This window comes from Ochotona princeps, chromosome 5 (assembly GCF_030435755.1).
Source record: "Ochotona princeps isolate mOchPri1 chromosome 5, mOchPri1.hap1, whole genome shotgun sequence".
In the NCBI taxonomy this organism is placed as follows: domain Eukaryota; kingdom Metazoa; phylum Chordata; class Mammalia; order Lagomorpha; family Ochotonidae; genus Ochotona; species Ochotona princeps.
This window is the reverse complement of record NC_080836.1, coordinates 100,555,690-100,844,047: the sequence shown is the minus strand read 5'-3', so window position 1 is coordinate 100,844,047 and position 288,358 is coordinate 100,555,690. Positions and strand designations below refer to the sequence as shown.

At 43.0% G+C, this 288,358-nt stretch overlaps 1 protein-coding gene and 1 non-coding gene across 2 annotated transcripts; both read left to right on the top strand.

Annotated features, from left to right (window-relative positions):
- Positions 1-46,015: 46,015 nt before the first annotated feature.
- PID1 (phosphotyrosine interaction domain containing 1) lies at positions 46,016-276,962 on the top strand. Its single transcript, XM_012925564.3, has 3 exons — positions 46,016-46,348; positions 161,367-161,513; positions 276,107-276,962. The coding sequence occupies exons 1-3, from the start codon at positions 46,319-46,321 to the stop codon at positions 276,581-276,583; spliced, it is 654 nt and encodes a 217-aa protein (XP_012781018.3). The 5' UTR covers positions 46,016-46,318; the 3' UTR covers positions 276,584-276,962.
- LOC118757924 (U6 spliceosomal RNA) lies at positions 128,680-128,782 on the top strand. The gene has a single exon (XR_004995432.2). It is a non-coding gene; the product is annotated as a U6 spliceosomal RNA (small nuclear RNA).
- Positions 276,963-288,358: the final 11,396 nt, after the last annotated feature.

Genomic DNA, 288,358 nt, shown 5'->3' with positions numbered 1-288,358 from the left:
ATTGAAATGAATTTATTTGAAGCCAAAAGACTCAATCACAGGCTTTAACATCTCATTATTACTGTGACTTTAAAGGTATCTCTCAAGACATGCAGTCTCAAAGACTCCCCTTTCCCACAAAACCTGAAATACGGACTGAAATGTGTGCCAACAGAAGCAGCCATCAGCTTCTCCACAGCTGCACCCACTCCAGCTGCAATAACCTGCAAATAGCAGGCTTAAGTTGGCCCAAGTTGACCTACTGGAGTTTGACTTGTGTTGATTTGATAGCTCCCTTGTTAAAAGTATTAAATATATTTTGACAATAGGCTGTTGGACTCGTTGCAATTGTCCATGCCCACAATGTCAGGATACACTTAAACAGCAGAATGATGGACTTATGACTGTTTCTGAAGAACTATACTATCGGTCCACTCTGAGCCAGCTGGAGGTGGGGGGTGCGGCACCAGCTCTTAAGGGCCTGAGGATGCAGGCTTACAGGGCGGGGCAGAGGAGCTAGGGGCATGGCATCAGTGGGCCATGTGGGGACCTGTGAGTTCGTATCTAGGAGGATGGAGGAAACCTGGGTATTTCCCATGTGCTTGGTCATGGGTGTGGTGAGAAATGAGGAGGAGAGAGCCCCAGGTTAGCCTGCTGGCCTGCAATGCTGGAGAATCAGACCTGGAGAACTTCAGGGGGCCTGGATCTTGGATATTTAGAGAGGTAAGGTACCAGGCAGGCACATGTGCCAGGAGCTTGGGACTGGTGGGTGGGCAGAGGTCTGGACCAGCACCCACCAACTGGGTTTCTGAAGGCTGGGCTGGAGAACCCATATACTCCTGGGCACATGGATTGTGATTAATTAGGGAAAGGGGCAAAGGGATATGGGGAGGGAGGACCACTGTGCTAGTGTGTTGCAGGTGAGGAATGACTCCTGAGGGACTCTCAACAACAAGGGTATTATACTTGTAGGTAAGTGAGGGGACTGAGACCTGGTGGTTTGGAGGGGAGAGACTGAAGGACCTTTATGGGTCAGACAGATGCACTTACCCACATGGGAGAACTGAGCTAAGACAGCTAGCATGGAATACTACTTACCACCACACATCAGCCCACACAAAAGCTAGGGCTGGGGGACCTGTCTGACAGGGCTAGAATACAATACCCATGAGTGAATGTCAGACTAGGGATGGGTAATGTTAGGCTGAGCCATGAGATCAGTCAGCACACAAGAAAACCAGGTCTGAGCCCAGTGTGATAGTGTAGTGGTTAAGGTCCTCGCCTTGCACGCACCCGGGATCCCATATGGGTGCCAGTTCTAATCCCAGTGGCCCTGTTTCGCATCCAGCTCCCTGCTTGTGGCCTGGGAAAGCAGTGGAGGACAGCCCAAAGCCTTAGGATCTTGCACCCTTGTGGGAGACCTGGAAGAGCTCCTGGCTCTTGGCTTCAGATTGGCTCAGCTTTAGCCATTGCAGCCACTTGGGGCGTGACCCATCGGAAGGAAGATCTTCCTCTCTGTCTCTCCTCTCTCTATACCCGCCTTTCCAATAAAAAAAACCTTTATAATAAAAAAGAAAAGAAAACCAGATCTGGGGGGGTTAGATTCTGTGGGGGTTAGGTGGGCCTAACCCTATGGAACTGCAAGTCCTGTTTCTGGAAGGAAGGAGACCCAAGCAGACTTGAGCAGATCGAGTTTTAGGCAATACTGTGTTGTACTTGTGGAAGTCTTTGAAGAGGGATTTGAAGTGTTCAGCATTGAGGACCATGAGCAGAGACTGCTCCACAGATTTAATGGTTTTAAATGATTCTGTAACAAGCTGTGGAATGTATGACGAGTGGATGGCGTAGCCAGAGCATGTGCAAACAGTGTCAGGAGACTGAAGCTCAGAATTACCCGAGAGCAGTGTGAACAGATACAGGTAGAGGGTATGAGATGAGAGCAGTGTAAATGAATGTGGGTGGAGGGTGTGAGTGTGCTATCCAGGGCAAACGGGTTGGATGAAGTCCAATCGCTTGGACAAATGGTGTGATTCTCCTTGATGAGTGAAAAAAGTTCTGAGTCACTTGAATACAATAAGATGAACAGTGATGAAACTGGCTTGACGTATAGATTCCTCAGTAGATGGGAAGAAAAGATGAAAATAGGATGGAAATGTTCAAAGCCTTTAGGGACTACAAGCGACTCTGCTTTGTAAGGGCAACAGGGAACAAGCCTGTATGTGATCTCAGAGTCTCTGTCACAAATCTTCCAATCGTCTGATCCTGTGGAATGAACATGTTCAGGAGATTGGTGGTGAACAAATTCTCTTCCAACTTTGAAGAGGATTTCTGTAAGCTACACACTGGCAAATCAGATTCCATTCTGGGGAGAGCTTCTAAAATAGAATATTAAACAGATGGCTTGTGGTAGAGGGAAGAGGAAGCAGTGACTCATTAGGAAAAGTCATGCCAAACTTATAATGAACCTCTTTTTTTTTATTATTATTACACTCCTGCCTTTGTGGAGCAGGAAATACTAGGGGAAATCTTCAGAAAAGCCTGCTTTGCTTTCAAAAGAGCATTTTCTAAAGTCAAATTATAGCCTGGTAGACATAATAATAAAATATTAGCTGGGTGTTGGGACAACCACGTGAAATGGTGGCAGGTTGAAAAATAGATTTCCCTCAAGTGTTGATTAGTAGGTTGATGTCAACTGGAGAAAATGCTAAAGAGAAATGTCATATGGCTCAGTTCTTGGCTGACTTCAATATTTTATCAATTGCTTGGCTAGGGATATAGGCCACATAAAATCTGCAAATGATACAAGATGAGTAAGAAGAATTGCTAATATGACAGATGCAAGAATTGAGATTCAAAATAATTTTGACATCTGGAACACTAGGCAGAAATCCATAAAGTAGAAGTTAACAAGGACAAATGTATGCTTGGAATTCAGGGCAACTGAATGTTAATGACCTGCCCAAAGTCTGACTCACTGGCCTCTTATCTGTGTTTACAAAATTCATGAATCTGGGCTGTTTGGTTCCACCAGCATGCTCCCTTGTATTTCCCTGGGCTGAGGTAGGAATGTAAGGATTTTTCCATCAGAATTTTCAGTTATGCTATTGAAGTATTCCTGAAGTTATTACAGTAATGCTTGCTTATACTCAATGCTTACAGTTACTAAGATACTTTATTATTCTGAATCCCATGGGCCTGATCTCCATTCTCTTTCTGGATATGTCCCTGAATATTTTGTTTTACACCTTCCCATTTGGCTCTGCCTGCTAACTGATGGAAGTCAGTAAGTTATCTGCACTGGTCTTCTTTCAATTGGATCTTGAGTTTAGTTTGGGCCTTTGCTTAGAGTATCTGACATTTAAGTTTGATAGAATATGTGAATGCCCATCAGGCCCTTTTCTTTCATAGAAATATGAATTTGGGATCAGGACATGAAAGTGTCAACTCAGTTGAAGTTGAAGCCATGAATGTGACAGCAATCCTTGGGGAAGAATTTATGGAGAAAATGAAGAGAACTGAGCACTGAAGCCTAAGAAGATTGGAAGAGTTGTAACTGAATGGATCCCATAGAAACTCAGCATCATGGAAGGGAGAGAGGAGGACAATTTTCCAGAGAAGCAATGGATCATTAGTGCTGAGTGTTAGCACCATGTTAGACTGGATCAAATACCTAAAGTAGTTCAGTTAGGTTCAGTTAGGTTTAGGAGAAACTGGGTCACCAATGACACTGGCCAGTGCAGCTTTTGGAGAAGAGATGGCTAGTGTATGGTGAGGAGGGAGGAGACTTGGCGAGGTGAGGACCTATTCACCCTAGAGAAGGAAGCTAGTCAGAGGACTAGCCAGAAAGGGATAATGGACTGGATGAGGGGACCGCTCATATGTGTGGCAGGGCAGTTTTGCCAATAAGTGAGAAACGCAGATTCACACTTAAAGTAAGTCTTATGGAGGCAAGTCCTTACTATTACCTTATCATTGCCATCCATTTAACCTTCGTATCCCTTCTTTTTCTTCCTTCCTTCCTTTCCCCCTTGTCCTTGTTTCTTTCTCTTAGTATTCCTCTGCCTGTCCTCTTGTCTCTGTTTGGTGGTCAGGGGCCAAGCTTTTTCTTTTCTGCAAGCATGCACCAGTCATCGTGGTCTGTTGCCTTCACTGACCTGTGCCATGCCATGCCTAGCTGGACATACAGTAACAGCAAGTGAGGGACTGATCAAAATAAATGCTGGGAACTGGGTTATAGTGACTTACTCACTGCGGTATTTTTTCAGACTCTAGCAAAACTACTTTAAGGGAGATATGGATGAACTAGTAAACACCTTGGAACAGAGATAATCCCCTGATGGATGGGGGTGTGAATCTGGAAAACATGCTACACATGGAAATGCGGGATTGTTGGGAATATTTACCATTAAGAGAAAATACCAGGCTGAGGGAGAAAGGTAGATTATATTTGCACTTAGGACCAAGGCATGTGGTCTACTTACAATGGAATGTAGCTGTTTTGGGAGAGCTTGCCATGACAGGTCTCTGAATTGCTGTCATCCTGTTGCTAAAAGTAGGACACAGTGACTTGGCATCAGGGAATGGCTTTTCAGTCTCAAGCCACTGTTCAGTTGTTTTATTTCTTTACATTTGTTTTAAAGGCAGAGAGAGAGAAAGAGAGAGAAACTTATGTCTTCTGATTCCCTTCCAAGCAACTGAGGCCAAGAGCCAGGAAACCATCTGGGTCTCCCAGCTGGGCGGGAGGTGCCTCCCCAAAAGCATTTGCATGAAGCTGGGTTGGAAGTGGAGCACCCAGGACTCAAATTCCACTTAATATGGAATGTTGTCTTTGCAAGCAGCAGATTAATTCTTAATTTGCTGCATCCTCGTGCCAGTCTTGGCTTGATTTCTTGTTCCTCCTTGTAGTTCATCCTTTATTCTGTCTGTCAGAACCCCCGCACACTGCTTAGGACTAAATGAGATGGACTAGAGAAAGTATTGTTGAGAGTGGTGAGATGCCATCTAACTCATACCAATTCCTTAACCTTTTCTTTCTTTTCTTGGTTAGAAATGTTTTTTTAGTATGGTTTTATGGGCTCTGTGGCCTCAGTGTCCTGGTTTTTCTTTTTACAAGAGTGTCACAAACTCATTGCCAATTGATCAGTTGCAATTCCATATTACTGAGTATATGTATATATGTGTATATATATTCTATTAATTTGCAGTTACTGCAGAATACCCTGGTGAAGGCAGAGCAGCTGCACTTCCTGGCCTTGTAAGTATTGTGCATAGTTTTCCATCCATTTGTGATAGCATCAGTGTTGGGAGAAAGGACTCAAGAACTTTTACGGCTGTCACTTCTTGACTTCTTGCCAGCCCTTCCTTGTTTCTCCAATGATAAGGTCAACCAGAACTCTGTATGTTGATTGCTATGTTGAAAGCTCTTGGCCAAACTCCCACTGTTCAGACTGCAGTGAGTGCTTTAGCCTGTACCATTAGGACCTTCTGCAAAGTAAATAGTGAGATGAAGGCTGCATTCTGGAGGAACCAGAAATGCCCAACCACTTGCAAGTGAAGCAGAGTGTCTGATTGCACATGAGAGAACTCTGGTGTTTTTCTTTTTGGTGGGGAAGTAAGACCGTTCAGCTCACTTCCTCAATGATTCGTAACTGTGCTGCTCTCATGATCCTAGAGGGTGGATGTTACAACACATATTTTTCAGTTCTGCAAATGTTTGTGCTTGGATGAATTGTTTCCTATACCCTGCCCACAACAAATGCATCAGCAGAACACATTTCTAATGGACTAGGTGCCACAAAGCAACTTCTATGTGAGAACAATTATTAACAGTAATGTAATCTCTATGGATTAATAGCCTATCTTTGGGTCTTTTTAATGCACACCTTGGCTTTTTTAAAAACTTTTATAGACTCTTGCCCTCATTAAATTGATAAAGAACTATCAGATTCATTGAACAACTTGTTCCTTTGATAAAACTTCTCAACTAAGTATTTACTAAGAGTAAAGATTTTTGGTATCTTAGTTATGGCCCATCAACCAGCTGTTTGCCATGAGTTCTGCCCAAACTTATCTATTTTGCAACATGTAGTTCAGGGCAGTTCTCGCCTCGTTTCAGATTTGGGGGTTGTACATGATAACATTCATACTTGGTTTCCAGTACACTCACTCTAACCATAATGAACCTAAATTCCATTTGGTATACATTGCCACATTATAGTTCTAGTGGAAAATATTTTTTAAAAAGTACAAGAACATGAAATGAGCTAACAGGGAAGTATTAGACTCCTATTTGGCTGAATTTATGTTGGATAATTTAGCTGCAAATAATCTCAATTTTCTTGTGATGTACATAGAAACAATCTGTTAATTATTATGGTGTTTGACTTTTGGTTTCAACCTATTTTAGTACAAATATCCAGGATCAATTTTTTTAGACAATTTCTTTTTCTTCTTCCTGTATCTGGGGAAGAGTAGGATACAATGTCCAGCCTCCCAACTTCCTCAGTACCCAATGTAATCCCAGAGTCTCCACTGTGGAGCATGTTCTGAGGGCTCTGCTCAAGTAGTTTTGATAGTTCTGAGTTGCTATTGATGTTGCCGATCCAAGGATGAGGATATCCTTCCAAGGTCAATTGACAGACATAGTCCACCTCAGAGTTTGATTCACCCAGAAATTTGCAGTCAAGCTTCACTGGAGTAGTTGAACAATTTGTTCTGCTCTCCTTCCTCTGTGACCCAATCATTGTTGTGGCTTAGCCCAACCCTGCCCACCACACACTTGGCCTTCATGTACACAAGGAGGACCTGCAGGGTGGTCAGAGTGAGCTCCAATAATCCCCACTGGACTGGCCCCCAGCTCTGGTTCCTACAACTGCCAGCATGTGCAGTGGATTGGTAAGGTCTGTCCCACATCCCATTCAGTGATATATATGTATCACTGGCATTAAAGCCTAACTCAACCCAACCAACTCCCCCTTTAACCCACACTCATACCAACAGGTGCCACCACCTGTCCAATCAGGCCCGCCTCCAGTACTGGTTCTCATACTCACCAGTGGGAGTTGCAGCCGATCAGAGAGGTGCCAACAGCCTCCCCCACCCCACCGGACCTGCTCCCTGGCCCGGATATTGTACATTCCAAGTGGTTCTGCAGTCTAGCTTGACAAAACCTGCGCCCAGTCCCAGCACTTGCCAGCTGATGCTATGGCAAAGCCCAATCCACCTGCCCTTACTCCGACTTATGCTTGTACCCAGTGGATGCAATCAGCCCAGCCTGGCTCTTGCCCAACCCAGTTCACATATAGACCAACAGTGTCATAGCCCTGCCGGGCCTGGTCTGTTGTCAGTCCCAGCTCTCATGCTGACTAGCAGGAGCAGTGGCCAAGCAGGAAAGTCCCCAATACTCCACAGTCTCACGTGTGCTGGTAGGTGCTGTGGCTCAGTCTGGCATAGCCTGTCTCACCTCAGTTGGCCTGGTCTGGCCCAGCTCACACTGGAGGGAGCTGTCACAGAACCTGGCACAGTCAGCTCCTAGTTCTGGCTGGTGAACTGGCTGTTGCTGTAGCCAAACTCAGTCTGTCCTGAACCCCATCCTGGTTCTCAGATCTGCCAGTGGGTGTTGTGAACTGGCCCAGTCTGGCCTGCCCCCACACCCGAGTGACACATATGCCGACAGGTACTGTAACCTGGTCTGGTCTAGGCTGCTCCTTGTCTTGGTTATTGTGCTCACCTGCAGGAACTAGCCCTGTCCAAGGAGTTTTCCAAGCTCTTCTACCAGGTCTCCTCTCAGTGGCAGATCTTGGGCGCGCCAATGGGTCCTTGGTCTGCTTAGTCCATCTCCTGTCTTGGCAAGAGCAGTAACCTTGCTCAACTGACCCACATCCATTCCAGTTTTTACTGTTGGGTGTTATAGCCCAGCCAGACTTGGTCCATATACTGGTGCAGCTCTCACATGGCCCAATGGGAGCTAAAACCTAGCCCAGCCTATCTTATCCCCATTCTGGCTTTCAAGAACACCATTAGTTGTTACAGTCTAGCCCACTCTATCATACCCCAGACCCAGTCCACACCCATGTGGAAGGACACTGCACCCATGTCCAGTCCAAACCACCACCACATTCCAGCTCTCTCACTCACCAGTGGGAACCACAACCTACCTGGGGCATTCTCTTAGCTCCCCAACCAGACCTGTCCCAAGCCACAAATCTTGCACGTGCCAGTGGTTGCTCTGACCCAGTTTGTATAGCTCTTCTCCTGTCTTGACCTTTGCTTTTAGATGCTGCAGCCTGGCCTAACTCAGTCAGACCATCTTCAGTTCCAACTCTTGCTGGTGAATGCTACAGCCTTGCCCCGTCCAGTTCACTCCTCTCCCTGACTCATCAAAACCAGTTGATGTCATAGCCTAGCCTGACATAACCTGCTTTCCAGCCTGGCTCCTGCACTTGCCAGTGAGTTAAGGTTGGCCTGGCCCTGCTCAGTCCACCCCATTCCAAAAGCAACCCACACACTTGCTGAAAGGTAGAGCTACCCTGCTGGTCCAACCAGCATCCAGACCTGAATTACATGCTCACCAGAGGGAGCTATGACCCACCAGAAGAGTTTCTCAAGTTCTCCCACCATACCTACCCCAAGACTGAGATCTCACACATACCAGTGCATGCTACGCCCTTACTGGTCTTAGGCCCCCTTCATCCTGGTCTATGTATGAACACTGAATGTGTGGCTGCCCCACACTGTATTCTTGGGTGTTCCTGTGGGTGCTGCAGCTTGGGCCAATCCAGCCTGTATCCAACCCCAGCACGCTTGAGTGTGGGTGGTTCCATGGTCATGACTAGCTCAGCCTGTCACCACCCCAAGCTCCCATGCAAACCATCTGAAATTGCAGATCACAATGGTGGGCTCACACATCCCCTACAGAATCTGCTCCCAGATCCAGTTTTCTAACATGTTGGTTAATGCAATGACCCAACTAACATTTCCTGTCCCATGTTCTGAGACTCTCACTGGTGGGAGCTGTGATCTAGCCCTGCCAGGTCGGTCATTAGCCCAAACTTTAGTGTGTACCAGTGAGTGGTATTTGATATTGGTTGATCCTAACTATCCCAGCTCTGCTCTCCCACAAGGACTGATAATTCCATCTGACCCTTAAAGGTTCTCAAGAACTCACTGCTGGGTGGCCCAAGAATTTTGCCCAACACCACTGACACCCAGGCCACCTGGGACCTTGCCCCTGGGACAAGTTGATTCACTGGGCTCCAAGCCCATGGCAGGCAAATGGGCCTGAGACCCACTGCCTTGGAGCCCACTGCTGGGGCTAGCCTGCTGTTCTGGCTCTGAGCACCTGGCAGGCAGATGGGCCTGAGCCTTCAGATTCAGGGTGAAATTCTTTAAGTGACTACATCTGAGAGACAAGCTGTTCGATTAGTCTCAAGCCACCTTGTTTGATCTTCTGATTCCATTGTTAAAGATTTTAACAGTCATTAATCAAAATCAATTTATTGAAATTGGTTTCAGTTAGAGCACATTGAATTGGAGAATCAGATGAGATGTTCCCTTCTTGTCCCCTCAACTTCTCCACAAAATGGCTAAATGACACACAGACAGATGTTTGAAAGGATCTCTTGCCACATCTGCCTCCGTAGTATCAACCCTGGTTATTCTGTGTTGCCAAGTCAGAAAATCTATGTTTTCTACTGGAAGAATAAAGTTCTGTGTTTGGTTTTAATTTTTCTTAGCTCAAGTCTTTCTTCAGTCAGTAAAGTAAGTCTGAATCCAGAAAGTAGTCTTGGAGTGAGGAGAGGGTATAGCGGACTTAAATCAGTCCTGGAGTGGGTGTTTATCCCAGCAGTTAGAATACGTGCATCCCACATTCGTGGGCATTTGAGCTGTGAACCAGTACTTGGGCACTCTTACTCTCACCATGTCTGTATTTGTCTAATTGAATAATTGGCTTATTAAAAATAACTACAGGGACTAATGTTTTGGTTTGGTAGGATAAATTGCTGCTTGGGATGCCAGTATCCCATATTGGAGTACTGGTTCAAATCCCAGCTGCTATGACTATGACCCCCTCCGTGCTAATGCATGTGGCAAAGCAATGGAAGATGATCCAAGAATTAAGACCTCATGTGGGAGACCCAGATGGAGTTCTAGGCACCTAGCTTTGGCCTGGCCCACTCCAGCTGCCGTAGCCATTTGGGCAGTGATCCAGTAATTGGAAGATCTCTGACTCTCTCTCTTTCTTCCTCTCTCTCTGTCACTTCCTTTCAAATAAATAAAATAGATCTTAAGCACTATAAAGTCATGTAGCATGAGTTTATTAGTGAAGAGTCACTACAAAGAATCACTGATAATGACTCTAGATCCTACAATTGCATTTTACTGACGTGAAACTGAAGAACTCTGTCCAACTAGGAACTAATTCAAGCTCATTCTTTTTTCTGACTTTCAAAGTGTTTAAAATAAGATCATGAGGCCTAAATATCTTGTAAGTGCTTTCTGAGGACACAGTTTAATGTGTTTAGATGAAGACAGAGAAGCATCCATACACACAGAGCTCTAGGCTCTTGGAAACAAAAACTTGAATTTCCTCTGATTCCTTTAATGGCTAGAGAGTCTCCAGACTTGGGCAGAGTAAAGTGTTTGGTCAGTGATGATGACAAGTTGCACAGGGTCCCTGACGTGAACTCTTCACCTGCTAATTACAATCAAGGAGCGCATGAATGCTTGCAGCAAGGACAACATTAGGGAAGCACATAAATCGTGCTGTTAGTTAAGCTTCAAAAATAGCAGACTAATTTCAGCTACACATTCTGATTCACCTCTCAATGGTAATGCAAACTTTGTGTGTGTGAGGAAGACTGGGTAGGCAGTAGGCAAAATGTTTGAATTTCAAGATCTTTCATTTTTGTCTGTGTCATTGCATCCTCGTGATATTTTATGCAATGTTATGAGTCACGAAATGAGACTCTTCTTTCAGGAAATAAGGCCATTATGGGTATAAATCAAGAACAGGACCTCTTGTAGAAGAACTGGCTGTTAATCCAACACACCTGTTACCTGTTTGCAAAATGGAAGCTTGGACACACACACACACACACACACACACACACCGCGTGGGAATGCCTTCCAAAAGGAACAGGGAGAAGATAAACATTTGGAAGGCAGTGAGGGCTTGAGGCCCAGAGGGTAGGAGAGAGAGTGGGAGTCAGGCCCAGAGGGTAGGAGAGAGAGTGGGAGTCAGGCCCAGAGGGTAGGAGAGAGGAGTCAGTCTGTGTCTAGGTCTCTAGCTGAGTGAGCCTCTTGCCTCCAGAACTGAGACACAACAAATATCTGTTGCTTTAAGCCACCCAGCTTGTAATGTTTTTTTTTTTTTTTTTTTACAAGAGCTTCAGGAAGTTAACACAGATGGCACTATCTCAGGAGGCAGTTAGCTTTCATATGGAAATTGTGACATTCTTCCATTTTATAGGTCGATACTATGTTATGAATTGAATTTGTATCCCCCGAAATTCATAAATTGAAACATCATCTCAACCAAGTATTTTAGAAAATGTCTGGAGGGAGAGAGAGAGAGCGCACGCCATTAAGGTTAACTGAGTAAAAACTAGGCACTTAGATATGGTCCTAATCTGATCTGATTTGTGTTAGAGGGTGAGAAGTTCCTTAGGTGTTTAGGTTATCAACTCTCAATCAGATATGTGGCTAGCAAATATTTCTTTCTGCTCTTGTAAAGATTGGATTTTTAAAAAATATTTATTTATTTGTTTTGGAAAGTCAGATATACAGAGAGGAGGAGAGCTAGAGAAGATCTTCCGCCAGTTGGTTCACTCCCCACGTGGCCTCAACGGCAGATGCTGAGGCTATACAAAGCCAGGAGCCGGGAACTTCCTCCAGGTCTCCCGCATGGGTGCAGGGTCCCAAGGCTTTGGGCCGTCCTCTACTGCTTTCCCAGGCCACAGGCAGGGAGCTGGATGGGAAGTATGTAAAGGTACCATGGGGATGTTGGCAGGGGTTCCATTGGATTTGTAGATCACTTTGTAAGCATGGATGCTTAAAAATACGACTCTAACCCACAGACACACATGTATTCCTATTTATGTGTATCTGTTTTACTTTCCTTCCTTAGTGTTTCATTAACTTTACACTTCTCCGTGTCTGTTCCAAAGTATTTCATTCTTTCTGCTACCACTGTGACATATGTACTTTTTAGATGGTTCACTGTTAGTGAATAGAAACACTTTGATTTTTGCACAATGGCTTTATATCCTGTAACTTTGTTCTGTGTATCTATTATTTCTAACAACCTTTTTTTTTTTTTTTGACAGATTTTGGGGTTTTCTAGTTTGAAGAGTGTGCCATTTGTAGAGATGATTTTAGTTCCTCTCTGGTTTGGGCAGGTTTTTGTTGTTGTTGTTTTTTCTTGTGAAGTTGCTCCTGGATGGTCTAACTGGCTAAAATTTTTGTTACAAATGCTGAAAGAAGTGGAAATCCTGAGTGCTCTAAGCTCCAGGTCTTAGGCGGAAAGCTGTTGCGTGTCATCACCGAGTGCAGCGGTAGCTGTGGACTTGTTTTACAGAAGGCTTTCACGATGTTCACCTGCATCCCTTCTTTCTGGGCCTAATTTTTCAATTTTTCCATAAAAGTGTTCTGAGTCTTATTAAATGTGTTGCACACATCAATTGAGACAGAGACGTGGTTTTGTCCTTCATTCTGCTGTGTGATAAACCACAATGATTGCTCTGTGTATGTTGCACCATACCGTTATAAATCCCACTCGGGCAGGATATTTGATCCCTTTAATATGCTGCTAAATCTGGTTTGCTTATATGTATTGGTAATGCTGGCCACAGAAAAAGAGTTTGAAAGTTTTCTTCCTTCTCTTTTGTCAGAAAATGTAGGAAGCATTCTTCTTCTTATTTTTTTTTTGTAACAGCATCTTAAAATTATTATTATAATTTTATGCTACAGTTCCGTAGGCCCTGGGATTTCCTTTACTCCCTCCCAAAGTCCTTCCCCCCCACCACTGAATTCTCCTATACTATCACTATAGTATAGTTCGTCATAGACAGTCATATGTCCATCATTGCGGGCATGGACAATGGCAAAGAGTCCAGCATCCTATTGTCAAGATACAGTAAACAGTTTTATTGGGAGTCCATCTTTGATGTGGAAGTAGACATGCAAACTGCATTATATCCTCATATCTGGATATGTTATTCTCCATTACACAGTTATTATACATCTCCTTAAATGAAAAGTCACAAGACAAAACAAGAACAGGAAAAAAGTAAATAAAAACAACATGAAGTTAAATCACATGCTACTGAATGACTAATGTGTAGCTGAAGAGGTGAAAACGAAAATCAAGAACCTTCTTGAAGAAAATGGTACTACTGTATGATCTATGAGTCACTGAAGAATTTAATCAGAAGAAAGAGTTTTGAGCGCGGTGGCCTAGCGGCTAAAATCCTCACCTTGAACACGCCAGGATCCTATATGGGTACTGGTTCTAAACACAGCAGCCTCGCTTCCCATCCAGCTCCCTGCTTGTGGCCTGGGAAAGCAGTCAAGGATGGCCCAGGGCCTTCGGACCCTGCATCTGCGTGGGAGACCTGGAAGAGCTCCCGGCTCCTGGCTTTGGATTGGCACGGTACTGGTCGTTGCAATCACTTGAGGAGTAAATCAACTAACCGAAGATATTTCTCTCTCTCTCTCCTCCTTTCTCTATATATCTGACTTTGCAATACAAATAAACAAATCTTAAAAAAAACCCATAGTGTTTTGAAGAGATGAAACTAACAAAAACAATCAAATTCCATGAGATAAAGTTTCTGTTGATCTTTGTTTGTGACATATGTCTCCTGTAGGCAACAAATAGATGTGTTTTTTTTTTTTTTTGTCCAGTCTACCTATCTATGACATTTGATTAATGAGTTTAAGCCATGTATATTCAGGGTTAATATAAATGGGTGGTATTCTGTTTCTGTTATTTTAGCAATGGGTTGTTCATTGATTTAGTCTTCTGTTATTTTACTGAGATGTTCTTCACATTTGCCTTTGGTTCTGATGGGTGCTATTCCTCTTTGTCAAGAGAACATCTTTGAGTATCCTTTGTAGGAGGTTTGGAAGAGGCAAATTCTTTTAACTTTTCTTTACTGTGGAAGAATTTTATTTCCTTTTCAATGACAAAGGAAAGCTTTGCTAGGTATGTTATCCTAGGCCGACAATTTTTTGCTTTTAGAATCTGGAATATGTCACTCTGTTCTCTTCTAACCTTCAGAGTTTCCTGTGAGAGGTCTTCTGTAAATTTAATTGGCATTTTTTTATATGTCAATTGATTTTTTTTTCATGTGTACATTTAAGGATCTTTTCCTTATGTTTGATTGAAGAGAGCTTGATGATCATGTGTCTTGGTGAAGATCACTTTTGGTCAACCCAGTTGGGTGCTCTGTGCCCCTCCTGGATGTTGTTTCCCAATTCTTTCTCTAGATTAAGGACATTTTCATTTAATATTTTATTAAATTCATTTTTATGCCCAGCTTCTCATTCTGTACCTTCTGGGACTCCCATAACTCTTACATTTTGCTTTTTAATAGTACCTTTTAAATTCTTGAATAGTTTTTTTAGTTTGACCCAGCTCTGCTTCCAGCTTTTTCTTTGTTTTCCCCTGGTGACAGGAAATATCTTCCAATTCTGAGATTCTTTCTTCTGCTTTCTTCATTCTGTTTTGGAGACTCTCCACTGTACTTTTAATTTGCTTTACTGTATTCTTCATTTTTGATACATCAGCTTTCATTTGATTCATTTCCAGTGTGACATATTCCTTAAATTCCTTGAACTCCTGCTTTACATGCTTTCCATTGTTGATAAAATTTGTGTAACAAATGTTTTGAGTTCTATATCTCCCATTTTCTCAATGTCTTCCTCAGTTAGCTCTGAGGTTAGCATAGGGTTTTGCTCCTTTGCAGGGGAGTCTTCAGTAATATTCATTGTGCCTGTGTCTCTTTTTTTGCTCTTAGTCATTGTATGTTTGGTTATCCGATTCTTCTCCTTGGGGCAGGTTTCTAAGCTGTTTCACCCACAGGTCTACAATTCAATTTTATTTATTGTGGTTGGTACATGGCTCTTTGTTTGCAGTCACTTGAGCAACTGCCTCCAGCGAATTCCAGGTCTGGATTTTTATGTTAGTCTTCCACCATGGTCTCCAAGCCCCAGCTCCTGGCTCACCAGTCTCTGCCTCCTGTGATACTGTGTTGAGACTGCACCATTTTCTTGACAACCTTTCTCCAGCTTCCTGTTAGAACAGTTCCCAGGATTATGGAGACACCAGGTGTCTTGTATAGTTAGGTTGTTAGTGGTGCTGATCTTGACAGAACCTGTTGACCATTAGGTCTGAGGGCCACACAGACATATTTTGACCCCTACAATGCCAAAATTTGTACCATCAGCTGAGAAAGGAAATAATATACAGAAGAATGTCTTCAGTCCTTAAGGAAGGAAGTCCTACAGTTGGGATAATATAGATCAGCCTGGCACACATCATGCTAAGGGGAAGTAGCTGGACACGGGACCAATGGTAGATGACACTACTTTCATGATAGATCAAAAGCAGTCAAGCCCACTGAGAATGTTAGGAATGGTGGTTACCAGGACCTGGGGGGAAAGGGACCTGGAGATATATTGCTTAAAAAAATCCGTTTTGGTTATTCAAGAGCCATAAATTCTAGAGTGCTATCATGCCATGATATGCCCACAGTTAAGAGCACTAATTTCTATACTTGAAAAATTTGTTGGGCTAGCACCATGGTCATAGTAGGTTAGACTTTTGTCTTTGGCCAGAATATCGTTTGGGTGCCAGTTCAAGTCTCGGCTGCTGTGCTTGCACCCCAGCTTCCGGTTTGTGGCCTAGGAAAGCAAGGGAGGGTGGCTCGAGTCCTTGGGCCCATGAGCTCCTGTAGAAGATCAGGAAGAGACATCTGGCTCCTGACTTTATGGATCAGCTGAGCTCCAGATGTTGCAGCCATTTGGGTAGTGAACCAGCAGATGGAAGATCTTTCCCTTGGTCTCTTTGTTCTGCAACTCTGCCTTTCCAATAAAGTAAAATAAATCTTTAAAAAATTTGTAAGAGGAATGGATTTTAGTTTAAGTGTTCTAATTATAAGGCATAATAGCAATAACAAATAATAGGGAAGAAGAAACTTTTGCAGGTGGTAAAGCATAGGTTTATAATGTAGATAGTGGGGATACTTTCATAAGCTATATACTTATCTTGATACTCATAAAGTTGTACACTGATATTTAGAGTTTTATACCAAAAAAATTCCTTAGAAATTTTGTCAGTAGTGTTATGCATGAAAGATCAGAAATACAAGAGATACAAAATGGATGAACAATATAATAATATACTAGTTGAAATGAGTAATAAATATCATGGTTGCTGAAAGCAGGGAACGCAGAGGCATCCAGGCATGTGTGGGCATAGGGGAAACATGATCTAAGGGTCTTGTGAGCAAGTGGCCAGACACACTAAACAGAGAAATCTCAGGAAAAAAGAACGACAACACCTTGTAGAGTTCCATGTTCCAAAAGGTACAACAATTTTAGGTGGCTTTGGTCATGTAACTCTTGGTGTTTTTGTGTGTTAGGATTAGCAAACTAATACATTACCCATACCTGAAGTTGATTGATCTTATTTATAAACTAGAATGTATTGAGTTCTGAGCAGTGTGCCACTAATTTAGTTCATACTCACACTGAGCCAAAAGTTTTGACTCAAAATCTTATTTCTTTTAAGCTGTTTATGGGAAAGATTATTCACTCATGGCAGCAATTAAGTTGTTTATTTTCCAGGGAAACAAACTTTCATCCTTTTCCATCCAAAAAGCAACAAAGTTCTTTGCAGCATCAAGGTTTTCAGTTAGTCATGTTTTTGTAGTGTTAGCTTTTCTTCATGTATGGGGTGCGATTACTGTCTATACACCTGGAGTGGACCAACTTTCTCCTGAGATCTTTTGCTGGCATGAAGATCTGCTGTTCAGAATCTTGTGGTCCACATCCAAAGGCCATTGCTGTGGAGGAACATTGTGTGTGATGTGGACACGGAGAGGCCACGTGGGTGTTCACACTCATGTCACATGTCAGAGTTTTTGTTTCTGTGGTTGTAAAGCCAGAGTAGTTCAACTTTGGCCTTGGAATTTCCCTGTATCTCAAATAACTGCATACTTTACTGTTGGTTCTGGAGTTTTGCCTGGATGTAGCATGGGTTTGGAGAAAGGAAGCCCAAGGGAGATTCTCTTCAGCTGAAAGCCGTTTGCAGCTTTGGTGACATCAGTGGCCATTTCCAGCACGTGGTCACTGAACACTAGGGACTGTGCTTTTTCCAACCTTGCTTCATTTTCTCCAATACCAACCCTGTCTCCAGGTGACTTTTAACTACAGATTGTATTACATCAATGCAGCACAGGAACCATCAAGAAACACTTTTAAAATGTTTGTAGAAACCACTTGCCTCCCTTCTATCAGGTACAGCATTTGGTTGCAAGGAACAGAACTCTGGCTAAAAAAATAAACACACACACACACACACAGAGTGAAAACTGTGAGGAGGTCATAATATTAAACAAAACTCCAAAATAATTCAAAAACGGCAATAAGAACAAATGAAGAATCAGAAGAAGAAAGAAAAATCAGGGACTCCAGAACTGTGGGCACAAGAATTTGAATATCGTCAGGCTTTGTTTTTGAAACTCATTGGCTTCACCAGCTGCAGAACTCCTGTATATTTCTAGTAGCAGGAGGGGTTTGGGCCAATGACCAGGACTGACTCACCTGCACACTTCTTGAGCAGAGCGTGCGAGACTCTGTGAGTAACCATCCCATCTAGTAGGAACTTACTTCTCGCGAGATAATAATTAAGGTGAAGGAAACTGACATCTTAAAAAAAAAAACACACACACAACATAGGCCACTGGAGCATTCTTTCTCCTGAAGCTTTAGTGTCAGGTTTTCCGTTTGTGTCCATTTTCCTGAGTATACATTGCCTACAGCATCCCCGAGCGCCCTTGCCACTGCCAGCTGGTCTGTCCACACTGAATGTCGCTTGTGTGGTGCCTCCCCACTAGGCGTCAGTTGGCTGCTCTCAGGGGCCATTCAGGATGCTTCACTTGGGTGCTCCTGGCCCTAAATTTGTGACAGACTGCTTCTGAGGCACATTTTGCGTTTTGGCACACAAAAGGGCCTGTTCGTGTAAATATTATTATTAATGCTCATTATCAGCGATGAAGAACATCTTGATAGCATGAGAGAAAGAGGAACTCGCTCTGCCTGGGTGCCAAGTGGCGCAGCTGTGGGGAGCAGACACAGAGCTCTGAGCTGCCAGACAGTCTGGGGAACTGCACTGCACAGCTTGGGTTTTAGCAGAACTTTCCAGTAGATGACAGGGCTGAGCTTTGGAAAGTTCTAGGTGCTGGATCCTCAATCCATGTACTTTTGTAGACTAAAGCAGGATTTCGCCCTTAAGATGACTGTGTTTGCAAGATCTCTCAAGGATGGCAATGACCACAGTTTGTCTTCGGAGACTTCCAAATGAGAACGTTTGGTCCTGTGGCCTTCTTCAAGTCTACAGGCAGAAGCATAGTCAATGCCTCTTACCTCAAGAGATGAAGTTCAGCTGGGAGTGAGACTCGGGCAGTCACAGGGAAGAGAACTTGCCTATGTGAGCATGAGATCAAGAATACACTCAGGTGTTATATAGTGACACCTCATGATTGATTGTACTGTGAGACAATGCTGAAAGATTTGTTACTCAAGGAAGAAATGCAGTTGCCCTGGGTACAACTGCAATAAACATGGGTCCTATGCAATAACCTCGGGGCCAAATCCTTGCCTTGTATAAACCAGGATCCCATATGGGCTCCGGTTCATATCCTAACTGCTCCACTTCCCATCCAGCTCCCTACTTGTGGCCTGGGAAAGCAGTGGGGATGGTCCAAAGCCTTGGACCTTGCACCTGCTTGGGAGTCCCCGAAGAAGCTCCTGGCTTTGGATTGGCTCAGTTCTGACCATTACAGCCACTTGGGGAGTGGATCATTTGATGGAAGATCTTTCTCTTCTTCTTCTCTCTGTGTATCTGTTTTTCTGAATAAGATAAGATAAAATAAAATAAAATAAAATAAAATAAAATAAAATAAAATAAAATAAAATAAATCCTATAGAAAGAAAAATAGCCACAATAGTGTGGTACTCAGGACGGCTGAACATTTTCTGCTGAATGGAATCAAAGTGTCACAGTTTGCAGAGGAGGTAACATCCTGGTTCCATGAGATGGAAGAAGGCAGGATATAGAGCAGGTAACCACAGGAAGACATGGTTGAGCTCCCCTAGGTGTTCTCTTTTCTGATCTAAGCAACCTGGTTCTCTTCAGATCTCGCTGCAAGTCATGGAGAGTGGCACGGGAGCTGAGGCTAGTGGGATGCATGAAGGAAGTATCTGAGGGGCCAGTGCAACAAACTGCAATTTTCTGGGCAGGTGAAAAAGAGAGCGTTTTGAGCTTGGAAACAGGGTTCCAGGCACAGTCCAGGAGTCTAAGTCCAAGAAAGGGACTGTCTTTTGCCTATTTCTCTGCCCCTGAACTTGGTTGACATTTAATACATATTTTTGTGCTTATTCTTTTTGAGACTGTGAGTGTGAAGAAAAGCAGGTCTTCTTAGCATACAAGTATCAGTCCATCTTACCTACAACATATTGGATTTCTGTTGGTAAGACACAGAGGCTTTTCCACCAAATCTCACACCCCAAGAATTATAGCAAATGGAGTGGGCTTATGTAATGCAAAGGAGTTCGAGGGATCTAAGGGAACACAGGCCATAAACTCTTTGTCTGTTCTTCTGCTTGTATAGATATCCCAGGCCAACAGGAATGGATGCTGTTGGTGATGGTGATGATGATGTTGATGCTGATGGTGATGGTGAGCAGTTAGTGTAGACTAGCGGCATAATTTGGAGAGAGAGTGCTTAGAGGAAACACAGAAATGTCTAATGAACCATTTTGATTGCATGTTGCTTCTAAATCCTAATTTTTCATATAACTGTCAGTAGTGTTGAAATGACCTGATAATGTACGAAGCTACCTCAAAAAGTGCACACATAAATAGCATAAAAAAGTTAGGGAATATTTTTGGTTCAAGATGTTTCAGTTCCATGCATAGTTTTTCCTTTAGACCCCATTTCCTACAAACTTTTGGGAGAAGACACCACTCATGAGAGCCACATGTGTTATTATAACATTATAGGCATGTCTGTTTTCAGGGCCACACTGAGCCTTTTATATGTATCATCTCATGTCATTTTCACAGCAACCCAACAATGCAGGCAGTGGTGTTTTTAGTAGATTCCCTCTTTAAAGAAGAGGGTGTGATCATCTTTCACACAGAGACACAGCTTTACCTGTCTTTGTATCCCCGTTGTCTATTTAGGGTCGGGCACATAAGTGGCAAACAGGGGTATTTGTTTAGTTGAGCTGAATTGAAAAGGAGATATGAACAAAGGCATAAGATGGAGCTGGGTTGTAAAGCATTGACCGACAATTCAAATTTGAATTTTGTCTGTAACTTGTGGGTGGATGCGAACGGAATGGGGTGGGCCAGCAGCATGGAGGTATTTGACTGCAGGGTTGCTTACCTTCCTCCAGCAGGTCACGGCTACATCTTAAAGCTCAGACTGTACGGAATGCAGCTCTGAATCTGGCATGCAGACATGTTATTTGTGATAATTGACTATAAAATCAAAAATCAGTGGAGATAGCTCACAGAAACTAAGGCTTCTCTCCGAGCTGTCCTGTGGTTTGTAAAAGAATGCAGATGCAGCAACGCTTATGAAAACTCTGAGAAAAATCATCTTTAACATTGAACTTTCTGTAAAATAACTTATCAGATGTTAATTCAGATAAAGATTATTATTCTGGTCATTAGGAGGGGAATGGCTTAATATACTTACTTTCAAACAGTATTTGAGAGTGGCAGGAATTTGATTACTTGAGCTTTCCTTGCTGCCACCCAGGGTCAGTGTTGGCACCGAGCCGTGTTCAGGTGCCCAAGCTGGAGGCTGAGCCCAGGGACTCAGGAATGGGTGTCCTAACAGTGGAACCAAATGCCCGCTCTTTCTTGATTTGTTTATATCCCTTCTCTACTGAATTATTTTCTTCAAGACCATATTCTTTGTTTTGTCTATATTGGTAAGAACGGGAGAATTACAGAATTACAGAAATCATTGCAGGGGAGAAATGTGATAACCAATTGTTCTGAAGTCTACTGACATCAGAATTTGTCCAAATAACAATAGAAATCTGTTAGCTAGTTGTTTTGCTAAAACTTAATGCAAATCATGCATTTTTCTGCGATTATGCAAGATAACAAACATATTTGCCTTTGGCGAGTATTCTATGAACTTAATGTATTAACTATCTTCGCCTCTCGGTGATTGCAAGTTCTCACTACTAGTTTTATGTGTCTTTAAATCAAGAAATGAGAAAACAATTGAGCTGCTATTTTTAAAGTGGTCCTATTGGTAGTAAAACTGCAAGTATTTTCAAACAAATATTCCTAAAAATTGTTATAGTAATAATGGCGTCGGGGAAAGGTGATTGGGAAGTATCTTCATCCTTGCTGGATTTTACAGATAGGGAAACAGTTCTGATCTGTCTGAGATCTCTCTGGCCCCATCAGTTGTTTAATCCTTCAGGTGCTTGGTGGACTTCCCCAGCATTCCTGTTCAATATGGGCAATGTGAATTTACGGGGTTCTTCTTCCTGTTAATCAAAGGAAATGCAGAACCTTTTGTTTTTGGCAAAACAGGATAGGTGATTACAGGGTGCCTTGATGGCAGGTCTGTGATCTGGTAGCAGCTGAGGTGGCAACATAAAGAAGGCCACCCTTGTTGGCTGGAATCCTGCCCAGACAGGCTTTCAAGAATCAACTCTGAATCTCTGTTTGGACACCTCAGAATGTGGGCTGCCTTCCTGTTGGCTCACGCATTAGTACCGTGGTCTGGTCACGCTGGAGCTCCATAAGCTCCACTGTTTCCTTCTGAGCACTCAGAATCTGAAACTGCAGAGGAGAGAGAGCAGAGCCTGTTTTTCTAACACAGCCGTCTGGGCACAGCAACCCCAACCCACACTGAAACATTTTTGACCAGTGTTTCCTACAGTGTGGTGAAGGAAAATATTGAAAAGGGAAAAATATGCTTATTAGGAGAAACATTGCTGTTATTGAATCAAAGGAAAGAACACAGACAGCCTGCATTCCAGCGTGACAGATTTCATGTAAATTGCAGTTAATTCCAGAGAACAAAATGTAGTAGATACATCACATGTCTGAATTGAAAGAACAGCACATGTACAATTTGGACCTTTTCAGAGGATGACACAAAAATGTTGAACGTTTGTTTTTCATGTTATTTGCATCAATTTCATTGAAATAGGCTCAAAGCCTGTGACATGAAGTGAAAATATGGGACAAGCTAGGGGAAGGGAAATTTTATGGAAATACAAAACTTATATGTAGCATCCTTTTGCATAACAGTATCATCCCGAACCCAGAGTAAGGAAAAATTTTAAAACAAGGACACATAAAAATGTTACTAGGAGAAAAATGTTCTATAGAATTCTTTTCTTTGACTCTGCCGATGTGTAGTGAAATGTAAAGTCCTTTTCTCTGGTCAGTTCATAGAAAGGATACCTGGTCCCCATGCAGAGGTCACATCTCAGCCAAGCATTGTGCTGTCACTGGGACATTGGGCCAGAGTTGAACTTTACATCTTCTCCTCATATCTGGACTTTTTTCCACCTGGATTTTTCTTAGGAATTTCATCTTTCAGAATAATTGTCATGCACATGTGAAGAAAGCCGAGGTCAGTAAAATTCATCTGCTCATTGGAAAGGCAGTGGACAAGTTACTCCAGGAGATACCACGAGGCCACCCTCCTCTACTGTGATCAAAGGAGCAAACCCTGGCCTCATTGACACATCCAGCTAGAAGGCAACATGCCAGCAGTGGGAGCCCAGGGTCAAGCTGCCTTTGCTCTGTCTCATAAGTTCCCTTAAGATGGTCGTTGGCATTCAACTGAGTGGGAGCATGTTGCTTGACCATATGTCAATTTTATGTATGAATTTTAAAAATTGTGAGGAGATGCCTATTTCTTATTCCTTTTAAGAAAACACTTGTGATGCAAGATAGAGGTACTATCCAAGAGCACTTTTTTAAAACAAAGAAATTCATTTCTTGTTTTGAAGAGTTACATATATTTAGAGAGAGAGAGAGACCTTCCACCCACTGGCTCACTCTGGCAATAGCTGCCAATAGGCACCACTGGGCCACAGTGAAGCCAACAGCTAAGCACTTTGTCTAGGTCTCCCATGTGGGTGACAGGCCCCCGGGCACTTGGCATTGTCTATTGGTTTTCTCACGCTTTTATCAGGGAGCTGGCTTGGAAGCGGAGCAGCCGGGACACAAACCTGCCTCCATACTCATCGCAGGCAGCAGCTTTGTCCACCAAGCTACACCACTAGCTGCCAAAAGAGCTCCTGTCCATTATGCTTACTGGCTCCCTAATTGGACAGTGGGTTTTGAAATTTTGTGCTATGAGCCTTCCTGGTGTTCCAAAACTACATTTTATTTTAAGGGCTACTGGTCTTATTTCCTTTTGGTCCAAAAGTTCAGAAAAAATGTCCTTGCACCCTACAGGGTCTGTCTGGACACAGCTTGTCATGCCCACATCCAAAACCATTCTGGATGGCTGAAGGTCAGAGGCAATGTTTCAGAACAACAACAGGGCCTTCCATAGACAGCGTTTTAGAGGTCTGTGCCACAGGCTTCAAAGACAGAGTTCTGAATCTAGTTAGTTGTGAACTTTTAACAAGCAAAATAGTTCATGTTTATTTAGCTTTTCTATTGCCTCTCTGTGTGCCATTCACGGTACTATGTACTGTGGGCAACATGTAATGAGGGCAATCTCCTCATTTCTTTCCACAGTATAATCCCTAAAGCACAGAAAATCCATTGACCTCCTTCGCCTACATTAGGAGGTAAGTTTGCAGAACATGAACAACCTGTTTAAAATCACAGAGCCTGTTAGTGGCAGGACCTGGAGCAGAGCAGCTAGCTAATACCAGTGGGGATGCCACTGGGCACAGCATCCCAGTGTTCACCCCATATCCATAGTGGGCAGCCCAGTAGGATTGGAGAACTTGTTCTCCTTAGCTTCTTCCCCCCCCCCCACCCGCCAACTTTGTAGTCAGACAAGGTGCCTGCCAACGCATTACAGGCCCAAGTGTATTTTTTACTTCATCAGATTTTTCCTCACAGCGAAACTTTCTCAATACAGGAAAAGGGCATTGATTTGCACATGCTCCTTAAAGCTTGCAAATCAATCTCCTAAGTCCACCTAGTCTGAGTTTTCTTTCTTTGCCTGAAAATAGAGCTACTGGTGTCGACCTCAGAGTGCCTTGGGGAAGATTCAGTGCAGTGATGTATACTATATTTTCCTAAAGGGACATCCCTATTGTTACGTTTCTACATCTTATAGTAAATAAAGGTTGTTTTTAAAAGGCTAGAAATAGGACCCAGTGTGGTAGCCTAGAAACTAAAGTCTTTGCCTTGAATGTCCGGGATCCCATATGGTCACTGGTCCGTGTCCTGGTGGCCCCGCTTCCCATCCAGCTCCTTGCATGTGGCCTGGGAAAGCAGTTCAGGATGGCCCAAAGCCTTGGGACCCTGCACCCATGAGGGAGACCTGGAAGAAGCTCCTGGCTCTTGACTTCGTATTGGCTCAGATGTAGCCATTGTGGCCACTTGGGGAGTGAATCAGTGGATGGAAGATATTCTTCTCTGTCTCTCCTCTTCTCTGTATATCTGACCTTCCAATAAAAATAAATACATCTTTTAAAAATATTATAAATAGAAACTTATAGACACTTGTGTAGCACTCTTTCAATGCCACACTGTCAATCCTGTAGCTTTATAATAATTACACCTTGAACACAGGTGCTGTCAGTCTTCCATCGTCTCTGGATCTGTGTGATGTTCCTGGGTCTAAGGCCTCTACATATAACCTTTAGAATCAGTTTGTTCACATCTGTGTAATGGTTTGCTGAGATTTTGATTTGAGTTGCATAATTTCTCCCACATCAGGTTGGAAGAACTGACATCCTACCAATGTTGAGCCTTCCCCTATATGAACAGGGGGTGTGTCTCCATTTATCCAGTTGTCTTTCATTTTATTCACCACAGCACTACTTCTAGTTTTGTAACACTGTTTTAAAATGTTTACTGCGTTTTCTCATTTTCTTTCCCTCTTCATCAGGAAAAGAAATTCCCCATAATAGACCCTCCCCACTGACCCTGCTCCATCACTCTGGAAGTCATCTCTATGTCTCTCTGCTTTTTACCTTGAAAGCCACTGTGACAGAACTTAAGCCATGGATATAAAGTGTTCTCTTACCTGAAGGTTGATTTTTATGCTTAAGAAATGTCTTAAAGAATATGTTCTTTTCAATCCAAGATAGCTTAATGGTGCACTTAATAGTCGAACTGACTTCAGCCACAGATACCAGAAAAGCAAAGGAAGGACCGTGTTGCCAGAGGATTGTTGAAGCACACACATTTTCAGTGGAGAATGGACAGAGCCGAACAGACCATAGAGTATGGGGGAGAAAGGACACGAAGCCACTGGCCATGTGCAACCAGCAGTTCCTACATATTCACTGCTGGCAACCAGCTGGGAAGTACCATCTTACCAAGCAAGCTGAGAGGAGGCTGCCTCAGCCTACCGCTGTGCCACTGGTGGCATTGACTTCAGGAAAGTTCCCTGGTCCTCCCTGGGTTTGAGTCTGGGCTAGGGGAATTGGCAGGAGGCTGAGCAGCTACTTGACTCCTTGAAGGGAGGCCATATGGCTTCTCTCCCTTCCTCTCTCCTTATCCCTCACCCCAAAGCACCAGCCTCAGGTTGCTGAGCTGAAGCTGCAGCCACCACTGTCTTGACTTGGGGACCAGCAAGCAGCTCACACTGGGGGTGGGGCAGCTCAGAGGACACAGAGTGGAGCACCTGTACCCAGTGACTGTAGGAGGAATGAGCCTAGGCCAGAGAACTGCAAGGGACATGGACTGTGGTATGTCCTCACACACCCCAAGGTCTGATGGCAAAAAACAGAATTCCTTGTGTGTTGGGGACAGATCTTGTAGAGGACTCATGGGACACATCCCAGGGTGTGTCAGTGCTTCTGTGGTGTATACGCCTGGGTGCGTGAGGTGTTCAGGAACTGTGAGCTCATTCCAGGCAGGAATTAATTGGCTCATCTTTAAAAAAAGAAAAATCCTGGAGTTGTGAGCACACTAGCAAGCTCCAGTATCTCTTCCCTTTGCTGGCCTACCTCAGAGGTGTTACTTCACATCCAAGTGGGTATCTCTTTGGACTCCAATGACAAATGGTGGCTGCAGCGTCCTGGACCAACCAGTGCACACTCCTGGAACTCCAGCACAAGTTCTCAGGCACTGTATCGAGTCAGGCAGACACACTTTCAAGGAAAAAAACTTCAGTAAAAAAGGAAATTCCACAGAGGAAATAATAGCAAATTATCTTGCTGGGGCATAAAAACCAATATAGACACAATTGTGTTGGGTAAATTGCATTCTTACATGCAGAAGTTTGAAACAAGACCCCTACCTTATGCCCTATATAAAATAAACTCACAGTGATTCAAAGATCCAAACCTAAGACCCAAAACCATCAAATCACTAGAGGTAAGCATAGAAAGCAGAATGTAAGACATTGGTCTAGAAAAAGGCTTCTTGGATTGGAGTCCAGAAGCATGGGTAATAAAAGCAAAAAGAAAAATTGGAAAGCTTCTGTACAGGAAAAAAAAAAGCCTCATCAAACTGGAGATTCAGCCAGCAGAAAAGGAGAAAATCATTGCAAAATATTCATCTAAAAGGTTAATATACATAATACATAAGGAGTTTTAAAAAATAAACAGTAACAAAACAAACTACCCAGTTAAGAAATGGGCAAAAGACATGAATAGACATTTTCAGAGGAACAAATACAAATGGGTAATACAGACATGAAAAAATTGTCAAGAACAACTAACTACCTGGAAAATGCAAATAAAAACACAGTGAGGATCCACTTCATCTAAGTTAGGATGGCTGTCACATGGCAACCACCCTATTTAGGATGGCTGTCTCATGGCAACCAACCCATTTAGGATGGCTGTCACACAGCAACCACCCCATTAGGATGGCTGTCACACAGTAACCACCCCATTAGGATGGCTGTCACACAGTAACCACCCCATTTAGGATGGCTGTCGCACAGTAACCACCCCAGGTAGGATGGCTGTCGCACAGTAACCACCCCAGTGAGGATGGCTGTCGCACAAAAATCATGCCAATGGAATGACTATTATCCGAAACTGAAAAAATAACAAATGCTAATGAGGACATAAAGAAAAAGCTACTCCACACAAAACTGTATGCAAGACAGTATGGAGCTTCCTCAGAAAACTAAAAATAGATCCGTCCTAAGTGCCAGCTATCCCACTCCTGGAGAAACAACCGAAGAGGTGAAAGCGGCATCTGAGTTACCTGCACTCCCACGTACGTAGAAGCTCAGTTCACGAAAGCTAAGATATGAGATCATCTTGCATGCCCATTAACTGATAGCAAGATAGAAACATTGTGGTGTATGTACAGGATGGTGGAATATTAAAAATGAATGACATCTATTCATGTGCAACAAGATGGATGTAAATGGAGAAATTATGTTGCAGATATCAGCTTTATTTATATATAACATTACAAGCATTATTCCCAATAGCCAAAATATGGAATCAACTTATGAGTCTATCTGTGGATAAAAGGATAAAGATGTTTTACACACACATAGTGTAATATATATATATATATATTAAAATGTATATAAATTTATTTATTTATTTATTTTAACTTGAAACATTACATACAGACAGAGCAATCTTCCATCTGCTGGCTCACTTCCCAAATGGTCACAAAGACCAGAGCTAAACTGGTTTGAAGCTGACAGGAGCTTCTTCCAGACCTTCCACATGACTGCAGAGGCCCAAGGTCTTAAAACATCCTTCACTGGTTTCCCAGACATTAGCATGGAGCTGTATGGAAATGGAGCAGCCATGACAAAAACTGGTGGCCAAATGGGACATCAGTGACACAGGTGAGAGATTTGCTTGTGATATCACTGTGCCAGTCCCAAGGATGTTTCTAAATGGCAACTGCCAAACACAGAAAAACAAATGTCACATGATTTGGGTTATATGTATAAGCCAAAAACGTTAAATTCATGGAAATCGAGAGTAGAATGATGGTTACCAAGGAAGCAGGCAGGGGAGAGAAATGGTAGGGGATATTGAACAAGGATACAAAATTCAACTGAGGGGAATAAATCCAAGAGATCTATCATATAACATGACAGCTTGAGTTAGTAATAACTTTTTTTTTTTTTTTAGAAAATTGCTGAGAACTTCAGTAGTTCTTACTTTAAAATGGACTAGTATGTGAGGTAATAAATACGTTAACTGGAGCCCATTCCACATATGCGTGTTTCAGAACAGCATGAGTTACAAAACAAAGACATGCCATTTCAATTTATCAATAAGAAGGGGTGATGCTCTATGGGACACTCCATCCTGCATTAAAGCACATGATTTGAGTCCTGGCTCCATTTCTCATGTAACTTGCAGCTGCTTTGCGTTCTGGGAGGCAGCAGCAATGGCTGAAGTTCTTGTATCCCTGCCACTCGTCTGGGTGCAGTTCCCGGCTCCTGATTCCAGCCTGGCCCGGCCTGGCTGTTCTAGGTATTTGAAGAGCGAAATTTCAAATGGAAGGTTTTCTGTTTCTCCCTCTCACCCTTCTACCCCTCGCCAATGTCTGTCTCTTTGCTTTTCAAATGAAATTGGCTTAAAAAAATAAAGTTTGGAGTAAAAAAAAAAACACTAAAAGTTCATTCTCAGTAGGTGCTGACTGGGGCCCAAGATTCTGTGTTTTTATCAAGTGTCTTTTCCACAGGCAGGTGATCTGCACACTAGATTGTCAAATATTACCCATTAGAGCTCAAAAATTTTTTTTTCTATTTTATGGAAGAGTATATATTTTTATAATTATAATCCTTCATGAGCCAATACAATAAAAATAAATAACTAGAAACATAAAAACCAAGTATTAGAAAGTGAAACATAAATACAATCTCTGTTTTAAAAATTAGGCCTAAAGGACATCAGTCTCATTTTATGAGCTGCCTGTTAATGGCTGTGCTGGAAGCAGCCATGTGCTAAGAAGACAGAGGAACCCGGATCAACTCAGGAATAGACCTCAGACCTACTTCCCTAAGGAATACTGATGAGTGGCCTCATATTTGTCTCTCATAATCTCATATTTTCCCACTAATGAAACTTATTTGTGTAGCTCTCTTCTATTACTAGAAGGGGAAAAGGCTTAGGGAATGGTGTGAGAGTTTGTTTCTCCTGAAATGGAAAGAAATTGAGCACTCAAGTTTTATTCTGTATAGAGGGCTAAAGAAAGACTTGGAGGAGAAAGGGTGATCACGATAGCAAGAGAGAGTAGGAAAAATGCCTTGGGACTATAGAAATGGAAGTGGAAGAGAAAAACAGAGCGGAAGTTTCAGCTTAGCTTAGGCCTAGAGTGGTAAGAAATCAATGTAGATATAATTCAATAGGTACTCGTAAAACAAATTTATCTGAGAATCTGTTGATAGCATTAAAATGATGGGCAAATGCCTGCAGTATTGAAATGGAATGATTCATGGATCAAATGGTGGAAGAAGGTAAGGACATGTTTAAACAGATGGAGGATCATTAGCCTGGGTGAAGAAGAGACAGCACATTCCCTGAAATAGGAGAGGACAGGCCAATGACAGAAGGGACATCTGGGACACGGGAAAGCAGTAGAGACAACGGTGTGGTGTTGCAGTGACCAGATAACCCAGCAGCAGCCAGTGAGGGATAAATTGAGCTCCACCAGTAGCCAATGCTCCACGAAAACCAGGTGGGAAGGGGAGTTCACCAGGAACTCAGGAGGTGAACCCAAAGAATGGCCCATCCTACTGATTTGTTTGATCCGACCAATAGCAAAGATAGATCAGTAGATCTCAAACAGGCAGTGTGGGAACCAGCTGGATCTCACAGCCCAGACCCTCACAAGAGCCACAATGGGTGCCATTTTCCATAAGGAGGCAAAGGTTGTGGTGATAGGACTGTGCAGGCACTGAGCCTAAAATGAACTCATTTCTGGCTCAGTGCATTGCTACAAGTTCCACCAAAAATAGGTCTGGGTAGCACTCATACCCAATGGCCAGCTGATCCAGAACTCTACCAGTGGCATACCAGGTGCCATTTCGTACCGTGTGCAAAGGCTGTGTGCATGTGTTGAGTTAGGCGTGAACTCACTTCAGCTCAGTGCATTGCACTGATGCCACAGGGAAAATAAAATGGACTTCGGCATTCCACAGGTCAAAATAGGTCCATGTGGCCCTTACCTTATGATCAGCAAGTTCCGGTAAGATCAGCACCAGCAACAGCTAAAAGCATTAAAAGATAAGCTAAGGACACAAAGAAATTGGATATTTACAAAAAAAATCAAACTATCATCTTTTTTTAGAAGTGTTTTTAGCCTTGGGACCCTGTACTCATGTACGAGACCTGGTAGAAACTCTTGGCTGAGAATTGGCTCAGCTCCAGGTGTTGCGGCTGCTTGGAGAGTGAACCAGCAGATGGAGGATCTTTCTTCTCTCCTTCTCTTTGTACATTTGACTTTCCAATTAAAAAAAAAAACCTTTAAAAACATTTTATTTTTAGTTTTTTGTAAAGCAGGGTTAGAAAGAGGGGGAGAAATAGGGTGAGGAATTGGGAGGTGGGGTGGGAGGGGAGGGTCAATGTCTAGGGCTGGGCCAGACAGAAGCCAGGAGCCAGGAGCTTCTTAAGGGTCTCCAATGCAGATGCAGGGGTTCAAGAGCTTGACCCCTCTTCTGCTGCTTTCGCAGGCGCTATTAGCAAGGAGCTGGATCAGAAACGGAGAGGCCGGGACATGAATCAACACTCACATTGAGGCGTTAGCATTGACATAGCAGCTTTACCTGCTACAATGCCAGTACCCAAACTGCGTGTTCTCAAAAGCAAGAATGGATTTCTCCAGAAGATTTATGATTTTAAAAATGAGATGCATATACTCACACATAAATAAAACAATAAATTGCAGTTTGTTGTAACATACAGATTATAACACAATGAAAATGGCATCACACAGCATGAACTTTTTATATCTTGATGATTTGGGCACAAAAAATACTTTCTAACTGATGTTTTTATGGAATCACAAAGCATATTGTAATAAAACTGTATGGAAGGCATACAAATCTTCTACCAAAGAAAAAATTTATGGCCTTAAGGGCTTTTGGCATTCACTAGTAGAAAAACATGTAGAACTATTTGTCTTCTATAGAAACATGAATGAAAGAATGAAGTTGTTATTTCTAGTGAGGCAATGTTCTTATCAGGTCATTGGGCCAGGAGAAAGACAATGAAAGCAGCAATTATCTTAGCATTCTAATCAATAAGCGACTCAAAGTTAGAGATTCCAAAGGAAAGAGTAAGCAAAAGTTAGATATCTAATATCTGCCATTGTACATAATACATTTTAAAATGTACATGAAACAATTATATTGGAAAGAAGATATAACCAATAACTGGAGAAGTACAGCTGCTTTAATAACAGAAGAATGTTCAATTTCATTTCTAATGAAAGAAATGCAAAGTAAAGCAATAAAATGTTGCTTTCATGTTACGAATAGAAAGACTGTAATGAAGATACCCAATGCTGTTGGTGCTCTGAGGTTCCCATACTTCTTGTTGAGTATAACATTTCATAACTCTTCCTGGAGATCATTTGGCAGCCCTATCTAGATAGAAAAGTATTCCTATGTTTTTCATACTTCTCCGAGAGTGTTTTCCAAGATTTACACACACAGGGAAATTGTAGGAGGATTATTTTCATCCTTGTGGCTGGACTGATGTCAGATAGTTTCAGGAATTGCTTTACGTGGGGAAGGCATTCTAGGCAGGCATGGAGGGACTGACTCAGGACCAGATGTGGCCAAAGCTAAACCACAAGAAGGGTGTGAACGCAGAGAGCGAGACAAGGATGTCCAGGGCCAGGACCAAACCCAGGGCTGTGGCTACAGCTTCTGGGAGTAGAGGTGCCTTCAGATCTACCTGCATCAGTTCCATCTCTACCTGGGCCTCTTTACCAAGTGATAGTGACTGGCATGCATTCTTAAAAATATTTATTCTGAAAGTTTTAAAGAGAGAGACAAAGACAGGCAGCTGCAACAACCAAGGCTAGATCAAGTTGATGCCAGGAGATTCATCCGGGTTTTGCACACTGGGTGGCAAGAGTCAAAATATTTGGAGCATCATCCATTACCTTTAGCAGGCCCGTGTTCAGGAGCTGCATCAGAAGTGAAGCAGCTGGAACACAGTCTGACACCCACGTGGGATGCCTGCATTGCAGGTGGTAGCTTTGCATGCTAGGCCGAAATGCCGTCTTCTCTACAGGCTAAATAGCAAGTTTAGAATTCTAGCTTATTAGTTGCGTGTGTTTGTATAGCAATGACATGATTAATATAAGGCATGCTCAGTGCAGTGTCTGACACCCTCTGTCTCCTGCCTGTTATGAGGTAAGTCTGCCTCAGCCTCTCAGGTCCGCTTGTAGCCTTTTGTTCATCGGCCAGATTAAACTGAATGTAGCAGTCTCCCAGACTGAATGAAATCTAGGGCTGGGTTGGATTATTCCAAAGGTTCCACCAGTCCTAGAAATTTGCATGTCACACATTCACAACTATCCTACTTCCAGGGGCTTAGAGTATCGGCACCAGAGAAGCCTACACATACATCCAAGCTATGTTTATTTCTAGCAATATGAGTTGGGCCACATTTAGTTCCTGTGTGCTTCTGTCTTCTCATTTATAAGCTTGTGTTCCTAAGGGCTGTCTCACAGAGCTGTTCCGAGGACTCCATGAGATGGTGGCTAGAAAATGGATAATACAATGTTTAGTGAAAGTAACGGTTCAAGAGCAGGAAGCGGTGTCATGGATCTAGCATGTTTTGGGGTATTCACAGACACATGGGAATTACAATAATCTTGTTGACTTGAAATATTCTATCTAATGTCCGCATAGATTAAGAGAATTATGTGAACAAACCTAAGTGTTGTATGATAGCATGTGCTACTAGTCAGTAGGTTCAGAATTCTCATCCCACTATACTTTGGTGATTGGTTCAGAAAACAAGGTTACTATTGTCAGAGACTTCACAGATCATATGGCTGAAGAAAGGGTGATTGGGTATTAAGCAGTAATAGAGGTCAAGGCTGTTAAATTTCTTTGGGAAGTACTATGGAATACACAGGAATGGACTCACTAATGAAAGCGATTAGGTGTGATTCTGCTGACATATAATCATGTGTTTGGAGTTAGGAAGCTGTAAGGTCGCTTGTTGGGATTGACGTTACCAGCACTGGCAGCACGCCGACAGCACTTTAAACAGCCAAGACTTCATTGCTTTACATGACAAAATGTGTTGTTTTATTTTTATTTTGTTTTTAAAAATTTTTTTTGTATTTTTATTGTTAGTATTTTCCATGATATGCATTTGTGGATGTGAGTATTCTACCTTCCATCTCCACTTCTCCCCTCCTCATAACCACCCCTACCATTTCCCCCAATTTATTACAGTAGCATATTCCTTCAGCGACAGTCACAAGTCCAACATTCTTTTATTTAGGTGTATCATGGCATTGTAGCATAGGCAATGACAGAAAATCTAGTATCATAGTGTCAAGGCATATGTAACAGTTTTATTATTCATTTTTATTACTTTATAATAGAGTTTCATTGGCTGTGAGATTTACCTTCCTCTACTCCCCAAATTCTCTTCCCCCAATGATTTCCTCTTTCCCCTATATTATTATCGTAGTACAGCCCTTCATAAGCCATCATAAATCCATCATTCTGCTATGTAAGTGGATCCTGTCATAGTAGGTTTTGACGATGGCAAAGAGTCCAGCATCTTATTGTCAAGATATATTGAACAGTTTCTTTGGGAGTCCATCTTTGGTTTGAAAGAAACGCACACTGAGTTGGCGCTGCACATCTGCAAATGACAGTCTCCATCGCAGAGACTCCGCATCCTCTTACATGAAAAACCGCAAGACGAAATCAACAATAGGAAGAAAAACACCTTAAATAACATGCCACTGAATGACCAATGCGTTGATGAAGAAATGAAAAAGAAAATCAACGACTTCCTGAAGAGAACAGTGCTACTATGTATGTGTCACTGGAGAAATTAAGAAGAAAAAGCTATTTTTTAAAAATGAAAATAAACACAAAAATATCAAAATCCTTGAAATGTAGCAAAAACAGTGTTGAAAAAGACATTTGTGACATTAGGCACTTAGATTGAAATATCTCAAATAAATGTTTTAAAAGGTATCTAAAGAACTTATTAAAAAAGAAAAAAACGAACAGGAAGCAAATCCTCCTTTTATTCAGAAGTAGAGATGCTACAATGTATCCTCACTTCCCAGTATGTTTGTTTCCATTATACAATTTAATTATAAATAGTTATAGATGGATACATGTATTATATCTATGTGGATACATATATTTGTTTTGATTTTGCATGAATGTCTCTATATCATAGAGAACATATGATACTTATCTTTTTGAGCTTGGCTTATTTCACTGATTATAATGATCTGCAGTTGAAACTATTTTGTTGCAAATGGTAGAATTTCATTTGTTTTAATGGCTGAGTAGTATTCCATGGAGTAGTTATATCACAGTTTCTTTATCCGTTCCTTTTTCATCGGGCATCTGGGTTGTTCCCATGTCTTTGCTATTGTGGATTGTGCTGTTATAAGTATAGGGGTGCAGGTCAATTTCTCATGTGCAGATTTCACTTCCTCTGGACTACTGGAACTCATAAGAGAGCTTGGCAGGGTGTTAGGGTACAAAATCAATGAACAGAACGAGATGGCCCTAGGATGCACAAATAACTCCAGGGATGAGAACAAACTTGTAAGTGAGGTCCCCTTTAAGATAGTGAAGAAGAACCTTAAATGCCTTGGGCATGGAAATCTTTATGATTAAAATTACAAAATATTTTTAAAAAGAAGAAAGCATTAAAAGATGGAGAGATTTAACATGTTCCTGAATCAGCATTGTTAATATCATCAAAATGTTCATATTACCAAAAGTAACATACAGATTCAATGCAGTCCCAATCACAATTCCAGTAGCTTTCTTCCCTGAAATAGAGGAAATGATAGAAAAATTTACCTGGAAACCCAAGCAACCACAAATAGCTGAAGCTATCTTGAAGAATTAAAATAAAGCTGGAGGAATCACAATTCCAGAGCTCAAGGCATATTACAATAGTCTTGTTCTGCTGCAGAAACAGAAACAGACAAGATCAGTGGAACAGAACGGAAACCAAAAAGAGAGCCCACACATGTACAGCCAACTAACCTCCAACAAGAGAACTGAAAATAATCCAGGGAAAAAGTTTGCTCTTTTCAACAAATGCTGTTGGGATAATTGGATAGCAGCCTGCAGAAACAGCAACGACCCGCACTTCTCACCTTATACAAAAATCAGCTCTAAATGGATCAAGAGTCTAACTCTGTAGCCAGAAATCATCAAACTACTAGAGGAAAAAGTAGGAAGCACTCTCCAAGACAGAAACATTGGAAAAGACTTCTTAGAGATTCCTTATTTTAATCTCTCATGTGCTTTACCAATATATTAAGGTATAAAATAACTTTAATCACACCCATTTTACCCTTTCCCACCTTTGTTGCCCTTCTGCAACATATTTAATGTTGGAGATCCCCCAAAGGGCAAATCACAATTACTGCTTTTCTAAAAACAGCGCTGAAGGATGGTTCAAACATTTGAAACAGTCATGGGTCTAAGTGCATTCCATTAGTGTTATTGATGTGCCACATTATATGCTGCTAATGGGATCATTAGCCACAGAATGGAATAATAAAATTTTAAAGCTAGAAGAGAGCTTAAAGTAAACTAACCCAAATCGTTTGTTTTACATATGAGGAAAATGAGTCTAGGAGAGGGGAAGGACTTTGTTAATGTCATGTAGTGAGTTATTGGCAGGGCAGGACTGGGCATCCACTTCAGAACCCTACACACATAGCTGTATTAACAGATGCTGGAAGAGCCAGACCTTCAGACATTCCATGATGCCAGCACAGGGTGCTGAATCTCTAGGCAGCAAGAAATGTGTATGCAATTCTGGACATCATGAACATACGGTAGACAAAAGAACAAGGGTTCTCTGGTTACACATTTTTGCCGTGAGTAGTGAGTCTCTGGGCAGTATGAAGAGTATCTTAAAATTAGACAGTGAGGGATATCAGCCCTAAAGCCCGACGCTGAGGAAGTCAATGGATGCCCCCGAGAACAAAGCAGCAGGCCACGGCCATGAAATCTGGGAACTGTAGCACCGGGTTCTAGAGTCTCACTTTCAGTTACATTAAAAATGTGTACATCCAAGAAAAGATGGAAAATGGAGTAGATGAATCAACCACCTCAGCTTTATGCTTCCAGCGGAAAACTGGACAAGGGGAAACCCTAAGATGGACTATGTCAATCAGTGGACTCTGCACCAGCCTCATCATACCTGGACTGTTGCTGATAATATGTTGGAGCTTCTAATTGATCAAGGTGACGCTCTGCTGGCTCTGCCTTCAAACCTGAGAGGGCCTCCCTAAGAGGCCGTTGAACTTGAACTGGACAAGTGGGATGCTGGACTCTGTATGGTGTAAACTTTTAATTAGGGAATCTCAACGGAACTTGAGCTGTGGTTATGCATCAAGGTGAAGGAATTCATGATGGGGGAAGGGTTTGGGGTGAAGGGGGGGAATCCCAGTACCTATGAAATTGTGTCATGTAATGCAATGTAATTAATGAATAAATGAATATTAAAAAAAAAGGGAATGCTCAAAAAGCTGACAGAACATAGGTAACACAGGGAAAGTAAGAGTGACTCTCTGTTGACTGCACCAATCAGCAGGAACATGAAATATTAAAGTTTAATGTGCTGTCCTGGGGAGGGAATAGGAGCCGACCTAAAATATTCAAAATCTAGCAATGACAGAACACTGTTCCCTTACAGACATTGCAAGATGGCTTCTGCTGCTCTGGTGAGCTTTTGGAATCACAGCTGAACCCAGGCCTGCCTGATCTTGAAGTTTGAACTTATTTTTTTTAAAGATTTATTTCTTTTTATTGTAAAGGCAGATTTTCCAGAGACAGAAGGAAAGGTGGAGGGAAGCCTTCCGTCTGGTGGTTCACTCTCCACATGGCCGCAATGGCCAGAGCTGAGCTGTTCCAAAGCTGGGAACCAGGAGCTTTTTCCACATCTCCCACGTGGGTGCAGAGTCCCCAAAACTTGAGCGATCCTTCACTACTTTCCCAGGCCACAAGCAGGGAATGAAGCAGCTCGGATGTGAATTGGACCCCACATGGGATGGCAGTGCCACAGGATGGAGGATTAGCTGGATGTGCCACTATACTGGACCTGCTACAAGTTGAGGTAGAGAACAATCAAAGGGAAAAATTCAGGGAGATTGCCTTTGATTGATTTGTTCCCCTAGACATTGAAATTGTTTTTGCTACCTATTTCTCTATTTTAATCTTAACCATTATGTAATTTTAAAAAATTACAGGTAAGGATGAAGCAAGGCGGTCTCTGTGTGTGTCGGGAGTGGAAAGCAGAGAGTTTTGACAGTGAGTGAGGGAGAATGAGAGAGAAAGAGTGAGGGAAGGGGAGATCATACATCTGCTTTCACACTGCAAATGCCCACAGTAGCTTGTGATGGAACAAACAGAAGCCAGGAGCCTGGAACTTCATCCAAGTCCCCCAGGTTGGCGGCAGGGGCAATCTTTAGCTGCTTTCCCAGCTGCAACAGCCGAGAGCTGGAGTTTCAGTGGGGCAGCTGGGACTTGAATCAGCACTCATATGGGATACTGGCATTGAAGTGATGCTGGCCCGAGGATGGTCCTTTTTGATAGTAGTTCAGACTGCAGAGGAAACATGTCAGAAAATAGCTTTTATGATACTCCTACCAAGAATTTTGCATCATGACATTTCACACACACACACACTTCCCTTTATTGTGTGTGGTCCCCTGTGGTATTTTATACTCTTCTCTTTTCCACACTTAACCGTGCTGATCATGACTCACTAAACTGATTTCACAACCTATTAAAAATGGGTTGAAAACTCTGAGTTAGGAGAAGGAGAAAAAGCTGAATGTCAGATGGTAGGGTGGTTGAAGGGTGCGCCCTCACTCTGTGTGTATTTGTTTCTTCTGAACAAAGGCCAGTGCTGCCCCAAACAGACTTCAACAGCCAGTACTAGGCTGCTCTTTCTCTCTTTCCCTCTCTCCCTTTCTCTTACTTTCTCTCTGTCCCTCATCTATCTTTTATATAGAATGTGAGTATACTTAAGGTTGTCAGAAATAAATACAGAAGCATATAATTAATTATTTGAAAAAAGGCAGAGAAGGAAGAGAGAGAACTCTCACTCACTGGTCCACTGTCCTGATTCTCACCTGGGGCTGGGCCAAAGCCAGCATCAAGGAACTCAACCTGGGTCCCCCGCAAGGGTAACAGGACTCAATTCCATGAACTGTCACTGCTGACTTCCAGGGTCTGTGAACCACGACTGGATGCGGGACTAAACCCTAGGTACTAAGGTACTGGGATGCGGGCATCCCTAACTTTTGTGCCAGGTAGCTGCCTTAGAACCATTTGAAACGAAGTCTTTGAAGACAGAGTTGAGGTAAGATTAAACACGTGAGTATTAAGTATGTGGTTTGATGGGTTTTGATCCCTCAGAACTACAATGAAGTAGGCTCTTCAATCTCTCCAGAAATGTCCTCCCATCCATTTGTGTTCAGTCAACACCACTGTTTAGCTCCTAAGTTATAATTAAAAGGTAATCTTGTGTTTCTATATTTTATACCAAGTGTAAAGTTTTATGAGTCAGACATGTTGTTATATGAGCTAATAGTTAATTCCCTTTTATGGCTGGTAAGTATTTTGTGAAAAGGATATATAATGGTGTACTCCACCATGCGCCTGTGGGTTGGTGTTTGGGTTGTTTCCGCCTTGGGCTGTGATGAATATAGCACAGATGCTTCATTTTCTTAGGGTAAATATCTCAAAATAGAATAACTGGGTCATATGATAAGCATATGTTCAACTTTATAAGGAGCTGCCAATGTATTTTCTGAAATCATTGTACCGTTTTATATCCCTAGCAACAATACTGGGGATTTTCATGCAACTCACTGTTTTTGCTAGATTTTTTATTTACTTTTAAAAATTATTATTATTATGTTATGTTACAGTTCCATACACCTTGGGATTGCCTTTATCCCATCCCCAAGTTCCCTCCCCCGGTCCCGCTGAGTTCTTCCATATTATTACTGTAGTGTAGTTCTTCATAGTCAGTCATATTTTCATCATTGCTGGCATGGACAATGGCAAAGAGTCCAGGAACCAACTGTGAAGATATAGTTAACAGTTTCTTTGGGAGTCCATATTCGATCTGGAAGTAGAGATGTATACTGCATTATATCCTCACATCTGGTTATAATAGTCTCCATTACACAGTTATTATACATCCCCTTAGATGACAAGTCACAATACAAAATCAACATCAGGAAGAAAAATAGAAATTTACAATGCCGTGAAGTTAAATAAAATGCTACTGGATATGATAGTCTCCATTATACAGTTACTATACATCCCCTTAAATGAAAAGACACAAAACAAAATCAACAGCAGGAAGAAAGAAATTAACAACACCATGAAGTTAAATAACATGCTACTGAATGACTGATGTGTCACTGAAGAAATGAAAAAGAAAATCAAGAACCTTCTTGAAGCTAATGATGCTGCTGCATGATCTATGAGTCAGTGAAGAATTTAATGAGGAAGAAAGTATTCTGAAGAGATGAAACTAACAAAAAAAATAAAAATCCATGAAATAAAGTTTTTGTTGATCTTTGTTGATGAGATATGTCTCCTGTGGTCAACAAATAGATGGGTTCTGTTTTTTTTTTTTAATTCAGTCTACTTATCTATGACATTTGATTAATGAGTTTAAGCTACTTACATTCAGGGTTAATATAAATAGGTGGTAATTTGGTCCTGTCATTTTAGCAATGGGTTGTTCAATGATTTCATCTTCTGTTGTTATTTTGCTGAGATTTTCTTCCCATTTGCCTTTGGTTCTGGTAGGTGCTATTCCTCTTCTCTGTCAAGAGAACATCTTTGAGTATCCTTTGTAGGGCAGGTTTGAAAGAGGCATATTTTCGAGCTTTTCTTTACTGTGGAAGAATTTTATTTAATTTTCAAAAACAAAAGAAAGCTTTTCTGGATACTTTATTGTTGACCGGGAAATTTTTGCTTTTAAAATCTGGAATATGTCACTTCATTCTATTCTGGTCTGTAGAGTTTCCTGCGAGAGGTCTTCTGTAAATTTAATTGGCATTCCTTTATATGTCAATTGATTTTTTTCCTGTGCACATTTAAGGATCTTTTCCTTATGTTTGATTGAAGAGAGCTTGATTATCATGTGTCGTGGTGAAGATCACTTTTGGTCAATCCTGTTGGGAGTTCTGTGCCCCTCCTAGATTTTTAAGATAGACGTTTTGAAAAGTAATTTTCAACTATTTTGAAAAAGACTTGTTTATTTTTATTGCAAAATCAGATATATATAGAGAGGATGAGAGACAGAGAGAAAGATCTTCTGTCCAATGATTCACTCCCTAAGTGACCACAACAGCTGGTGCTGCACCTATTGGAAGCCAAGAGCCAGGAGCTCTTCCAGATTTCCGTGCGGGTGCAGGGTCCCAAGGCCCTGGGCCATCCTTGATTGCTTTCCCAGGCCACAACCAGGGAGCTGGATGGGAAGCGGGGCTGCTGTGTTTAGAACCAGCACCCATATAGGATCCTGGTGTGTTCAAGGCGAGGATTTTAGCAGCTAGGCCACTGTACTGGGCCCAGAAGTAATTTTCACCTTTTAAGACATTTCTCTCAGCATACTGCTTTTGCTACATGTTATTTTTGATAGACTGATATTTATTATTACTCAACTAAATCTTTTAAAATTTCCTTTGTGATTTCTTCTCTGATCCATATGCTACTTTCCACTGTACTGTCTAATGTTCAGGTTTTTGTAGTTTCCCAAGGCATCTCTCTGTTGCTGATTTCTGAGCTCGTTTTATCGGTCAGAGAACGTCTCATGTAGGATTCTGATTCTTTCACAGTTACCGAAACTTGTGGCCGGAAGTTGGGTTACATCTAGGTTGGTGAATGTTTTGTACACTTGAAAACCCTGTGTTTTCTGCTTTTGTTATATATACCATCACTGTAAACATCAGTTATGTTCAGACAGTGGCGTTATAGAGCAGAATGTGGTGCGGTGTCAGGAGAGTGGCTCGTCTCTCACTAGGGGACAGAGTTACTTGTTGAGGTCACTCGGTCTGGGAATCTGAGCATTCTCGAGTGTCCCCTGTCACAGCTTCAGGGTCTTGAGGTCCTAAACCTGCTGCAGTACTTTCTCATGTGGGAATTCAGTCATCTCTGGGGCTCCCTCCTCTATGTGACAAATTCCTGGGCCTGGTGCTCGGTCTTTCCTCCCGTCAAGCTGCAGGTTCTGGGGTCTCTCACGCACTGTGATGGAGCACATCTGAATGATCAGCATTTGTTCCTTACCTTAGCTCTACACATTCATTGCAAGAGTATTACCATAAAAACAACAACAACAACAACGTTTCTTGCTCATTGCATGGCTGGACCCCGATCTACCCTTCTTCAGAAAGATTCGCTAGAAAATTAAACAGGCAGGGTCTGCACAATTGGAGCACAGATTTGGGGTGAGGGTGAGGAAATGGGAAGAGTAGTGAAACCATGACAGGAAGTAAGTCTTGCTGTTGGGCTATAAACCTTTGTTTCAGTCCGTTCCCCGATACTTTGGTTGTCAGCAAACAAGAAGGAGAGAACAAGGCAAAGGTTGGTGTAGTATTAACAATATTTTGTTTATGAGTTATCTATCACTATTTCACAAGATGCCCCAAAACTCAAAGGGTTAAAGACAACCACCCTGTCATGTACTCACACTTGTATGGATCAGAAATTGAGGGCGGAAGGTTTCAGCAAGATGGTTGTTCCGTTAGCCACGCCTTGGTGGCAGCTGTCCTTGCATCGCTTGAGTGAGGGGTCCCAAACAGCTCGTTCACCTGTCCAGCCATGGTGCTGTTGGTCGTCATCTCTGTGGGATGCCCGTAAGTCCCCAGGGCATCTCTGCAGTGCCTTTATCCATTGCATGGCATTGGTCAAGTAAGTCACAAGACCAGCACTGAGAGAAGGAGTGTGGTCAGTAGGGAAACAGTCAAGGCACAGCTTGCAAAGAAGTCTGATTTCCAGCAGGTGGAGGATGGAGACTTGTGGCCATGCTTGATGATAATCTCTCCCAGGTCTCTCTCTGGCTGGCAAGGGGTTGAGAACTGCGTGGACGGGACAGTCACAACATGTTCTGTTTGCCCTGAGCCATATTTGCAAAGACAAATGGGGACAGTTTCCTTTTGAAAGAGGAACCGACTCATCATAACAGCCTGCAAACACTTTTCACTAAGTGGGCACAAAGATTTCATCATGATAGCAGGCTTGAATTAGTTAATGAATGTTCAGACTCGTCCATGTTGCTCACTGATAGCTGTGTTGGTGATGCCCATGGAAAATTCTCTAGCGCTCACTCTGCTAATTCCATCATCCTTGTGTTGCTGCCTGTCCGCTACTAGAATTGTAACTGAGCTGTATTATGATTTATCTTTTTTTATGAGAAACTAAATCAGATGATTGAGACCTATAAGTATTTCAAATGGAATTGACTCAACCAGAGGAAGCACGGGCCACTTTGTGATAATATGATCATTTGAATAATAAAAAGGGGCAGGGACATGATGGGAATGCAAACTGATGCTTTGCACACACTCCCATGTGGCAGGCAGGCCACCCATGCAAACTCATCTGTTGTTCCCAACAGGCTAAGTGGGTAATGCCATCACCTGTTTACTGACGAAAACCCGAGGCCAGGCATGGCAAATGACTTAGGAAATGCCACCTGAGTAGACAGTCTGAAGATTAGTATTCAACCTGAGTGTCTCTAATGTCCTAACTCCTTTCCAATATTCATGGCTGTGGATATATATACTTTACACACATATTCAAATTATGCATACTTTAACCTACTTTTAAAAAAACTCATTAAGTGGTGAGCATTTTCCAGCTGAGATGTAACTCTACAATTATTTTCTTTAGTGGCTGCATATCTGAGTATTCCTTTGATGTGTTGGACCACAGTTCAATTTACTATTTTTCTGACTTGGATAGTTGGATTGCTTATGTTAGATTAAACCTGGCTTATTAAATATCTAGTGATGACAGTGAATATTCTGGAATATTTGTATTTGTAACTCATCTGAGCCTTGTCAGTTGCCATTCCTTCTTGCTTTTCCCTTTTTCCTTCTTCCCTTATCTTCCTTTTCTTTCCATTTTTTTTTCTCCTCTGCTCTGTTTGCCTTTATCATCTTCCCTGGAATGGCATAAAAAAAAAAAAGAGGAGATCTTCTTAGATAATTGTAGGAGATGAAGCACACGAAGCTAGACACGTTCTGCAATGTGTACTATTTCTACTTGAAATACCTCTTGGCTCATTTTCAAGGACAGCTCTTTGCTTGGTGAAAACCTGTTTACACTGTAAACCTGCACCTTCAAGCTTCCCAAGGAAGGTTCTCTGGGAGAGCTCAGGACGCATGTCCCACCGCTAGCCAGTAGATGTCTCTGTTTCATTCACCCTCCTTGGCCGCTTCCTTCTGAATGGGAAGACTCCAGAGCCCAACTGGTGCGTGGGAGGTTATCCATTTTGTCCCCTCCCTCCCTCCTCTCATCTGGGTTACTGGTGCGTGGCATAAAGGTCACTGAGACAGGCACCTTCTCTATCTTATCAAAGATGGAAGGGAGTCTCTACCAAGTGGAAACGTTTTCTTTTTAAACAGCTCCATGCTCCCAACTAAAAGCCATATACGGAGTCATAACAATTAATTCCACACGGAGGTGCAAAGACAGGATTTAATGCTCTAATGTGATTTGAATCGAAGCCGTTATCTCATAGCACTGATATTTAAAACAAAATCAGTTTTCTATGGGAGCATCTGCAAAGGGGGCTGATTTCAAAGCTTACGTCTGAAGACAGCCTTGGCAACGGAACGTTCCTGTTTTAGCTTCCCAAGAGGTTTAATATGCACTTTTCAAGTCTCCAGATTTTTGTTTCCAGGAGCATCTTCTTTGGATTCTGGCATTTGGGAGCAGAGAATGGGGTGGGGGCAGGGGCTAGGAAGAACTTTTATTTTCATCAGGAGTTTTCGAGGTGTGGGAAGTGTGCAGGATGAGCTATGGGAAAGGGAAAATGTCATCTCGGAACAGGAACCACACCACCAGGCATCCAGTATGCAATTGCACATAGGGTTGGCACAGCAGCCCCTTGCGCGAGAGAAGGGATTGATTGCTAGGGCTGGAGCAGGCAGCAGGGACTACAGGAGCCAAGAAGGCCCGTACCGCTTTCAAGCAGGAGTGGGAGGTCCTGTGGCTGATTCCGGAGAAGAACACCAAGCCTTTGGAGGCAGTTCTGCAGCTATGCCAGCAGCTAGCTCCTGGTGGCGGCGGCGGTAAACTAAGGGGTCTGGGCTTGCCTGGGCAAATGGCACCTACTTGGTGCTTACATGATCCAGAAGGAGCTCCTTGGAACTGAACGGACACTGGGTCTCCTCTCCAGGGCTTTGGTGAACCAGGGACTGCTCAAGCCTTGGCTGATGGAGACGTCTGCGCCTTGGAGAGCTGCGTAGGTGATCTGGTGGAATTAAGATAGGGAGCTGAGCTGACACGTGCAAACCAGTATACCCTGATGACACAGGGAAAAAGGACAGGTGTTTCCAAACAAAGGGCGTCTGTCTTGACGTGGCACAGGTGCCGGCTGATCTCTCCATTTCTCGCACAAGCCCTATGGCTCTCTACACTCTGCTTTTCAGGCCTTGGGACGTCGGGTTTGCCCCTGCCCCAGGGCAAGACCCCTTGTGCTGAAGTTTCTCCAGTGTGAACTGTACAAGCCCCCCAGTTCCTCAGGGGCCTGATCCCTTGGTGGGATCTGGAGTGAGAGGAATGTAAAGCACAGGGTCTTTCCCAGCTGCCAGCACCAGCCCGGGAGCCCCTCTGGCCCAGCAGCCTGCAATGGCCTCATTTAGGCACCTGCAGCTCTCAGCATGCTCTGCTCCCTCCACGCCTCCCCCAGGCCAGGTGCTTTCTGAGCCCTGCCTGTCTGCATCTCCCACATGCACATGCTCTACCATCTGTTCTCAGAACCCAGCTCTGAGCTGGGGCATAATAGCTGCTCAGTTAACTCAAGTGTGGCGGGACACAAAAGGTCTTCAGCAGCGCCCACTAAGTAGAGCGCAGGTGCTTGGGCTTTCAGGCTGCCTGGAAGCCTGGGACCCCGGAGTGAGGTGAGGTGGGGACTAAAGTATCCTTCTTGCAAAAGCCTCCACCCTCCATTGGTCTTAAAGTCCTTCCCTGCCCTGTTGGCCTAGGACCCTGTCCTAAACCCAGTTGTCCTGTGTGTGTTTGTTGGGGGAGGGTGCTTCTACTGCGCTCCTGCGCGCTTCGGGACCCCCGATTTTTCCCTCGCCGGAGGTGGGGGCAGCCTCGGCTGCAGCCCCCAGCTCCCCACAGCAGTCCCCAGGGCTCCGGCTGCCGCTTAGGGCGCCCTCTCCGGGCAAGCTGAGAGCGCGCAGGTCCGGGCGGCGGCGACGACGGGGGCGGAGGGAGCGGCCGCCGTGCGCTCGCGGGGCCCGGGCGGAGCTGCGTAGTCCTCTCGCAGCTGCGCCAGGACAGCCGGCGCGCCGCCGTGCCCACGAGTTGCCGGTGGCACCGCGCCGCCCCCTCGCGCTTGCAGCCCTCTGTGCTCACCCGGCGGCGGCCCGCACCAGGACGCAAGCCCCTCGATGTGAAGCGGGAGCACGTCTCCCCGGCTCCCCGCACGGCGTGATCCAGAGTCTGCTTCGCAGCTCCCCCGCCAAACCCCGCGCGGCTGAAAGATGTGGCAGCCGGCCACGGAGCGCCTGCAGGTATGGGAGGGGGGGCGGTCCGGGGAGGCCTGGGACCAGCCTGAAGGAGGAGGTGCGGGTCGGAGGAGACCAGAGGGGCTTTTCCAAAAGGGTCCAGGCACACGGATCTACGGTAACGTGATGCTGGCGGCTTAGTCTGGAGCCCGGCGCCCGGCGCCCGGCGCCCGGCGCCCGGCGGGGCCCTGGGATGATGAAACTGACCACCACAAGGCTCCGGGCGCTGCAACTTTGGCTTGGCAGCGCGTTTGTGTGCGCGTTGATCTCCAGTGTCCGGCTTTTTGACCCGCAATTTTAGGTTGCCTCGCACTGACAGGAATTTTACCAGGCTGGGGTTAGCGCTTTTGGATCTAGATTTTTCTGTCTCTCTCCTTTTTGTCTCCAGGAAAGACACAGAAAAATGATTTGTGAAGGCATTCATTTGCCAATATAATTTGGAAATAACGAGCTTGGTTTGGCTCGGTCGTGGTGTGCTACTTATTTTTTTCTCACTCTTTCTTGGCTCTCTCTTTTCATCTCGCTCGAAGCCTTCTGCCCCTCCAGATACTTGGAAGTTGGGCCAGCCATAGTTGGGTCTCTGGTCAGTCAGTCCTTTGGAAGTTTTGTGTCATGGGCTCCTGAGATGCTCCACTACTTTTGGTTTGGACTCTGGAGGTGGGGAGGGGGTTTGGGTGAGTGAGAGGGGTGTTTGCCCAGAGGCACTCACTCGGTGGCTGTTCTGGCATAGGACAGCATTTTGCAGGGAACCGGTCTGCGGGGGTGGCGGAGCAGCTCACCTGCCTGCCCCAATTCACTGAATCCCAAGGTTCAGCTTGGGGAGACCTCAGAACCTCATTTTTTCCTAGTCAACTTTGAAATAGTGTTTAAGTGGTAAAGTGCCACACTGCAGGACCATGACAGAGAAGACAGGTCCCGGCTGGCTGGCTGACCAGGCTTCTCAGGGGACCCTGGGACCCTCCCAAGCCCCCAGTCCTTAGGTGGTTGGCTTCAGGGCCTCCTGGGCGGGATTCACCTGCAGGGGGTAATGCATTCAGCAGAGAGAGATGCCCCCTTAGCGCTCTGCCAAGCCTCCTGGGCCACAATGTCTGGGGAGGGGTGTGTTCACTTTAACAGAGTCCCAGACATTGGGCCAGTTCCCTGGAGTTTTAAACAGACGCCAGAAACCCCACAGGCACAGCAGCCAGTGGCCAGCCCTCTCAGTGCCTGCTGGGCTCTTTAAAAAAATACTTAACAGAATGTGATGTGAAGGTGGTTTTAAAAACATTTTGGTGGGGGGGCATGGAGGGAAGGTGGTTATTCTTGAATTGATTCATTTGAATTTCTCCTGCAGTTCAAGGCATAAAATTTCCTCTCAAGGGGCAGAATAATTGAGGCAGGGATAGGTCCCATTCAAGCACAGGAGCTCCCAGAAGTTCTTAGAGAGACATGGCCCAGGGAGCTCCGGTGCCCTCCCTGGCCGCGGGAGCTGCGCCTCTGCAGTGTGCCCATGTAGCAGGTCTCCCCGTCGGCCTGAACCACATAGGGCATCCTGCACACGGTGGTGCGCCGGACCCTTGGCACTGGATGTGTCTGCCTGTTGGCACCATGGAATATGCCCGTGTGCGTCTTTGGCACAAGGCTTGTTTCTTAGAGTTTGTGTTTGCCACGTGTTTATTTCAAGGTGCCGTGTGGAGAGAGCTTGGGTTTCAGGCTTTGGGGAGCTCTGGTAAACAGGGCTCATCAGTGAGTTCTAATCATGGACGTGCTTACCAACACAGGGGGGCAGCTTCAGGCTCTCTACAAGGAAACTGACTGGCCAACCCATTTCTCTTCTGAAAGTACATCTTTTGCCTGGGGATCAGGAAAGTGAGCCCACATAGGAAGAAGGCTTCCTACCCAGGCCTCTTCTGGACTAGCCATGAGACACACACAGTCTGTCTGTTTTCTTTCTGCTTCTGGGGGAGGGAGCTGTTGAGAGTGAGCTGGTGCGTGAACTGCTAGTAAGAATATTTTATTTACATTCCATGTGGTAATCTTTGTCACGTCTCTATTTGCAGTCTGGGATTTTCTTCCTTCCCCTTTTTTGCCCTCAAGGCACCATCATGTAGCAACATTCATTGCCACTTCCTCTTTGAGTGCTTGCTTTGCCATGTCCAGATTCCGTGACTGGAGTCAGCCACGGGAATGGCTGGGTGGGGAAGTGAACCATGGACCCCGCTCTTGTGTGAGCCCCATCCTCCTTTGGCATCAGTAATGTTTCGTACAAACATTCTCTTGGAGAACTGGAGTGAAGGGTGTGTGTCAAGGAAGTCTGTCTGCAGTGCTCTGGTAGGCTGGAGGCAGCTCATTTAGCACCCAAGTCCAGGAAGAGCAGAACGACACCCTTTCTTCATGGAGTTCCCATCAGATGACACCCACTGCGGAGGTCCCTTCTGGGAGTGAGACAAACTTTCCTAAGACTCCACGGTCAGATGAATGACTTCGGAGAGCGGAAATGGCTCCCGGTTCTGCAGATAGCATCCTTGATCAACTTTGATTTTCAGGATTATTCGCACTTCTTTGTCGAATTAAAACAAAAAAACTGGTGCTGATCTTTTCTGAGCTGAGGTTTAGCCCTTTGGCCCAAATCCAGTATGAGCACACAGACCTGTTGCCCTGAGCCCCGAGCCGGGCTGAGCTGGATGGTTTCTCATTCACAGAACTGTGGCAAGTTCATCGGCTCCCTTGAATATTAAAACTTCTGCCGCATCCCGCTGGAGCCCTCGCTGGGGGCCGCTGCCCTGAGACACAGAACAGGGTCAAAAGGCATGCGAGGGCTTATATTACCACCCCAACTGGCAAAAGATAAATAAATATGGATTCTTCTCTTTTCACCTTCTCTTCTGCACAGTGGACTTTAATTTTTTTTCTTGGAGAGTCTCCTGAGAGTTGTAAATTTTAAAAGAAGTAGATTTGAAACAGACTCTTTAAAAAGTCAAAGGGACTTTTCAGTAGGAACAAGGCTAAGCCTTGGTTTTTCATCTCAGAGCTGAGATTCCTTATGGCCTTGGTATTTCAACATTTGCGTGGACTTCCTGCATGGCCTGACTGCTGTGCTGGGGTGGGGGTAGGGAGAACCTGGGAGGAGAGCCCTTAGAAGTGACACAGTCACCCATGCACCAAGGTTCTCTGATGTCTCCACAGGGGAGTGCGTGGGCCCCAGGGACGGTCTTCAGTGAGTTTACCTGATGCGTTCTTTTGCAGGTTGGGAGGGAGCTGAATTGAGACTGAGCTGGAAGCAGAGGAGGCTGCCACAGCTCTGTGTTGGTGCTATACAAACACCGAGTAGAATATGATCATATGGATGTGTGTGAAACAATTGCTTGCACGTTCTAGCTGTGGGGTCTGTGTAGAGCCACCGTCTCATGAGCCCGGTTATTGTCAAGGTTCTAATTTAGTCATCCGTTTGCCTTCCCAGAGATGCAGATCCAGGCAGTCCAGGACATACCACAGAACTGAGTTTGGTTTCTCAGGCTGGGCTGTATTTTCTCCTTTTTCCCTTCCTTTTTCCTCTGGTTTTGGAGGAGAGCTGCACAGCAGCACTTTCCAAGGTTATGGAACAGGGAGGGCAGGGGGACAGGTCCTGAAGATGATGTGTAAGCTTCCAGCTGCTAATGAGGTTGAAGTTCCTCACTGAACCCTTGGGGTTTTTTGATGGGGGGCTCCTTCTTCCCCCAGGATTACCTTGTCCGTACTCTCCTTTGTCCTCTGTGTCTAGCCTGTTATGACTTGCAGTGTGGATTGTTACACACTTGTTTCTAGTCTCTGATAAGCCAAGAGGCCGAAGAACGCTTGAACACATCAGTGGGAGATCATCCAACATGACTCACCAGGTGGAGAAAAAGTGAGAGGAGAGAGAGAGAGAGAGAGAGAGAAACTGGCAAATCTCACAGTGTTCTAGGCAGGCCAGATTGGCAAGAGGAACCTCCAACAGGGACAGGGTAGTACCAGCAGCTGGCTTTTTTTCATTTTTTAAAAATTGTTATTGGAAAGTCATATATACAGAAAGGAGGAGAGACCGAGAGGAAGATCTTCCATTGATTCACTCCCAAGGTGGTGCAATGGCTGGAGCTGCACTGATCTGAGGCCAGGAGCCCGAAGCCTCTTCTGGGTCTCCCATGTGAGTGCAGGGTCCCAGGGCTTTGGGCCATCCTCGACTGAATTCTCAGGCTACAAGCAGGGAGCTGGGTGGGAATTGGGGCTGCTAGGATTAGATTGGGCACTCATATGGGATCCTGACATGTGCAAGGCAAGGACTTTATCTACTAGGCTACCATGCTGGGCCCAGCAGCCTGCTTTTGTGGAGCATGCTCTCTGTGTGGCACTATGTCCCAGGAGTATTGTATAAATTATCTACCCCGTAGAACTCTGGTAATCACTTTCATCTGTGACCTGTAGATCAACAGAAGACCAGAGGGTAGAAATGTCTTGGCCATATGCAAGCAGCTAGAAATGAACCGAGCTTAAATTTGAATACGTGATTTGCCTCCAAACCCTACTTTCTGGCCACTTCACTGTAGGGTGAGTGGATGAGATGACGTGTCATGCACCAAACATATTGGCAGTATTGTTGCTGATCAATTGAATCAGCTGTGGGAAGTTCTTTTGTGTTTCTTGTTGAAGCCATGCGATTGCCTGTGTTGACTGAAGGCTGCTCTGTTTGGGTGGCTTAAATATTTGGGAAACAGAAGCTGTTGTGTCATGTTTAACTGGAAATCTTGTGTGCTGTGTAAGCCTCTTTTCAAGTGGAACCCATGCCATTTATATCCGAGGGACCTTGAAAGTTGGTGAACCAGCATGGTTGTGTAGGCAGTCATTCTGAGTTTAGATAGACGTGGGGGAAGGGCGGGAAGCATTCCAGAGCAGTCCCTTAAAATAAGCAACAGCTCCTTTGCTTATTCTAGAATAGACTTTCACTAAGTCTATTCTAGAATTTGCTGTTTATCTCATCCTTTGTGGTTGAGCAAGCATAGAGCATTAAACCACATTTGTACAGAAATGCAACTTGGACAGAGCGTGCATTGGAAGTCCTCGTCTCTCTAAGAAGGAGAATTCCATCTTACATCATTGTGTCTTTCTCTGAGCTTGTCAGCAAAATCTCTATCAGGAAATGTGCAGAATGTAGTCCCTGAGCGAAAAAATCTCTGCCCCCTGGTTACTCATTGCTTAATGGCTGCTTCATGTTGACTGTACTGGGTTATCTTCCAATATTGGGCAACTTTATTTGATGTTCCAAATTAGCTCTCTCCCTCCTTCCCTCCACGCTGACTCCATTCTGCCAGGCAAACGATCTCTGGAGTGATTCTGGAAGAATCAGGCAGACAGCCCTCCCTAACACTACTGGAGCTCAAGCTGCCTTTTGCAGGAGTATTTTACTTTGTGAATAGCAGCCGTTCAGGGACTTGTTAGCGGTCAGCAAATAACAGTAGTCCCAACCACTCAGGGACTGCAGTGTGCCTCTCTCAGCCCCTATGGGCCTGCATCTAAATGAGGGCTTTATGTAAGTAGAACAAGGAGAAATAATTGAGATGCTTGTCCAGAGGCCTTCAAGGCCTGTGACATTAGTCTGCTATCTCTTTACCTTAATGTAAGACAATGGTTTGCTGAAGTTTCACTACTAGCCAGTGATGAAGTATTGGGGTATTCACCAGGGCCAACTCCAGGCCCAAGGACTAGAAGAGCAAGGTGTCAAGGGGAAGATACAGACCTGCTTCATACCTCCACGTGTCCAGTACTCATTGAGTTCCTCTGCTCGATGTCAATGCTGCTGGGTCCCTCATCTTGCTGAGGTCTCCCTTCCCAGGCCTGGTGGCCAAGGACCCCTTTCCCTCCTGTGTTTCCACTGAGGAAGCAACAGCTACTCCTGAAAGTTCTGGTAATGACCTCATGAGCTGGGTTGTTTCCTGAGTCAGGAATCCTTTGGACCAAAGCTAGCTTACAAAAAGCAAATTTATCTATTTAGGAAATGATTCTGATTCTGCTGCTTACTAGTGATAATTTGGTTGAGTTTCATAATTTTTCCAGTGTTGCTCTATTCACATCTGTAAAACAAAGACGTGTCCTTTGCTGACGTTTGGTATGAAGCAGGTGCTGAATGCCAAGGTGTACTTCTCTGTAGTGTTTAAAGGCCGGTTCCTTTACCCCCTCCCCAAATTCCCTTCCTCCCAACTGAGTTCCCCTATATTATTACTATAGTTTAGTTCTTCATAAATAGTCATATGTCTGTCATCGTGGGCATGGACTATGGCAGAGTCCAGCATCCTATTGTCAAGATATAGTTAACAGTTTCATTGGGAGTCCATCTTTGTCTGGAAGTAGAGATGAATTCTGCATTGTATCCTCACATCTGGATGTGACAGTCTCCATTACACAGTTACTGTACATCCCCTTAAATGAAAAGCAATATAAAATCAACAACAGGAAGAAAAATAGAAATTTGCAATGCCATAAAATTAAATAACATGTTACTGGATATGATAGTTTCCTTTATACAGTGACTGTACATCCCTTAAATGAAAAGCCACAAAATGAAATCAACAATGGGGAGAAAGAAGAAATTAACAACATCATGAAGTTAAATAACATGTTAACAAATGACTAATGTGTCTTTTAAGAAATGAAAAAGAAAGTCAAGAATCTTCTTAAGGAAAATGATGCTACTGTACGATCTATAAGTCAGTGAAGAGCTTAATGAGGAAGAAAGTGTTTTGAAGAGATGAAACTAACCAAAAAAAATAGTCAAAATCCATGAGGTAAACTTTCCGCTGGTCTTTGTTGGTGAGATGTGTCTCCAGTAGGCAACAAATAGATAGGTTTAATTTTTTTTAATCCAGTCTACTAATCTATGATGTTTGATTAATGAGTTTAAGCTATTTACATTCAGGGTTAGTATGAATGGGTGGTTTTTTGGTCCTGTCATTTTAGCAATGGATTGTTCATTGATGTAGTCGTCTGTTGTCATTTTACTGGAATGTTCTTCACGTTTGCCTTTGGTTTTGGTGGCTACTATTCTTCTTCTCTGTCAAGAGAACATCTTTGAGTAACATCTTTGAGTATCATTTGGGGGCTTGGAAGAGGCATATTCTTTTACTTTTGTTCCCCAGGGTCTATGGAACCGTTTCATAAAATGATAATAATAATAAAAAGAAATAATGAATAAATAAATTTTAAAAATGAATCTTAAAAAATAAAACCTAAAAAAAAAAAAGGCTGGTTCCTTCAGGAACAGAGTTTTGTGGTGTGTCCAGGCCCCCATCTTCTCCCACATCAACCTTTGCCTGTACGTTTGCTACACTTCAAGGGTCACACCAAGTATTTGCAGGTGGGCCGGGGTTCCTGCGAAGAGGGTTGTTGTCGTCAATTCAGAGAACTGACGCTTTTGTCCCTTCTTGGTCAAAGTTGTGTTTACTCACGTTTCATGATGTTGCTCTGTTCCCTGATTGGCTCGCTCTTGGCTCGTCTGCTTACTTGGGCAGGCACCCTGACTGTTGATTTCCAGTAAAATGGGATCCACTGCCGCAGTTACTGCACGAGTGGGGGTGGATGGAGGTTCCATGGTCAGTTTTGCAGTGGCCTCAGAAGCACCTCTGATGGGTAGGAACTGGGTCAGGCCAAGGTAATGACTCAAGGAGCAGATGAAGCAGTATCCTTTCCTGATACAAATACTTTGAGGGAAATCATGCTGAAGATGACTGTTAGCAAGTCCTGATACACCACTGAGTTGAGAACCTACTGCTCTGGAATATTTTAGTTAGTCAGGTCATTCTGAAAAGCCACTGAGGACTTGGCTGCGCTCCGCCACTCAGCTGGAGGGTCACAGGGTTTGGCAGGTTTTCTCATTGACCTTGCTGACCTTGGTGCCCATCAGCACGATAGGAGAAGGGATGCTTTGGTCCAGTTTTCCCCACGCTCTAGCGCTGACACCTGGCAGCTGTCACTCACAAGGGGTTTTGTTGGTGACTGATTTTTCTAGCCAGGTTCACTGTTAGGTGTGGAGAAATCTTACTGCCCTTTATGCAGGCTGATTCTCAAATTACTAGCGGTGGTTTTCATTATAATAGGAAGAATAGCAGCCAGCTTTTACTTAGCACTTACTATGTTCCAGGCAAAGCTGAATTTCCCATCTAGCAGACTGCTAAGCACTGTGCCTTGTGGCTCGTGTTGCAAACATTTGGCCTTATAGAGAAAGCATCTTTAGCCCTTAGAGAAAAGCATAAGAGGCAGGGATATTGTTTCTCATTTTTATGGCTAACACAATGCTCAGAGAACATAGGTAACTTTTGCTTGAGTCCGTTAACTCCCCACCAGCCCTCCCACCTTAGCTCTTGCTGACAACATCCTAACTGGGTCAGCAAACATGTTCCTAGGGAGGGTGGTTGTGTCTAACCATAAAAATTTCCTGTATTTTGCATAAGTATTGTCAGGAGCTGATTTTTAACCAGTTGGAAGTAAGAGATGGCTACGTGGGATGGCTTATCTTCACAAATAACAAATAAGCAAGTTCCTTTGTTAGGGAAGCTCTTCCTCATTGTCTCTCTTCTTTCTGAGCCATTGATGTGATGTCTGGCATTGCAGCAACTATATTGCTATTTGTAAATAATAAACTGTAAGGTTCAAAATCTATCTGCTAAAGAGGATTTAGTGATAAGATGAAACTATCTTAGATCATTCATTAAGTAGTGGCTGAACCTAGGCCCTAATAGAACTTACATAAGAAAACTTGTCACCCACTATGTTTGTTTAGGCCTTTGTGTTAGTTGAGAATCTTATTATTTGACTGTTGGACATTTTCAACACATTCAAGAAAGAACCAAATTTCAGACTTAAGTCCAAGTCTTTCCTTGTTATAGATTGAATTGTGTCCCCCTTGAAAATTACACTAGACTCTTAACTGCTGGTACCTAGAAAGTAACTTTGTAAATAGAATTTGTGCTTATGTAATTGTAACAAACTGTAAGATTGACCTGGGTTAGGGTGGGTCCTACAGCCAATGATTGGGGTCCGTATAAGGAGAGATGTGAAGACACGAGAGGGTACTCTAACTAGAAGGCATGGGAAGAGAGAGGCTGAGAATGGAGTGATGCCATAAGCGCAGAGGCTTCGCAGATGGCTGAAAACCCCTGGAAGCTTGGAGTGTCTGTCAGGTGTCCAAGACTTTGAGTGGAGTGTGGTCCTTTGAACATCTTCATTGTGTTTTAGCTTGCCACCTGTGAGAGAATGACTTCCTGTGATCTGAAACAACCTTGTTTGTTGCAACATCCTAGTAAAGTATTAGACCAGTGAAACCATACTGCTTTTGGACCATGTTTGGTCATTCTACTTCTGATCTGGGGAGCCCTGATTTTCATGTGCTGGGACAAAGCAAATGTTTCTGTACAGATTTCTCTTTTTTACTGAATGTGAATTTATGTCCAGCGAACTTGTAATAATTGAAGGCAGGCAGAGGAAAGTCTACGCTCTTGCAATGCCCTGAGTGTGAAGCAGTGCTGCTAAGGGGAGGAGCTCAGGAAGATGAGCTCCGTGGTTTCAAAGCTGAGGGTGGGTAAGTGTGGGGATTACTTGCTTGCGCTGGGGAGGGAAGACAGTGACGTCAAGGAACACTTCAGTGAAACTTTTCCAGGCAGGCAAGACTAAGGATCTTTTTGTTCTCAGAACGCTACAGTGGCAAGAGTTTCTGTCCTGTCTCTGGGTAGCAGGCCCCGTGACTTGCCTCTTTCCAATGAGGGAAATGTGTTAGCAGGTGCAAATGCATTTCACGTTGACACTAGGATAATTACCTGGCACAGATCATTTGCATCTGGCCAAGGGTTTTGCTTATTTTTGTTTTTCGCTTGGTATCTGCATCAGCTTTTGTTGTAAAAAGTAGTTTTTTTAAATTCTGAAACTCACTTTTTTTTGAAGCAAATTTTGTTTATTTTCATTTTAGTTAAAGACAGATGCATACATACACCGTATGCACACCCGAAGGGAAGAGTGAGACTGAGTAAGACAGAGAAAAATTAAACCAGTCATTGGTTCACTCCCCTGGTTCCAGCAACATTCGGACTAGGACCAAGTGGAAATCACGAGCCCAAAACTCAGTCTCGGTTTCCCACATGGGTGGCAAGGACCCATGGACCTGAGCCAACATCTGCTTCCTGTTAGCAGGCTGCTGGGTCATCAGCAGGAGCTTTGATGTGGAGTGTGGTCATCCCAAGTGACCGAGCAGCTGTCCCTGGCGCTCATTTTTTTTCTCAGAGGTTTTTTTTTTTTTTTTTTTTTCGAAAGGCAGAGTCACAGGAAGCAAGAGAGAGAATGAGAGAAAGATCTCTTCCATCTGCTGGTTCAGTCCCTAGATGGCTAAACTGAAGCTGGAGCCAGGAGCGTCTTCTGGGTTTCCATGTGAGTGCAGGGGACCAAGCATTGGTTCATCCTTTACTGCCTACCCTGGCACATTAACATGGAACTGGATCACAAGTGGAACAGCTAAGACTTGAAGCTCTGCCCATATGGAATGCTGGTGTCTGAGTGGCCGCTTTGGCTGCTATGCCGCAAGGCCAGCTCCCCGCAGCCCCTGCCCCAGGAGTTGCCTGTGAGGCCTGCTCTCCTCAGCAAGTCTGTGTTTTCATTGTTAGTGCTATGAGGGGCGTAAATGTTGCTGCTCCTCTGGAGATGAGGCAGGTGCTGGTGTCCCTGCAAAGCTCTTCTCTTGGGTTCTGTTCTTAGAATGCGTGGCCCCAGTGTTTGCTTGCTGCTTTTTCTTTCTTTTTTTGAGTTTTAATTTTTAAAATTATATATATATATATATAAATTTTGTTTCATGACACAATTTAATAGGCATTAGGTTTCCCTCCCTCTCCCCAAGTCCCTTCCCCTCCCCACTGATTCCCTGCTTTGTTTTCCATTCTCTTCTTCCAAGGGTGCTTTATAAGGATGTTTCTCTTTCTTCTTGGTGCCTGGAAGTGTGGGCTGGAGTGGCTTCCCAGGAGCAGGGATCCTTAACCATTGCCTCCCCTGGAGACTGGATGGATGCAGGCTCTTCAGGTCCCAGTAACTGGGAATCCAAGGCCTAGCCCATCGCCTGCTTTGCTGCCTTCTGCTCAGCCCCTTGAGTGTGAGCAGCACCTTGGGGGATCAACACCTCCTAGAAGGGGAGTGAGTGTCTCCTGTTTGGTTTTCAGATCTCCTAGGAACAGAGCCGAGGCTGTGTGAGCTGTTACTGGTGACTTGCTGTCTGGCTTGAACCTAAATTCTTTGTCATTTGGTGTATTAGTTCCCTAGAGCTGCTTGAGTAGGAGGCCTAAGCCATGGTACTCGTGGTCTCCTGGTTCTGAACTCGAGGTTTGGGTGGTTTTGATTCCTTCTGAGGTGGAAGAGAACACGTTCCCTGGCTCTTTGCCAACACCTGGGGGTTTCCTGGCAATCCCCAACCCATCTGTGTAACTGAAATCTTGACAGTGCTTTCCCTGTGTGCATGTCCATGTCTAATATCCTTCTGTAAAGGAGACCAGCCATATTGGAGGAAGGGCTCTCTTATTCCACTATAAGCTTGTCTTGAGAGTTGTATATGTAAAGCCCCTGTTTCCAAACAAGATCATATATGTCACACAAGGGGTTAGGACTTTAGCATATGAATTTGGAGGTGGTGATGCAGTTGAAACTGTAACCTTCACTGTAGAATTTTCTGGGCCTGGTATTGTGGCAGGGTCGGTTTAGCTGCTGCCTGTGACCCTGGGATCCCATATGAGTACTCACTCAGTCCTGGCTGCTTCATTTCCAATCAAGCTTTCTGCTCATGTGCCAGAGAAGCAGTGAAGATGGCCCAAGTGTTCAGACCCTTGTGTCTATGTGGGAGGCAGGGAGGAATTTCCTGGATTTGGTCTGGCCCAGTTCCAGCTGTCGTGGCCATGTGAGTAGTGAACCAACAGACGGAAGATCTCTCTCTGTCTCTGCCTCTCTTTGTCACTATGCCTTTTAAGTAAATAAAAAATAAGCCTTGAAAGATAGTTTTCTTGTTTCGTCCAACTTGAGCAGTGGTAGGAAAAGGCAGTGAGAGGTTTTTCCAAGTGGCAGTGCAGTGAAACGGTGTGCTGCTTGAGCTGCATGTTGTGGCTGTTTTTGTATACTTTTTCTCGGATTTTAAAAATAGCGTCTGCTTTGAATAGCGTAAGTGTACAAAACCATTCATCTCTTTCTGCATTCTGAATTCTAACATGAAAGAAACACATATGATCTAGTTGGTAGTTTTCCCACAATTTTCTTAGCATTTTGTAAGTGCTTATAAAAGTGCACATTTAAGATTTGCTTCATGTATTTTTATAATACAGTGATTTTATCTTTCATCGTCCATCCATCCACTCATGTGTCCATCTAATCCTCTAACTACTCTGTAACAGGAACATTTTTTTCAATTTAGAGTGTTTCATGTGATTAAGACATGTAGCCTCAACACATTTCTTGTAATACCTGCCTAAATTTTTTTTGTGGTATTCAGTTGAAACTTTGTTAATTGTTTCCCAATGAGAGAGTACTTGGGGTTGTATCTGTGTCTTTTTTTTTCCACCTGCTGTAAATAGCATTATCCATATGTACTTGTATTTGCTTAGAATGAACTGCCAAAATTGGAGTGGCTGAGTCCAAGAGTATGGGTGTCATGAATTTCAGCAGCTATTCCTTCCTGTTTGGTTAGAAGGTCATGTCATTTTAACAAAGGTGTAAGAAAGACACTTTCCTAGTGTCTCAGGCTGCTCAGTTCCATAGACTGAGAAACTTGTACAAACATAGCCTTCTTTGCCATAGGAGTGGAGAACAGACATCTGAGGGTAAGTGGCCTGCAGATTCAGTGACTGGTGAGGGCCCAGTTCCTGTCCTGTAGAAATGGCACCTCTTGGCTGTGATCTCCCTGGGTGGTGGAAGGATTAGATGAACTCCCCTGAGGCTAAGGGGACTGACCCCCTCCACAGCATCCATCTAACTTGATTGTATCACCTGCCCAAAAGGCTCCATCACCTTGGTGGTTAGGGTTTCAGCTCAGAGGTTTTATGGGAAACATACATATTTGAAGCACAGTTACTGGAGACAGGATAATGGTTTCCTCAAGAAACAAGGCTGGAATAGTTGGATAGCCACATACCAAGCAGCAGCCGTATCAGCAACAAATGCAGATGCCATGCAGGCGGTTCCAGACTTAGGAAGGTTCAATGTATGGTATTTCAGCTTTGTGATATGTGAGCATTAGCATCCAACCATTCTGGTTTTTTTTTTTTTCATTTTAAATATAGTGTTTGATAAATTCAGTGATACATTGCATTATTTATTACAAAATAGGCTTTGTGTTATATGTTATATCCCACTTGTAGGCTTAGGTAATTGTCCTGCATGCGTTTAATGTAGGTGTGGTTAAACTGTATTGTTCAGAAAGTTAGGTTTGTTAGAGGTGTTTGTGGTTTACGACATTTTCAGTTGACTGTAGACTCACTGGGACATAGTCCCAGCATAACCCTGCACTCTCTGGAGCATCAGTACTTTAGTCTTAGCTTATACGTCTGATCCAGCTCCCTGCTTATGGTTTAGAAAGGCAGTTAAAGATGGCCCAAGGCCTTGAGCCCCTGCACCCATGTGGGAGACTGAGAAGATGCTCCTGGCGTCAGATTGGCTCTGCCCTGGCCATTGTGGTCATGGAGGAGTGAACCAGTGAATGGAAGATTCTCTTTCTCCCTCCTTCTCTCTTTAACTCTGCCTTCAAATAAAAATAGAATGTATCTGCTTTTAAGAAAGGAAGAAGAATACAGGGTGGAGGGTGTCATGTAAGCACTGAGTTCGTTGCCAACATATGTGGATTTACCTCACAAAAGCTGTTGGCCATGATGTGTATTTGGAATGTTATATCAAAAACTAAGATGGAAAGAGAAAGATGGAGAGAGAGACAGAGAGAGAGAAGGGGAAAAAGAAAGGGGGGAGAGGAAGCTCGGAGGGAGGAAGGAAGAAGTTAAGTATTAGCATTGTGTCTATGAACTACATCAAATCTATTTATATTAACTGAGAATTGATGAGAAAAAATCAGCTATCATGTATTGAATGAAGTTGTGGGTTATTAATATGTTTTTACCTTGAGCAATGTCAACATATGCTCACACCTGCTCAGGTGCTGGATGCCCTGGTAACTGAGGGATAGTAACACAAGATCCAGAGCCATGGAGTGGGCATTTTGGGGAAAATAGAAGGTGATGGGACTACCTGTAGAGATGGGTGAATGCCTAAAAACACATGGAGTTTGTAGCCAGGCTCCTATGGGTTCACATCTTGACTGTTCAACTGCCTAGTCCATTTTCTCAAGGCTTATGATTTGTATGTTCTGTTTATATTTTTGCAACTTGCAAATCCGGAGTGTGACACTTAGTCCCTGGTTGCTGTGAATGATGACTAAGAAGTTAGTCCCAGAACTTAAGACCCTGGTACATCAGAGAGGCCTGTGAATTCTATTTTTTCTGTCTCCTTCAGACCTGCTTCTTTCACGTAGGGTGAAATCTAGAATGTCCAAGCCAGTGGGTGTTTCCCAAGAGAGTTTCAGTGAGAACAGGTTCAATAAGCTGCTCACACGAGTCTTGCCAGTCTTTCAGCACGTTTGGGAAGCCCTCAATAAAACACAGTGAGTCCGGGTCTGCAGCACAGGACTCTTTGTAACCTTTGAGATGCCAGTGCCCCAAGGTTTTCCCAGTAATGGGAGAGGTGGTCTTCGACACACCATGAAGGAGCTTTGCACAGTTAGGGTGCTTCAACACACAGCATGAGTTCTTTAAGTTGACCGGCTGTGGGCCTGGGGTTTGGCTCCAGCCTACAACGATGTTTTCTTTGGCTCCGTCAGTGCATATAAAAACCTTACAAATTAGTTTGCAGCATTTAAAAATTAGAGGAATTTATAAGGAAAGCTGGACTTCCTGGTTCTTTCGAGAAGTGGAAGAATCAGACCACAGACAACCTGGGTTTTCACTGCCCCTGAGCAGAACAGCTGCTATTGCGTGTGGGTGGGAGGGGCTTCCAGCTGGCTCCAGACCTTGCTTGACCCATGTCATTGATGGACAGAGTCTGCTGGTGCAGGCCTTGGGGACTCTCAGCTCATTCAGCTGCTTCGTTGTCCAACACAGAAACTGATTCTCACATCCTCCGTGTGTTGGGATTGGGACAGGATCTGAGGTCTTGTGACTCTCAAAGGCCATGGTGGTAATAATTTAGAGACTGAATTGATTTGTTTAGCGCCACATGCTGCTCCCCCAGCACAGCTCTGGGAGTCTGCCTTCCAGTCTCTCTGGGACATGTGTGTCCTAGTTTGTGTGGTGGGGATTGGAAAACAGGATGGTCATGTGGCAGAGGCTTGGGGGGCTTCCAGGCAGCAGAGGGTACAGGTTCTGGTGTGCCCTGGTCTCCCACACGAGACAGCCAGCACTTCTCAATTGTCCTGCTTCTGGCTCATATTTGGAGACTTTGAAACATTGGAACCGATGTCTTCCAAAAATGAGCAAATTTGGAGGGTGGAGAATAGCTTTTAATTGAGTGGATTTCAGCATTTGTCCTCACAGATCATCAGCCTTTGAACTCTGGTTCACACGTGGTCTCTGAGAATCCAAATTCAAAGACATTCACAAGTGGCGGCAATGCTGCTGGTGCTTTGGGAATTCCTGTTTCCCACCACCAAGCGCTCCAAAGTGTTTTGTGGACATTCTGTGGTCGTCCTAGGAGCAGATCTGCTGCCGTGGTGCCTCCTGTTTCCCTCCTAGGGGTGTCTCCTCTGTGCTTAATGCTGCCCATGTCTTGCAGAGCTGTGGAATTCTGATGAATTTTAGCATTAAGAACACATGATAGTGTGAGCTGGAAAATGGAGAATAGACTGCCATACTCCCTCTTTGTTGGGCAACTTTTCTTCACCCTGGTGGAGAGACTTTATTTGAATTTTTGGGGGGTTGGGTAGTATCTGGTCACTCTATGTGCTGTCCTCTAGCCTTGGGCTCAGTGTTGTTCCAGATGTGGTTAGTTAGCATCTTACTGAAACTAGAATCCTGGGTAAGGTGAAAACATGGCTGAAAATGGCCAGAGCGGGTAGTTCTGCCACGCATTCCTCTGCGGATCATCTCTCATCTCGCAGTGTAAACCCTGGCAGCTTTTCTGACCTTGATACTTCCTCCCTGTCTTGTTCCACTATCACTCCAGTATCCCTGCAAGGAAGCCAGTGCTGTTGGTTGTCACTCACAATTGCAAAACTGATATTTAGTTTGGATTTCCCTTGAACCCAGTGATGTTCAGTCTTCACTTCTGTTGCACAGAAGGTGATGTGCGCACAGGAGAGTCAACATGGGGGGCAGTGGAAGAAACATGCTCACAAGCCCTCCAGGATGCTTGGAACCCACATTGGTGTATATGCCTTTGCATCTGGGTACACTTTCCTTGCAAAAAGTGTGCCTGACTATCTGGGGGATGAAGAACGTGTGCAATGATAGTTTTTCCTTTGGGATTTCTCTGTTGCATATACCCTTCCATTATTAATTGGCTTGAGCAAAGATCGTCCTGATCGTACTGCAGTCCTGGCCCACAGCTTCTATACCCTGGTTCATCTTTGGAGGACGTCGTTTGTCTTTGTTTGTCAGGGTGTATTCCTACTCTTGACATCTGCTGTGAATCAGAAGGTTTTTATAACTTGGATGTCACTGTCACCTTCCTGCCAAATCTCTGCACTGAAAAAGCAGAGTCAGTTTAAGTAATGATACTTTTGTTGCATCTAAAATAAATAAAGTAATTTTGGTACACATGGTAAAAAGTGAATCCTTTTTGTTTCTGAGCCTGGAATGGAAATGGTATCAGGAATGCAAAGAGCTGCTTGGGCTAGGATTGCCAGCAAGGCACGTCTCAGACTGCCTGAGCTTCATTTCTTGAAAAGCGTTTGTAGTTGTTGGTGAAAACGTGAATGGCTTTGAAGTTCACTCCATGGCAAGGTGGCTGCTTTAGCCTTCCAGCTCTGGCAGTCTTGACCTTCTGGTAGAGAACAGAGTTCCACAGTCTTCAAGACCCCCTTTGTTGTTTTCCCTTCACACAGAGTGGAAGTCTTCAAAGCCGAACTCTCCGAACTCAGTTCATCTGCAGTATGATAGTGTGACACTCCTGCCCCCGCCCCCACCCAAATCCTGTCTTCCTTCTCGGAACTCCATACTGTGTAGACAATGAAAGGCTCTGCAAACATGCAGATTTGAGGACAAGTCAAATTAGTATTCCATTGGTGAGAATCCTCTTGGGAAATCATATTTAACTATTCAGGTTGAGAGAATAGTCAATATCTATTTCAGGAAGTTGACAGACTTATAATGGTGATTTCTAGAAGTAAAACAGTCTAATGAATGAAGCATATAGATTTAAAACATTCTCCTAGTTTATGTTTGTTTCTCTGCTGTGTTGATCTCTTTACTCCATGACCAGAGAATTGGCATTTTTCTTCATCGTGTAACTTAATACGCTGGCTGAACAGGGGCTGACTTGTGGGATAGGTGTGTGTTGCACACTGGAGGGAGTGAGTGCTGGGGAGAGACGCAGGAACCAGCGTGAATGTTCAGTGCACAAAGAGCAGAATTTACATAGAAGGGATTCGAACTTGGCGCAGAAGGTGGAACCACTCTGTGATTTGAGAACACATCTGTGTTTTCTCACCTGCACCATTCCTCTGTTTTTTGGATTCTTTTTCTCTCGACTCCCAGATTTAAGGGAGTAAAGTTCTTTCCATTGCTGGATTTCTTTGTGCACATGCTGATACCACACTGAGCCTTCCAGACACTTATTTAGCTATCTTTTCCAAGGTGCAGTCACCCATGTTTAGTTCTCTCATCTTCCTCTGTTAGTGGCTGTGTGCTCTCGGCAGTCTGACAGTCTTAGTTGAATTGCACAAAAGCAAATTTGGCTGTGGCTTCAAAGCTGTTGTTTCTCGTCCTGCTTCTTTATTTCTGCCTTGATTTACAGTTGAGGGGGCATTATCTTCATTTTAGATGGTCATCCAGACTTCTAGATGAAGAGCACAAATGGATTCGTTTTATTAAAAGAACTGGATAAAATGCTGTATTGTTGATTTCCTGTATGATATACTGGCATTCTGTTTGAAACTTAGAAGAGACCTGCTTTCCTTAAGCAATTGATGCTGTCTATCTTTTGCATTTCAATCATTGGCCCCACAAGAGAATATTTAACTTTGATTTGAAGCAGTTAGTGGCAACTGGTATATAAGAAAGTGTGCCACAGAGAAAATTATTTCTTCATCACTTGCATTCTTTTGTGCCTTACAGACTCGGGGGAGTTTTTATGTAGCATAACAATTTCATGAGTGTTAACAGTCTTTTAAAAATCACATTATAAATAGGAGTGGAAGTCTGCTTCTGAAATTTGAATCTAGATTAATGTCATCCAAAGCAGAAGGCAAAGTCGTGTTGATGTCGCAGCCCACATCCTCAGGGACTCTAGGTGGAATAGCAATGAGGGAATAGACTCAGCTAAAATGTTCTGATTATTTTTCTTATTTTATTCAAAATGCAGAGAAAGAGAAAGAGATAGGAAGAGATAGAGTCAGCAGTGAGAGAGAGAAATTTTTCATCTGTTGGTTCACTCCCCAAATGCCTGCAATAGGCAGGGTTGGACCAGTTGGAAGCCAGCAGCTGCCGGTTCAATGTGGAGTCTCCCACGTGGTGGCAGGGACGGGACGGTATGAGTCATCCTGCCCTGTCTGTCACCCAGGGCACACGTTAGCAAGAAGCTGGAATGAGGTGCACTTGAACCTGGCTTCCGATATGGGGTGTGGGTGTGCCAGATGGCCTCTCAATGTCAAATGTCTCTTCCACTCAGTACTGAGGAAGAATCTTGACCAGCAGGACTTGGAACTTCGGAGGTTCTGCAATCCTTTCCAGGCATCTGGTCATCTTTTGTGTGTGATGAATTTCCTCTAGACCCAGAAAATAAACCCCGTGGATCTGTCAATTAATTTTCAAATCCTGTGGACTGTATTAACAGAAATGTTTATTTGGTTGCCTTTTGTGCTTTATGAGTATTTTTAGAGGGCAAACACCAAGCTGTTATGTGTGGATGAGCATCGTTTTTGATTTCGAGAGGATTTGGCTGGAAAGAGTTGAGTGCCATTCATTTGCTTGATGCAGGTTACAGTGGGGTTAGAATATACTGAGTGCTGTAAGATTTGTCAAGGTGCTTCTCTGCTAACCGTTCTTCAGGGGCTTCTGTTTCAACAAGTGATTTCTTGCCTTTGCCTGAGGAGCAAATCTAGGTTCCAGGATGTGCTTGAGTAGGTGTTAGTTAAACAGAAGGTAGACCTATAATGTAGCATGTTCCTGTCCTAAGAAGCTTGGCAGACGGGAGGACTTCCTACTAACTCCTTCTCCCCCTCTCCCCATTTTTTGCGGTCAGGAATCCTGAGACCTTCCCTCAAGTCTTACCCAGGTGAATCCTTACAGTTCTGGGATGAGGACATGGTACATGACCATGCATTTGCTTGTGAGAGCCAGTGTTTTAATGAGATGCATTTTTGCCCTCCGTCAGGTTTCACTTACTGAGGACTCTTTGGCAAGTATGGGCACCGTGCAGCCTCTCCGTCACACGTGCTAAATTGAAAGCAGTGGCATATGTGCAGGATGTGGTGTCCTCGGGTTCTTTCGGTTTCCTTGTTTGTCTTAGAACCTTTGTGCTTCCCTGCTGTGATTTGGTGCAGATAGCACTGAAATCAACACATTCTTTGACTAACTGGCATTTGGTGCTGGATCTGATCTGCTATCAGATGCCTTTCTAGCCCATCCTTGAATAAAAGCGTTTTGTCCAAGGATTTGTGTTGAAGATTGCCAGGAGTCCTCAGAAAGAAAGGCTGTTTTTGTGATGAAATAATCGCATGTGAGTGCTCACAAGTTTAGCATTTTTATGTTTGTTTGGACAGATGCTGTTTGGCTAATTTTTTATTTGGGAAAATGTCATCTCATTTATCTCTCTTGTCCTTTTCTCTCCCCCCTCTGCAGTTGTTTGCACACTGGATGTGAGCAGATTGTATGGAACGAGGCCAAATGAAGGAAAACGCTAGTGATTAGACGGGGCCATTTCTTCCCTGTGCTCCTATTCGATGCCGAGGAGTGTCTTTGATGCCTCAAGCTCTTGTACCAACCATCTTCTTTACCTTTTTGTATCCCTCCTTCTACTGTAGACTGTTTTCTGGGTTTGTGTGTTTGGGGGCTTGATGCCCTCCCTTGCTGATGCTGGTTCCTTAGTTTGATATTAGTTAGAATACCATTTGCCATCACTTGTCTCCTCCACCTGTCAGATGACATTCTCTCTCAGGAGGTAGAGTTGGACTTTTCTGCCCATGTCTTTCCTGATCTCCAGTAGGAACAAATCCTCCTTTTTCTTCTGGATGTTCATGGTTTCTTCTGTCTCAGTCTTATCACGTAGCTCAGGCTGGCTTTTTTTCTAGTGCTTTACATATCCAACTAGATTGTCTTTTTTTTCAATGTCATGTTTATTTGCGTTCGTGTTTTTTACAGAGGAGTAATTAGCTTAATTTATTTTTGTTACACAGTAATTATTTCCCGCCAAATTAAAGGTGAGTGGTCACAAACAAAATAGTCACTTCGTAACTCCCCATTCCTGTAATCTCACTCCAGTTACAATGTAGTTAAAATAGCAATGTTACATTAAATGGAAATTTTATAAAGGTTTTTTTTTAGCTTAGCAGTTTATAGTATTCAAACAAGATTTTACCTAACTTCATGCATTCTAGAGCAACCAAAGCAGTTTTGTAATTCTAACAAGCCATATAGTAACAACTGAAGAGTAGAACAGTCTTAGGCGGGTGAGCAGGGAAATCCCCAATAGCTTAGGAAGTGAGGACTAACTGAACTCTACATCCTACCTGGTGAGTCTGGGAAAAGCCAAATTGGGAGTCTTTTATTTTAGTTAGAATTATTTATGAATTTTCATCTCCTTAAAAGCTCTAAGCCCTAGGGGTTTGGGGGCTGGGTCTTTCTTCATTACCTTGTTTCGCATGGCATAAGAGATGACACTTGAGAATGGGATACAACACGAGCTCAGTCAACATTTTTCTTCACACGGTGCTTCAGTAAGCTAATGCTATTCAAGAATATTATTTACTGTTGTGACGTCTGTGCAAAGAAAATTCAGAGGTAGGATGGCAAACCATTATAAATCAATGAAAATGCTGAGTAGGGTTTGACTTTTGCATTGAAAGAGAGAGAGAAAGGAGGGGGCAGAGAGAGGGAGGAAGAGGGGAGAGAGAGAGAGAGAGAGAGAGAGAGAGAGAGAGAGACTGATTTTTACCTTTAAAAAGGGGAAGCACATAGAGTTCTCTTTGTCTCCATTGAACTCTTTGGAATAGATCCTGGATTTGTTTGACATTTAGGTTAAAATATTCTGTTTTGCATCTGTCTTGTAACCTAGTTATTACCTGTTTGCTGTTGGGGATATTTTTATGTTTAATTTCAGGAATACAGGAGATGTCAATGGTTGAAGCTGTTCATAGCAAATGACACTTGAAACTATCATTTTTCTGACTTAATTAGTTATGTCTGTCTTCTAGAAGGCAGGAGGAGTTGTTTTTCCTTGTGTGAGAGAAAATGAGTTCTAGTCAGGTGCCATCAATACACTGAAAGAACTCCAGGATTGCTAATGTTTGTTGTGCTCGAGAGCAAGGAATGCTTGGACAAAGACTACTTATTTCAAAAACATACCAAAGCCAACTATGATATGTCTTCTATATCAAAGTAAATAACAACTGTTATGGATTATAGCCTGTTGAATAAAATAGGATTCTGTGAGTCTGTTAATAATGTAAATTCACTTAAACAAATAAACAAGCGGATGAAAAAGAAAGCTGTTGCTTCCTGTAGTAGGATGTTATTAAAAAAAAAAGCAGAAACTGCAGTTGGGAAACCAAAGATTTTTAAAATGAAGATTTATTTATTTATTTATTGGAAGAGGTAGGGAAAGGGGTGGTGAGAGGGAAAGACTAAGAGAGATCTTTATCAGTGGTTCGCTTCCCACAATGGCTCAAATAGTCTGGGCTGGGAGAGTGAAATCAGGAGCCTACAACTCTGTTGAATTTTCCACATGGAAGCAGGGCCAAGCACTTGCCTTCCGAAGTGCCTTAGCAGAAAACTGGGCCCTCAAACTGGGATCCCATGGGAAACCAGTGTCGGACAGTGGCTCAACCTGCTATGTCACAACACTGGTCCCCAGAAATCAGTATTTCTCAATAATACAATAATTGATCCAGATAGGATCATTAGTGAATACTGAAATTAATAGGAGAGTGTTTCATGTGAAATAGGTATTTACATATTCTCAAAATTCTCCACACTAGTTTTAACCACCAAAAGACAAATATATGTTCTCTTTTATATGTGGAATGATAGCTTAATCTAGAATTATAACTAGTATAGAATACAGACAGACATCTTGAACAAAGCAAACATCTTGTGATTGTTGTTTTTAGCTCTTGTTTATACTCCTACAGAACTGTGATCTTTATACTTTTTAGTTATTGAATATTATAGTTAGTGGTGCAATAAACCTGTGATTATAAAATGAACTGAAATGAAGTTTTGCAAAAATTAAAAAAAAGGAAGGAGGGGGATGGAAGGAGGAATAGAGGGAAAGAGAGAAGTGTGATCATCTTTCTAGAATTATACCTATGAAGTGTGTGAAATCTGTTCTCATTGTATTATAAACATAACACAAAGTGAAATATAGTAATTTCCAGTGGGCAAGCCAGGTAGGCATCATCTTAGACAAGTAATTAAAATTAGCATCACTCACAATGGGACATACAATGATCCTGCCTACTGATAGGGTCCAGTGAGAATATAAATGGAATTCCTGTTCTAGGAGCAGGTATTCTATAGTATTACTGGAGCACACTCTTTTATTTCTGAAGAGAGAAAGAAAGAGAAAGAGATACAGATCTTCCATTCACTGATTCATTCCCCAAATGTCCACAGTTGCCAGAGTTGAGTCAGTCCAAAGCCAGGAGCCTAAAGTCTCTTTTGGGTTCCCATGTGGGTACAGGGACCCAAGCACTTGGGGTATTCTCTGATGCTTTCTGCTCAGTAGAGAGCTGCATCAGAACTGCAGCAATTGGGACTCAAACAGGTGCCGCAATTTACATGCTGTGCCATAGTGCTGGCTCTGTGGATCACATTCATAAACACAACGCTCTGAAAGACCAAGACATTATTCTCCATTAAACAGATTTGGCAACCAAATACAATGTCTGATCCTGCTGAGCCAGGAGATATATATATATATATATATTTTTTTTTTTTTAAAGATTTCTTGATGAATTTAAAAGTGAGAATTATTGACAGAGGGAGAGAAATAAGAGAGCTCTTCCATTTGCTGGTTTATTCCACAAGAGGCCACATTGGCTAAGACTGAGCCAGGCTGAAGCTAGAAGCCCGGAAGTTCATCTTAGTCTCTCAAGTGCCAACAGGGGCCCAAGTCCTTTGGCCTTTCTTCACTGCATTTCCCAGGCCACTAGCAGGGAGCTGGCTCTGAAGTGGAGCAGCCAGCATGTGGATCTAATTGGCATTCACAATGTAGTGTCTGCATCCCGGCTGGAGGGTTTTACCCATTAGGTCACAATACTGGTTTCCAGGAAAACATCTTTTATAAAGGACTTCATTGCAATGGTTGTTGAAATACTTATACTATGGTTGTGCAAGAGGATGTTCTTTTTCTTAGGACATACGTACTGAAATATTTAGGGTGAAGAGGGGAGTGACATCTTTGTCTTATTCACAAATGCATGTGAGGGAAGGGGGAGGAAGGGGCAGAATGGGTGGAAAAGAGCTTGTGAATGAGAGTGACGTTTATAAACCGGATGTGATCAAGTATTGACAGTTGGCAGGCCTGATGAAGTGCCAACTGTTCCCAAGTTTCTGTAAGTTTGCAACTGTTTGGAACTGGCATGGTAAGGAAGAATGCATTTTGCATACATGTTCACAGACTTCACTTACTTCGGGAAGTGGAGGTCATCGAACTCTCTGTGCCCGAGAGCAGGGGCTGTTCTCTTGTGTTCCTGACCCTGCATCCAGTGTGCAACCCAGTGCCTGGCAAAATCGGCTGTTCCTAAAATATCTGTTGAATGGTGGCATGGACCTTTGAGTTGTGCCATATTGCATCTCCTCGCGATTACAGAGGCCAACTGTGAAGAGTTTTCTTGCATTTTTCTGAGTTCCCTTGCAACTAGTGAATGTTTGTAAGATGTGTTAGCTCTGTCCAGTGGGCTGCTACCAGAGGTCTCTGCCTCCATCTTCCTCCGCTCTGGCAGGAGTGCAGAAGAGAGGGCTGGTGCAGGAGGGGCCATCGGGCTTGCCAGCCGCAGCCCTGTGCTGGTCTCTGCTGTCAGGGAGCTGCTGCCTAGCTCTGGGCTGCTGACTGGAGACTGCCTTTAGTTGGGAGAGAATCAGCACCTGTCTTCTTCAAAACGTTGTGATGTTTGCTTTCTCTTTCCTTTGCAGCTGAAGTGAATCTTCGGTGATGCACTGGACTTTCTCAGAATCCTCACTGTTGAATCTTTGTTCCTCTGGGAGCTTTGTATCCAGCTTATCCACATGCGCATTGCTGTCAGAATTCTCCGGCTTTTCTTTTTGCTTGTTTTTCCTTTTTTTTTTTTGGGGGGGGGTTGTCCGGGACTGTTACTACTCTGAGTTGGGTCAGTGTCTGTGGCTTTGGGTGTCTTTTATGCTAAAGTCACTCTTTGCCTTTGTCATGACAAACTTTCTCGGCTGTGCAAATTGCTCAGTTGCTCCAAAGGGTCTGTGAGAACTGGTTTTCTTAGGAGGCTCTTGTCTGGACTGACCTAGCTGGAGACCGGATGTGCAGAGGTAAGCACTCAGAATAATCAGAAAATAGGAAATTTTAACTGTTTCTAGTTGCCAGAAATATTTCACTTCAGTAGAAGAATTTGGAGCAGGTTAAAAAAAAAAAACACTCATTCTGCCTGGTGACTTTTGTTTTGCAAATCTTTGTACTTTTTGGAATCTACTTATGTTGTTACTTGTTCAGCAGATGGTTCTGCCTTTGAAAACTATTTACTGCCACTAAGGTTTGTGGCAGAGTCAGTCCCACAGATAATAAATGGGTATGTGTGCCCACAGCACAGCATAAATAAAGTAACTGACTTCTGGCTTGTTTATTGTTAGTCTGGCATGTAAGCAATGGAGTTGAACTCCACAATTGCGTGTGTGTGTTACTGTGTCGTGGAATACAGGAACTTGAAAATGGACTTTGCCTGGGTATTGCCTAGTGTTGCACGTTTTCTTTGTTTATTCTTCAAATGGCATGTGAATGAAGATTGTTTTTGCATGATTTCCATATTGAATGCTGGCAGCTGGGTCCTTTGAAACAGGATTTCCCTGGGGTGGGATGGCTCTTGGTTCTGTAGCTAATATGCATGAGTTTGACATCTAGCTGATCATTGCTTCAATGTCCAGGATTCTGTTTGGAATCGCAGGGTAAGGCTGTCCAGATCTTCAAATTCTGAATAGCCCAAATAGGAAACAACGATGGCTCTTCATGCAAATTTTATTCATATGCCCGTAGAAAAAGAAAAAAAATTAATCCTCAGCCAGGGTCACTAGACAAGTGCCTGTCACAGTTTTATTCAGCAAAAGCAAATAAGCAAAATAATGAAGAAAATCAAGAATGGATCCAACACAAAGCAAAAGTAGAGGGCTCTGTGGTAGCTGCTGGATGCAGGAGTCCCCTGCCCTAAGTGAGCCTGGGACAAGTGCAGCTGGATGAGGAATTAGGGTATTGTCATGGAAATCTCAACCACGTACGGGCTGTCTTTATAAATTTAGGCAACTTGCACACACCGTGGAGCCTCAGTTTCCCCAAGGAGCCCAATAATCGTCTTTCTTGCGGAGTTCTTTTGAGTGTGAAATGAGATTGTCTACATAAAAATGTTTTATCAACGCTAAAATATGGCCAGGAATTTTTTTAGTCATGATCTAAGAAAACAAAAGGACTGCTTTTTCCAAATGTTTTGTGTAACTTCCCAGTAGTATAGCACTATCATTTGCGCCTTCAGTGATAGTAATTGTGGAGAATTTGAATTATTGTGTAAAACTCTGCACAATCTGATGGAAACTATGAACATTTCCATGCTTTAGGATGATCAGTGTTGTTGGTAAATGCTTACCAGGCAGAATGTAGGCGAAGAAAAACAAACTGCCTTTCAATCTTGGCTTTGGAAAAAGGGTTCAAGAAGTATTTAGTGAACGTGCAAAGTATGTGTCTCACCCGGAGGCCTGGAGTCTTACCAAGATCATAGCTTTCTTGCTGCCCTGTTTGGGATGGAGAGCCTTGTGCGCTCCACGGGGAGCACAGGGAACGTGGAGCATGCAAGAGACTTGGCCGTGTGGAAAAGCTATGCATAACAGGCAGGCTTTTAGAAGTGTGTCCAGGTAGGATGCAAACACATTCATTAGCCCAAAAACGCCCACTAGTGGAAAAGGCCTGTTAACCTTAAAAAAGTGACAAGTCTTGGACAGTCCCTTTGCGCCAGAGTTTTTTGAAGTGTTCCTGTTTCTATGGGAACCCAAGAAGATCATGCTGTGGCACATGCCATACTTGATGCTGCCAGAAACAAAACTAAGGTTGAGGAAGATTTTGCAGGAGCTTACTGATGGAGTGAACGCAAAGTCAGCTTGAAGCTTTTCATGAGAAATAACAAAAGGAGGCGTGTGATTTAAATATTTTTCTTGGGATTGTAGTTTTTCATGATTTATTCCCTTATAAGTTTTTTTAAAGATTGATTTTTACTTGAAAGTCAGAGTTACACAAGCACACACACACACACACACACAGGTAAAGAGAGAGAGAGAGAGAGATCTTCCATCCTCTGTATCACTTTCCAAATGGCTGCAATGGCCAGAGCTGGGTCATTCTGAAGTTGTGAATCAGGAGCTTTTTCCAGGTCTCCCACATGGGTGCAGAGATACAGGGCTTGGGCCATCCTCTGCTGCCTTCCTAGGTGGTTAGGTGGGAGCTATATCTGAAATGGAGCACCGTATGAACTTGAAATAACATTCACATGGGATGTTAGTACTGCAAATGGAGGATTGGCTTGATAAGCCACAGTGTCTCCCTCCCTCCCTCCCTTCTCCCTCCCTCCCTTCCTTCCTTTTGAGGAACCGATTTTTTCAAATTAAACAATAGGTGATGATTGCAGAGTACCAGAGATATTTTGCATTGTTTTGGGCATGCAAGATGCAAGGCCAAGGCAGGAAAAGTTAATAAATATTTTAAGGAAGGTTACACATAATTTTGATTGAGCTGAAATAAAGAAAAACGAAAAGGCTCTGCAGGATTAAGTCTGTTTTTTTTTAATGGGGTGGTATGCGGAGTTGCAGTTTCAGGAGAGGGTGTCCCAGACAGCAGGTAACTAGGAAGCTTCATGGGACCTTCCTACACTCACGCTGCATCCATGCTTCCGGTCTGCATAGCTGCTTCCGGTTGCTTGGATGGTGAGAAGAATCCGGGTTATGTGTTTTTTTTTTTTTTTTTTTTTTTTGTATTGGGAAAAAAATGCTGCCAGGTTGCTTAAAAGTTTGGTAAAGGACTACTGAGTCTGGCTTCTTGTAGGCCATGCTGGTTCTTAATAAGGAAGCTGGATTTTCTCCCTCCCATTTTAGGATTCCCAGGCCTCCCTGAAATCGCGGCTAAATGAGGTTGCACTAATACTCTGTTGAGAATTAAAAAGTAACATATTTTGTTTATACAACGCTGGGTTTTGCTTTATTCTTTTGTTTGTATTAGAAATGATTAATTTAGTCCTAGAGAAAGTACATGTGGGGCTTTCAGCCAAGACCCAGTGCCAAACATGAAGTCTGTGATTAAAATATCCAGTCTTAATTTTTTCTTGGCAAACATCAAATCAGTTTTTTTTTTTTAAGTTTAGATAGGCAGGTAGGGGGACATCTTAACCAAGATCAAGGAACCAGTAGAAGTTAGCAGTTGAAGTTTGGCTTTGACTTGGGGAGATGTGACCTTGGTCTAGTACAAATAAGAGGCTTTTGTTGCTCTTGCAATTTAAGGAATGTGGATGATGATGGTGATTAATATTAGTCTTTTTGCTTCTGTGTTTCTTTGACTATTTTCCCTGGGTGGTGGTATTTATAATTAAGGCAAGTATTTTCCCCCCCATCTTGTGTTTTTTCTCCATCTTGGCGTTAATATTCAAAAGCAGTCTACCTGTTGAATGTTAGATACAGAAATAGAGGTGCTGTTCATGTATTCCAAACTGTTGAGCACCTCGTGTGAACCAGATGTAACAGTGGACACTGCCCGTCTTCTGGGGGTTCGAGGACGCGGCGGGATGTGTGAATGGATAATTGCAGTACTGTACCATCAGCTCTGTAGCAGAAGTAGAGAGGGGTTGCAGGGACCTTGTCTTGTGTGGGACCAGGCACAGAGGAAGGGATGTGAGCTAACCCTGAAGGGAACAGACATTTGCTGGGGTGAGAGGGAGGAATCTGTGTTAATACCCTGAGCTCAGGCTTGTGCAGCCTGGAGTGAGGCTGGAGGGTGGCTCTTCCTCTTGGAAGGGAGTCAGGGAATCTTGATGCTTAGTGGGGCTGAGGCCTGCTTTGCAAAGATGTTTTGCAGCGTAAATCTGAGCATGGACTTCATTTTTTAAAGCCTTGGGAGACACTGTGAGACTTATCTGAGGCGTGAGACACAGATGCATTGGTTTTAGGAAGACTGTTCTTGTGGTGGTATAGAGAAATCTGCGAAAAAGCAGGGCAACTATTTAAGAAACTTTAGGAAATGGTGCAGGTGAAAGGAGATGAAAATGTCATCGAAGGCAGTGACCCCTAGAGCTGTGCAAGTGGCAGCAGTTCTGAGTGAGAGTTAGGAGGCACAGTGGATTGATGGTAGGTCAAAGATGCAAGGATGTGTCAGTGAAGTTATTGACCGGTGTGTGGACAGCTGAGTGGAACACGCGGTAGAAGGAGTTGATTTCAGGTGGCAGTGGTTTGAAATGGGTAGTTGCAGAATGGTGTGTTTGCCTTCAGACCTATAACAATTATTTTAGCTTCTGGGTGTGCTGATCCTATTACATGGAACAAGCTGAGTCATGACAAATGCTGTGAGTTTTGCTGTAAGCTTGTCTCTAATTAGGCAAAACAGGAAAGTGATTATAGTTGTTGCATTAAATATTTTCCACCTCATGAGAAAAAAGCAGAGGTCCCAGCCTTTAAAAGCAGTTGCTCACTGGGTGAAAGGCTGTGGTTGGTACCATGCATGAGAGAACCTGCTAATGAAGGCTAACCAAATCAGCCCAAATGGTGAAGATGGATTCAGTCAGGTCTGAGTTAAATATGGGTTTGTCATTACCTCTGATTCTTTGCAAAGGTAACTTTTATGGCAAAATAGCTGACTAAAAAACGCTCAGATTTCATTCTAGCAGGGAAGTTTAAGGATTTTAATTCTAACTTGTCTATTTAGGTTGATTAGTAAACTTGTCTTCCATCATGATTAAAATAAAGCTTGATTTATACATGATCTGATTTTTTATGCTTCTTAAAAGCTCATCAGATTTTCAGAAAAGAAAGCTATTCTGTTTGATTATCTTTGAGGATTATAGTGGAAGAATTAGGCATGTTGAAAACCTCTAAACAGTATTTCATAGGCTTTTCTGAGTAACCTGTTTTGTTTTTCTTTAAGTGAAGGCAAAACTTAAACAGATTCATTTTTCCAAAGTGTAAGAAACAAACTTCTGGATATTAAAGACAATTAACTGGCAACTTAATCTGCTTTGTAAAACACAAAAAGTCCTTATATCACAGAATGACAACAGCCATCTGCCATCATTGACCTTGGCTGGTGTAAGAATTTTGCTGAAAAAATGAAATACATGGACAAGAGAAAAAGAAAACATAGATCAGGCCCCATGGATATGCAGATTTTAGAATAGTGATGATTTTAAAGCAGCTACTAGAAATATGTTCACGGAACTAAATTTTTTTTTTTTAGTAAGGAGTAAATAAATGGAATGTATCATTAGAAAGATGGAGGCCTGAGACAGAACCTAATGACAGATGTAGAACTGAAAAGTAAAATAACTAAAATAGAAATTTTTGCTGTATGGATTTGATAGCACGTTGCTGAAGGAAAGGGGCAACCATAGGAAATAATCCCCTTGAAGAGTATAGAGAAAACAATAAAGGGCAACAGGAATCCCGAATCTGTCGTGCCGTCTGAGTTAGGAGCAAATTGCAGTCCCAGAAAGGGACAAGGAGGAGACTGGCACAGAGAATAGTATTTTTAAAAATGTAACGGATAAAAGGGTGGTGTAAAATATTAACTTGAAGGCCTAGGAATCTCTGCAAACCACAAATGGAAGAGACCTAGGAAAATCACAGTCAGGTAAATTGTAGCCAGTATGTTGAAAATCAAAACCAGGAGGGCATCACTGAAAACAACCTGCTGATAGGAATAATCTCCAACCCATCAGGAGTAACGTCTAGCAGGAGCAGCGGTACCAGTTGGTTCAAGTGCCGAAGTGATGAGCTGTCATCTCTTTCCCAGAAAGACCAGGTCAGTCTGTCAACTCAGAGCTCAGTACCTAGAGGAGGTACATCATGTGCACAAAAACAGAAGTTTCTGCTTGTTTAGTTTGGAAGCCTCTGAGTTGGAGGCCAACATCATAGGATTTCTCAACAATTGGGAAGTTCTAAGAAAAAGATGTCACATTCATTAACTTCCAAGTTTTCGTTTTTCTTGAGAGTTGGGTGTAAATCATGCATGAGGATTCATTTTATTTACAAACATTGTTTGAAATATTAAACCTCAAGAGTGGATTCTGATGTTGTTTAGTCTTCATTTTTGTGCTCATGATGTCTCTCGGGTATCTAGTGTATTTATTTGTGCCTGTCATAATGAAAATGTGATGCTTTACTTACACTGGCTTTGATTCCTTCTCATAAGACACGTTTAAGGTTGAGTGGCTTAGGTTACTGTCCAACGAAATGTTCTCCAGCAGAGGTAAGGTGTGTGGTGTTGTCTTGTTGGACTGTTTAGCCGTAGATGAAAATACAGCTCCCGTCTAGAGTTTTCAGTGCAGATTTTATGAGCGTAACAGTGCCAAAATATAGATTGAGTTGGATTACAATGAAATCATTATCGCTCTTTTTTTCTAAGATTTATTTATTTCACTATAAAGTTAGATATACAGAGAGGAGGAGAGACAGAGAGGAAGATCTTCCATCCAATGATTCACTCCCCAAGTGAGCCACAACGGCTGGTGCTGCGCCAATCCGAAGCCTGGAACCTGGAACCTCTTCCGGGTCTCCCACGCAGGTGCAGGGTCCCAATGCATTGGGCTGTCCTCGACTGCTTTCCCAGGCCACAAGCAGGGAGCTGGATGGGAGGTGGAGCTGCCGGGATTAGAACCGACGTCCATATGGGATCCCGGGGCTTTCAAGGCGAGGACTGTAGCCACTAGGCCACGCCGCCGGGCCCGAAATCATTATCTTTTATGCTTCTGTTTTGTGAGTATATATATATATATATATATATATATATATATGTACTTTTTGTGAGTATATATATATATATATATATATATGTACTCTTATGCATGGCTTAAAGAAGAAGTGTTGCAAATTAATGTGACTGAAAACAAGTTGTTAACAGGTCAAAACAACATTGTAAATCAGTTAAGCCAACTCATTAAAATAAAATTGCAGCTTCTTCAAGTTTATTTGATGAAGGATTAAATGACTTACATTTTGCTGCAGCTGAACAGCATGACCTTCTCCCTGAGTGTGTTAGAAAATGGAGCATAAGTCCTCTTCATTGACAACATTTGCTTTGTATTTATTGTTCTTGCATCCCTGAAACCAGTTGTACAGCTCGCTAGCAGTCTAACCTAATGTCCTTTCTGAAGCCAAGTTCCCTTGCCCACGTGGCCCACCTTTAGTCTCCTGAGGCTCTTCCTGCATTTATCACTGATTGTGCTGAGGCTTCTTGCATGTGGCTGTTAGGGACCCGTGGACTTTCATTTCTGAGTCTCTACCTCTTCTCCCTCTAAAACAAAATTGAAGAATCCATGTGTCCTCTGCAGTAGTGGTGTTTCCAGGTCTTCGTCACATGGGAGCTTCTTGGAGGGTACATTTCGGGCCATTTTACCAACATACGAAGTTTTGGGAATAAGGCTGAGCTATCTGTGCTGTACAAAGTTTTGAAGATTCTGAGCTCTGAAAAACTCTGAGAAACATTGTCTCATAATAGTAAAAAAAAAGTTTGAATCATTTTCTCATCCTGTTCATTATTTAGCAACAAAGCTAAGACAGCATCTGGGACATCTTGCCAGTGTTGGTAACAGGGTGAATCACTTACCAAGTTAAGTGAACTACAGGGAATAATAATGCCTGATATTTACTGAACATTTTTCTATGGGCTGATTGTTTCGCATATTTTGTCCTCATTGATTCTTCAGTGTTTCTGAGGTCAGTACCAATGTTATTACTCTGGAAGCAGTGTTAAAGCAAAGTTGGCCAAGGTCAAGTTTTTAACAGTGGAGCTGGGATGCTGTGTTGGTCAGACTACTTTCAGCACCATTGCCATAACCCACTGGTGCTGACATTGCCATAACCCACTGGTGCTGACATTGCCATAACCCACCGGTGCTGACATTGCCATAACCCACCGGTGCTGACAGCTGAGACTTTAGACAATGCTGAGTTCTTCATTCCTGTCCAGGTCTCCCCCTGAGGTCAGAAACTTATTTGTGTGCCTTAAGGAAAAAAAAAAAGAGTGGAGCCAAAGTGAACGTATTTGCAGATGAACTCTTGCCTTACTCAAATTTGTGGCTTATGTCTCCTCCCACTAGTGTCCAAGGCTACTTTTTTCAAGTAGAGTGAATGTTATACTCTATTCCCTTTGCAAACAGATATTTGTAGCCGCTTTAGTGAATTCACTGACCTTTTATCTTTGGGCGCTGTTTTGTGGTTTTTGAAACTTTCCAAGACCAACTGAGCGATGATGTGGTTTGGCATTTAAAATGGCTAGTAGAGTATAAGGATGGATGATTTTGAAAGCAATTAATGCTTGAATGAAGTTCTTATCCTACTGAGTTATGTCCAAAACTTTATTGGATGATTAGAGGCAGACTTTCAAATTCCATTCATGATAATTAAGGAATTTATTTTACTTCCACGGTAGTTTTTTTTTTCTTGACCAGCAAAGAAATATGTATTAAAGGAGTAAGACAGGCCATATTCAATGGAGAGAAAGGTACTTTCTAGGTGGAAATGGGATGTGATTTAATTTTGCACAACAGTGAAAACCTAAAGGAACCTTCAAAGTTGCTAATTAGTCTGAGGTCAGTCCTACCCTTCCCACTGTATAGGGGAGACTAAAAGAAGGACAGTAATTAAAATTGGAATGATTAATTTATTGTGTGTCCATATAAGTTCATTCCAGTGTCACTGTAAATTAACTCCAGCATTGGTGATTCCATGCACCGTTTCCAGGGTGTACAGATATGAGAGTATATCTGACATTCCTGAAACTCCAGAAGAGCATACTTATGTGAGTGTGTGTATGTGTGAGTGTGTGTGTGTGTGTATGTGTGAGTGTGTGTGTGTGTGTGTTTGTGTGTGGAGAACTAGACAATCGTATCCTAGTACTTTGTGTGATACTGTCTGCTGATATTGTAGTGTAGAGCAACCATAGACATGACAGAGAAATGGGTGTGGATTTCAAGCTTTATAAAAACAAAGTGGACTGATTTGGTATAGGTTGTGGTTTACTGATTTTGTTCTATGTTAATGAATGTATTTATCTGTCCTGTGTTCTAGTTCAACCTCACCAACCACTCCTACCTGGAGAACATCATGTTTCCCTCATGCTGTATGATTGTTTCTGTGCCTTAAAGTTTGCCTTCTAGAACATGCTGGTGACTTGGCCACAGCCTCCAATCTGCCATTGTGTTTGGTGCGGCTTCCACATCTGGCTTTTCCTTTCTTTCTTATCATTTCAGGGAGGTCCCAAGCAAAGGGTGACCTTTGATAGAAAGCAGGCTTTTCCTTAATTAAAATCAAAGCAATGCCTTGGCTTCCTGTCCAGCAGGAATTATGGGACACCCATCTGCATGAAGCTCTGGCAGACTGCTGTGTGGGGATGTCCTCTGAGTCCCCAGGAGGCTTTGGATCTCTTGTCATGGGTGATCCTTGCTTACTCATCATTTTCCTAGAATTTGTTGAGTTTTTGCAGGTGATTCTGATTAAGGAGTCCTCTAAATTTGTATTTTTACTTTTATTTATTTATTTATTTGAAATGTAGAGTTATAGGTAAATAGAAAGATTCCTGGAGAGCTTTTCCATCTGCTAGCTCACTTCCCAGATGGCTGCAATGGCCAGAGGTGGGCCAAGCTGAAACCAGGAACCAGCAGTTTCATCAGGGTATCCCATGTAGGCAGCAGGGTCTAACTGTTTGGGCCATCTTCTGTTGCTTTCTCAGGCTCATTAACAGAGAGCAGGATTAGAAGTAGAGCACCTAGAACACGAACTAATGCCCTATGAAATGCTGTTGTCACAGGTGGTGGCTTAAGCAACTGTGCCACAACACTGGCCCTCAAATAATATATGAAGTGTAAAAACTTGAATTATCACACTCAGATTTTTTTTTAAAAGATTTTATTGTTATTAGAAAGCCGGATATACAGAGAGGAGGAGAGACAGAGAGGAAGATCTTCCATCCGATGTTTCACTCCCCAAGTGAGCCACAACGGGCCGGTGCTGCGCCAATCCGATGCTGGGAACCTGGAACCTCTTCCGGGTCTCCCACGTGGGTGCAGGGTCCCAAAGCTTTGGGCCGTCCTCGACTGCTTTCCCAGGCCACAAGCAGGGAGCTGGATGGGAAGTGGAGCTGCCGGGATTAGAACCGACGTCCATATGGGATCCCGGGGCTTTCAAGGCGAGGACTTTAGCCGCTAGGCCACGCCGCCGGGCCCTATCACACTCAGATTTTAAAATGATTGTCATATTGACTTTATGCATAAATGTTAAATATATATATACACATTCTATTTTTAAACACAGTGGTAGATACACCAAACAAGATGCCATTGGCATACTTTTACAATTATTAGAGTAGAATAAATGAATATATAAATGTCATTTCATATGTAAAAATGTATACATTTACTTCTACATAAGAGAAAAGAGTGTGGGACTTGTCTTTCTCTCTGACTTACTTGATCTCAAATTGCACGTATTCCATCGTAGATGCTAGTATTTAATTCTTATTCACAACTTAATAATATTCCTTTTTGTATCTATTCCACATTTTCATTTCCATTTTCTGTTGGTAGCATGTGGGATGATTACATATACTTGCTATTGTGAATAATGCTATAATAAACATGGAAGTATAGGTTTATCTCTTATGTACTGACTTCATAGATGTCTGAATATTCTTACCATATATTCTATACGAAAACCAACTCAAATTATCTAAAGATCTCAAACTTAAAAAAAAAAAAACTGTTGGAGGAAAACATAGAGGAAACCAAGGCATCTATGTAGGTGATGCATTTTTGGTAAGACTGTAAAAGCACAGGTAAAACCAGACAAATGGGGTAAGTGAAACTAAGAAGTCTCTGCACCATAGAGGAAGAGAAACTACTAGAATGGGAGGAAGTATTTGCAAACTGTGTGTCGTGAAAGATTGACATGCAGACCTCAAGACATTCAGTAACAAGCAGTCCAGTTAAGAAATAGGCAAGCAATATGAATAGAAATCAGTGAAAACGAGAAATACCAATAGTGAACAAGGACAGGAAAAAAATGCTCGGTGTCGTTTTTCCATAAGAGAAATGCAACTGAAAACCACGGTGTGGTATTGCCCCACCCGGTGTGCTATGACAATTCACAAAATGTCAGAATGTAACTCCTGCTGATGAGACTGTGCAGAATAGGGGATGCTCTCACGCAGAGCCGGGGATGCAAGCTAGAACTCTGTTCCTAAAGATGGCTTGTCCTTGGAAGTTTCTTCCTAAGTTGAACCAATTGTTGAGTGTCTGAAAGTAGCATTACTCATACGCTTACAGTTGAATCATTTGTAGACTTGAATGCTCATTGACACACCAGGCCCACCTTGGGAAAATGCTTTTATGCAGTCTTCTTCCAGTATATTATCTCCATTTTTTCTCTAAAATACTTGCTTTGATTTTGCACTCCATTGAAGAACTACTAAAGAAATGCCTTTGTGTATCTTGCCAGCTCTGCCACAGTCTGCATCTTTTTTTTCTTTTTCAAGCTGCCCATGAGCCTCTTGTCTCTCTCGCTTCAAGTGCTTGGAAGCTGTTGTCTTGACCACAGAGGTGTTTGGGGTTATGCCTCCTTGTTCCAAAGCGAAATGCCTGTTACCTACTTCACTTGAATAATGATCATCTCTCATGCCTTCCCCTCATCCATCCTAAGCAGCTCCCAGGACTACAGCATCCCCTTAGAGTCCTTCCCTCACTCAAGGTCAACGGAACACACCTGTCAGTTACTGCAACTGGGCAGGAAAACCACACTGCCAAGGCTCCCTCGGCTATTCCAAGGATTAATCTTAATCTTTGTAGAAAGAAGTGTTCAAAAGCCAGTGAAAGCCAGCAGGAACAAATCTTAGGAAAATTCCAGGCAGGAAAAAATAATGCAGGCATGTTACAAAATGTCCGTGGGGCTGCTCCTGGCTCTGTCAGCTCCCCTCCTCCACTTCTGGAACAGGTCTCAGCTTCTAACTGCTATTTCCCTCCTAAGTGTGACTTTCAGGACCAGGGCCTCTGGGCAGCTCCTTGGCTCTGGCTGAGGCTCCAGGAAAGGCTCTGGTAGAGCCTCCTGGGCTCGGGTTGCCTTTGCCTCTGTGACTCTTGTGGGGTCCCTCCTGCCACAGCTGTGAGTTTTGGGTAGTGAGGAGTCAGGGGAGGAAACTGCACTTACAGCAGTTGAGTGGTGAACAGGAATAGAGATGGCCCCAAGTAAGGTGGTGAGGATGGGAGACAGGAAAAGATAGGAGGAACCAGGCCAGGAGGGCAGAAGCTGTCGGGCCTGTTGGGAAACAGCAGCGTTACACGCAGTATTTCAGCATTGAAGTCTAATGCGCTGGATGACCAAGATGCAGAAAACTAAACTGGGCTAGCAGGCATCTGTGAGCGCAGTGTGAGAGTTACTGTGTGAGGAGGGTGGTTGTGTGTCAGGCATCATGCGGTGTGCTCCAAATACCCCCTCTGTAATGGCAACAGTGACTTGATAGGGCCCTTAGAAAGCACAGAATCACTGTATACCTGGCTCTGTTAGCTTTCTGTCTAAGGAGATGTTGTTCTCCTGATTATCCTTGCACAATTACATAAACCTTGAGCGTGTTACTCATGCTAGCTCTCGATTGTTTGCAGGGTGAAATGACTCCAGGCAGCATGGCATTGATTTTCACTGACTTGGGAGTTGAAAGTCCGACATGAATCTCCCTAGGTTCCCTAAGACATAGTGTCAGGAGGGCTTCACTCCTTCCCCGGATGCTGGAGGAGATTGTGTGTCCTGGCCTTTGCCAGCTAGCTTCCAGGTGCTGCCTGCCTTCCGCAGCGTCTGGTTCTCTCCTGTCTTCGAAGGTGGAGTCAGCATTTTCTCCCAGGGTATCACTCTTCATACTGACCTTTCTTCTCTATTCCCACATGCACATGACTTGTGTAATTACATTGGGTTCACTTAGAGCACCTAGGGTAGCCTCCCTCTTAAGTCCAACCAATGAATAACCTCGATGTCATGTAAATGTGTAATTCCCATATGCATCGCAATATAATACATTCCAGGAACTAGAATGTGAACATGTTTAAGTGGGCAGTGCATAAGTCTCCCACATTATATTGCGTGGCAAAAGGAACTTTGCTGTTATGTTTAAGATTAGGAAACTTAAAATAGGAAAATTATCTTGGATCACCCAGATGTGGCCAAGTTACATACGCCCTTAAAAGCAGAGAATTTTCCCTGGCTAGAGTCAGAGAGATCTAGCAGAAGAGAATGCGTTAAATGGTAAACACAGCTTTAATCTTTCTGAACTTTTATATGTGTAAGTAGTTGGGCCATCATCTGCTGTAGATGTGCCTTGTGGGTAATATTGGCAAGGAAGCTGGAGTTGCAAATTAAGTTGAGTATTGACCCAACATATTCTGGGATGGAATGCTGGTGTCCCAAGCTCGAGAAATGTTCACCTGCCTCCCAGATTTTCTATTTGCACTGTGTCTTCTGCCTTGATGCCTTATCTTACCCTAGTGTTTCTGATTCCTCTTCCTATTTCAGAGCTAAATTCAACTGTTAGGCTTTCTCGGAAGCCTCAGCAGCTCTGGCTCATAGTGTTGATCTGGTCCCACACTTGTGATCTGACATACTGTGTCCTCCTTCCATGTAGGCATCATGTGTCAAGTCTTGGTGCTTCTTGAGAGTGGGAGCATGTTTGTGATCTTACAACATCGTGTCCTGCAGTTAATAATCCATGCATGTTTGTTGACTGACTAAATGTGATTCTACAAAGGTAAATGAGATGTATGCTTGCTAGTAACTCACTTGTTCCCTGGGCACCCAGACCGTTCATCTCGACTCACACGCCCCTATTTATTCACTTTTTGTCCCCCTCTGTCACCTGCACACCCACCCGGAACTGTGAAGTAGTTTCAAGCCTAGTTGTTACCAGGCCTGCTGATTTTAACTGTGAAAGTTTGTAAGATTTATTTTTTTCAGCCTGCTCCTTTGCTTGCATTTCCAGAATCCCTCATCTGAGCTTTGGACAGATAGTCTGATAAGACTAATTCATATTTATGCCATGAGAAATGTACAGGCAGTTTTAACAATTCTGCTTTTTACTAATTTTTTTTTTTGTCAAAGATATAACTGCAAAAACAAGCTCAGGCACTGTGGTCTGTGAAGAAAGGCCTTCTCTGTTGTCCCTTCCGGATCTGAAGCCTTGCTGCTTCCCACCCGGGCGGCTGGAGTGCGTTGTTTTTTCAGAAATGGAACCTGCGTTTGTTTTGGTGGCTGTGTTTTGATTATTAAAACACAGATGTGAGAAACATAGCATCCAAACTCAGTTCAGAATGATTTCCTGCTGTATTTGTTTGCAACTAAACGTATCTCACACATTTTCATGCATAAGGAAACCTCAGCATTTTACTGCAAATATTGAAAGAAGATACACCTTTTAATAAATGTTGTGAATCCCCCTTTTCCTGCCATTTCCTGCATGATGTATCTTAAAACACTTGTGAAGAGTGTGTCTGTGAAGAAAATCTATGATTTTCAAATTTTTAAAATTTCGTTGTTCTGGGAACCTGAACATTCCCCTCATACTTTGTGGAGAGTTTCTTTCCTGTGATGCAGCTGTCTGCATGCACCAAGCTTATGTAGGCATAGATACACATGGGTTCAGCATGGCAGCTCAACGGGCTAATCCTCCCTTTGGGGCTCTGGGGTCCTTCATGGCTGCTGCGGCTAGACCCAGCTGCTCCCCTTCTGATCCAACTCCCTGCTTATGGGCTGGGAAAGGGCAGAGATGTTCCAATCCCTGGGCTCCTGCACCCATGTGGAAAACCTGGAGGAAGCTCCTCGTTCCTCGGCTTCTGCCTGGCTCTGCCCTGGTCATTGTGGCCATTTCAGGAGTGAATCAGGAGATGGAAGAATATTTCTCTGTCTCCTTCTTTAATGAATCTGCCTTTCAAATAAAACTAATTAATTTTTTTACAAATAGATATACTGGGCCTGGTACGATGGCCTAGTGGCTCAAATTCTTGCCTTACATGCACCAGGATTCCATATGGGTGCTGGCTCATGTCCCAGTGGCCCCACTTCCCATCCAGCTCCCTGCTTGTGGCCTGGAAAAGTAGTGGAGGATGGCCCAGAGCCTTTGGGCCCTGTACCCGTGTGGGGGACCTACAAGAAGCTCAGCTCCTGGCTCCTGGCCTCGGATTGACTCAGCTCTGGCTCTTGCAGCCACTTGGGGAGTGAATCAGTGGATGAAAGATCTTCCTGTCTGTCTCTCCTCCTCTCTGTATGTCTGCCTTTCCAATAAAAATAAATAAGCCTTTTAAAAAATAGATACACAGAAACACATGTCATGATAGACAAATGAAAATTTTTAGTTTTTGGTGAAATGAAGATGGGTGGAGTTGGATAAGGGAGTTAACATCAGGGAGTGCTAGTACATATATTAATTCCATCTCTACATAACGTGGCTGAGGTGTGCTATGGTTTGGATGTGTCTTCTCCAAAATTTTGGTGTTGAAGCATAATGTGTTGGTGTTGAGAGGCAAAGTGTAGATTACAAGGGCTCTTCCTCTCTCATGGGATTCAGTTCCCAGGAAGCTTCGTGGAGACTTTGTGTCCCCTGCCCTGTTGTCTTCCATCATGTCAGGATGCAGTGTTTCTCTCATCCTCACCGCACCAGAAAACCAACCATGATCTTAAACTGTCTGTCATCTGCGACTGCGAGAAAATATATGTTCTTTAGACATGACGCAGGATGCGGTGTTTTGTCACAACAACACAAGTGGATTAAGAGAGGGAGGTTAAACTGCTACTTATCTGGCCTGTTGAGACATGCCAATGGCAGCATGCATTACAAAAACTTGCCTGTGGACAGGGGGCTCAGCCAGGTTTGGGAACTCCGGTATGAATGGACCGTGTTAGTTCAGATCAGCCCTGCGAGCAGCTCCAGTGGTACTCCAGTGTGTTTTGGTTTTACTGCTGACTGTGCTGCTTGACCCGTTGGGTGACCTTGGGCCGTTCATTCAGACGGTGTAAGTTCCATCCTCCTCATCTGTGAAGTGCAGCTGAAACACTTGCCTTTGAAGAGTTGGAAAGAGTATAGGTGAAATGCTTGTTACCTGGTAAGTCTCCAGTAAGTGGTGAACATTGTTTCCGTGTGATGTTTGCTTGGTTACTGATGTGGCACACTCCTGTGATGGTGTAGTCCCGGGATGACTTCATGCACAAAGGGACCTGCCGCAGGAAGGATGGGAGCATCTGATTGTGAAAATCACCATAGAAGACAAAGTGTGTGGCTTGGATTTATTCCCCATGGACCACAGGACAGCTTAGGTTCACAGGGCGGGGGGCTGTTTGTTGCATTTGAACCAGACGTAGTCTGTTCATGAGTTGGCTTTGGCAGCTTCAAAAAAGAATTTTTTTTTTAAGTTTTAGTAAAATGTATGGGGAGGTTGTTAGGAAGGAGGATGGTTTATTTTAGCATAGGGTTTGTGGGTTCCTGGTCCGTGACTGAGCAGCCCCATTTGTTCATTTAGTGAGACAGGAGGATGGTAGAGGGACGATTCCATGACAAGCCAGAGGAGCCCCTTCCAAGGAAAGCCTCCAGTGTCCTGTGAGCTCTCACTAGGCCCATGTCTAGATGCCATAATTAACTCTCTATCCTTAACCCAATAACTTTAATCTGCTAGTGATTAACATAAGACTTTGGAGCTTAAATGTTTCTGTGAGTTTTGGGAACCACTTCCTGGCTATATTGGCTGCAGGGGCTGTGGTGGTTTGCTGGGGTCTCCAGGGTACAAAGGCAGATCAAGATGCAGAAGTGTTTTGTGCTTAACCTTTGACAGGTGAATGTCCACTGGAGCCCTTGGGGTGTACACTCAGTACCTTCCATGCCTGTGGTTTCCCTAGGGCTGGGCAGGCCTCAGTGTTAGAAAAGGGAAAAGGAGTTTCCTGAATTCCACGCTTGTCCTATTAGAGAAATACTCAGTTTAGTAAACATTGGCCGGTGTTACATGAAAGAAAGAGAAACAAATCAGAAGTCAGGAATAGCACATATGCCTTACTTATACCTACATATGTGTGTACGAAATATATATTCCTTCAGAAGTTACTTTCTGCTGTATTTTGAAAAGTAGATTGTGGATTGATATAAAAATGAACAAACCTAGCTTTATTTTCATCCTTGGCAGCTCAGCTAGACCTTCACAAACAGATATTACAAAAGCCCCAAAGGCAGCAATAAATTCCTCTTGTTGATTTAAATCCCATTAGGGTCCAGGTTTGTGAAGCAAATGATGAAATTGTAGTGCTGACAAACCAGATGACTTAAGGGGAAGTTATATCAAAAGGGCTTATGGAAGTTATTCCCAGAAAAACGTCCATCTGCAGAAGAAATAAACAAGTTCTTTACAACACTAGTGCTCTCTGTTTCTCTAAGCAGCCATCTCTCTCTCTCTCTCTCTCTCAGAGTGAAATACATCCTCAATTACAGCTCTAAACAGCTTTGATTGATTTACGGCCACTTCTTAGAACTCCTTGACAGTGTATTAGAAATGATCAGTCTCAGATTGGCACCCTCTCTCAGGCCAAGGTTAAACAATGCAATTAGAGAACTGTATAAACAATGAATTAAAATGTCAGGAAAATATCAGACAGGGCAGTTGTTTCACTTCATGAAGTCTTAGCAGAGTGTTCTCCTAGCATGCCTCGTGTCTTTTAGAAATGTAGCAGTATGCACCATATGTGTAAGTTGAGGAGCCAAATAGAATTTGGTAGATCACCTGAGTCAAGTCATGGAATGCGTCTGCTTGAAGGCAAGTCTCAGTGCACTTTTTGTAGAACAATGAAGCAAAGAGGGCTTCTTCCTGTGGAAATTTGGAGATGAATCCTATCACCCTTTGAAAAGAGGTGTGCCTCAAAGATGGCGGGAGATGGCCAGTAGACATCCATCTGAAAGGCTGTGGATGTCCCCTGTGTGAGGTGTCTGCTTTGTGGAATATTCTGAAGTGAGAAGAAATATACTTTATGGCCATAAAATGATCAAAAGCTTGCTTTAAAATTTTTCCTTTTGGTACAAAGCAAGAACATCCACCTACCTTGTAAGTGGGAGGAACATTAACATGCACCACTTTGACAAGTGCAGTACGGTGTGAAGCCAGGAGGCCCCGTTGTTTCACCTGGGCTTGCTGGCAGCACTCTTAGGTAGATGGCACTGTTCTTAGGAAGTGTGTTCTGAATGGAGGGTCGCTTTTCTTGATGGTCATTCACACATTCATTCATTCACTAACTCACATATTATTTCTCAGCTCCTGCTCTGAGTTTCCCTCTTTGCTAAAGACATAAAACTGTTGATGGTTCTAGACTATCCTAGGTAACATGGGGACTAGGTTGAAAAGAGGTATCATGAGCCAGGTTCCTGTTATTGCCTTTTGATATGATTCCAAACCATTGGCTTCAAAGAGGCTGGCATGTCTTTGAGATAAGGTCTGTTTCTCATACTATACAATGTAATAGATAAATAAGAGATATGTTTTCTCCTCAAGGAAATAAAAATTAATTTAGGAGTCAGCATTGTGGTCAGGGAGTTAATTCACCAACGAGATGCCAGCTGAGGTATAGAGAAGTGGGGAACTGCTGCCACCGACAAACTCCGTCACTTCAGTGCACTGTGGTTGCCATTGACCTGCCATCAGCAAACACGGAGATGGACCAGAATGGCATCCTGTAACAGTGCTGACCAATAGAACTTTCTCAGATGATGAATATAGCCTGGAGGTTGCACTGTCCAATGTGGTGGAAACCAGCTATACGTTGGCTGTCGTAAAAGGTGGTCATTTTGACTGAAGAACTAATTTTTAATCATACTTAGCTTCAATGAATTTAAATAGTCCCATGCAATTCAGCTAGTGTCTACCATATTGGGTAGTGAAAGTTTGATCTCTTATGTGAATAATTTTGGGGAGCATGATTCACATTGATCCACATTTGGGAGGTCGATTCCTTCTATAGTTATGTGTGTTTTGATAAAACCCCATGAATTCCAGCATGATTATTTCCTCATGTATGTGTGTTTGTTTTGTATTTGTTTATATTTATTTTATAAAGCTAATATGGAGGTCAAGTTCTCTGTCCAGTGAAGATGATATTCTATAGTTAACATGAGTCCCATTTTTTTCTTTATATTCTGTTTTCTTCTGTAGCATTATTTCAATACTGGTGCAAGGACAGTGGAATTGAATGATTCACAAAGAGACCATTCTAATGGCTCACTTCCTTGCTGTCTGCTATTGAATAAACCATCCATGCATTTTTCTCCCTGAAATGGTCCAAACCTCTGAAATGTATGAGTTTATTTTGGATTTAATTTTATCCCTGGCAAGTTTCATAACAAAGAAATATCAGAGAAGACTGTGGAACTTTCTGTGTTGGGAACTCTCCCAGGCTATGATTTCCATGTATACTTGGGTGTTGGTCAACTTCTGGCAACATGCTTTGGCTGAAGCTCTGATGGAATGAGCATGGCCAAGCTGGATTAGCCCAGATCCCAAATACGCTAATAGGAAACATCCCCAGAGCATCTTGGGTGGTGTCACATGGACTGGGGAGGTGTCATTTCACTCTCAGCTTTGTCAGGAGATATGACATCATGTAGGCTTATCCTCCAAAAGAGAAAATTCATGTTTTAGGCTCAGCAGTGTGTCCTGTGCTTGATGTGGTATGACAAACAACAGTAAAGAAATTGTCCAATAGGAAATTTAGTACCTTTGAAAGCAACTGTTGAACTAACTAATTCTAGAAAAGTGGAGAGTATGAGGAGTGCTGATGTTTGGTCAAGAGGTATTGGTGAGAGAAGGACACTGGTAGCACAAGGCCACACCTACAGTGCTGAGACAATATAGTCTCTTCTTATCTGTGAGGCATTGGTCCCACCCAGTACACACCAACTCGTGAATGTTCAAGGCCATGTTTGCAGTAGAAGGCTCTTCAAAAAGTTCAAAAACTGCAGTGTATGTCCAATTCTATTCTCCATGGATTTTCAAAAACATGTGCCTTTCATATGCTTGAAAGGCATGATAGAGAGGAGAGAATTTCTATCTACTGGTTCATATCCCTGGTGACTACAATAGTCATTTTTGGGCCAGACTGAGGCCGGGCTGTAGGAACTCCCTCATTGTCTCTTCCATGGGTAGTAGACACGCAAGTACTTGGACTGTCCTTTGCTTCTTTCCCAGGAGAATTAGAATAAACTGGGTCAGAAGTGGAGCAATTAGGATCCAAAGAAATATTCCAGTTATAGGAGCTGGAGACACAACAAGTGGTTTAATCCATTGCACCACGATGGTGGCCCCTCCATGAACTTTTGATGTACCCTAATATTTGTATGTAACCGTCACAATCTCCCATTTACTTTAAATTGTCTATAGATTACTTGCAATGATTAATATGATATAAATTCCAGGTGAAAAGTTGTTATTCCGTAGTGTTTAGGGAATAATAACAAGGAAACAAGAAATCTATATGTAGTTGAGTTCAGACAAAACGATCATAGGACCAACTCCATGGCCATGGGACAGGTGAATACTGCTCCAGCAATGAGTACTGAGGAGAGAGACGAGTCTGTGAAATGGCAAAGGCCACAGCAGGGCGCACCTGTGTGGCTGGCTCACATGGATTCAACATAGTTCCTGCGAGTGGCATATTCAAGTTTTGCTTCTCTGAAACTTTCTGGAACTTCTTTTTCTGAATATTTTTGATTCACTAAAGGAGGTCCTGTGGATATGAAGGGCTGTTACTATAAACACTTGGCTCATCAGTGAAAAACAAGAGTTAGTAGCATCTCCTGAGCATTCTGCCTGGAGGCAGGTGGCGTAATGAAGGGGTCAGCTGAAGTGAACTTAGTCTCTTTCTCTCTTAGGAAGAGATTCTGTCTGTCAGTAGGAAAAGATGCAACACCGAAGGCAGGATTCACTGGGAGCTCTGTGTGCAGCAGTCCTGAAAGGGGCCTTTTAGGGCCCCAGCACTGGAACAGAGAGACTACTAAACAGGAGCTGTGTCCCTTGGTTCAGGGACAAGCCACCACAAAAACCCTGAAAGAAAGGTGGGAGGGCAAATGATAACGTTCTGTCTTTCTGCAGTCATTTCATGTTTTCCACCCTCAATACTTGGCATTCTCAAAGGTCTAGGGCCTGGAAAATACAGCCCAGAGAACGGAGAGTGTGGCTTGAGAGTCAAGGAGAGCCATGCACAGAGAATCACAAGGCACCGGAGGGTGCCGAGTGTGTACAGATTCTGAAACACTTCCATGCAAGTTACTTAATTACATCGTCGCTACAATCTGTGCTTCATTCGTGAGAAGACTGCAGCTGGCCAACAAGTAAGTCAGGCTCAACTGTCTTCAAGACTGTTGTGACCATGCATTTACCATCTGTTCCATGAGGAAGATGTGAGGGAAGCTGAGGGGCATAAAGGCCAAGATTTATGGTAACAATCATAATCATGTGATGGGAGGAATACACTTGCCTTACACTTCATAGATGTTGTCACATTTCGATCTTGTGGTATTCTTGGTGTTAAAATGGATCAGAATTTTTGTCCGCATTTTACTGATGAAAATAGCAAAGGTTCAGGTGACAGGACTCTGTAAAACAAGTCCTCAAGTTTGGCCATTTGCATATGGGATATTTGATGTTGAATGCAGTCATCAGTCAAGTCTACCACATGGTTAATTAGAAAAGACTGACAATAAGAGAATTTAATTAAATTCTATGAAAAGCCAAAGCCCAATGGAAAGTCATAATCATGTTAGATAAGATACTAGGCTTAAATATTAATCTCTGTTCCCCTATAGATCACTGTTTTTAATTTTTTCTGTTGTGCAGAGCCCACCAATGTTGGTAGTCCATTATTAAGGTAGTGAATAAAGAGTGCATAAAATAAAAATAAGAAGAAAGATATTTTTATTATTAGGTAATGATTTCTTTAAAAATTGTTAATTTGGAATGCATATGATATGCCAAATACCAAAATTGATTCCAGATAAGCTACAGTTACTTATAACGCATAATTTATGGAGAAGCAGCCAGAAGACTGAGAAGAATGAGGCTGTTGATGTGGTCAGTGTTGCTGGGGCTAATTCTTACTCTATTTAGGGACTTAAGAAGTGTTGTCACACTTAAGGCTCCTCTTAGCTTGTACTAAGAGTTACTCCCTGCTTTGTACATGACGAAAGTGAGAGCCGCGGACCTGCCGGTTGCCCGTGCCAGACACTGGTGCAGCCCATAGGAGCCTGTGTTGTGCTCATGTCAGGTTCAGCATGAATGACCGCAGAGGATCTTGGGATTGTTTCCAGTTCAACTACTAGAGCCCTGTGGAGGGTTAAGCAGGCATTTTCTGTCATAGACCTGTTACAGTTCCCTGAAATGAACAATAATATGGTGAAAGCAAACAGTGATACGGACTGGGAAAATACTAGCCTCAAATAGGACAGTGAAAGCGTTAAATTTTTGAACCAATCTTTTAGCCAAGCCGTAAGGAATAACATGGTGCAAAATGAACAAGAGAAATGAATAAACATTAGAATATGCTTAGTCAACATATTTGAAACAATTAAGCTTATTAATAATAAAAGAAATGCAAATTAAAATAATAATGAGGTTGTATGTTACATATTTCAAAGAAATAACTGTTTTGTTGTTGTTTTTATAAGGCAATGTAGAGAAATTACCAGGTCCTTGGCATGCTGGCAATGGATTTTGTGTGGCCCTTTGGAAAAGCAATTTGGCGGCAATTCTAATAAATCACGAAATTTCCACACACTTTGACCCAGCAATCCCACTCCTGGGAATTTTTCCTGAGGCAGTTATTAAAAAGACAACAAAACCCATGTGTAAGAAAGTGTTCTTTGTGGTAATGTTTACAATAGTAAGAACTTGGATACCATCTGAAGATCCTTGAGCAGGGAAGTGATTCAGTAAGTTGTGTGTCTGTGTTAGAATTCTCCAGAGAACAGAACTAAGGGTGTTTTTGTGTATAGAGAATGAGAGGAAGGGAGGAAGGGAGGGAGGGAGGGAGGAAGGAAGAGAGAGAGAGAGAGGGAAGGAGAGAGAGAGAGAGGGAGAGAATGGACCAGTTTCATTGTACCAGTGTTGTAGGCTGTGAAGTGTGGGCCCTGAAGAGATGATGGTGCAAGATCCATGAAACCTGGCATGAAGTGACAGAACTGTGTCCCAGCTTGAAGGCCATTGGGTGCAGAGGGAGTCCTTCTTAGTCTGTGTTCCATTCAGGTCTTCATCAGATTGGGTGAGGCCTGTCCATTCTGGGGAAGGAGAGAACCATCTGCGTTACTGTTTGCCAGCTTAAGCATTTATTGAATCCAAGAGAACCTTTGCAGACATGCTCAGAAGTCATGTCTAGCCAACTATAGCCCTGCCGAGTTTATATAGAAAACTTAGCCCCATAGTCATATTGTAGCAATGAAATTGAATCTGAAAATCATCTAGTGATAGAACAGTACCAGTAATGATGTTGGTAGAAAAGAAAAATGAAGATTATATCTATGCCATACCTTCAATCATAAGGAAAAATTCCACACATAGCTTATCCAAAAGAGGATATACAGAAAAATTTTTAAAAACTGCTGGATGCCACAGGATGAGGAAATTACTGGGTCCATTAGCGGGCTATCTTAGTCCTGAGAGCCTGTGGGGTGTTTGTACCTGGTGGCCTGGGGTAGCAAAGTTCCTGGGGTGTTGGAGGCTGTGCCCCATGGTCATGCTTAATAGGTAAATTGGAGTCACATGGGAAAGGGCTCAGGTACTATAATAAACTTTGTATTTCATTCTTGAAGGCATGTGAAGGCCTTGACATAATCATATTTAAATTTATGCTTGGGGTAATTAATCAGCCAATGAGAGAGTTGTTTGTATCTTCACGCTTATTGTAGTTTACAGTAGCTAAGATATGTAACCAACCTGGATGGCTGTCAACTGATGACTTTTTATAGCTAAGTAATACTTATAAAGTACTGAAATCCTGTATTTTCAGCAAAATGGGTACAGCTGGAAATGATTATGCTTAGTGCAATAAGCTAGTCAAAAAGACATAGCTCATGTGTCAGATCATATAAAATAGAATGAAATTGTCACTTTGGGATATTTTCCTTGTTTTTAGCCTGTGTTTATGCTCCCGTGGAACATTGGTCTTCTTTTTATTTGCTGAGTATTATGATTAATGGTGAATGAAGTCTGTGACTGCGGCACAGATTACAAGAGAGCTTATGTCTTTGTAAAAACTGATGAAGAGAAAGGAGAGAAGGAGGGGTGTTTGAGAGAATCAGGGGAGATGCGGAAGTGTGGTCTTCTTGGAGCTGTATCTATGAGAAGCATAAAACAGTAGGAGAACCCTGACACTCTGGGACTTCCAGGGGAAGATGAGCACTTGAGAGGGCTTTCAAAGTGTGAGAGCTACCGTGAGGCATGACTGGAGAATAGAAAAGGCTGGCGTTCCTGGCAGCATGTGTTGAATGCTCAGTTCTGGGTACATGAAAGAAATGGGGGTGGGGGGAGCGAGATAGGATAGTGATGCTTTTTTTTTTTTTTTGAAGATTTATTTATTTTTTATTTGGAAGGTCTGCTCTACAGAAAGAAGCAGAGATAGAGAATAAGATCTTTCATCCATTGGTTCACGCCCCAGTGGATGGAGCTGAACTGTTCTGAAGCCAGGAACCAAAAGCTTCTTCTGGGTCTCCCATGTGGGTTTAGGGTGCTGTCCTTGGCTGCTTTTTCAGGCAACAAGCAGGGAGCTGAATGGGAAGTGGAGTAGTCAGGACTCAAACTGGCACCAGTATGGCACATGTAAATCAAGGACTTTAGTCATTAGGTCACTGTGTTGGGGCCAGGATGGGGATGATATGCAAAGTAGAACATCCTGCGGGGCTCTGTTTTGCATGTGCTGTGAAGCAGGGCAGTCTGAGGCATGCAAAAGTGTTCCATCAGACAGTTGAAGTCCAGGTCTTGTCCTTGTGAGGGAGGGCGGTTGGTGGTAGGATGGAGAAACAATGACTTGTGGACCTAGCTCAGGTGGGAAGAGGGAGGGGTGCTTAGGAGAAGGCAGGATGTCTGGACCCTAGAGCATTGAGGTAGAAGGGGGCATGGACGAGATCCAGGAGAGGGACCCAGGGCTGATCAGGCCTGCGCACTGAAAGGTTGAGTGTCCTTGGAGCACCTTGGTCAGCACAGGTTCTGCTGGGGCATGGGGAGGAGACAGAAGGGGGCATAGGAACTTAAAAACAGGGATGTGACAAAGTAGATCAAGGACTCTTAATTACTCAAGACTTTAACAGGCTCAAAACTAGGGTGACTAGCTATTCTGTTTGGTCTCTGACTGAGGCATACCTGGAATATGTAATTTTCATTGCACAAATCGGGAAAGTCTGGTGAAAAATTGTGTATAATGGAAGCGTATAGCATTCCCTTTGTATTTTGGAATTGTTTTCCACTTTATTCCATGATCTACAGTATGAATTTTTGCATGACTTCCACGACCACTTGAATAAGGATATATTTTCCTTTCATATATGGTGTAGTAAAATCACACATTCTTAAGTCATGATTATTAAATAATTATTGAAGAAGAAAAGCCGAAATTGTTCCTAGAAAAGGTTAATGCTTGATGAGGAAATTTCATGGACAATAGATATTATTAAAAAATCTCTGCATAAATTTCATACATTTTTACACCAAAATTAACATATGATTTAATTTTCAGTGTGACTTTTAGAGGTATCATCTATGTACAAAACGGAGTTCATTAGTAAGGGAACATGTGTTACAAGGGAGCCTGTCTGTTTGCCAATTTAGTGGGAGGAAAGGTTTGGGAATGTTTTTGAAAATACTTTTGGTTTGAAGCTATCTGGCAAGATTTTAGGGAAAAACAAGCTCAGATTTTTTTAAAAGAAAATTTAGCTAAAAGAATATTACAGCAGTAGTACAATAAAACTGTGGGAAATAAAGCATGGCTGTAAACATTGACAGTTTTATGCTAAATGGTTTCCTTACTGAGTGTTCCAATTAGTATTTTACTTCTTTAGCTTTAATTTTGCAGGAAGGAAAATAACAACCTATAAAAGACAACACCTCATTAATTTGTCCTGTTGGGGATGTGAAGCACAACTTTATAAGTGAGAACACTGAGATTAAAAACATATAATGCCAGTAGACCCTTAGTCCCAGACCAGACGTGGATTTTCTGCTGGAGCCAGCTGAACTTAGGGCATCATCCTCTTCTTTGCCAGGATGGGTGCCGAGTCTGCCACCCCCTGAATGTTGGTATTTCCAACCCTTGTTCAGTTTCCTGGCAAAGACTCCTAACTGTTGCCTATAGGTCATTGGACAGTGTGGACATTTGGAGTCCTGGCATTTTTCTCCCTGTGTGGGCTTGCGACCAACTTCTGGCTCTCTGACTCCTTCCCTCGCCAATTGTAAAATCCTTTTGTGAGAATTGAAAACACTGTTTGTGAATTAAGGATTCCTCCATGTCTGGGGCTCTTTCACCTGGTTACTTGCCACTTGCTGTTCTGGACAAGGTGGCCCACCTTTCTGTCCCATGGTTTTCTCTGCACAAGAAATTGAAGAGTGTTGTGGCATTTAGTGTCAGTCACCTCAAGCACTTAACCCTGGGCTTCCCACCTAGTTAGGACTACTTCTCCAATCTCTTCTTAGCTGTAAGACTTTAGACAAGTCCCCCATCATCCATTTCCTTCTCAACAAAATAGGGCCTGAATTGGCTGATCTCCAGGACCTTCTGTGGTATTTCATTGCTACATCTTCTCTACCGCTGATTGGGTTTTCTGTATCATTGATTGCAGACTGAACTGAGGATTAGCAAATGTGTATTAGTACGGTTGTTTGAAGGCCTGCCTTCAAGACAAAGTTTTGATTTCACAACATGATTTTAAAAATTAAGAAAATTTAGTTAAGGAAGAAGAAAGAATTCAAGAAGGACTTCAAAGAAGGGAGTATGGGTCAAAGTAGGTTTATCTGAATTTATGCTGAGCCATACAGAAAGATCCTATTGGACAAATGAACACATTGGGTACATTTTGGACTTGCTTGGCTGAAGTTAAGTTAGCAGTATTTCCTTACCTGTGCATTCTCATCTGACACTTCATTCCCCAAATGCCTTCAGTTGTTGGGAGGCAGAAGCTGGGAACCAGGAGCCAGGAGCACAACCCAGGCTTCCCATATGGGCAGCAGGGACTCAGTTACTCAAGGTGTGATGGCTGCCTCCCAGAGTCTTTTAACAGGAAGTTGAAACCGGTGGGCAGAATCAGGAATCAAACACGTGATGTGGGATGTGGACGGCTCCATATCCCAGGCCTGTCTTTGTCATGATTTGGTTTGTTGTTGTTGCCATTCAGAAAATAATTGAGAAGAGATTTGATTGAAGTGACAGGTATTTCACTACAGAAGCTGTGGAAGTCCTTTTTGTGCACTTCTGTGCTAAGTTATGTTGAATCATTGTTTTTTTTTTCAAGTACTAGTAATCTTCCAGGTACTGTCATGGGCTATATTTTAGCCACTGAGAAGGAACTGGTATTAACTGACAGAGAAATATAGTTGGCTAATGAAAATAAAAAGCTGTTACAGTGACAGAGAAGTTTTGAGTTGCGTGGCAGAAGTGACAAGGATCTTCCAGTGGAGAAAATACCAGATAGCAGAAGGCTTGGAGGAGTGAAAGGCATGCCTGGAAAGTGCATTGGTTTGGAGTAGCTGGAGAATACAGGAACTTGAGTAAAATATGAGCTGGAAGGACATGTTGAGATGGACCTTGGCATGCTGTAATCAGCAGGTTGTCTTGTGATAGGAACGTATTACAAAATCTACACAGATCGTATGTGTACTTTGAGGACCTGGGGGAAGAGCTATTGATAGAATCTCAACATTGGAGATTCTACATTGGATTCTCACATTGGAATCTCTACATTATCTGAAGTCTTTGCTTACCCTGTTTTTAAGACCAACAATCCTGGTTCCTCTCCACAAGTTGCCAGCCTTCTGCTAACCTTGTCTGCTCAGCCTGGCCTTGGGTTGAGTGTTGTGTTTTCTTTGCCAGTCTCTGAATCTGCACATCGATGCGTTGCTCACCCCTCACCTTTCACCTCTCACTCTCTGTTGTGCCATTGTTTGACGTCCAGGGAGACAGACAAATCTCATTCACTGCTGAGTCAGGGCCAATGATGTGCTTTGAAGGAATCCTCTCTTTCTCCTTGATGCTGTTTTCTCTCCAGAAAGCACTTTCATTAATTAAAGCAAAACAAACAAAGAGAATCCTAAACAGCTGAGCCTCATATTTTCAAAAACCCATAAACCTCATCAGCATAAAATAAATTGAATTTGGAGCTTACCTAGCAAGCACAGTCATTTTGATGGGTGTTGCTCCCTCTGCCTTACTGTCTAGATAGAGTCTTGGATTTGTCTTGGAGTTCCTGATGAGCTGCTTGGTAAATCCTGGGCACAAATGGGCTTTGCCCTGGACAACTGCTTTCAGCAAGGAAGCTAATGGGATGTAAAAGGCATTGGGAGTGAGCCTGTCCCAGCAGCTGGCAATGTGGACCTCTAGTTAGAAAACGACTCTTTTTTTAAAAAAAAAATAATATATATTTCAAGGGAGGGAGAGATATTGATTGAATGATTGGTTCAGTTCCCTGGTTCATGCCCCAGAGGGCAAGGCTGAAATCAGGAGCCCACTCAGTCTAAGTCTCCTGCCTGGGTGTCAGGGGCCAAATCATTGGCCCTCATCCACTGCCTCCCGGGTGCAAATTATCAGGAAGCTGAACTAGGAACTGGAAGAGCCAGGATTCAAACAAAGAGGGAATTCTAATGTCAAAGTGACAACTTCACTGTGGCCCCAAATGCCATTCCTATTTATGTTCATTGATAAATTGAACCTATTTGCACTTGAGATCTGCACAATTATACCATATTAATAGTGCTCTAATAAAATTATCGAAAGAAACAGTTATCAGTGTATTTTATAAGTCCTTCTTCTCTTAACTTTGGATGAGTACTCTGAAATGCCTTTGGCAGGAGGTAACTTTCAGAACTAAACGGACAGTAACAAATACATCATCACTTGTGGCACTGGGTCCGTCACTTTTTGTGTGTCAGATTCCTCATTTGAAAAGAGGAGTGCCAGGTTTGGTTTTATTTCTGCCTCATTTCTCCTCCATAATAGAATAATATTTAATTCATTATTTGTTAGAAAAAGTTTAAAATGTCAACAGCAGCAAGAGCTGTAACTATTTGCATTTTAAACTCTTGACAACTTGAGAAGTACTCTTGTAATCTTTAAGAGTAAAATTGAAAGCCTTACTGTACCAACTCTTTTCTAAAGCTTCATTCTTTTGTTTGAAAGACAGAACGACAGAGAGAGTGAGAGACAGAGTGAGTGAGAGGGAACTTCAATCTGTTGGTTCAGTCCCCAGATGGCTGCAGTGCCTGGGTGTGTGGCTCGACGCTGAAGCCACGAGTCGGAGTATTCTTCCAGGTGTCTCTTGTGGATATGGGTGCCTGAGTACCTGGGCCACCTGTTGTTGCTTTCCCCAGGTGCATCAGCAGGGTGCTAGATTAGACGTGGGACATCCTGAACTATGGGTGCCCATATGGGATGGTGATGCTACAGTAGACTGCTTTTTCAGCTACACCACAGGACCAGCCCCGAACCTGCCAAGGCCTCCGTTCATGGCCTCTACATATAATTTTTGTGACCTTTTTCTGAGACGTATGGACATGTAAATGTTTCCATCTTGGTGGTGGCATACTTCCTTTACCTTGCCCCTGTCTGCCCTATTGTAGTAAGAGGGAAGGCCACATGCAAAGTACAGAATGGTGAATGTTGGGTTGAGAAACTGGTTCTCAATATCTCTGACCATAGAGGAATAGTCTTGCGGTGAATGTGGCTCCCCACTTCTACAAAGTCAGTATTTCTGTTTGACTTTTGGGTGTGTTGGGGCAACCATATCTGAAGCATCCTTTTTGTTGCTACATTTTAGGAAAAGCTATCTTTATATTCATTCTTCTGCTGCCTGAGAACCTGATATTAAGGTAACAGGCCACGTTTAAAGGCTTGACTTGCTGAGGTCCCATCTTCTTAAAGTAATTGTCTGGCCATCAAAACTCAGAAGAGATGTGTTAGTAAAGGGGACACCATTTTCCACAGTAATAACGTTTTGTGGGTTGCCCCGTAATGTTCCGTGACTTCCAAACATTCTTAGCAGAGATGGCTCAGATGCCTCATGATAATCCTTTCAATTTCTTTTTTAAAAGCGTCTATTAATTACTTTGGAATCATAACAAATCAGGACACATGGTTCCATAATACAGATTGCACTGTAACAGTTTGGTCAGCTTCCAGGATATTAATTGGAGACCACCATACATGTTTAATCCTTTTATTTATTTTTTTCTGATTTTAAAGTCAAATTTGTTTGGTTGTGGGATAAAATATGTCTGACTAGAAGGTGGCTTTATACAGGTCATGTTCCAATCAGAGCCTGAACCTGTCCTTCGGTATAACCTTCCTGTGGAAACATTCAAATAAGGCATATCTGAGAACCCAGTTGAACACAAGGAAGGACCAGGTGCAGTTGCCTGATCCATGATTTGTTTGTAGCCAGTGGTTTCATGAGCGAAAAGTATAGTACTACAATCTAGAATGTTTGATTCAATCGGGCAAATATTTAAACTTTTCTGATGAAATTACCTAAACACCATGGAAAGATAAGCACATTGAGGGAAAATGTATTGTCAAATATTTTGTTGATGATGGGTCTCTCTTTAACCTCATTTGGTTAAAGAACTGTGAAATGTACAATATTTAGAATCGTTCCTATACCCCCTCTCCCTGCTTGTCACTCAGCTAACTACCAGACAGATGTTTGCAATGTGAGATTAAAGTTAATGACATCAGAGAAGGGTTAGAAAGCACTTCCCAACATTTTTGTCACTTGTAGGGTTTGTTGTAGTTCTTTTGGTGAGTTTGAAAGATGTGTGAACTAAGAAACACTTTCGACAAAACCTGTTTCCATAGTTACTCATTATACATTTATTTTTCCATAGGTTTATAATAATAGTAATACATCCAAACTACCAGGAACAACCTAAATATGCACATGCAAATCTGAGCATCACAGGTCGAGAGAGAGCTTTCATACGCTGGCTTATTCCCCAGTTGCCTGTGGTACCCAGGATTTGGGCCACGTCAAAGCCAGGAGTCAAGAACTCGGTTGGGTTGGCCATGTTGAACCACTGCTTATTGCCTGACAGATGTACAGTTGCAGGAAACTGGACTCAGAAGTACAGCTGGGACTCAAACCCAGGCATTCTGACATGGAATGCAGGCATCACAGGTCGTGTCTTAAGTATTGTGCCAACTGCCAACCTTGTACAACATGAGGAATCAGGAGTAGAGAGGAAAGTAAGAGGAGGCATGTTGTAGGATTTTAACGGTCAGTGTGTGTTAAGAACGAAGTTAGCTATAACGTAGTACATACAGTATGATAGTGTTAATGCTTTTTTTTAAGGGAAGAAAAATCATGATGTACTTGTCCATGCCTGCAAAGTTTCTGGACTGAGATGCAAAAGAAACCCAAAATTAAATAATAATAAAACCTGCTGACAATAGTTGATTCTGAAGTTTGCCATTGAGATGTAAGCTGTAATGAGTGATATTCTTTATTTCATTATATATATCCTTCTGTACTTATTCGGCCTCAGTGTCTCTCTTTAGTAACTATATAACTCTTTAGTGATAGGGAACTACATAAAAATCTCTCCATTTTTCTCAATCATGCTCTAATAATGCCCTTCTCCCTTCCCATTTCTCATTCCAGAATTCTGTTTTTTAAATCTCAATACCTATAGATTTGGTTTTAATTGATAAGTGATTTGGTGTTTTTAGGATACGAATACTGATTTTTAAAAAGATTTTTCTATGTTATTTACAAGGCAGCAGGACAGAGGGAGAGTGAATGTGTGTGTGTTTCCACCTATTGATTTACTGCTCAAACGACCTCAGTTGCTGGGTCTGACACAGGCTGAAGCAAGGAGCCCAGAACTGTGTCTAGATTTCACATGTGGGTGGCAGGGCCCAGGACCTGGCCTCTCTTTGTTATCCCAGGCCCTTTAGGTGGGAACTGATACAGAAGCAGGTAAGAGCTTGTATTGTGTAGACTAACTCACTGTTCACGCTGCCAGTATCCTATATGGGTACTGGTTCAATTCTCAGGTACTCCACTTCAGATCCATTTCCCATCAATGTGGGGAAGCAGAAGATGGCCGAAGTACTTAGGGCTCTTCTATGTTGGAGACATGGGTGAAGCTCCTGGATCCTGGTTTGCACTTGGTTCAGCCTGGTCGTTGTGGCCATTTAGGAAATGAACTAGTGGAAGACGTCTCTCTCTCTCTCGCTCTCGCTCTCACTCTGTATGTGTGTCTCCATTTTTCTTTGTAACTCTACCTTTTAAATAAATGAATGAGTACTTATTAAATAAAAAAGCAAGATAGTATTCGAACTGGCATTCTGATATAGGTTGTCTGCATTGCAAGCAATATGGGATGCCAAGCTTACTAGCCAGCAGTGACTTAACTCACTCTGCCCCAACTCTTGCCTCAGATGAGCATACTTCTTGGGAGGTAAATTTGTTTTGATTGATGTGTGCCTGCAGCGGCCTGGAATCCAGGTGGTGGGATGGGTCAGGTGTGAGAACTCACACTGAACTCTGCTTGAGAAATGCAGTGCTTTGGGTTTCTAATCAAGGGCAATGGTTATGAGAGTGAACTCCAAGTTGGATGACTTAGGTGTAAATCTCTGTTTTACTATCTGCTAGAGACAGGGGTATTTGGCAGATTCCTTGGTTCCTTTCAACCTCTGTTTCACGTACATGAGCAGGACCTATTAATAATACCAACCGCAGAGAAATGTGTGAGTGAAAAGTCATACTAGTTATAAAACACTCCAAGGGGAGTTGGAACACAGTCCTCATTACACCAGGTGTGGTTAACCTTTCATTGTATGTTTTATTGGCATGTCCAGCTCGCCTCCAAATTTCAGTTGCCTTTCTATAATTAGGAATGGAAAAGATAAATTGAAAATCCTCTTCCAGTTCAAAATTGTGTGATTTAATACTTGCACTTTGGCATGTTCTCCTTCAAGTCCTACATGGTGTAAGATTCTGTGTAGTTATTTGTGGTCTTTTGCAGTGAATTTATTGCCTTTGCTTCTAAATCAGGGGTCCTTGGATAGCAATGGCCATGAGGTCCAGTGTTTGAAAAAGAAGCCTTTTCATATATCTTTGTGGACTTTATTTCTGAATGATATTCCCAGGGGTGTTCTGTCTTCTCCATGGGACCCTGGACTGTGTTTCTTTGGTCAGAAAAGGGGTAATAAGGAAATGGGACATGTGATGGCTATAACGTCTATCTTTGATGGATTGCTACTCCAAGCTTAGGTGAACTTTAAAAACTGTTCTTGGGAAGGGAATGATAAATTTCTCCGAAAGAAATGTTGGACACCTGATTCCAGGACAGTGAGGGCAGCATTATTTTAACCATGGCTCAGGAAGCATCAATACAATAGAGATAAAGAAGCAGAAGGAGTAGGACTATCTGAAATATTATTTCTTCTTTGTTTTCTTCCTCACCTGCCAAGAAAATGTAAAATCCAAGAGAAGGACCATAAGATCTATTCCTAAAATCAGCTAGTCTGAGGCTGTTATCTATATAGCCCATCTGATAGATTATATATTGGTGAAACTGTAAAATTAGAACTGACTTCAGAAGTTTGACTTTGAGATCCACAAGATTCCTCTTCGTTAGAGAAACACATAGTTGCTATCTAAATTGTGTCCAGCCTCACACTGAATAAGAAATCCAGTTAATGAAAGAAATTATGGTTAATAAGGTATGCTGAAGCTGGCATTCTGGTGTACTGGGTGAAGCTACCAATTGTGACTCCCACTGATATCCAATATGGGAGCACGTTCAGGTCCTGGATACTGTAATTCTAATCCGGTTTCCTGTTATTATGCCTGGAACAGCTCCTGCCACTCAGATGGGAAGTCTGGGTGGAAGCACAGGCTTTGGCTTCTTCCTGGCTCAGTTCTGGCTATTATGGTCATTTGTGGAATGACCAGCAGATAGAAGATCTCTCTCTCTCTCTCTCTCTCTCTGTCTCTCTCTCTCTCTGTAGCTCTGCCTTTCAAATAAATAAAACCAATCTTTAAAAAATAAGGTATGTTAATAGAACCATGTGTCTTACTGCATCTTGTTGAGGGTGTGTGTGTGTGTGTGTGTGTGTGTGTGTGTGTTGTTGTATTATATAATGCTTTCTTTCTTGGAAAGTTACTTTGTTGACTACCTCATCATCTGAACAGGTGGAACAGCCCTGTGTGGCTGAACCTGCTGTATGAAGGCATCACCTGCTATGAATAGGACAGAAAGCTCCCAAAAGCACATGGAACATATAGTGCAGTACGTGTTGGGTTAGGGACCCAAAACTTACATTCTCAGCCTGTAAGCGCATTTCTTTCTGTAAGCCTAGTATCATCCTCATGTTCACATGAATAATAATCATGACCCACCCAAAGACAGAGCTGTTTCAGAGAACCACAAATGTACAAGTAAAGATTTTTTCAGTCATCATCATCATCATGGCCATCAAATTTGGCATTATGAGTGGTCACCTTTGTGTTGAGCTACTGTCCTGCTCAGAATAGGTCCTGCCCATGGGGTGTGTTGAATATGCAAAGGAGCGAAGGACAGGTGGTGGAGGGCGGATGACGGAGGAGCCCTCTCTTCCCAGGGACTGGCCTTAACAAGTGCTTCAGTGATTCTACATGTAGCACATACCCTTTTGCCTGACTGTCATTTATGAGGTGTTTAATTCCTCCAAACCAGTCTTCCTCATTTATGTGTTCACATATTTCTTTGTATAATCCTTTTTATATTATCAGTTCACTATCTTCTGATCTCCTCTCCGACTTTGGAGCAGAGAATACTATATTGTCACAATAAATATATCTTCAGTATAAGACAGATTTTGTTTGGAAAGAGGTTTTGGAAAATGCAAGTTAATGCAAGTTTAAGCAATGACTGTCCGTGGCCACTGAAAACTTGATTAAATTTTAATTAAAATATACTTAGTTAAATCCTATTGGCTGAAAGTAAATGGAAAAGGTGATTAGCCCTTTCTGTTTTCACCAAGCTTCCACCAAGCTTTTGCTAATAAGCTTGGAGATGTCAGTGCCCTGTTCCCCCCACCCTAACCCTCAGTTCTGCTGACAAATACGAACCATCATCCGTGTGTATTTTCTAACTGCCAAGATGCACTGTGACCTCTTATGCCACATTGGCATGTGGCATTCTAGCTGTTTCTGCACTTTTCTACAGAATATCTGCGTGTGGGAAAGTAAGGTTGTAAGACCAAAAGTTACATTCTTGGCATGTTTTCTCTTACTGTGCAGCAAACAAGGTTGGGAAAAGTCTCTCGATAGTTGCTGAGTTGTGTTTGGGCTATGCCCTTCCTTCCAGCTTGCAATGCATTCCAGTCCTCTTTCCATGTATAAATCAGTTGTCTCAAGTTCAGTTGTTCTCATTCTGATCAGAAACTGCCTTGGAGATCATCTTTAGTGGAAGAAGTGGCCGTGAACAAATTTAGGGAAGGGGACTTCTTTTAAAAAAAAAAAGAAAAAAAAACTTTTTTCTTGGATGATAGTTTGTGGTTTGGAAGAAAAAAAGTGCTTATGTGGGATGACTTTCAAGATGCTTGTTGGTTTTTCCCCATAGTAACCTTTCCTTAATTGACATTTACGTTAGTCTGCTAATGCATCTGCTCTTAATAAGTACCCTTCTGTATGCTGTGTCAGAGGATAATTTGTGTCTTTAAGGAACTGACAAGTAAACTCTAAAGGGATTGAATAGATGTGGAGGGCCTGTTTAAAATCAACATTCCGGGTAAACTTTTCTAAGAGAGAAAAGTGAATGGAATTGCACTCATCTCTGGGCAACTCAAGGTGATGAAGGGTCATGACTTTCCAAGATCGATGTTGCCAAATCCTAGGAACTCCATTAAGTGAGTCAGGCTGGACTACAGTAATTACTAGGTCCTAAAATATCAACTGGCTATAACACTGTATATTTTTATTTTCTGGAGTCCCAATCCAAAGCTGTGAGCCTGGAAGGCTGGCAGCTGCCTGCTGGGTAGTGATCCAGGAGCCCAGGTTCTTTGTAACTAGAAGGCGTGAGGGGACAGACAGCATGAGGGCATGCAGCTGCTTCATTAATGTGTTTGCTTATCAGAGGCACATATTTTTGTTGTTGTTGTTCATGTTTGTATTGCATTGAACTTGATCATAGATTCATACCCGACTCCAAGGAGGATGGAGAAATGTGGTCCATCTGAGCACCCAAGGAGGGAGGGGACCAGTGAGTATTTCTATTTCTGGCATAGAAACTATCTGGTGATGAGTATGGAGCCCACATTAGCCGTGTGTGTGTGTGTGTGGTGTGTATGTGTGTGTTTTCTTGCCCCTGGTGCTTGTAGAATTTTGAACCTATATCAGGAACCAAAACATCCAATTTCACATAGCATGTGGTCTTCTCAGACGTGATCTTCTTGCTAAATTGGACTGTCTGGCAGTGTTAATTGGAATCTTGTCTGGGCCTGAGCTACAGATCTACCTTGAGAGAGATTATGCATTCTTCTGTTTGCCACAGTTCCAGATAGTCTCTGCCTTCTCCTATATTCCCTCTCTGTCCCCTTCCCTGCCCACATGCAACAAAGGAAGTCCAGTAGCCATTTGTCATTGATCAGATTCTAGCATCTGCATCTGACCTGCTTCTCTGATTTTCTTTACACGTGTGACTCCCGGATGGAAACCGAAGTGCCAGTCCACACTTAGCTGTCTATCTCATTATGCCGCTGGAGTTACAGGTCTTATTTGCTTTCATGGTAGTAGCAAAATGATGTTCTGGTAGGTTAGGCAAGGTTACAGTGAGTTTATAAATGTGGCAGTCATAGTGGGTGCAAGAAGGGGCAGTAGGGACATGGGGGAAGGGTGTACGAGAGAGGGAGAAGAAAGAAGAAACAGTGAAGGGACACATTCGTGGCTTTGAAACCAAGTCTTCTTGTAGAAACCTGGCTGTCTTCTGCATTCATGTCTGATATAAAGTACATTTTATTCCAAGATTTGTCATTGTAAATGGAATCTTTGCCATTGAAAACCTGGGGTTGGGCAAATGTGGTTGTTTTGATGACAGTTGCTGCTTGAACGATCTACTCATTCCAGGTGGAAGGGATCTAAGGAGTGAGATGCGGAAATCACAAAACCTCTTCCTTTCCGATGACAAAGGCTGCTCCTCCAGATGCGTTGGCCGTTGCCCTTGGCATGCACTGAGGCTCTGCAGAGCACCTGGGCCCTTCCCCTTCCACTTTGCAAAGACGAGTTAGAAGTAGAGACTGGGTCTCCGGCCATACCTCCTTGAACATGCCCGATCTCTGATCTCTGAGGCCAAGCCGGGTCAGTCCTGGTTAGTCCTGGAGAAGAGGAGACGGGTGGTCTCAGGAGTGAACTCAGCTCACAGGTGGAAGGGTTCTCCGATGCTGTAATGCAGGAGCAGGAGCACACCAGGTGGATTGCTTGTGGTGGCTTCAAAAGAAAAGGGTAATCCGGAACTTGATTTTGATCCAGGTATGGCCAGGGTTGTGACGTGGATGGTGGGTTTAGGGAAGAAATTTCTGCAGTGAAGTGCAATCACTGTGAGATAATCTGTTAGCTTGTGTGTGGGCTGGTGATAACAACACAGTCTTAGCGTTTTACCATGTCCAAGCTTGCTGTCAGAGTACCGTTGGGGTAGATGGGCACTTATGGCATGGGCATTGTTATGTGGCAGGTACCCAAGGCCCCATGGTGAAGGCAGTGGCTTCTGAAGCTCACTAGTGAAGAATTTAGAAGCGCAGATACCCTGGGTGGACCTGAATGTCGGCCAAGCACGGAAAGACAAGGACCGTCTGGTCTCATGCATATTGGAAATCTGAAAAAAGCTAATCTCATAGAAGTTGAAAGTGTAATGCTGCTTGTCAGATGGTGCTGAAGGTGGGTGAGAGGAAGAGGTGGGGAGATGCTGGTGAATAGGTTCTGAGCGAAAGATGAAGTTTGTGTTTTCTAATGCGCATTAACGTCAGGATAGATAATAATATGCACTGTATGTTTCTCTAAAAAGAAGTGTTTTGAATATTTTTACCAGAAGTCATGTTAAATGCTTGAGGAAATTGTCATGTTGGACACTGTACAACGTACATGTGTATCAAAATATCCCACAATACTTTACAAATGTGAGCCAATATATGTGTTAGGTGAAATTAAAAAGGTTTTTAAATATGCAAATTTCACAGACCAATATTTTGAAAATTCACATGTGGCCAATAGGAGAATTGGCGTTTTTAGTACATAATTGTTGTAATTATTATATTATTATCATTTCTTGTTATTGTTATTATTAAAGAACCTGATTTTCCACATTGGAGAACTACCTAAGTGATTTGCCTAGAGATGAGTAACTACTAAATGACATACTAAGGTTTCAAACCCAGCTGGTCTTTTACACTGGATTGAGGTCATTCTGTCGGATTCAGTGTCAGACTGGATTTTAAAAAAGCAACCAGCAAGAGAAGAACTCATTTGTTGAGAACTGTGCTAAAGCAGTTTTCATATGCTTTTTTTTCCCATTCTGTGCTAGTATTTGCCCATTTTACAGACCGGAATATCGAGATCAAGAAACGTTTAATCTCATGCTTATGGCCTCATCATTGTATTTACTGGAAAGACAGAAAGAGAGATCAACCCAGGCTATCAGTAGGTTGTTCCGTATGCAAGCATAATGCAGAGATTCCTATGAATTTCTGCCATCTTACTCTCCTGGAGCATCCTGTAAAACTTGGCCTTGAGTCGTATGTTTACTGCTTACACATTAGTAGCAGGGAAGGTGAAAGAGGAGGGTTCCATTTCATGGTGCAAAGGAACCAGACTGTGGATCTGCTGAGCATCACCAGCGCCCTGTCATGTCCCCACTGTGTTTCCAGAGTGTGGCCTAAGGAGAGCAGTGGCTGCTTAGCTCAAGTGTGATCCATACAGATTACCACGTGCCCCCAATCCTGCTCACCAGCTACCTCCCGAAGGCAAAGTTCAAGAACAACTTCCACACACAACACCTATTGGAAGCCAGATACCTAATGGCAAAATAAATGGACTCAGTGTTGGCACCGCTGATGTGAATTTGTGAGGTGCTCGCTGGTGGAATGTTTAAGTCTTGGGGCGCCAGCATATAAAGCAAGATGTTTGGTCACTTTGCAGAGTTGCCAGTCTATTTATTTAATTTATGATGTCAGGGTTAAGGAGCTGGAGTTGAGTCCATTTAGCTCAGCAGAACACGTCTTACGACTCCATACTTACCCCGTGGTTCAAGTTCTACAGGGAGAATTCATAAACTAAATATTAGAGACTCGTCAGGTCATGGAATCTGTTTAGTTTGAATGCTTCTTATCACCTGATGATTATTTCTCAGTCATCACCCACGCCCCTTACCCTGATAACTTTTAGGCAGCCTCCAATGAGCATCGAGATGCTCCAAACAGCTTTAACCTGTGGCCATTACAGTCGTTAGGACCTTTGCCAATGCTCTGCGTTTGCACAGGTTTTTTTCTTGAACACTTATTATTGATGTGCTTTTGTAAAGGATGTCTGCAGCGTGTGTGTGGTTTACAGTCAACCTCAACCACTAAAAATCACCCTGGCCAGCAGTGATTCTGTATCTATTTGTATATTTTTTTTCTAGTCTAAGAAAAAAAAAATCTACATTTCACCCAAAGCACACAGGATCTATTTCAGCATCGGCCAGATAATGAGCTGGTAATTGGTGTGGAAGGCGTTCGTTCTCCAAGTTTTCTCACGGAGCAGAATTTGTCTCTTATTTGTCGGGGATGGGTTCTGTGTAACAACACGCTCATTCATGATGGGCAGAGCAAATGTACTAAAACATTATCATAGCTGGGATTAATGGTCCACTATGGATTTATGTCAGGAATGTTAATGATTTGTTTATGAATAAGTGGGCCTGTGGCATGGGGAAACAGTAGCCTGCAGAACTGCTGAATAGACAGTTTCCCCGCGGAGGATTCTTGCAGGAAATAAATACTCTTGCCAGGCCTTTTGCATCTCTTAAGTAGCCACTGTGAATTGACTCTGGGATTTGAAATGGTGGCATTTACCTCACAAAATCCCATAAAACCCTGTGCTAGCTGTTGCTGATATTATAATTCTAAACCTTTTAGTATATTGCAAAAGAGAATTTATTTTTAGGATTGAATATAACTGGGGGGTGGTAAAAGATTGATAAAATAATGGTATAATAAAATCTTTCATTGCTTAAGTCTTACTACCTCTCCTTAGAGATTATATGTTTGTTTTTGTGCATGTTAGTTTGTGAAAGACATCAATTTGCAATAGGTTTCTGTTGGTTATTAAGGGCTAGTGATTGACATATTAAGTCAAGGAGATGAAAAATAAGTCAGGATTACAAGATGATTTATAAATGAGAATGCACAAATATGTAAATGGCTGATAGATGTAAAATATGTGGATGGGGGTTGTGAGTTTGTGTGTGTGTGTGTGTGTGTGAGAGAGAGAGAGAGAGAGAGAGAGAGAGAGAGAGAGAGAGAGAGAGAGAGAAGAGAGAGAGCCTGAAGCTTGACAGGGTAAATGTTCAGGATGCGATTTAATGATGTAGACTCTGGCTACTTTTTAACATTTACCTTTTTAGGAGTGTGATTATGTTGGCTTTCTCTTAAGAAGAAATTTAAAATTACACTTTATTCTGCTTATGTAAAAAAGGCCAATTTCCCCTTTTTCACTTTGGGATAGAATTAGTATGAGTTTTTCTTGCATTTTACTCAACAGATCATAATCGCATAAATCTGAAAATCACATTGTATATAGTTCTACTTAGGATATGAGGAGTTTTATGACCACATTAGAAGACAGGACCAACTGTGCTTCTTTATAATCAGAAAAAAATGTGCATTGCCTTAATTAAAATGACATCTGCAAATGTTAGCCAGAGATGGTCCAGAAGGACCCATGGACTTGACCCTTAGGGCAGTCATGGCTGACCTGTGGTTCTGAAGCCACACACTGGAGCCTCGGCTCACGGTCCCTTGAGCCCAGACCCATGTTTGTTGTTCTGCAGACTCACTGCCTCTGTGACTTCACTGCTTGTATCTTCCCCCTTTCTCTGTCTTCCTCCTTGCCATCCATCTAAGTTAGACAAACTCCCTGACTGCTGTTCAAACAAAATGGTGAGCACAGATGGCCTTGCAGGATCCAAGAACTCCCTGACAGATGTGAAAATCTTCAATGAATATTGAACTTTTGGAATGTTATTTGCTTTCTCGAGTCATCTGTAATCTCTGCAAAGATCATTTTATCTTGAGCCAAATTATTAACTTGGTGTATGACTAACCATCTTTGGATTAACAGGCATTGCTTCTCATCAGCGTTTTCCTTGCTGTTATTTTTATACAGTGAGCAATGATTCTGAAGAGAAGAAACTCGTGTTCTTAGCACTCATTTAAGCCTTTCTCACTATTCATGCTGTATCAGTTATCCCCCACCCTTAAATGGTAGTCCTAACATGAAGCACTAGCGCATAGACATAATTTCTTCTGACTGTTGTTTTATCAGCTTTTGAGTGTGTATTGATCATTGTTCTTTGAGAATAGTTTGATTTGCAAGTTCTTAGCTTTATTAATTCTGTTTACTATAGTGGATCTCTGTAAACCTTTACTGATTCACTACCTAACCAGGTATGATGATGTGAGCATTAGACTGTTAGAGTAAATTCCAGTGGTCATTAAGAATTGGATTTGGACAGAGATGTCAGCCAAGATAGACTGAAATGCAACCTGGAATGTGTGTGGGACAGCTCCTGTTCTCAGGGCATTGGTCCCCATGCTTGGGAAAGGAAAGCTTTATAAATCCCAGGCTGGATATCCAGGGAACTAAGGGTGCCCGCCTGTGCTTATGCTGTGATCCTGTTTCACTTGAGTGCCTTTCCTGTAGAATCTGCTGGCTGCCTTCCCATGCTTTGGATGTTGGTATAGTTGTCATGTCAAGCTAAGGAGCCCTGTTAGAAATGTTCAGTTCCGCTGTAGAGTCTGCTGTTGATGCCATGTAGGAACAGGAGTTATGGTGCAGTGGCTAATGACTGCCTCTGATACCCACATCCCTTATCGGAATGCTTGTCAGGGTTCTCACTGTTCTGTGTCGGATTCACTGGTGTACATGCAAGGCAGCGTGTCACGGCCCAAGCACCTGACTCTCTGGCACTTATGTTGGAGTGTTGGATGGAGTTCTGGGCTCTTCGCTTCAGCCCTATTTGGCCTTAGCTTTCGCAGGCACTTGGGGAGTGAAGTAGTGAATGGCAGATTTCTCTCTCTCTGTATTTCTCTGTCTTCCCCCATCTTCCTCTTTTCCTGTTCTCTTTCTTTCTGTGTTTCGTCTTTCCTACTCTACCTCTCAAGTAAATATAATAACAATAGTGAAAGAATATACATGTAGTTATTTATTTTTCTTATAATTTTGTGTTCAGGATTCCCTTTCCCTGTTCTCTTCGCAGACACAATTCCAACAGAATTGATGTTGCCCGTGAAAGCTGATAATCTATCCTGTGTCTTACAGCTTTTATATTAGGCTCTTTTTTATTAAAAAAAAAATTGGAGTCTATCAATCTTGAAGATACTGGTCCTCAAACACTGGATCTCATTTGAGTCACCAGAGGCAATTGTTTGAAACAGAGATGCCTATGTCCTCCTCAGGACTTCTTTGTCTGTTGTCATCAGGACTCTAGACATTCTGAGATAAAATGGGCTCTGTGTATGGATTCATCAAGGGGGCTGGTGACAAGAAACCCTGGAAAGTGGGTTCTGGGTTTGAATCATCCTCAGATTCTGTGGACAGGATCTGTATAGTTTTTTATATTCCTGAAGAGGAATCCGAAGAAAAGATTATGAACTGTTCTTGTGGATGGAATTTAGGGTATTAGTTGTGATTATGACTGTTACTGCATGAATTCAGGAGGCAGATTAGTTGAATTCACAGGTCATGTAATGAACTGATGTGACAGGGGCACTGCTAGAATAAGCTAATGTAGCTTTCGGACGGATGGAAAGTATTGCTTTTAAATGGCTATTTTGTGTACTTAAGCCATACACTTTACAGAGGTAATAGTTGGTACTCAGGCGATGTGTCATTGAGAAGACTAGATTTGCTTTGGCAGGAATGCCTTACCTTTCCTGATCTGAGCAAGATGTGGGAGATCTGCAGACGCCTTAGCAACGGGATGCCTGGAGACGGGAAAACTCCCGTGCACAATTCCAATACTCCAGAGGGTTTTGAGCTCTGGAATGGAGAGCTTAAGGAGGCATCGATAGCTCAGGCCAGACACAGTGCTCATATAGATGAAATAATCGTGTTACGGGAGTAATTGCCTTGAATTTCAGGAAGAGCTCTTCTTTGAGGTTCAAAGGGAGAAGTGAGTGAAAGGCCAATTGATGCTTGCCTCGGATTCGTCGCTCCTTTGGTTCCCTGAAATTTCATAGTGATGAAGACTTCCTGCAGAGCAGTTTTAAAAACCTCTTTTTCCTCAGACATGTTTTTGTAATGCTCTCTGACAGTCACATTTGTAGGCAGTTTTTTGGAAAGGGATTTGATCTGCTTTTCTCTGTAAGAAATGTTTGACAATTGTTCCCTAGCATTGTCAGGGTTCTCTGTGTGTGTATGAAGAAACAAATAATTTAAGTACTAGCCTAACTTCTGCTTCATCTTTGCATAATAGCAGGTGGCAGGGGAAAAGCCCACACCTGGAAGTAGCGTGGAGGCTGCAGTCATGTGACTTTGGTTGGTCGAGACAGATAAAAGAATTTCCTCTTCACAGGTGAAACAAAAGGTCATCAAAACAAAAGAATGTATGTGATTCATCATTAAGAAAATGAAAAACAAACTGCATTGAGGTATAGCTTTACTGCTATTTGGCTGGTCGCTAACAAACGTTAGAAGGAGGTTGTTGGTAACAATAAACTGTTGGAATTGCCAAATGATGTAGTTTAAAAAAATTAAAAATGAATTATATGATCCAGCAGTGCCACTTCTGGGGATATACCCAAGAAGTGCAAGCAGGTATTCATGAAAGGGCGTCTCTATATGCATGTTCGCAGCATCGTTATTCTTAACATCCAGGAAGTGAGGGAACCGTGGTACCTGTTGATGAGTGAATGGGTAAGAAAATGTGCTATGCCTGTGCAGTGGAATACTATTCAGCCTTCAGTGGGAAGGGATTCCTGATTGCTGCTGTCATACGGATGACTCTTGAAGACATGACACTAAATCAAGTATGTGTATTATGAAAGATGTGATACTGCATCATTGCACTTTTATGGAATTCTTAGAGTCATTGAAAACATAGAAACAGAAGCAATCATAGTTACCTGGGCTGTAGGAGAGGGAGAAAGTTGTTTAACGAGTGTGGAGTTTCAATTTGGGAAGATGAAGACTTCTGGAGGAAGATGGTGATAATGGCCACACAGCCACATTAATGTGGCTAATACCACCAGTTCCCACATTTTAAGTGATTAAGATCAAATTGTATGTTGTTTGAAGTTTATCACAGTGTACGGCCATACCACCCTGAACGCGCCCGATCTTGTCTGAAGTTTATGACAATAAAAAAAGGGAAGAAAGCCAAACGAGGTAGCATTGTTTTTCCAGAATTTGCAAATGTTTCTTTCCTGGTCCTCTGTCTCTTATGGACCAAAGACACCTTTTAAATGGCATGCAGAATTTAGAGATTCAGATCAGTTTGGGATTTGCCAAGGAGATTCCACAGTGAGCATTTAACACAAGGAGATTCTGACTCCATTTATTTCACAAATATTTCTTCAGCATCCTCTTACACAGGTGTCGGGTCAGGAATGGGGGTGGGTAAGGGATTGGTCTGAAGTTCAAAAGTAGGTCCATTTCTTCCTTCAGAAACTAGTTTTTCTGCCTGGTTAAGAATTTCTTTTGGTCTGATTTGTAATTGATCCAGCTGTAGGGTTTTTTTTTTTTTAATTTTAGCATTGAAATGCTTTCTTATGAGATTTTAAGAGAGGTGTAAAAAGAAGAAGCAAAATCCAATTAATGTTTTGACATTTGTGCTATGTGCTTTCTCTTTCCTATACATACCAATATAGGCCACACATGCTTTCACAAACTGTTAAGTCCATTGACACATTGATGATATGCATCACATATGTCATTTGACATAATTCACATATTTATTACTGTGTTTGCATTTTTAATAGCTGAGAAGAAATTTTTAAAAAATGTTAGTTGCACGAAATTGTTAATTATGTGAAAATCATGTCCTAATTGTAGCAGTAAATTAACTCATGAGTAGACAAAGAAAGTAACATGACACCTTGCATGTAGGAATGCAAGGGAGTGGAGGTGGTGGGAGTGGAGGTGGTGGGAGTGGAGGTGGTGGGAGTGGAGGTGGTGGGAGTGGTGGTGGTGGGAGTGGAGGTGGTGGGAGTGGAGGTGGTGGTGGGAGTGGAGGTGTTGGGAGTGGAGGTGTTGGGAGTGGAGGTGGTGGGAGTGGAGGTGGTGGGAGTGGAGGTGGTGGGAGTGGAGGTGGTGGGAGTGGAGGTGGTGGGAGTGGAGGTGGTGGGAGTGGAGGTGGTGGTGGGAGTGGAGGTGTTGGGAGTGGAGGTGTTGGGAGTGGAGGTGGTGGGAGTGAAGGTGGTGCGAGTGGAGGTGGTGGTGGGAGTGGAGGTGTTGGGAGTGGAGGTGGTGGTGGGAGTGGAGGTGGTGGGAGCGGAGGTGGTGGGAGCGGAGGTGGTGGGAGCGGAGGTGGTGGGAGTGGAGGTGGTGGGAGTGGAGGTGGTGGGAGTGGAGGTGGTGGGAGTGGAGGTGGTGGGAGTGGTGGTGGTGGGAGTGGAGGTGTTGGGAGTGGAGGTGTTGGGAGTGGAGGTGGTGGGAGTGGAGGTGGTGGGAGTGGTGGTGGTGGGAGTGGAGGTGGTGGGAGTGGAGGTGGTGGGAGTGGTGGTGGTGGGAGTGGAGGTGGTGGGAGTGGAGGTGGTGGGAGTGGAGGTGGTGGGAGTGGTGGTGGTGGGAGTGGAGGTGGTGGGAGTGGAGGTGGTGGGAGTGGAGGTGGTGGGAGTGGAGGTGTTGGGAGTGGTGGTGATGGGAGTGGAGGTGGTGGGAGTGGAGGTGGTGGGAGTGGAGGTGGTGGGAGTGGAGGTGGTGGGAGTGGAGGTGGTGGGAGTGGAGGTGGTGGGAGTGGTGGTGATGGGAGTGGAGGTGGTGGGAGTGGTGGTGGTGGGAGTGGAGGTGGTGGGAGTGAAGGTGGTGCGAGTGGAGGTGGTGGTGGGAGTGGAGGTGGTGGGAGTGGTGGTGGTGGGAGTGGAGGTGTTGGGAGTGGAGGTGTTGGGAGTGGAGGTGGTGGGAGTGGAGGTGGTGGGAGTGGTGGTGGTGGGAGTGGAGGTGGTGGGAGTGGTGGTGATGGGAGTGGAGGTGGTGGGAGTGGAGGTGGTGGGAGTGGAGGTGGTGGGAGTGGAGGTGGTGGGAGTGGAGGTGGTGGGAGTGGAGGTGGTGGGAGTGGAGGTGGTGGGAGTGGAGGTGGTGGGAGTGGTGGTGATGGGAGTGGAGGTGGTGGGAGTGGAGGTGGTGGGAGTGGAGGTGGTGGGAGTGGTGGTGGTGGGAGTGGAGGTGGTGGGAGTGGAGGTGGTGGGAGTGGAGGTGGTGGGAGTGGAGGTGGTGGGAGTGGAGGTGGTGGGAGTGGAGGTGGTGGGAGTGGTGGTGGTGGGAGTGGAGGTGGTGGGAGTGGAGGTGGTGGGAGTGGTGGTGGTGGGAGTGGAGGTGGTGGGAGTGGAGGTGGTGGGAGCAGGCAGGGGCACGGGTTGGGTTGTGAAGACGTGTCCTCGCAAATTGCTGGTGTCATGCAGAAGCAGCTGCAGTGGCTCACAATGACTCAACAGGTGTGAGGCTTCGGACAGGAGGGAATTCCTGTGGTGCACTGTATGGGACCCAGATTTGTGTCAGCTCACCATCTAACACTTTCTCAGTGTCTTTTCTGTAAAAAGAAAATAAAAATCTGGGCTATTTGTTCTCGCAGTTGCTCTCTGTGCATATCCAGCTGGTTGTTGGGCTTCTGAAAAGTAGGGATGGGCGGGAGAATGTGCCTACGTGAGAAGAAATCCCAATAAATCATGAATGTGTACCCTCTTAACGTATCCCGAGATGGGCTGGGAGACTGAAGCAGCAGAGTAGCCTAATAACTTCAGAAGTGGGCCCAATCTGCCTTGTCTAGGTGCTCTTATATCTGGGATCTGTACCTCCTGTTAGAAGGAGGAGAAGTGAACATGAGTTTCAAGTTGATCTCTTAAAAGAGTTGATGTGAAAAGTAACTAAAATGACTACTATTATTATTAAAATGTATGTGTATATACATGCACACACACACATATATGAAAATGTATAAGAACATTTTTTATTTTAAAATTCAGTGTTTTTTGCGGGGGAGCTGGTGTGGTAGCCTAATGGCTAAAGTCCTTACCTCACACAGGCCGGGATTCCATATGGGTGCCGGTTCATGTCCTCGCAGCCCCACTTCCCAACCAGCTCCCTGCTTGTGGCCTGGGAAAGCAGTCCAGGATGGCCCAACGCCTTGGGACCCTGTACCCGTGAGGGAGATCCAAAAGAGTTTCTAAGCTCCTGGCTTTGGATCAGTACTGCTCTGGCTTTTGTGGCCGCTTGAGGAGTGAATCATCAGATGGAAGATCTTCCTCTCTGTCTCTCCTCTTCTCTGTGTATCTGACTTTTCAATAAAAACAAAAAAATAAAAATAAAAATCAGTTTTTTCCATACTTGATATGTGCTTCATTGCATGGACAAGGTGTGAATTGCAGAGTGCTGAAATGTGGCTGGAATGCTGTGGAACTGAGAGACTCTGGTGGAAAATGTCATGTACATTTGAAGTCTCATTCATGTGAAAGACATCTATTTTCTGGAACATTAAACAGCTTCATTTAAACTCATTCATAGCAGTAGTTTATAGATTTCATAAATCCGAAACTTCCTTGCTGAGGAAGCATATCTTGACTTATCCCTTTCTCACATTATTGCATTGTGTATCATTGTAATCGGGCAAGGACGATTCTGTTTTTTTTTTTTTTTTCCTGGAGTCAGCCATGAAAATGCACAGCAGCGCAAGTCCTGCTGTGAGTCAGGCACTGTTCTAGGAGATGAGCATGGTACCACACAGCTGTGCAGGAGAGCTTCCTTGCTTCCTCAGGGCTGATGTGGAAGCACACGTTCAGTATCCCAACTGTGCAACATGCTACAGCAACACAACATGATGTGAAGTGGTGCTATTGTCATGTGCAGAGTGAAGTGGGAACGTGTGGTAGCTTGGTGGGGGCTGCGTTCACTCTCTCGTAACAGAGGCTCGGCGAATCATGCGTAACCCTAAGGAGGTTGTTTGGCAGGTACTTGGTGGAGGTAAGTTGCAAGCAAAAGGAGCGGCAGCTGCAGGGCTGGAGGGCCTTTGTTTTGTGACACATTGGCTCACTGCTTCTGGAACATTGTGAGGGGTTGTAGTTAGAGAGCAAAATGTTGGACATGACCGGGAGTTTAGAGTTTTATCCCATGAGTTATAGGAAGCTGATGATTAGTATTTATTCAAAAGTTACAGAGATGGAGGGTGGGAGAGAGGTATCAATCTTCTATCTGCTGGTTAGCTCCCAGATGGCTGGGCCAGTTTGAAGCCAGGTGTCAGAAGCTTCATCCAGGTCTCCCACATGGATGCAGGCACCCAAGGACTTGAGACCCTTCCATTCCTTTTGCTAGATCAGAAGTGGAGCAGCTGGAACTGGGACCAGAACCCATGTGGGATACCCGTGTCACAGGCAGTAACTTAACCCACAGCGCCACAATGCTGGGCCCTCTTGTGATAAGGCTTGCCTAAGTGGAGTGTAGATGGTATATGATCTGTTCCGTCAGCCAGAGGAGGTTGCACTGATGTTTTGGAGGGTGGGTGGCAGTGAGCAAGGGTGGGGGCAGAGAGGTCAGTCCTTAGGCTGCCAAGGCTACGAGAGAGGTGATGGCTGTAGCTGGGAAGAGAGTAGAGGTGGGAGTTGGGATGCAGACACAGCAGCCATCGAAGACAGGTGGAAATTCCCACAGAAAGAAATGAAGAACGGCTCGTTAAATCGTAAACAATCCGCTGAGTGGTTATGTCATTTACCGAGATGAGGATTCCAGGGAACACATGGTGTTTGGGCCAGGGAGAAAGAATTGCATACACATGAAACAGCATATTTTAGGAAAAATCTTTTTTATTTAAAAAAATTTATACACCTAAGTTTTTCATAGCATGTATTTTCCATTAATCTTTGGAAGGATCCTCATGCGTCTGAAACTTACTGAAACAACACCGGGGTTTTAAACTCGTGGCAAAGAATGAGATTACCTGGAGGGTGGGCCAGTGGTGAGGACAGAGCTCATTTGCTGGGTTCTCTTGCAAAAGGCTTTGAAATGCTGCATATGTGTGTATCTATCTATCTGCAAATGTTTCCTGTTGTGATATATATTATATATGGATTCCAGGAAATATTTGCTTGAAAAGCAAATATTGCTTTCCTAACGTACTGATATTTCTAACTAAATATTTGCTCTTTTGTTTTGATATAACATTGTAAATTTACATTATGTTAATAATTATTAGTTCAACAAATCAAAAGCAGCCTCTTGTCAGTTTGAACCTGAAAATACTGAATGTTTTTATTTTTCATTCGTTGAATTTGCTCTGAAAATGAAGAAATATTTCCTTTTGATTGATCTAAACTACCAGTCCCTTTTCACCCGGTAGGCTGAGCCAGAGAACTAGATGGTAAATGTGTTGTGGTTTTCAGAACATTGTCTTTTTTTTTTTTTTTTAAGAATGAAGTACAATTGAAATGGTTTTAACAAAATCATAAAGGGAAAAACCTGATAGTGTTCTGTTAGCTAAAGAATTGGAAAGAAATGTACAGCTTAGGCCAAACTTTGTGTTCTCATCCATCCGTGCCGTGCACCTCAGAAATCCAATCCGGATGGACTTGCTGGTGGCTGTCTGTTGGTCTTCATGAAGTTTCTTCCTGTTCATGGACGACTTGGAGTTGTTTACTGCCTCGCGCAATGTGATGAGCACCAAGTACACATTATACCTATGAGTTTAATTATGCTGCACTCAGAAAGCTTGTTTTCTGTGCACCTGGATACATGCATGTACTTGGGAAGCCTGTATTCAGCTTCCGGGCTCCCGCCTTGGGCCTGGTGCAGTCCTCCCTGTTTTGGGTATTGGCACGAATAGATGCAGTCTCTCTTTCTCACTTTGCCTCTATCTCTTGGATTTTCCAATGAAATACAAACCATTAAAATTTTTAATAGAAGTGCATGATTTACAGTGCATGAAATTAGATAGCAGGTAAAAAATGAGCCCAGATTTGTTGTTAACTCAGCCTGCATTTTCATAATTAATTTCTCGTTTTTCAGTTTGCTAGAGTTGGGCTTGTGTTATATCAATGCTTATTGCTGTTTCTTTGATTAGGGGACCTGATTTCCAGCTGTGCTATGAAACAAGAAAATGATGTCCTAAAAGCTGTCTGGTATTGTTAGTTCCATCAGATGGGCAAAGGAAATGAAACCACAATGAGAAACATGAGTTGCATTGAATCAAATAATTAATATTGGTCTGGCTAGTATTTAAAACCAAGTCTCTCTGACCTAAAAGTTGGCCTTGGATTTTCTCTGAAAGAAGTCTTGTAACTAATAAGATGTGGAATTGTGTATGATCCTGTCTGCAAAACTTCTTAAAAAGGCACAGTGGCTCAGTGGCTAAATCTCTCCTTGCCTGCACTGGGATCTCATGCGGTGCCAGTTGTGTCCTGGTTACTTCATTTCCCTTCCAACTCACTGCCTGTGGCCTGAGAAAGCAGTGGAGGATGGCCCAAACTCTTGGACCCTGCACCCATGTGAGAGACCCAGGAGAAGCTCCTGACTCTTGGCTTTGGGTTGGCTCAGCTCTGACTGTTGCTGCCACTTGGAGAGTGAACCAGCAGATGGAAGATCTTTCTTTTTTTCCCTCCTCACTGTAAATCTACATTTAATAAAAATAAATATACATATATTTTAAAAAGTATCAGAGAGAAAAAGAGAGCTCAGTCTTCCATCTGCTGGCTCATTCTCCAGGTGGCTGCTATAGTCAGGTCTGGTCATGTTAAAGCCAAGAGCTCTCAGCTGCATCCTGGTCTGTAGAAGGAGTAGCAGGGGCCCCAGTAGTTAGACAGTCATTCGCTGCCTTCCAAAAGCATTGGCACAAAGCTGGTTCGTAAGTGGAATAATCAGGACTTGAGCTGGTATGCCAACATGGGATGCTGGCATTGCCACTCTCCTGCATGTAACACTGACCTTTCTGCAGAACTTCATTAAGTGTTTGATCATTTTACATGAATTGGTGCTTGTAATATAGTTAAAAGTTCATTTTGAGCTTTGTGATTTTCATGTTTTTTGTACTATGTACTTATGTATATCATGTATACCAGATATATATAGTACAAACATGTATACAGTATACTAAATATATGTGGATATGCATGTATGTTTATGTATGATATGTATATATGTATAGTATCTATGTGCATATACATGTGTGTATCTGTGTATATATATGTATATATGCTTATATAATACATTTTTTCTTTTCAAACACTTGGAAAGTATAAATAGTTTTTTAACCTTTGAAGATACAGATTCATTGGTTATCTTTGAAGAATATTTTGTAAAATCTAATCTGTATTTTTCTTATCAAATTTCACACTGAATGATTTGCTCCCTCTGAGGATAAAATAGAATTCAGTGAAATTTTATTTTCTTCTCTCTCCCTACTTTCTTTGAAAATATAATTTAAGGGTTTTGCACTGAGGTTACTTTGGCTGAATTATTATTTTTGAAATGTATCTCTTAGCTTTCAAGAAGCAGTTTTGACTTATTTTCAGTACCATATCATGAGCTGGCCCCTTAGGATTCACTTTGATGTCTGGCGTGTTTCCTGGCCAGTTCTCCTGCTTTGCATTTGGCAACCCTTGCGTTGTTAGCATTGTTGCCTCCCTCGGTTCACACCTTTGCTTTATACATATTTGAGAAAATGAAATGTGGGTGATACATATTTTGAGCACTTGCAATCTATGTAAATTTTGAATGGATTCTTTTGAATTTTATTAAAATTCTAATTTTGTAGCTGAAAGAGAAACTGAAACAATCCCAGCACAATATAGGCACATGTTAAACTCCATAGGAAGTTTATTGATTTAGTAAACCATGAGATACTCTTTCTCTGAATATTATGGAATTACCTGAAGATTCAGATATTTTAATAAGCCATGAAGAGGGAAAATTGTGTATAGAATCCTACTTAGAGAAAAATGACAAAATATGAATGGAAAAATGAGTGCCTATATGAATATGCATAGTATGTATATTTTTATATGCCTGCATGCATAGATGAGAAAACATGAAAGGTTCTTGGAAAAGTGGAATTAAAAGACAATTTTATTCTGGTGTTAAAAATTTCAGCACTGTGCCAATTTTTCATCATATAAATTTTCATGAACCTTTTGAACTCTATATTTGCGTATCTGTGCATATACATAAAGCATAAACCAAATAACTGAAATAGTGGGGTGATGCTGGGTTAAAGGGGAGATAAGATGGGAGCAAAGAAGGGTGAGGGATAGAGACCAGAGTTTTCTAAGTGTAGGAGAAGTTTTGGAGCCATGTACATGTTCTGTGTAAGTACAGATAAAACAAACCATAACATATAATATCTAACATCTGAAATAAAATTTTGAACAATCATGGCAATTCTGTACTTACTCAATGACTTAGCCTCATAAAGAATTATTTAAATAACTGTAAGACATTCACTGTTTATCGTTTATGAAATGTGGTCTAAAAACAAAGATGCAGATCTTCAATGAGCAAATGTTTTTAGGAACATTTGCTTTTAGTAATCTTGTTAGAATGAATGTATTGGCATTGTTGTTCTGTGCTGATTTCATTTGTGTGTGTAGATGAAAGAAATTATACAGTTGTATATGAGTACTATATATATGCCTATGCATACAATCATGATAGGTATGAGTCATTGTTTTAATGTGTTGTCATACAATGTCCTATCATCTATCCTTTCATCTGTTACTGATTTGCTTTAGTTTATTTGTACATTTTCGCTCATAGACATAGACATGTTGTAGGTTATATATTGAAGTCCTTTAAGTATATTCTGTGTAGGTTATCAAAAATGAATTATTGAGCATATTAATGCTATCAGAGGGCCTAGATATTAGTAAATATAAGATCTAGAATTAAGTAAAGAAGTTCCCAATATTTAAAATTGAAAATGGGGATGTGTCTGTATTTAGTGTAATCAAACTTAATGGCATTTCAATTCACATTCTATCTAATCTATTTAAAATGCTGCTTCCTGGAGGTGATGTCATCTTGCTTTAATAAACAGTAAATGACAGTTTGCCTCTTGCTTTAACTCTTTACATTGGAATTCCCTCTTGTTTTAGAATGTTTTTCAAGACTATTGATATCATCATCATCTTTTTTTGTGTGTGTGAAGGAGAAATGCCTATTTTTTAAAGATTGTTCTGATAGTAAATTTTAGATATTCTGTTACTTCAATCTAACGTGTCAGTTTGCTATTTCTTCTTGGATTTATGATGCTTTTTTTCTCTATTGACCTAGAGATTAATCAGTCATCTTGAAATTATTTTTCAAAAACTCAGTAGGTTTTGTACACCCCTGGGGTAGCTATGGGTCAGGCTTAATCCCAAACCAACACTGTAAATTTGATTGCTTCTTAGAATTTTCATTAGGGTTTTTAGGCCATAACTCAGTGATAAGGGATTACAGATTGTTCTTGGTACACATGAATACAATGAGTCCTCTTTGATAGTGGCTTTCCATTCTGCATTCAATACCCCTTCACGATTTTGCTTGCCCTCATGGGAAGCCATTTGGAAAATAACATGTGGCCTCCCTCTTGTTGTGTGCAGGCAGTTAGCTTAATATGGCTGGGAGAAGAAGTGTAATTAACATTAATTCTACTTGTATTTCTTTCTGGAAAAGTTACTCTGAAAGGCCATTTTCTACTAAGTCTGTGATACAAGTTTATTAAGTAGATACTATTTATGTGCTATATATATCAACGTCTCCTTGCAAACACACACACACTTACACATGATACAACAAAAAATACACACCTTCTTTTGCAATACACCATAGGCTTGAATCAGAACCACAACAATGTTTTCATTTGTGGTTATACAGTCTGCATGGAGATGACAGTGGTTGAGAATTTATTACTGCTAGAGTCTATGTGATAGCTCAGCTGGCTAACCCTCAGCCTTGTAGCACTGGCATCCCATATGGGTGCCGATTGATGTCTTGCCTGCTCCACTTCCCATCCAGCTCCTTGCTTGTTGCTTGGGAAAGCAGTGGAGGGTGTCCCAAAGGCTTGGGACCTCACATCTCTGTGTGAGACCAGCAAGAAGCTCCTGGCTCCTTGCTTTACATCTGCTCAGCTCTGGCCATTATGGCCATTTGGGTAGTGAACCAGTGAAAGGAAGATCTTTCTCTATGTCTCTCCTCTTTGTAAATCTGGCTTTCCAGTAAAACTAAATAAATCTTTTTTTTTTTTTTTAAATAAAGTATTTGTTGCTGCTTCTCTAATTGGGAGATGAAGACTAATTTCACTTTCCTTGAATTTGTGCTTGTTTAAGTAACTTGACAAAAAAAAAAAATGTGGTAAAATGACTTTCTGAGAGTTTTAATGGATCAGGAGGAGTCTTCCAGCAGCAGCGTCTGTCCAGGCCTTCTGGAACACGATGAAAACTGACCATCCAGAAGGGCTCCGTAGAGGTCACAGACAGGGGTTCTGGTCAGGTATCTTGAACACCTGGCTGTCTCAGGCTTATGTGTTTAAATATTTGTCAGTGGCATCTTTAAGTAGTGATTTGGATGGCTAATACCTTGGTATAGTATGTTAAGCCTTTGCCTGTGGTGCCAGCTCACATGGGTGCCATTTGAGTCCTGGCTGTTCCACTTCTGATCCAGTAATGAGCCGAACCTGGGGAAGCAGTCAAAGATAGCCCGCATATCTGGCTCCCTGTACTCACATGAGAGCTTCTGGCTCCTGGCTTCAAACCAGCCAAATTCTAGTGGTTGTAAACATTTGTAGAGTGAACCAGTGGCTGGAAGATCTCTTTCTGTGTCCCTCCTTTCTCTGTAACTGCTTTTTAAATAAAAAAAAAATCTTTACAGAATAGCGATCTGGTTTCCCTGGCCGCTCAGCAATTACAGATGGAGCCAGGTTTTGAATCCGTCTTCTAACCTGGGTTGTCATACTCAGTATGCCTCACCAGCTCTCCCAAGCCTCTTTACTTGACAGGATTTACTTTGCTTAGACTTGACTTACTAATTCTTTCAGAAATCATAATCCAATTTAAGAGTGCTGATTCACATATTACATTGCATTCCCGGGTGCTTTAAATCTATTAATTTTGGTTGAAGTATTAAAGAGTGTCTAAATATAAGCTTGTGAATGAACTTGCTGAATGAATTGGAAAAGACCTCTAAGCCTTTTAGGGCCCTCATTCCAGGATGTGCATTAGCTGTTGAACTCATTTATTCACGGTGAAGAGCTCTTGGAGTCAGTGATAGACGCACCATTTCATGGTATTTACTGATGCCCCAAGAGAGAAACCTGGTTACATAAGAATTTAATCCCATTCTCTTGAGAGTGAATATTTACTTCCTCAGGTGCTTACACTCCAAGCACTGGGTCATGTTGTTAATTTGTTGACTACCTTCCTCTGATACCTTGGGTCCATTTTTTTTTTTCTCCTGGAGGCTGCTTTTTAATTATTGCTCTTTTTCATAGTAATAACCTCTCTGGTGGTATTTGAACGTAGCACACTGTATTCATGGTATATGTGCTGTTGTTATTTCTGTGATTTATCCATCAAAAGAGTCTGAATATTTTTCTGCCACTATGAGCCTTGTGGGGAGGTAGGATATGATCCCTGTTAGGACTGCATGGAAAGTGAGAGGGGTCCACAACACAGCACTGAAAGACAGACGTCAACAGGAAAGAGGAGGTGCTGTACCTCGGGAAGATGTCTGCCCAGTGCTGCATCCAAGGTTAACTGTAAGTGGTAAATAAGCAGAGGAAACAGATTCTCACTGTTTGTCTTGCCTCGCTGTCAGCAACACCCACCCTCAACCACACCCTAGGATTCTCTTTCTACAGAAATAGTCTGTGGGGTTTGGTGCTTGGAGGGCTCTGAATCTGCGTGTTTAGCTGTTGAACTAAAATGAAGCTGAGTGTGTAGGTGTCCGAAGTATCTGGGCATCAGACAGACTTTGTCATTCTTACTGTCAGTTTGAAAGACTTTGTCAAGGGGAGTTGCTTTTTGCTGCTCGGACTGGATGGATAGGAATGGGTAGTGCTGCATTTGTGTGCAGCTGAGCTCATCTGTGTCCCAGGGACTCCTTTCACATTTTGGGCATCAGTGGTCAGGCCATGCCTGTTGGCAGCATGCTTTTCCTTTCTGTACCTTTCCATTGTGTGCCTGTACATGGTCATGAGCTCTTGGAGGGCTTGTATTTCTGTTTGTGTTTCCAGTGCCAAACATCGTGTGTGTATGTGTGTGTGTATGAGAGAGAGAGGGGGAGAGGACGAGAGAATAGAGAGGGAGAGAAGAGAAGAGAAGAGAAAAGGAATAACAGCTGAATGTTTGCTGCAGGCATGATGGAATACAGATGTGTCCTGAGTGACTCTGCATGGCTCTGAGTGGTCCCACCACTACGTGTGTGTAGATGAGGGCTGGGAGCAAATTTGCAGGTGTACACTTAAGGACAGCATCCTGTGAGTGTAGCCTTCTCCTGTCTTTGTCTGTGTGGAGCGGCACTCCTATGGAAGAACCACCTCATGACCAGTTGCTCTGTAAAATGGTAGATGGGAGGTGAGTGAATAGATTAGAGGGTTTTGCAGGTTGTTCTCAAGTGGAGACTCTTTGTTTTTTAGGTCTGACTTGGACGTGTTCTCTTTGTTTTGAAGAGCACTTAAGGAGCAGTTACCGGCAATTGTCATTGAGGAAGATTTAATATAGGAGAAAAATAGACTTCACATAAATATTTAAAAGCATGCGTCTAAAGATCAAGAAGATTTAAGAAGCAATTACTTAATATAATCATTTCTTGGTGTAGGCGAAGACTACAAAAATCGATACTTTGTGTGCTCACTTCCTCAGTGCACATGCTAACATCGGAGCAATACAGGGAAGATTAGCATGGCCCCTGTGCCAGGACGACATGCGGGCTCATTGAATGTTCAATATTTTAAAAATCATTTTTATTGTTTTCCATGGTGCAGTTTTGTAGGTATGTGGATTTCCCCTCTTTCCTTCCCGTTTCTCCATCTCCACTTTCCTCTCCCATTGTTTCCCCCCCATGTAATTACAGAGTATAGTCTTTTAGTAGCAGGTAACAATTTTATCGTTCTGCTGTGTAAGTGCATCATGGCATTATAGGTACAAAGGTAGAAAATCTAGTGTCATATTGTCAAGGCAACAGCTTCATTGGGAATCCTCCAGTTGTTTGGGAGTAGAGGTGTGCCTACTTGATGTATCTTGACTTCCTTGTGTTTCTAGTCTCCATTATACAGTTCATCTATGAAAGTATAGGTGTATACCTGTTCACTTATATATCTATTTGTATTTTACATGAATGTTATCATATATCAGAGAGAATATACGATGTTTCTCCTTTGGGGATTGGCTTATTTCATTGAGCATTATTTTGATGGAACTTTGAGTACATTTTCAGCAACTTACTAATGAACATCTTCAACAATGTCCTAGGTGTATGGGTAGCAGGTGAGTCATTTGTGACGTAGATAAATGCAGGAAGTGTGCCAAAGAGTTCGAGATTCCAGTGGTGTTACAACTCATGATGCTCTGTATGTACTTTGCAATCAGTAGTGCCCCTGATAATTTAAATCAGGGCTGCTCAGAACAGCTTGCCAATCTGGACAAGACCATACTTCTCTCCTTTGTACCACCTCATGCTGGCTGTGGACACGCACAGCCTGCTGGACACTCCAGCTTAGGTGAATGAGCCAAGGAAATGTGGCGCACTTCCGCAGACCTTCGTCGAGAGAAAGCACACGGTATGCTAGGAATGCACAAGCTTATATACAGCCAACATTTTATGGAAAGATGACAGGAAGAAAGCAGCATCCATACTCACTATTGAGACTTTATTTAAAATTTAGATACTGCTGGATGTATTTTGCTTTTTAACCCTCTAAGTTGACTTTTTATTCCATTTTTGACTTAAAAGTATCAAATTCTGTACAACAACAAGTCATTGGTGTCAAAAGGTAAATGAAGTATTACCAGTGTCCCAGTTCTTGTTCTTTGACGTGTTCTATTTGAAAACTTTTTATCATCCTATATTCTTACTGGCTACAGATGAAATACAATAAAACTTCATCTGTTACTGAATAACAAAAATCAATGTTCCTTAACTGAACAGTGTTAAGAAAAGGTCCCTAGCTCCATCCTCCCTTCTTCCTTCTTTACTGCTTTTCTTCCATTCTTCCTTCTATCTTCATGCTCCTTCCTTCTTCCATCCTCTGCTTCCCACCCTCCCTTCCTTCCATCCCCCTCCTTGCTTCCTCTGTCCATTCCTCCTTCCCTCCCTCCCTCTACCCTTTCCTTCCAAGCTCTTCCACTCTTTCCCTCCTTTCCATCCAGTCTTCCTTACCTCCCTTCCCTTCTCTTCCTCTGTATTTTCTTCTCTTTTCTCTTCTGCTTTTATTTTTCTAGGGGTGAAGTAAGCTCATCTTGTAGTCTCAAATCACACAAATGCTTTCCTTACAGGTCAGAACATTGTTGGTCCTTAGCTGACCACCAGGGAAGGAATAGAAGCCAGTTATCAAAGGTTAGACCAGGAGGTCTGAAGTCAACACCTTCTAACGGCTACAAAGATAAAGAGACCTGCTGAAAACAAATGTTATATCAGTCACTTACGTGGTTGCGGTGATGCATATGTTGTAACACATAATTTGTGGCATGTATTGTGATATGTATGGATTTAAAATACAATAGGAACAATAGGAGCATGAGAAACATGTGGAAACATGTGGAAGCATTCTTAAAGGATGGACCAGTCCCAACCTCTTATTTATTAGGTGTTTTTTTGAGCCATTTGAGCAGAGTGACGGGGCAAAATAATCATTAGGGTGAATTTGAGAGTAGAACAAGTGGAACTAAGGGAAATTATAGCCCAAAAATGTAGAAAATTTGAGTTTTGCTGTAACGGTGATAAGGAGAGACTGGGAGAGAAATCGTAGGATGTTTTATAGTAGTTAAGCAAATATAAGTAGGTTATTAGTGAAGGTTGCTGGAGAGGGTTTGGTGAGAAAACAGGAATGTTTGCAAGTGGACAGATGAGGCACCCTGTTATTTAGAGGTGAGGTTCCTGCAGCAGCATGGGTTCCTGAGCCAGTGTCCAGGCACAGATGCTGAGGTCTGTGGGCTCAGAGCAGCTCTCCGCTATTGGCAATGATGTCAGGAAAACAGGAAGTTACCATATGTTGGATGGCTGTATGGTTGAAAGTTCTGTGGGGAAAAATGATAAAATATTTCATATAACAAACGCACTTCAGAAATACAGGAGATGGAATTAAAAGTAAGTTTGTTTTGGTGCAAACATTGTTGGATTCACTGCATAGTTTTCATGATACATTTTCCCTGAGCCTTTTGAAGACACTCTCATTTGTGTGAATTTCAAATATTTTGCACAATAATGAGCAGATTTTCATTTGACTTACTATGACTCTTTGATGTACACCTGGTGTGTTTATTTGTATGTGTGAGAGTGTGTGTGTGTGTGTGTGTGTGTGTGTGTGGTGTATGTGGGCACACAGAGAGGTAGATTGGTGGATTTACTATAAGGAGTGGGCTCTGTAACTAGGGAGCTGAGAAGTCCCCAGATCTGTAGTTAACAACCTGTAGATGCAGTAGAGCAGCCAGTGATGTTGTTCCAGTCCACATCCAAAGCCCTGAGAAGAAACAGAGTTGGTGATGTAAGCTCCAGTCCACACGTCAGCAGGCTAGGGACCCATGAAGAGCAATGATGATGTGTCAGTTTGAGTTTGGAGTCAGTGAAATTTTTGTTCATTCATTGATTGATTGATTTACATTTGAAAGGTGGGTTTACAGAGAGGAGAGACAGAGATAAAAATCTTCCACCTACTGGTTCACTGCCCAAATGGCCACAATGGCTGAAGCTGAGTCGATCCAAATCCAGGAGCCAGGAGTCAGGAGCCATTCTCTGCTGCTTTCCCAAGTCAAAAAAAGCGAGCTGAATGGGGAAAAGGAGCAGCTGGGACATGAACCAGCACTCATGTGGGATGCTGATGCTTGAGGCAGAGGGTTAGCCTCTGGTTGCATTGGCCCCTGGTCAGGACTTCTACTGGCTTCAGGAGACCCACCTGCATTAGGGAGCACAATGTGTTTGGTCAATTTACAAATTAAAATGTTAACCTTAGCAAAATTAACTTCACAGACACACCCAGAAATAACGTGACCAAACATTAGAGCACTCCGTGGCCTAGTTACATTGGCACATCAAATCAGCTGTCACAGGACTTGATGCAATGCAGGTTCATTCGTTCATGAGTTCAGATGTCAGGAATGGAAACTTCTGGTGTCAGGAGACTTGGTTCCCTCTGTAGGGGAGTCTATTTCACATCCCCCTACCCCCCACTCCAGCCCCACCCCCAACTTCTTGTGATTGCTGGCAGTCCTTGGCATGTTTTGGCTTGTAGATGCATTCGTCCCTGATCGCATGGTGTCCTCCCAGTGGGCTAGTGTCTCAATTTCTCTATACTTGCAGGGACAGTGGTTACTGGATCAGGGCCCACTGTAAGCCCATGTGAACTTGCTTGCATCTACAGACTGTTTCCATAGAGACCACAGTTTACCCAGGGGGTCCTGGTTGGTATGATATACTTGTGGGGATGGACATTGTCATAACATGTATCCATTATTTTATATTCTTTTGATTAGCTTACCATTGTAGTATTCTGGCTAGTTTATGGTTGTAGTACTCCACTCTTGTAAAACTTCTTTGTGCTCAACATACTCATTCTTCCTTACTTTCCTCGGCACATCTGGCAATCTCTCATCTATTTCGCTCTCTCCACGGTCTTGTATTTTGTAGAACGTCATATCATTTCAATCGTAGAACACATGGCATAATCAGACTGGCTTCTTTCACTTAGAAATAGACATTCAAATTTCCTTTTATTACTTTTTAACTATGCTGCTCAGTCTTCCTTCTGTACTCAGATTCAGAGGGCTATTGAGTTTCATTAATAAAGAGTCATTTGTTCACATTTGTGCTGCTTGCTGTGTTGTCTTCAGTTCTTAAGTGAGAGGTATCTAGATGAGGAAAAATAGGGCAGAATATGATTTTCAAGCTGTTCTGTTGCGATTGCATGGTTGTAAATGTAAACTTGAGGTGAAAAGGATATTGCAGCTATGAATTTGGATCCTTTGATGAGCAGTGTAGGCGCCTGACTTGTGAGTATGTGGAGAAGAGACCTTGTAAGCGCACATCCTCTCTTTCTCTTTGGTTGTTCAGAAGGCTGCAGTAAAGGTGATTTCCTTGTCTTGTGCTTCTTCATGAAATACACATCTCATCGCTTACAGAATATACTATGGCCTACCTGGAATATAACGTAGACTATGATTTTTTAAAAGATTTATTTATTTTTATTGGAAAGGCACATATACAGAGAGGCGAGACAGAGATGAAGATCTTCCGTCCGGTGATTCAATCCCCGAGTGGCCACAATGGCTGGTGCTGAGCCGATCCGAAGCCATGAGCCAGGAACTTTCTCCAGGTCTCCCAAGCGGATGCAGGGTCCCAAGGCTTTGGGCCGTCCTCGACTGCATTCCCAGGCCACAAGCAGGGAGCTGGATGGGAAGTGGGGCAACCGGCGCCCATATGGGATCCCAGTGCATTGAAGGTGAGGACTTTAACCATTAGGCCATGCCTCCGGGCCCTATGATTTTTTTTTGAAAGAATGAGTGAGAAGCAGGTGCAGAACTAGATCTCGCATCTGCTGACTCACTCTGCAGTGCGTGCAACAGCCAGAGCTAGGCTTGATTGGAGCTGGGGGCTCAGTCCAGCATTCTCACATGAGTGCCAGCGATCCAAATACTTGAGGCATCATTGACTGCCTCCCAGGGTTCACATTACCTAGAAACTAGAATCAGGAATAGAGCTGGGATTTTCACACCACGATGGGTGCAGGTAGCCCACGTTTTGTGTTAACCACTGTATCAAACATCTGTTCCCCACATAGAGTTCTTCATGGCCTGACATCTACTTTATCCAGCATCCACTATTGTCTGCCTTTTTGCATCATGTATTTCAGCCAAACTCAACTATCCATTTGTTCCCAAATATGTGTTCTCTCCCTGCCTCTGGACTCTCCCTCCTCTGCAACCTCATGTGTTACCATCCCGCTCTGTCGCCTGGCATCCAGAGCCTGCTTTGAGGAGCCTTGACTACTGTGTCTTTCCTCTGGCCTCGTGATTCTCAAACAGCACCTATCAGAATCATGCAGGGACCTGTGGGAGGGGGATTATTGGTTCCACCTCTTGAAATTCTGATTCAGAATTCACGAGGCTGTGTTTCTAGGGAGCTCCCAGTTGATGCTGATGTTTTGAGTCTGGAACCAACAGTTTGATGACCATTGTGCTGAAGCTTAGAAGTGCTTTCTTAGTTACATGGATGTCTTTGAGACCCCATTCCCACCACAAACCTCATTTTGTCACATTGCAAACATAATGTTAGCACACACTTGACAAACAGTATTTGTTTACCTTATGCCTCTATATTTGTATACTTTTTACAGTTTAGCTAGATTACTGATTTTTAACAAAATGCAGTGTTCACAGCACTTGCGATTATACTGAAGTTAATTTTACCTTTGATGTCAACAGGAATTTAATTCTGTGCACCTCTGTTCTAACAGATCTTCATAAACATCAATCATGTTTAGCATTCTAGAAAAAAAGAACTTATGTGAACTATGAGAAAGCAGAAATTTAAAAGTTCAGATCTGGAACATGGATGCCAAGTTCATGTGGTTGTTATTATTGTTATCATCAGAACTGCAGGAGCTTTAGCCAGCCCCGTTGATCAGATTCTTGTGAGGGAGTCAATTCTTGCAGAATTGGGCTTGTGCTGAGTGAGGATCAGGTCCTGTGGGGGCTCTGTGAAGAGCACACGGTGCTAGGTGAGTCTGGGAAGACTGGGCTGTTTCTGAGTAAAGGCCCTTGTGGCTAACAAGGATTCAGCCCCCTTTGTCACTTCCTGCTGCTTAGTTCAGGGCCAAATCCAAGACAAACAAATGAGCTCCTCACAGCTGCCTCTGCTTAACCCAGCTCAGCAGACTGCGCTTTCCTCCAGCCAGATAAACTCTGGCATTTACTTTGTATCTAGTGATCTTTGCTTTAAGGAGAGTTAGAAAAAGAAAATGGGAATCTTGCATGATTGAGTTTTATTTTATTATTGAGTTAGAGGGAAAATACAGTCTCCAAAAACTACAGTCTCTAACAGGCTAGTAATGACAGATTCTTAAAAAAAAAGAGAGAATGCTATCACCTCTTAACTAAGGCATAAGAGGGATGGCTTTAGTGTTGTTCATTTCCCAATTTGTATCTCTCAGTCTCTTTGTCTCTTTCTTGCTACTCCCAAAGCACTTCAGCAGTTTGAGTTGAAGGCTTTGAATGAGATGAGTTTCCCTAAGGAGGCAGCTGATCAGCAGCCTGAGGAGCTGTGGCTTATGTAAATGTCTGAGGACTGGACTCAGCTTTCTAAGTCCCAGTAAGGGGAAGCTTCCAAGGCCCAGGCTCCAAGCTGTCTCTGAGGATTCACCCTTCTTTGGCCACTTTCCCTCTCTTTGCCTGACTTGAGGGAAGGGCAGAATTTGGAAAGCTTCCATGGGTGAGCAGGATGTGGTACAGAGCCTGAGACTTAGCAAAGGCAAAACTGGCGACATTTGCTGATCATCTGGGGCCAAGAGCGACGACAAATCATCACTCCTGGATACATGCAAACCAGAGGAGTGAACAGTGGATGAGCCATGGGTCATCAACTGTTGATTTGAACAGAATTTTCCCATCTGTCCTCTTCAGGAGAGGGGTTAGCTTTAGGCTTGGATGGTTTCTCTGGAACGTCAGACACTGCTTTCTTCTAAAGCTGGCATTCCTCTCTGTCTCTCCTTCTTTTCCTGAGTTGTGTCCAATGACACATACAGTCCCATATCATCTTTTGGGTTGATAGTTGGACCCTCAAACCACAGAGATCGTTTTCTGGATTTTTAGAGCATGCCTCGTCATGTCCTTATGGTGTGTCTCTGTATATTTGACACTGACATAGTAAAAATTGATTTCAGTTTAAGGAGTTTGAAATGCCTTCATAAGTTAAAAGATACATATATATTTTTTTAAGATTTTTTTGTTTTTTTGAAAAGTCACATATACAGAGAGGAGGAGTGACAGAGAAGAAGATCTTCTGTCCACTGATTTACTCCCCAAGTGAGTGCAATGGCTGGAGCTAGGCCCAAGCACTTGGGTCCCTGTACACATACGGGAGACTCAGATGGAATGCTGGAACCTAGCCTTTGTAACCATTTGGGGACTGCACCAGCAGATAGAAGAGCTCTCTCTCTCTCTCTCTTTAAGCTTTATTTTTATTTTTATTGGAAAGTCAGATATACAGAGAGGAGGACAGACAGAGAGGAAGGTCCTCTGTTGGTCCACTTCCCAAGTGGATGCAAAGGCCAGAGCTGAGCCCATTTGAAGCCAGGAGCCAGGAGCTTCTTCTGGATCTCATGCTTGGATGCAGGGTCCCAAGGCTTTGGGCCTGCTTGACTGCTTTCCCAGGCCACTTGCAGGGAGCTGGATAGGAAGCGGGGCCATTGGGATTAGGACTGGCGCCTATATAGCATCCCAGCTTGTGCAAGGCAAAGAGTTTGGCTCCAGGTTACCATGCTGGGCCCCCAAAATATATATTTAATATAATTTGAAAACAGATATAAGGTCTGTTCATGGTGGCCTTTTATAGAAAATGAACTGTGGAATGTAGAGCACAGTTTTAAGGATTAGAGACACTGAAAGACAACATGGTGCTGGGGCTGATAGCACCATGGTAAGAGGAGAAGGTTCATGAAGAAGGACTCAGGGGCAGACAAGGAAACTGGAAGGCATTTTGACTTGGAGCTGAATACATATGGGCTGTTATGTAATCTCTTTGTTTCTTGATTTTGACCCCTGCATGGTGGGTTAATCCATAATTTCAACTTCAGAGGGTGGTTGTGGGCATTTATGGAGTCATTAAACCAAGGCAGCCCTCCAAATACATCTCAATAATGTTATCCAAGTTCACTGTGGTAGGGATGGTGACAATGGCGATGATGCCGGATGTCAGAGCCTTCATCTGTGGTCATTCCCACTGGCCTGTCTGATCAACCTCTCTTTCAGAGCTGGTCCAAACACTATAATCAGCAGAAGTCACTTTACCAAGTAAAACGAAATCATTTGATGAGTTCAAGAAGATCAAAAGAGGTGTTGAAATTCATGCAGTGAGGAGGGGTAGAAAGAGATGCTAAGAAGAAGTGAGAGAATGAGGGAAGCAAAACGAAGAAAAAATGAAAGAAAGCTTCAATAACAGTTCTAGGAGCAGGCCCAGCAGTGGGCCGTGATCCCATTATAGCCTTGGCTTCCTGCCTTCCAAACCCTTGCCCTATGTCAGCAACTGTGCCACCTGCTAATCACATTTCATGTTTTACTTTGTTTCCCATAAGTCTTTTGTTGCTCTGTGAGGTATAGTTATTAAAATTGTCTCCATCTCAGACCAAGGTCCTTCATGGATTAAGTGGTGGAACAAGGATTCAAATTCATGCAACTCTTGCTGTTGTGGAAGGCAAAATACTTCTTAAATTCATTCTTGACCTACAGGTGGATTCCTTTTGGCCCACAAAATGACTGTCTTGCTTCCTTTTGTTAACTGCCTGTCATGTAAATGAAATGTTTGGGTGGTTAAGACTGATATAATACCTTTCTGTTTTTCATGGTAGGATTGAATCAGATGTTAGTGGCAACAGATGACAGAGTAGATGAAGACATATGTCAAAAATTACTGAAATTAGGCATGGCTGATCTGTACACTGAGTTATAGGAAAAGATCTTATATCATCATCACTATTTGTGTCTACTAGGGTTTTCAAAAATGGCCAGAATGTAGACATTTCAAATTTGGGAAACAATACATAGAGGGAGTTATTTGGTGAATGTGTGCTGAATCCAAGAATTGAAGATCATAGGACCCCAGGGCAAAGTAAGCCAGGTGTGGGACTGAGGCAGGCAGGCAGGCAGGCAGGGGAGCCCAGAGCCAAATGGAACCAATTAATGAATGCTTGGATGTGGACTTGGGGTTTGTTTACCAAACCTGTTCACTAGTGGGGAGCCAAGTTTCTTTATCCTCTTTGTAATTTAATTTGCTAATTTTCTAAGGCTATTAAGAACTTTGGCCTGAACTGAAGAAATCAAGATTTTATGAGCACATCAAATGCAGCTAGGGAAATATAAAGTTGTTCTAAATTTAAGCGTTAACTACGCACCTGTTTTGAATTTGTAACTTTGATATGTGTTACTTTTTGGAATACATTCAGGGAGCCTGTGTTGTCCTGGAGGTGGACGCAGGTATGTGGACAGGGAAATCCATCTTAATTCCCATCACTTTGAATCCCAGTTAGTCTCAGATTTTATGGGAGAAACTGGATACAACTTCACCAAGCCTATCTTTTGAGTGGAAGTATAGCAAAGTTCATTTAAACTGTAAAAATGTCTTTCTCAGGAATCAGAATTGTGGGTGGCTCATGCTTTGGTTGGAATATGATTGAACTTGGTAAATGAAAGTAATGTAAGAGTCTTACTTGTTTTTAGAGAAAAAGTTGATTTTTAAAATCCGATGGCCTTTAAGAGGGGTAGGGATGGCGTAAGGACAAGTGTGTTTAAGAATCCCTTGTTTGTTTCTCTCCCTCCTCCCTCATGATGTGGGTGCTAGGAAGAGGGTGGTGGGACAGTTTAACCACCGCATGCATTTGAAAACATTTTCTCTTGATTCAGTTCTGTTTTGAGCTGCTTAAATTCATTCGTTATGTACACAGAATTACTAAGTGTCCTCTTGGAAGTACAATGGTATTTCTAAAGACTTGTGACAGTTTATATTTGCCAACTAGCTGACTCAAGGAGAGCTTTGCTTTCAAAAAGTATTTGACAAAGGAAATATGACTTGTGAGTGACCCTAATGCATGACTTCATCCCTTAAGAGTGCCTCGTTTACCCAGTGCCTCCCTGAGTATCTTTGCATGTCATACACTCAAAACACCATGAATTAGCTCTAGGACAGGCAAGGGTATGTGAATTTCTGAGTGACCTGCTGAGCAGCTGGGTATGGTTGAGTAGTATCTGCCAGCATTGTGTTTTATTTGTGCATTTCTGTATCACAAACCACTCCCTACATTAGTTGTTTAAAACAGCAGTGTTAACTTAAAATGGTCACTGTTTTGCCCGGTGGACAGGGCTGCATCTAGTCCCATGGGACAGCTGGCGAGGCCCTCAGAGATCCACGCAGAAGGGCTCCTTCCAGTAGCCGGCAAGCAGGTGCTGCTTTCCAGCTAGGAGCTGAGCAGGGCTCCCCTCTTCCCACACAGAAGTTTCCTCAAGGCTGTTTGAGCTTTCTCACAGCATGGCAGCTGCGTTCTAGCTTCATGTTCAACTGGATGCTAAATTTGTATTCTAAGACATAGCAATTAGAAGCCTCTGGTCTCTGAAGAGTGAAATTGAGAGGGGCATAGGCACCTTCTCTTGAGTTGGAGCATCATAGAAGCCTAATGTGTTTTAAATATACTGCAAACCAAATTGGACTACTTACCTTGGCTCTTTAATAAGTGGTTTGGCATAGCCTGAATTATCTGTGTTGGGATATCTTTCCCTGCCTTATCTTCTCTCTCTCTAATTCCCTCTCTTTTTTCTTTAGCATTTGCAGGGGGCAGGGCATCAATTCTTTGGTGGTAGTGGGGGATATCTTAGATAAAACAACAGGATATCTATACAGTTGAACATAACAAATGTACAATCTACCTTTGGTAGCAATATTGTCTGAACTGGCAGAGACAGAATGGAAAAAGCCTGCAAGTTCCCCCTCAAAATGTGATAATGTAAAAAAGTTTGGTTAACTTCCAGACCAGATCTGTTTTCTTTCATCAAGCCGGTTCCAACCGGCCCCAGAAGCAACTGTTGACTTTTGCTCACTTCATATTCATTTCCTTTTTGTAGCTGCATTGCCTTTGAGCTTTCTTACCTGAAGGGAAACTTGTGAGTGTATCTTTCAAATATTTACTATTTAGTAAGTTGAATCAGAGTCAGTGAAGGGAAGATTAGCTTTTGTGTTAATTTTGGGTCTCCCCACAGTAGAACTTGATGGAAGGAGTTAGGTGCAAATAGCCTTTTTGGGTATTGCAGGGAAATAGTGGTGGAAACTAAGTGACAAAACCCACTGAAGGGAGGGGGGTACTCTCAGTGCAGCCACCGCAGAGTAGTGAGTAAAGCCTTGTTCTGCAGGGAAATTCAGAAAGTAAGCAAAAACACACCAAACAGAAAAGCCCCCAAATACACACACACACACACACACACACTCAGAGTAACTCAGAGTTAAAGCACTTTGCTGGGTCAGAGAGTTGGGACAATTCTTCTCTAGCTTTGTATTCATTGATGAGTCCCAGGGGTGTTATTTCCACTGGACCTTCCTTGTGTGGCTGCGGAGGGGGCTTTGAGGACTGCCACATGGGGAGGCCTGAGGGCTAACTGAGGGGTATCCAAAGCTCTGGCTCTGGGCTTCCTTAGCACATTCAGGCCAGAGGAATCTGATGATGGAAATGGATCGCCTGTTTGTGAAATATGGGGAGTGTTACTATCACTGGTTGAAGTTGAGCTCCATGAAGCCAGGAAGCATGGCTGTCTGACTCAGTAAGCTGCGGAGTGTCAAGTCAGTTGCTTAGAAGGTTGATGAGTCCATGGTTGAATGAACCAGCTCTGGGAGTTAAGAGATATGTTCTCGGTGGTGTTCCAATCAGTGGGCAATTGGAGCAGATGAGGCACATGTGGATCATCAAGGTTGACAAGCACCAGGAGCTATTTGCCTCCAGGAAACAGACACACCCCAAAGTACAGTTGCTGCTTGTGTGGGTCTGAACTTGTGTGACTGTTGGCATTCCTGTGACTGTGCAGTGGAGGGGTAAATTCAGACAGGTGGAGGCCGGGTTTGGCCTGCTTACAATGCTCATTGCTCCTGAGGAGTTTAAAACTGTGTTGGGTTCAGGGATGCTGATGATACCAGTGCTGAAGGGCAGTGGGCGGTGACCTGTTGGGACTCAGGTGAGCTGCTTTCCGTGATGAATGGCAAGTATTTTCCTTTTATGTTGTGGATTGAATTATGTCCCTCCCTCAGCTCCTGATATGTTCTTGTATCTGTCCTTCACTTGACCTGTACCCCACAGTGTCACTGTATTCAGAAATAAAGTCCTTATAGAGGCAGTTAAGTTAAAATGAGGTCATTAGGGTGGAGCCTAATCCAATATGACTGATATGCTAACTGGACACAGCTGCTGGCATACACAAAGGAAAGATAATGTGACAATTCATGGAGAATGGCTTTGTGGCTGGGCTGGAGCAATACACTACAAGCCAAGAAATACCAAGGATTGCCAGCGGAGGCAGGAGCCAGGAGAAACAAGAAGGTTTTATTTCCTAGAGCCATCAGGAAAAGAGAGAGAGAGGCTGTATTGATACTTAATCCCAGGCTTCCAGCTCTGCAATTATTAGGCAATAAATCTATTATTTCAAGCCATCCAGTCTTGGTGACTCTTGGAAAATAGTACAATGTCTCCACTTTCCTCCTTTCCTGCCTCCCTCCCTCCAGCCCTCTCTATACCCATCCTTCTAGCATTCCCTTCCTACCTTACATTCTTTCTTCCTTTCTCTTTGCTCCTCTTCTCCTTTCTTCCTTGTTTTTTTCCTTCCTTCTCCTTTCCTTCCTTTCTCTCTCTCTCTTTTCCTTCTTCCCTGTGAGATACCTCTTGCACTCCATTCTTACGCCATTTAGAGAAGGGCAGAGGCCCCTTCTTCCCATGGTGGGACTTCTGGTCACTCCCAGTTGACATGATTTGACACGCATGCTAAAATTCCATGGGAATGACTTTCATGCCTCTGTAGTTGGATGACCTTTGTCCAGGAAATGGCTGTCGTAGAGCCCTTTCTATCTGTGTGAAGTTCGTGTGATTCTAGTGGACTTTTGTGTGACTTGTGGTGTGGTCCCATGGTGGAGAGCTATGAAGATCCTTTTGCTGAATTTGGACATGTGGCTGTGGATTTGGAGCAGACCATCAAGATGGCCCTAAGAAAGGAACAGTTCGGTTGAGGAAGGGAAGGATGCGAGACAAGATGAGGACAGTGTGGCTTGGCTGTGTGTGGAGTTTGAAGCCAGTTTTCAAATTCCAATAATATTGATGTTTTTCATGTATCCGTTAGTTTATCCATTAAACATTTGTTTCATAATGACTGAACTGGGCATTTTATTTGGGGCTGTGAATAAATAGAAGAGACAACATAGAAACAATGTATTGAGGAGCTGTAGGTGCTATAGAGAAGTTTATTATTAGATACTGCAAAAGCAAGTACAAAGGTCAATCCTATTTGAATCAAGAGATGAGTGGTTTCAGAGAAGTCCTTCTAGGTGTGATGGTCATCGGAGGGCATGTCAAAATAGGCAACACTTGTGGCTTTTCTCCCAATTCCGCTGAAGATGTGCAGTCATGGTGCTTTTTTGTGTGTTTTTGTTTTTGTTTTTAGCCTTTAGCATTTTCCTTAAGATTTATTTATTTATTTTTAAAAGATTTATTTATTTTTATTACAAAGTCAGATATACACAGAGGAGGAGAGGTAGAGAGGAAGATCTTCCATCTGCTGATTCACTGCCTAAGTGAGCACAACGGCTGGTGCTGCGCCAATCCGAAGCCGGGAAACAGGAACTTCCTCCAGGTCTCCCACACGGATGCAGGGTCCCTATGCATTGGGCCATCCTCGACTGCTTTCCCAGGCCACAAGCAGGGAGCTGGATGGGAAGTGGAGCTGCCAGGATTAGAACCGGCGCCCAAATGGGATCCTGGCGTGTTCAAGGCAAGGACTTTAACCACTAGGCCATGCCGCTGGGCCCCAGATTTATTTATTAATCCTGAAATTTGGAGTAACAGAAAAAGTTCTTCCAGCTTTTGGTTTATTTCCCAGATGGCATTAACAGCCAAATCCTAGGCCAGATCTAAGCCAGGAACTTCATCTGAGTTCTCCTGTGGTCAGGCCTTAAGTAGATCAGAAGTATTGCAGGTGGCACATGAACTGGTACTCATGTGGGATGCTGGCCTCAGTGACAGTGGCTTTATGAGTCACAAAAAGCCGCATACCCTTATGTCAGTGGAAATTTTTGTTTGCCTTCAGACTTTTGGTTTATTTCCCCACTTCAAATGTGAATGTGGCCTGGGGCATCCTTGGGCATTGTTGAATTCCTTTGAGCCAATAGAAAGAGCCATGCTTGGAATCTTGAGCTCATAGCATTTAGCTTAGCTTCCACATCTTAACTTTATCTTTGTTTTCGACTTTTTTTTTTATTTTTTAAAACATATGTTTGCTCTGTTTTGTTCTTCTCTGTTTTGTACTCTCAGTTCTCCATTTGGATGAAGAGAAATCCTTGGGACTATTTCTCCCTAGGCACTGAGTTGGGTCAGGTTTTTCCAGGCTCCCTGTCAGCTCCACGGAAGGATGCAGAAATGGTCCAGGAAGGCTCACTGGTCTAAGAACTGAGCCAATCAGTCATTTGATGTTTGGGATTCTGGACCTGCTTGTTTCAGAAGCTGGAAGTTTAGATGACCTCAGGTTTATTGTTCTATTTCTGTACTTTTTCGACTGTGAAATGCAAGAACCTGATCCGTGTTCCTGGGAAGAGGGTTCCTGTTCGTGGTATTCTGTAATCTTGGGCAATTCTTCCTGCAGAGTTACAGGTTCTTGTTTCAGAATTGACTTTGAAGGAAAGATGTAGATGAGTGTATCTGTAGGATGAGGTGTCTGAGAAGGGAGAGAGGAAGCTGACCAAAACCACCTAGTGGCCACCATCTATGAAGACATAAATATCTTAGTTGGACAAGACAACTTTTGGAGAAAGGGACTTTGGAAATGACACAGTGCTATTGGGCACTTCAAAATGGTTTGTTTCTGTCTTTTCAACAACAACAACAAACATGCCTCAGTGAACTTTGTGTTTATTAAAAATATGAGTTTTGCTACTGGGTTTTGTGGAGGATTGTGGAAAACTGGAGAAAGCATCATTTTCACCTGTCCTATAATGAAAAGCAAGATAATCTGTGAAAGGATGACTTCCACGGGACCTCCTAGAGAGCTGACGTCATAACACACCCTCTAGCCTTCATAAGCAAATTAAAAAATGGATTTTCTCACCTGTGGCAGAGCACAGATGCAGCTTGTCCTACCATATAGAAGGATATGGAAAAAAACTTAGCTATAATTATTAAGTTTTTACCAGGTTGCGTTTGGGATAGCATGAGGGCATGGAATGTTTGGGAACTGGATAACTAAATGTGCTTTATACCAGCTCACAGATTTTTCTAAACACATCACCACTAGAGCTGAAGAGAGAGAGATTCAGAGGCATAATGAACCCAGAGGAAGTCTTGAGCTTTTCTTGAAGGTAGAAGCCCTCGGGGGTGACTGCCATGTACAACCCTCCCTTCCCTTGCCAGCCCCTGGAGTCTTCTTTATTAAGCAGTGGAAGACTTCGCAGCTAGCACGAGGTGAAAAGCATGCTACTCTTCTGATGCAGGTGATCAGGAGAAAAAGGGGAGCAACACATCCTCTATATGTGGAGTTATGTCAGGAAACTAGCTCTGATCCAGGCCATGGAAGGTCACCCAAGTTGGGTCAACGTCAATGCCACTGAAGAAGAACAAAGGGCCTGCCCAAGATGGAGGTAGAATAAGTGAGAAGCCTTCTTGCCTGCATCAGGAGAGTAAGGAGAGATGTGCTGTCTGTGGCAGAGAAGTGTGAAAAATTAAGGTGGAACAGGAATATTGAGACACCAGTAATTTTGAAACAATATTGGCGCATTATCTTCCAGCTGACTGAATGCCATCAGAGCAGATGAATAACCTGTGCTATAGCAACCCTTCCCAAACCAAACCTAGTTCCAGACTAGATTGTCTTAGCCGTCACACTAGTTAACCTGAGCAGACATACAGTCATTTTCATCACAGATAATATTGACTTTAGATTCTGATGCATGTAATGTCTAGCTTTTAATCAAAAATATGTGGGAGAAAAAGAAAGAAAAATACATCGTGCAGAGGCAAAGTTAGCAACATAACTAGAATTGGAGATGACTCAAGTTTAAAACGATGATGTTATTCCGTCTCTATGTCTGTGTCTTTGCTCCTCAAATTAAACAAAAGGGGCATGGGGCGCATTTGGTCAAGTGTTTAAGATATCTCTTGAAGTATCTGCCTTCTCCATGGCAGTGTTTGGGTTTCATCCCCAGATCCAGCTTCCTGCCAGTGGAGACTAGCAGGAGGCTGGGTTCCTGCCACCGGTGTGGGATATCTTGATTGAGTTCCTGGCTTTTACTAGCTCAGTCAGGCTGTTGTGGGTATTGAGGGATGAATCAGTGACAGAACTTCTGTCTGTCTGTGTCTCTGAATGAAAATAACTTTCAATGACAATGACTAGTACAGTAGGTGATCTAATGGGAAAAAGTATAAAGCATGCATGGGGGGATTCCCACACAACTTTATTTTGTAAATTTAGAATTAATTTTTAAAAGGGAGAAGAAGAAATATTGAAGATACAATAGTTTGAAGTTTTCAAAAATAATGAAATATCACAAACCACCAAAGTACATAGCTAAGAAGCTCAAAAAACATGAAAGAGGCAACATATTGAAAAAAGCTACAAGGCTTGACTCAGCACATTCAAACAAGAGAAAAACAGACATTGAAAATCTTGAATTCTGTTGGCAGGAAGAGTGGAGGCATACCGTATGTTCTTTTTTCTGTTTGTATTTTTAGGCTAATGGTTTGGTGATGGATCCATGCTGTAGCATATAGCAAGTTTATCTCATTTGGTTGAGTAGAACATTCTCTTGTATGGATATACCACAGATTTCCTATTCAATTCACAGAGAACACTGGGTTGCTTCCAGCTTTTAGCCAATAAAAGATAGATTGTGTGAATATTTGTGTGCAGTCTCTTCAAGACGTGTGCCTTCATTGCCGGTTTGTCTTTGCAGTTATATACTGTAGATATGCCATTTGGAGTCTTTATGCTGAGCTTGTGTCTTTCCAACTTGCTAACCTCATTTTTTATTCTAGCAGTTCTGCAGTGTTTTGTAGAGTGTGTGTAACTTTCTGCATTTTTTAGAGACATGGTTACCAAAGAATTTTAACTTCCTTCTTTCCAATTTAAAGTCTTCTCATGTCTGTAACTTGTCATCTTATGCTATTTGAAAATCTGAAATGTTGAATGTAGGGAATACAGGTTTAAAATATTTATTTATTTGAAAAGCAGAGCAATGGGGGGGGAGAGAGAGAGAGAGAGAGAGAGAGAGAGAGAGAGAGAGAGAGAGAGGCCTTCTGTTCATTGGTTTACTTCCCAAACGGCCACAAGAACTGGGGTGTGAGGCAGACAGAAGCCAGAAACTCCTGTTTATACACACAGCTGGCAGGAGCCCTAGTTGTGGGACCATTGGATGCTGCCTTCCCAGGGTCATTAGTAGGATGTTGAATCAGAAGAGGAGTTGCCAGTACTGGAGGTAGCACTGTCATGGAGGATGCTGGCATTGTAAACAGCAACTGAATATCTTGCACCACAATGCCAGATTCAGAATACATTTTTCAAAGATTTATTTATTTTTATTGAAAGCTCAAATTTATAGAGAAGGAGATACACAGAGAAAGATCTTCCATCTGCTGATTCACTCCCCAAGTGGCTGCAATGGACGGGGCTGAGCTGATCTGAAACCAGGATTCAGGAGCTTCTTTGGGGTCTCTCATGTGGATGCAGGGTCCCAAAGCCTTGGGCCATCCTCTACTGCTTTCCCAGGCCGCAAGCAGGGAGCTGGATGGGAAGTGGAGCTGCCGGAATCAGAACCAGTGCCCATATAGGATCCTAGTGTGTACAAGGCAAGGACTTTAGCTGCTAGGCCACCGTACAGGGTCCCAGAATGCAGTTTTAACGTTATTGCTCTCATGGCAAGATTTATCAGTTGGAAAGCTAATTTGCAGATATATTTTTTCCCCTTTTATTGTAGCTTTTGTTTTCTTTCCTTTTTGGTATTCCTGGTGATTTTAGATCGTATATCAGGCATTTTGAATTGCAGCTTTTTGTGTACTGGCTATTTCTTAATATTGTAAATATTCTTGGGCTTTGTTTTTGATTTCTATGAAGTTGCTCAAACTCAACTTGAAATTTTTGGTTCTTTAATGAGATTTGTATGTCTGCTGTCAGCACTGTCAGCATTTTGTCCAGTCGTGATTACTCCTCACAAGTGACACTGCACTATTTTGGGTCCTCTTCCCAGTGACCCGTGACACAGGACTTTGTCCTGCGTGGCTGGTGTGAACAGGTCATGTCATGGCTCTGTGTGAACAGACACCTAGTCGCTTGTCCTTCTCAGAAGTTTTGTCCATCCAGGCTTAGTTTACTTTCCTGCTTGTGCTGGTTGGGATTCAGCTGAATCTTTAAGGTCAAGCTCCAGAGGTTTGCAGAATCCTTTCTCTGCACTTCTTTGTTCTTTGTCTTCTAGGCTTTCATCTCGGTTGCTTTGGGTCACAGAACCTCCTGGGCCCTGCCTGTCTTTTTCTTTACTGTAGTCTAGCCTGGAAACTCTTGGAAGGCCAGAGGCCAGGCAGCTGCAGAGCTTACCTCATTTGTTGCATATCTTTCAGGCACCTGTTTGTTCAGACACGTTCTCCTGTTTTGCAGGTTTATTTGATCCAAGTCTAGAGTCCTTCTGGTCCTTGTTAATTCCTGACTGAAAGTGGAAGTTAGAGGTATTGATCTTTGTCACTTGGATTATATTCAGTGCCGCAAGATCCTTGCAGTACCAAGGAGATGTGAAAACAACTTCCCCAGCCCACAGCAAGCCTTGCACACTGGTTCCTGACCCATGCTCCTTGCAGGAGCGACAGTCTCAGGAACTCTTTGTCATTACTCTTCCCTCATCCACTCATTCACGCTCTCTTGGCTGATGTTTTTATAGTAAAAATATAGACCTGACTTAATTCAACTGTACATGATTTATTTATGTTTTTCATGATTAAATGAAACCTTTGTTCTCTGAGGCTAGCAATTGTCAATTCACATTAGTAAGCCAATTTGTCAATTGAACCAGTAAATTCAGATGCCTGTAAGGGTCAGCCAAGTAATATGGAAGAGTGAATTCAGGAAGACAAGTTGCTGTAAGTATAGTTGGGCTTATGTCGTCTGGAGGAGGCTGACCTGGGAAGTCGTGGGGGAGCCTGGGTCAGTGGGGACAGAGGTGGCAGTGAGCAGGCGCTGGTTGTCTGTGCAGGAGGCCGAGTGTTGCTGCAGGTCCTCTAAGTTTTCAAAGGAAGTGAAAATGCAGGTGTTCATCACATGCATCTCAATTTTCAAAAGCTACTTCAGATTTTAATCATAAAGTTTTCTGAAAACCATAGTAAATGTATCTGTAGACCAATTGTACCTTTGGATTGAACTTGTAACTCACATTTAAAAATGCCTTATTCAACTACTCACAGTTAGGAAAATAGCTATTTACATATAGAGAAATATCTTGGATGATAGTAAAGGCTGGTGCTGTGGCATATTAGGTTAAGCTGCGGTCTGTCGTGTTGACATCTCGTGTAGGTGCTCATTTGATATACCTTCTTGCACGTGCCCTTGGCATGGCAACAGAAGATGATTCCAGGCCTTGGCCCCTGTCACACACATGGGAGACCTGCAGGGAGCTTCTGGCTCCTGGTTTCAGCTTGGCTCAGGCTAGGATGTTGCAATAATTTAGAGAGTAAGCCAGGGGACAGAAGATTTCTCTCTCTCTGTTTGTAACTCTGCCTTTCAGGTAAATAAAATATATTTTTTAAAGTAGATAACAAAGATAACACATCACTTAAGCTATTGATGTACTTTTGTAGCTATTGATTTACTTTTATTACTGATCTGCAATATGTACATATAGTAGATAGTAAACATGCATGCACCTATGTACTGGTCTCTCTATTTGTAGTTTTTTCTTTTTGTGGGTGTGTGGGTTTAGTTACTTGAGATCTGTTGTGGTGGGAAAAAAAACAGTAAATGGAGAGTTCTAGTAATAAGCAGATTGCAAGTTTTAAATTTCATGTCATTTTGAGTAGAATGGTAAAATCTTATGCGTTTGGCCTGCAGTATCAATCATCCTTTACCCAATATATTCACATGTATACCCACCTTTCCATTGGTGCACTTGGGCTGCGCCTATTATCAGATCAACTGTCATGGTGGCGTGGTCTTCATGTTATGTGACTTATTTAATAATGCCACCCAAAATGCGGGAATAGTGATGGTGGCTGTTTTGGTATGCCCAACGGAATCCATCAGGTGCTTCTGTTAAATAAAAAGGTGGAAACCTAATGATATTTTGAGACGCCATAGTTATATAGTTACAACACAGTGACAATGTACATAGTTACAATATACTTTACAGTACATAGTTCCATAGTTATAATATACTGTTTTATTGTTAGTTGTGGTTGTTAATCTGTACAGGAAAGCATACATATTTATTCATTTTTATTGGCAAGCCGGATATATGGAGAAAAGGAGAGACAGAAAGATCTTCTATCTGCTGGCTCACTCCCCAGGGGGCCACAACATGTGGAGCTGAGCTGATCCAAAGCCAAGAGCCAGGTGCCTCCTCCAGGTCTCCCATGCAGGGTCCTAAGGTGCCTCCTCCAGGTCTCCCATGCAGGGTCCCAAGGCCCTGGGCTGTCCTCTACTGCCTTCCCAGGCCATGAGCAGGGAACTGGATGGGAAGTGGGGCAGCCAGGACAGGAACTGGCGCCCATATAGGATCCTAGTGCATGCAAGGCAAGGACCCCTAGCCGCTATGCTACCATGCTGGGCCAAGAAGAAACATATTTCGGGTTGAGTACCATTCACAGTTTCGGATATCTGCTGGGTTTCTTGGAGTGTTTCCCTGAAGATAAGCAGATTTTTATAAATAAAAGTAGTGTTACATGTGTGCACTGATTTGTGACACAGGTTAGATGTAAGCCCTGAAAATTAAACTGGTCCAGTTCTTGATTCCATCTCCTAGGAGTCAGTGGCAATGATTCAAGTAATTGGGTTCCTGTTGCCTGTGTGGGAGACCCGAGTCGGCTGTGTCTCAGCCCAGTCCTGGCTCTTACAGGCATCCGGGGAGGGAGATGGCCGACAGGAGCTACTGCTCACTGTGCGTGGATTCTCTCTCTCTCTCTCTCTCTCTCTCTCTCTCTCTCTCTGTGATTCACCAAAAGTAAGTAAAAATCTGAAAAAAAAATTAAGCTGAAACTTTTGACTAAGTTTCTAGAATAATTTACACCAGGAAGATAAATGCAAACTTGATATTGTCTTTCTTTTCTTAAATGACCAGATTGAAATCAACTGGATAAGTGTTAATTCTTGAACTCAGATGGTTCAGTTTTGTGTATGCCTCCTAGATTTTGGGATATTATCCAACCATGCTTTACTGTATGAAAAGACAAAAACAGAATAACAAAACCCTTTGAATTAAAAATGTTTAAATAAAAGCTTTATATATTTTTTCAGTTATTCATTCATGAAATTAATTATAGGCAACAAAAATGTTTTTATGGTATTGATTTTTGAAAAGCTACTACAATAAATATTTCAAAGCAGAAATGTAACAGTTATATGCTAAAAACAGTGAGCAGCACATCTCACTGAATGTCAGAAAGGAGTGGCACCATTAGCGCTTCAGCTTCATGGGCCCTGAAGACATTTTGTTTGAAAAGTAGAGAAAGCCCCAAGGGTTGCCTTGTACCTGGGCAAGAGCTACACTGTGGGGAACAAAACAGCCAACAGCTGCTGGGCATTTTGGGCCTGGTTAATGCCAAACTTGTGTTAACTACACCTGTGTGTCAGCATAGTTGCCTATTCTATTTTTATTTTTTTAAGGTATGTGGAGAACACTGGACTGGAGCATCCCACCCAAGCCCCTGGGCAGGGGAGCTACAGATTGCCCTGGGGAAAGGGGTCTGGGGACATATTGGAATAGGAGCAGCTGGGGACATGTTTGACAGGGGAGGAATGATTTCTGGGGTCTTCCATGGACTGGGCCATGGCACTTCCAGGTAGGCAAGGGAGCAGAGACCAGGTGATTTTGAGAGGGGAAACTGGAGGGCATGTCTGGGTCAGACCAAGGGACCCACCCATGTGGAAGACCTGGGCTGGGGTAAATAAAAGTTCCTGCTGCACATTGATGCTGCACATAAAAACTGGGGCTGGGGGAGCACCTTGCTAGGCCACAGTGAGTGTTGGAGCAGGGGTGGGCCACTTCAGGTTGAGAATGTGAGAAAACCAGATCTTGGAATAGATTCTGTAGGGCATTTGTGGGCTCACCTCTGTGGGACTTTAGCACCTGCTGGCTTGCACAGAAAGCTGGGGGTGGTGACAGGCAGAGCCAGGTTAGACCATGGAGCTCACTTGACACTCATGGGAACTGAGGCTGAGGGGTATGAGGGTAGGCCAGATTGCAGTATCTGATGGCACATGTAAAGGTCAGAAATAAGAAAAGACCATGCCAAGCAGGTCTATGGCACCTGCCAACACGTATGAGATCGGGGCTTGTCATGGGTCTGGTAGAAGAATTTGGCGAGCTCCTCTGTTAGGCCACAGCTCTGGCTAGGAAGCACCATAGTTGGGGCTGGGGACCAGTCAGGCCAGGCAGGGCTACAGAACTCATCAGCATTTGGGTGGGCCAGATCTGGGGGCAGGCTAGGCTAGGCTAGGCCAATCCACAGCATATGCCAGCATGAATGCGAGGCTAGATGGGGTACAGGTCAGGCTAGGTTGGACCTCAACACTTGCCATTTCACATGAGGGCTGGGGTGGCCTACACTAGGCTAGGCTGCTATACCTTCTAGCCAGAGCTGCAGGCCTCGCTGAGCCAGCTGTAGCACCTGTTGGAGAATGCTGAGACTGGGGGCAGACCCACTCATGCTGGGCTGTGGCACCCACTGACATGTGTAACACTGAAGGCTGGGAGTGTACCTGGTAGGGGAACTTTGGAGACTTTGAGCTGCTGCTTCTTCCACTGGTGAGCATGAGAGCTGGGTCTCGGGGGTGGCCTTGTCTGGGGCGGGCCAGATCGGCAAGGCTACTCTACCGGTTGGCATGCAGAAGAGCCAGAATGGGTACAGGCCAATGGGGTTAGGTTGCACCACCTTCGGGCAAGTGCCAGGATTAGGTATAAGTCATGTCAGGCTGGACTGCAGTACCCCTGGCAGGCACAAGATCCAGGCTGGAGTGGGCTTGGTAGGGGAACTGTGGCATGCATCTGCTAAGACTACACCTCCTACTGTAAGTATGAGAGCCAGGGCTGAGGGTGGGTCTAGCTGGTCAAGATGCCCACACACATCAGCATAGTGTGTGGGTCAGGTTTGTGGGCAGGTAGGGCTGAGCTAACCCGCAGCACCCATGGATGTGCATGAGAACCAGATAGAATGTGGGACTTGGGAAAACTGGGGCTGGGGGCTGCCCGGTGGGGCTTATTGGTGGCCGTCTCACCTAGGCAGTGCCACCTGCTGGTGTGTGTGAAGATCGGGCCTCAGTTCATGTGAGCTATGGGGCTGAGGCTGAACTACCAGCAGTATGTGCATTGGCTGGTGCAGGTTATGGACTGAATCTGGCCCTGCACTGGCTGGCACACAAGAGTTAAGTCTGAGGTCACCCCAGACAGGTTTCTTGGGGAACTGCCCAAGTAGATGGCTGGACTTGAACCCTGGCCACATGGAAAATCACAATACATGTGGTATGACCTTGGAGGGCATGTATCAGGACAGTGCCTCCTTAGTTGCTGATGCCTGTGCAGTGGACAACACGCCCAGCTGCACACAGGGTACATGACAGCCAGCTTCCATTGGCCAGCAGAAGACATTGAATGTCTCATTAGAGAATAGAAAGCAGAAAAGATTAGAACACTTCCCTGGCCAAACTTTGTAGCATGTTCCTGGGTCTGTGGATGCAGTAAGGTGGACCTGTCAACCACTGGATCTTGGAAAGATTTTCTCAACCCTGGTGCAGTAGACCTCCCAGAATACCCTAGGAGTACTGTTCCCCACATTGTGGTCTCTGAGGTGTCATCAAAGGACCATTCTCTATCCTTGGATACGGATGTAATTTGACAGCAAGAATCAGCCCTCTCCCCTTCACCCTGTGCAGATACAGAAGAAAACAAAACGGAAACATTTGTCTCACCCTTCTGCTCCATACCTTAGCCCTCCCCTGCCTAATGAGAGACCCCCATGGGCATGCATTCTTCTCAACTATGTAAACAATATTAAAAATAAAATTTTAAAGAAAGCAGAGAGCGCGAAAGGAGGACAGGAAGAGGCAGGAGGAAGGGGAGGGGTTTGCCATTCATCGGTTCTTTTTTCAAATTCCCACGATACCTAGGGCTGGGGCAGTCCAAAACCTGGAGCTAGGAATTCTGTTCAAGTTTCCTGTATGGGAAATGGGGGTTCATGTATGTGGGCCATGTGCTGCTGCTTCCTGACGGCTTTAACAGGAAGCTGAATGGGAAGTGGTGTTGGGAGTCAGTGCCAGGTATGCTAATGTAATATGCAATCCCAAGCTGCAGCAGCTTACTCTCTTGCATTGTAATGCCTTCCCCTGAATATGTCTGATTTTGAATAAATGTTGTATGTGAAGGTCACAAGCTGGTTTCACAAATTTTCCTATATCCTCTAAGAGATAAAATGAAATGTGATTACGAGTGGAATATCTAAGCATTCTGACTTCTGGGCACTGAGCACATTAACAGTTGTTTTTGTTGCTGATATTTTCCATAAATATGATTCCCTCACTTGTTTCTTGTGAATTTTTTTTGAAAAGAGATTGATTTTTATTGGAAAGGCAGATTTTACAGAGAGAGAGAGAGCAGGAGAGACATAGAGAGAGATCTTCCATCTGCTCAATCACTCTCCATATGTCCTCACTGGCTAGGGCTGGGGACCAGGAGCGTCTCCTGTGTCTCTTCCTCTGCTCTTCCTTTCAAAGAGATAGCAAAGAAGAGCTTTTGCAGTATTTTTCATGCTTGATTCGGGCGTTGCTGAAGTGGTAACGTGCAAAAGAGGACTATGACAGTCAGTCTGGGGAACTCTAGGGTAGACAGAAGGAAGATTAAGATCTCAGTGCATTTCCTCTGCATCATGTGAAGGAGAGTGTTCCAGTTAGCTTGTAAAGGAGGGAAGCAGGATTTGCCTTCCAAGGATGCTTTTTATTTTGGACACAGAATCGATACAAAGGTGAGATACACTCACTTTGAATTGGTAAATTATGTAAATCTTCACCTGCTAAAACGGCAGAGATGAATCTCTGATTAGAAGTAGGAAGCAGTGCCAGCTGTGAAGTTATACAGGCCGTGGTGATTACCCCATCCACATAATGGCGCTTGACTTAGAGGCTCTATTTTGGGAGCGCAGGTGAGGCAGGAAATGTGGAAAAGCCTCGCTTTGTTTACTTTGTCCAAGGCAGTGCCCTAATTCTCTGCAGCATTATTCACTTCACCCTTGAGAATGACTGACACGTTCTCTTTATAGTCGTTTGTACATCTCTGACTTGGGAGCCCTCACTTCTCCAAGCTCCTCTGTAAAATTCTTGTGTTGCTCGTTGATGATGCTGCTAGATTATGTTATTTTCAGTTGGGTTATATTTATTTCCACCTGTTTGTCCATGCAAAGAGAAGGGGTTGTGATATTTACGTGTATTACAGGGTGTTTTGGTTGATGGTGGAGAAGACCGAGGCCCAGGAAGTACGAGGCCATGCAGCCTCGACAGAGAAGGCCGGGAGCGGAGCATAGAAGGTGCTAAGCTCGCTCGCCACCGGGCTTAGCTGTCATCATTGCACATGCATTCTGTGACTGTCTCTTGTGGCTTGGAATTCATTTGCTTTTGGCAGTAGTTCAGAGGACTTCATCTTAGCCACAGATAACCTGGGGACTCTGTGACCGACTTTAAATTTTCAGTTGGTACCTTGTTATAAAAGGTTCAGCTTGTTCAAAAAGTGTAAGAACCACTGTTTTCGAGATTGTATCATGTATGTTTGTATTTTAAGGTTGACAAAGCCCTCTTAAATTTTTTTCTTGGTAGCTCCATTCCTCCCGCCCCCCCCCCCCCCGCCCCGCACACACACAAAACTTTCTTAGTTTTAAGGATCTGATGTTTAACTCTAGCTTAGTTCAGCACAAAAAGGTCCCCAGTGACATCTGGCCTTTGGCTCTGTGTAGTGTCAGTCTCAAATTGACCTTGAAAGGTTGAAAGGTCCCCAGCAGCCCAGTCCAGCAAACCTGAATGTCCTTCTCCAAGAAGGCTTTGTTCTGCCAGTTTTGAGTTTCCCAAAAGCCTTTGGGCAGGCACATGGGGTCTCCAGGTTATTCCCATCTTGTGTCGCAGATTCTTTATGTTACAATGCTACGATGTGATGCTTTGTACCTTATTCCAGAAAGGGCACTAATATTCCAGAAGACACCAGAGAATCATGGAGAACTTTGACTAAGGGAAGGGGTAGAAGAAGAGTTGTATTAGAAATAACTGTAACATTTCTACTACTTGAGGTTTACAGAAACCACTCCAAGTCATGTAAAATCTTGATTTGTAAGCAGGAGTTCGGTGTGGTGGTTAAACTGCAGCTTGGGGTGTCCATGACCCATATTGGAGTAGTTAGGTTGGCATCAGAGCTCTGCTGCTGACTCTAACTTCCTGTTAATATGCACCCTTGGGGGCAGTGGCGATGGCTGACCCAGTAAGACCCCTGCCACCACAATGGAGCCTGGGTTGAGTTCTGGTCTCCTGGGCAGTTGAGGAGTGAACCAGAGGATGAGAGGCCTCTGTATCTTTCTACCTTTCCAATAGATAGGCTCAATAGCATTTAAAAATGTTAGTTTGTCTTACAAAGTATTATTTTTTTTAGATCTATTTTATTGTATTGTTGTTGACAATCTTTACATAGTTGATTACAGTTAAAGAAAGAAAAAGAAAAAAAAAAGGTTCAAGGGGATAGGGAAGTGGGTAATACTATTATGTCCATATTGTTTCCATCACGTATCTGAGGTAAAGGGGGATATTGAGGGAGAAGCCCCACCCGGTTTCCCGCCCACCCTGAGTCCCGGATGTGGGGCATGCTCTGAGATATGTGCTCGAGTGGTGTTAATAGTTCTCCGGTTATGAATCGCTGCCAGTTTCGCTCGATGAGGTTGTCCACTGATTGATATGGTCCATTATAAAGTCTCCGTTTGCCCCATATTTCGCTGCCAACATATAGCTGAGATGAATGATTGATCTGCTCTGTCTTCTGTCTTTTCTTGATTAGAGTTCTGAGTCCAGCAGTTTGATTGGGGAGATCTCCAAAGAAACTTTGAGGTATTCCCAGACTAGTTTCTTGTATGTTCTAGCAAGCACAGGGCCCGGCACAGTCCATCACCCCGATCAGCTGGTGGTTTCAATTGCTGGGTTGGTTCTGTTTTCGGTCCCGAGTTGCACTGGAACCAATGGGTGTTGCAGTCCAGTCTGGTTCGGCCCTTACATCAACCAGTGGGAGCTGCAGCCTAGTTGGGGCGACCCACAATAACCCCCACCAGGCCCGCCCCCTACCCTGGTTTGCCAGTATGTGCAGCAGAAGACCAGTCTGTCCCCCATCCCATTTGGCTCTTGCACCTGGGTATTAAAGCTTAGTTCTATCTAACCAACTCAACCATCCAGCCCTCACGGGCGTTGTTGAGTGCCTCTCTATCTAGCCATCTCAGCTCCTGTCCGGGTTTGGTTGCGACAAAACCAGTACACATTATGGAATGCCAGGGCATGGTTGCCTGTACTGGATATGAATGCAGCATCCAACCAGCACACGTGAGATCCAGGAAGGGAGGGGCAGAACCAGCAGGGGGATTAAGGGGCTGGTCCCCTCGCTGGACAGCTACTCCCACTGGAGAGCGTGGGCTGGGATAGAGACAGACCAGACTAAGCAAGGCTACATCACCTGTGCGCTGCATGTGGATTAGACCAGGGAAAAGCCAGGCTGTGCTGATTATTCCTGCTGGTGCAAGCACAAACTAGAGTGGGTGAGGGATGTATGGGCATAGCCGCAAAAGCTGGCACTGGGGACTAATTCTGTCAAGTCAAATCACAGAACCACCTAAAGAGTGCATAAACGGGGACAGAGAGACCTGGGAGGGAAAAAGTGGGTTCCCCCTTCTTGGGTCACTATTCCCGTGGGAGGGCATCAAAGTATTATTGTAGGCTCAAAAACTCAGTAAAGCATGTTTTATTTCCCTCTGATTTTTTTCATTAATGAGCAGAAAGGACAAAACCATTAAAATGAAATAAGTTCTTAAAGGAATTTTTTGTTTTTGTTCCAAATATTGTCCTCGCCATTGTAACTCTTCTGAAGAACTCGTGCAGATTTGCACTTGTCACGTAATGGTCTCCTCCAGCTGTGAGAACACCTTCCCAGCAGAGCTGCGTTCATGTCTCTTCCGCTGTGCCTGGCCCAGCATTTGCTGCACACAGGTGTTTGTAATGTGCGTCGGATGAGTTGGTGTCCACCTGGCTTGGATGAAAAGGCACTGAAGAGTTAATGCAGCATTCTGTGTAGAAGCTGGAATTTGAACTTTGCTATTTTCCTAGTCCCAATTTGGGCTCTCCGCTCCTTGTGTTTGTTTATTTGCTTGTTTAACTTGGAACTCCAGCCCAGAGATCAAGAGGGCAGGATAGGTGCCAGTCCACAACTTCCAGTCTGTGTGCTCTGCCTGAGTCAACAACCGTGGAGTTGCTGAAATACCGAGTGAGGACTGGAAGGCAAGGTCTGGCTTTCATGGCAGTGTTGCAGGCTGGTCTAGCGCTACCTTCTGGAACTTCCTGGGGTGACATGGTCTGTGGTTTCATGTGTCCCAGAATCTCACCTGCTCTTTGCTTCGCCCCAGTTTCCTGCCCAGCCATCAAGCCCATTTTCTTCCCACGGAGGCAAACTCACGTCGGCTGTTAACTCTCAGGGATCTGCCCTGCTCTCTGCTAGCCGTGCTTTGCAGTTGCACCACCACAGCTGTCACTGGACGGAAACTGCTGAGGAGCCAAGCTGGAAGCTTCCGCACGGCTGTGCAGACTTCTCCATGCCGCTTTCTTTCTGCTATGAATCAGTAGTCTGGAATATGTAAGGCGTGGTCTCTCCCTGTCACTGGACAATGTAATAGATGTAGCTTCTTACACTATATCCTCCAAGGTGGCTGTATCAGTCAAAGTTCAGCCAGGGAGGCGGCATTAGAAGGAACGTGCACTGTCAGATCGGCTTATGTGGTTGTGAGAGCCGGCCAGCAAGGGCTTACGCTGTCAGACCGGCTGTCAGGAGGGCGGCCTGGAGCTCCTGGCCGTGGGCTGATGCTCACTTCCAGGGGAGGAATGTCTTCCTTCTCAGAGAGGCCCACACCAGCTCACTTATGGCCTTCCAGTGGATTGAAGCGGCACCACCCAGGTTAGCTGGCATGAGTTTCCCTGCTTCCCAGCAGCTGACTACAGATTCACCGTGGCCACACAATACCTTTATGGCAATCCCTACACTTGCCGTCGATTGGGCAAGGAAGCTTGAGCAAGTTCACGTGTAAAGCTGACCATCTAAGTGGACAATGTGTGAGACTTGTGATGGCCAGGCTTTGTCCTGCTCCAAATCCCCAAGCTTGTAAATGAAATTGCTCTGTGTTGGGGAGGCTTCAAGGAATGTACTTGAACATGGCTTTGATTCTTTCTGTCCTGTGTTGATTTCATAAGCCTCAGGAGGTACAGAAAGGGTAGAGTTTGTAGCAGGCAGGAATAATCTATGAATTCTGTTTTTTATATTTGTAACACATGCATTTCTTTCATTACCTTAGAGTTGTTATCTTCTCCCAGTACTAGTCAGCCTCATGTGATGTGGTAGCAACTGGTTTAAGCCTTTGAGGCATTTCGTTGAATTAAGTAGTTTAAGCTTTCAGCTTGTACTAAACCTATAATCTAGAAAAAAATAAACAAAATAACTACCTACTTCTCCTAAGGGTGATTAGAAGTGGTGAGGACTAAGAATAATAATGGGGCCCAGCATGGTAGCCTAGTGGCTAAAGTCCTTGCCTTGCACATCCGGGATTCCATATGGGTGATGGTTCTAATTCTGGCGGCTCCACTTTCCATCCAGCTCCCTGTTTGTGGCCTGGGAAAGCAGTCGAGGATGGCCCAAGGTCTTGGGACTCTGCACCTGTGTGGGAGACCTGGAAGAAGCTTCTGGTTCCTGGTTTTGGATCGGCTCGGCTCTGGCTGTTGCGACTGGTTAGAGAGTGAATCAATGAATGGAAGATGTTTCTCTGTATCTCTTCTCTTCTCTGTATATCTGACTTTCTAATAAAATGAATCAGTCTTTTAAAGAAAAGCATAACGAAGCAGGGAGGGGCAAGCTTTTGATGTAATGGCTGGTGAAGATGCCAGGGACCCACCTGCCTCCCACCTGTGACTTCTGACTCCCGCTCCCTGCTGTCATGCAGCCTGGGCGGTGGTGGTGATGGCCCGTGGGGCTGGTTTCTGCCACCCAGATGGGAGATTGGAATCGGGTTCCCACTCCTGGCTTCAGGTACAGTTAGCGACCCTTGTGGGTCTTTGGGGGAATGACCATGGCTTCTGTGTCTCTCAAATTTAGGGGGAAAAAAAGTAAAATACTGCAAAGGAAGGGAATACAGATTGGTGAGGACATATGTATGCAGGAAACCTCTACAGTTTGTGGGACCCAGTGCAGAGGACAAGGCCATGCATGCTCTTATTCTAAAAGCGCAGGGGAAATGCCATGAAGTATTCCACAACATTAAACCTTTTCTATATCCTGTGAATCTGTTTCTGGCCACAGTCATGGTGTTTTATAATGATGATGATCTAGCCAGTATTGTTTAAGTAAAAAATTTAAAATTTAGCTTATAGAGGTATATTTGTAGTTTATCTTTACACCATATAGTGCCCACATTAAATGCAAATGTAAGAGAGGGATCGTTGAAATTGCACAGTTCGCACTTTCCCATTCCTGCTGCATGTAAGTGAACAGGGAAAGGCTTGCACAGCCTGGCTTGTCCATGAGCGGGGAGGGTCTCCCCTTGGTGCTGCCTTTCCCATCGTCATCCGTGGGATGGCTTCTCACAGGGAAAGTGCTGGGAAGGGTCCGAGGAGATTCGTTGGCCGTGCATGTTTGCTACGATGCAACCAGCTTGTGTCTGCGGCTCAGGCCCTGGCCCGATGGCGCCTCTGCCACTGAGTCACAGGCTCGGCGTGTTTACCGTGTGTCTGCGGCTCAGGCCCTGGCCCGATGGCGCCTCTGCCACTGAGTCACAGGCTCGGTGTGTTTACCGTGTGTCTGCGGCTCAGGCCCTGGCCCGATGGCGCCTCTGCCACTGAGTCACAGGCTCGGCGTGTTTACCGTGTGTCTGCGGCTCAGGCCCTGGCCCGATGGCACCTCTGCCACTGAGTCACAGGCTCGGCGTGTTTACCGTGTGCTGGTGCCTTTTCACTCTTGCTGCATCCCTGTGTTCTCTATTACAGGGCCCTGTTAATGTAAACAAGTGGCAAGGATGGGAAAGGAATGTGCAACAGGTACTTCCTGGACTCATAAACAGGGGTTCTCCCAAAAGGCTTGTGGAAAAATGAAATTGATCCTATTTTGGTTCAGAAGAAAATCCATGTGTAGATGTTCCATAATATACATGTTTGACACTTTCAAAGATCGCTTGTATTCATGCGTATGTTCTACTGACCCACTGGGCTTTGATTGTGAACTCCAGGTCCTAAGATAAAATTATTAACAATTTCACAGTAGTGACATTGATCCAAAAGCATTAGAGCAAGCACAGATCTCCTCTGAATAGGATGCTGTGTGAACATAAGTCCCTATGTGATGACCTAGGCTGCCTGCCCGTGGGGCCAGGTATATGCATGTGTGTATGTGTGCATGTGCTTGATTACATACTGTTGTTGAGGGGAGACTGTCTCATGAAGCAGGCGAGAAAGTTAGGGTTACAGATACCTAGGGACAGGGTGTCATCGTTGGAGGTCACAGGACTCTCATGTCTGGCTGCTTGGAAGAAGGACGCCACTGTGACTGGAGCCCTAGGTGAAGAACAGCACCTGATCAGAGAGGCGCTGAGTCCCTGAGTCGTGCATGGCCTTGGACATAAAGTCAGGACTTCCATGAGAAGGTGCAAAGACGTGGGACAAATTTGAATAGAGGAGTGGCATGCCCTTATTAGGGCTTGGAAGGATCCCTCCAGCCACTGTGTCACAACGCTTTCACTAGGGACAAAGTTAGAAGTAATAGTGCCAGCTTGGATTCTCTTATAATGAGCAAAGGTTTTGCTGTTGGGGTTGATGTATAATTGCACCATGCACAAGTCTAGATGATTTAACTACTTTCGGCATTTTTTAATGTTTTTCAGCACTTTCAGACCATGTTGAAGTCGAAGTTGAACGTCCTAACACTGAAGAAGGAGCCTCTGCCGGCGGTCATCTTCCATGAGCCGGAAGCCATTGAGCTATGCACCACCACACCACTGATGAAGATGAGGACCCACAGTGGCTGCAAGGTACAGGGCACACAGCCCACGGGATTTTCTGATTGGGACGGGCTCAGGGAGGAATGGCCCTGAGACCCAGTGGCAGTCACTTTGACTGATGAGAACTTGAAACAATTGAACAAATAATTCTGTTGACAGATGGGGTTTTGAATGACTTTCTTGCCTTAGTTTTCTTATTGTTGTTGAACTCTTCATCATTTGGGAGTACGCAGGAAAGCATGAATGAGATAGTATCCTCCCCACATTCTTTGTAGTGCTGTGAAACTATGTATCATGAAACAAATTTGAACCTTAATGATAATTCCTCCCTTTTTATTTGCAATCTGAATAAAATATTTTTGAAAGAATGAGGAAAAACCCAAACAAGGTTTTCAATAGTTGCACTCTGAGTCTCTGAAGGTGCTTCTGCGTTTTCCTTTGCTTTAGTTCTCAAAATCTGGTCTAATATTCATGCCTCAGAATATATAAAAAAGCATTCTTATTTATGCAGACTATAATGCCAGCAAGGAAAAAATATCTAGAAAGGAAATGTATACTTTTGGTGAGCGTTTGGGGTTCTTCCTCATGTACCCTTATTTTTGCTTAAGCGGATGAATATAGTGACTGGCTTAGAAGTAGTGAAGAAATGTGTTTTGTATGTATTCTGTTATCAGAAATTTGTTTTGAATGATGAAAAAACAAGAAGGCAAAGAAAATGATCATTTGTGTTTGGAATTCTCATACCTCCAAGTGTGTCCACTCCTTATTGCTTCTGCTCATTATTGGGGCAGGGGTTCGTAGGCAGCCCATCCCAGGCTAGGCCTCTGTCTTGGGCAATAGCATATGCGTAATCCTTCCCAGCTTCCGTTCATTCCGTGCAACCCTCTGCTAGGCCCTGAGACTCAGAGTGAAGACAAGCCAGCATCTTTATTGAATTTACCTGCTAGCAGGGAGACAGGCAAGAGAAAATATGGTCAGCCTGCATTGTTTGATGAGAAGGCCGGTTTGAAGAACTTAAGGAAGAATTGTTCAAGCAGAGAGAAGAGGGAGTTCTCGCTGTTTGGTGTTGCAGTGGCCTTGATGTGTTTGGCTGTGGGAAGGACTAGGCCTGTGTACCTGGTATTTGTGTTGAGTAGCAGGACTGGGTAGGGAAGAATCTTGTGGTCATGGCAAGTCTAGGTTTTGTTCTAATGACAGTGAACTTTAGGCAGGTGCATCATATGACTGCATCTTTAAAAATGATGTTGAATGGAATCTCTGTTAAGGTGAATTCCCAGATTCCGGGGAGAATTTTCAAGTGACTCAGTTTTTAACTGGAGAGATTGGATCCACCCAGCTGGTCTTGAATCCACTGTTTAGTGCTCCTGGGGAATGAGTGATATCAAGCAATTGTAAAAGTTCTCGTTATATTTGAAAGTGATAGGAGACTAAATTTGCTGGACATCCCTCAAACACGAGTTGAGGTCAGCAGAAACATATATAAACAGCAAGGTTGAAATGTGATCCAGCATCGAAGTGTGTTGAAAACAAGAAGGGGTAGAGGCCCACAATCGCAGAAAAGGAAAGGCCTAGAAATGTAATCTGAAAATAAATTTTTGTGTGAGAGGGAGGTGGGTGGAGCGACAAGACAGCCAAGGGAATGAGAAGAGCAGAGGGGAGATGTGAGACATTTAGTGGAGGAGTGAAAACCATCATCTTTCTGAAAAGGAGTCTAGGATTTGCTCATTTATTTTGCTCCTAAGGAGATGTTGGGAAAATACCAGGAATGCAGGAGCGCACACTGAGGCAGGTGAGGCGTGCCCTGGCATCAGTGCGTGTGGCCAGCGAAGAAGCAAGTGGTACCTCCAGTTAGACACAGGGAAGAATTTGTACATCCCAGAAGGCTGTAAGAGATCTGTGGCACTCTATCCCTAGAAATAATGAAGAGAAGATTCCAGGCGTGCATAATTATCGAAGGTTGGGGCCAGCACCTCTTGGAGTCTTATCCAGCATTAACATGCCGAGAACTCTGCTGGTGCTCCAAGTTGTATACTACAGCTTCATCATTGAAATGCTAACCGGAATCACTTCCTTTAACTCTCAAGGACAATATCTTGTTTGTTTTCTGAGTCTTACCTCTTGGTTTAAAAAATAAAGGTAGATGTTCAAACTTTCATGTTTCTTTTTAAAATTCCCAGACCTCCCACAAGGTTTTCCAGTCATGCTTCAGAACAAAGTCCAGTGTTTTCTGTCTAATTCTTGTTAGCACCAGAGCCCCCAAGATGCCAGCTGCAGAAGTAACTCTCTCGCATGCTCACATGTTGCAGGAATAATAAGCACAATGTAGCTCGAGCCCAGCTGCGGGGCCAGCGCGCGGGACCCTCTGGCTTCACGCACGAGGAGTCTTTTAGCTGACAGCTCTCAAGTCCGGCTTGCATAACATAGAGTTTGCAGAGGGGGATAAAGAGTCAAGAGAAAGCAAAGGAAAAGAGAGTTGAAAATGGGATACGATTAACACCGTTGAGACCCTTGCTTGTCTTCAGTTTCCCATTTCCCTCTGATCTGTATTCTTCCTGGGTCCGCTGGGCTGGCTTTGCCAGGCTATTCATGTTTCGGGCAGCTGGATCTTTGTGTGTTCTCCCCTTTTGCTGCCACTTCACCCCCCTCTCCTGAAGTTGTGTTATTTAAGCATGCATCCTTTTTGGGCTCTTGTTGGAACGATTTTGCATATCAGAGACTGCATTGACTCTGGCAGCAAGCATGTTTTGTCACAGGTCTTTGTTCTTGCCCAGGGTGATAGAATCCCAGGTGGCCTATTTGTTAGCCACCATGATAAACCTACTTTGTGCAAGGAATCCTGGCAGAAGAGATCAAATTAGGTGTTTTGACGGAAGCAGTGTGTCACTGAGTACACATCTAGGTTTCCAATGAAGGTGGAGACACCCAAGTCCTGGAGGGGACTTCCCCAGCTTCCCTGGTGCATCAGCAGGGCGCTGCAGCAGAAGCATGCTGAGACACAAACGGGTGCTCTGATAGGGGTGCAGACATCGCAAGCAGTGGCTTAACGCACTGTGCCACAATGCCAACTCCTGGATTTGAGTTTTATCTTTTCCTTCAAAAATGGGAGAATATACAAAGACATCAAATAATTTAACCCTATATGCATGTCAATCATATTTTCGAATTTAGTTCTACTGAAGATCTTCTATAGTGCGAAATAGCATGCCTCATAAAAAATTCTGTCTAAATCTTCTGCACCACAATGTTTTAATTGCATTTTCCCCAGAAACTCTTTGAAATCTCCTCTTAGAATTATATAAACACACATGCCTGTATAAATAAAACACAATAGACACAAAATCTCGAGGGATTCCTCTAAGGCCGTGTGGATACAGTGCAAAGTCTGTTCCGCAGAGAGCATCTCCAACTTCCCAGGGCTTGTAGATTTCACAGCCAGATCATAGCCACACTGGAACATATCAGCTGACCCTTGCTCAGCTGGTAACATTCTGCTCAGTGTTCCAGGAAACACTCTCCAGTGTTTGCAGTCAGTGGTAATTTTCAGTGCAAGGGCTTCCCTAGGGTGAAGGGGGTGTGTCACCCTAAAGAGATGCCCAGGAATGCCGTGCAGCAAAGGGTGGGGGACGGTAGAGCAGGAGGTCGCGGGTGGTGGGAGGTGGTCTCCTGTGTGGGCAGGCATCTGGCAGCTTGCAGTCTGGGTTTCCCTGCTTGTCTTTGCTCTCCACCCTTTCAGCATCGTCCCAGGGCCAGGGTCTTGAGGTGGTCCTGAGGGATGGACTTTTTTCAGCCTTCACAGCAACCTTGTGTATTGGTGCTGATCAGAGATATCTGAGCAGGGAACACTTCCCACTCCCCTCCCTTTGCCTCCACTCTTCATGTCCGGGCTGTCCATCGTCACAGCCTGTGCCCCTCCATCCTTCTCTGTAAGCCCTCTCCCTGACCCAGAAGCCCACTGAGGCTGCTGTTTTGTAGAGGATGACACATTCCCAGGGTAGCCTCTCTGCCTGGTGTGGTGCGAAGCCCCATCTGAGACTTTTCATGTCCTTTGCCTCAGCTCATTTCCAAGGAGTCTGTGACTCAACCGTCACGGGTGCTGAACTGCTGTGCATGTAGGAGACCCCTGCATCACCCCCTTCCACAGAACCAGGTGGCCTCTCTTCATGGGACAGGGATGAGCCAGTCTTGCCTACAGGCTTTGTAGGCATTCCCCAGATGTAGTGAGAGCTCAACTATCGCGGCCAGTTTGAGAAGTACAACCCAGCAGTTAGGTTTATCTCATAATGACTCTTGATCTGATCCAAGATATTCAACATTTGCTTCACATGTATTTGTACTCTATATTTAAATCTTTGATCGGTTATTATTTAATTAAAAATAGAGTCATGTTTTTCTGTTTTTTTTTTCCTCACTTTAAACAAAAAATGGCCCACTTTTAAAATCCATTAATGCCAGTGAAAACATTGCTTCCATTAAGTTGTCCCCCTCAAATACATTTCTGCAGCCTTGGCTTGGTGAAGGTCATTTTGGGCATTGTAGGAATCCAATCATTCTAATTATACAGACTTTCTTCTTGCCAAATAAGTTTCTGATTTCAATAGCAAGAGAGAAGCAAATGAAAGAAAGAACAGTAATATACAAAGCCGACTGCCAATTCGGAATGGGAGGTATCTAATTTGTTTTGCATCATTCCTTCTCAGACATGCTTATAAACAAATCATATTCGCATCTGCTTGCTTCTCAAATGCAGGGAGCAAAAATTGGTATCAGTTAGCATCTGTTGTTCAAGGGCCAAGTTTTTAGTTTTGTGCAGTTTTTGCTTCTTTAGACTTACAAATATTCTGAGTTCTTCCTCTCTACCCCTCCCTCTCTCTTCCTGTCTCTTTCTCTTTCCCTCTTCTTCCTTTCCAATTCTCTGCTTCCATTCATCCAGATATATTGCAGACTTTAAGAATATATCACACACTTTAAAATTTACTGGTGGTTAGTAGACCTCACATACAAATAATACTTTTGGATGCTTTGTGTTGAAATAACAAAAAAGCAAACTTGAGGGCCAGCATGATAGGGTAGTGGTTAAAGTCCTCACCTTGAAAGTGCCAGGATCCCATATGGGCATCGTTTCTAATCCCAGTGGCACTGCTTCCCATCCAGCTCCCTGCTTGTGGCCTGGGAAAGCAGTCGAGGACACCCCAAAGCTTTGGGATCCTGTACCTGCATGGGAGACCTGGAAGAAGTTCCTGGTTCTTGGCTTCAGATCGGCTCGGTTCCAGCCATTGTGTCCACTTGGGGAAGACCTTCCTCTCTGTCTCTCCTCCTCTCTGTACATCTGCCTTTCTAATAGAAATAAATAAAATCTTTTAAAAATTAACTTAAATCAATGATGTTTACTTACAGTCCAATCTGTAAATTCTAGCCTGGGGTGTTTGACTTTAGGTACTCCAGGGGTTATTCTGAGTCTTGCTCCATCTAATTAAATATCTCACACTTCCACTTGTCCCCACATCTAGCTTTGTGTTTAGAATAGCTACTCTCCTGCTAGCAAAAATTTGAATTGCGGTTCCAGGCATATAAGTCGGTCCAAATCTGCAAGCTGTAGCATTTACTCCTAGGACTACAAAAAGTTGTCTTGAAGTTTTCAGATGTTACTTTAAAAATAATTGTTAGAGAGAAAGAGGAGAAAGAGAGAATTTGTCTATTTGTTTATTCCCCACATGCCTACAACTGTCATGATTGGCTACACAGGAGCCAGGAGTCTTCGCTGTGATGGCAGGGCCCCAGGTAGTTGGTCGTCACTCATTGTCTCCCAAGATCCGTACTGGCAGGAAGCTAGAATCAGAATCAGAGCCAGAAGAAGTTACTAGGCACTCTGCTGTGGGGTCGTCCGCTCTTGCGTGCAGCTTGACTATGGGGCATGGTCAGATGTTGACACATAGGGTAATGTTTGTGCTTGCTCCATTTCTATAGCTGAAAAGGAGCCAGTTCTTTGGAACATCCAGTTCCACCCAAAGAAGTCGGGATGTGCCAGAATGAGGAAGCCCATGCTTTAGAAGCAGCAGCAGCAGGAGGTCCCTAAGAATACAGTAGGTCTTGACTGCAAGTCACAAATGTGACAGAGAGAGACAGCATTTTGGGAGCGAATCCGTGGACGGAAGATCTCTGTCTCCGTCTTTTCCTCTGGGTAACTCTTTCAAGTATAAAAAACAATTTAAAAATGTAGGTATGGATTTCAAGCTTTTTTTTCTTTTTCAACAACATAGACAGACTTTAGTCCAATCTCCCTGAGCTTTTTGAAGCCCGCTTGTGTGTATGTTCGAGGCTTAGCCTGCTCCATCAGGATGTGGGCTGCTGCGTGGACTGCCAGTTGTGGTTTCCCTGTCAGCCTCCTGCCTGTGTGTCCTGTTGAGGCTGCCCACCTAAGTACAGCTCTTCCTCCTCCCAGAGATCACTGTGGTATTTGTTGACGCAGACTTTGGGAGTTGTCTCCGTTTTAGCCGATAAAGAGCTTAGGGTGATGGTGATGGTGCTGGTTCGGGTCGACTCGCCCTCATGACGCTTGAGCAGAGCAGATGGGGGATTGGCCACTAAAAGGCCTTTGGGGCCTTCAGCGCTTCTGCCTCAGGATAACCCCTGTGCTGAGAGGCCTGTGGGTACAGATGATGCTGTTGCTGAAGGAGGAATTCTATTTAGCATTGAAGATGACCGTTAGGGCCAATGTCAGAAATCTCTGCATTGTTATAGCTCCAGATGGCTCTTGGGAGATAAACAATGATACATTGGCAAGGAGTGAAGAAATCATTAAACTGCCTAAACAGGATATTGTAAAATGTACCCTCGATAATCCTGTGGAAAATCTGTGGTCATTGGCACTATTGTATCAGTTACATTGTTACGGGAAATGTTCGTAATGTATTAAGTGAATAAAAAAGTGCACAATGTTACTAGAACACTATTTTTAAAAAATATTAAAAATAATCTGTGCAGCCATTTGTAATATAAGGCTGGACAGTATATGCTAACGTAGGGAATGAGATGATCCTAGGATAATGAGATTATAAGTAAGGTTTTGATTTTAATTTGTGCTTATCTTTATTTGCTAATCTTTCAAAAACACCAGACATTACTTTTAATATTAAGCTTAGAAAAGATAAATAAAGGAGCAGTATTTCTTTGAAAATGGGAATTATGTCTACAAAGCCATTTGTAAGACACTCTAACTGGAGCTGCTTGGAATCGAACCTGCAAAGATCCAGTTTCTATATCAGGAAACATTGATTCACTCTGGGAAATAGAACCTAGTATCTTTGGGTGGCCACTATTCAGCCTTCTGCAGGTCATTGAGAAATTCTAGAAATGCAAGAATCTCCAGACATATACAGGTGCACATGTACACAGACCCACAATTCACCCATCAGTCTCTGCTAGAAATCAGTCCCAGGACACTGCACAGATACCCAGATCAACAGATGTTCAACTTCCTTGTTTACAACGGGGCAGTGTTTGTCTGTAACCTGTGCAGTCCTCCATAAGCTTTCAGTCATCTTTAGGTTACATTGATCGCCTAATAAGATGTGAATGCTGTGTGAATGGTGGTGTTCTGCATTGTGGAAGAATGGTGGCAGGAACAAAGTCGTGTCCGTGTAGGGTGCAGACACACTCAAGGAATGCTTTTAATCTGTGACAGGTTGAATCTGCACATGTGGAAACCACCAATACAGAGGCCACCTGTATAATGTTTATGCACATACGTACAGCATACAATGTATGTATATATATATAAATATACACAATGCAGAAAATAATGTACATATTTATACATACTCAGTATAATGTATATAAATAAAAGCACATGCAACGTAATGTGTATACATATACATGCATAATGTAATGCAGATACATACACAACTATAGTGCATGACGCTATTCCATACAAAATGTTTGTAGTCAACCAGATGTTCCAGTAAAATCTATTATCTTTTGAGCCTAAGAAACTACTAGAAAACTATAAAAAGTAGGCAGGTAAGTCTACAGAAAGAGTATCTTGCTCCTATTCTGAGGCAGATTTCCTTTTTAAATTTTTAAATAAAATTTTCTTTAAAGAACAGATACCTTAAAATTTAAAGTGGAATTCAGGTTTCTTACAGGAAGTCATGAGTTTTTGTGGGTTCTGTTCTCACGTGGAGAGTATATTAAACAGTATTTGTGAAAGTCACAGTACCACCACAGGAATGCAAATAAATGCTTTCTCCTACATTTCCAGTAAGGTTTTTCTGCATAATTTTGAAAATGATATGGAAAATGTTGTGCATATAATATGCATGCTGGAGAGAAGTACCTTGCTGCATGGCTGTTTTCCCCTCATAATTTCCTGTTTCAACGGTCTCCGAAACAATTAGTTGGTCTAGTTCTGAAAATTTTAATTGTCATGTGAATTTAGGTTTATTTCTTTAGAAATGCTGTTAATTCCTATGCATGTTTTCCTGGATTAATTCTGTGCATAAAATATTGGTCATTTGTTAGGCAGTCTCCAGAAACACTGCACGGAAAACCAACTAATTTTGTACACATACTAGTCATTGGCTTTACGGTTTCTAGTAGAGACTGTACAACTTCGTAGGGACTCTTAGGAGCTTACCATAACTTTAAGGGGGAAATCTGACTTACACAAAGTTCTAATGCAAGAAGTAAACGTTAGAAAGACTCTCAAGTTTGTATGTATTTGCCTTGACATTCCTCGTGTCCTGTTTTCGGTGTTCGCTCACCTTTTCCATGAATGGCACCTGTGCTTAGGAAGTTTGAAGTTAGAGCAACAGGCTACCTTTTACCCGAACGTTTTTTGCTTGTTAAGTGGAAACAAGCAAAGAATCAAAACTGCGAATGTGACCTCCCTTATAGCAACAAGAGCCTTTTACGTAAGCAATCTTTACCTTTGATGTTTTTAATTTTATTGAAACAAGAGTAATTTTGGCTGTTTTCATCTTTTCTGCACATGCCAGTATTACCTGTAGGAGGGCTCCAGTTATTTTAGCAGATTTTTCCCCACATATTTAGCTTCATATTTCCAAATGTGGTAGTTTCCTTCAATCTTGATAGTATCTTTTTAGGCTTCCTAATTTAGGGGAGGAGATAATCCTACCCATTTACTCTTCTCAGTCTTTCTCCTGTGGTTACTTAGGAAAGTTTGGTTATCATTATTCATAAACTAAACAAATCTTAGAAAAGACTCCACTTGGGGCACCTACGTCCTGTTTTGCTGTGCTTTGTGTTGGGGCTGGTTCTGCTTCTGATTACAGATTCCTGCTAATACGCACCTGCGGAGGCAGCAAGTGACGGCCTACGCACTTGAGTTCCTGCCATTCACAGGGAAGAACTGGCTTGAGTTCCTTCCTCTTAGCTTTGTTGTGTTCTGGCCCTGGTTGTTGGGCCATTTAGAGAATAAACCAGTGGACAGGAGATCTCTGCCCATCTGTCTCTCTCTTTTTAAATTTTCAATAGAGGTAAATATTTTTGGAATTAGTACGGTTTGATATAAACCCGTATTTAATTTTCTCTACTGTGTGTCTTATAAGAGTATTTCCAAAAATTACAGAAAATGGAACTAAATGCTAAGCTGATTTTGGTGCAGATTTTGTTTTAAATCCATACATCCAAGTTGTTTTCAAAAGTCCTTAGAAAATATGTATTTTCAAAATAAAAACGATTCATGCTTTTCAAAAAAATTTTTCACCAAAAGAAATATCTTATTCTGTTTTCCTGCAAACTTGGGAGACCCTGTCAATATTCTGTACAGATGTTCAGCCACAGAAGATGGTGAATTCTCTTCCAGGTCCTGGGAGTAGCTGCCCCTGAGATAACTGTCCTCCAGGCTCGTAGCAGACTCCATTCTTGGGCCAGTGTCCTGCGTGTCCTGCGTGTCCGTAGAGTGCCCTGTTTGCATTCCTTCTGTTTTCTTCCTCTTTTGTCTGCTGTTTTTTTCATTGGAGCTCATTTTTTTTTAAAGATTTGTTTATTTTTATTGGAAAGGTAGATATACAGAGAGGAGGAGAGACAGGAAGATCTTCTGCCTGATGGTTCACTTCCCAAGTGACCGCAATGGCCGGAGCTATGCCGATCCGAAGCTGGGAGTCTGGAACTTCCTGCAGGTCTCCCAAGCAGGTGCAGGGTCCCAAGGCCTTGGACTGTCCCCGACTGCTTTCCCAGGCCACAAGCAGGGAACTGGGTGGGAAGTGGAGCTGCTGGGGTTAGAACCAGCGCCGATATGGGATCCTGATGCATTCAAGGCGAGGTTTTTAGCCGCTAGGCCACTGTGCCAGGCCCTGAAGCTCATTTCTAAGATGTAAAAGTCATGTACCCCATATGTTTCAGGATTTCTTTTGCTCACTGTCAAGTAGGTGAAAATTTGGCTAGGTGTATCAATACGGATCAGAAATAATTTCTACTGGATGTTGTGAAGGTACTCCAGCTGCTAGGCTACCAAGTCGGACGCGGTGCTTCTCATTGGTTTTAGTGACCTTTGCCGTCCTTGAGAAATGAGGGTCTGGTTTTCTTCAGCGCTTGTATGCAGTTCTATCCTACCCTACCCCTACCAACACCACACTTTTTGGGAAGCTTTTGGAATCTTCTTCGTGTCTGACTGGCTGCGAGTTTCATGGTCGCGTGCTGTGGTGTGAGTTTTCCCATTTTTTTTTTTGTGGTGTGAAGTAAAATCCTTATTTCTGCTTGTGATTTGGGAGGCTTTTGAGAAACAGGAACCAGCAATGCAGAGGCAAGATGTCAATTTGATGAAGCCTGCTTTGGAGATGCGGCTTAGATACATAGACCAGCAGGCTTTCTAAGCTTCTGAAACTACTGGTATGCACTGTGTCCTCTCGCCTTCATTTTATCTGTTGTCTAAAGATTAAACATTTCCTTGATGGTCAGTTTATTAAGTTTTAGGGAGGAGAGGAGTGAAAAATTTAAAGTCAATTTGCTATCATTAATCAGACTTGTTAAACCCTCTGTAAATTTCTAAATTTAGCCGTTTGAATTTCCTTTCTTTATGCCTTTATCTAAGATAGAGCCAGTGACTTCAGTTACTTTGAAGTTTAAGAGGGCTGTGTAAAGTACTTTGAACTCTTCATAGCAGCTGTGCTGCAAAACACATGCTGTTCTCACGTGAAGGTAGTTCCCCCTGGTTTGAAGGTGAAGCTCATTGAGCCATACACAGAGTACTGGCAAAGAAGGCACAGGTGTCAACGTGCCAATACATCACCCACAGTCGTAAATGCGTCCTCAGTGCTCTCTTAAATAGGAACTGCTCATCCTCCTTACAAGTGACTGCCTGGCAAGGAGGCGTGAGAAGCTCTGAACCAGCAGGTGTAGATGGGTGCCTCCTCAGTGTGCTGGCTCTTCATGTCTTTGTTTTCACTGACAATATCATATGTTCAAGTCATGGCCAGGGAGGTAATGTCTGGACTTCTGTGTTTACCAAGTTCTCCAGATGAGACATTAGTCAGATTGGCGACTGTGAGTCACCAGGCATCTTCAAAAGCCAAACCCAGGAATTATAAAATCATTTACGGAGCGAGTAATGGGAATAAGTGAAATTTGTCATCCTGGGTGCCAGGAAAGTTACCTCGTGAACTGAATAGCCTACTCAAGTTAGTTTTTCCCTCCATGTTGATTGATTGATGCAATCTTTTAAAATTGTTTTTTGACACTTCTGGCAGGGCTGGAATTCTGCTATGCTGTCACTTATTATGGCTGCAGTATTTGTTAAGGCAAGAGCAGTACCATCTGTTCTCACAAAGGCATCTTCCTCTTGGTCTGTTCCCAGGACTGTGGAAGCACAGCCCTCAGAGGGCTCACCTGTCCGTCCTGCGCACACCCTGATTTCTAGGTGGAAGTCTCTTCTCCCTTGATGTTTCTCTTCCTAACATTTCCCTAAGTCTTTGTATTCCTTGGCCCTTCCCTGCTACCCCATACTCAAGCCTATCAGGGACATCTGGCTTGGGGACAGGCGCTTCAAAGCCCTCAGCATGAATCTTGTGTGACACAAACAAGCCTTTATCTCTCAGAAAGGAAGCCATTTTGTGTTGCGGAAACCTGGTGTGTCCACAGAGACTGTGCTGACAGAATCTGGATTTCAGTTCTTCTCAGCAGGAAGAACAGGGAGGAGGACAGTCATTATGGGCCAGAGCGGCAAAGCAAGGGACTAAGAGACCCACTAGGCCTTGAAAAATTGGCTTATTTTAGTCACTCAAAGCCCCTTCTATGGCTTCTACACGTTTTTCCCATTTCTGTGTTATATACCCTTTAAACAGAACAGACACCGCTGATGATTCCAAATATATTAATATGTAAGTTATATCTAGGCACTGATTGCTAATTATGTATATTTTAAAACAAACAAAAAATCAAATTGTGGAGGAATGAGCTGAATCAGAAATAGACAACGTTGTTTAGACTCTTAATCTTGACGGCTTCATAGCATAGTTACTTTGAGCAAGGATGTTCTTTGGAGCAGATGTTAAACCACATGTTCAGTAGCCTCCATAGTTTCAAGATTGCTTGACTGACTTCCTCTCTGATGTAACTGTATCACTATTTTTCACCCCAGCGTGAGGTGAAGCATAGCATATGATTGTTGAGATGTATTGGCTCCACCTATTTTCTTGCTGTTTGCGCATGTGTCTGTTCTTTTAACTAGCTTACGTCCTGGCTATGCTTATTGAAATACGATGCTGCCATCCGGGGGGCCACAGTGAACAGGGGTGCTGTGAGTGGCTGTGTTAGCAGGGCACCTGCCAACTTCTGGCTGATCGCAGAGCTTCTAGTCTTCTTGAGGGTGCTTCCAGTCCTGTGTGAGAGTTGATCGTGGGACAAATGGACTTGTGCAGGGTACAGGTGTCTATTTATTAAGCATTCGTGTTTCCAGTTTTTGAGATAAAAGTAAGCATAAATAGAAAATGTAGTAGATCTGGTGCTTAACCTGGGCAGTTCTGTTACAAACCCTTTGCAGTAGGCATGGTGTGCTTGGAGATGAAGCCCTGGAGTACCGGGCTATGTATGGAGCCTTCTCTTTGACTTTGAGAAAAGCTGGCCATGCTCTTTCATGGATTTCTGGTTCAGAAAGCGCTGGGCCAGTGTTGGATACTCTGGGTGTAAGCTGGCATTGTCTCTGGCTCCCACATAGCAGGAGAGAAAACCTGGGAGACTGAGTACATTCTTAACAAATGAGCAGCATTAGCATTTAGCTTTCTTCATCTTGAGGTCCATCCTCCTGAGGATACCATTGAAGTTGTATGCAGCTTCTGTGGCTTTGGCTATGGTTTGTGACTGGATGGTGACCAGCCGCCAGTCCTTGGAGCCCACCTAGTCCTCGCCATGCAGATAACGGCTGCTTTGTAGGAAGGAGGGAGGGTGTCTCCATCACTGGGGGTATGGAATCTTAATAGTTTCATCTTGTGCAGTAGCTCACAGTGCATGTCTGTAGAGGAGCAGAATATTGAGATCAGCACTACCAGAAATGTGGAAAATTCTAGTTTCTCTGAAAGAAACCAATACATTTTTGTTGCGTTTGTAGGGTATCTAACTTCTTTATCTACCTCACTAATCTGTAGCAAGTGACCACATTTCAACAATGAATGGTATTTGGAAAATTGTACTATTTTTTTCTCCTTTCTTTCGGAAGTGGCCGAGGATGGGCTGAGTGCCCGTCCAGTGATGGTGAAGGGAAATAAAGGATTCTCGTATTCCAGGGGAGTGTTAGGTGGGGAAATGGTATCTGTTCCTTCCCTCCCTCCTCCTTTCCTTCTCCTACCTCTTCACCTTGCTTTTTGTCTCCTCCTTCCCTGGAGCGCCTGCTGTCTCTCACTCCCCTTGTCTCTCTTCCTTACACCTCCCTCTGCCTTCTTCCCCGTCTTTGTGTTTCCTTTCCTGCTCCCATGTTCTGCATCTCATCGCTCCAGCAAAAGCCCCAAGGTTCCTTTGATGTTGTGGGCCTAGATCACTTGCTCAGCTGCAAACACAGCATTTTGACCTGCAAGGCATTCCTCCTGTGATGGAATTGGGCAAGGAGTCAACTTGCTCAAGCCTCCCTGGGCTCCCTAAAGGAAATGAGATATCTTGGGAATGTGGACAGGAGGGTTGGACACAGGGAAACAACACAGTACAATCCACACTAAATTGTTTCCTTGCTCTGCTAAGGAGGGAGTTCTTGCACATATTCTATGCAGGGAGAAGGGAGGAAGAGCATTGTACTTTGGGCCATGGGTGTTCTGTGTCTTGTCCTATTTTGTTTCTGTAATCACCCAGAAGTCAAATGAGTATTCTAGTGAGTTGCCAGAGGATCTGCACGAGGGTCCTCAGGCTCAGAGGGAAGATAAGGGTCTTGATCAGACCTTGCTGGTGGACAGATAACGAAAGAAAACCTGCATGAGTCACAGTCGACGCACACTGGGATTTTCAGTCTTGCAGTTTGTTCTTCACCTGAGTTAGTGACCAGGAGTATCGCTACTGCTTCCCTCTGCCTTCCTGGGACCAGGATGAATTCCACCCTGTGCACATGGAAGGCCATGATCTGTCAGGTGTCTTCTAGGATTCTTGCTTTTCTCTGGGAACCTGGTTCTCACTTCAACCAGCTGGGAGGCCGGTGTTTTGGTCTGAGAGTGGGATGAGCGACTGATATCTTTTGTTTTCATCTGACCTCTTCAGACGTTTCAGAAAGCAAAGGTTTCATTCACTCTGTGTAGCCAACAGTTGAGGAGTTTGCTTGTGCTCTGGCAAAGCCTCTCCCTTGCTTTTACCAATTGCTCAGCCGGGACGAAGGGAAGTTTATCTAGCACAGCCTTCAATAGTGTCGATATGTGTGTGTATGTAATTGAGCCAGGAAAAGTGATTCGTTTACAGAAAGCATAATCCTTAGTGCTGGTGTGTGGAGCTAACGTTACCAGCATGATTGAGGCAAATGAATTTGACATAGTTAACCTCTGTTGTTGACTCTTGCATAGTGAATTTGGCCATCTTGGTGACTTTGTTTATTCCGTGAGCATTCTGGCACCTGTCGATTGCTTTATTTGACACTGTATACCCTACACTCAGGCTTTCACTTCTCTGCCTTGTTTAGGAAAAAAATTTTTTAAACCTTTGACATCTAACTGGAAACATCAGCCTGGATTTAGTGTCCTAGATTTGGAATTAAGCTGGTTTTAAAAGCTAGTCATTTGGTAAGAGATGAATGTCATCTTCGCCATGAGAAATCAGCTGTGTTTTATCGGAAAGACTGATAAGAGGTGGCATGAGGATTCTGTTTTCCACACTCAGGAGCTCAAGTTCTTTTCGTTAAAACACATGCCTCACAATTAAGCGACTTACCCATGAAATATGCATCATGTACTTGAGAGAAATTATTCTATTCTCTCTGCTCTTTTGTTCCTGGGATCCCTTCAAATGAATTAAGCAGAACAGCTTTTATGAAGCATCAGACAAGGGCATTGCCTCGTGCAGTTTATTTCACTTGAAATTGATGACATATGCAGAGGTTTTGTGATTAAAGACAAAGGATCGTGAACTTAACTTATGCAAGCTCTTAAATGTATAACAAAATTAAGGTCCATCATCTCTTCTTGGAATTTTTCCCTGGCTGTGATGAGCGGACTAAGACTTGGTAGAAACTGCCCACTTACCTAAGGGGAGTTGAATTTTTCTGCTGGGTAGACATTCGCTTACGGCTCATTTCTCCCAGAGAAACATGTTTGCCATGGAAATCCGTGCTGAGTGTTGGCACGGGCAATATGAACTCCGGTTGCTGTTTTCCACACTCTTCCTCTCCATGACTGTGCAGGTAGTTTTAGAGTAGAGCAGGAGTGAGTGTTTTGAGGGAGTATTTGTCTGAATTTTCTGTTAGGGTCAAATGAGTAACTTCCTTTGCCAGTTTGCATCCCTGACTCAGACTAACCAGCCAATAGATTTCAAAGAGAGTTAGTGTCAGCTCTTAGCTTATTGTTTTTAAAATGGAAAGTAAACAGTCTGTTATCTTCAATTCACATCAAGAAAGAGAAGAAGCTATTTTCTTATGCCAATAATTTTGGACAGTAACATAAGACTAATCCAAGAGGAATGAGGATACGATTTACAAGATGATGCTCCTTATCTATAATCAGTGAAATTGTAAAGAAGTTTCTCCTCTGGATTCTCTGTTATCATGCTAAAATGATTTTAAAAATGTGGCATAATGCAGCGTCCCTACCTTTAGGGCTTGCTTGATGCCTTGAGGTTTCTTTTTGCCTCACAGATTTGCTTTCCTGCTACATGCCACAGTTCTGCTTTGGATGCCTGGGCATGTTAGAGACGATATTTCCCCAGCCTTAGCTTTTGCTGTGATCATATGGCAAGCATTCTGTATAGCACTTTGCATTAGATGGTGCCCAGGGCAGATGGCACCTTTTACACAGGATGGTATCCTTGGACGTAAAGCCGAAAACCACACAACTGGCACAGCAAAGCTTTCAGATGTGTCTCTTCGTCTTCATGGGGTTGGAGGGGAGTTGCTGGACTATTTACACTGATTGAAGAACCCTTCCCAAGAAACAACACAGCATGTCGAGTATTAGCCTTAACTAGATACCTGTACAGGCATTGAATGGATTGCTTTTTCTCTGTAGAGAAGATCAAGATCTAGGGGTAAGTGCTATGGCTCAACAGGCTAATCTTCCACCTTCAAGCTATAGCAATAGTTTGTGTCCCAGCTGCTCCACTTCCCTGCTTGTGGCCTGGAAGAGTAGCAGAGGACAGCCCAGAGTCTTGGGACCCTACACCCCCGTAGGAGACCCAGAAGAAACTCTTGGCTCCTGGCTTCCGATTGGCTCAGCGTTGGCCATTGTGGCCTTTTGGGGAGTGAACTAGCAGCTAGAAGATCTCTGTCTCTCTCACTCTGTAAATCTGCCTTGCCAATAAAAATTGGAAAACTTTAAAAAGTAAAGATGAAAATCTAGGCACTTGACTGGAGTGTTGACCTTTTCCAAGCCAGTGAAATTTCTGTTCCCTAAGGAAACTCCGTATAGTTTGCAGGCACTCCCCATCACCTCTCCCTCAGGCCCTGGCCAGCACCAGTCTACTTTCTGTCTTGAGTTAGTTCCCTTTCCTGGGTGCTCTGTGTAAAGGGCATCAGGCAATATTTGGCCTTTTGTGTCTGACTTCTTCCTTTTTGAACATCGTTTTCAAGGTTTCTTGTTTTTGTTAGCTATTTCCCCGATATATGCTGGCCACAGAAAAGCTAATTAAAAGTGTATGCTCTCCAAGTGGCGGGTAGGAGTAGCGTCATCTTTGCAGGATGATGAACTTCCTGGACCACACAGAGCCTGAGAGGAAGGGAAAGTGGAGATGATGCCAGTCAAGCCCATTTCTAAGTCAGCTTCTGTGACCCAAACCCTCTCATTCCTCCCTCCATCTCTCACTCCCCCTCCCCTCTTCCTATTCCTTTTCCCTTTTTTCCCTTATCTCTGACCTACTCTTTTTTCTCCTCTCTTTGTTATTTTCTTTATTTCTTGACTCTTTTTTTCCCCTTTTGTGCAAGGCAGAACTAAAATGAGTTAGTACTCAAAATGTTTACTTCTGGGGATTTGTCCCAAGAATGGAGAAAAAGAATGCACATTATTGATATCAGATAGATCTAATACATGAAATAGATCTGAAAATGTTTGACATACTATCTTGGAGAGACTACTTTATAACCATTCAATTGTGCTTAAAATGTAATGACAAGATGTATTTAAAGGTAAAGTGTTTTGTTGCAAATTAGTATTGCCATGTGGTTGTATGATTTGATTAAATCAAGTAATATGATGTCTATATACATCTCTATGCAGTAAAATTTAAGACACTATAGTTGAAATAGACTCATTGTCATACCATGGGGACAGATACTCAAGGCTATTAATGTTTATTGTTTGGTGGCTGTTGGATGCTTCTCAAATGGAATGATTTTTGCCCCTCCCCACGAGGGGTGGTTAATAATGTCACACAGGGAAAACGTTATTGGCATCTCATGGGTGGAGACCACAGATGCTACTAAGTATCCTAAAAATCATATATTGTACCCTCTTTCAGAATTATCCTGCCCAAATATCAATAAGGTCATGGCTGAGTAACTAGCACGTTAGCCAAAGATTTTCAATTATCCCATTGGCTCATATCAGTGGAAGAGGTCAAATCAGTTGGGTTGTGTTGGATAAGTATGGAGAAGTAATTAACTTCTAGTAACCTGTGACAGTGTGCTGATCTGATTACCCAAGAACTTGAGATTCGATCAAATGTTTTGTGTTCTTAAACCTGCTACCCCATAGTGCTTCTTACCTCGGCTGCGATAGCTCAAAGAAAAGAAGCCAGTACGTGTATTTGAAATAGAATCTCATGGAAAGTATTAATAAAGGTAATTGCCAAGTCATGCAGAATGAACCGAGCTCTGACTGGGGGAATAGTGCCACCTGCTGAATTATGTCTGTGCTTCCTCACCGGTTCTAATTCATGCAGGTTGATGGCTGAAGCATTCCTTCCAATCATTCGTTGATGCTGCACATCTTCGGAAGTAATTGCTGCCAGAACTTTAAACAACATGTAGTTATTATTAGGTCCAGGTGCAAGTTGGAGCAGCTGTGAACAAATGTATCCCATCCAGCTCCTGAAGTAGCAAGGTCAATTGTGCTGAACAGCGTGGATTCATTAGTAGATGGAGCCTGGCAGCAGCATGCTATGAGTTAGTCTCATTTTTACTAGATAACCAGGAAGATTAAAATTGCATTAAATGAAACATTTCCAAATATCAGCAAATTAAAAAGACATTAAAACTCATAGCGTTGTCTGCCATAACATTTTCACCCTTTTTGCTTTATAAATTTCAGCTTTTATCTTTATGTTCTGTAGGATTTTAAAAGCAATTTAAAATTCTCTCCTTTGTCCAACTATTTTTATAACTTTCTAGAGAGCATAACATACATCATGATTTATCTACTTATTAATTACTACATTTTTAGATAATTTGAAAAATCATTTTGAATCACATACTTAATTGGATGGGTCAGATAATTTGTTACTATGGTGAATTTCTTCATTGAGATTAAAGATTTTGTCTCATACAATTATATGCCTCTGTGTAGCGTATTAATTCAACTTCTAATCAAGCATTTAATTACATAATGAGCCTGGATTAATTTGTAACCTGAATCTAAAAGCTAACTCATATAGGTTTCAAGATGATAGTCATCAGAGAGAAACAGACAGATTCTAGCATTTGAAATTTAAGTACTTCAAAAATTTAATGAAAAATGCTATTAAAATATAAGTTTATTTTGGTGCAAACACATTTGGAAATCTATGCATAATTTTTTCATATACATTTTTCATGAATTTTTGAAGATCTATTATATGCATGGACTTAAAAAGATTTTGCACCAAAATAAACTTACCTTCTAATTAAATTTTTGTTAAAGATTTATTTATTTTTAATGCAAAGTCAGATGTACAGAGAGAAGGAGAGACAGAGGAAAATCTTCTGTCCAATGATTCACTCCCCAAGTGATCGCAAGAGCTGGAGGTGAGCCAATTCGAAGCCAGGAGCCAGGAGCTTCCTCCAGGTCTCCCATGTGAGCGCAGGGTTCCCAGGCCACAAGCAGGTAACTGGAAGGGAAGCGGGTCCACCAGGATTAGAACCGGCGCACATATGGAATCCTGACAAGGACTTTAATCACTAGGCTACCATGCCAGGTTCTTCTAATTCAGTTTTTTCACAAACTGGCATTGTTTTTATTTGCTAATCCTATGAGGATTTACAGAGATTTTCAGGACCGTTAAAGCATGTGGGAATAGTGAGAGCAGAAGTCGGGGTCTCACACGTATTTATTGATGCTTAATTTTGCAGTTCATAAGCTGGTTTTATAAGCTGATAGCTCACTTGATGTCTTAGTGCCTGCCAGGTGGGCACTAAGAAGCCAGATGTGAGGGGAACCCCTCTGCCTGATGCCCTGTTTGGAACAGAGATGGTGGTGGTGCTGCAGAGATTGGCGGAGCCCTAACCCCAAGAAAATGGGAAGATTCCTTGTGTATTAGTTCTTAATGCCCCAGGACAAGTGCATTCATCATCCTGGGCCCGGTGTGCAGGCTCCCATCTCTCACATGTGAATAGTCCCTGCACTGTTTCAGGGAGATGAGCCTGCTAACTGCTTCTTTTTTGTTGTTGTTTAGAGAGAGTGAGAAAGCAGGCTGCCATATGTATAGTCTCTGGAAACAAAGAACAAGAACTATAAAGATGGACAGTAGCTGCACCAGTCCACTAAGTCCGCTCAGCTGTCCTCATGGGGCTTACTCCCAGGTGTCAGGATGGTATCATTAGGTCATCCCTGGCCTCACTGCTCTCATGCCAATGGTGTTTGACAGTCATTGATCCTTACATAGATGCAAATTCAGTACTTCTTTTAGCCTAGACTCTGGCTTGTTGCCTCGTTCAGAAAGTGTGGAGCCCTTGTAAGAGTTGTATGTTGCTCAGTTGACACTTTTTTGTTCAGAACTGCATTAATTGCTGGGAAATTGGCTTTTCGATCATTAGATTGGGTTACAGATATTCATATCTGGTGTGAATGTTTTTAAAAGTTTCATTTATTTCAAAGAGAGTGACAGAGAAAGAGGAGAGACAGAGAAATGTCACCTTGCTGGTTCATTCCCCAAATGCCTGTAACATCTAGGGCTGAGTCAAGCTGAAGCCAGGAGCCAGGAACTCCATCAGGGTCTTCCACATGGATGGCAGGAACTCAGGTAACTGAGCTGCCATTGGCTGCCTCCCAGGAACATTTGCAATGAGCAGGATCAGAAGAGAAGGAAGGATTTGATTCTAGGCACAAAAATATGAAATGCGGGCGGTTGCCTAATGTGCTGTGCCATAACACCTCTCTCTGGTTATGAATATTTTGCAGTGACTTCTGGGAGAACAGGCATTCTGCTGAACTATACAAACAATGGCTTTTAAAGTGTAGCTGAGGGCCCGGCGCGATAGTGTAGTGGTTAAGGTCCTCACCTTGAACGCGCTGAGATCCCATATGGGCGCCGGTTCTAATCCTGGCAGCCCTGCTTCCCATCCAGCTCCCTGCTTGTGGCCTGGGAATGCAGTTGAGGACAGCCCGAAGCCTTGGGACACTGCACCCATGTGGGAGACCTGGAGGAAGCTCCTGGCTTTGGATTGGGTCAGCTCCAGCAGCTGCGGCCGTTTGGGGAGTGAACCACTGGACGGAAGATCTTCCTCTCTGTCTCTCCTCCTTTCTGTATATGCGGCTTTCCAATAAAAATAAATAAATGTTTAAAAAACATGCAGACAGTGTAGCTGAAGGAGCTAGTCCTCAGTTCTCTGCCGCCGGCATCCCATAGCACGCAGACTCCTGCCCCGGCTGCTCCGCTCCTAATCCAGCTCCTTTTGTGGCCTGGGAGAGCAGCAGAAGATGACTCAGGTACTTGGGATGCTACGCCCGCACAGGAGACCTGGAAGAAGCTCCTCGCTCCCAGATTTAGATGAACTCAGTTTTGGCTGTTTTGGCATTTCAGAAGTGAAGCAGTGAATGGAAGACCTTCTTGATTGCTCCTTCTCTCTCTAAAACTGACTTTCAAATAAAGATGATAAATATTAAAAAACAAATAAAGTATATGAAAGGGAATTACTTGTTCTCTTCAACTGACTTTTCCCCTGTGGTACGATCTAGTATTTATGCTTATACCCAGATGTTCTGTGCTGATTGTGACCTCTCCAAGTGTGGCCTGTGTTTAGAGTTGTGTCAGCAGACCTAATTGGTTAGGATGAGGTTGTGTTGGAGTAATCAGGCTCCTTGATCGGTATGACACAGGTCTTAACGAGAAAAGGGAAATTTGGACACACATATGCACCTAGGAAAAATGCTGTGTCTTGGGGATATTACCAAACCAGGCAACTTGCAGAAGCTACCAATATGATCTGTGAGAGGCTGACACCTCACATGTTGCATTTTGAGTCTTCAGAATTGTGAGGTAGTAAACTTTCTGAAGACATCCCAGTTAACTGGTACGTCGGAGATTCCAACCATCATGACTTGCGGTTTAGTTCAGCTAACACATCTGCTTCATGCCAGAAGCTGAGCTGGATGCTGGTGACACCAATTTGCTTAAGCCCTACAGGAATACTATCCAGTGAGAGAGCTGGCCAGATATTGGGAAATTTGATGTCCCTCTGAGTTTGTAGTCGCCAACTTGAAATGGCCTGAGATTACTGCTTTGCTCCGTGCCTCTCACCTCTCAGGCACGTCACTGACCACGCGGGCTCGGCTGATTGTGAGGGTGAAGGTGTGGAGTGAAGGTTCGGCAGCTTGCGCCTTGACGCTTTTCCATCCCCTTTGGGACCCTGAGCTACTCAGAACTGCCACTCACCCATTGAGCTATCAGCAAAGTTCAAGTGGGTTGTGTCGGACAACTTTTAATGGCAGTCAGTACAAGTGAGCTGATTTCTTCTGGCGGTAGAGCTGAAGTTGAGGCAGCATTGCCAATGGCAACTGTCTCGTGGAGTGTCCTTGAGAAATGTTCTTCTTTGTGTGACTGCTTTGGTTTCCAGGCGGGGCTGCTCCTGGTGCCTCTGTGAGTGATGTTGCTGGTGTGTTGCCATGGTTACCTGAGTCCACAGGGCTGCTGGACAGATTTTCATGATAATGAGTGTGAGCACTGCAGCCCCACCTTGGGTGCTGTTGTTCAGAGAAGCTACCTCATTCCTGAGCGCATGCCCTCAGTGCCCAGGGTAAAATGAGCAAGAGAAACACGCGGCGTGATTCCAGACAGGCAAAGGCATCGTGCTTTCTTTGGAAGGAAAGAGACTGTTGATATGCTTCTTAGCAATGCTTTTACATAAACTACTACAAAATAGTGATGAATGCATCTAAGTGGTTGAGATTTGATCGAATTGAGTTATCCAGAGCCTGTTATGTTATAAAGTAGAAAAGATCTACTGGGCACTGAAGTAAGTATTAAGGCATGATGACATTTATGCTGAATGGAAAGAACCTGTGATTTCCAATGTGGGATTTTCAATAAATAAATTCCCTCTGTGATCATGAGGGTTGAGCAGAGAAATGGCATAGGTTTGGGATTAGGGAGACAGGTTTTATGTCTTAGCTCTGGTCTCCAAGTTGTGCATAGAAGGGTGGAACATTCACTCTAAGCCTCAATTTGTGTGTCTTTTAAAAATTATCCTAAAAATAATGCCCATCACAAGGGGCATTACAATTTATTGATTCATAAAATGGTCATAAATATGAAATAACAGACTTGGGAGGCACAATGATCATAATCTACTTAATTGTATAATTTGAAAAAATGACATGAGAGAAATCTCCCACTCCTGCTCTTTTTAAAAACTTTGGGTTTTCCAAGTGTTATCATCCCGGAATAAGTCCACTGTTTTCTTTCAGTTGGGAAGATCCTTTGGCTTTGAACACTTTTTATTCTTATCAGCAGTTCTTTTAGCAACAAAAGTAATAAAGTCCCTTTGCACATTTCCACTTGAAACCCTTGGAATTTTGTGCAGCTAGACCAACAGCAGAGTAATTTCCCCTTACTACTGGAAGTGGCAGCTAGTTAAAGGGAGAAGATGCATTATTGATATACCGGCCAGGATTTCAAAATATTTTTCTACTTGAGTGTTAGACAGTGGGTTTGCTACCTTGGGTTGTATGTGTTGGGTCGTGGGGTTGTGGTTGTTGAGTCTTGTAACTTGCTCTCTGGGAACCCTTTCTGTTGTTGAGAACAATTACATGGGGCAGAGTCCCAGTCCATTCACTTCTGGGGGCGTGGTGAGGCTCCGCTCTTGTTTGGCAGAGATGCAGATGGAGCCCCGGGCATCTCTCTGTACCTGAAGAGCAGTACCTCATCAACAGCAGTAGCTCATCTGAAGGAAACATGTCCCCAGGGACAGGTGAGCTACATGGCAGCAAAGGCAGAGGGGAGCAGAGCGGGTGTCTGACCATTTTTGTTTTCCCAGCAGAGACAAAGAAAGAGACTGAGACAGAGAGAGACAGAACCTGGCTGCCCTACAGCCAGGTGTGTCTCCAGCCACGGAGTGGGTTGTGATCATTCATTGATTTTTCCTGGGTTAGAACAGGGTGGAGGGGGGTTGTGTATCTTAGCCTCACAGGAAGTATTTGGCACCATCTGAGACTTTTCTGATCCCCACACCTGAGGAAGTATTCGTAGCACCTGTGGGTGGAGGAAGAGGATGCTGCTAAGCAGACAGATACAGGGCACACACAGCCTTGCAACAAAGAACTTTCCAACCCCAAACAGCAACAGCACTAAGGAGAAGAGACCCAGGCAACTTAAGTAGGAAAGGAAATGTCCTTTTCTTTGACTTCTACTCAGCATGTCACATTCCCCTGGCTTCTTTGGCATATGAAGCAAATTGATTTAAGAAAGAGGCATCCTGTCTGGTAGCTGGTAACTTAAAACAGTCTTTACTAAGATGTAAGCTGGTGCTCATCCTGCTTACTCCCAAGTCTCTTAAAATTAGTCATAATAATCGCACATTCTCTGTTATTTTAGCACCTTTTTAGAGAGAGAGAGAACTTCCATCCAGTACCCTGCAATGCTAAGAGCTGGCTGTCGAGGTGGAGGCTGGAGCTAGGCGCTCCAGACAGGTGGCTGGGACCCACTGTCTCAACTATCACTGCTACCTCCCAGGTTCTCCACTGACATGAATCCAGAATCAGGAACCAAAACTAGGAATCAAAACTCCGGTACTCCAATATGGGATGTGAAAATCTTAATGGGCTAGACACGTACTTATCCCTAATTGTGTACTTTTGTGGAGTCCAGCATATTTTGATATATGTGTTTTATAATCAAGTCAGGATAATTAGCATACTCCTCACCTTAAACGTTCCCCTCTGCCTTTCATCCCTCCCCACGTTTTAGCTTCTGTCTTAAAGTGTATGAGCTCAACAGATTCTGCTTTTATATATACGTGAGATTATGGGGTCTTTTTGTGCTTGACTTATTTCACTCCACAGAATGAAACTTAAGAAGCAGTTGTTGATGTATTTGAACAAGTAACCTTCATGCGGGCGTGGGTTAGCCTGGCTATCCATGGGCCTATAAATGTTGTCACGCCTCCACAGTGTCATCTCTGTTAATCTGATGAGAGAAGCAAATGACATCCTGATTTTGTCTGCATTTGGTGCTTTCTGGCAGAGATACACACTGTGGCCATCGTTGCATATCAGATGTCTTTCTTTTCTCATGGATTCTCTGATAATGCCTTGTGTCCATTTTTCCACTATAATCATACCAGTTTATATGACTTTTTCATATTCACCATTAAATTAATTCCACTCAGTTTTGAATCTAGTCAGTTTGAAACTCCTGAATTAAATGTAATAGGGACAGTTGTTCGATGCTATGATTTGAATCTTCCTTAGCAGGCCCATATAACATATTGGGGTGCCTGGCTTTGAGTTCTGGAGCTTGTTTCTGATTCTGTCTGCCTGCTAATGCACATTTTAGGAGGAGGTGACTAATAGCCAGCGTATTTGTGAATCTCCTAACCATGTGGGAGAGCTGATTTGTGTTCCAGGCACCTCGGTTTATCCTGTTCTGGCCAAGTTGCTTCAGGCATCGAGACAATGCACCAGCAAATCAAAGATCCCACTCCTTGTGTCTGTCTCTGTACATCTCAATAGTTGTGAAATGTTGTGGGGATAATGCTAAGGAAGCAGCACAATTTTATACCAATTTTATAGAAAATAAAACAGACAAGGGAGTCTGTGGCCAGAAGGGAATGAATGAGTCACCAAATCCCTTCCCATTTCTCTACGTAAACAACTAGATCATGTTTCCCAGTACCTTTGACAAGTGGGTATCCTATAGGACTGAGATCCAGCCAAAGAGTGTTGGGCAGAAGTGTTATACTCTTAGGTCAGCCTGGCCCATTAAATGAGAAAATGATCTTCCATTCCTGCTCTACCTTGGCATCCAAATAAAAAGGGTTGCAAAGACCTAATGCCGGGAGCTGCAGTGTCCTTGGTCTTGGCTTGTTCGGAGAGGGTTGTTGCCTGCCCCAGAACTTAAGAGTGAGCCAGGGTTATACATATAGTGTGAAGCCACTAAAATGTTGAGGTAGTAGAAGAAGTTAGCCTGCTCTGACTCACCAGCAGTGAAATAGACAAGTGTAAGTGTAAGGACATGGTTTATAATCATTTGTCTGGGATTGCTTGAAGAAGTTTGTTTTGACTGAATGTGCAAAGGTACAGAGAAATTTACATAGTGAATGATGCGTCTCGAGATACTGTTTATATCCGTTCGTCCTTGAGTCTCAATCATCTTTAAGAATCAGACTACACCTGAGAACCTCCGATCATATTTTGTGTGATAGTGGGAAGAATGTTTATATCTCAGGCAGTCATTTCGGTGATTTGAGATTCCTCAATCCTGCAGGAAGCTTCATAACTTCACATATTATCTCCTGAATGCTAAGTGTTGAATGTGAGTTTGGGATTTAGATGGAAAATGTGGAGTACACAGATTTTTTTGCCAGACTATTCCCAGTTGGTTGCATATCTCAAGAGCCAAAGCTTATTACTTTCCAAGTTGTAATTTAAACTTGTTAGATTGCCTCCAGCCCCATCATTTTTTCATGTAGCACAATGGGAAAAAATAAGAAAAGCCCTCGGTGCTTTGGCTGCAAATGCATCTCTCTTTTATCCCCTTCCTGCCTCCCTCTCCAAAGCTCTGCTTCCTCTGGGGCTGCATCATCATTATTTCACAGAAACTTGGGCGGGAGCATCTTTTATGAAAACCTTATTTTTTATGCTGTTTTGAGAGACTTTGCATCTGACAGGTGCTATGACTCTGAGAACCTTTGAAACATTGTGCTGTAGTTGTGTTTTAAAGACTTTGCGGGGAGCTGTAAAGGGAAAAGAGGCTGTGTCACTCTGCTGAGAGTTGGCCTGTTAAGCACATTAGAGGCCAGTTCTCTTCTGTTGCTCCCTGTGTAGAACTTGAGGAATGCACAGTGCATTCCAGAACCTGATTGGGAACTCTGTGGCTGAAGAGCAGACGGTGCAGTGTTTCCACTGTGTGCTCACTGTTCTCAGTGGAGAAGCCTTTGGTGGTCCAGCTGCCTGTAGTGGACATGGGGAAACGTGTATACACTATGTGTTTCAAGGATGGTAGATGCTCAGGGGCCCATGTGTAAAGATTGAACGTGGGGTTCTTTGTCAGCAAGGCTGTGGACTCTTCTGTTTCTAAATTTATGTTAGAGAGAGAGGGATTCAGACATTGAGGGATCACTCTTCCATCCTCTGCTTCATGCCCCCAGAGTCCACAATGGCTGGGGATACTCCAGGGTGAAGCTAGAAAACCATAACTCCATTTAGGTCTCTCCACATGGGCTGCAGGGGTCCAAGTACTTGGGACATCTTCTGCTACGTACCCAAATACCTTAGCCAGGAGCTGTATCAGAAGCAGAACACCAAGTGTTTGAATAGGTGCTCATAAGAGATGGTGACAATATAAGAGACAGCTTGGCTTGCTGAGCCACAACATGGCTTTATGTTTGATCCAGCTTTCTTCCACACAGTTTCAGTTCTCGTATAATAATTATTGAGGCAATTAATATCCCAAACCCAAGTTGGGCTGTGTTTCATAACTGCCTCTTAGAACAAGAAGAAATCACCGCTCCCAAAACACAGTTCTGCATCTAGGTTATACTGTGCTGAAGTATGTAAGTGACTTCCCCGTCTCTCCCCACCTGTGCCCTAAGTACATACATTGGAGCCATGAAAACAGTAGAAAAGATGAGATTGCCAACCTTTCTACTTTTTTTCTGCTCAACTCAGGGTGGAATGTTACGCTTGCAGAAGCAAACATCCACAGCTACCAGTGACTAAACACAGTGCTGATTTCTGCTTTACAGACTCCATGTACTCATTGCTGAAAAGTTACAGTTGATGTCATCTTTACTGTGAGACATGGACTAGTGGGGGCGAGTGAATATAGAATTGCAAAGAACACAGAAACGGAGTGGGGGAGGCACGCATGGGTCACGGAAAAACCCACACAGGTTCATGACACCTCCACAAAAGAGACACGTGACACTTTTGTTCGATTTTATTGGCCATTTCAAGTATTTCGGGCAAAGTTAACCTCAAGTAATAAAATGTGATCATCCTTAATGCTAGTAATAAGACCTGGATACTAGTAAATACTAGTAATAAGACCTGGATACTAGTAAATACTAGTAATAAGACCTGGATACTAGTAAATACTAGTAATACAATACATATTTCACTGCCCACCTCAATACAGCCACACGTGCTAGCCCAAAATGCCAAGTATAAAGTTAACCCCAAAGGAAAGTAAAGGTTCTAATTAGGGGTAGTTTTTAAATGGACTCTAGAACGGGAGTGTGTAGTAAGACCCTTCCGCTGGTTCAGATCACTCTTCACCAGGCAGCAGAAAGGCGTTTTGTCTGAAGGACCGCCTGTGTACTCTAGACCTAGCTATTGCTCAGAACCATGCCATCTCTGCACTGAATATACTCAGTTTAACTTGCTGATTGCGAACAGTGAAAGGAATACAGCTTAGATTAATGTTTGATTTTTTTTCTTTTTTAAATATCTGGTCTGGTGTTAGGAATTTTTCCACAGAGCTGAGATTTATTCAGTCTTGTTTTCCTCTTTTTTTTTTAAAGATTTATATATGTACTTCAAAGTTTGAGTTACACACACACACACACACACACACACACACATCTCCCATCTGTGGGTTCGCTTCCCAGGTGGCTGTAACTTGTAACTGTTGATCCTGAGCCAGGTGCATCACGGGTCACATGCATGAGTGGCAGGACATCAGGCACTATGTGCTCCCTTTCCAGGCAAGTAACAGGGAACTGGATTGGAAATCAAGAAATCAGAACACAAACTGATGCCCATATACGATGTCAGCCTCACCAGCTCTGCTGAGTCTCATTTTCAGGATCTGGGGATCGGATCCAAGGCATCCTTGAAAGTGAGAAAGAAAAGCTCTGTTAGAATGGATTAAATGCGGTACCATTAGCATTTATTGCTGCAGATGCAACTTTAGTTCTTTCCTGTTTGAAAAATAATCTTAATTTTTTCCTTATTTTCTGTACACATTTTATTTTTTTTGAAATTATTTTTTTCTTTACATATTTACAGATGCCATTTGTTTCAAAGTTAAAGGGAACAACATTATGATGAAATGAAGGTTGTGGCAAGACAGGACAGATGGGCAGATATGGACAAGAAAAATGGACTGGTCGGAGTCCTTCTGTTGCAGCCACTGGCATGAACAAAACTCATATTTCTTTTTTGAAACTTGTCCTGAGGTGAAGAACAATAAAATTAGTGCAGCATGATGCCTGAAGATTCAACATTGTGTTCTACTTTTCATTTGCCTCAGAATTTCATTTGTCAAACAAATATAGAGAATGTCTCCCGTGGGACCTTCTTGTTGGGCTGCGTTTTCTTTAACATGTAGCACTGGCTGATGGAACTCTGACTGCCCAGGCAGCATTGCCACTGCAAGTTCACTGTCACCACACTTGTTGGTACACTAGAATCTTGAAGAATATATTTGGGAGTAGTATTATGGATAAAGGCATTGTCTCCAGAATACGTAACAAGATTTTAAAATTCCACGATAAAAATACAGATGAGCCAATTAAAAAAAAAAATCGCCAGTAATTCAGGTGGTCATTAAATATAAGAAAAGTTGCTCAGCGTTGGAAATGGAACTCAAAGCTCTCATGCAAACTCTGATACTGACCAAGCTGGCTAGAATGCCAAAGCAGATTGTAAGAATGGTGGATGCATTGAGCAGCAAACCTCTCAGACACTGCTGGCAGAATTTAAAATTCCAACCACTTTGGAAAGCATGTTGGGGCTTCCCTAAAAACATAAGTGAGGGCTGCCTTATCTCACAGTGGTTCTATTCCTAGGAATATCTACCTGAGGAACAAAACATAGCCAATGAAAAGATACACCTGTACGAGTATGTTCATAGTAACATTATTCTATGGACAAAAATGTGCTAACTCTACATTTTCCTGGAAACTGCTTTATACACAAAATGTGGTATATGAATATTATTTGGCAATAATCAAAAAGTCATAGAAAAATGAAATAAAACATATGCATATTGTGGTGCAGAAGGTTGTTTCTCAATTAATGCATTGCTTTTCCATGATATGCATTTTCCATGAAGTTTTTGAAACTCATAGAAGACAATGAAGTGCAGATCCTTGTTACAGCATCAGTAAACCTTAAAAACACTCTCAGTAAGTCAGAAAGCCAGCAAAAAATAATCACATGTCAATTATCTGATGCTCCCATGGCCCGGTTAGGGTGATGCACCAATGGCTTCCCACTTCTCTCCAGGTAATGTCAGGGATTGGCCTTTCCTGTGTGCCCACTTCTCTCCAGGTAATGTCAGGGATTGGCTTTTCCTGTGTGCCCACTTCTCTCCAGGTAATGTCAGGGATTGGCCTTTCCTGTGTGCCCACTTCTCTCCAGATAATGTCAGGGATTGGCCTTTCCTGTGTGAGCTCTCCATTCACCTGATATAGTTCTTCAGGTGTTTTCCTTGTAACTAACTCAGGAGGCCAGAATGGCTTGCATTCATTGTGTATTTTAAATGAGAAACATAGATAACATGAGGTTAGACGTGTGAATTATTTTCATCTGATGATCATGACTGTTTTAGGGGAGCTTTCAATTTCCTACAACTTTAAGACTTCTTTTTGATTGTTAAGAGAGGATAATATTTTATAGATTAGGGAAAATTAAATGAGGCAGTTCCTGTAAAAGTCTATATGCATATGGTATTCTTATTGCCAGATCACATGTTTTTACTGTAGTTTTCTTTTAAAAATTTCATTTATTTTTTATTTATTAAAAGAATTAATTGATGCATTGCATTCTCAGGATCACTGCAAATTGCACAATGACTGAAACACGAGTCTCCTCCGTATCATGTTGATGTGGCATTAACACAAAGAGGACAGATTTCATGTAATTCATAGATACCATTGTGAGAACGTTGTTGCCTCCGTTGCTGCCTTGCTCCCTTGCTCCCCTTCAAGTAGTTTCCTTTATACAATGACCATATGAGCTCCCAAGCTCCCTGTGCAGTGGGATTCTTTAGTAGTTGAAACCTTGAACATAATACTCCCTCTGGAGTGAAGATGGCAGTTTAGGTAAAGAAAATAAATTATGTGTCAAAATGTAGAAGGAGACTGCTCCAGTTGGAATTTTTCTTGGGGGAGCAGGTACGTATTAATTTCATAAAATTGGCTCAAGATCTATGTATGAGACTCTTGAGATGTACCAGTTTTTTCCTTCTTTCATAATTGAGATAATTTATGTAGAGTGCCTGGTGCTTTCTAGCCCTTTCACCTGTTCCTTTTGCCTTGCAAAACCTTGTCATGAGAGCATCTCAAAGTGTGGGATCGACAGGAGTGTCTTTCTTCTCCATAGAGGGCAGATAGCGGACTTGGAACTACTTATCCGCTCTCCCCTGGTCTCAGCGTCATCACAGACAGAACCTGGATATTTTCTTCCCTCGTAACACTGAGGACATCATCTTGGCATTCTTTTGACAGGTAGGATTGTGAATAACAGAAATACAGAACCCTTTAGTGTAGAGAAATGGAGAGTAAGATTCCAATGCTTCCCTAAATCTCGTCGGAAATACTGAAGGATGCAGATGTGTCTCTTCTGTTATCAATCAGTGTCTATATTGGGAGGGCAGGAAGAGATAGAAGAGCCGATAGAGAAGGAAATAGAATAAGAACTTCAACTGGTGTCCTCTTTGCATTGATTCATCCATTTTTTTAATCAACTCAGCAAGCATTTATTGTGTTCCTGGCCAATTTTAGTCTCTGAATATACAGAGCTAAGGAAAACAGGAGCCATCCCAACTTCATGAAGCCTGCTGTATTGAGACAGACAGGTGTCATTAACCATCCCATTCCTATGGTTACAGTGAGGGTAAATATTGGAAGTGAAACAAGCACCGTGAGCCCCTTGAGAGGACATCTCACTTGAGCTTCAGAGTCTACAGCCATGTCTGAAAGCAGTTCCTTCTGGTTAGGACAAGACACACAAGCAGGAATTGGTGAGTGGTGGAGACTTGAGGTCAGGGAAGATTGGGAGAGTCGACTGAGACAAGTCTGTGAGCACATTCCGGAACAGCAAGGATCTTGGCAAGGAAATGAGAGAGCAAGTGGAAGGACACACTGGGACATGTGGACATGCAGGAGTCATTTGACAGCAGTGGGAAGTGATTAGAAAGGCTTGGAATCCAGGAGTGTCATCATCTTGGCTGCAGGGAAGGGAAAGAAAAAGGCCAGGTTGCATGGGGTGCTGAGGTGACATCCATCTGAGTGCACAGGGACGAGGGAGATGCACTTAGTGTATTTGAACTGGGTTGTGAAAGCAGACTTCTCCAGAGCTAAAATCTGAGCAAGAGGAAGGTTTTGATAACTTCCTGAACTGGAGCATGGGAGACTGACAGAATAACATGACTTCATTTATTAAGAAGAGATGAATACAAGAAGAATATTTTTGCTTTTTTACTTTGAGGGTTAAATTTAATAAGTGTGATATGCAAACCCCAAAAGAGAAACATTGACCTTGGGTGCCAGAGGAGCAGGCTGGGGTGATCCATATCTGCTCTGTCTACTTATAGATGGCATATGACACCAGGTGGAAGGATGTGGTTGTCCCGGAAGAAAGGCAGACGGTGAGAGATGAGGGATAAGGAGGGGCCACCGGGGATAGTCACAAGGGTTGTTAAATGCTGCCCTTATGCCCTCGTAGTTGAACTGGCACCTGCAAAGCCGGAATTCCGTGTATGTGCTGGTTTGAGTCCTGGCTGCTCCTACTTTCGGTTAGCTTCCTGCTAATGTGTCAGGAAAAACAGCGGAAGGTGGCTCAGGTGCTTGAGTCCCTGCACCTGAGTTGGAGACCTGGAAGTAGCTCTTGGCTCCTGACTTCCGCCTGGTCCAGCTCTGGCTTTTGTGGCCATTTAGGAAGTGAACTAGCAGATGAAACATCTCTCTAAAACTACCCTCTACATAAACAATAATCTTTTAAAATAATTTTTTTTTTTAAAAAAAGGCATTATGGGAGATGATCTCTTGAGAGGGCAAGGTTGTAAAGACCATAATTGATGGCAATGTCTAAAGAACAGAAGAACTTCACTGGAGTTGAAGTAGCCAAGCAGACTAGGTTGAAGGCATCTGTCTGACCAGGAGAGTGTGGGGTTGTGTGGGGCAAAGCACGGTGTGTGGATCCTGCACAGTGCACCGAGAGGACTGTATGAGGTCTGTGGATAGCACAGCTCATGCTGCGTGGGACACCAAAGCACAAAGTCTCAGGGTCCGATTTGGCCCTGATAATTCCATGGCTCATTATTACACTCTGTGGAATTTCCTGTGTGGAATATTTTTAATGACCAACATGATTTATTTATTTATTTTGAATTTCACTTGGAAACTCATCAGAAAGTAGGACAAAATGCATGTAGCAATGGAAAAATGAACTCGGATGACAGAAGGAGACTCATGTAGTAACTGAGTAAGTGCTGCTGCTTATGGTGAAGTTCAAAGCCTTGACACATTAAAACTTTAGAATAGCTTTTTCCAATATGAGTAGGTAATCAGGAAGGCATCTGATGGGTCGTTATTTTGCCACATGTTTCCAATAGACGTTGGAATATTTTCCATGATTAAGAAAGAGTCGAAAGAGTAAACGTGTGCCTAACATGACGGCTCAATGGCTATATCCTCACCTTACAAACGTGAGGATCCCTATGGGTAATGGTTCACGTTCCAGCTGCTCCAGTTCTTATCCAGCTCCCTGCTTGTGGCCTGAGAAAGCAATCAAGAACAGCCCAAAGCCTTAGGGACCCTACACTTGGGTGGGAGACCAAGAGGAAGTTCCTGGCTCCTGGTTTTTGAGATGCTGAACTCTGGCTCTTGTGGCCTCTTGCGGAGTGAGCCAGCAGGTGGAAAATCTTTATCCCTGCCTCTCCTTCTCTCTGTAAATCTAATCTGATTTTCCAATAAAAATAAATAAATCTTTAAAAAAATGAATAAGGCTTAGGTGAAAGATTTTATATATACAAATTAGGAAATAGTATGATTTGAATAATTATACTATCTTTTCCAGCTCCTTGCATTCTACATGAAAAAGTACATTTGCAATACATTTTTTAATATACTCAGATTTTAGTTTATATTGTTGAATTTCCTTTAACATTATTTAGTTGCTGTATACCTGGATGAATATGAAGCTTCTTCTTTTAGGCAATTTAAGTTTTTTTATATAAAAGAGGAGTGTTGAGTAAGAAACTAAATTCTTACATGGATGTAAATGCCAAATGTTCTATTGTTATTCCAAATAATTCAGATGGCTACAAATTTAAATTGTAAGAATATAGTAGTAATAATATGAAAATAACATGAAAAGAAATAACCAAATTCAAATATTCAAGTTAATTTAGTTCTGTCCTTAGCTGAGTGTTAGCATCTTTTATTTTGTTTTTAAATGTATTTATTGGGCCAGGCACAGTAGGCTAGTGACTAAAGTCCTTGCCTTGCATGCATTGGGATCCCGTATGGGCTCTGATTCATGTTCTAGTGGTCCCACTTCCTGTCCAGCTCCCTGCTTGTGGCCTGGAAAATCAGTTGAGCACGGCCCAAAGCCTTGGGACCCTGCATCCGCTTGGGAGACCTGGAAGGAGACTCCAGGCTCCTGGCTTTGGATTGGCTCAGCTCTAGCCATTTGTGGCCTCTTGGGGAGTGAATCATTGGATGAAAGATCTTCTCTGTCTCTCCTTCTCTCTGTATATCTGATTTTCCTATAAAAATAAATAAATGTAAATGGACTTATTTTTATTTGAAAATGGATTTAAAGAGAGAAACAAAGTGAGAGAGATCTTCTGTCTCACTTTGAGATCTTCTGTGTGTGTGCTGACTCATTCCCCAGTTGGCCACGATGGCTGGAGCTGAGCTGATTGGGAGCCAGGAGCTTCTTCTGAGTCTTCAACATACGTGCAGTATCCCAAGGTTTTGAGCCATTTTCCTAGGCTTTCCCAGTCTGCAAACACAGAGCTGGATGGAAAGTGGAGGGTCCAGGACATGAACCAGCACCCATATGGGATGCTGCTGTTTTAAGGAGAAGGATTAGCCTGCTAAGTCATGGCGCCAGCTCCTGTATTCTTTTGTGTTTATAGACCCAGTAAAAGTATGGCAAACCCATTGTGTGAGTGTCTAGAGATTTCTAGGACACAGGCCTTGGTTTTAGGGAACTTGTGGCTGAATGGCAGGACTATATACAAATGATTATAAAGCAAGAGAGTGATTTTATTGCAAAGATGTGGAATGCTGCAAAAGAGGATTAACAAACGATATACTAGTAGCATGAACTGAGGAAGGGCTTTGGCGTGTAAGCTACAGGTGCATCTAGTAGAATGTGGAGTGACGCATTTGGGAAGGAGAGGGGCTCCAGATGGTGAAAGTCCTGCATGTCAAACTGAGGTGCTGTGGAAGAATTTCATGCAGCAGACAGATATGTAATCGATGCATTTTGGGAAGTCACCTGTTTCAAGCAGAGGATTGGAGCAGGTGTCTGATTAAGATGCAATTTCTGTGGCTCAGGTGCCAGCCAAGAGAAAATAAGCAGCCACTCCTGGAAGAGAAGCCTTCCTGCTGAGTTCCAATTTTGATGTTGTAATTATATCAATTAGAGGCCTCTTTACCTGTTTATCTACAGAACTATCTATTCTTATCTGCCTGCCTGCCTATCCCTCTCTATCTACCTGCTTACTGTGTGTGTGTGTGAGAGAGAGAGAGAGGGGAGAGAGAGAGAGAGAGAGAGAGAGACAGACAGAGACTGGGATTGGTTTACACAGCTGTGGAGGTGCAAGAACAGAATTTCCAGGGTTGGTCAGCAGCCTGGAGACTCAGGAAGCATACGTTCCAAACTCCATCTCTTTCCTAGAAGTTGTCTTTCTCTGTGAAGGTGTCTGACAGATTGGATGAGGCTTGCTTACATTGTAGGTGACAGGGTTTGTGTGCTTTACTTACTCCAAACCTACCAGTGTCCACATTAACCTCATCTGTGAAACATTTTCACAGAAATACGTGGAGTTATGTGGACCCAGTGGTCTGAGTTCTGTGGCCCTCACCCCTCTATGCCCTTTGTGAACTGGGCGCTCTGACTGTGAGCAGGAAGTCAAGCCTTGGAGTGGGGGGCTGGATGTGAACTCCAACCCACCATTTCACATGTTGTTTCACAAATTACTTTAGCCTTCTTGGTGCCTCAGTTTCCTTGTTTGTAAAGTGGGGATTTCACACAGGAAAATAAAAATAGCCATCACAACAATTACATCCCCAGGTGACCTCAGCTAAGTTATTTTTAATTTCTGGAGTCCCCTCCTGGTTTTCTCATGAGTAAGATAATCCATTTCAGCTCCGAAAGTTTAATTTTGTCTTTGTCATGAGTTATAACATGTAACTCACATGTAATGTCATGCTTTTTGGATACCATGTGGAATGATAAAATCAGACAGATTAATGTGTTTTTCACCTAAAATATTTAACACTTATGTCATCAGAACACTTAAAATTTGCTCTCGGAGCAGTTTAAATGCATAGTACTGCATCATTGGCCAGTACTATGCTGTGAAATTGAACTCAGAGAAGATTCAATAATTTTAGATCTGCAAGATGCCCTTATCTGCACCCACACCTTCATATGATGGATGAGGACGGTGAGTGGTTTAATTTATACAAATGGCTGACCATGTTGTTCTCATTTCAGTTTGCGTCGTCGTTTTCAAGGTGCACTAAATCCAGTTCTATTATTTTAATTATGTTTGATTCAGCATGCCTACAAAGAACCTTCATACAGGGCCTGGTGAGAATTCAGATGTTAGCATAATTATTGCATTTTGGTGAGTAAATTAGAGGTAGATCAGAGAGTGGGGCCGGCTTGCATGGAGGGAGTCTTCCATGACCAAAGGCAAGGTGACAGTGTCATTGCTGCTGGGAGGTGAAGCTGCCCCGTGTCAGGTGGAAGTGCCTGAGCAGCAGCATCCCTGGGCTGATTAAGGCTCCTTCTCTCCCTGCCTGTGTGTGCGAGTCCTGTTAGAGAAAGATGGGACTCACTTTTCTTCAAAGGGCATTTCAAAACACACTTCAGCGCTGTGTTCCAGAAAAGGGTTTCTAGATGTAAACTGATGCAAACATGTTGCCAGGGAGAGGGGGAAGCTTGACGGGCAAATGTGAGGCACTTGGCCAAGCCGTCATCAAGACAATGTCTTCCATCTTTTTGATTTTTTAACATTTATTCATTTGAAGAGTTAAAGAGAGGAGAGAGAGAGAGAGAGAGATCACTCTTTCACTCCTCATGTCGACCCAAGAGTTAGGGCCGCACTAGACGGAAGCCAGGGACCTAGAATTCCACCCTGGTCTCCCATGCGGGTGACAGGGGCCCAAGCACTTCCTATGGTGTGTTGCTTTCCCGAGTGTATTAGCAGAGAGCTGGGCAAGAAGTAGAATGGTCAGGATGCTAATAGATGCCCAAATGGGATACTGATGTTACAGTCAATGGCTTTTTAAAACATTTATTGTTATTATTATTTTTAGCAAATAAACCGGAACAATAATCAGTAGCATTAGTTCTTTAAAAAGTTGTTTGGTGTGTCTAGAGTGAAGCTTTGTTTAGTTTTGTTTTATGTTTAATAAAATCATGATGACAATGGATAAATATTACGGGGGGTGGGGTCAGAGCAAACTGTGAGCTTTGTTTTCGTGAAATCTTACTAGCACACCTTCTCACAGACAAGAACTTCTCTGTGTAGTTCACGCACGTTGTGAATTCCATGCCCTGTGGTGGCAGTGCTTGGAGCAGCGTGCTAACTCACTGTCATGCAGCTCTGAAAATGACATGACATCACGCAATTATATTCTGTCAGTCACAGGAATTCAAACATGGTATCCATCTTTGAAGCCTTTGACCAGCTTTTATCCTGCTGAAACCCACTGGAATTGTGTCTGTGACAATTTGAGAAATTTTCCATAAGATTGTGTGCCTTCCTTCCTGTGTTTCTGGATGTTGCGGGGCAGTGGGGTGCGGGCACAGTGATTTTCTCAGGCTATTTTAAATCTGTTTTACTTTTCAGTCAACATATTCCTCGCCAGTAAGGGTAAAGAATTTTTTTAAAAGAAAAGGTATTTTAAAAATTTAAGTTTCATTTGGGAATGTTATTTTTAGTTCTTCAGTAATCATTCAGTTTGACCACAAAAACATGTAAGAAAAATATACAATTGTCAATTTGCTTGGGCTGTAGGGAGTCAAAAGTCACCCTGTGTGCAGGGATTGGCACAGGTGCCGCATGCTTGGACTGGCACTAGTGATGCTGTCATTGGAGTGTCAGTGCCAGTCCTGACTTTGCTTCCAGCTGATGCGGTGGCTGATGGCTCATGTCACTCAGTCCTTGCCACCCACAGGGAGAACCAGAGGGAATCCTCAGCTCTTAGCTTCAGCTGGCAAGGTCCTGACTATTGTAGGTTTCTGGGAAGTCAACCAAGAGTTGGAAGATATTCTCTCTCTCCCTTCCTCCTGTTTGAGGAGGGAGGTAGTAGATGTTTGAATTCCTGTGCCCTAATCCCGTATTTTTCCCATTGTTTTGTGTTCTTATATAGCAGACTTAAAATAAATACACAACATTTTCATTGTAGATTTCAGAGTCAGAATATATCACCACAGGTTTAATATCTCTAACGGAAGATTACAAAGTTGAAAATACTCCCATGTCTGCAACTTTGTTGGTGCCAACGTGATAGGATTCCCGAGAAGTACTGAATGTTGGTCCAAATGCAGGAGCACTAACAATGTTGCATCAAATTACCTCGGGCATGGTGTATGTGAGACAGAAATGAATTCTACACTGAGGTTTGAATCTCATACCCAGGATACTATATGTATGCAAATGTTGCAAAATCAGGCAAAAAAAGTAAGAGATCCAAATATTTGTGCTTTCTAGCATTTTTGCATAAAGGGTTATTCAGCCCATATAGGTTTTTATGAGTGAAGTTCTGAGATGATAAAAATTCCAATGTTAGTGTTGTAAGAGAGAAGCCAGGAACGCTTCTCGTTGCTGCGATCTCAAACTCCTCCCTGGCTTAACCCTACATGGGTCAGGAGCTGAATGCAGTGGCCGTGTCCCTGTTCTGTCATCTGCGGCTCCCCAGCAGTCCTCAAGGTCTTGGGCTCCATCCTGACTTTCCAGGTGAGTCACTGTAAACTTAGATCAGCTAATCTTCAAATTTAAAGAAGAAATCCAATTTCTAATTTCTTCCAAATATGTACTACTTTCATACCACAATAAAGTGGAAACATCGTTAAGCCACGGCGTTTATTGTAAGTTGAGGATTGTCTATATTCACTTTCATACCTAACTCTGGCTCCAAGATCTCCCTCCTGGTTGAGTCCTGTCACGTGCATGCCCAGGTGGTCATCCCTGGCATGTGTTGTAGGACAAAGAACCAGACAAGACATAAAGCCACCAGGTCTTGTTAGTTCCCTTATCAATACATTGGAGTTGCTAATGTGTTGTAAGACCATGTGGGCCTGAGACTGTCTTATGCTGGGGGCGGAGCGTGCATCTTGCTGGTAGATGACGTGTGTACTCTCACAGCGCCACCAGCTCACACAAGCAAGTGAAGTGGCAGTTCTCTCTACTGAACAACTAACCAAAGCCATCTTTCAGGTGTTTTGTAAAGTGAGGAGAAATATCTCCAAATACCGTGGTATTTAAATGAAAAAAAAAAAAACAGTTTGGCTTGCACCAGAGGATAGTTGCTGTGACCGAATCTGCATTTCATGGTTGCACGGCAGCCGTGGCAGGATAATACATACTTCTGCTTATCCACCGTATGCAGATCTGTGGGGTTGGGCTTTCCTGCCTCTTCACTCGCTCAATGCTTCATGCCTTGCATGGCAGAGGAAGCTCCTTTGTATGTGTGTATTCTGATTACAGACATAAAATAGGGTTGTGTCAAACAGTCCTAAGAAAATACATAAAGCCACAGGTGTCTGTCCATGAGGACTGCGCCACTGGCCCAATCTCGGTACCACGAGTGCTTCAGGAGTGGTATTGAAAGAAGGCCCTAAATCATCCACCTCCTTTTATCGCATGACTTCTGCACAGGGGGGCATGCATTTGCCAGGCGGCGGATGGGAAGTGATGGTGTTTGAGCCTGTGGACTGGCCCGGGGGGAATCAACACCACAGACTTGGACCCATTAGCATACTGACCAGTTGTGGCTGACACACAGTGGCTTGTCTCCTTTTCTAATGGACCGAAAATGTTCAGGCTATTTTAATATATGGAGTTCTCCAGCAAGCCCTGAGCCATCCTATAGGATTTAGCTGCTTTATTTTGGTTTCATTCTCAGAATTTTGAATTGATTGAAACCAAAAGTTCCAGAAATCAATATCATTGTATAGATAGGATTCCAAGTTGTGTTCACAGAAAGAAATAACTTGAGTCTGTTCTTTGGTTGGTACTGAGAGCAATATCAGAATTTATGATTTTTCTGGGCCCGGCGGCGTGGCCTAGCGGCTAAAGTCCTCACCTTGAAAGCCCCAGGATCCCATATGGGCGCCGGTTCTAATCCCGGCAGCTCCACTTCCCATCCAGCTCCCTGCTTGTGGCCTGGGAAAGCAGTCGAGGACGGCCCAAAGCCTTGGGACACTGCACCCGCGTGGGAGACCTGGAAGAGGTTCCAGGTTCCCGGCTTCAGATCGGCGCGCATCGGCCCGTTGCGGCTCACTTGGGGAGTGAATCATCGGATGGAAGATCTTCCTCTCTGTCTCTCCTCCTCTCTGTATATCTGGCTGTAATAAAATGAATAAATCTTAAAAAAAAAAGAATTTATGATTTTTCAACTGAGTATATTTAGAGATGAGGATATATTATCTCATGTCAAATTTGTTCTGAATGAAATATCACCAGAAAAAAAGGGCTATCTTACTTTTTCTAATTATTTGGTTCTTGTTATGAACTCGATGGTGTATATATACACATATGTGTATATGCATATACATATACATATCATATATATATATTCAGGTACTTCTCTAAATATAGAATCTACACACATCCCATTGTATAGACCAAATAAATCCACTGTAGAGTTTGAGATTTAAAAGTAAACTTGGCTGTGCGCTGAGGTTCTGAGCTCTTAGCCTTTCACCAGCTCTGTGGCTCTGGGCAATGTCCCGCTTCCTTTTGTGCCTCAGCAGATTGTCAAATGGAGCTAATTAGTCTCCCTGCTGTAGGGCTGATAGGACAGTCCGGTGGGAAATGGGTGTGAAGTGAGCAGGTCTTGCCCTGCAGCCATTGCGTCTGACAGATATCTGATCCAAGTCCCTAACTGAGTTTTCCAGCAACCATATTAAGAAAGTGAAATGGAAAAGATGAAAATAGTTTTAATAATAAATCTTATTTCACTCAGTCTAGTAAAATAGTTTCATTTCACCATGTAGTCACTAAAAAAATTATGAATATGACAGATCCCTTTGCAGTCTCTGGTCTCTGTCCCCGCTGACTCTGATGCATTTGCGCTGGGTGCATTTCTGGCATAGGTGAGCTTGCAGCTAATACGGGGTGCAAAGCAATCATCTTGACCTTGGTTCTAAGCAAGTCCCTTTTCCATGCCCGCAAAAGGGGGTGATGCCATTGGCTAAAGCTACTTCCTCCTCTCACAGATCAGAGTCAGGTATCATGCTAGAGATGGCACTGATTGTAAAGTGCTATGGGAAGGGAAGAGCTTTTGGTTATTAATGACATAAAAATATCCAGGGAAGGCAGACGTGCATGGACGAGCTTTTCCTGGAGACTGCTTGAGCCTGTAAGCGGCATTTGCTTTCATCCCAACTGCTCTTGTCTTTGCTTCTGAAAGGATGCCTGTGTTTTTTTCTAAAACTGATGTTTTCCACTTGCTGTGTACCAGGGCAGATGTTTAAGGAACAGGCTGTATTTTTAGAAGTAACCGTTCATTAGGAGCAAGTGCTAACTGCACTGGCCTAGGAGTCTTTTGCAAATCTCTGCCTCTTCAAATGGGGCTGGGATGATAGTTTGTCTGTGGCTGGGCATTTGAGAAGATTGAAGCCAAATGATCGACATGAAGCAGTTCACTTCATGTGAGGACCTGACCTCCCTCCATGCCTGTGCTGTGTGATTCATCTGTGTGTAGTTCACATGACTTGGGGAACTGACAATACTCATAGCGTGTAGTGGCACGTGAACAGTAACTGGCTGGTGAACTCCCATTGCTTGTTCCCCTCCCCATCCCTCCATTTCCATGGAAACATTTTGTTTCCTTCCCATGTCTCAGATCCCAGGAGATTTGGTGTAATCTATGTTCAAATGATCTATTTCCTCTGTCCTGAGGGAAGGGATTGAGTTTAGTATCTCTGAATCCCTTATTCAGCTTTTAACTGCCAGCAGCCGGAAGGCAGCCTGCTTTTGCTGATTGAATCTCGCCACAGGAGGATGGTTCTCTTCCTTCCCACGAAGTTCTGGACTGAGTGAAGTGGACCCAGATCAGATTGGAGTAAGGGCTAAAGGAAGTCTGCCCCTGATCTCCCAAGGCCTGTAGAAATTCCTTCCTGTTATTTTAAGACTGAGATAAATAATAAGCAATCGCATACTGCAGCCTGGCAGGTGCTTTTGCAAAAGAACATTACAAAAGCGTAGTAGCCGATAAAACAAAACAGTAGCTTTCATTTCACAAAATGTGCCTGCTACAAGAGCGTCCAGTGTGGCATGGCGATCCCCTGTCTTACTGCAGATTCTGTTGACTATTTGCAAACATTGTCAGACCACTTGCCTCTGGGATGCTGAAGGGACAACTGTAACCATCTGTCTTCTTCTGGGTGACGAAATTGAGGCTTTTAGTGAGTCTGGCACCTGCCTGAAACCACACACTGATGGGGCTTTCAGCTCTCAATAGTTGCAGTCTCCTTGTGTGCAAATGAGAAGTAAAATACTTCCTGTGGGTTATCTCATTTCATTTCATCCTTAAGATTAATTGCTCATATTCAGCTATCTTCTAGGTAAGGTAGTCAGCCCGGGTAATCCCTTCTCCCAGGTGGCATGCCCAGGAGGTGAGCTAGGATACAAACCTGAAAACCAGAGGAGGGTGTTTGGGTTAGCACTGCCTGTGTTGGGCCTATGCATATGGGATGGTCATTGGGGTCATTCACAATTTACTATGAATTTCAGGAAAGAGGAGAAATGCTATGAATACAGTAGAAATGCTTTATAAAGAATGACACAGTCAATAATCTCTGCATGAGTTCAGATTAATTTGAATGCCATGCACTTCTATTTTTGAAAATCGGATAAAATATGCATTTATTCGCAATCAACTTGACATCCCTTTACAGTTACTACGGTGAAGTGAATGCTTAACCTTTTCTAACTTAGGCTGCTGTGTATGCTGCTGTTACTGAACATTTCCTGGGAGTGTTTACTTTTGTGATGTTGCTTTGTCACATTAATTTATAGCTGTCCCACAGGGGTCTGCACAGTGACCATTCAAGGGAACTTTAACCCATGGTTTTCTGCGGTGTATATAGGGTGAACCTTATCAGCCGGGAGCTGTGGTAGAGTTGAACGTCCTTCCTCCATGCAGCGTTGACCAAGGCTGACTCATTGGTGGCCATGCTTCAGAGGAGGAGGTGGAAGAATTGAACAGCTAGCTCCTTCTAGCAACCAGGCTTTTTTGTTTTTAGAAAAATAAGAAATGTAAAATAAGTTGCTGAGGTCAGAAACATAATAGAAGATAGCAGGATACTGTGAGGGAGAGTGTCCTGTTCCTGGCTCCTTTGACTGTCCCAGTGTAGGCGTCCTAAGGATGGCTTGCTGAAGCAGCGGTCCGGGAGAAGCATCTGGATTAAAGTGTAGGTACTGTTTGTAACGAGGAGCCTTCTGACTTTGTGTTTTAACACACTAGACCTGTTTGTTACGTACAGCTAACTGCAATGAGGGCTGTCACAGAGGGGGCTCTCCTCGGGGATCCAAGGCTGCAGCTCTTCCCCTCCTATTAGCCAAGCTTGCCTGAGGGCCTTGGCTGCCTCCTCTGCACTCTGCATTCTTGTGACAGCCAAGGAAAGAGATGGCGTGTGCACCACATTCCTCTACTCAAGGTGACCCGTGTCAGTGGTTCCCTCCTCCCATTGACAAGTGTCTGTCATAGGATCCCACCTCCCTGCAGGGGCTGGGCTGTCTTCTTGCAAGAGACCCAGCCTAAATGGGGGGCTCTGACATGCTTGTGTTTCAGAAAAGCTCTCCTGCTCCGGGAGACTTTTAAAGGTAGACATCTGTTGTCTCTGGAGCTTCTAGTTTGCCAGCAGTTCTTTAAGACACGGTTATCATCAGCCTCAATGGAAGAACAGGAACGTGAGCTCCACAATGGGGTCTGTTAGTGCTTGTGTCTGGTGGACAGAGTTTAGCGTTCCTTCCTCTCAGATTGGAAATGTAACCAAGGTAGCCTCCTCTTCTATGGGTTCCTTGATTCCGACAGATGCAGTAAAATTCCTGCTAACCTTAGGAGGAGTCTTGAGGCTCTGGTTCCTGAGAGAAAGCATTCTCTTCATGCGCTAATGGAAGATTTCCCTGTGTTATCAGCTGCCTGGCAGGTGGAAGTCTGTTTTGTGATCTGCGTGCTTCCAGGGTCCTGCACTTGGCATTGCCTCATTTGAGCATCAGTTAGACTCATTCTGATTGTCAGGTAAAGGCCTCTCAGATGGATGCTATTAATATCATCAGCCAGAGGGCTTTCTCCCTTTGGGTCCCATTAAGAAGACAGTTGGATTTGAAGGCAGTGACTGAGTCCCTGCCCTGTGTGAGCCACACACACCTCCCTGTGGAGATGTAGGCAGACCTGGGAGGGAGGCAGAGCAGCTTCTCTTCCCTGAGGACGAGCCCTGAGCTCTGAACCAGTATGAGCAGGGTCTGTCTCTGTTTAGGTATCATTTGCATTTCCACCTATGGACCCACTTGCTTCATCCTCAGTTTTTTGGATCAAGACTTGACTAGCCTATTCTTGGAGTCTCTTAGTGTCCTGTTGCTGCTGTGACAAATTACCACAAAACCGATGGCAAACAACAGTGCACCTTCGTTCAATTCTGATGAGTTCGTAAATCACTTAAAATTATTATATATTATAATGTAACACACAGACTTCCCATAGAGTATTTCAGCATGTATGAAGTGTGTGATAGCTAACACTGGTCTAGGGTATAGTAGACTTAGGTCCTATTCTTGGAAAACAACACTTGATCTTAGCCAAAAGGTCGAGAAGCTATTCTTGGAAAACCAAGGGAGAAATCTGCATCGGTGCCTTTGCAAGCTTCTAGAAGCTTCCTGCACTCTCTGGTGCACAGCTCCTTCCTTCACCTCCCAAGTCGATGATGGCTCATCAGGTCCTTCTCAAATTGCGTTTCTCTGCCTCTCACTGTTCGGCCTTCCTCTCCACATTAAAGGACCTTTGCAATTGCCTTGAACCTAGCCAGATCACCCAGCATTATCTTGTGTCAGGGTTGGAGGATTAGCAATTTGAATTCCACCTTCTTTAGTTCCTTTTTTCATGTCATATAGTGCACTCACGTGTTCTGGAAAGTAAGACATAGACGTCTTTGGGAGGCTGTTGTCATGTGTGTCATGGGCTCTGTGTCATGGCCTTGGAGAGCAAACTGCAGATTAAGAGGCTATTGAAACTTGTCATCTGAGGGTCACAGTCTCTGGCATGAGTAACTTGGGAACTTTTTGCTTTTGGAGACAAATCTCTGACTTACATAGGTTTGACTTATGGTTGCTGAAGTTTGCGACGGTGCAAAAGCAATATGTATTCTTTAGAAACCGTACTTTGAACTTTGGGTATTTTCACATGGAATTATAATGCTCAGGTATCTAATGTTACTATAAACAACCTCAATCCTATTAAAATTGTGCTTGGAGTATAAAATTAGTCTAATGGCATCTTAGTCACCTTAAGCTGATTTAACAGATCTGATACATCAAGTGGCTTAAACAATAGAAACTTAGTTATTTCGGTTCTAAAGTCCAAGATTGGGGTCTTCCTGGCTGATTTAACTTCTTCTGAGCATCCTCCTGGCATGCAATGAGCAGCTTCTTGCTGTATCCTCGCAGGGAGAACACAGGGATGAAGTAGCCCTTTTGTGTCTCTCCTTGTAAGGTCACTGATCCAAACAGGAGGGTACCACCCTCAGGACCTTCAAAAATATGATCCTATGGGAGAAAGGAGGTGACTGATTAAGTGCTTCCAAATATGGCTGTGATTCATACAGTTAATTTTATCTTTCATTTTCTACTTCTTCCAGTTTGATCAGTTTGTAACAATCAGAACATTTTTTTTTTGACCAAGAGAAAGGTCTTCTGGGGAAGGAATCCAGAATTTCAAGCTCTGATGCAAAGGTATTTCTCCCAGCCTCATTTTCTCCTGTGCTGAATTTTAGCTCAGAACTGGAGGGTCACATGTAGAGAGCTTTTCTGAAATGGGCCTTAAAGATCTTTCAGAATCACATAGACTACTGCTCGCCAGAGTCTGGAGGGCATCCAGAAAGCAGGAGACTTTAGTCAACTGATAGAAAGTTGTAGTGAGACAGGAGTCATAAGATCTGTTGGCTCCTGTACAGCAGGGTGGCTGTAGTCAACAGGTATGTATCTTTCAGATGGATAGAGTGGGTAGTTAGTGTAATGGTTGAAATGCCACTTGGAATGCCCACATCCTGTGCCGGATTACCTGCATTGAGTCCCAGCTCTGGTCCTGATTCCAGCTTCCTATTAATGGATACCCTGCTACTGGCATTTGGGGAATGAATCAACAGATAGGAAATCTTCTTCTCTCTCTCCCTCTCTTTTTCTGTCTCTTTTTCTCTCTCTGTGCCTTTCAACTTAAAAATAAAATAAAATACATAAATCGATACATAAATATTAAAGAGCTAGTGGAGAGGATTTTGAATGTTTCAGCACAAAGAAATATTTGAGTTGATGGGTAAGCTAATTACCCTGATATGCTCATCACACAATGTGTACATGTCAAAATCGTACTTTGTATCCCATCAATTTGTATAAATATTGCTTTGCTGTTAAACAAAAACTAAAGGCTAAGAAGTATATGTAGAATAAATAAGTAAAATTGGACTTAAGTTTTACTTTAATGTGCTTCCAATTTCTACCAAGGTGAGTCTGTAATATTCTGTACATCTTTCCTGAACACATGTGCACATTGTGTGTACATGCAAACTCATGCAAACCTGGTGCCCGAAACTAAGTTGTTGGTGCCTGCCTCCTGCTACTGAGTTTCCTGCCTCTGAATGGTGTAGGTCAAAGCTAGTGGGCTTATGTTTGCCTGTGTAAGGTGGTTAATACAAAGCACATCTGGTGCCTAATATGTGGGAAAGAATAAAATAGTTTATTCTACTATTTTAGTTTACATCTCCATCCCTTTCCTTTGAATTCAAATTAAATTTTTTTCGTATACACATATAAAAATTCCTCACCTGGTTTCCAGCATAACTGATTAAACAGGGCATGACTTGGGTGTGCGCTGGAGGGTAGGCTGAATTAAAAAAAAAAAATTACCAGAGGTTGAAAGGTGCAAACGTTCTTGGGAAAGAATAAGAACTTTGGTTCTTGAAAGTTCCCTGGCAAGCCACAGTGCAGTGGGCGGGGACTGGTTCCGTGTTTGCTGTGACAGAAGGTTCCAGAAACAGTCCTCTGGAACCTTTTCTCGTTAGAGTATGGTGGTGGCGCAGAAAGGCAGTGGTGAGGATTAAGGTTCAGTCGGGAAAGGGAATAAAGAAACCTGAAAAGATGCATTAGCTCAGTGAGAGTGAATTGCTGTGGGCTGGCAAAGAAAAGAGCCTGTTGACTCCTCCCCTTCCGGCATGAGGAGCAGCGCTTAGGCCTAGGCAGCCTGTCCAGAGAGGCGACCACCGTGTGGTAAGGAAGGGGATTTCAGGGGTAGGGTGCGATTAGGAACAGTGAAACTCTCTCGTGGAGTCAACGTTTCTTGGAATTAGATATCCCAATTTCTCCTTCTCCAACTCCAGGAAAGGAGAACTACTACTTATTTTAGCCGTAAAAGATATTTCTTTTGAGAAAAATAGTAAGTTAAAGGCATTTACTTTACAAGTGAAAATTACATGTGAATATTTTACTGTGCTTTTAATAGGCAGATGTCGTACAAATTGGGTTGATTTCAAAGCTCTGATTAGTCCTGTGATAAAGTGTTTTTCTTTACAATATTTTTCAGATGTCCTTATTTTTGATATTTCTCTCTTTTACCTTTTGCTTGAGAATTGCACTTGTTCTTTGTCGTTGGCCTCTAAGACTGACAAGTGTCTGAACCCCAACAAGAATTCCCTTTGAACCTGACACAGCTCATTCTCACCCTTTTGGGGATCTCCAAATAATGCATTTTGCTTGGAGCAAAGCCTTTGCATACCCAGTCTTACCCTTGTCTTAAAAGACCCAAAGTACCTTAACAATAAACACATGCTTAACCTCACAGCATTCCAAGCTCTTGTTTCGGAATGATCTAGATTAACTTGATGCTCCATCTGCTTGTAGCATATCTTCCAGGGCTTTCTCTTGCTTGTGTTTCCTGCAGACCAAGACTGTTGTGGTGTCAATGAAAGTACTTTTCATTAACTCTCCAGTAAAAATTAAAAGAACATATTTAAGCCTGTTAGGTTAAGAAAAGGAGAGTTTATAAATTCTACCTATAAGAGAAAATGAGGATTAAAATGTACTTCTACGCAGTAAAATAAGGACATGTAAGCCGTTAGTTGGAAATGATTCCTAATTATGCTTTACTGTATAACACGCTCTTTTCTTTTGAAGAGGACTGCATTTGACTTGGTTAACTGAATCCATTATTTTAGGCAGGAAGGCTACAAGGTTCATATTGCTGTTGTATACTCATACTTTGTGTGGTGGTAAATAAGGAAGAAAGTAACTTAACAGCATCCAATCCATGGCATAGTGTGTGCTTCATAACTGGAAATGCATCCCAAGGCATTGATATTAGTGACAGTAGTTTCAAATTAATATGATCAAGATTTTAGTTTGAATGTTTTAGACTATGATTTATTCCTTCATTGCGCTCAAACCTAGCATTCCCAGTTGAGACGAGGAACACAGGACAATAATCTCAGGTTTTCAGTAAGTAGCTATGGCAGTGTGCTGTTAGGTTTCACACACGAGGCCAATAGGACTTCATTTTCATGAAGGGTTCCTGTGTTTATATCTCAAAAGTTCCTTAAAGGTCCCACTTTATCTTGTACCAGTGGTGCATGTCAAACATACTGTTTTTATAGAAATGCTTTATTTTTTAATCAAACACAGGGTGACTTGAACAAGCTATTTTCACAGCTGAGTTCTTGGTGCAGGAGATTTACGGCGTGTTTCATATGCTGCTGCTCTGCCTACCACTTCTGACTTGTTTATTTTTCATGACACATCTGAATGCCTGCTTGTAAGCTGGATCCTCGTCTAGAGGTCCAACTGTGGGTCACTGGTCCAAGCACACGTAACAGGGATGCTTAGTGGGGGCGAAGAAACACAGTTCAGAAATTATTTTCTTTTTGACCAAACATATGCCTGGTATTTTTTTCTCCTTTGGAGGTATAAGCCAGACTTTGATTTCTGGAAGCTTTTTGGTTCTTAGGACTCTGGTGGTTTTGATATTCCCCATCTGAGCCATGTTAGAAAGCCTTGATATTATTATCTTGAGCTGAACCATGAGGTGGGCAAGATACAGCATTCTAAAAGTCAAGCATTTAGACAGCCACACTTTGAAGCTGTAATCATAAAATTGTCCTCTCTGTGTCATGTGGTCAACTTATAGTGAAATGACCCCCTGCCACAGACCTCGAGTGGTTGAAATGGAGACATCTTTATTGATGATATGTCCAGAGGAAATTGCTGAACAAAGAGTCTTTCTTTTGAGTGAGAACTACAAATTATATCCAGTTCATTTAGCAAGGATATTGCCTCCAAAACAAATTATTTAAACTAATGCTGACACTGTCCAAAAAGTGCCATACCCTTCTTTACTCAGGAAAATGAGAATATGAAAAAGCAAATTAGCAGACACTGGCGTGGCGCTTCCTTTCCCTAATCCAAATTAACCTCAGCTTTTCCAAAGCAAATGCTTAAACCTACAAATGCAATTTTAATGTGAATTTGGCTGTGTGGCTTACAGACAGACGGTTCTGATTTCAGGCAAATTAGATGCTGTAGACATTTTTCTGTTACATGTATGAATATTCTGCAATATCATTTCACATGATGAAATTTTCCCATGGCTTAAAAGTTGTGTAAGGAGACAGTTATGCTTTACTGTCTCTTATGTTGACCTAGCAGAGAGATAGCTTCGCTTTCTCGATCTCACTTTTGTAAATTAAAGTGGATAGAACCAAGTGCAGTAATTGCTGGGGACATGCAATACTTAGCACACACTGAAGAGCTCACGGTACATATAAATCAAAGACATTTTTATGATTGTTCTTATTACCCGAAGATGGATTTTTTCAGTCTTTTGCCTTCACTGAAGGATGGATGAGTCTAACTGAAATTGAGCAAATTTTGGGTGAGATTTCATCAGAGTGTGTTATGTGCAATGGGCTAGCAGATTCCAGTGTCTATAATGAGCATCTTTGTATGAATAATTTGATATGAAAAGAAATTTGCTTATCAATGCAAGAAAACTATTGGTATGTTAATTTTATGCCACCATCTCTTTCCTTTCTAATTCATTCCCTCCAATAATGGCATTGTCATTGTATTTCAAAAGGAACATGCATAAAAGAACAATTTAAAAGAAACTTGCTAATCAGAAATTACTTCAAATTTGCTCAATAATAAATGGTGCTCCATTGCCTTTGTGTTTAAATGTAAAATGGGCAAGTCTCCTTGAAGATTATAATTACCTTCTGTGACATGCAGACCTCATTGATGCTTTAAATTACGTGAGAGAATACAGTCTCATCTCTGTGTCACACAGTTTTAACCTTGAAATACAGAAATCTAAGAAAGTGGTAATGTGCTAAATCTACTACCTTAACCTAAGTGTTTTCCATTTCTGTGTCTCTTGAAAGGAAAAATCAGGATCTGTTTGTGTCTGCATGATTTATGGATTAGTAGAAAAGGCAAGGGAATTATAGCACTGTGGCTCAAGAGCCACGTGGCTTTGGTGTGCTCCTTAATTGCTCTGGTTATTACTGTAATTGTGTGTGGACTGGGGGCCATATCATCTTTTGTCAGGATGTCAGAATACATGAAACGTGATGGAAATGGCATAGCAACTGTTCTCAGTAGATGGGCCAAATCATTTACCAAAATGTTGTGTTAGAGGTCAGTACTTAAAGAACTTTGATGCAAAATGTAATTTTACAGGTGTCCTTTCTTCCATAATATCAGCAATAATAATAATATGAGTTGAGACGACACATTTATTGAGTGTTTACTACATGATGGCTGCTTAACACTTCTGATTTTATACTCACAAAAAGCTTGTAGAGTGAGTACAATTAAGAATCTCCAATGATGAGCAGAGCCAAGAGATTTTGATAAGCGGACAGTGAATTCCCAGAATGCAGTGGGATGAATGCAATGGCTGTTAAGATGAGAGGATCTCAGGTCCAGCATGGTGGCCTAGCAGCTAAAGTCCTCACCTTGAACATGCTAGGATCCCTTATGGGTGCCGGTTCTAATCCCGGTGGCCCCACTTCCCATCCAGCTCCCTGCTTGTGGCCTGCGAAAGCAGTCGGGGACAGCCCAAAGCCTTGGGATCCTGCACCTACGTGTGAGATCTGGAAGAGCTCCTGGCTCCTGGCTTTGGATCAGCTCAGCTATGGCCTTTTTGGCCGTTTGGGGAGTGAATCATTGGACAGAAGATCTTCCTCTTTGCCTCTCCTCCTTTTTGTGTATCTGATTTTGCAATAAAAATTAAATAAATCTTAAAAATAAAAGATGAAAGGATCTCAAGAATGGCAGCTCTGAATTGGGGCAGAAACAAGCTCATGACCTTATTTCTTGAGTAGAACTAAGTATTTACTGATTTTCGCATGTTTTGATTCCTGAAGTCCTTAGCTCGGCTGTGGGAAAGGCAACGTTATGAATGGAGAAGTGGAGGTTCAGGCTGAGGCGTGGTCAATATCTGGCACGCAGGCACATGACCAGTTAACAGACACAGAGCTGCTCCTTGGCTCTGGCTCAGAACCACGTGACTTCCTTTTACCGTGGCAGGGGTGAGTGGGGCCGGACAAGGCTGCTCATTGAAACAGAACTTTGAGATCAAGTCAGTTTCCTGACTGACTTGGTGAGTCACTATGCTGGGATAGATGCAGTTGTGTCTGAGAGACCTAGACTTATAAACCGTTCTCTGCCTAGTGAGCATGATGGCTGAAGGCAGGGTTGAGGAGTCTAATGGGAAGATCGCCCACACACACCTTGACTTTCTGTTCAAATGCAGGTGTGTACGCACAGGTGCTATCTCTAGGGACATTTGAGGACAGATTGCTTTGTTCTGAGGGCTGTGCTGTGCCACATAGGAAGTTCAGAAGCATGCTTGGCCTCTGCACACAGAGGCACGAGCACCTGCCCTGAACCTGCTGTGACAGATTGCTCCAAAGAACGCCAAATATATTTTGGTGGAAAAAGACAAAATTATTCTTCATTGAGGAGATTCACTGCTTGTCTGCTTTCTCTCTCTCTTTTTGGATATGAATAAACATATATATGTATGTATGTATTTACACACACGTTATATATACACATGTGAATATATGTGTTTGTTTACACACAAACGTTGTGCATACATATACATATAAATCAGTGGGAAAGGGTATGAGTAAATTGTATTGATAGCTTTGAATTTTAGTTCTTTATTTTTTTCCTATCCCTATCCATGGCCACAGATTTTACTATCTTCTCCTTTCACTTCCAAGCTCCTTGTTTAGCTTGCTGCAGCCAACAGAATGAGGTAGCAGTGACAATTGCAAGTTCAGCCCAAGGTTTTGAGAGGTAATGCGTGCCCCGTGCCCACCCTTATATACTGCTGTCATTGCCATAATATGGACATGATGGAACCAGCACCCTGATCACCAGGAGGAAGAAAAAAAAACAAAAAGGAAGAGTTGTTTTTTGCCTGGAGCAGAGCCTACAGACAACGGGTGGTACATGAATAAAGTCACTGAGCTCTGCAGATGCATAAGAAGTCAATGTTTCTGTTTGTAGGACCAGTGGTCCTTTAGAATGACCAGGAAACAAGAGGGAAAGTCAGTATTTAGAGTGAAGAAGCAAGGGACAAGGACCTCCCAATCCATGCATACTGTGTGACTTACATATTGTGTTCCAACCTGAGAGAGAGTGGGGTTTAATGAAGCTGAACCCCAGGACTGAAATAGGTCAGGCTGTAACAGAGTGAGGAGGGAGTTCCGACACGATGGGTAGGATGGGTTTGCCCATAGCCTGGCAGGAAGACAAGAATGAGGACTGTGCAAAGACCTGTTACTAAATAAAGGCGAAAGCTGTCTTTCAGCATAGTGTTTCAGCCTTTATTTTGTGAGAGGTTGTAATTAAGCATGAGTCTTTGTGACTTGGTTTTCTGTTATCCTCCAAGGACATTCTTGGAATTTATGAGAACTTCAGACATGGGAGCTGAATGAGCTTCCCTTGGCACTTGCAGAAGGGAAATGTCGGAACATCCACTTGATTGGTTTTTGGATCTCAATGTCATGCGCAGTCCTCGTAAGTGAGTGGGAAACCTGGGTGTATGGTCTCTCAGCTGGGGTCATGGGAAGATGTCCACCTTCTTCAAAGAGGGCCGGTGGAACCAGTGAGCTCCTTTCCCCTTTCTCAGTTTCTCTGCAACCCTATTTCCCCTGGATTTCCCCTTAGGAAACCTTAACATGTCAGGCAGGTGGGTTAACTGCCTGTGTCCTACTCACCCATGCTTGTCATTTGTTTCAGAACAATGCTCTGTGCTGGACTCTGACTCCCTAATTAGACTGTTCTTTGAAAGACACAGTCACAGTGCTGCCTCTTTCATCCTGGTGTTTACTACGAAGACCCTTGCAGGGTGAGGCACTAAATAAATGCTTCAATATCGAGCAGAATGGAAATGCTTGTTTCATTAATCCATGTTTAAAGCAAGCAGGAAACACCTTGCTGATGAACTTGCTCATCCTGCCTGCAAGAGCAGTGTGCATTCGGAATGACAACAGACCAGCACGGACTAAGACAATTGGCAGTGACTCCAGAAAGAGAGTAGATGTGCTCTGCCAGCTCACATTTCAGGGCTCGGGGTGATTTGACTGAATGTACCGTGGGTCATTATGCATCTTCAGTGCTTGTATCAGAAGGAGCAGGTTCCTGAACGATGGAAAGTCTGTGAGAGGAGGATGACTTCTGAGGCAGCAGGCGCTGGTTCCTCCAAGGGGCCACTGAAAAAACAGCTTTAAAGGGTTGCCATTCATGTTATGTATCAAGGCTGGTGTTCAAGTTGTCTGATTCATGTGACTTTCTGACAGATTGGGGTGGGAGTATTTTATCCTCGCAGGCTGCTGTAAACAAACATCCTAGACAGGGTCATTTATAATCTGCAGTAATTTATTTTTCATAGTGGAATTCCAACATCAAGGTGCTGGTTGCCCAGATGGCCGTCTTTTCTTTGTGGTAATCTCACAGGGAAGGAGGAGTGCGGATCATTGTAGGGCTTCTCTCACACCCATGAGGACTCCACCCCCACATGCTAAACTCTTCCCAAAGCCTCACCTCCGGATGTGAGGGTGGGGTTAGGATTTCAGCATGTTAGTTTTGGAGGGGCGTAATCATCCTGGTTGTGACAAGGAGTTTGATGATAGTTCTTGAAAGTATAGTAATACAACAGTTTGTGTTTTCTTAAAGTGAACAGGACCACTTTTAAAACAGCTCATACAGGATTAGTGTGAGAATGTTAATTGTTTAACATTTTTTTTAATCTTCATTGGAAAGGCAGATCAGATTTATGGAGAGAGACAAAGATCTTCTGTCTGCTGGCTCACTCCACAAATGACTGCAGTAGCCGGAGCTGAGCCCATCCAAAGCCAGGAGCCAGGGGCTTCTTCTGGATCTCAACAATTTGGGCCATCCTCGACTGCTTGCCCTGCCACAGGCAGGGAGCTGGATGGGAAGTGGAGCAGCCAGGACACGAACTGGCACCCAAGTGGGATCCCGGTACTTGCAAGGGTAAGGATTGAGCAGGAACCCTTTAGTTTATGCATGCCATCCTAAACATCTTTTTTTCTTAGAAAACCACTATTTGGAAAGCATAGAGACAGAAGAATCGAAAGACAGAGGAAATGAAAGACAGAGACAGACACCTTTCATCCTCTGATTCACTCCCTGCTTGCCTGTAACACCCAAGCCCAGGCCGGGGTGAAGCCAGGGCCCAGGAACTCACCTGGGTTTTCCACGTGGGTGGAAGGAATCTGAGACCTTCAGTCATCATCTGCTGCTTCCCAGAGTAAGCCATAGCTGGAAACGTGGATAAGAATTGGAGCTGATGCTCTGTGGGGGGCAGGTATCCCAAGAGCATCTTTTTTTTTTAAACGTATTTTTATTGCATTTCCTTTTTTTAAAAATTAATTACATTGCATTATGTGATACATTTTTTTATGCACTGGGATTCCCGCTGCCCCTCCCCAAACCCTCCCCCCACGGTGAATTGCTCCACCTTGTTGCATTTCCATAGTTCAAATTCAGTTGAGATTATTTCATTGGAGATATTTACCAAGCATAAAGTCCAGCATCTTATTGTCATGGTAAGTTCAATGGTTTCTTAGTGAGACCATCTCTGGTCTGAAGGTAGAGCCGGTAGAGTATCATCCCAATCAATTAAAAGCCCCAACATAATATTTCCAACCATTTACAACATTACGGCATTAATTGACATGGTATTGATTAACCAATATGTTACTAGGAAAATGCAGGTTTTCAACCACAACCTGTGACTTCTTCATAGACATTTCAATTTTGGTTTACATTCAACCGTGTTCTATACACCTTAAAATGGCTTAGATTGCTATTCAGCTGTCTCATGCTTATTTTAATTTTAGTCTTTAGCAGTTTATAGCATTGAAGCATGATTTCGCTGAACCTGGCTGTTTTTCAGGTGGTCTAACTCTATAATTCTAACAGAATATATGTCAACAGTTTAGGTGAGCATGTTTAGGAGGGGTGTGCAGAGAAATCCTCCGTATCCCAGTGAGGAGTAACTAATCTTTGTGTCCCACCCAGTGAGTTATAAATGCATCCCCGCTGACCGTTTCCTGTCTGGTTCTAAGCTTTCCTTGTTGTTCTCTGTCTATCATCTTAACAGACATGCCGAATGCCTGCCCCACCTTGATGCTGCTAGAGGAAGTCTGCTATCTTGTTCACTAGTAATGTAATCTTAGAACGTAACCTAATTCTTATTTTCTGCAGTGGCAAAATCTACTCTAATTTTTGTAACAGTATTTGTGTCTCAGTAAGAGTATGCTTATTTTTGTAATTATGAAATAAGTTATTTATCCTCAGGAGGGAAGAATGTCTTTGGACTTATTGTCACAGTGCAGAGACTATCATAGGCTGACAGAATGTGCGAATGACACAGGGATGAAGGCTAATTACCAGAGGGCTTGGCCTGAATGGGTGTTCTTAGTTGTCTGAGTTACTTGAAAGGAGTATGGTGCCTGGCACATGTATGTGTATGGGCCATGTCATCAAAGCATGTGACAGCATGTGTGAATGACTGAATGATGGTGACCCAACAACTGACTCTTCTATCATTTTCAACCTTGCTGACTGATACTGAGCATGCGTATGTCAGTTAAGATCAGTTGCAGAAAACCAAAAGCACTGAATATTTTAAGCAGGAAGGGATTAAATGCAGGAAACTGAGACCTTAAGACATTGGAAGGGCTGGAGGAGTCAGGCTGGGTCGTACCATCATCAGCAGTCTGTTGAAGAGCTGGGAAGGTGAAAGCTGCATGCTGCCGACACAGTTGCCCTTGCTGGCCCCTGCTTCCCTGAGCCTACATGAGTGCTCAGCTCCAGCATCGTGACAGTAATGTCTGCTTGCCTCTCATGTGGATACGGAGCCTGAATTTTATCAGTGGCCAACTCAGTCCTGGTAGTTAAGTATTCAATAAAAGGTAGCTGTGAATTCAGTTAGTCTAGCATTCTGCATTTTCAACCTTTGCTTACCTGAGCTGTTTATTTTACACTCTGTTCTTTTTATGTCTAAATTGATTAACTTATTTGATTCACACAGGTGCGTTTAGGGACACTGCATAAGCAAGTTGTTTGGGATGATTGTTTTCATTTTAGGGAGATCAGAACAACATGTCTGGATTGAGTTTGAAATTGGGTACTTAAGACAGGAAGAAGGTCTGGAGCAATAAGACTCAGACTGACTTGTTTGAGCTTTGCATGGTTAATTACAGTCAAGATCAGATTTAACTGGAATAAATTAAATAATAACTTTGGACCAAGAAATAGCAGTGGGAACTGCTCATGTATGTTACATAGTTGAGGTGCAGAAGTGTTTCAGTCAAACAGGTCTTTAACTTAGAGAATCACTTGCCACAACTAATCTCAGTTCCCCCCGCCCCCATCTATTTACCTTCTTGCTCCCCTCTGCCCTCATTTGTCTGCTGTGCAGTGCTTGTCTACAGCCCACTCTGAAAATACACCTTTCAGCTGCTGATAACAGACATTTTCCAGCTGACAAAACAGAAGTCACCCCTGCCAGCTGAAATCCGTGTTTTCTTTCTTTAACACAAAGGCTCTTTCCCTAGACAAATCACTGGGGTTCAGCTCTTGGAGGACGAAGTGTTGCATTTGGTCATTAATTACATATTCCACGGATGTTTAACATTGCTGCTGTACATTAACTTGCCTTCTAGTATTTTACCGATGTCAGGCAATGAAATCCGCAAGGAGTTCCCTTGTGAGTGGCATTGGGAGTCTGTGTTTCTACTTAATCTGTGTGACAATGAGAATTGCTCCCCGGAGGGCAGTGCCATGGTCTAGGGGGCTATTCCTATGGCTTCATTCTTCCCTTTTTCTTCTTAAGGAACTCATTCTACTCAAGGTTGATAAGCCAGATCCTTCGTAGACGTGAAATTTGTAGGATTTAAATGACTGATGACTCAGGGGACGTACTCAAACACATTCTAACTAGTGCCTTCCAAACTTTATAAATAAACCATTGCTCCAGACAGCTTTACATCTTTTTGTGTATAGAACTTTACAGCTGTCCCTGGAGACAAGCAGTGGGGTCACTGATGACCTGCTATGGAGACAAATAGAGTAAAAAAGAATGAACAACAGTGAAATTCCCCTGCGTGCACTTTTGCTACTTTGCTTACTTTTGATTGGCTTATGTAATTGCAGGTCCCCACCTCCCCCCCTTTTTTTTTTTGCCATTTTTAAGCTGTAACTTGGATATCAAACAGGCTTGCAGCTGCAGCATTTGAGGATTTCCTGAAAAAATTCTGGGAATCCCCATCACTGCAATATTCCAAAAGCCAGGAAGGATTTGTTCCGGTGGCCTTGTTGTAGCTGAAGAAATAGAGAGGGACTCCTGACTCTGATAATTGTCTACAATTCTCCTGAAGAATTCACGGGAAATTGGGAGCTGGTTTGGATAATTACTGAGCAAGGTGGGAGCAAACTTTCAATATATGTTTGCCTCTCTCTTTTGTTTTCTTTGTACTTTTTGACTGTTGCACATAACCGGAAGTAAAGACTTGGTGTGCATTTGAGAACTGTAGTCAATTTTCTGCGTGTGTGTAGCCCCATTTTTTTCTTTTGCCTCCATCCTTAAATGCCGCATCTGCCTCATAAACGATAGATAACTGAGAACGGGAGGAAGAGCTGCTGGTGTGCAGAGGTTCTGCTTGCCGCCAGGAGGATGTGCTCTGGCTCATCACTGTTTTACCAGGAACGCTGCATTGCTTCCTCCCTACCCCACCTCACTTCCTTCCGTTATGCTGCTGTAAACCACCTTACTGGGGTGACAAAGGCCCACTACCAGGGGGAATTCATTCTGTCCAGGGCCATTACCTCCTCATCCTTTGATCCTGAAGGTGTGGCATTTACTCGTTCTGGAGGTGATTTTTTTAAAAGAAACAACACTGTGTATAAAGAGCAAAGACTGACACAAAACAAAGTAAGATACTTACCTTCCCTAGGCACCTATCCTATCAAGAATGATCCGCCTGTTTGTGACTCTTTACCATGGTGCACATTGTGCATTTAGAATCTTCTAGAACTATTTGCAAGCAAAACAAAACACACACACTGCAAATGAATGGAGCTTACTTAGCTTTTAGTTCAGTTCCAGCTCTTGGCTATCACAGATGTGGAAGAGAAGTCTCCTTGGGAGACTATTCTGGCATGGAAGAACCTACTACTTTGCCTTGGATCATCACTTGGCTTGGAATCTGTGCTTCCAATGATCCCTTGGCTGTGATGCTAGGAGACATGTTTCATCGTCTGAAAACAGGCGTTCAAAATCCTCATCTACCTGAGCCTGGGCTGTGGTGTCACAGCCACCATTACATAACTTTACAAAATTAAAGGCCTGAGTACTGGGCTTTGAGTCTGTCTCCACTGAAACTGTTTGAGGTCATTACATCTTAAGAATTGTGGTTTGAAGAACAATACCCTGCTGAGTCAGTTGATTGTTCTTTGCTAGGACTGTGCAGATGAGGTGCGTGGTGTGGACTGGGTACATAGAGTGTATATGCCCGTCTTGTACACGTGGGTGTAAGTGCAAATGTGTATGGTTGTTGTCATAACACATCTGTGTTGTATATTGAGAGTGCGTGTGTATCTGTCGTGATATGCTTGTGGCTAAGGAGAAAGGGAAACGCCAGATTGTAGGCTTGGTCACTCAGTGATAACCAGGAGAAATTTGCATTGATGTACAAGGTGAGGTCAGCTAAGTATGGTACAACTTGATGGGTTTTCCGACAGTGGACACGCTTTGTGCGACCGGCAGTGGAAACAATGTGTGATAGTCTTCTGGAAGCTGTTCGGTACTCCTCATGGCTTCCTACGCCACCACCAACCAAGAGTACCCACTGTCTTGATCTCTAACAGCGTAGATGGTATCACAAGGTCTTGATCTACATGTAAATCGAATTCAGCAGCAAGTACTTTCCCATGTTTGGCTTTTAAATGTAACATTATGTCCATAGCAGTGACTTTTGAATATATGCTGAGTTCCACTGTACCCAATTTGAAAATTCACTGTTTTCTCTAAACCACAGTAGATTACTTTGGAGTTAATATCCACTGTGATAACCATTATCATGGTCTTTGATTCTTCCCCCAGGAATAAAAGAAAAAAAAAAAACTAATGTAATTTGGTAAGCAGTTATCCGGTAAATTTGATCAATGCTGAATTCAATGTGTATGCCTCTAACAGTGAAACCCTAAATGCAGCAGCTGTCCTATTTACTTAATCTGGTGTTATTTGTACGTATTTGAAGTGCTGAAGCATAGTGTTCACTCCTACATCAGTTGGTAGTTGGTGTGTGCAAGAAGCCTGTTGTGTGTGTGTGTGTGTATGTGCGCACACACGAGCATGCTGGACGGGGCTGTGATAAAGTGCTCTAGACTTGCACATATTCCAGCAACATGAAGTATGGTCTACTCAACAGTGTGTTATTGTTCAGAAGAGCAAGATGGACAAGCATCATCTGTTGGTAACTATCTCTGTGTCACACCTCACACCAGGAGACTTCTGGGAGGCACCTCTGACCCCTCTCTTTCTCCAGCGCCTACTAGCCTTCCGGCCCACTCTCAGTAGACCCTCAGGTGTGCTTTTTACTTGCATGACATGAAAGAACTGTCTGATATTTTGCTGTATTAGTAATTATAAAATTTACATTTCCCCTTTGTTTTGCAAAACTTTTAAGAGCAATACAAAGTTCAGCTTAGGAGAAATCATAAACAATGAGTCAGCAAAAGTAATTATGTTTTAAAAGTAAAGCTACATTGCTTATTCTATCTAAAATAGAGTTCTAAATGGTTCCTGAATTGAATACAATTAAGCAGTGCATAACAAGATATACAAAGCTTTTTATTTTAATTAATGGAAAGTGCTTATCATGAAACTACTATGGCAGAGTCTAGTTTTTTCATCAGAATAAGGTTATTTTTAACTTCATGTCCATGAATATTTTGAAGTACACTTCCTTAATTTTTTTTTAATTTTAAAGACAGATGTATAGAAAAGAGGATAGACAGAGAGGAAGATCTTTTGTCCATTGTTTTACTCCCTAAGTGGTTGTAATGGCCAAAGCTGAGCCTATACTAAACCAGGAGCCAGGACTTCTTCCGGGTCTCCCACACAGGTGAGCAGGGTCCCCAAGGTTTTGGATTGTCCTCGACTGCTTTCCCCGGCCACAGGCAGGGAGCTGAATGGGAAGTGGGACTGCCAGGATCACAACTGGTGCCAATATGAGATCCCAGCATGTGCAAGGTGAAGGCTTTAGCAGCTAGGCTACTGTGCTGGGTCCTCCTTATATGTTTTTGAAATAAAAGTTTCCTTATACATTTATATATTTTTAGAAGCTAAAATAAATTCCGTTTGGAATAGCTTCTCATATTTTCAATAATAGTTTAATTTATGTCATGCATAGATGAACAGAATGTGGTATAAAACAAGTATGTAATGGACTAACTGAACTGACTAAAAGGCTTGCCTGAGTGGTGAAATGTGTACCTGCGTTGATCTTGTGGAGCACTTGTGTTGATTTCAACTCGTGTCATGGAAATTTCAGCTACTTATGTTTTCGTGAGTGTCTTATGACTCCCACTTTTACTGATATTCCTACAATGTTCAATCAAATGACCTCAAAGTTTCTTAAATGTTTCAGAGTCTGAGTGCTAATTGGCCAGTCAGCCCTCTCTTTGTTCATGTCGGTCTACCACACCGCACCGCACCGCACCGCACCACACCACATCATACCACACCACACCGCACCGCACCACACCACACCGCACCGCACCACACCATACCACACCGCACCGCACCGCATCACACCACACCACACCACACCGCACCGCACCGCACCACACTGCACCATTAATGAGCACCTGTTAAGTACAAAGCGTGGGATTCATGGTCAAATCCCATGCAAAATGAATGAGCAAACTTTCCTGACGTTGATGACATATTGTCTTATAGAGAGGGTGGAGGAGTGGAAACTCAAAACAGTGAGGTTTTTCATGGGCTTTCTGCAGGATCAAGAAAGTTACATCCAGTTTTGCAATGAAGTTTCTGCTTTGAAGACAAACTAGCAATTGTTTCATTTTTTTAAAAGATTTATTTATTTTTATTATAAAGTTAGATATACGGAGAGGAGAGACAGAGAGGAAGATCTTCCGTCCAATGATTCACTCCCCAAGTGAGCCGCAATGGCCGGTGCTGCGCCAATCCGAAGCCAGGAGCCAGGAACTTCCTCCAGGTCTCCCATGCGGGTGCAGGGTCCCAAAGCTTTGTGCCATCCTCAACTGCTTTCCCAGGCCACAATCTGGGAGCTGGATGGGAAGTGGAGCAGCCGGGATTAGAACCGGTGCCCATATGGGATCCCGGGGCATTCAAGGCGAGGACTTTAGCCGCTAGGCCATGCCGCCGTGCCCAGCAATTGTTTCTTATACTGATGTGTGGTATGAGGATGAGAGTGATGTATAGGAGATAGGTTTACTATGGTTTTAAAGGTATCTGTATCATTAAAATAATTGCAATGAAAATGGTTGAAAAGCATTGTTTAATTACATGGCAAAAATATGGTGTATATCTTCTTTCACTTCATTAGTATGCTTTGCCTTCAGGTGTGTGTGTGTGTGTGTGTGTGTGTGAGAGAGAGAGAGAGAGAGAGAGAGAGAGAGAGAGAGAGAGAGAGAATGAGCATGGGATTCAGATGCCATAAATGATAAAAAAAAAAAGGCAAGGGAAAAAAAGAAAACATCTTTTTAAAAAGAGGTGATTCAATTTCCTGCTGGCGTGAATCATGTCCTTTGAACTACTAAGGAAAATAAGGCGATATTTTCCTTGGGCCTTATTCTAACAGAGCATGAACTGCGTGCTCGCTGGGAATTATAAAGCGCTAATGCACGAGAGCAAATGTGTGAGGCTCAAGTGAGCCGAGAGTTAGTGTTCTGCATTTCATTTCACACGTGATGCTCAGGTGGTTTGCTGAGCCACCCCACTTGCCCTTTGCTCATGAAAAGCTTACCATCTTGACTTTGAGTTTGGTTTATAGACAATTACAAAGCAAATGCTGCAGTGATTGTATATTAGTTGTCTCACCATTGCTTCAGATTTTCACCTCCACTTTTGTTACTAATCAGGAGCATAATTACATTTAGGGTAAGGGTGAGATAGCTCCAATTCATATACCTGTTAACCTCTCAGTTAAGTAAAAAAGTTATTGGAAACTCTATCATTTTAACTTCACCTGGACACGAAACATAGAGCTGTAAACATTAATACAGTTAGAAAAGACTTCTCCCTATTGGCATACAGAACAACTAGATTTCCATGCAGATATGCCAAGAGAACATTTTCATTTCGTATGCAAAGATATGAATCTGGACATAGAATAAGTAGTTATTATACTAGAAAGTAATGCAGAAGGCACTAGCAGGAAGGCAAGTGTTTCTTGAATGTGAGCTTCCCAAGTTGTTCTTCTTGAGATGGCCAGTGGCATGACCAGAAAAGCCAGAGTACATTCCTCCTGTGTAGTTCTGGCTTGAAGCTGGCTTGGAGCAACCACAGTAATAAACACTGGGTGTGTGTCAGCCAGCAGAATGTAAATATTTAAAGGGTTCGATTGGCAGTGAGCTGTTTCAAGAGCCTTCTGTTTATAATCATTGACTGAAGTAAATGTTTCCGATTATACAGACGGCATGTGGTAGGTTACCGAACTTCGCAGCCTGTTTGAAGTCTGTGAAGGATGTAGAGATCTGGCAGCCATGGTGCTCCCGGGCTTGCTCTTCAGGGTTTGGTTGCCTCTTGCCACCTTTTCCCCAGCAGGGGAGCCTATGTGCAGGGTTTGCTGTGGCACTGACTTTGGTCAGCTGATGCACAGGACCAGTGGTGCTGTGATCTGATCTCCTTTGACTACTCAACTGTGTTGAGGCTCAGTCACTGTATTCAGAATGACTACAATAGCCTTTATCAGGCAAGCCTTGAGTCTCATGAGCTTCCCTGGGTCAGTTTTACTGCCATTAAACCAAGCAGTTGAGTCATAGCAGAATCAATGCTGATGGTCATAGAAGAGCAGTAAGACAGTAACATATTTTGACTGCTTACCTGAAGAGATGGTTCTGAATCGAGTATTTGTGTGTTGGTGTCATGCTGTTCACTTACATTGTAAATAACCAACACTTTGCTCTTTATTTTAGTTTGATTGCCTCTATTTCTTTGGTCCCATTCATACTACTATGTCTGGCCAACATTGATCCACTAACATCTTGCTTGCTGATAATGATGTGTTTTTATCTTTCTTCACATGCACTGGAGTCCACTTTGACCTAGGTCTCTTGTTTCGGGTGTGGTGATCACTGCATTGCTTGTCCTACAGTAGCCACTCCAATGCACGTTTGATTGTATGAGTGATTGGGTATTCAACAGGAATACAAAGTCTTCAGCCTCATTTCCTGCAGAGTGCCTTTCCCAGATGCTCCACCCTTTAGTCTTCTTTCTTCATAGTCACTTTGTTCCATGTATCATTTATCTGCTTCATGTAATCGTGTTAGGGTGAAGAATGTCCTCAGTTTCAAGATCTTGTTGTATGGCAGTCGTTGCGCTTCAGTTTAATCAGTTTTGGTGATGGGCAGCCTCCATTTTCTATGTCTGCTATCGCACATTACTGCAAGCTCGGTGGCTTTCAGCGACAGCCGTTGATCATCTCACAGGTCTAGGGGTCAGCATGCTGCTGAGCTGGATGACGCTCTCTGACTCCAGCTGCGCAGCCTCTCAGCCGGGATGTGGGAAGAACATTCCACTTGAAGTCATCAACAGAGTTCAGTTCTCTGCGGTTGTGGGACTGGGGTCATTGTCTTCTCATTGGGTGACAGCCAGGAGCCTTGCTGTACTCCAGAGGGCCACTCACATTCCTTGTCATGTGGCCCACTTTATCTTTAGATGGGCAGAGGTGTTGCTTCCCGTCCTAACTGCCGCTTCTACGGTAGCAGGAGAAAACTTTTCACTTTAAGGATTCGTATGGTTACACCCATCCAGATAACCTCCCTGTGTTAGGGTTACTTGGTGAATATTCTTAACCTGCACAGGCTTGGGTTGTTCCTTTTTTTACACCCCAGCAGCCGGTTGCATCTGTGTAGTCCATATCACACCTTGTATTTGACACAGTGTGTGGGAAGCTCTGCTCTCTGCTGCCAGAGTCTGAAGGAGGCTCGAACTTGTTAGCAGGTGCCAATGGTTGTCCAGAGTATCCTGTGGGTGTTGTAGGAACTCGTGATTGACTTGTAGCAGCTCCACACTTTGGAAATACAATTTTGAAATCTATTAAATAATATTGAGGTTTTGTACCAATTTTCACATGGGGTAAAGCTTATACTTTTGTGATTTCCTCATTGGATTTAAATGCTGTCGGGATTGAACTTTCTCTGAAAAGCCAGCTGGAAGTACTAGACCGAAAATGTTTCTGGATGCACTGTGCTCTCGACTTCCCTGGCATTGAGAGCTCTGTGGCGTTTTCCCTGAGCTTTCTGGCAAATCCTTCAGCTTTCAGCTGTGCTTCCCAGTCAGCGCCAACACCATGCCTTCTGCTCACACCACCACCTTTGGTTTGTCCGGTGCTTAGGCTCTGGGCAGGCTGCGCCCTCTGCCTCCCTTTGGTTATACAAACACCTTTCACATCCGAGCTAAGGGAGTTTGATAAAGCAATTCAGGATAAGGACTCATAGAACATCTCACCGTGCACCTGCTCCCTGCTCCAGCAATCTTGTCAGGTTGCTGCCAAAACGGTTCTCAGATGCTGCTTGCGCCAGCACGCTATTCCTCTCCCAAGCCTTTCAGAGGCTCTTTGATGACTGCTAAATCACCTTGAGGCCTGTGGGCTGAATTTACTCTCCCTTTTCTCCAGATTAAATCCCTTCCTCTAGCCAGCTTATTTCCTCTCAAGTACTATTTTGGGGCTTGTTACATACCTGAGCCCTGTATTTTTGTGCCGCATTATAATTATGCTTTTATGTCTTTGGCTTTCCTGACAAGACTCCATACTTCTTAAGCCTACTCGTCTTGGTTTTTATAAACATTTTAGCTTCGGGAGGGTCTTACAAAAGTAAGAAGCCCTCAGAGAAGGTTGGTTCATCTGATTCTAATGAGCCCATCGGCAGCTTATTTATTAAATAATAATCAGAGCCCTAACTTGTGTCTGTAGTGTACTAATGGCTGAAAGATGTAAGATGGATAGGGTGTATCCATCTTAAGGGTATCCTGGGTTCCTGAAGAAAGACATATCCTGAGTTACTGATGATGATGAGCCATCTAATCTGGGTATGTGCAAGGATTGAGTACAGAATTGAGAGCACCAGATTTTGCCTGGTGGCATAGTAGGAGCCTGGGCTGCATGACATGTAGGAGATGCTATTTGGATAGTGCCTTAGGATGAGGCCTCTGCTGCCCTCTGCCCTCCCGCGTGGCTGGATTGTATAACCGTTTCCTTCCCTCTGGCAACAGATCCCATGCCAGGCCCCTCACCAACCTCTTCCTCCTCCATCTCCTTCGGACTTGCATCCTGACTGCCCTGATGTGCAATAGTTGAGAATTTTTCTGCTTAAAAATCCTGCTTTTCTCCTCCGCAGTGGAGCGGCGGCCCAATAAACAGTAAATGGATTCAGCACTTGATCCACAACTCTGTTTTATTTTTAAAACTTTGGGTTTATTCACTATTGGAAGAACACAGAGAAGGACTTGCCTCATTCTGTTTCTTTCCATGCCACTCTAGCTCCTCAAAGGAGCCACGTATGATGATAAAGATCTAACTCTGGAACCTGAAGGAGGATAAGAAACATCCCTGAACCTTCCCAGGCAGACTCTGAGTGCCATTGACGTGGCAATGGCCTGTGCCTGAAGGGAGAGCGGGGGAGACACATTGTAAAATCCAGAATGGAACTGGAAGACATACAAAGAAAGGCTCAAAGGACTTGTTTCCATGAAACCTTGGCAGAGTTTTTCTATCTTTTTGATCCTCAGAATGTACATTCTTGGCAAATTGAATGTGTTTATTTATTAGTTTAAAAATAGGGATAGAGACAGTTAGCAAATATTTGGAGTGAAACAAAGTGTATGGCAGGAGTGGCAAATAAGAAATTCCCCAGTGGCCTTTATGCTCTTTGAAGTACAATTCTAGGGCCATTCTTCATGTTCCTTTAATTAGACTCATGTAGGGGTAAGAGAATGAGAGAGAGCGCCCTGGGTGGGGTAGGAGATGGATGGGGGCAATGGCTTGGAGTGTGGCAGTAGAAAAGTCGTTGAGGATCAAGGAGAAGATTCCAGGTGTTCTTAGGACTACAGACCACACCCAGGCAAGCAGTGGTTTACAGTACGTGTTTAACCATCTTGGGAATGTAAGCAAAACATGTTACCATGATTTCTCCTGTTTGGATTCCAAGTGGTCTGCAGACAGCTTTTGGAAAAGGGCACCCCAGAGACAACCCGTATATCCTGCTGCTTACAGAAGATAATTTGTTGGCGAACAGAAAGAGAAAAGTGCGGTAGCTGAAAGTCACAGAGAAGTGATGTGAAGATCCACTTCCTCTCTCGGGGAGGGGATTCTGCTGCAAGCACAAAGGGACAGGACCAGTGATGAGCGCTGAGAGGAGAAGGCCATGGGTAACACCAGTCTCCTTACAAGATTTCTTGGGCAGGAGTGGTGGGTGCAGAACCAAGGTCTTAGGATTTGGGTTGAGGTTCAGTGGAGACTGAAGACCGGGCCTAGGTGCCAGTGAGTGGAGCATGGACTAAATACGGCAGGTGGTGATCGGTGTCTGTACTCACATGACAGTGGCATTGCAAGCACACATCATCATGTTTGCAAACAGGGTTCAAGTCACTTTTTCGAGTTTTGCAGGCTTTCTGAGCTTATACTTCAAAGCTCAAACTTTTAGGAGCAGGCAGTTGGTCCTGCTGTGAAGTTTCTTTTTTGGGATGCTCACACCCCAAATCAGAGCACCTGATTCAATTTCTGATTTCTCTGCTTCGGATCCAGCTTACTACGAATGTACAACCTGAGGGACAGCAGGTGTTGGCTCAAGTACTTGAGGCTGCTGGTTTTGACTTTTTGTATCCCTTATTTTTGTGGGCATTTGGGGAGTGAACTAGCAGCTAGAATCTCTCTCTTTCTCTCTTCCTCAGGCGTTTGAATAAAAGGAAAAATAAGATGACTATTAAAAACAAAACAAAACATTGGAAATTATGGGTGCATGCATGTCTTGCCTAGAAGTTAGGTGCCTGAGTTCTCTGCCGGCACCTGTGTCAGACGCTGGTTTTCCTCAGGAGTTGTCCTTGGATTCAAGGTTGATGGCTCAAGTAGTTGTCCTGTCACCCAAGTGAGAGGCCTGGATTGAATTCCCGGCTCTGGGTGTCAGGGTATGCCTGGGAAGTGGGTCATCAGCTAGAGATTCTCACTGTCTCTTTCTCTTTTTCTCCCACCCTAACTCAGATATTCATATAAAACATCTTTTAATTAAAATAGGGAGTTTTTCTTTTCTGTAAGAATGTTCATAGATATGTTGTGGGCATGGCAGATGGACCAAACTTCTGTGAAAAATGTGTTAGTGACTAAAAATTATGTGAGCATCTATGGCTGGAATACTAATAAAAATAAAAATCTCTCAGTACATACATGTTATAAAATTTTGAATTCTTTTAGCTCTCTACACACACACACACACAAATAAATAATAGTAGTGACTAAACTAGCTTTGTCCTTTCTTTTTCTTACATGTCTGTGACAGCAGGCTCAGATGACCTCGAAATCCTTGGGTCTATCTTGCTCACTATTTACAGGCAGAATTCTTTATTTTCTCTTTTCTGCTCATGGTTTGTTTAGATAGTCTATCATCAAACTTGTACTGTGGAAAATTCTTTGCTAGCTGGGATGTGTTTTGTGTCAGGTCAGTTAACTGAGTTCTCCTCTTAACTACCTCAGGATAGAGGGGTTGCTCGGAGCTCTTGGTGCTCTCCAGGCACACTTAACAGAGAATCATGGCGAACAGTGAGGCTGCACTGAATGGGAAATTATCACCTCCAAAAGCCACCTCTTTGCACAAATAAATGTGTGTGTATGTATATATATACACATATATGTGTTTTTTTATTGTAAATGCCTATTTTTATTTATTTTTAACTTACACATTACACGAAGAGAACGTATTTCATGTATGTCATAGGTACAGTTCTAAAAGAATAACGATATTAAGCTGTAATAATTTTAAAGTATTATTATTTTTAAAGATTTTATTATTATTGGAAAGCCGGATATACAGAGAGGAGGAGAGACAGAGAGGAAGATCTTCCATCCGATGTTTCACTCCCCAAGTGAGCCACAACGGGCCGGTACGTGCCAATCCGATGCCGGGACCAGGAACCTCTTTCAGGTCTCCCACGCAGGTGCAGGGTCCCAAAGCTTTGGGCCGTCCTCTCCTGCTTTCCCAGGCCACAAGCAGGGAGCTGGATGGGAAGTGGAGCTGCCGGGATTAGAACCGGCGCCCATATGGGATCCCGGGGCTTTCAAGGTGAGGGCTTTAGCCGCTAGGCCACACCGCCGGGCCCTTTTAAAGTATTATTAAAGCCCTCTATACGTTTTTATTTTGCTTTGGTTGAGTCTTTGGTTGACTCTCACTCTCTGTTCTTTTCCTCTTCTGTTCACTTCCATGTAAGACCACCTTATCACTGATGCCCCACCATCCTTCTGCCACTCTTTCTCCTTTAAGGAGTATTTGTCTCTTGAGATGTGTTGGGCTCTCGATTTTTTTAATTAATTTATTTATTATTTTTAATTCATTAATTACATTGTATTGTGTGACACAGTTTTATAGGTACTTGGATTCTCCCCACCCCTCCCCAAACCCTCCCACCATGGTGGATTCCTCCACCTTGTTGCATAACCACAGTTCAAGTTCAGTTGAGATTCCCCCATTGCAAGCATATACCAAACACAGAGTCCAGCATCTTATTGTCCAGTCAAGTTCAACGGCTTCTTAGGTATACCCTTTCTGGTCTGAAGAGAGAGCCAGCAGAGGGCTCTCGATTTTAAACAGGTGAGTCAGTTTCCCACAAAACCTAGATGACTGAATCTTTCTTGACAGAGATCAAGTCTCTTAAACGTTAATTGAGCAGATGGTCATTTTATGGAAACTTCTTGTATTGTGTTTATAAACAGATTTTTATTTTACCATCTGATTTGCCATTTTATAAGCCCTGGGAGAATTAAAATGTCAGCCTGACAGCTTGTCAGTCTGTTGATTTATGCTTTGATGATCTCTATTTTAGAAGAACCCTAGCAAGTACATATCTGATTTGAATGATGCGTGAAGATAAAGATGGCTCTATGTTTAGAGGGCTTGTTTTTCTTACACTAATGTTGAAATGCTACGTTTATATGTATTTATGTACAGCAGTATTTCTGGGGCCATTTTGTAGCCCATGAAAGAGGAAACCACTGTTCATTTTGATAGAAATTTGTTTTTTTAAAGATTTATTTATTTGTAATGGAAAGTCAGATTTACGGAAAGAAGAAGAGACAGAGAAAGAACTTCCATCTGCTGGTTTACTTCCCAAGTGGCTGCAACAGTCAAAGCTGAACCCACAGAAGCCAACAGCCAAGAGCTTCTTCTGAGTCTCTTATGCAGGTGTAGAGTCCCAAGGCTTTGGACCATTCTCCACTGCTTTCCCAGGCCACGAGCAGGGAGCTGGATGGGCAGTGGAGCAGCTGGGACATGAACCGGCACTCATTTGAGATCTCGGCTCATGCAATGTGAGGGCTTTAGCCACTAAGCTACTGCACCGGGCCCAGAATTTTTATTTGTTTATTATTTGTATATTTATTATTTGCTTTCACTGCTAGTCCTAGTAACCAAAACCTGTCGCGGCTAGCTGAGCCGCTATAGTAGGCACGGCGAAGGTCCGAGGGTCAAGCACCGACACACGGAGACCAGAGATGGTGGTGGGAGCCGTCTCCTTCAAGCCTCTTTATTACCATATTATATGCTATTTCCCCCAAGCCCAGTAACAGGACAATAGGACGGCAATGAGTCTGCAAAGGCCAGGTGCTACCGCTGCAGGCCCAATTCCCGAGTGCTCACCTTAAGGAATGTAAATCAACTCCTCAGCCCACAACAGATCCCCCCTTTTGTATTAAAGCAGACTTGAACGCACCTGTCTTAGGTTGTGGACTCTCAGGTTATCAGCCTTACCCGTCATCGGGAATCTCCATAGCATGTCGGAGCCCCTGTCTTAGGTTGGTCAGTGCCTGGTCCATCTTACCCGTCACTGGCTGCCATTCAACGCGTTGTCTGCTGCAGCTGCTCAAACCATACTTGGGGAGGCTGGCAACCCTGTTCCATGGCTAGGAGTGATATCAGCTCAGTAGCAATGAGCAAACAGCAGTTCCCGGGCTTGGGAAAACAAAGCACTTCACAGGTGAAACATACATAAAAGGCACAATGGGAGACAAGAGGTCATGATCTTAGGAGTAAATGAATGTTCATGTCTGTCCCAGTGTTTAACAGATGCTTCTGGCTCTGCAGCACTAATGGTGTCTCGACCTCCCAATGACCATTTGCAGGTTAGGAAAGTGTGGATCACCTGCCAGTTCTAAGCGGGCAGTACTGGCCCCAGTGGACACATAGGAGCAATGATTTTGTGGAAAATATGTTTACTGTAAATTCTTCCAACAAGAACATCACAGTGCATGGAACCTCATCTTCCAATTGATTAACATGTGCAATAAATTGCATTTTAAGTCATGGCTTATAGTTATCTCGTGTCCTGCCCTTAAGGAGGCAGCAGTTACCATTTAATGACAAGAGCCCTGTTTTGGGCACTGCAGTTTTGCTCAGCTAACTTACTGAGTGCAGCTGCCTCCATCCTGTTGACAGCACAGGACGCCGGAGAGCTCTTGGGAGATTGAATTCTGTTTTATAATCATTCTAGCACCTTTGAGGAGCTGCTCATTTTCTCAGAAGATCTTTTTGCACTCTCTTCCATGTGTTCCCTCCTGATTTAACCCTCTGCCAAGTGTGCATGAATGCGTGTAACGCCTACATCAAGTTGGGCAAAAATGTTGCCTTTGAAAATTGCAGGAGGGTAACTTGCTAAATCCATCAGACTATGTGTATTGCTGATAAGAAAACCTGGAATGAAAACCACACCTACATCCACTGAGAGCCCGATGGTCTATCCCTGGGATTGGGCTGTTCACAGTTTAGTTTAACATGTGGGCTTGCGGACATTAAAATTCTGAAAGCAAAACTTGGAATCCTTTCAGCTAATTAATTTGCAAAGTGGCAAACACACAAATTGAGAAGTGAGAGAATGAGAGAGGAGCAGAGCTCTTCTATCTGCTGGTTTATTTTCCAGATGTCCCGAATGCTCACTGTGCCTGAGCCTGGTCAGAGCGGTGAGTTAGGAGCACAGGGATCTCAGGTGGTGGAAGAAACCGGGTTCTTGAGCCATCACGTTGTCGCCCAGAGTCCACATCAGCACAAGGCTTGAGTCAGGAGCAGTCGAGCGCCCAGCTAGGTGCCAAGATCTGCGAGGTGATGAAACTTGTCACCAGTAGACCAACTAGCCTTTCCTGTAATGTTTTCTAAACTATCGTCAACTAATCAGGCATTATTTTCCATTTAGCCTATTGTTATTTATGCACTCTTCAGGGGTAGAGGAAAATATGTGACTCATTTTGAATAAGTTGTGTTTGATTCATTTTGATGGCTTAGGCGTATTCAGTCTATGAAAATACAAAATCTGCTGACAAGCTAAGACTATAAACATTGTATAAATCTTAAAATCTTATAAATGTAATCATCTTGCAAATCTTAAAAATTAGATTTTCTTATAAATCTATATGTGAGTCCATGGGTGGAGTCACACGAGAAATTGAAATGAAGACGGCTTTTACAGCACTAACATTTATTGTCTAAGGATGTGATGGAAAATGTTTTCCATTTGTTGAGAGATGTTTTTCTAATTCAGAGGAGGCGAAATAAATACAACGAGTCATTGTTTATTCTCCACCATTTGTTTTTTGCTCCATAGATTTCTGTTGTTTGAGATAACAAGTTTATAGTTATAGACTAGGGAATGCGGAAGGGTTTTCTCTTACTCTGACCTTTGTTAGTGGGCCCTGTTCTCCAGATTCTTTTAGACTTAGAATTTTAATTTCTTTCTGGGGATTTGATTACCCCAAGTGGAATTAGCGTATCTGTGAATCCATGCAAAGCAGGAAGATAATAAAATAAAATGTTGTTGGTTGCTCATATGTATAAAAATGTCATAGAATGGCTGCCGGATGACAGCTGTCTGCCTTCCTCATCTGTGAACCGGAAAATGAGAGCATCATCCTCACTGGACTGCTGTCAAGCGACACAGTGCGAGCAGTGTCTAAGCAAGGCCTGGTGCTCGCTGAGAATTCAGAGAACCTTCAGAAGTGGTCACAGGCCAAGCGTCCACGTGAGCACATCATCCTCACTGGACTGCTGTCAAGCGACACAGTGCGAGCAGTGTCTGAGCAAGGCCTGGTGCTCGCTGAGAATTCAGAGAACCTTCAGAAGTGGTCACAGGCCAAGCGGCTGCGTGAGCACATCAAAGCCACGGCTGTGTCTGCTCGTCCTGGGTGTGAGAATGGACTGTGGCAGGTGAGAACTGAAGCTTTTCCCGGAGTCATGGCAGTCCGAGAGATGAAGCTTTCTACCTCACAGATGTCTTATGCTCTGGCTTTTTGTTTTCAAGCATCATGATGTATTTTAAAAGGGTCATTCTGACATCTTAATCTTTTTCAGTATTAGTAACAATTACTTTAAAAAAAAAAATAACCCAAGTCTGGGGCAAGCTCTGTGTTACAGTATGCTGAGCCATTGCTAACGATGCTGTCATCCTCTGCTGGAGTGTCCATTTGAGTCTTGGCTGTCCAGTTCCGCCTAGCCCCTGCACTCATGGCAGACTAATGACCCAAGTTCTTGGATCTCTCATCCATGTGGAAAGCTGGGTGGTGTTCTTGGCTTCCGGCTTCAGCCTGGCCCAACCCCTTTTTTTTGGTCGCTATTTGAGGTGAGAACCAGGGCACAGGTGCTCTCTCTCTCTCCCCTCTTTTGATTTCTTTCTCTTTCTCTCTTTGTTTCTTCTGTCCTTGCCACATTGCTTTTTTAAAATATTTCTTTTTGTTGGAAAGGCATAGATACGAAGAGGAGGAGAAACAGAAAGAAAGATCTTCCGTTCAATGATTGACTCCCCAAGCGGCCACAACGGCTGAAGCTGAGCCAATCCGAAGCCGGGAGCCAGGAGCTTCTTCCGGGTCTCCCACACGGGTACAGGGAACCAAGGCATTGGGCTGTCCTTGACTGCTTTCCCAGGCCACAAACAGGGAGCCAAAAGGGAAGCGGGGCCACCGGGATTGGAACCAGCGCCCATATGGGATCCTGGCGTGTTGAAGGCAAGTACTCAACCACTCTGCTATCACGCTGGACCCCGCCACATTGCTCTTGAACGAAGCAAATGGATAAATCTTTACCAAAATAACCAAATGAGGTTAAATACTAATGTACAGATTTGTTTGTCTTTATAGAATGCATGACGTCTAAAGTTAGCTGCCGGTTTCTGAAAATTACAACGTGAAGTTTATCATAGACAGTACAATTGTTCTCTGCAAACTGTTTGGACTGTTTTTGGAGGTTTACTTACAGCTTCAATAAAAAATCTAAATCCCTCCATTTCTCATTTTATTTTTAACTGCTATATAGTCATACAACACATTTATGAGAGATGATGTGATATTTTGATACAGGTATAAATTGTATAATTTATACAAATCAGTGCAATTAGCTTATCCATCACCCCAAGTAGTTGCCGTTCCTTTGAGGTGAAACCTTCAAAATCCTTCTTTGGGTGCATGATCTCACTCTTAGGTGGGATCTGAAGTACTTGACCTTGTAGAAGCAGAGTATTGTGGTGGTTAGCATACGCTGGAGAGAGAATTTTAAACAAGGTAAATCATGGCTCTCAGAACAGCGCAGATCCACGGGAGGGGTGCCCGAGGCCTGATGCGGTGTGGGGCTGCTGCTGTCAACCCTCAGGCTGCCTTTTGTGGGCTAGCAATTCCTCATACACTGAGAACTGGGTTTTCTCACCTGACTCGCTACCTCTCAAACAAGTGCCAGTCTGATTTCTAAAAGATGACAAATAGCCATTGCTTGGAGTGAAATGATACACTAAGGTTAAATAGGAGTGTTCTGTATTCTCTCCTCTTGGCTGTACTTTCCCGGTTATTCATTTATGCTCATGGGTGAAATGTTAGCGTGAGCAGAGTTTGAATAAAAGATCAGGCTGTTGAAATGTAGGATATGGAATTGCCCTAAGCAGCAGCAATGCTGCCTTCATGGTAGCTGACATCATGAGCTGCTTGAATTACACCTGTTTGCTTCTAGGTCTGCTTTTCCCATCTGCTGGTGATTCTCCAGAAAGCAAAGCCAACATCATCCTGACCTGTGTCTGAATCTCAGAACTAGAGTCTTGGAAATAGGCACCAAGCACCGTGCTGCTCCGCTGGCTTGGTTTCCCAGCCCAGAGCACACAGCGTGCTGGGGGATTGCCTCCACTGCTTCAAGTCACACAGGCTGTAGCTTCCAAACTGTGATGCAGTCCCTGTCAGTGGCACCTGTGCCAACCCTGCCACCCCTGTACCTTGCAACTGAAGGGTCAGATCTCGGAACTCAAAGCTAACAACCCTTGGGAGCAGAGGTTTTCACTTGGTTCATGTCCTGACTGCTCCACTTGCTAACCAGTCTCCTGCCTGTGGCCTGGGAAAGCGATGAAGGAAGGCCCAAAGTCTTAGGACCCTGCACCAGTGTGGGAGACCTGGAGAAAATTCCTGGCTCCTGATTTTGGCTCAGCTCAGCTCTGGCCATTGCAATCATTTGGGGAGTGAACCAGCAGATGGAAGATCCTTATGTCTCTCCTCTCTGTAAATCTACTTTTTCAGTAAAACACAATCTTTTAAAAAAGGTTTCCACTCAGTTTATTATAAACTTACCCAGTAGTCTACTCTCTTCAGAACAAGGGGATAGGGAAAATCCATGTAATTGCCCTCATTTCACCTAAGGAGACTCATTAAAAAGGAAATAAATTATTGTGATGATATTTTGGACAATAAATTTTTGTTAAGGGTAGGAATTGAGATTGGGAAAGATACTACTTCTAGAAAAGAGAAAGGATGGAAGACAGGAAGCCCCGGGCAGACCTCTAGGCCCTTGTGGAGGCAGTGAAGAGGCACAGTGGACAGCAGTACCTTGAGGAATGAGTAACTCCTGGCGGTCCTGGGTAGGAACAGCAAAGTTTGTTGTTCAGGCCCTTATTGAGTGAGTTATTTGGCCTCTGTAGGTGCTACTGATAAAGACCAATGATGAAGTTGCCTTATTTGACTTATCCCATGGGGACATGATTAGTTCTGTAAAGTTGTTTCCCATTTCTTATAGGCTGAGCTTGGTTTCGGCTGTTCTTCGGTGCCGATATTTCTAAAAAATGGCTCTCAAGTTTCAATTATGTTTGCAGGTAGAACAATGTTTGCGTCACTCCGGAGGACTGACAGGTTTTATCGGCTCCTAGATTCTTTACAAGCCTGCTTCTTTACTTCATACTCCACTGACAAATGAAAGTAGGGGTGGAAAGAAAGCTCACGAGCCACACATTCAAGACAAACCCCAGGCAAAACCCCAGGCCGCCCTGTGCCTGACAGACCGTGGGGACTTTTTCCTGTGTACTGGACTTCTCTGATACACATTGATGAACTCCCTGGAAGTCCACTGCTTGCTTTTCACAGCTAGAACAACAGTTAGCTCAGTACCACAATCACACGTTACACAGCGGTCATTGTGGTAATGATCCTGATGTGCCAGTGTTCCCAGTGAATTGTGGGTGAAAACATCAGGAGTCCATCTACAGAATGTTGAAGTGCACTGAGGAGAATAGTTCTATACCTGTGAACCAAGGACCTTGAGATCTCAGGAAGACTTTGAAGGTGACCTTTGCTTCAGAAGGGTGAACGGAGGGCTCCTGTTACAGGGGAAAAGGTTGCCCCAGCAGGTGGAGCAGCATATTATAGGCACTGGGGATGGGGTGTGGCACGGTGCTTGCACAGCAGGTGCAGGGACACTTCAGAGCTTCTAATCAAAGGCTGTGGCTTGAAGAGTAGAGGGATACAGGCGGTAAATGGGTCTTCATAAGATTTTTGAAGGTGTCACTTGTTCTAGGAAAGAGACTATATCTTTTGACTAGGAGGCATTGTAGATCTTTCTCACTGGTGACTTTATGGAGGCTTGGTGGTGAGTGGGATGGGGAGACCCCTTGCTCAGAAAACCACTGCAATCCTTCAGAAAAGGAGCTATAGTGCCTGTTCTGGAGCCCGGAGTGTAGAGTGTTGCTGCAACAGAGAGCAGCCAGTTGCCTCCATTTCTCATAGCAAGAGCAATTGAATATGAAGTTCCCATTTTCCTGTTCTTGGGCCCTCCTCATCTGCCATTTGAGACATTTATGTTTAATCCTTACAGATCTTTCATAAGCTCATCAGTCTTGCAATTATTTGAAGGCAAGGAAAGGAGTTATGTAAAGCAGTTCTGGTATGTACTATAAAATTCGATTATAACGAGCTCCTATGGAGCGAGAAGAATCTATAGAGGGGCTTGTGGGTGTTGATGTGCCAGGTATGGGTGGGTCAGCCAAACCACACTAGGTCTTGAGACAGTCATCTTCCCACTAACTTGCTGTGATGAAACTTTAGCCACTGAAGAGCTTAATGGCTAGTGTTTACATTTTGATATTCAGAAAAACAGTCTTTGGTATGCACAGAATTGAAACTTGGCTCGTTTTCATACACCAATCCCTGCAAGCCAGAGGATCGGGAGAAGCTTTGGAGGTTCAGGTGCAGCCCAAGCATCCTCGCACTGAATACAGAGATCCAACCCAATGAGGCCGTCACAGTGCCTGCTCTCAGCTCGGGCACCAGGCCTGCAGGGATGCTGCCAGTGTTTTAGGTCTTTCTATGTATATAAAAACAGGGATGGTTTTCAATGTCAACTTTTTTTTTCTTGGCTACCTCTTGCATCTCCTTCAAGTTTCAGCTCCTATGTTTCCTCTTCTGAACAGCTTGCATGGGCTGCTCCAGCTCTCCTGGGAAGACTGCTGAGAGCTGCCCGTCACCTATCTTCCTGAGTACACTGTAAAGATGTTGAAAGCAAGCAATATTAAACTTTTGAAGTTTCATGATTTACACCAATGTCTGGCATAGACGAGGCATTAGATAAAATGAATGAATGGCTAGAATATTGGGTTCTACTATTTGTAGTGCCTGCAGTGCTCACTTAAAAAAATCAGTTCTCTTAGGTGTTTTTGGAGGGGGTCCCCCTTTTTGTGTGTGCATCTTAAAAAACATTACTGTTTGTTTCCTTTCAATTGCAATGGTGTTAGAGGTGGTAAGATTGTGGCTGAATCAAGTGGATCTCCCTAGGTTTTAGGCAAAGTGTAAATAACGCTATTTCTGTTCATGAAGTGTTTTAATTGAGCCTTGTATTTATAGCTACAGTTTGCTATCAAGCACACAGATACTGTTCATCAACCAGTAGCAATGCACTTGGGCACTGCGATAAAATCTTTGAAAATGTCCTGGGAGACCATATGATGGTGAGGGTGGGAACTATAGTTAGCTAAATTTACATTGAGCATAATGCTCTGAAAGATTCTCTAGTTTTCTAACTTGCTGCTTCGTTTTTTATCACAAAGGATGTTTTAATAGTCTTTTTGTGAGTGTGTGTATGCATGTGTATGTATAATGACAGCAAGGACATTGCGACCTCAGTAAACCTTGGGAAGCCTACTTATGGTTTTAATTATTCTTAGTTACACATTCCTGTTCATGTATGTGTCTGTCTGCTTGTTTTTGTGCTTTACTTGGAAGGAGATTGTCAATAGGGAAGCATTGAAGAAATTACAGTACAAATGAAATTAATAAATTCCATATGGTGATAGAGGAGACCTCCAGCACTCAATAATGTCGACAATTTTTACTTTTTAGCAAATCTTTGTTCAGGATATATTGGGTCACAATAGCGAAAAGTTTCTTCACTTGTATGGCTTAGCATGTATCTTGTATAAATTCTACTTTGGAGAAAGGATCTCCCCTCTGCCCTGAGTTTCATATTATTTGGCAAAGGAAGGAAGCTCTAGAATTCTGAATTTTAGCTGGTGGTCGGAAGCAGAGTTTTCCTCACATACCCAAATCAGTAGTTTAAATTGAAAGCTTTTTCTGGAAGGCCCAGGTACGTATCTCTCACTCAGCCATGGTCTTTCTTTCCAGGCACCTTGAGGATGTGCTGTTCTTTTGTGCAATCTGTTAAATTAAGAAGCAAACTATCAATATGGGGCCAGTGATTGGCATCTGGTTATCACCCTCTTGAGCCTGGCACGAATAAAAGGCTACTCTAAGCTCATTAAATTTCAGAGATTTCATAGCCACCATCTGTTCACTACAAGATATTTCCACCTCGTTCCATGACTCCCACACATTTTCCATTATGCTGGTTTTATAAAGTATTCATTATATGGGCTGTCCTTGGAGTCAGCATCCAACAAAATTAGGTTTTATTTCTCTTTAATTATGCTGTTCGTTTAAGGTTTTATTTCAGAAGATTCTAATATGATTGTGTCTGATGACTTTTCCAGATTTTACTTTTATAAAGAGAATGATCATTGCTTAAATAACACTAAGCCATAGATAGGACTCCAAGGATTGGAAAAAAACACAGGAAAATAAAAATATACATGAAGTAACTTCCCATAAGCCCTCAGGCCAGGGTGATGGGAGAGAAATACAGAATATAATCCTCGGATGCATTTGCTGCTGTGAAACTGACCTGATGGGTTGTACCGGCCAGGCTGCTCCAGTGTCAGCATCCTGATGGGTCCCATAGAATACTTCATTAGCATGCACCTTGGCTAATCAGAGAAAACTTCCTTCTTTAGAGCACATTGCTGCTCCAGGCCAGGCAAGCAGCCCTTCAGGGAGGCAACCCCTTGCAGGACTGGCCATTGTGGATGCAGGAGAACTTTCCTGCTTGTTCTAGTAATGGTACTTGGTTTTGCTCACTTCTTCCTTGTCCATGTGCCTCATTCCTTATTGCCAGGAGACAAAGCTGCTGGAACTGGGCTCCAGGAGCCAGAGCGCTCTTCAGTGGCTCCACAGAGACAGGGAGCTGTGCCCCGAGAGGGCGGCTACGGAGCCTGGCAGAGAGGCTGTGCCCCGAGAGGGCGGCTACGGAGCCTGGCAGAGAGGCTGTGCCCCCAGAGCGCAAAGGAGGCCTGCAAAACAAACAGCTCCAACACAGGAGCTGTGCTGACCACATCTCTGGGGCTGAGGTGCACATCCCAGGTGGATGGAGCCACAGCCACCTCCTGCTCTGATTCTGACAACACGGACACCACGACTTTTGTGACGTGTGAGTGAGTGGTTGTGGGCAATTGCGGTGTGACCCCTCCATCGTGTTAAACAAACATGATATTCCCTTTTCCTTCAGTTAACATTGGATAGTCTATGAATTTTTTAAAAAATCCAGTCTCAAAACACTTACTGCATGCTTTGTGGAAATATAAAGTCCAGTCATTCTACTTCTCAGAGAAGTTTCTAGATGTGCATAGATATGTACATGCAGTTTAGGCTCCTGTGCTCTAAACAACCTGGTAGATACCAAAGCTCAGCTTTCCCAGCACACAGCTGCTCGTCTCCCTTCCTCGAGGGGTCTTTCTTTTCTGCTGTGAGTGCAGTGCCAGCACTCAGGAAAGTGTGCAAGAAGTCTTCTCGCCGGATACGGTCATAGCCCCCTCACCGTGTGTGCCTGTGGTCAGTCATGGTGCAGCTGTCCTGAGAGCCTGTCTGCCTGCCACAAGGCCATCAGATGCAACCCTTGCTGTTTGCCTGCTGCAAACTCTGGAATGGCTGCGCCCCTGGGTTAAATGAAGATGAAGCGCATCTTTCACATGTAGCATGGTAGTCGTTCTTTGCTAGCCTCGACACGATCGTTTTTCTGTATTTATGAGTCTTCAACATTGAATCCTCTCCTTTAGGATACTTCCCTGGTCCCAAGTTGGGATTTGGAAGCATTGTTTGAGCTCCACGGCACCCAGTTCTTCCCTCAGCAAGTGACCTGTAATACAAGGAATGTAAGTGCTGCAGTATTTCAGAGTTGTCCGTTCCACGTGGGCACCGTAACACCAGGAAAGACTGTTATACCCAGCATAGTGCCTGGCATGGGGGACCCGCACAGCGGGTATTTACTGAGTGAAGGGAAGTTCACTTAGAGACACTTTTTTTTTTTAAGATTTATTCATTTTATTACAGCCAGATATACAGAGAGGAGGAGAGACAGAGAGGAAGATCTTCCGTCTGATGATTCACTCCCCAAGTGAGCCGCAACGGACCGATGCGCGCCGATCCGAAGCCGGGAACCAGGAACCTCTTCCGGGTCTCCCACACGGGTGCAGGGTCCCAATGCATTGGGCCGTCCTCTACTGCCTTTCCCAGGCCACAAGCAGGGAGATGGATGGGAAGCAGGGCTGCTGGGATTAGAACCGGCACCCATATGGGATTCCGGTGTATGCAAGGTGAGGACTTTAGCCTCTAGGCTAATACGCCGGGACCAATTTGTATGCATTTTAAAAAGTCCCTTGTAACTATTTTGCGTCAAAATAAAATTACCTTTTACTTGTATTTTCCATGACCTTTTGAAAAGCTTGTGTGTTTTAAGGGTACAAACAGCATAGATATAAACAGATTCAGTTGTCATCTCTTACAGAACTTACTTTTTAAAAATGTACTGCTCTCAGTTTAATTAACTTAATGAATGTGATTAAAAGTGTATCTATTGATTTAGCAATTCTTATCATGTGGTTTCTGTATGAGTGCAATGATACTAAGTCAAATAAAAATAAGTGGTCTGACCAAGAGCCCATTTTTAAATAATACATTCCAAGAACTAGGCAGAGTACCAGAATATATGTCAGACAAAGTGGTATTGTGTAGGCACCTTCATACGGTGGAGCCAACTTTTCCGTTTAGACGAGTTAACCAGGAGGGCATCCTAAGTCATAACCAGGCTGCTGGAACACCAACAGCTACTACAAGACACTAAACCGGGCAGATGAAGGAAGGTCACTGCAGGGTCCCTGTCATGAACTCATCTCTCTTCTCTCCTTTTCAGAGTGTGTTATTTCTCACCATAGCTGCTGTGTTCAGTGAACAGACTGTGTTTCTCTGGTCTTCTAAGGAGATCTCCAGCATTATCCCACTGTGTCCTGATGTGACGTGGTGTAGAGATGAGTTGAGAGAATCATGACACTCAGGTCTCCGTGGAGGGAAGCATCCCCGGGCAAGTGGGTGGAAATTGTGTGGATCTGAGCGGTCTGCTGCACAGTACCACCCTTGCTGTGTCCTTCTGCAAGAAGGAAAGTCTGCCTTTCCAACTGCTTTTTCATTCTTCTGCAAACAAGGCAGCCAAAAATGATTATTCCATTTGCAATGCCTTGGATATGAATTTTAACCATCTTCTGCTCCTGTCTAGCTTTTAATGAAGTTGGGGGCAGTGCTGTGTCCATTCTCTCTCTAATCATAATTTTGAGAGTGTTGTTCTTAAGTGTATAATCTCAAATGCTTTCTCAACATCTCTCTGCAAAATTGGAAGCGAAAGGCTCAGACAGCTTTCACAATTGAACACTTCTAGCCACTAACACAACGTTCACAAGATTTTCATCCGTTGATGGTGCTATGTAGGCTCTTTGCTGGCTTAGTTCAGATTTATTTCATTCACTTCGGTGCCAAGCATTTTCAAACCCCTTCAGTTCTCTTCATTGTGTATTTTTACCTCAATGAGACAAAAAAACCATGGCTGGCTTTTAGGAAGAAGAAATACCAAGAAGAACCAGAGATGGGAAATGAGTGTTTTTTATTAACTTTTATGTTCTTTTGGGCTGTTGTGGATTGTGTGTGTGTGTTTTCCATGGTGGCATTCAAGTACTTCTTGAGGTCAACAAAAACTAACAATCCACACCTGCTTATAATAAAGTGGTGTATATTGATTTCAAATTGGAAAAACCATCTTAGAAAGCTACTCTGCCCAGCAAAGCTGGCAATCCTTTGTTGGTGCAGGTAACTGTGTGTGTGTCCTGCCTGTAGAAGGACCAGGTGGTTTTCCCTTTTTTTTACTGCAGGCAATGAAAAATGAGGTAATATGGATGTTTAATATTAGAGCGTATTGGATGATGGACCACTAGGGACATTGAGGTAAAATTATTCTAATCACACCAGCAGTGAAATTTATTAACATGCAAATTAAATCTAACAAGAGCCATCTGAACAACCTTTGATGTTCAGATTCCTGATAGTTTTATTGGAAAGAAAAGGGAAAAGACCAAATCACCTAAAAGGGTTTATTAGATACTAGGCCATATTAAGAGACTTTAAAAAGATGTATATTTATTTACACTATATTATGTCAAAGCTATTTTGATGCCCTACATTCGGCATTTCTGTATTTAATGTCCTAAAGACAGAATAATGAGTTATCCAAATTATGTGTGCTTTCAGGAGGAGGAATATTTTCAGAAATCAAAAGCAGGTGGGCTGTGTGTGCAATGAAAGTCACAGTGTATTGGTTTCTCTTGAGCACACTGCTGCCGCCTAGCCGATTCACCCTGGAGTGCAGCAGCGTGTTGTGCAGTAATTCTGTGCACATAAATGGAACCAGTGTTTGACTATTCTTCGGGACATGTTGGAAACAGTTTCTAGGAAAGGATGTGTTCTGCTCCTTCCAATAACCAGACAGGGCATAGGACACACAGAAGTTGACTTTTCTTGTTAATGAACAGTTAACTGGAAATTAGAATCTTTTTTCTGGATTTAAATTCCAGCTTTTAATAACCGGTGATGCTCAGTTGGGGAAGGGAGTCAACCTGATTGCCTATATGCAAACCGGAAACCCTGATTTGCAAGGTGAGGATTGAGAATAATGACCTATGTCGAAAATTGGCATCAGCTTATCAGTAACTGATTCTGAATTAGCAGATGCTTGTCTTTCTTTCCCTAATGAGTCTAATATTTGTGCCTTCAAAAAGTAAACTTTTCAAAAAACCTCATTTTTGTGCTACTCAAATTAAGTTGTTTTCCCGAGTAAAAGTAAAAACAGGAAGCCCAATTACATGAAATGGAAAATAAAAGTTGTTAGAATTTGAGACAAAGTGTCGCATGTACATTGCATGTTTGTGTACATTGCTATGCCTCACACAGGTTTTAGTTGATTGAAGTCGATTATTCACCTATAACTCACTATATTATGTTTATGGGAATTTGATTCTGTTTTTATGAGACAAGATTTTGTTGCTCTGAATCATAGTTGACTAAAATGCCATGCAAAATCAATTACTTTTTGGAAGTACAGATGTATTTTTTATTATTTTATAAAAATCATATGTAACATATAATTTCAGACAAAGCCATGTCTTAGTACTGGAACCTTCTATTCAATGCAATTCTAACTTATAAAGAAACTTTCAAATGGCATAAGATAAAATTCTTGCCACTTCCATTATTCTTAATCTACTATCAAGGTTTACATGGAGCCAGCCCTGGAAATTATTATTGAATGCCGTTTTCCCACTGTCAGCTTGTATCACATAGCCTTCAGGCAAGTTTCAGCTTATTTTTTTCCCTTTCATATTTGAAATGAGCATTTCCCGTAGGTCAAATTAGACAATAGGATGCCGAGCAAATTTGTTTCATGTATGAAGGCTTTGAGGGAGAAATTGGACCATCACATAAATCTGCTTGGAAGACTGCAAGGGTCTTATCGACCCCGTTCGTTGAAAAAGACACTCACTTAGCCAGAACCCAGCTAAAACAGCAATTTGGTAAAAAAAAAAAAAAAAAAAAAAAAAAAAAAGTCCTAGGTGGCAGAAAAAAAGAACAGATCAATCACCTACTTAAACTTACTGTGGAACCGTATTGTTGAATGTTTTAGAATGGAACTGTCTTTAAAATGAAATCTTTAATTTTTCCTGATAATGCTAGCATGACAAAGAAGTCTGGAATTTCTTTGGCACAAATGTTAAAGGCAACCTGCTGTAAGAGAAAATTTAAATTTATTCAAAATAATTTTATTTATTTTCAACCCTTGGCTTTGGAGCTCATGTCATCATGTTAGGCCACTTGTTGCCTTCCTAACTATAGATGACTCCAGATGCACAGAATTGAAATTATTTCCTTCTCCACTCCACCACTGTTTGTATGTTCTCTCTTAAAAATTGCTTCTTTCCATACCCTTGCATCTTATTTCATCTTCTTTTCTTATAATCCCACTGTCTGCCATGGCCACCATCATATCGGCTAAGCAGTTTCAATTTAAACACTTTTATTAAACTCCATCTGGTTTCCCACATGCATCTCCCATCATTGACTGCCTGCTAGAGTCTGCGTTAGCAGGAAGCTGGATCAGAAGCAGAGCACCTGGGACTCAAGCCAGGCAGCCCAGCATGGGATGCACACATGTAACAAATGCTCAACCTGGACAGCAAGTTTCTGTGTCAAATTTCCAATAACATATAAAAAGGTGTAACTCCCCCCCCCATATAAACATTCTTTGTTCCTATTATTGAATATTTTGGTGCTATACTCTTGTAAACCCCCTTGCAGAACATTTAAGAGTCCTGGGAGGTAGGAACTGCCCAATGTTTGTATTAGCAATGAGAAACAGGAAACCTTAGAACTGTGTACCTCTCTGGGCTCCCTCTGAGACCTTGTGTCTTGCTGGATTCTGAAAGTTCTCCTGAACTAAACACTGGGAAGCCATGTATTCTGAAGGGAGACACTCACTCATGGCTGGCTTTGGACACAATGTAAAGAATTTATGACAGTGTTACAGGAGCAACTTGTTACTTGCCAGTGATCTTTGAAGCAGGGAAAAGTGATGTGGAAATGGTGACAATGCAGGGACACCACGACATGGTGGAGACTTCACTGAACATACATGCTCAGCACATGCTTCAGTTTCGTCCTTGCAATAATCCTGTACCATAGGTGTTTTTAGAACAGCAGCTAACCTCATCCCCATAAGCTAGGATACATTGCAAGGCTATCAACATGATTATACTCAACCCTGAAAATAATACCAATGTATCGAGACTACCAGTCACCAGGTGCTTGGTGAGTGATGGATATGAAGTGTGTGCAGTGTGGAGAAGCTGTTCAGAAGGATGATTTGTGGGATTCCATCAAGCTGCTTAGAAGGGTATGCAGTGGAAAGTATAGGGATTATTCCTGGGATTTTCCACTCAGTATTTTTGAGCCATGACTGACCATGACAGTTAAATGGTGGAGAGTGAACTAACAGCTAAGAAAGGCGACTCTATTTTTATGCCATGATGAACTGTTACTTTAAGTTGTCTATAATTTACACACAAGTGTTCTCAAAGTCTCATGGAGACTGGTAAATGAATCCTCTTTGTATAGATGAAGGAAAAAAGAGCAACTTGCCCAAGACCTTGCACCAATGAAGTAGCCCTACCACCTGCCATAAAGACCATGACTCAGGAAATGGAAAGAAATCAGATCTCCCAGGATCCAAATACTGGTATTTTTGCATACTTACCTGTATTTTTCTGAATGAACATTTTGGTTAATTTTTGGAATCCTTCTTTTACATAGCAGAAAAGTGAGAGGAGTAGATGTTGCCTCTCAAATGGTAAGTAGGTGGCGCGGAGTTCTCTTCAGAGCTCAGGAACTGTGGTGATGTTTGAGAGTCCTTGTTGAGAACTTGCCAAGAAAGTTAGGGACACAGGAATATTGAAACCAAACGCTTTATTTCTGTGGAAGCCTTGCTCTTATATTGTCTGCCTTTCTGGCTTGACAGGTTTCTGTTCTGTTGTGGGTAACAGATGGTTATTTTCTTCATGGAAAATGTTAGAGGATGCACTAGAGAGATATCATTGGAAAGGCAAAATTGGTGTTTTGGCATGTGATGTTTTGTCTTAAATTATGACCCCAGGGCGTCTGCCAACCTAGTGGGGTGGCATAGTGACTGATTCTCTACACAGCTTGCAGTGGCTTATACTCAGGCTTCACCAGCAACTGAAATGGGGCTTTCCCTGACAAGACTGTTCAAGGCAGCAGGTGTGCTGTTTGCACACACACCAGGATCCACATAGCCTCATGTGGCATGGCTGCAGCTCTATGTGACTCCTCCAGTCTGCCCATTGTTTGGCAGCTGCAGAAAAGGAATACGACTAAGGAACTGGGAGTCACTTTCTGTAGCCTGTGAGCTTCCTGGATGTGTGCAGTGCATTTTACTGCAGCATTATGTAGTTGGAGCTGAAGCCGTCCTGTACCCTTGTTTTCCACTCTAAGTCTGATAACCATAATAGCCTCTTGCTGGAGAGGCTCTCCCTGTAACAGTCAGAGGCATGGCCTAGCCTTCTTGCAGTCATGGACTTCATGTGCACTGCGCTGACGGAGATGTGGGACTAATGACCATGTGTTGTAATGGGGGGTTTCACGAATAGGGCTGTAGTGACTCTGTGTGGTTGACCATGATTTCATGGTCTTTCGTCTCATTTCAGGGATCGCGCATCTGTTGAGATTCACAAAATGATAAAGATTTAGGAGCTGTCACTTAGAATTCTAGAGATAAATGGCTTCCTGTTTAGGTGGTTTTTTTCATATTTTTTTCTGTGATTGTTGCTTTCAGAATTTTGACTCTGTAAGGATAACTGTACGGGACATTTTGCATTTTATATAGGAACATGCATATTTAAATATGCACACCAGCCTTTGAAGAGACATGGAAATAATATATTATGGGAAAGACATGGATGTTTTCAAAATCTGATTGAACAAAAGTGAACTTCATTTTAATGGTGTTTTCCATGAATTTTTTTGAAGTATCTTCAACTGTGTTTGTGAAGATATAGATGGTGTATAATCTTCTAAGAAACTGATGAATTGAGAGATCTGGGAGAGAGAATCAAGATGGAGGAATAGGGTTAGGACATGTTTAAACAGATGGAGAAGTATTAGCCAGTGTTAGCAAAGCTTCCAGGAAATAGAAGGGACAGAACAACAGCAGAGGGGTACCTGGAGACTGACAGACACAGGAAAGCAGCAGACACAACGGTGTGCTGTTGCAGTGACCAATATCCCAGTGGCATTCAGTTAGTGGTGATCCTAATTGCACTGGCAGCCAGAACGCCACCAGCAACCAGGTGGGAAGGGACTTTCACTAGGAGCTCCAGAGGTGAACCCAGACAAAGAATCTTTTGTCCTGCTGGTTTGTTTGATTTGATCAGGAGCAGAGACAGGACAGTAGATCCCAGATGGGCAGTGCGGGACAGAGTGGATTTCACAGCACAGTCCACCCCATAGAGCCATATAGGGTGCCATTTTGCCTAAGGAGACAAAGGCTATGGGCAGTACTGCTCATGCACTGAGCTGGGAGTGAACTCATTTCTGACTTAGTGAACTGCAACAATATGGTATCCTAGAGGTTCCACACAAGACAGGTCTGGGTAGCACTCAGACCTGATGGCCATCAGATCAAAAACTCTAGTAGTGGCACTCATTTTGCATGGTGTGAAAATATTTAAGACTGCAGGGAGAACAGTGAGCTGCACATGTGTTGAGTTGGGAGAGAACTTACTGAGCTCAGTGCATTGCACTGATCCCACAGGAAAATAATACCGACTTTGGCATCATGCAGGTCAAAATAGGTCCATGTGGCACCCAGACCTAACGTCCAACAGTTCCAGCAAAATCAGCGCCACCAACAACCTAGCTATGTAGGACTCCAGGTTTCTCCCTAATCCTGGGACTGCTCAAACCAGAAGTAGGAGAAAGATTGAACAACACGTAGCCTCAACACGGCATCACAGGAGGTAGAGACTGGTGAGTCAGGAGCTGGGGCTGTGGAGACCGTGGTGTAAATCTAACATAAGAACCCAGACCTGGAACTCACTGTAAGGAGTGGCACAAGTGACTGCAAACAAAGAGCCATGTACCAACTGCAATAAGTAAAATTGAGCTGTAGACCTGTGGGTGAAACAGCTTAGAAACCTGCCCAAGGAGAATCTGATAGCCAAACATACAATGATCAAGAGCAAAAAAAGAGATACAGGCACAATGAATATTACTGAAGACTCCCCTGAAAAGGAGCAAAAGCCTTTGTCAACCTCAGAGTCCACTGTGGAAGACATTGAGAAAATGGAGGATAGAGAATTCAAAAAACTTGTTATAAAGCTTCTTATCAACAACACGAAGCACATAAAGCAGGCATTCAAGGAATGTAAGGAATATGTCACATTGGAAATTAATCAAATGAAAGGTGATACATTAGAAATGAAGAATACAGCGAAGCAAATTAAAAGTACAGTAGAGAGTCTCCCAAATAGAGTGAAGGAAGCAGAAGAAAGAATCTCAGAATTGGAAGATATTTCTTGTCACCAGGGGGAAACAAACAAAAAGCTAGAAGCAGAGCTGGATCACGCCAAAAAAAACGTATTCAAGAATTGAAAGACACTATTAAGAGGCCAAATGTAAGAGTCACAGAGGGTGCAGAAAGAGAGGTTGGGCTTACAAATGTATTTATGAAATAATAAGGGAAAATTTCCCTAATATGGAGAAAGGATTGAGAAGCAACATCCAGGAGGGGCACAGAACTCCCAACAGTTTTGACCAAAAGTGATCTTCACCAAGGCACATGATCATCAAGCTCTCTTCAATCTAACATAAGGAAAAGATCCTTAAATGTGCACATGAAAAAAAAAATCAACTGGCATATTAAAGGAATGCCAGTTAAACTCACAGGAGATCTCTCATAGGAAACTCTACAGGCCAGAAGAGAATGGAGTGACATATTCCAGATTCTAAAAGAAAAAAAATTGTCGGCCCAGAATAACGTACCCAGCAATTCTTTCCTTTGTCTTTTTTTTTTTTTTCTGATCAAGTGGCGTTTTTTATTTCCACAAGCCGGCTGATATACTCAGTCGGGTGGGACGTTGGGAGAGGGGAGGATAGGGTAGGCCACTTTCCTTTGTCTTTGAAAATGAAATAAAATTCTTCCACAGTAAAGAAAAGTTAAAAGAATTTGCCTCTTCCAAACCTGCCCTACAAATGATACTTCAAGATGTTGTCTTGACAGAGAAGAGGAATTGCACCAAGCAAAACCAAAGGCAAATGGGAAGAACATCCCAGTAAAATAACAGCGGAAGACTAAATCAATGAACAAACTATTGCTAAAATGAGAAGACCACCCATATATATTAACTCTGAGTGTAAATGGCTTAAACTTATCAAGCAAATGTCATAGATTAGTAGACTGGATTAAAAAGCAAAACCGATCAATTTGTTGCCTTTAGGAGACACATTTCACCAACAAAGATCAGGTGAAACTATATCTCATGGATTTTGATTTTTTTTGTTAGTTTCATCTCTTTAAAACACTTTCTTATGATTAAATTCTTCAGTGATTCTTAGATCATGCAGTGGCATCATTTTCTTCAAGAAGGTTCTTGATTTTCTTTTTCAGCTCTTCAGCTACACATTAGTCATTCAGTAGCATGTGATTTAACTTCATGTTGTTTTTATTTCCTTTTTTCTTCCTGTTCTTGATTTTGTCTTGTGGCTTTTCATTTAAGGAGATGTTGAGGGATGTTTCCTAGAAGACCCTCCCCTCAAAAACCTGGCTGTTCCGTTGGAAGGTATTTTTTCCAGCAATCCTGTTGTTAGGGGATCTTGCCACATTATTTGAGTGTTCATTGGCATCCATTATGTGAGAGTGATGCCATTTTTGTAACTGCAGATGGGGACAGGGTTGTGATTTAGGTCTCATTTGCCATCAAGAATAAGTAGACAGTGAACTTTAGATAGTAGACAGTTCAGAGAATAGAAGTTGGTGGGATTCTCTGTGCATTTTGAAAGCAAGATGAAAGTGGTGATTTTTTGACTAGGTCAAAATTTAAGAGAGGGATTCTTTATTTTTGTGGGGAGGAGGTGACTCTGAGTCTCTCTTTAAAAGTAGGCTTGTGGTTAGTTGGAAGAATAAAATTCTCATTTCTAATCTGAGACTGACGGGGAGATTGAGGGAATTTAACTGGTTTAAGGATAGTTTTTCATTATCTGAATCTTATGTTTTAATTGCTCATTTTTCTCAAATAAAATCAAGCTATGTGAAGCAGAAATGAAAGTTTATTCCCTACAAGACTTAGCTAGATTTATTAATTATCCCAACATATGTAACTTTGCAAAAGAAAACCTGTTTGAAACATGCCTTCAAATTTGTATTTTTTAGCATTCTCTATATATCATAAACATACACAGCTACCCATGATCTAGGGATGCAAAATTTCTAGCATTCACTAAAACAATAACAGCAAAACTTTGGAGGGACAGAGTTCTGGGAAGTCAGTGGTGTGTGTATATATTTGTCCAGAAGAAATGTAGTGTTTTTTCAACTTGCTTAGTTGTTGTTGAAGCTACTTGTTAAAGAGGGGAAGCATGGCCTATTGCAGCAAGGTGACGGGTAGATTAAGGAAACGGGGTCCTTTGGTGGAATGTGAGAGATGTTCCAAGACCCATTGTTTTCCTCTTATAGCCCCTAAACTGAATTGTTTCCAGCCGAGACCAGAATGACTGTGGCCTGAGACCGGAAGCATCAGTTGGATTTGGGGTTTCTGCACTCAGGGTAGGTAGCAGACACCTTTCTGTGAAACAATAGGCCTCAACTGATGAAGCTATTGTGTGACTGCAAACTCCGGTAGTGGTAGTGGTAACTGAGTTGCAGGTGTTGGCTGCTCTTGACTATGACTAAAGGAGATTTTGGAGATGGCTAGGATGAGCTGCTCCATGAGAGAGTGTGTGGCCGGCAGGCAGGGTGCCTCATGAGACCTCCTGAAACATACCCTGATGGTGTGTTTACACATGGAAACTTTCCTAATCAGTACCCTCCCACCCACGAACTGCAGATTCCGTCTATGGGTTTTGTTGTGTAACCATCGGAAGGGTCACTCACTGCTGCCTGATGAGTGTGTTCACAAGTTTTGCCCAAAGTACTCAGCAAAGAGTAAGACATCACTGCCACTGTGATAACAGAGACCTGGTCATAGAGAAACCTTGAGGAAATCAGCAGAGTACCGCAGCAAATAGAACCACCACTAGCCACCAACTTTTCCTGTGTCTCCTTGTTTTTAACCAATTAATGTGGAAAATTAATGCTTAAAAATGCTTAGCTATTTCCTGTCTTATGACTTCTTTATCATGGTATAATTCATTTTATTCATCGAGATTATTAATTAATGATTTTCATTCATTTGTCGTTGAAAACAAACCATATCAGAAAGGCAAATAAACTCTTCACATAAAGCTAGCCTTTATTGTAAGAGATTTAAAAATTATAATACTTGGGGCATGGTGGTATAGTGGGTTAGACCTCTGCGGTGACACTGACCTCTCCGATGAGCGCGAGTTTGTTTCCTGTCTGCCCCACTTCCAATGAAGCTCCCTGTTAATGTGCTTGGGAAAGAAGCAGAAGACTTATGCCTATATGGGAGACCTGGAAGAAGCTCCTGGCTCCTGGCTTTTCCCCTTCCCAGCACAAACCATTATGGCCATTTGAGGAATGAACCAGCAGATGGAAGATTCCCTCTCTCTGTGTGTCACTCTCACACTGGCTTTGAAAAAGCTAAATCTTTTGTTGATGGCCATACCCCCCTGAACGCGCCCGATCTCATCTGAAAAACATAAATCTTTTAACAAATATAATACTCAGTATGTTCTTATGATGTGGAAAGTTCATTTGTACATTTAATGTTTCTAGGAATCAAGCAATATATGATATGCTGTTAAAGTGACTCATATCTGTACTGAAGTTTATACTCCAACATGGGCTGTTGAGTATGGATATTTGCACATAATTAACAAATGAGGAGCCTTACAAAAAGAGTACTGGGGATTGGGACACAGTGATGCCACTTCCTGTGCCAGGCTGTGGTGGTGTATTCCCTTGGTGAAGGGAAATCAAAATTAGCCTTCTTATCTGATTTATGGCAAAGGCTTCACGGCTTAGATTAAGTATAGTCATTATGATGGTGCTTGAGAGCTGGAAACATTCAGGGCTGTTTCTAAAAAAGGAAGGAGAGGGGACATTGAAAGGGAATTTGGGGACAAGTAGGTGGCTGTGGAGGAGTGGACCTCGCCCTTCAGCCTGGTGGATGGATAGAGATGTCGCTGTCCGCTTTTGTACGCCCTCAAGACTGTGTCTTTGTCAGCGTTACTGCATGGGGTAACTCAGCGTTGGTGTGAGTGAAGTGATGGGGGAAACTGAGAAAGTAAAAGCCCATTAGAAGAGTAATGGGGAATGGCTAGTTAAATATGTCAAAACACAGAGAACCATATCCTGTGAAATTCAGTAAATTGATGGGGATTACTATTGAATTCCATAAAGAAACACTTCCTAAATGCATAGGAGCAACAGTCTCTGTTCCTGGACTGAATCTGTGAATCTTGGTGTCTGCATCTTTGCCTTCTGCTTTGGAGATCCTCAGTATAGAGAGAGGAGAATCAGATCATCGCCTTCTGATGGGCTTCAGGGGCTGTGGACTGAGTGTTTTCCTTGTGCATCCATGCTGGCCGCAGAGGTCCTTGCCAGGCTCTGCACCTGGCAGTGTGGATCTGCATTTCCCACCTACCTGCCTTCTGATCTCCGTGGCTGCCAGTCATGGCGCTTTTCCTTTGCTGAGTGAGAGAGAAGCAAGAAAGAATCTGTCTGCTTTGCCCTTCTCGTGACGTGCTGCTCTTAGAGCCTAAAATAAGACAACAGGAAAACTCTGTGGACCGCTGAGCAGGTGCTTCTTGGGAAATAACGTAGTAGCTTCTCGCTTTCCCTTCATCCATCATGATTTGAAACCCTTGCTACACTGCAAACGTGCTCTCGCAAAAAATAAATGTACTTGCTGAGGGAGTCATTTATCTCCAAACATCCTACGAGTCTGCTTAATTCCACATTTTTGTTTTACAATCAAAGAGGAAAACGCTTCTTTCTCTTCTCTTCTAAGAATGCACTGCTCGTCAGTGACTTTAGCCCTATCACGCCCAAGTCAGAATCCGCACTACCGTGGTCTTTACGAATACTGGCTTCTGTAGTTCTCTTTGATAATGCTTCTCTTTCCTAAAAGTAGATAGGACAGTTCTGCAAGATTTGTTTTTCAGTGTGATAATTCGGAGAAGACAGTAGTAATAAAAATATCAAATAGAAGATTTTCTTGGGCCAGCGCTGCCATTGACTGCAGGAAAGCTGTGATTGCAAGATGACTTTAAGAACATAAAAGTAGGATAGACCTAGTCATTAAAAATTACTTTCATATCATGCATTGGGTTTTGCTCAGTAAACAGAAGGTAGAAAGTGACACAGAAAGCTCTGGAGTGATTGCAGATTTTATTGCTAAAGATGTTATTGTTTAACAGCTGCTTCTTCGGCACCTGAAAAATAATTGAAGCTGTCACATTTCTGCTTAAATATCTGCACACACACACACACACACACTACACACCAGGAAAAATAGGTTAGAACTTGTCACATATCACAGAACTAGATTGATCCCATCATCATAAAGGGGTAGGTTTTGAATACAAAAAGGTCATTGGCTGTATGAATCTTAAAACTTACATAAAGTATAAACATTGTTTAGTCAGTTACACATGCTTGAAGACAGTTTGAAGTTGTTTATTTTGCTGAGAATCTGAGAGGGAGACAAGGGTTCTATCAGCTGACTTCACATTGCGAATGCCTGCAGCAGCCTTTGCTGGTCTAGGCTGCCAGCAGGAGCAGAGACCTCGAACTGAGGCTACCACGTGGGTGCTGTGGACCCCGCTCTGGGAGCTCTCCGCCGCTGCCTCCTTGGGTGCACAGCAGCAGGAGGTTGGAAGCAGCAGTCAGCCAGAACCCACAGCCAAGCACTCTGTACAGGGTGTGAGAATTCCCAGCAGCACCTTAGGCACTTCCCCGCACACCCACCCCGATCACAAGCCCAGGCTTTATTTTCCATTTAAATTAGCATTGTGTCAGGGGCAGCTGCCTGCATTGATCTTCCTTTCAACTTTTAAGTGTGCAATTATTTTAGACACAAAAATATTGAAAAGATAGAATCAAGTATTTGTGCCATTTGCCCATTTCCCCAAATTATTTACTGTATCATCTATCTTCCATGTGTTTATCTTTCGGTCTTTCATGTACGTGCCTTTGTGTGCACACATATGCACAAACACACACCCCATTAGCATTTTTATTATTTGACAGGAAGCTACAGATGTTTTGTCCCAGTAACTAGAATGTGCTTTTAAATGCAGTGAATTATCAAAATAAAATAATGAACTTTCAAAGAGTAACATTGCCTAATATACAAGCTGTGATTACATGTATTCTTTATCGTTCTTTTTCACTCATGTAGCATACTTTGCTTAGCTGCCTACTTTTATATAAACATTCTGATTGCTTTGTACGTATCATAATCACAAATAATGTTGCTGTAGATAAGCTTGTGCTGATGCCTCTTCACACTGGTTGAGGACCTTCGAGAGAATTCCCAGGCATGACAGTGCTAAGCCAAAAAGCACGTATAGTTTTTTTATACACTGACAACACACTTCTAATCGTGTGCAGATATTTTAAGAATTAGGTAAGACATAATTCAGGGGTTTTATTTAGACTTTTGCAAAACAGTGGTCTTCTAGTTTCTCATACATTTATAAATGCATCATTCTCCACATACTGGCATATGGTTCAATGCCAGACTGTGTATTTAACAAGAAGTCTTATAAGATTAGATAGTGTGCTGATACAATAGTTGACTCATTCATCTCACTGTATATAAATACACTATATGATGTTTGCTCCATGATAACATTACCTAATGACGCATTTCTCCGAATGTATTCAATCATTTACTAATAGCTGACTGTATAAGTCAAATATTTTCTTTACAAGTTTAAACAATAGCAAAATACATTGTTTCTAGTATGCTTTAAATATTTTAATTTTAAATAATTCACTGGATGACTTTTTAAAATGTAGCCAATATAACCTAAATTTCAACCTGGCATCTCTTTTTAAAACGTCATGCCAAGTGCAGAAAGACAAGCACTGCACAACCTCACTCTTGTGGAATTTACAAACATTGATCTCAGAAGTTGAGAATAGAACGGCAGTTAAAAGAGGCTGGGGAATACAGCAGGAAAGAGGCTTGGGAAATGTCGCTTAATGACACTAAGTCATACTTGCATAGGAGTAAAAAAGTTCAGGTTTATTATTCCATAGTCAGAGGACAACAGTTAGTGACAATGTGCTGAATGCTTTTATAAAAACAAGTAAAAGCTAAAAGAAAGAATTCTGAACGTTATTGCCACGAAGAAATGCTAAGTGTTTGAGGAGATGCATATGCTTGCCCTAACTGGACATTGCACCATGTGTACTTGGGTCAAAAATCTTAAGTATCCCATAAATAGGTATGTGTGACAGCAGAAACAAGTCATGTGGAGTATTATGAGCATGCTATTTTTAGAAAATGATCATCAAGTTCATAGCATTTCTTTTCCATCTTAAACTTTAATAGCTCTGCTTTTTCCCCATAGAAAGTCATCCTAGCAGAAGTTTGTGCTTGAAAACTCTTTTATTATTCTGTGAAGTTATATAAAGAATCCAAGATTTGCATCAGAAGTCTCACCCATTACCGAATGTTACTAATTATGTCAAGGAAACTGAGAATCAGAAGGCACGAGCATATTATGGTGTAATCAAAGATTATCAGTGAAACTCTCAATGCGACCCTGGTGAATCATGCGTGAACTGACCCAAATTAAGACAAGAGATGCCTAATACTACAAGTAGCTGTATTATTCATAGAAGACAGTTTTTTAATTTTTTAAAAAATATATTTGTTTTTTTACTTGAAAGGCAGAGTTACAGAGACAAGAGGAGAGACACAGCGAGGTGTTCTATCCACTGATCTTTCCCATTTGGCCACACTGGCTCGGGCGGGGCCAGGCTGAAGCCTGGAGTCAGGGTTGTTCTTCGTTCTCTTACATGGGTGCAGGGACCCAACTACTTGGGCCATCTGCTTGCCAAGCAGATTACTAGATCAGATGTAGAACAGCGCAAACTTGATCTGCTGCCCATGTAGGAAGCTGGACGTGACCTTGCCATTGCACCATCATGCTGGTCCCAAAGACAGTTCTTATAGTCTTGAAACTTTTCTCTTTTTTCCTTAGTTATGTAGCTTATGAGACATTTTCCTGAAAGACAAGTGTTATGCTTCAGATTTCAGATTTGTTTACTACAAGCAATCTAGCCAAACAAGAAAAGCCATAAAAAAATTTGCTGAAGAAGGAGTTACCTACAAATGAACATCAGCTCTGGCGCTCACAGGTTGACATCCTACTCACTTCTTCCTCTTCTAGGTTTACTTTCTCTTGTCGCCCATAAGAGAGAGAATGGTTTACAGAACTGTTATTTAATCAACCATTTCCCATTCTATCACATTTCCTCCACCAGAAAAAAAAAATATATATAAGCCATTGAAATTTTCAAACATTATTTTCTCTTACCATGAGTCTTCAGGTTTAAGTATTTCTCCAGTTTGAGCTGTCCTTCCAGTTGACATAAATATTCATTGTTGAGAAAAACCTAAATATGTCTACAACTAATTATAAATTAAAGGTAAATTTGCACAGTAGCTGTGGAGTTGGCAAGGCGCAGTGTAAGGACAGCTCTTGGGTTAGCTGTTGCATACCAGCCTTTGGGCAGCAACGAGAGATGGCGTAAGTACTTGGGTCTCTGCCACCCGAATGGGGTGCCCTGGACATAAACATTTAAAAAATGAATCATGTCTGTCTTACTCTCTTCTCTCTTCCTACCTTTCAAATCAATTAAAAATAGAGAAAAATTTAAATTGTGCTTAATGAGGAAGACAATTTCCCTGTCTTAATGGAATATTAATCCCGAGATCATTGCAGATCGGTGCAGTAGGCTCTCAGTCTCCTCCAGCGATCTCCTATTGCAAACCTACACTATCATGTTACATTTATATAATCGACTGACCGTATTCCATGCTGCTTGGTTTTATGAGTCCTCAGTTACATGTTTGTATGTTTTTGTGCAATTTTCAAGTGTGTACAGGGTCATGCGCCCACCACTAAAGTCAAGACAATTGCCACATCTACCACAAGGATCTCTCAGAGCTGCAGTGGCCTGTCTGCCATCCCTCCTCCCTTGCCCCAACTCCTGAAAAACACTGCTCTATTCTCCATTTCAAAAAGTTTCTTAAAACAAAAGGATATGTGGATGGGATTACACCATAAGTCCCTTTCTGACATTGGCCTTTTCTGACAGCGTAGATTCATACGGATTGTCGCCTGACAAGTGCATTCCTTTTCACGGACAGTTAGTGGTCTATGATATGCTGTGCCACAGTTTACTTAACCATTCACTTGTTGAAAGGCGCCTGGACTGTTTCCACTTTGGAGCTATTCAAAATAAAGCTGCAGGCCTGGCATGGTAGCCTAGTGGCTAACGTCCTCACCTTGCACACACCAGGATCCCACAGGGGTGCCGATTCTAATTCTGACAACCCCACTTTCCATTTAGCTCTCTGCTTGTGGCCTGGAACAGCAGTAGAGGATGGCCCAAAGCCTTGAGACCCTGCACCCACATGGGAGACCAGGCAGAGGCTCCTGGCTCTTGGCTTTGGATCGGCACAGCTCCGGCTGTTGTGGCCACTTGGGGAGTGAACCATCGGATGGAAGATCTTTCTATCTCTCCCTCTCTGTAAATCTGACTTTCCAATAATAATAAATGAAACATGTTTTTTTAAAAAATAAAGCTGCTATGAGCATTCATGTGAGAGTTTTTTTCCGAACCCATCGTCATTGATGCGGAAGCTGTAACCATGTACCTCCCTTTTCCTGTTGTAAACCATTCCTGATGTCCATTCATAGCTGTTACCTGTAGACGATTATTTCCATGTTTAATTACCTGCATTGGCATGTTGTCTCAGCATTATTCCTTCTAAATGTTTAGGGCCTTCTGTGGCTTATTTCTAGTGAGTTGTGCATGAAGGAAGTGGAGTTGATAAGGTGCCACAAGGACTAAGCTTGGTGACTTTATTTCCCTGTGACTGTGTTTTTCTTATGAATCCATTTGGCGAGATGACTCTCAAGCAGTATGATTGATATCGATTTATCATTTAGAGAATTTTGTCATTGTGAACGTTCTAGGGACCGGGGAGCTCTGCTGAGTTTCTGTCCCTTTTGATCAGAAAGCAGGGGGAGGGGTGCAGGTATCAGACTTGTCATGCATTAAACTGTCACTGCACAAGTGGCTGGAACAGTGCTGAGTTTGGCCATCTTAAGTTCAGCTCGCCAGAAAGTGCCAGATGAGGGAATATGTGTTTCAATGTCGTGTCATTTTTATTAAGTGACTTTGTCTTCAGGGGCACACTTCAGTGCCTTCCAGATAAATTGCTGCCTTCCTTGGCAGTGACAATGGCAATATTTCCAAACTTCACACATTCCAGAGCCAGTTGAGAGAATGAATTGCACACTGGATTGCTTAATGAGTGCACGGTGAGGCACAGGATCTCAGATCACCCTGCTTCATTAGAACTGAGTTGTAACACAGGTAAGAGGAATCAATCTGCTACTTACAGACCTACTAGGGAGATGCATACACACTTAACAGCTGAAACAATGTTCATCTTTTTGTTATGTCTCAGAAATAGTAGTGAATTCCTCCTCAGTACTGAGTCTTGGTAAGTTTCTTTTCCCCCTATGATACAATTACTTAATAAAAAAATTCTATTCATGTTTGTGTAGATTCTATCAAGTCCTGCTAAGACTTGCAGGAAATTACTAAGCAGTTAAAAAAATTAAAGTTCTGAATAAGGAAATGAATGGTGTTGCTAAGGTCAATGCGTATCACTCAATAAAGGCATGTGCGTTTGCACTCCAAATGATAGGTGCTTTGAAAGAGCTGGACTCTCCTGCTAGCATTACTGATGTTGTTTTTAAAAAATTAAGACGAGGTCTATAAAGCTTTCTGGGTCATGACAATCCCTGTGGGAATAACAGAAGCTTTCCGTAAAAGGTAGGGGAAGGCTTGGGTTGGGAATCCAGCCTCATTCCTTCCTCTTGTTCAGCTGACCAAACTTGACAGCACATATTAAGCAGAGGACTTGCAGGGGTCACGCTGTGGGCAGTGGCAGCAGTTGGCCCCCTCTCCCAGCTTAGCCGCTAGACAGGTAGTCCACTCTCACCTTGAGTTGGGTGAAGGAACTCTGCTAAAAAATTCACAGAAATGGATTCAAAATACATCCTGGAGAAAAATGTGTCTGGCTGTGATCCAGGAGGCTCTCTGGGAATGACCCCGGAGCCTGCATGGCTGAGGAGAGATGCAGTGCCCAGCGTGGGGCTCACGTCCAGTTCCCTCATGGTGACCGTCCCTTGCTTTCTACCACCTGTTGAGGGATGTGTGTGCTACACGGTGTGCACGGGTGGCGGGTGGGAGCACGGAACCTACACATAATTGTTTTGTGTAAGCTGTTCTTTGAAGTAAGGATTGTCTGCTTTATAAAATGCCATTTCAAAGTTCTTCAGGGATATGAATCTGTATTACTAACTGGGCATACTGTCTCCATCTTTCACCTGTTGATGACTGAATGATAGTTAACAACTTAACAGATTAAGGATGATAAAGTGACCTCTGACCTCCAAGCCTTTTCAGAATGTCTAACAAGGTTTGGTTGGGTACCTGTTACCTTCGCATGACTTTCCCAGGCCTTAAGTGGGTCTGTTTAAAGAAATGGTTAAACAAAAAGGTGCATAAGAATGAAAAGAAAAAAACAGTCCAAGTTCTTGTCAGGTGAAGAGGTTGAGTTGTGAAAGGAGCTTTGGCCTTAGGATGGAGGATTGATGCTGCATACCTTGCTCTTTGGAGAGCAGCCCTGTGATTCGTAGTACATAGTCTACATTTCCTGGGTGGCAGAATCACATCATCTCTGCAACAGATTGCCCATTAAGGTCTCCAGTACAGAAGGCAAAGATGGGGCAGGGACAATAGCATACCAACGCTGGGAGGCAACAATGATGGCTTGCGTAGCTGAGTCCCTGTCAAGGGGGAGACCTTGACTGCATTCCTGCCTGCCAGCTGTGGCCTCACTCCACCCTGGCTGTGTGAGCCTGTGGAGAGGAAGTGACACATCACAGCTGTCCTTGTGTACTCATCTCCAGTTCTGTCCATCTCCTCCCCTCTCAAATAGATAGATATACATGCGTACATATGTACATACATACTTGATAGCCTAACGCAGCTGACTTTTGCTGTAAGACTAAAGATAAACGTATGTTGTGTCTTCTGTCTTGGTGTCTTTCCAGCTCCCACCCACTTCCTTTCTCCTGGGGCATGCTTCTAAAGGCCCCTGAACCATCTGCTCTATAAAAGCTGCATCTCAAGCAGCCAAACTATAGTGAGTATAAAGACTAATGAGCCTTCCTGAGATTTGGCTTGATCAAGCAAATGAACTCATCATGGAAACCTTTCATCCCAGTTGTACCATATGAGGGAAAAGATATTTAGGAATCCAAAACGAATCTTCTGTGTTTGTGAAGGTGCTTCCAGAGTCTTTTGTATTCTCTTCCTCTTAAAGCCTTTCTTACTATGTCATGCTTAGTTTTGTAACTTAAGTGCTAAGCACGTTTGTGCTTAAGTGTTGTAGGTCAGAGTTTTAAAATGTGTTTCCTAGATGCATTTTTGCCTAGAATGGTGCTGGTTCCTAGGAGGCTTTTCCTGTGTGTTTTGACGTCATCATATGCTAAAGAATTTTACTGTCATGTCATAAGATCAGCACCTGCATTACCTCCCCGTAAGCATCCGTTTCTCTGAGGTTCTTAGACTTAGGAATGAGAAGCAGCAGCCAGCCATTAGGAATCCATGATCAGGGCTTTTCCTGCATTCCGTTTTCTTCTGTGAAAGCTTGACTTGAGTGTGTGTATACTTGGGGACAGAGTTATACTAGGGAGACCTTGGAGAAGATGATAGAAGGAGTGTGGCAAACTCTTCCACTGAGAAGCAGATGTAGTACCGTGCTTTCATGTAGTAAAAACACACCTGCAACGATGGTTAGTCAGGAATCTCTAGAGAAACAGTAACTGTAGGATGGAGATACAAATGCAGACACACACAGACACAAATGAAAAGAGTTTAGAAAAGTACATATAAAATACTTTCTGAAAAAACTGCATATACTTACCTTTTTTTGAAAAAAAAAAAACCCAGTAGATAGAAAGATAGATAGATAGAGACAGACAGACACACACACACACACACACACACACACAGGTCTTCCATCCACTAGTTAATTGCCCAAATGACCACAGTAGCTAGGACTCAACCAGGTTATAGGCAGGAGCTTCATCCAGGTCTCCCACATGAGTGACAGAGAATATCTTGCCTTGCTTTTCCCAGGCTGTATGCAGACAGCTGCGGTAGAAGCAGAGCTTCTAGGACATGGACAGACATCCGTCTCGGATGCCAGCATCACAGGCAGTAACTTTATGCATTACATCTCATGCTGGGCTCAACTTATCTTTTAATTCCACTTTCTATGAATTCTTAGGAATATATTCATGTTTGTATTTGCACACAGATATAGATACAGACAGAAATATTTAAAAAAATATTTTAAGACATTCTCAAAGAATGACTCGTGCTATTTAAGGAGATTGACAAGTCCAGAAATCTTTAAGACACACAAGTAGACAGGAAAGCTCCAGAAGAACTGACTTTAAAGTCTTGTGTGTGGAGTTTTTTGGAGGCAGAATTCCTTCATTTTTGGGAATTTGTTTTTCTTAAGATCGTCAGCGATTTGATTAAGACTCAATGAAGAGTGATTTATGCAACCATGGTTAAGAATCACGTGAACACCAGCATTTAATGGCATTTCACTCAAAAGCTGGGCTGCGCAGCCCAGCCAAGTTCAACAGTACAGTCTACTATCACAGTATCTGACAGTATCGCTTGTTAGAGGAGTTGAGTCTGGCAGTCACATGCTGAATTGGAAGAAACACTTTTCAGAATGTTAGACCTAAGCCAAAAGGCTTCTCTGTCACTGGTGGGCCCTCATCACTGACCTCTCAGTGGAAAAGGAGTGACTGGTTTTGATCATTGGTTTCTGGTTGGATGGATGCACATTTTCTTTCAAGGGCACTGTGTTTCAGCTAATTGTGTTTTCCCAACTAATTGCATTTTCCCAACAATTAACATCAGATAACTATGAATTATTTATTTGCTATAAAATGTTTCATACAACAGACATTTTTCGAAGACAGACTTTTCAGTCCTTTCGAAACACATGAGAGTGTTCACAAGCTACCACTTCTCTCTGTTTTTTCTGTGGGCCCTTTAAGGACCCTCTAATTCCATGTTGGGTGATGGTAGAACTGAACAGGAACCTCCAGAAGAGCCAGTTGGAACCTTATTGCAAGTCAGGCTTGACACAAATCTAAGGGGAGCTGCTCTGAGGGCAGTTAGAGTGTCACCGTTGTGGGAGGTTCTTGGTCTTGCCACCGAAGTTCAAGTTCTGGTGACTCTGTGCCCTTGGGCAAGCCACCTAATCTCTTCTGGCTCTCTAATTTCTAGAATCCCATGTAATGGGACCTACTTTGCAGAATTGTTAGGGGAATTAGTGATTCACATAAAGCATTCTGTCCACTTCCTGAGGCACTGCGAGCCCTGGCTGAGTGTTAGCAGCTGCTTCCATGCTGTTGCTCAGGCGGGAATCAGAGGTTGCAGCCACTGAACTCCCTCATGGTTTCATCTCTCCACTGTTCTCAAGCACCCAGATTTATTGCTTTGTTGACAATAATTTCTTTTCTTTAGAATTATTTATTTTTTATTGGAAAGGCAGGTTTGTAGAGGTAAGGAGATACAGGGACAAGCATCTTCTGTTGGCCGGTTCACTCCTCAAATGACTGCAACGGCCAGAGCGGAGCCAATCCGAAGCCACAGACAGGAGCCAGGAGCTTCTTCCAGGTCTCCATGCCAGTGCAGGGTCCCAAGGCTTTGGACCATCCTCCATTGCTTTCCCAGGCCACCAGCAGGGAGTTGAATCAGAAATGGAGCAGCCAGGATATAAGCCAGTGCCCATGTGTAATGCCAGCTTTGCAAGGCAGAGGATTAGCCAGTTGGGCCATTGCCCCTGCACCACCAATAATTTCATAGATTTCACTATGAACAGGATTTGTACTTCAGTACATTTTTACAGTTTAAGGCACATGATACTGGTTCATGTTGATAATTAGAAAATCAGGTTTCATGCTGTCATCGGGTCATTGACACATTGATCCTCCCTCGTTAGAGGACCTTATGGGGCCAGAAAGGAAGGGGCGGATTCAACATGGGCTCCCAAATCTATGTATTTTTGTCTCCCAGCTTTCCCTGAAATGTGCAGGTGGATTTCATGTGGAGAAGAGTTTGACTCTGCTATTTGGTCCAAGGTTGAGAGCAGTTTTTCTTTTTCTTATCTTCTGCCCTGAAACCCAAAGGCCATGAGGATGCTTGATTGAATTCTCTTCCTCCTGTTGATATCATGTTATTTTCTATCAGCTGGAAAAAGGAAGCCTTCTACAGACAGTGAAAGAGCAGTTGCATTCCATGTCTCAGGAAAAGCCTCCAGAGAATCTCAGGTCTTAATGTGTCCATCTTAGGGAAACCCAGAAGTAAATTGAGAGAAAACCGAGCTTGTGAAGCTGGGATCGTGCAGTTTGGAAGGCTGGAGAGGTCCAGAAATTCCCACTTCACTTCTGGGGTAGGAGTCTTTGTCGTTTTCATGCTAGCCTGAATTGCATCAGGGTTGAAAGAGGGGCTTTTCAAATCCGAAGGAAATACAAACTGGCCACCGAGAGAAGGGAACAGTGAGTGGCTCTTAGCCGTGGATGTCAGGCAGTGTTTTGCCGCAACAAGCAGGGCATGGTGCTACATGAAGGAAGAGCTGGCAGAGGGCTTGGAAAACTCCTGGATGGAAAGCAGAGCTTCTGAGGACGCCGATCTCTCCTGATCCCAAACTGTGAGTGCTGCAGATGCTCTGCTTGGCCCTTGGGCTCCAGAACCTCTGTTCGCATCCACTCCTTGTCAGTGTGCTCCGAGATCAGACGAGCTCGGGCGCGTTCAGGGTGGCATGGCCGTAGACCCTGTCAGTGTTCTCAAACATGTTCTTCAGAGTTGTTGGGCAAACCCCATTTACAGATGTTGCAACTATCCTTGCTGGGGGCATCTGTTTATAACCATTGAATGACACGGGATGGGAAAATTGTCATTTTTTTGCTGTTTATTTTTTCTTAGAATGATTCACTTCTCATAAATTTCCTACCCTTTGCCCATTTCTGCCACCGGAGAGAGTACCGTATTTCTTCCTGATTTCCAGCTGGTTGTTAACTCCTCATGAAGACTGCCATTTCGCAATTCCCTTTGTTCATTCAGACAACCTGGGTGGCAGTAGCTTTCTTTTTTGAAGTCTGTATATCATTTAGGACAAATTGAGTGGCCAATTTTGTGGCTTGGTGTTTCCTGTCTACTCTGTGGCTCTGGGGTATTACAACTGTTAAGGATGGATCTCAGAAGGGACCTATTCATCTAGGAAACATTGGTCTCTTTCATTGATGGGCAGGGCAACAGGAACTGACCTTGGCAGTCAGCTCTGTTGGGGGCAGAACCTATTGCAGCAGCTCTGCACATTGAATCCTGTGTTCTTCCTCATAGAAAGGACTTGCCCCTGGAGGAGCATGACTGAACGGAACCCCCTTGAAAAAGAGGCAGTGCGGAAGAACTGTTGATACAGAACTCAGCAAGTATAGTGTCCCATACTACAGAGTCTCTGTTGATCAGCGTGTATGTAGGTTGTGGCTCCAAGTATTTACACAGTCTGGTATTTTGAGACTGTTTATAAAGTTGACAGTTAATAATTATACATATCTATGGGGTACAGTGTGATGTTTCTGTACATTTATATACCATGAAATCATCTCAGGGTATTAAGGTTATCTATGGTCTCCAAGTTACCATTTGAGTTGAGAATATTCAAAATACTGCCTACCATGGATTACATGACTAATGACTCCTCTGTTTCATAAGACACCAATACTAATCCCCCTCTCTTGCCATGGCTTTGTATCCGTCTCTCTCCATGGCATAGCATCCTCCCCAGACTCTTCTTGTCTGGGATCTCTGCTTCCTGAGATGTGCCCTCCTGTCATTGGCTGCAGCATGGATGGACTTAGCGATTGCGGTGTTTGATGAAAGGAGCCTGGCATGTAGAGACTATTACAAAAGAAAAACCTTTTGCTCCATTTTTCTTGGAAATCAGAGCCATTAGGGGAATTTCATAAAACTATATTTTAATGGAAATATTAAAATATCAGTATTTTTATGGCCAGGAAGATAAAGATAAAATCCACTTTTTAAAAAAACCAAAGTGTGTTTTTCAGTGACTTTAAGTCAACCATATGGGTTGACTTTGGATAACTCGATGGGAATATGAAAGAATACATGGGGCAGCTACAACTACTTGACTTACTGGGGGAAAGTGCACAGACCCAAGTCAGGATTGTGGAATACAGTGGGCCTTATTTTCAGGGTCATTCTAGGGGGAGACTGTCTTGGTACATCCATTTTATCATTCTGCTCTTATGTTTTAATGCAAATCCCATTTAACAAATTCTCTTTGTCTTGTCTTTGGGGAAACCCTTTTCGGACAATTATTTTCCCGTGTTTCTTTGTGTCGACTTGTGAGTTTTGTTGCCTTATGTTTGTGTAATTTCATGGGTTTCAGACAGCCTTGTCAACGCTGTGAAGACAGTAAAGCAAAAGTGTCATGGACTTCCTAAAGTTTACCCAGCATCCTAAATTAGACCCCCTGACTCCTATTTTGTGTGGCTCAGATCCCCTAGGAACCTCAGGGGAGTTCATTACAGGGACTGTTTGGGAAAGAATGAGTGGATCCAGATTATTTAACTGCAGACAAGGCTTAGCCAGAGCCTTGTGGAGGCCTGCGGTGAGCAGAGGCTGTGCTGTCAAGCCACAGAGATGGAGCTGTTACAACCAGAGAATCCACCATTCTCTGATGTCAGGATTGTGTTTGCTGCTTTGCTGGGGCCCTTGAGTCTGTGCTTGCAAATCCCGGTTGACATGCCTCCAGTTCTTGTTTGATGTAGTTGTGGGCCTACGGCAGTAAGATTGGAGGGGAGTTGTCTCCTTCAACCCTCCCCCATTTGCACGCTTAGGGTCCTATTCTTGGCAAGGTGAAGCTAATTGAATATTTGGGATTAGTGCTGGTTGATTGCCTTGGTGTTTCTTTGTTCATGAAAAACACTTAGTGAGATGTGAACTGCCTGAGGTTCCTAAGGTTTTTTTTTTTTGTCTTTTGTTTCTGCGATTCAATAAATCATACTCTGTGCACGTATGACTCCATTTTTTCCTGAGAATTTTAACAAATGTCTGAATTTCACTTTCTGAAAATTTCAACTGAAATCATTTTTATGCAGAATAATATGTTCACACAGAGAGGAATGTGATACACAAAAATGATAGACAATAGATCTCGGTTAATTCATTGTGAGGGAGATGTTTGTACCAAGCCAAGTTTTTCTTACTCATTTTTTATATTTAGATAAAGGGATTCTAAATGTAAATTTAGTAAATAAACTTCTGGAAAATGGTGTCAAAAAAAGTGGCTCTAATCTGATGTCACATCTTGTGGTTAAATTGCAACCACAGGGGTCACATGTGGCATCAGTTTGTGTCCCAGCTGCTCCACAAGCTCCCTGCCTGTGGCCTGGGAGGCAGTGAGGATGGGCCAAAGCCTTGGGATCCTGCACCTGCATGGGAGACCCAGAAGAAGCTCCTAACTCCTGGCTTCAGATCAGCTCAACTCTGGCTGCTGCGGCCATTTGGGGAGTATAAACCAGCAGAGAGAAGATCTTTATGTCTGTCTCTCTGTTAATCTGTCTTTCCAATAAAAATAAAATAAATCTTTAACAAAAAGAAAGTTGGTCTAGAAATTGATCAGACATCTTGTTAGACTGTTTCATCTATGCTGTTGTTCTAAGTCATCACAGTGTGGCTTAAATCCCAATGCTTTGCTCTCTGCACGCTGTCTCAGGACTGCTACCTGCTTCTCTGTACCTGCCCTGTCTTAATTCCAGGATTTAAAAATGAGAGAGATGATATTACTGCACTTGGATCTACGGGACTGGTGGTGGGTCTAATAAATACATGTAAAGCATGACATAAAGGTTATTACTGTGAAGTATTCTGGGTTTGATTGGCTACCAACACACTCATATGTAAACAGTTGAGACATTTTGCTTGGTACTTAGCACCACTAATGAAACTGGACCATTAAGTCAAGGTTGCCGTCTCCCTCTCTGCCATCCATCCCAGCCACTCCTCTCATTCCGCTGGACCGGAACCCTGCCCCAATCCAGCAGTAACTCCCATCCTCCCCAAAGCCCTGAAAGCACTACTCTGGTAATGGTCTCCGAGTTGACTCTTCCAGGGACCTTTGGTACGTGGAATCACCAGTGTTTGTCTTCTTATGACTGGCTTATTTCATGTCGCATCATGTCGTCGAAGTTGATTCATGCTGTAGCGTGTTCCAGAATTTCCTTCCCTGTGGAGGTTGCCTAATGCCCACTTGCAGGTGTACACTGCCCTTTGCTTATCCATTTCATCTGTCGGTAGGTGCCTGGGTTGCTCCACATTTTACCTGTTGTGAATCAGGCTGCTGTGAACTCGAGTGTGTATTTAGCTCCTGAAGACATGCTTTCAGTTGTTTTGAATGCATATCTGAAGAAGAGGCCATATGATAGTTTTGTTTTAACTTTTGTGAGAGATCACCATACTATTTTCTGTAGTGGCTATACAGTGCTCAAACATCCCTGTTTGTCTGTAGCCTCACCAACATGTGCTTTATGTGCTTTTAATACGATCATCCTAATAGGGGTGATATCCCATTTTAGTTTTGCTTTGCACAGTGGTTAGTGGGAATGTATCCTTGTGCTTATTCTTCATTTGTGCATCTAGTTGGAAAAGTGTTTATTAATGTGTTTTATTAATGTTCAGCTCGGGATTGAGTTACCTTTTATTATTAGAAGTTTTCCATATATTCTGGGTATTACTACCGTATCATATGTATGATTTGCAAACATTTTCTCCCAATATGTGGATTGTCTTTTCATTTACTTATCTTTTAATACACATTTTAAAACATTGATAAAGTTCAGTTTTTCTATTTTTTCATTTGTTATCTGTGCCTTTGGTGTCAGATCCAATAAATTGATGTCGAATCCAATGTTACAAAGTTTCACCTTATGTTTTCTCCTGTAAGTTTTTTTTTAAAGACTTATTTTATTTTATTGCAAAGTTAGATATACAGAGAGAGGAGGAGAGACAGAGAGGAAAATCTCCCATCGACTGATTCATTCCCCAAGTGATCACAACGGCCTGTGATGTGCCGATCCGAAGCCAGGAGCCAGGAACTTCTTCCAGGTCTCCCACACGGGTGCAGGGTCCCGAGGCTTTGGGCTGTCCTCGACTGCTTTCCCAGGCCGCAAGCAGAGAGCTGGGTGGGAAGCCAGGCTGCTGGGATTAGAACCAGAGCCCATATGGGATCCTGTCACATTCAAGGTGAGGACTTCAGCTGCTAGGCCACGGCGCCGGGGCCTCTCCTCTAAGTTTTATGTGAGGTGGGCCTGCCTGAAACTCCAGCATCCCATATGGGCACCAATTCATGGCCCAGCTATTCCACCTCCAATCCATATCCTTGTTAACGTGCCTGGGAATTATAATGGACGATGACCCAAGCACTTGAGCCTTGGCCACCCACATGGGAGACCAGAGGAAACTCTTAATGCTTGACAATAATCTGGCACAGCTGTGGCTATTGTAGCCATCTGGGAAGTGAATCAGCAAATGGAAGGCCACTCTCTCTAATTCCAACTTACAAATGGATAAATAAATCTTTTAAAAAAATAGTTTTACAGATGATTTAGCTCTTAGATCCTTTTTGAGTTAATATTTTGATATGACATCACACAGAAATCTAACTTAATTTGTCTCCATGTGGATATGCAGTTTTCCCAGTACTGTTTGCCGAAAAGATTGTCTTTTCACATAAGTGATCTTGGCATCCTTGTTGAAAATCATTTGATTACACATGTAAATGTTTATCTCTGAGCTCTGTTCTGTTCCTTTCTTCTGTCTGTTCAAATCTACTTCCGATATTTTCTAGTGAATTGCTAATTTCCATTTGCTGTTTTCAACTCCGAAATTTATTTTTGTTTCTTTTAAAGTATTTGTATTTTATTTTTTCATTTTGTTCCTACTGTGTTTTTGTGAATGTCTCCGCATTCTTTTGAACACCTTTAAAATGGTTGCTGTAAAGTCTCTATCAGGTAGATCTGACCTTAGGTATTTCTCAGGAACAGTTTTTCTTGACCTTTTATTTTCCTTTTACTGAGGCAGAGATTTTTGTTTCTTTGTGTTGTGAATTGTTATCACCATGGTGAAAATTAGACATTCAAATCTGATGTGATAATTCCAGAAGTCTGATTCTCCCCTTTTCCTTGGGCCTTGTAGTCTTTGGCACTGATTTTTCTTTGTTCATTTGTTCATTGTGGTAGGCTGTCTGTGTGGCATTGGTTAGTGAGGTATAAATGAGAAGTCTACTCCAGTCTCTTCTGAGCCTAAGTCTTCCCTGGGCATGTGTGGTCACCTTTGAATTTCTGTGTATTTTCAGTTACTTTTACCTCAATGTCCTAGTGTTGATGCCTAGTTCTCAAAAAAAAAAATTAGAAATTAAGGGGCGGAAGAAGGTTCTGTCTCCCTGTTTCCTGCCTGAAGGGGGCTGTCAACACCATCAGGGCAGGTGCAGCATGATGGCAGCTTGCATCTGTGCACTCCCTGGTGGGAGCAGCAACCTGCAGTCAGGTGTTCAGTGTGCAGGGCCCCGCATGTGTATAGGTAGCTCTGGATACACGTGCAACCACTGCCTGTCACTTGGCTGGGGTTGGAGCTGAGCAGCTGCTGCTCTGCAGGGACTGGAACTTGAGTGAAAGAAGCTGAGCTTCACACACCCTCAGTAGACTCCCAAATTTCCAAGTCGGCCCTGCAGACAGATTCTGCTAATGCTGCTGTCTGTCTGGCAGAGTCCTGGTGCTTTCTACACTGCGTCTTCCCCAAATTCTCTCAGCAACACCTGCATGTGTAAACTATTCAACAGTGAAGACGGTAGAAGAAAGTTGGGAGTACCAGCACCCACTACAGCTTGGTTGAAGCTTGAAGATTCTATGCTCAATCAAGAAGCCAGGCAAAAGAGGTCACAGATTGTCTGATTTCATTTTTGTGGAGTATCCAGAACCCTAAATCCGAAGGACAGAGAGCACATCGGTGGTTGCCAAGAGCTGAAGGGGAGGGTGGGAGACGGGTTGACTGCCCATGTGTGTGAGGTCTCCTTTGAGAATGATGAAAATATTTGGGAACTAGTCCTTGATCGTTGTGCCGTAGTGCGAGTTTACTCAATGCTACTGAAATGGGCATGTTCAAATAGTTGATTTTAAATGCTGTGAATTTTTACTTCCATGTGAAAACTAATAAAGTTAGTAGAAAAATAATAGGATCTTTTAAACTGGCATAAACAGAAAACACATTTTGGTACATTTTATTCATGAAACAAATCCATCTTTGTACTCTGACTCCCATCCAGGCTGACAGGAAGATGCTCAATTGTTTGTGCTCCTAGGGGAATGTAGGCACTTGCGCTGTTTGGCTCATTTGTCTCCCTTTCGCTGAGTGGTGACTATCATTCCCATCTCTCTCCTCCTGTCCTTGTCTTATCTCCTCTACTCCTGCATGCCACCCTTGCCTCAAGGCTGTATTTCTGCTATTAGTCAGTTCTCACTGGGGACTGTTCTATCTTGTTTTCTGTCATTTAATTTTCTCTTCTAGCAGGTAAGTTTCTGAGTTCTCTTTGCTCCTATGTACCCTTGGCCCTCATTGACATTCTATTGGGAGCAACAGGGTCCAGAAAGTACATGGCTGCTTTTGTCCAGTTGGGTCCAGTGGCGTTTTTCCAGCCTCTTCTCCAGGGCTGTCTTATGCTACTGCCTGCTGTGTGGTGAGCTGGGATAGCCTATTTGCAGAAATAGGTTGGGACTTCCCATAATGGCAGCTAGGCCTTTCCTGATGTATCTTTCTTTGTGCCTCCTTGCCTGGGCTCCTTCCTTGGTTTGGAGGTCGCATATCTTGAAATCAGTGATCATGCTTTGTGATGCCTTCCACCAACAGGACACACTCTTCCATGTGCTGAAGCAGCTTAGGGTCCTATTGTCCAATTCTGTTAGTCTACCTTATAGCATGATCAGTCTTACAGCATAATCGGTTGGGGTATGTTCTGACCTACCAACCTGGTGAGTTATGCAATGAGAAATTATGTGGTCTTCAACCGTTTCTTCTTTTCCGTGATTTGGATCCTTAATTCCGATCAGCCTTTCCTGGCAGTTTTGCCTGGCACTTTGCTAGTGTGCATTCTAGTGAATGTGTCCACAATGTGCACACTTACACATTTTTACTAAGAGGTTATCTTTTTAACTTCTTCAATTAACTTCTGTTTGTCTTATGACCAAAACTCAAAAAGAAGCAGCATCACTCAACTTCTGTTTTCCACATTTTTTTGGTATGTAGCTTTTACAGGCCCCTAAGCAATGTGATTTGTTCTCACAGTTTCCATGCACCATTTCTGGCCTTTTCCCTCTCACATTCATAATGTTTGTATCTAGGTCATTAATTTTAAATCTAATTATAAATTCTTTCACGTGGTTTCCTAACTGATCATTTAAGTTTTGTGCATTTTATAATGCCTATGCCCGCAAAGTAATAATTCCATCCATTTTGATGAAAGATAGAGAAAGAATGAAAATCCCTTCCTGAACAAATTCTTACAAAGACACTGTTTGTACCGCTTGGAATTATTTTTCTTAGTTTTATTGCTGCTTGTCCAACTATTTGATAAGCCAGCATTCTAGTCTTAACACATGTGCAGATCTTTCATTTATTATCACATAACCAGATGCCCATCAGTTCAGAATTGTTCAGTTGAAAAATAACTTGGCATTGGTATGTTTTTCAAAATTATCTTGGGAGGGGAAACAGTCATGCTTTAGGCTGTAATTTAAATAGAACCACTTTTGTGTCCTTGGCATTTGCTGCAAGCAGTCAGTCTAAGTAAATCAAACATTGAAGGATTTGGAAGGAAAACTAGGGTAGAGTAGAAGTTGATTTTTTCTAATTGGCAGCATCCTTTTGATTCCCTCCTATCATTAAATTCTCTGTGTGTTTGGGTGAACATAAACTGAATAACTTTGTGATTTTAAAGAAATGCTAAGTTATGCAAAATATCAGAATCCGTCATTTTAAGATGAGATGCAGGAGGGTAGTTGTCTGGAAATCATAGATTGCAGCCTGCAGACAGGTTTTGCCTCATGATGAAGACACTGATCAACATGCCCGTGTACCACATATGAATGTGTGGCGTTGATCTCAATGCTAGCTTCCTGCTAGCATGGACCTTCAGAAGCAGTAGTGATGGCTCAGTTGGCTACATCCCTGCAACCTTTTGACGAGTAAAGGATAGCCGCCCTTTCTCTCTCTCTCTCTCTCTCTCTCTCTCCCCCTCTCATCTCTCTCGCTTCCCCTCCCTGTCTCTCCCTCTTCCTCACCTTTTCTGCATCTCTTTATTTTTCCCTCCACCCTTCTTTCTGTCTCTTCCCTCTATATTCATCTCCCCCAATAATAAAAGTAAGTTTAAGAAAATATGCCTCTGTTTAAAATTGTTCAATATGTTCGCTAAATAGGCAACTTGTTAGAAAGGACAGTTACTGATTCTTAAGAAAGCTATTCTCTCCACCTCTGATGTGTTGATTTGACTGGGTGAGGACATCTGGTCAGTTTATTAGAATGAAAAACTGACTGCTGACCTTCCTCTTTTTCTTTTCCTCTCTCGGCAGGTTACCTACCTGGGGAAAGTCTCCACCTCAGGCATGCAGTTTTTGTCAGGCTGCACAGAGAAGCCAGTCATTGAGCTCTGGAAGAAGCACACACTGGCCCGAGAAGATGTCTTTCCAGCCAATGCCCTCCTGGAAATACGACCATTCCAAGTGTGGCTCCATCACCTTGACCACAAAGGTGAGGCCACAGTTCACATGGATACCTTCCAGGTGGCCCGCATCGCCTACTGCACTGCCGACCACAATGTCAGCCCCAACATCTTCGCCTGGGTCTACCGGGAGATCAATGACGACCTGTCCTACCAGATGGACTGCCACGCTGTGGAGTGTGAGAGCAAGCTTGAGGCCAAGAAGCTGGCTCATGCCATGATGGAAGCCTTCAGGAAGACTTTCCACAGCATGAAGAGTGACGGCCGGATCCACAGGAACAGTTCCTCCGAAGAGGTCTCCCAGGAATTGGAATCTGATGATGGCTGAATGAACTTATGATGCCTTGGCGATGGCAGCATGGGTCATGGAATTCAAAATCTAGATGAAGTCACGGTGATTCCAATTTGGGTTGCAAAGACTGCCAAACCATTGGCTGACCATGCTTTTTAAATTCAGAAGAGCAATTCTAAATCTAAAGAGATGCATCATTAAAGTAATTACCTGACATTGAAATCTGCTGCTGCTCTGACTGTGAGAAAGGTGGGAGTGTGGATGGGGAGGAAGGTTCTAGACTCTCTTCTTACTATTCTTTTTTTTTTTTTTTCTCATTCCGTAATGCCTCCCTGTGGGAGAGCCCCAAGCCGATTTCCACCACTCTCAGGCAAATACTCCATGGCTATTATTCAGAGGACCATTCCAGTCTGCCTTACGAGATGCAGCAGGAATGTCAACAGCACCTGTAGGATCCTTGGTTCAGGTGCAGGGATGCCTCCTGATGGTCCTGAGAGCTCCTCTCCTACAGCATGCCTCAGACTTTCTCCGCAGTGTGTACATCAGCACAGACTTGATTGAGCTTTATGACTAACGACCTGATAGTTGGCAGTTAATTCACAGTTAAAGCTTTTTATGTACATGGATATATCAAGTAGTATCCTCTTATTGTATTCACTTCATCTGTTTTCTTAGAATACTTGCAACTACTAATAACCCTTCCCTTGTCCACTCTCTCTTCCCTCCAACATCCTGAGAGGGGTGGATGTTCAACCTACACTGCAGGACACATGAAGGGATAAAGAAAACCAGCAAAAGAAACAAAAACAAACATTAAATTCAAAACAACCACCAAGACAGAAACCCTGGAGAAGGGGAGTAAGTCATCAAGTGAGAAAACTGTGTGTTCTTCCCCTCCTTTCCAAGCCTGTGTGATGGAAATATTTAGGTAATGTTCCTGTCTGACGAATCCTTCATGACAAGCTTCAAATCTGGTTTGACATCACTTAGGAACCTTTGTTTCATCATTGAACATTACAAAGATGAGTTAGATAAATTGGGCTAGTCTGGAGAACCTATGTCCACATCTTAATCTGAACAGAAGTCTGTGACCTTAAAATTGGCAGTCCCGTAGGCTCAGAGTTGCCCATTTTTTCATGCTGTAAGTGCAGAATTCTCCCTAAACCTGAGATTTCTCAGTTTCACCAATCTTTTAATGTAAACATAACGAGTCACCATAGAATGAAGTTGAAGATGTTAAAAGTATATGCATTTAAGGCAAAGGATCAGATGGCGAATTCCCAAGGTAATGCAGCTCCTGTCCTTCCAAGAATCTGTTTTCAGTTGTGGAAATGGTAGGAGCACTTGGGCACCTTAGGAGCCTTAAATGAGAGTTAATCTGATGTAGTGAATGATGGTGTCAGTTTTTCTGGTCTGTTCTTCTGTGTGTCTGAGTATACGTCGTGTGTCTGTACGTGTGCCCTCTGTTCACGGGTCCAGTGTTCAGCATGTATAATAAGCATGGAGTCATATTGAGGAGGACTCGCTTCTTGAAGATATGCTTGTTGCTTTACAACATATGTAAACAATCCTTTAGCATAAATGCATTCATTCTTTAATAAAAATGTTTGCATTAATAGAACTGAGGAGTTTCTTATTCTATGTGTTTTTCCAAGTAAAGAAAATCTGAAGAAAATAGATTATTGATTAAATGGGACAATTCTCTTAATATATTTGTAAGCTTGGTTCTATAGTACACATTTCTTGACTGGGTTGGAAAGCCTTGCTTTATTTTCTAAATGTGCAGTCTGGCTTGTAACTGCTGCCCTGCTTTTAAGCTGAGAAGGTGACAAACCAAAAGTTGGAATTGTTATTTAGTGTGGTGGACTTACTTCAAAGGAGAGTCTTCCAGGACATTTTGCAGACAAGTGATATTTACAAAAGCTCCTGAACATCTTTGGAGAGCCTGTACTGAAATCCTGGAAGAAAAACGCTGAATGATTCTGTCTAATTGGACTTGTTAAAAATGTCTCCTGAAGCCCGTGATTTCCCCAAATGGCCCCATTTATCAAGTAAGACAAGCGGCCAGGGAGCCTGCGTGCCACAAGGAGTGCTCTTCATTAAATCAACTCTTCGTGGAATCAATAACAATGTAAAACCTTCTAAAGTAGAGATGTGATGCCTGCTAATGACATATGCTCCGGTGAGAATGGCTACCCGGCTCTTCTGGTTGAATGTTTCTTTCCAGTTGAACTTTTCCCAATTTCACTTTTAGTCCACTGTCCTTGAATCTACATTTTAAAGGAAAAAAAATAAAAGCTGGCCATTATTTTCTTTGAAACTGTGCTATTTTCATTTCTGAATAACGGTTAAGTTGAATCTCACAGTTATTTATTGAGGAAAGCGTTTTCCAGCATTTTTTGTTTTAGGGTTCTAAGGTCAATGTCCTGAGTAGTTCGCTCTGATAATATTGGCATGAACTTTAGCTTGGGGTGATTGGTAAGGACTGATTCAATAATGGATTCTTTTTCAACATTCTATCCTCTCTTTCTGTACCATGTTTTCTGTGCTACTGGCCATGGTCACAGTGCCCTTTTCATGTATGTTACTCTTAAGCTTCTCAGAGAATTCCTGCAGAAAAAATGTAAGCATGACTTTGCAGGTGAGAAACTAGAGGCTGAGAGAAGTTGCATATGTTTGCCAAAGGAATAAAACTACAAGGTACTTGATGAACTTATGTCCAGGCAAGATCCACCTCCTTTTGGTATTCTACTTCCATGTCCTTCTGACATATTTTTCAGTTAGCGCACTAAGCCACTAGAAGTAAACATTCTTGGCTATTTCATTTTGAAGCATTTTAGAAGCAGAAATAATAAAATACGAAATTTTCATTAAGTGTTTAGTGGGCAGTGGACAGAATGTCTGTTTCTCTTCAGAGATTGATTCATGTTTTGTTTTCCAAAGCACATGTTAATACCCAATCAGATCCTCTGTCACCGGATTTTATAGCATCCTATAATTTTCCTCATGTCATCTGTTACAGTTTTAATGTTCTTATTTTATTGCATGGTTATGTAAATAGGTATTTAAGCCTCATGAGTGAGTGTTCATGGGAGGGGGATTTTGTGCCTTTTGTTCATGTTTCGTCCCCAGCTCCTCTGGTCATTTCAGCACGCAGAAGTAGCTCATCAGTTTCTAATAGCAGCCCGGCGGGATGCATGATGGAGCAGATGGGAAGAAAAGCCAACACGTGTACCCTTGGCTCACACATGCTAGGACAGAATGCTAGAGCTCTGCAAAGTCTCCCAGTAACTCTCTTACCTACTTTCTGCTAAGGTGAGTGAAGGGCTTTTCAGTGAAGACAAACACGGCCCCTTACTTATGACAGACACAGCTATTGGCCGCCTTCAGACAGAAAGGCCATGTCAGATGTCAGGCATATGATGAAAACGAGATTCTAACGCAGCAGACAAGGTATAGAAAGCACCTGCCTTTAACGGATTGTAACACTCTTGCCATGCATGTGTTACTGCCTACTGCAACTGAACAGGAGGAAAGAAGGGTGACGAGAGTTTCAGGTGTCTGATATGAAACATGGATTCCTCTGAGTTCTCCCCAGATTACTTCAGAAAACTTTAAGCTTCTCTGCTGCTTGTTTCCACGTTTCCTATCCCTTTTAAAAATTTTCTGTTTGCTTCTTTGTCATCGTTTCCTACTAACACTTCTTTCCTCCCATCACTGTTTATGAATCTCAGGACAACCCCAAGACTCTCTCAGATTGTAGGAAGGAAGAATATATGTGCTGTTGATCTGAAACTGCATCCTTCGGTGCCCGATCCATTGGCACATATTCTGACAAGATTGAGGGATAATGTAGATTTGCTGTGGTTTATTCTCACAGGAGACATGGTCATGACTGAAATCTTCATAACTTACTGTTTCTGAAAAGCATTCCAGGAGTGTCCCATCTCCCAGGCACATCCCAAACCGATCTCAGTTGGGAGTGAAGATTCCAATAATTATTGGGGGATATTCTCGAATGCTTAGTGATCTTCACCAAATCTTCCTGGGAGATGGCAACGTTTGGCTCCTGAATTTTTTTTTTTTTTGGCGAAATGTAGTATTTAGTTAAAAACTTTGACTACTCATTCTGAAGAAGAGCTGACTGATAATTGCCACCAGAACAAAATATGTGTAGGGCATGAACACAATCTTCAACAGAAAGGCAGTAAGATGGGCGAAGCAGATTGCAGGAAAAGAAAAATCCACACCACCTTATTTTGGACATTTGCAAATAAACTATTTGCTGAAAATGGATATAATATATGATCTTGTATACTTGAGCAAAGCTGACATTCATTAAGAGATATTAGGAAAGTGCATCTTTTGGAATGTCTTAGTAAGATTATCTGTGGTTTTTGCATATCTGCCCCAAACTGGGGATTCAAGATAACTAAAGATATTTTACTTTGGAAACTTAGGGCTTTGACTTAAAAACATTCTCAGGTTTCTACTAAGTTTCCAGTATCTTGGCCCGGAGAATACTATGAAATGATACTTACATGATCTGAAATGTGATTACTGAAATACTAAACATATGTGAAACTCCTTCCTATGAAATTGCCAATATTTACCAATATTTTCATGCCTGTAACTTTTTCCAATGGCTATCTTCTTAGTAAAACAGTTTTCATTTCTTTCTTTCTTTTTTTTTTTTTTTGAGTACTCATTTAGGGCAACGTTGAGGTTTCTGAACTAAACTCACTGCTTCATTAAGTCCTGTTTGGGACCAGATGAGTAAGCATGAGCCCCCCTTACTACATTTATCTTCTGGAGGGGCACAGGGTAGCAGAAACACTTAAGGAAACCCGCCCTTGCAAGGAGGAGCCAAAAGGTGTCTGTATTACCGGGCATACATTCTTTGAAAAATTAACTGATAATTTAAGACCTCATATATTCAGAATTAACAAAATGATATTTTGAAGTATGTATACATTGTTTAAAGGTTAAATTAAAATTAGTACCATATACCTCACCTCAATATGTTCTTTTCTATAAAAAAATCTATGAATTTATTTGAAAGCTAGAGTGACACAGAGAAAAGGAAATAGAGAAATAAATCTTAGGGTTGCTAGTTCACCCCTCAAATACACGCAATAGCTGGGACCGGGTTAGGCCAAAATCAGGAGCCCCGAAACTCTTTCCCACATGGGAGGCAGGCACCCGAGTGCTTGATTTGGCTTTCGTTGCCTCCCCAGCCACATCATTAGGCAGGTGAGTCAGAAATGGCAGCTCAGATTCTCATCGGCACACTAACATACTGATATGCGTGTTTCAAGTGGAATCAGAATCTGCTGTGACACACAGGCCATATCTACACACTGATTTTGTGGTGAGCATTTAAAATCTATTCTTTGAGCAGTTTTCCAAAAGTTAAAACCACACTGAAATACCACTATCACACCATTAAAATCGCTATTAAAAAAAAAAAAAACCACAATGGGAAGAACTGAGTTGTAGAGTATGTGGAAAAGTGGGAACCCTTGAGGTCTTTCATTGGGAATACATTAGGGTAGCCATTATGGAAAGCAGAATAGAAGTTCCTAGAAAAATTAAAAATACTTCTGAAAAAATAAATTCAGTATTTTGAAGAGAGAACTGCATGCTCAGTTTTGCTCAGCATTATTCACAATAGCCTAGGTATGGAATCAACTTGAGTGTTCATCAAGAATGAATGCATAGAAAATGTAAATGTAAATGTAAATGTAAATGCAAATGGGCTACTATATAACTTCAAAAAAAGAGGCAAATCTTTTGCAATAACAAAACAGGCAAAAATTTGCAATAACAAGGATGAGCCATATGTCATCTGCCGAAGACATTATATTAGTTTCCATAAACCAGGAACAGAAATACAAATAACACATGATTTAATGTACACATAGAGTCTAAAAGCTTTAAACTTACAGAAGAAAAAAGAAGTTGCCAGGGCCAAGGGCTCTAGGAGAATGGCAAAATGTTGTTTGAGGTAAATTCAATTTCAGGTGAATAGGACAAATAAATACTACAGATCTATTTACAACATGGTATCTAGAGTGAATAACAACTTTTTCTACCTTTGGTCACTTTCAAATCCAAATTTAGTATCAGTGAAAACTGAGGTTCGTTGTTGTCTGAGCTCTGACCAAAACTGTGCACAGTAAGCAAAATTTAATACATTTGATTTTGTTCATAATTGGATTTTACTTGTGCAGTGGCTACCATGGGCTTAGAAACAACAGGATGGCTTGAAATGGAAAGAAACCTTGAATTCAGTCTGTTGCAAGATTATCACACTGCCTTCCTCATTTTAATTGCAATAGCTTTTCCAGGGATTTAGTCCTGTGCCTTGAGAAATTAGTACAGTAAGACACCATTAATTTAGATAAAACTAATTAGGAGTTGGTGGTATGGCCTTGAGAAAATCAAGTTTCTTGCTTATTTATAATAAGCAAATAAATTGGGTGAATACCATTGCGATTGGATGTTCTGCCTCCTTGGAAAAATCTTGATTTTTGCATATTATAATAGCAGCTTAATGTATATAACTTTAGCATAAATGCAAGCTGACATGACAGAAATTGCAACTTGGATATGATCTTTTGAACCCATTCTTTATGTATTAAAGTGTGTTTTCCAGCGTGCAACAGATGACTAATGGAATTCTAGGATGCAGAGCCTTTAATGTATAAAAAATAACTTTTTTGAGTATACATAATTTCACAATTATTTTAATGTTTGAGCTTGTTTCCAGTATGTTTTTGTGTTTTTCAGGTATGTGAATATATCTGTGATTGTATCAGCCCAATGACAGGTTCGTGTTCCAGGTTAATGTGTATGAGATCTGAGAGTGCCTCAACCCAAGCTGTGTCATTCCCAGAGGTACCTGGTGGATGAATTGAGCTAGGTGGCCAGTGAAAGCCAGCCTAGGCTCCTGGAACAAAGCTTATGCCTTGGGAAAGGAGAGGATATGTATTAGCTTCCCAAAGGAAGAGGACCCTGTCAACAAGCAGTCCGCCCACCCAGAAAAGTTTCTTTGCATAATTCTATGTACAGAGGATGCAGTTTTTTAAAATGATTCATCTTAAAACTCATACCTGGGGAGTGGGCAGCATGGTGACATACCAGGTTAATCCTCTGCCTGTAGCATTGTCATGCCATATAGGTATCTGTTAGCATCCTGGCCACTCCGCTTGCAATCTCTGCCTGTGGACTGGAAGGGCAACGGAGGATGGCTCAAATCCCTGGGCCCCTGCACCCATGTGGGAAACCCATTTGGGGAGTAACCCAGTGCATGGGGGAACTCTCTCTCTGTCTCTCCTTCTCTTTGTAAATCTTCCTTTCAAATAAAAATAATTATATCTTAAAGCAAAAATAGGTGCGCATGGGTTTTACCCATTTTTGTTCTTGGTATATTTTATAGTAGTGGTATTGAGGTAATGACATGATTTTGTTCCTGAAGGTGATCATATATTTATTCTTTAATTCATTTTCTATAATTGCATATATGTATATATATGTTTTCTAAAAAATATATTTACTGATTTGTAAGGGGTTTTTGGGGGGGCGAGAGACAGGGGTGGAATCTGCTATTCTTAGGTTTATTTCCCTTATGGCTGCAAGTGCCTGAAGCCAGGTGCCAGGGATTTCTGGGCCTTCCATGTGGGTAAAGGTTTTCAGGATTTGGGCCATATTTTACTGTCTCCCCTGGCACATTGGTCAGACAGCTTGGTCAGAAGTTGGACAGCTGGGAATTGAACCAATGCCTGCCTAGGATGCTGGTGTCTCAGGTAGTGGCTTCACCCACTGTGCCACAATACCAGCCCTGTAATTGTCTGTTTTAATGAATGTAGTCTGTACTTAAAAGGAGACAGGGATAGGAAGGTAGAAGGACTCCACTGAACATTCACGCTGTGTCGGGCACTGTGCTGTCGAATGTTTGTATATGTGAGAACGTGGTGGCTGGGGCTGACAAATGCTGACACTTGCTGAAGATCATACGTTAGTGGCAGTCGGAATTCAAGCTCGGATGCATTAAAAGCATTCAAGTACAGGTCACTTCCTTCACCTGCATACATCACAAGCTGAGCGAAATCGTGAACGGAGCAGTGATGGGCTCTGGGGCCAGCAGCACCTCCCAGGTTGCGGGCTTGTGAGGAGTCAGCCCCTCCGACTGCACTGCAGGCCTGCCTGTTGCCTCAGAATCAAAACGACCGTGAGCTGGGATGGATCACCTTCCAAGTGCTGCTGAATGGGAAACTGCCTTTGAAAAACTCACCATCATTGCTTCCCAATGATACGTCTTCTCTATCAATCTTTTTAAAACAATGATTCCGTTCCCTAGGCTCGGGGATTTCCATTTCTTCCCTCTCCTTTCCCCTTGCCCCAACTGCTTTCCCCCATGTTATTACAATAGTATAGTCCTCCAGCAACCGCCTCAATCCATAATTCTTCTGTTTAAGCGTATCCTGATATTGAAGGTATAGACAATGGCAGAGTCTAGCATCGTGTTGTCAAGATATATTTGTTTCACTTGGAGTCCATCTTTTATTCAAGAGTAGAGATGCATACTGCGCTACATCATGACTTCTCCAGCAGTCTTAAGGGAGAGGCATGACACATCCCACTAATTGGTCAGTCCCAGTCAATGTAAACCAGTGGATGGTTCATGTTTGTGAATCACATTGCTGATCCCTGTATGAAAATTTTGTTACTCCAATATTACATCACATAGCCATATTAAATGTATTAATGATATATTTATTCTTCTTGCATTAAGTCTTTGCAATCTGATACATGTTTGACTTCAGCAGACAAAGTACTCAGTAGGAAAGGGAAAAACCAAGAAGGAAAAAACCACAGCTTCATACTGTCTCATCCAGAGGCATTGTAGTGGTTGGTGATTGGAAGAATTCATGAATGCTTATTTAAATGAGTAGAATGATGGGCATAAATAACTTATGCACATGGGAATAGGCCTATCAATCAATGTGTGTGTTTGCTGGGGCTATGTAAAAAAGTCCCTGGGATGGGGCCTGCTGCAATAGCCTAGTGGCTAAATCCTTACCTTGCATGTATCGGGATCCCATGTAGGTGCTGACTCATGTCTCAGCTGCTCCACTTCCCGTTCAGCTCCTTGCTTGTGCTCTGGGAAGGCAGTGTGGATCGCCCAAAGCCTTGGGATCCTGAATCCACATGGGAGACCCAGAAGAGCTCCTGGCTCCTGGCTTCAGATCAGCTCAGCTCCAGCCATTGTGGCTGCTTGGGGAGTAAATCAATGGATGGACATTTTTTCTGTCTCTCCTTCTCTATGCATATTTGCTTTTCCAATAAAAATAAATAAATCTTAAAAAAAAGAGAAAGAGTTCCTGGGAGGTTGGTGTCTTAGCAGCAAGCATGCATTGTCCCTCAGCTGTGCAGCCAGTCTGGAGGGCTGAGGTCAAGCTGCTCCAGGAGTCTGTGGTTATCCCAATGCCTGCTCTCCTCCAGCGCCATGTCTCACATCCAAACAGAATCGGCACAGTCTTTGATCACAAGGATTAGCACATGAGGCCACCATCCCTCACAGCAGCTAGCTGTCACCATTTTCTCAGGTCCTCTGAGACTCACGTCTAGATGGTGAGGAATGGGCGTTTACACATGTTTACTTAGGAATTTCTCTGTCACAGACATTGATGGGACACTTTGTTGAGGTTGTGAGGCAGAATGCAGCTCATGCCTCCCTGCAGGTCCCCTGGGCGTTTGCTGGGAATCTTGGGCCAGTATGTGGTTTCAGATGCACCACCGCTTCAGCTTCTGCTATCCTGTATGTGTGTGTATGTAAGCGTCCAGCCCACCCAGGCTCCCATTTAAAAGAAAACCAGTCATATTGGAGTGGGCTTTATGTATGACTAGCTGTATCTGCAATGACCTTATTTCCAAATAAAATCTCATTCTGAGGATTAGGACTTTCATACGTGAATTTAAGTGAATGGGAACATATAAGGTCAGTATTAATTGTGAGTCATGGGGCCCGGCAGCGTGGCCTAGCGGCTAAGGTCCTCGCTTTGAAAGCCCCAGGATCCCATATGGGCGCCGGTTCTAATCCCGGCAGCTCCACTTCCCATCCAGCTCCCTGCTTGTGGCCTGGGAAAGCAGTTGAGGATGGCCCAATGCATTGGGACACTGCACCCACGTGGGAGACCTGGAAGAGGTTCCTGGTTCCTGGCTTCGGATTGGCGCGCACCGGCCCGTTGCGGCTCACTTGGGGAGTGAAACATCGGATGGAAGATCTTCCTGTCTGTCTCTCCTCCTCTCTGTATATCTGACTTTGTAATAAAATAAATAAAAATCTTTAATTGTGGGTCATGGCTTGCAAAGGAAGTGGTGATCTCCATTCCTGTCGGCTTGGAGAGTCCTCATTGACTAAGCCAGGTGTCTCTTGCGCAGTCAGCATCGGGGTTGGATTATGAAGACCAGAGAAGACAGTTTCATTGAAACACATTTTTATGCAAATCAAAATTCTTTGTGAAATTTCCCTGAATTCCCCTTTTCTCATCTTTCAATTCTCTATTACAGTTATTTTTTTTTCTGTTGTATTGGTGTCTCACAATCACTGGCTTGGCTTGTCTGTTAAGTGAATTGGGGTTGTGAAGCAAAAACAGTTGGAAAGAGTGGGGGAAACTCGAAGCAAATGGGATGGCCCTTTTCTCTGTCTGACATCAGCCAAATTCTCTGAGGCCAAGTTCCCCGGAGTCAGCCAATCCTACTCTAAGCCAATGCCCGCAGTTCCCCTTGTGGGATCCTTGTTTTCTTTGGGAATTGGTATTTTCCTGGCATCTCTCTAAGATTCAACTGAAATCTCCACATCACAAAGAGAAAGAACCTTTGAAGGTCAGAGTGGGGGATTAGCCAGGAGTGCAGGGTGTGTGTTGCTCTGCTGTGTCTGCAAATCTAGGCCATGTAGCTGTGTCTCCCTCCATACCACAGTGAAGAGGCATATTCCTTTGCCTTGCTGTGGAAGAACATCTTAGCTAGCATTTGGAAAGCATTTCCAATGCCGTTCTGTAAAGATAAGTCTCTGCTTGCATTTCCCTGGCCAACAATACAAGCACTTCGGTGGAGCTGGGAGAATTTATTACTAAAAATTATTTTCCAGACTGATCCTTCAATTCTTTCTGTGAAAGGTCAGACTTTGATAGATTATGATTAAAGTCTCCTTTTTAATAAATTGCCCTTTTCTTCAAAATGGGCTCCTGTCAAGAGAACTTGGAAACTTTTTCCCTCTTCTTGCTCTGAAAAAATTAACGAGCTTTGAACTCCTTTCAACTTAATACTTTCTTGGTGTTACTAAGGTTTTCCTCTCTGTTTTTTAAAAATAAAACCAACACTGTAAGATATCTAGTCCTCAAAGACTACTGTCTAACGGCATGCAAATATTTAGAATTACAGATTTGGACATCTTCATAGTCTTAGAACATAATAGAAAATATTGAGTAAATGCCTCTGTAAGCCTTCCCTGAATGTGTTCCTGGAGGCACAGGTGCAGCTTGGTTTCCAAGAGGACCCATGGTCTGGCACAGTGAATTAAGCCCTGCCTTAGACACAGCATCCTGCTTTGGAGTGATTCGATCGCTCCATTTCTGACCCAGCTCCTTACTAATCCATCCGGGAAGGCAGAAGATGATCACTGAAGTTCTCGCTTCCTTGACATCCACATGAAAGAGTTTAATGGAATCCTAGGCTCCTGACTTCAGCCCGGCCCAGACCTGACCATTGCAAACATTTGGAAAGTGAACCTGAGAATGTAAAATG

Excerpts from the sequence above, each read along its gene's own strand:
- PID1 (XM_012925564.3), top strand. The coding sequence starts at position 46,319 with ATGTGGCAGCCGGCCACGGAGCGCCTGCAG. Across the intron at positions 46,349-161,366 it reads CGGCCACGGAGCGCCTGCAG|CACTTTCAGACCATGTTGAA; the intron begins GTATGGGAGGGG and ends AATGTTTTTCAG. Across the intron at positions 161,514-276,106 it reads GGACCCACAGTGGCTGCAAG|GTTACCTACCTGGGGAAAGT; the intron begins GTACAGGGCACA and ends CTCTCTCGGCAG.